Below are 250,424 nucleotides of genomic sequence, written 5' to 3' on the forward strand. Positions count from 1 at the left end.
TGCTCTTAAATCTCGAATTCTAAGGAGCCTGATAAAAGATGCTAGAATGGTGCAGTAGAATTTGACTGGCTTTCCATTTGTTTAGTATGTCTGAATGGATCAGAGTGAGCTAGTCAAACATTTATTTATATTCTTTTAGCATTTCAAAAAGAGTGTTATGGCATTTTAATAGTAAACATTATGCTTTGAGGTCACACAGACGGAAGAGTTTGATATTAGAACATAGGCAGCCAATATCTCATCTTACATGGCTTTCTTATATTTAACAATTTGTTTTTCTTCTGCGATTTTTGTGTTTGTTTGAGTTTTTGTGTTTATCTATGACAGCATATTCCGGACTTACTTCAAATTCAAATGCAAATTTGAAAATGCTATTGAAATTTTGTATTTACAATTGCATTTCCAGTGTGTGTGCAATATTCAAAACATAGATCAAATTCAAATGCAAAATGTGCATAATGGTTGGATCTATTTAATATGAAAAAGCAAAGTGGTTTTGACATTTAATTTTCATTGTCCTAATGGTTTGACTCCTCATGTTAAAACAGAATAACAATTACCCATTTGCAATTGCATTTCCTTACTGTCACACTCCAGCTTGGCCAAAATTAAAATGCAATCCTGTTTCGTTGATCAATTAAGGAGGTGCAGGACCACTGTGTTTCCCAACCCATAAGATGATATTGGAAAACCGGCTGCTCAGCTTGTTAACAGACCCTAAGTACTCGTAGTGGGTGTGTTAAAGCAGTGAAAGCACTAAAATGTGCAGGGTAGTGTTTCTCCAGCAGTTCTGCAAGCCTCTAGTCACAGTGTCAAAACACTGGTGTTTGTGACAGCCAGAAGTTCCTGGTTGGTCAAAAATCACTTAAACACAAAACAACAGCTCGTTAACAATCGCTGACTGTTTGTAATGGGTGTGTTCAAGCAGAAAAAATACTGAAAGGTGCAGGATCTGTGTTCCTCTGACAGTCCTGCGAGCCTCTGCCTGAAGCTGGTCACAGTGTCACTAAGACTGGTGCTTGTGAAGCCACAAGCTCTCCTAGTTAGTCAAGAATCACTTCCACACAAAAATCACTTTGAATTATGCATACTAACATGGGAAATGCTATTGCAAATACAAATTTGAGTTAATATTGTCAAATTTTGAATCTGAAAAAAGTCCGGAATATGCTGCCATATTTATCTGATATGGTAAAATTTATTGCCACTCTATCAATTTTCACAATATCATCTGAAATAAAAAGAAAGAGAAAAAAGTCCTCAAAACAAAATAATTTTGTGTGTGTGGGGGCAGACACAGAAGATATAGTACAAAAAAGGCTAAGTTGCTTGGAAGCTAACGAATTTTACTACAAATGTATTTTCAAATGTATTTTACTACATTTGAAACTTTATTTTGCATTTAAAATATGTTTTGTAAACAAATATGATTTGTGGCTATAGGCAGCAATGGTGAAAGAGAATGGAGCAATATTAACAGGAAATAAGGCTAACCATGCTCTTACAAGCTACTTGTGTGGAACACAGACACAGCAAACCTCCTTGGAGTTTTTAACGACTCAACAGCGAACAGTGCATAGCGATATTCAAATATCACAAGAATGAAGCTGTGTTGGTGCCTAAGAGTTTGCTGGGAAATAAAATACTAAAGTCAGCTAACTGGTGAACCGTCTTTTAAAGTCTTTTAAAGTCTTTTAAAGTATGCTGCCTTTTTTTCAACTTATCTTCTTTGTCTTCTTTGTTCAATAAAATATTTGGACCAACCCTGCTTGATTTCTGAGATCAAGATCAAGGTTTCTTAGCACACAAATGCAAAATTCTGTCTTTGCTGAACCATACACATTTTTGTTTACTTGAAATAGGCATTAACATAATATTTACAATTTTGGCTTTGCAGTAACTTTAATTTGTCATTGCCAATGTAATTTAATTAAAAATCAAATTTGTTTATAAAATTTGTTTATAAAATTTGTTTATATATTTGTTTTAAATCCTTCTGAAGCTTAGAAGATCATCAGGAACAGCTAGGCCTTTTCATTCCTCTGATTTTTACGCTTAGACTGGTAGCCTTGTCCTCTTGATCTGTTTATTGAAACAATTTCACATCATTTATGTGAACTAACATATACTAAAGGCCTTTCTGCCAGTTTTGACTTAAAAGCTTTTCTTAAGCAATTTTGTGGTAGCAGGTTTAACTCATTCGTGCTCATTTTTAATTTTTTAGTAGATTTTATTAATTTGAGGAACTGATGTAAGGTTAAAGGAACTGATTCTAAAGCAAATATTCAACATTATAGATAATGTTGACAATCAAAAATCAACAAATATTTCCATTGTTGATATTTTGTTTGCATTTTCAAAGCAAAGTCCAATTTAAAGTGAGCTAACAACTTAACCTGAAGAGAGCAGCAATTCCAATTCACTAATAGTGTCGTTCCTAAGTGAACAGAAAGCAACAGAAAAAGAATAACTATGACAAAGTTATCTAGGGGCCTTTTAAAGCAGTCATAAACAACATATACAAGTCGGACTTAGCTTTCCACGGAAGCACAGTGTTGACTACAGGAAAGGAAAACAGGCTGGTGTAAGTTCTAAAGCAGAAGGTCTGTAAACGGTAACTTTGTCCACATGCCATTGCATTGACAAAGCAAACTACTCCCTGAAGTTTACACTTTAAATGACTTTAACAGTTTTGTCAGAATGACCTACTGTTACCCTTAAAAAAAATCATTAAAGACTTCATGTTACATTACTAAGATTAGCCGCTGTAATATTCGAATCTGTATTAGTTTATGTTTAATATAAATATAGCAGCTTGTCACAGCATTACATACATTAGCTAGCTAACTATGTACAACTGGTTAATTGCCTTAAAGCACAACTCATTTTGTAAACATAGCTTTCACATGAATAAAAATGTTACGTTTTCTATATAGGGAAATGAATAAATATCCTAATGCTGATGCATTAGGATATGATATGTGACAGTAGTTTAACACATTTTTTAGGAAACTTGAGAACGAGTATTTTTTTTACAGGCTAGTAGTTTGGGATAGTGTACTTCTGCTGCACAAGTGGGTTTACTTTGTGAATGTCTGGATCGCAAACATGGATAAGAAACTCACACAGCACAGGAGAGTGGGATTCACTCTGGCGGTGCATGATGTAATTTGAGTAGTACTGTTAACCTAGTGCGTTGCAGTGTGCTTATTGCGGAGACTCTTATCCCAACGATGTTAAAAATAATTCATTGTGCATCACCAGTGCTCATGAAAATAATTTAAACCTTAAGTGCTAGAACACCATGGAGAATCACAAGCTCATTCCCTGGTGATTCCACAGCCATCCATGGCTGAGAGTTCAAGAGTGCATAATTAGACTTACTCTCTGGGTGGGCAGAATGGCCCTCTTTCTCTCCCAGTTGCTCCGTGCCATCTGTCAGCTGATGTAACAGTTTTGGCAGTTAGCCTTGCTGTCCAAACATGTTGAGCTGTCCAGTGATGTTGTGTTAGCAGCAGATTGAAAAGACGCGGTGGCTGGCTTTACACATCTTCGAGGAGGCACACCTGGACCCTCCTATCTTGGCAGCTTCGTGTAATTGGGGGGAGACTTAGTAAGTAGGTGGAAATTGGTAATGACTAAATTGAGGAGCAGGAGCTGCCTGTTAACGAAAATTCTTTGAGATACCGGCTAGGATGAATCAGTGGGCCTTGTTTACAGCTCTCTGACCAACATGGTGAAGAATGTTCTGGCATGAGCTAGAATGTATTTGCTTTTAAATTTACTTTGTCACTGAGCTGTATTGTGTTTGTAATAGAGATAAGCTCTTTTAACAATTAGTATGAACGATATTTCCATTAAATGCTAAAGCTTGTGACATAAGAATCTGTCCCATATACAAGTTTTCAAACCCAGAATCCTTAAGGTCTCTTGCCCTTTATATCCGCTTGTTATTTGAGTCATTACAATGTGGACTTTGAGGACAGCTGCCAGCTCAGGGTGCCTTTGGGCCAGGCCCTGTGGAATCAATCAGCATTCATGGCACCTTTCCCCAGTACCCTGTTTCAGCATGGAATGTGGTAACGCCACAAATAAGCCTGATTAAACCAGAGAAAATGAACAGGCTTTGGTGTTGCATCAAGCTAATGTTGTTCTTGGTATAGTTTGGTAGATCTCGCTTTAATGGCCTATAAATTGTTTCTTGATAAAATTACATGGCTAAAGCAGACAGTGTTATCGCCTCCAGACTATTGATATTGTTGATGATGATCACACTGAATTATTCAAACTGTTTAAGCAAAATGAAACAATTGCTCTCATCGGATTTAAAATTCCTAAAAAAAAAAACCATCTTTTTTTTAACAATCAAATATTAACCATCCATCCATCATCTAAACCGCTTATCCTTCTGGGTCGCGGTGGGGTGCTGGAGCCTATCCCAGCTGTCATTGGGCGGAAGGCAGGATACACCCTGGACAGGTCGCCAGTCTATCGCAGGGCAGACAGACAGACATATACATTCACACACACACTCACACCTAGGGGCAATTTAGCATGTCCAATCAGCCTGACTGCATGTTTTTGGATTGTGGGAGGAAACCGGAGTACCCGGAGGAAACCCACGCAGACACGGGGAGAACATGCAAACTCCACACAGAAATGACCCTGGTCACCCGGCCGGGAACCGAACCCAGGCCCTTCTTGCTGAGAGGCGACAGCGCTACCCACTGTGTCACCGTGCCGCCCTCAAATATTAACCATTCCAATCAATTTTTTTTTTTTACATTTTTGTTTTATAATTGAATTTAGAGTATTTGTTGATGGCCCTAGTACCTAATGTAATATATGCAGCATATTATACAACTCATTGTGCATGACATGGCGGCACTGGGGAGCCAGCGATTGTTGAGCATCTTAATCACAAAAAAAGATTTACCGTCACATGTTAAAAAACACTAGAAAACCTGCGTTTTTCTGAACTGTTAGTCAGTATGTTTTCTGTTTTTCTCTAATGAAGACTTTTAAGTGATTTTCCTACTGTTATGAAAATGAATTATCTAATCTATGCATTGATAAAGAAATCTACATACCAATCGATTACTAAATATTCATTACCAGCAGCCCTGTTCTCTCATTGAATATGCTAACTAATCATTGCCAGTTGATCAAGAAGGTATGATCTGTGTGTAATATATATTTTTTTTTAAATCAAGTAATTGTGACAACGCTAAAGTACAGTACAGTAAAATCCCTTATAATCGTAGAAAACATGGTTGTTATGGTACAAAGACATTTCAGAGGCATATTATCATAGTCTCTGATTTGAACTTTGAAAATCCCAAAATGCCCATTCTAAAATTTTTACTGTTGTACTGCATGAAAACCATGTTTATTCTCATGTCTTAATCACATATAAGTTTAAAATGGAACATTTGCATCAGTAGATCTCATTTTATTCTTTGGAGTGTAGACATCATAAAAACAAAAAATACAAAAAGTAAATTTGATATTTCAGGCTTACACTGGGAAAGATTCACAGGTTTGTTCATCCCCCATTGAATAGATCAAATCTAACAAACCCAACAGTACATCTCAATGTCAGTAGCACACACTGATTCTAACAGGTGATATTCACAGTCCCCTTTCTATTTTCCCTGCAGTTTTTGCCCAAACATACAGTATAAAACCTTTGTCAAAAACACATATTTGTCATTCTAAATCACTAAACCTAAAAGAGCTCTGGTGACCAGAGCGCATGAAGAAAATTAAGGCTTCATTTGTCTATTGACTGTTGTTTGCTCGGGCTTTGTTGCCTTTTTTGTATTGTGCATTTGCAAGGACACAATGAGGTTTGCATGGTCAAAAGAACTTACACTTTCACTTCTGATATTCAATTATATTATGATAAATGCCCAAAAGCCTAGCTCATATATTGATTTGTAACACTATGTTACAGGGTAACAACCGTAGCTGAATTATCAGTCTGTAGCTGGAAGTGGATATGCATCTTTAAGGTCAAATAAGCCATGTGATACATAAGCCATACATGGAAAAAAGGGTTTGTGGTGAATAAATGTAATTCTATGCAAAGACAACTTTACTACAGTGAGAGTTTCTGTGAAGCTCATAATGAAAGCTTTGTTATCTTGCAAAACAAAACGTTGGTCTACTAAGTTTTGTGGTCAGTGTGTAGCAAAACAAAATACAAACAATTATATTCAGGAGACTTTGGGCAGCAGGGACAAGAAAAAGGTTACGAATTCAGTAGTGAGACTTGTCCTTGGTCACTGCTTCAAATGGCTGTTTGAACTTGAAGTAGAAGCTGCTGCCTCCGGCTCCTTGTACATGCGGCTGAGATGTTCTACCAGTCCCTCCAGCTCTGGGTTGCCCCCTAACTCCGCAATCAGTCTGTAGGCCTCTGCCTCCAGGTCCCTGAGTGTCTGCCTGGTGTAGGCAAAGGAGCCCACTTTCTCCAGGTAGTCCACGCAGTAGCGTTTGATGTCCACGTTCTCAGTGCGCTGGCGCAGAATGTTCTGCACTTGTGTGCTCTCTGGCCGTGACCAGATGGCGTGGATGGTGGGGAAGGAGAATTTGCCTTCGGTCAGGTCCTCGCAGAAGCTCTTGTTGGCACTGTACTCACGCGAGCTCAGATTTGCATAGTCATCACGGATCTGGAAGAAGAGGCCCAGAGTGTCCAGCAGGGGCTTCAGGTCTCGCTTCCAGTTGGAGAAGAGCTGCATGAGACCAACTGCTAAGCCAAAAAGGCCACCTGTCTTCTGCAGCACCATGGCACGATACTCAGCCTCACTGGGGCACGTGTACGTGTCCCTCCAGTGGATGTCCATGCCCTGGCCACGGTGCAGCTCCAGAAGCTGGCGGGTGAAGACATGCACCGCCTCAGGGTGGTCCAGCATCAATACCTTCTCCAGGCCCAAGAAATAGACGTAGTTGGCCGAATTGATGACCGAAGGCACACCGTAGATGCTGTGGGCCACGGGGAAGCCACGTCGCAGCTTGGAGCTGTCCTCAATGTCGTCAATCAGAAGGCTGGCGTTGTGAAGCATCTCTGTGACCTCAATGATTACCTGTGCGGGTTAAGACAAAACCATGAATACCCATGCCCTACAGCTGCAATGAATATTCCATAAAATTTAACTGATTTAAAATGTTCCAAAAGACCAAAATTATTTGAATAATGATTTTATTACTGTTATGAAACCCGAAATGAATCGTGCTGTTAATTTCTAACCATCTGTTTTAGAGTTCGTAAGTAAGGTGACGTCAATCGTGAGTTTTTTGCTGCTCTGGACTCTTAACTAGCATGCACTCAGCTGCATTTCAGGAAATAAATGAGAATGTGGTAGCTAGCTGTTCAGAGCAGTAGGAAACTTATTTAGACTGCATTAAGACTGATGCAGCTGAGGTTAGCACATGCTCTGACAAAGTTTTTGATCAGCTTATATATGAATAATTTGAAAAATGATTATTCTATATATGATTATTTTATAGTTGCACAGGCCATGACTGAAGTGATAAATCTGATGCCTTTACTAACTTCAATTTACCACTAACTCAGCATAAATAGTGAATGCTCACACCTACATACCCTTATTGGGGAATTCCACTGACTTTTAAAATGTCTGTATAAATCAATGGTTAAGATGTAAACAAAGTCATTCAGAGTGGTATGATGTTAAATGTACCATTCTAGAGAAACTCAGACGCCTGATGCATTTAATACATCTAAAAGCTGCATCACAGAAAACTTACATGAAATTACTTGAGAACATTTACATGACATGGTACAAATGTGCCATCTGATTTTCTGTAATGACTGATTTCATATCAAACCACTCTAAATGACTTTAAAATCTCAGCAATTTAATTACGAAGAAATGCTGTTCCTCTTTAACAGTACTAACAGGCCCAACTCTGCTCAACATATTAATCAGGGCAATGGATTAATCAGCAACTGTTTAATTCATTATTAAGATGAAGAACATTCAAAAATGCTTCCCTTGGCTGTATGCCTGTTTGGTTCAGTGTTTTGCACTGCATTAATCTCCCTGCAGGTGGCAGCAACTGATCACACTGCTTTAGCTCTAGACAGTATGAGGGAGAGCCTTCAGACTCAGGGTGTGTCTCAAACAGATGGTATACATGATTACATCATAGTGTATCTGCACAAATTGTAACACAACAAATTTCTTGAGGTACATCAGGCGTACAATGTGGTATAATGCTGAGCAATAGTGTATGATATAATAATAGTGGAGGACATTTTATATATATATATATACATATATATATATATATATATATATATATATAGGGCAAAAGGGCCAATTACTTTTATGATTAATATACCATGCAACTATGCACAGCTTTTCAAAATAATTTTTGGGAAATTGTAAAAAATATTTTTAAAAATATCACACGGCAAAAAATCCTCACAAGTGTAACAGATTGTTTATCATCTTAAAAGTGACTAGTAAGAGAAATCTAAATATCATGCATATTTGATGACAGAAATCAGAAGGACCTGCAGTGATTAGCTCGCAATTTAATGATGATTATTTATATTTAGTTTATTAATAAAATCATACACAACTGAAAAATAATTAATAAGCAGTTATAACACAAATAAAAAGGGCAATAGTGATGGGTTATGTCTGATGATCTGATGAATATGAATATTTGAGAAAGTTCACTGGTATAGTGCTTACTGATGGAGAAGATGAAGTTCTTTGAAATTTATGAATTTCCATGATTGTGGGCTCTCTATTTGGCAAACAGTAGTTTCACTGCCCTTTTCATTTATGTGATATAACTGCTAATTAATTGTTTTTAAGTTGTTTACAATTTTATTAATAAACTAAATATAAGAAATCAGAAGGACCTGCAGTGATTAGCTGGCAATTTAATGATGATTATTATCATCAAATATGCATGATATTTGAATTCCTCTTACTAGTCACTTGTAAAAGTCTTGTTGTAAAGTTGTACTAAATTTTTTTTTTTTTTTTTATGATAAAGTAGAGACACTGGTAGAAGAATAAGTATTTAAGCTGTGTAAGGGTTTACAAAAAAGTTCTGAAAATGCCAGGATAAGGCATCGGCATTGTGACCATACTATTTTTCAATCTACCACACAGTTTGTGGTCAAATGTGCAAGGAATGCATTTGCACCGCTCTGACTGGAAGCACATGGTTGGAGGAGTCTGGGTAATATAGTCACTTGTTCAAGTAATTAGCGGTGACACTCAGGCTCGAGGCTGCTTCACCCCTCTGGCTCGGCTGACAGCTAAATGAGGGCAAGGGAGAGAACACTGCGGCGTCAGCAGGTCAAACACAGCCTCGCGTGACCTGTTACTAAACGCACATGTAATCCAAACATAAACACAGGCTGTGCATTGGAAAGACAAGCCCTCCTTTTTTGATATAAGCTACACTTGCGTTAGCCTAAGGTCAACAAGCTGCCCTGCTGCATCACCACTGACACCCAATTAAAAATAGGAATACACAACACAAGAAGCCAATAGGCACTAGGCATGTAGAATTCACTGTACAATATGTATTTTGGTTTTTGAACCACAATACAATACATACATTAAAAAAAAATCACTTTGCTTTTATTTTGGTCTAAGTCTAATTATCACAATACTGCAGCATCTGGTGAAGAAATAATTAACAATTTTTTTTTCTTTTGTGGTCACTCTTTTTACCTACTTTTCACAGTTTTCGCTTTTAGAAATATTGCTGGCTTTAACTGAATGGTGGAAACCATTCCATGCATGTCAGAATGCCTGATGTAAAATTTTTATAGCATAATATGCAGCTATTCAAATAATGATGCATCCTGTCATGCAGTCACAATACAAAAAACAATATTAACATGTGTATTGTAACAATTCTTATGCACTGACAGCTAAATCAATGCCTGCTATTATATATAGTGTAGTATATTGGTTAATATAACCAAAACAATTTTATTTTTGACAAAAACAGCAAAGAAAAAAAAATACTCCACAATTTGTGCATTTATGTTCAAACTTTTTTTTTTCTTTTACAAAGTGTATAGACACTCATCGCAGAGGTACAACTTCATCGCAGGTATGCGACGGTGCTCAATCACTCACACACTCACTCACACACTCACTCACACACTCACTCACACACTCACTCACACTGAGATAACATTGCTTTCATAGACTATGTTAGGTCGTGAAACAGTTAAAAGTATATTTCTCTAGCAAACTAATATGTTGGCACATTGTCCACTGAAGAGTAAAAAAATACCTGTAAAAGACAAGTCTTTCATCAGCATCCAGTGTTGTACCAGTGTTGTGGTCTGGCCCAGAATGGGACCTCTCTATATGTATGTACAACTGGGAGTATGCAGACCAGCCCACCTTAAACCCTAACTGCATTTGTCCTGCCAAACACACACAGCATTGCCTTTGGCAAAAGCTTTTTATCTTACATGTGACTTAACCATAGACAGTCAACATGCTACAAACTAATGCTAGCTCAGTAAGGTAGGCTCAGATATGTTCTCATCCTCTTTAAGGGGCTTCTTAAGGCATTCTCAGTGCTACAAAGTTGTTTTTTTTTTCAGTTCTTGCTGCTGCTATCTTTGCATGATTCTTCTGTAAAAAAATCAATGCAAAAGAAAAAAACAACAAAAAAAGAACACTAAAAGAACTCCATAGAGCTGTTGTGTCAGTTGCTGAATTTAACATGCTAATCTCTCGAGCCTGATGTTGCCTTGTTATTTGAATTTTTGAACTACCTTAAGTAGTGCATCAGTTACACGCTAGCACCCATACATGTGCCTGTATGTAACAGCTACATCCTTTAGAGTGGAAAGGGAAATGAGAACAAGAAGCTAACTTCAGCTTCATCTAATCTCTACCCACTGTACGAGACGCAGTTATAATTAGCAGCACGGGGCTGTAGCACTTGGTGTGAGGGCTCCTAACTTACGACAGATAAAGACTTGGATGTAAAGTTTATAGTTTGTCTGAGCATTCTTTTTTGCGCGAGTTTTACAGATCACATGAGCCCTATCAGCTATTTTTAAATAATAAAAAGTTTTTAATTGTATACCTCTGCGGATGTTACATTTTTGTGCAACATCAGTGCTTATCAGCTAAAAACTATTCATCAGAAATCCTTTTTTCCTCCCCCCCAATATTCTTTCCTTCTCTGCGGTTAACTGGATATCTGTTCATAAACTTGTGCAGACTCTCAAAATATCAAAATTAGTCAGAATGCACATTCCTAAACGATACACGAAATTCCAAATTTGATTTAATGATACAGTGGTATCTCAATATAAAACGTTTTTTTCCATAAAAAGGAGGAGTGCCTGAATATATGCCGTTTTCATAAGTTATTTGCACGAGGCTCAAAGCTTGTGTGCATGCACACTAGGAGTGTAGCAATGCACATATTTTCAGGCTGGATATGTTTTTCAATCCTGAGGTCAAATTATATAGTACACAGAAAAAAATCACAACTCAGTTTTTATAATTGATTTTTAAAAAGCCAAATCATCACCAAGACAGGGTGCATGTGTAACATAAACCCTCCCTCCCCTGCTATTCTGACTTTACTCTGATACAATGTTTCCAGATGCCTAGTATGATCTCTGACAATGACATTTTTACAGGAAAAATGATAAATGAGGGACTCTAAGAAGAGACCAAGGGGAGTATTGGCAATATAGTTTTAAAGTATAATACACTGTTTCAATGTAATGTTTTAATATGTACTGAAATACACCCTTAGGATCAGGATACTCTTGGACATATAATGTTATCTGGGATCTGGGAAAGTCTGTTCATATTTTTGTATCGTTCAGTTGAGTCAATTTTTATTGTTTGGCCTCTGATTACTTGGCTGATTATGAAAACAGGTGTTAGCTTACTTGATTGCTTATATAATGAAAAGTGACTGACTCCACTGAAATTTAGTCCATTCCAGGGCAGTGAGCTCACCTTTAACAAAAAGCAAATGTTGTACAAGTACTGGCTCAAGCACAGCTCGTAAAGAAGTATTACACTTGCCGTGAACTGCCGCAATGTCTGCGACGGGAGTAAGCGAGAGAGAGTGAAAGACACACACACACTTCCACACACAAAGATGGCCTCTGTGTGCTGGGCATACAGCCAAGGCCGGAGTGGCTCAGGCGTTTATCCTCCAAACACAACCTTGTCTCCAGCAGGGTCCCCCCTCAGAAACCCTGCCACTCCAGCACATACAGACACAACTCTGAGCTTATGCTTCTATACATACACTGACACTAGGGCTGCATGATATGGACTTAAAATGTGATGTTCTGAATATAATGCAAGTGCAGACATTTTTGGGATGTGTAAACAGAAGTCTACCTAACCTCTCTTTAAACCCCTCTTCACATAAAACACAAAACACAAAAGCACCATTTACTACTCTGCAAAATAAAAAGAAATTCAATTCTAACAACTATTTACATCAGATCTGCAAGTCTGCACTGAAGGACTGAGAAACAGTCAGCATCTTGTTTGTATCGTGCAGCTCTAACTGATACAAAACATAGTGAAAGACTAGAACAAAGACATATAGCCGCTTATGCTTCTATAAATACACAAAACAATGGTTAGACTAGAACAAAATGTCTCAAAAAGTACTTAAATTCTGTACCCAACAAGAAATATGCAAGCACCAACCACATTTTATATGCATACTTATATTTCTATTATCAAAAATAAAATACTATAAACATCAATTAAAACTGATCTAAGAACTATACAATTCAAGACTGCCTGAATAAGCAATTGTGGCAAAACAGCCAAAAGCATAAAAATTACAACCCACACATGAGGTATGAAATGTTGTATGCAGAAATAAAAGCAGGACTTTGTAAAGAGCTGGGTAAAGCACAAGTCACTGCAATTACGACCGATAACTGGATATCAAGTTTTACTTGCTTGTTGAAAAGAAAACTTAAAAATTGCGTGACTGTTAGATTTATTTAACTTGATGTTTACATTTCATTTGCTTGCTGTGTACAGTTTTAATACTCACTGCTTGGTACAACTCTACCTCTTTTTGTTTGAATTACTTTCATTGCAGTTGATGTTCTTTCTTCTTCTGATGTTTACATTTATTTGTTTTTGCACTTTGTTTTGCAACAATTTTGTAAAAGAGGAACTTTTTAAATAAAAAATTCTACCCTCACAGAGCAGGTACTATTTGGGTGGTGGATCATTCTCAGCACTGCAGTAACACTGACATGGTGGTGGTGTGTTAGTGTGTGTTGTGCTGGTACGAGTGGATCAGACACAGCAGTGCTGCTGCAGTTTTTAAACACTGTGTCAACTCACTGTCCACTCTATTAAACACTCCTACCTTGTCAGTCCACCTTGTAGATGGTCAGAGACGATAACTCATCTGCTGCAGTTTGTGTTGGTCATCCTCTAGTCCTTCATCAGTGGTCACAGGACACTGCCCACAGGATGCTGTTGGCTGGATATTTTTGGTTGGTGGACTATTCTCAGTCCAGCAGTGACACTGAGGTGTTTAAAAACTCCAGCAACACTGCTGTCTGATCCACTCAGACCAGTGCAACACACACTAACACACCACCACCATGTCAGTGTTACTGCAGTGCTGAGAATGATCCACCACCCAAATAGCACCTACTCTGTGAGGGTCCATGGGGGTCCTGACCACAGAAGAAAAGGGTGAAAGGGGGCTAACAAAGTATGCAGAGAAGCAGATGGACTACAGTCTGTAATTGTAGAACTACAAAGTGCACCTATACAGTAGATGGAGCTGACAAAATGGACAATGAGCGGAGAAACAAACAGGTGGTCATAATGTTATGCCTCATGTGTGAGTGGCTCTTACTGAAAGAGCAGACTGTCCACGAAATCCCTCTGTGCAGTGTTCATATTAACATAAACAAATATTAAATGTATATTAAAATAACATACTGTTAACTCTAATCTTGAAGTCTGAAGAAGAAGATGTGATCAAAATAGAAGCTTTCTCGCTTCTTCTGTTGGCATTTTAAGTAGGTTTGATGGGAACTCCAATTCACAACTCTCATTCCAAGATATACGCTTAAGGGGAACAACAAAATTAAGAGAAAACTTCTGTAAAAAGTCCACTTTCTTTTGACTTCTGGGCCCTCAAACATTTCGTAAGTGGTGTGTAGCCCATCAGTTTTGTCAGCCTCTCTCTACCCTATCCATTATGGGGAGGGACCACCAAAGAGCCATCGCTGATCAGATATTCTTTGGGTGGTGGTCCCTTTACATACCTACAGATGACCTACAGTCAGTAAGTATACATCTAGTACAGGGTGTCTTAGTCTGGTATTGGTGATCTCCTACTCTGGTGCTGTTACTTTAGGTGCTTTAATCAAAGGCTCATTAGAAATAGTCATGGTGCAAACCACAGATGAGTCAAAAGCAATAGAATAAATAGATGATTCTGTGACTATTGAAAAAAAGGCTGTCAATGTAAAATTCTTTAAAAAATACACATTCAAATGCAAAAAATGCTTAAAGCTACTTCTGCTGTGGATCCTAGCATGCTACAGGCCAATTAGTTACTAACGTCACAAATGACGACTAACGGACAGAGGGAAAACTTGGCTGATTATACACAAACAAAGCAATTCATTTTGGCTTTAATTACAACTATGTACAGTGCCTCCAAGTAGTATTCAACCCCCTGCAGATTTTGAAGGTTTACACATTTGGAGTTAACTTAGCATCGTGAAATTTGGACTGTAGATGGGCCTGGACATGTGAAATGCACTGCAGCAAAAAAGAATGTTATTTCTCTGTTTTTATTAATTTTTAAAAATTTTGCAAAGTTTAGACAGACAGACAGACAGACAGACAGACAGATACTTTACTGATTCCGAAGGAAATTTAGCAGCCAGTAGCAGTCACACAACACAGGACAGTAATGTAAACAACATAAACAATATAACAGGAAGAATAAATATAAAAAAGATCCTATCTACAGACATATACACAAATAGAAAAACACAACAATCTGTAATAATATCTTTAACCTGAGATGAAAAGACGCAGTGCAATAATTACTGTACAATTCGACCCCTCAAACCACCAGAATTCTGTTTGGTTCCTTTAAGTATTAAGAAGTAATTGAGGTATTAAGAACAATGAGCTTCACAAGCTTGGATTAATTATCTGTTTTTTCCCCACCTTTTCTGACTATAAAAGCCCCTCCCCAATCAAGTGAACAGCACTCATATAATGTCAACATGGGAAAGACTAAGGAGCATTCGAAGGCCATTAGAGACAAAATCGTGGACGGTCACAAGGCTGGCAAAGGGCTCAAAACCCTTTTCAAGGAGTTGAGCCTACCTGTCTCCACCGTTGGGAGCATCATCCGGAAGTGGAAGGCTTATGGAACCATGTTAACCTTCCACGGCTTGGACAGCCTTTCAAAGTTTCCTCCCATGCTGAGGCCAGGCTTGTCCGAACAGTCAAGGCTGACCCAAGGAGAACAAGAAGGGAGCTCCGGGAAGATCTCACGGTGGTGGGGACATTGGTTTCAATAAACACCATAAGTAACATACTCCACCGCAATGGTCTCCGTTCCAGGCGAGCCCGTAAGGTACCTTTGCTTTCAAAGGCCCGTCTAAAGTTCCTGCCTGGCGAGCGAAGCAGCTCATTGGCTGTTCACACTCACAGATGTCATGGACATACGTTTTAAACTCCTATAGCTTGAGTGTAAAAGCTCTTAAAAATATAACAGCAGTGTTAAAATGTTTTATGCTATTCAGTGTTCAGGAAATGATTGTATTATAAATGTTTAAGCATTTATAAACTATGATTTTGCTCCCTCTAGCGTTTGAGAAACCCAGAAGACATTGCAGAGTGGTAATTCTCCTCTCTACAAGCTCTCTACAAATACTTACAAGGGACTGAGGCTACGTGACTAGGCTTCTACACAGCTGCTGCAGCCACTGTGCCAGTTTCTGTGCTGTGCCAAAGTTTTACCTTCACCACAATCTGTGTGCTCGCATTTTCATGAAAAGCCACTACCTTCTGCACATAATGACAGTGCAATATCACAGGTGTGGGGATTTGATGGAAAAATCATTGTCAAATATATTTCACAATAGGTCTATGTACCTTAATCGACAATCACCTAGCAAATCATGACCCCAAGGCTGAGAATCACTGGTTTAAAACAACGTGTGTATGACAAATTAAAACAACACTGACATGACAAATTTACAGTTTACTGCAGTAATCTTCTTACGTATTTTCTTTGCAAGATAATGTATGATTTATGATATGATGACAAACAAGGGGAAAATTCAAATTTGATTTCAGATCAGACATTATCACTGTTACACATAAAACCAGAACTTGAGAAATCAGGACGTGAAGCTCCCTCATTGGCCTCTTTTCCACTGTTGAGCCAAATGGTTCTCAGGGTCATACCATACAATCATGTTAGCTTAGCCTAGCAGGCTACAGCTTAAAGCACTACAGAACAGATTTAATATCGCCTCCTGGCACTCCACTGCCAATCAGTCGACTTTCCTCTTTTTGTCATAAGTATTTATCATCTATACTCGTGATAGCAGAGCAGTTTGTCAAATCGAACCTGCATTGGGGTGTCTGGATCTCTTCAGTCAAGTTAGGTAAGAGAGAGGAACCAGCTAGCATTAACTTAGCTAGGAGGCTCCAGCTCCAGATACCAGAGATCAGGTTCAATTTCAGAATCAAACGTGTTCTGTGGTCAGAATTAAGTAACTAAGCTAACGCTAACCAGCTACTCTCTCCTAGCAGTGCCATTTAACGTTTAGAAATAGGTGTTATACCTAAGCTTTGACATTTAATTTTTTTTTTTAAGTTTCAAATAACGCAGCAGGATGCGACGGCGCAATACAAACAGAACCAGTAAGCGAACAGCTATGCCGTTGCATCATCCCACTGAACGGTTCTGTGGCCCCAAGCACAGTTAGCTAACCATGCTGAAAAAACTGGGCTGAGCTAATTTTTTAAGCATTCTGTGTCAAACCGTGTATGTGTGAAAAAGCCACTGGAACGGTTACCCTTCACGCTCAGAACCATTTGGCCCTGTAGTGGAAAAGAGGCCATTGCTGCTACTGTTGTTTGTGTTTGCTGTAATTTGTGTGATACTTTCATGGATCTATTTCGCAATAGGAGATGTATACAGGTGCGCAACCAGGACACGGATAGTTTGGATTATTAACTGTATCAAATGCAGCAAGTGTAGGTACAAGGTACCTAATAGTGATGTAAGATCATAGACAAACACTGAGATGTAGCCTTCTGTAATGGGGTAGACAAAAACAGAGAGCACGCAAAAACACAAACGAACAGATTTGAAAAGAAATCTGATTGTATTTATAGCAGGAGTCAACATTAATCATGAATAGTTCCTGTGTGACTGCCTAAAAATGAATTGAAGGTCATGTTCTCAGCAGGTACATGATTATACAAAACAGGACAGTCCTGCATTTAAAATATCATCTCAACTCTTTCAAAACAGAAGGCTCTTTGCTGCTATAAGTACTAGGCAGTCTGGCATCACAACTGCTTAGAAAAGAAGCAATTACCTTGTCTCTTAAGACATCTGTTCACAATGTCTGAGATAAGTGAATGGGATTGGGGTCAAATTCTATCTGAGGCTTCTTTCTGCCTTTCTTTTCTCTGCATATTCTCATCTGCATTTTCCTTCAGGCTCTAGTGTGTATGCAGACAGCCTATTCAGTCTCCACAGCCTTCGTCCACGGATGCCAAGCAAAACTCTGCTTTTGCTGATGTTTAAAATGTGAGCACCTACTTATACAACTGCACTGAAATGCTTTGACAAGAGCAGAGATGTTAACATTCAGTCCTGCACAGTTTATTATTCTCTGTATGTTAACACCACTCATTCAGAATGCTACAAGAGTTATGTGAACACCTGAATAATTAGCCAATTTATCAGGAGTTGAATCAGATAAGTTTGATTGTGTAAGAGCACGGAGAATGCATGCGTGTGTGTATTGTGTGGCCTTCCTGACTGGAACTGGGCATCATTCTGCAGGACATAAAAGTCACAAAGATCTTTCCATATCACCTTAATTACAACTCTCCAAGCTAGATTTCATTTAGTTCTTTTATATCTCTCAAGTAGACCATTTGCAGCCATGCCACTTACATATTTCAAACAGCATACAAACAAATAATTACTAGATTTGTGACTTGGGATGTGGACAGGTGTTTGACAACTCTCTAGATGCTAGTATGTGATATCATGTAGACTCAGGAATACTATGACAAACAGTTGTCAATAAACATGTTCGTCACTGCAGCCACAAATGCAAGTTAAGACTGTACTTTGCACAGTGGAAAATCTCTACAGTGTCCAGACTGGCTGCCAACTTCTCTGGCTCATCTGAATTGGACTGATGCACAGTGGCAACGTGTGTTGTGGTCTAATGAGTCTGGACGATGTATTCTTCAGGTCAAAGAAGAAATGGACCATTCAGATTGTTACCAGTGTAAAGTTCAAAGTCAGCGTCTGTCATGGTATCGGCAGGTACTAGTGGGAAACTTACAAATTTGTCAAGGCACCATTAACGGTGAACACATTTTGGAGCACCATGCACTGTGTTGTAGACAATGTCTTTTTTTTAGAGACACCTATAGTTATTTCAGTATTACAACAACAAGCCATATTCTACCTGTATTACCACAGCACGGCTGCATAATCAGAGAGTGAGGGTGCTAAACTGTCCAGACCTGTTTCCTGTTGAAAATGTGGGGCGCACTAATAAGCTCAGAATACGACAATATAGGTCCCATATTGTTGTGCAGCTAAAGACTTATATAACAGTAGAATGGCAAAAAGAATCTGCTTTTGCGGACATTAAGTTTGCAATGAGTGTATATTTGCCAAAAACAATGCAGTTCATAAGGTGAAACATAAAATATATGTTTTTGTTCAACTGAATACAGGTCAAACAGAATTTACTAATCACTGTGTTCTGTTTTTATTTGCATTTCACATACTGTTTTTTGGAACTGGGCGCGGAGGTTAGTATTTTGTGGCACATTCCTTTATCTGGAAGACAGATTAAAGTGTTCTAGTTGGATTTGCTCTTTTGGATCTCTAGAGCATGGTAGGTGTTGAACATTTCCTGTCACTTTCCACTACCTGATTTTGGAATTTCAATGTATGTGCAATCTTTCTCACAGACATTTTATTACCAAGAGACAATATTTTTTCAGAATGCGTGCTGGACATCGGCTTTTGAGGTGTCCCAAGACTTCATTTGAGCACTGTATATGTGAATTGGCAAGGAAGAAGGAGAAACAACATTAACAGAGGGAAATCGGAATGAAAACCAAAAGGCCACAGGTGGTTTGGTAGATGCTGTGGGCGCTATGGGGATACTGCATGCTCACTGCTGAGGCAGCAGCTGAACAGTGGCAGCGTGCAGGCACACTCAGTCTGACGGGGTCACGAGAAGTTTACAGCCAGACACATCAAATGGAAAGAGCTCGACAGAAAAGGAATGAGAGACCGACCGTAATGACGCTGCTCACTACAGAAGGCAACAAACAAACTAGTTTAGTGTGAAAAGCGAACCAATGGAGCTGGGCTTTTCCAGCGGCTTATCTAACTGTCTTAACTATCTCTCAATGTGGCTCACAAAATCCCCGGCAGGAAGCTGGCACATAATCGCATCAGTTTTTTCTTCAAAATATTCAAACACACACACAGTCTTTAACACTCTAGTTTCTCAGTAATCCATTTAACATTTCAGCAGATCAGTGGGCAGATTTAAGAGGCTGGGGACAGAAAAAATTGAAAGCTACAGACTGCGAACACCTGAAGTCAAGTCCTCCTTGTTTTTTTTTTTTTCCTGGTTAAATGTTAATATATATCAGAGCTGTTACTATCTATTAGAGTAACTGAGTTTTTTTTTTAATAGGCTAAATATTTTACATTATGTAGCAGGCAATCTTATCCAAATCCATTTACATCAGCATAACAATTCCTAAAAATAAATAACAGGACTACGTAATTAACAGATTACAACAACTAATACATGTTCAAGACAATCATTACCCAAAGATTAACCTGATATGAAGCTAAAGGCTGCACAGTAAAATACCCCTCCAGCTATGACATCGAATGTCACACTATATTTGAAAAGACTAAAAGAAAAACATCAAAACAATAAAACGTTTATCTGATGAGAAACAATGAAAACCTTTTTACAAATAAAGATAGTCCCTAGCAAGTTCATTTGTTTGGCTATAGTTTTCAGATTCAAAATGAAGCCAAGAGTGTGGTCAGTCACTTGTTTCAGAGAATGAAAAAGCATATAAGGTAAATTACATTTTAATTATCACTTTGACCACATTATTGTATAATAAGGTATGAATATATAGTTATGGAAATGCATTTTAATTTAAATAAAGCCACTCGTGGAGCATCTAAATCTTTGTGTAAATGAAATGTCAATACTGGTACACCAGATGGCAAATTAAAATGGTAAAACTGAATTTGAATTTCATTTTGAGACCAAAATTGCATATATGAGTGGGGAATTCAAATTCAGACATAAAAATAAAATTTTAATTTTGCTACTGATATGCTTCCATAGATTTATACAGGTGACATTTTATATCCTATATGAATCAGCTAAACCTATTTAGCCAATAATGCATCTGAAATGGCTTTATCAAAGAGAACACCACGCTGGAAAGAGGGCAAAATTAAAATGTACAAAGGAAAACAGCCCACCTCCTCTTCCCAATTACATATTGTTGCCTACTGCGCTCATTCAGTGGCAAAATGCATTTGAAAATGCATTTTGATCAGACTTCATTTTCATAGATATTCACCTATCAATGATCCCATCAAGGCAGGGCCAACAGCATGGTCAGTGGAAAAGACTTTAAAGACAGCGGAAAAGATATGAAACATGGCTGATCTTTTGTTAGAAATGTGGTGAAAGAGCAATGTGTCCACTTGCGATGACATGTCTTTATACATGACCCACAAAGAATCTTTAAGTGAACGCGTGGCAGATCTTTCGACCACTCCGTACACAATTGGTATGAGCTGATAAGCATCTCAGAATGCACAATATGTCGAACCTTTAAGTGAATGGGCTATAACAACAGAAGACCACGTAAGATTCCACTCCAGTCACCCAAGAACAGAAAGCTAAGGCCGCAGCGAGCACAGGATCACTAGATCACTAGACAGCTGGAGACTAGAAAAATGTAGCCTGGTCCGATGAATCTCAATTTCTGCTAAGGCACACAGATGGTAGGGTCAGAATTTGGCACCAATAGCATGAACGTTCGGAAAGCTCCTGGTCCTGACAACATACCCGGTCGTGTGCTGAGGGACTGTGCTGGGGAGCTCACAGATGTCTTTACAGATATCTTTAACATCTCGCTGAGTCAGGCTGTTGTCCCGACATGCCTGAAAGCCACCACCATCATCCCTGTCCCGAAGAAAGCGTCACCCTCCTGTTTCAGTGACTACCGTCCAGTTGCACTCACTCCCATCCTCATGAAGTGCTTCGAACGGCTGGTCATGCAACACATCAAGTCTGTCCTTCCCCCCTCCCTGGACCCCTTCCAGTTTGCATATCGGCCTAATCGTTCTGTTGATGATGCCATCTCCACTGCCCTCCATTCGGCCCTCACACATTTGGACAAAAAAGACTCTTATGTCAGAATGCTATTCATAGATCTCAGCTCCGCATTTAACACCATCATCCCCAGCAGCTCATTCTCAAACTGGACAGGCTGGGGCTGAACACTTCACTGTGCAACTGGCTGTTAGACTTCCTGACTGGGAGACCACAGGCAGTACGGGCCGGCAACAACACATCCCGCACCATCACACTGAACACGGGGGCCCCCCAAGGATGTGTACTGAGCCCCCTCCTATTCACTCTGATGTCCCACGACTGCACACCATCACACAGCTCCAACCTCTTCATCAAGTTCGCGGACGACACGACTGTGGTGGGTCTCATCAGCAACAACGATGAGACAAACTACAGGAGCGAGGTGAGCCGCCTGGACTTGTGGTGTAGACACAACAATCTCCATCTGAACATTGAGAAGACGAAGGAGATCGTTGTGGACTTCAGGAGAACGTGCACCCAGCATGCTCCTCTGACAATCAACGGTGCTGCTGTGGAGAGGGTGAACAGCACTAAGTTCTTGGGTGTGCACATCACAGAGGACCTCTCCTGGGCCAACAACACAGCATCACTGGCCAGAAGGGCTCATCAGCGACTCTACTTCCTCCGCAAACTGAGAAGAGCCAGAGCCCCAGCCCCCATCTTGTGCACCTTCTACAGAGGTACCATCGGGAGTATCCTGACCAGCTGCATCACCTTGTGGTATGGTGCCTGCACCGTGTCCTGCCGCAAGACACTCCAGCGCATCGTGACAGCAGCTGAGAAGATCGTTGGCACCTCCCTCCCCTCCCTCCAAGAGATATACAGCTCACGTCTCTACAGCTCACAGCTCTTAATCTGTTGTGCCTCATGTCACTTCGTGTTAATTTTCAAGATCTATATTTATATATATACATATATATTTATTATTCAAATTTTATTTTATATATATATATATATATATATATATATATATATATATATATATATATATATATATATATATTTTAATTTGTGCTTATTTTTACGATTTGTGTTTAGTGTTTATTTAGTGTCTATTTAAATTCACACTTTTCCTGTTTACTTTCTATTTAATGTTATTGCTACACCATGGGGTCTGAGAGTAATGCAATTTCAATACTCTGTATGTCCTGTACATATTGTAGTATTGACAATAAAGCTGACTTGACTTGACTTGACTTGAATCTATGGACCCAACCTGCCTTGTGTCAACGGTACAGGATAATGGAGGTGGTATAATGGTGCGTGCTCTGTACCTAGTTTATGTTACATAGCACCTCCAGCCTTTGTCTATCCCTTGCAAGGGCAAAGCAGGAAATAATCTAATACTCCAGCAGCCACGCTTTGCTGTCTAAAGTTAATCTGCTATACCTGTGTTTGTTTGAAAGTGTTTAAAATATCATACTGACCCAAGATTAATATTTAAGTATTTGTGGTTCAAGTTCACTTTAGCACTTTGTGTTATTTGTGTTGAAAAGTGCTATGTAGCCTTGTTTCTTTAGCTTCGTATTGTTAGCCTAGCCTCTACTCTTTGTTCCCACGTGTGTTAAATCATGTCAAGAGAGCTTAAAGCCATTTATATACAAGATTTGTGTCAATGCAGTTTGCATAGCTTTAAAATGCTTAATAGAGTAAATGTTAAGCTGATAGTTTGTAAGTTTAATAATCAGTGGAGCACTGTATTCAGTAGCCTTCTCTAGTCACCCTGTACTGTTGTATATTACTGAGCATGCTACAGCTCTAATAGCATTACTCACGCTGTATATGCTGTATAATTATTCTTATTTGTGTATATATGTACACAATTCTTGCTGCTGTTTTACACACAAGGAGAACAGTATAGTGTGAGAATGATTTCTTGACACACCGCAGCCCGTTTATACCAGTCATCTTCGCTTGAATGCCACAGCCTATTTGACTTGCTGAAAAGCATCTCTTTTTTTTGCCACAATTTACCCATGTTCTAAAACTACCTCTGACCTGATAATTCACAGTGCCAGATCTAATTATTTTAATTGGCAACTAATTCACTTAATTGGCAATAGGTCAGTAACATGATTGGGTACAAAAAGAGCATAGAAGGGGAGTCTTTCAGAAGTAAAGACAGGGAGGGTTTCACCACTGTGAAATAAAGCATGGACAAACAATTAAGGAGTACGTTTCTCAATGTAAAATAGCAAAGAACTTGGGGGTTTCACTGTCTATGGTACATAACAGCCTTAAAAGATTCAGAGAATCCGGAAAAATGTCTGTATGCAAGGACAAGCCACAAAAATAATACTAGATGGCCGTAATCTTGTGGCCCTCAAGCGTCACTGCATTAAAAACAGACAAAATTCTGTATCACTGATACAGAATATCTGTATCACATTCTGATTACTGCAAGGGCTCAGGAACACTTCTAAAAAACACACTTCTGTGAACACAGCAAGTTAAAACTCAACCATGCAAAGAAGAAGCCATATTTAAACAGGATCCAGAAACACTGTTGCTTTCTTTGGGACCGAGCTCATTTAGGATGGATTAAGGCAGAGGTGTCTTATCTTATCCACAAAGGAATGGAATCAGGTATTCTCCAGCTCGTTTGGAAAGAAAACTTGCAGCCACACCGGCCTTTTGTGGATAAGATTAGACACCTCTGCCTTAAAGATTGGACACCCCAAATTAAGGCAAAGTGGAAAAATGTCCTGTGGACCACTGAATCAAAATCTGAAAATCATTTTGGAAACACCACATCCTCCTAAAGAGGAGAGGGACCATGTGGCTTGTCATCAAGCACACATTTCAAAAACCAGCATCTGTGATGAAATGGGGCTGCACTAGTGCACATGGCATGGGTGGCATGCAGATTAATGAACGATATATACAGGTTTTGAAGCAACATATGCCACCATCCAGATGATGTCTTTTTCATGGAAGGCCTTGCTTATTTCAGTAAGACAATGCCAAACCACATTCTGCACGTATTATAACAGCATGGCTGCATAGCAAAGTAGTCTGGGTTTGGCGCATTATGAAATAAAAATATGACAAAGGAGACCCTGAACAGCTGAGCAGCACAAATCCTATATCAAGCAAGAAAGTGAAAACATTCCACTCTTAAAACTGCAGCAATCGGTCTCCTCAGTTCCCAAATGCTTATAGAGTATTGTTTAAAGAAGAGGTGATGCAACACCGTAGTAAACACTCTGGTAACAATTGCTGGCATCAAATTCAAAATGAACATTATTTATTTAAAAAACAATAAAATTTCTTGGTTTCAACATTTGAGATGTTGTCTTTGTAACAACTGTCAATTACATACAGAGATTAATTGATTTTTACATTTTGCACAGCATCCCAACTCTTTTGGAAATGGGGTTGTACAATGGGAGATTTACAGCATGGATGTGCACCTGAAAAATCTGCAGCAATTGCATGATGCAATCATGTCAACATGGACCAGAATCTCAAAGAAATGTTTGCAATATCTTGTGGAATCTATGCCACAAAGAATTAAGGCTGTTTTGAGAGCAAAGAGCGGCCCTACTATGTTTTCGTATGGTGTTCCTAATAAAGTGCTTGGTGAAAGTATGTAAATCACATAATCACTTAGCCATAAAGGCTGAGTAGGCAACCTGGTACTGTATCATATTTTAACTGAATTCAGTTAAGGGTCTCTAAATATCGTGGGTCTATCATAATCAGGGGTACTACTGACACACTACTTCATATTTTTGCAAAAATAAAACAAGGATGTTGTGTGTAGTGTAGGAGTGAGGTACTGCAAATTATTTAATCAAGCTGCCCACAACCCAGGATCAAGTCTGACTGCACCCAGGCATCTACTATAACCTGCCATCAAAAGAGAGAAAATCATCATCGTCATACTGAAGCATACTTCTGGCTGCCAACTTGCCTAAAAACAGAACCTCTCTGTTATTTGCAAGCTGATCCAGGCTGCGATTATCTGCTGGCTGAGGTTTGACTGCTTTTTGCAAATTACTTAATTTATGCTGATATTGGTGTTATATAAATAAGCTTTATTGTTGGGCTATTATTAGATATGTTGTGGGTTTTTAAATGACAAAGATCACAGTTTTAAGACAAATTAAATACTTGTTTATTGTTAAATGCAGAACATACAAGGGCAACAAGGTGCAATAAGAATGTAAGCCTTTTCTGCCTTGTGAAAAAAAGCATTAAGCCTAGCCTATAGCCTATGCTAGATACACACACACACACACACACACACACCACACACACACACACACACACACACTTTCTAAAACCGCTTATCCTTCTGGGTAGCGAGGGGTGCTGGAGCCTATCCTAGCAGTCACTGGGCAGAAGGCAGGATACTCCCTGGACAGGTTGCCTGTCCATCACAGGGCAGACATACACTATATCGCCAATAGTATTCCCTCGTCTGCCTTCACACGCATATGAACTTGAGTGACATCCCATTCTTAATTCTGTGGAATATTTAGTAGCGAGGAAATTTCTCGACTAGACTTGCTGCACAGTTGGCATCCTATCACAGTACCACACTGGAATTCACTGAGCAACCCATTCTTTCACAAATGTTTGTAGAAGCAGTCTGCATGCCTAGGTGCTTGGTTTTATACACCTGTGGCCATGGAAGTGATTGGAACACCTGAATTCAATGATTTGGATGGGTCAGTGAATACTTTTGGCAATATAGTGTATACATCCATTCACACATTCACACCTAGGGGCAATTTGGCGTGTCCTACTGGCTTGACTGCATGTCTTTGAACTGTGGGAGGAAACTGGAGCACCCAGAGGAAACCCACGCAGACACATGCAAACTCCACACAGAAAGGACCCTGGCTCTTTCTGTGGGAACCGAACCCTGGCCCTTCTTGCTGTGAGGTGACCCACTGTGCCACCGTGCCACCCCACTAGATATACACTGTGAAAGGCTAGGCTAAATCTTTTAAGTGCAAATCTAAACGAGATATGGTAAAAAAAAAATAAATAAATAAATGAAAACGAAATCTTTTCTTTACCATGAAGAATAAAGTATATAAGATTTAGTCCTGTGTTTTAATGTCCTTGTTGTGCGCTAGGAAAACCAGCATGTTCACTGTATGTGGTTTCAGAGAGGACGTGAGTGGGGTAACAATGTTCCCAACGGCACTAAAAACATATACACGCTATATACGGTACTTCTGTAGATAGCGTGTAAGCTCGGCATCTGCTCAAGCTCTCCTAGGTATGAATGCGGAGGTGGTTGTCTGTGCATCACTGCTTGTGCAGAGGACTGTTCCTCTTCAACCGCTGACACACTGGCACCACTCCCTCCGTCCTTCCCCCGTGTCATCGATATAATTTCCTCTATATCTAGGGTCCAGCAGGCAAGCCTTTGCCAAAAGTTCTTGTAAGGCAGCCGGTTCCTACTTTACCTCGAGAACAGTGCACACATCTTATGCTTGGTGTTCGATGTCGAGGTGGTGTCCTCCTCTGATAGTTTCAGAACATCTCCAGTAAGGAGTTTCAGGACAGGTTTGATTGATGACACGGTAACATAGCTCTCGCCAGACAGCAGATCTGTAAACTCAGCCGCAGGTTTTAAGGCCACATTCACAGACTCAAGGACAGCGACGTCCTGCCAGCTCGGAATTTGATGCTGGTGTCGCCAGTCACCAAACAGAAAATGGTAGACAGAGTGTTGGAGCAAATCGAGATGGATGACAGCCGGGATTTGCTCCAACACTCTGTCTACCATTTTCTCTTTGGTGCCCCATCTTGTAGCGCAATGCTGCACAGAATATTGGCCATTAAATTATCCATCTATTTAGTATATAGCCTATAAAAAAAACAACAACTAATATTGTAACTTTAGTTACTTGCCATTGTGTTTGTCACTGCCAAATGTAAAAGGTGACCAAAACAGTTCAGCCACGGCCAGTTCAGCTTGGTCACTGCTGCTACGATGTTTGTCCCGTTGTCCGTTGTGATACAAGCCACCTTCTTTGTGTCCAGGGACCACTCATCAAATGCATGGCGGAGAGCTCCCGAAATATTGTCAAATATGTGGTCCTGGGGTATAAACACTGTTTTGTGACAATGTGATTAAAGAGCCCAGTCCGTTGTCAGAAAATGCACCATAAGACTCAAGGAGTACGGAGTCATACTGACACTTGACCACATATCAGTTGTGGCAGAGAAGTAGTCGCCATTCTCAAGCTCTGACGCTTTGACCAGTGCCTTTACAGTGTTGTAAATTTTTGGGACAGCAGTCTCTGAGAAGTAGGTCTTGCCGTGTAACTCGTACTGCTTGTCAAATTTTTGAAGCATTGACTTGAATGCAGACTTCTCAGCCGTGCTAAATGGAACCATCTCCTCAACCAGATACTGTGTAACAGGGACTGTAAGGCATACTTTCACGGCTGTATTTGGCAACAGGATTCAGCCACTCCTAGCTATCGGCTGGAAACGGCCTGAGCTGTCCCTTTTGAGGCTGCTCCACAACTTGGTGCTGATGAAGGCAGTTGCACTTCGACAGCTGGATGATAGGTAGCAAGGTGAGACCTCAAATTCGATGCATTTCCCTATTTCACAGCGACTTTTCTGGCATAAACTTTGCATATAGCCTCGTCTAAATTGGCTGGCTCTCCCTTTTCATTTGGTTGAGAGCCAAAATGCTCCCAAATTGGAAAAGTTACATTTGATTTGGTGACCAGAGCAGCTGCCATTGTTTCCATCTTACAAAAAAAAAAAAAAAAAAACAAAGACTGACAGCTGCACTGGAAGCAAACAGACGGTTGGCGGGGAAAAAAAATACACTCTTAATTCTTGTTTTCATTATGATTTTTCAAACATGCATTACACATGCACTGCAGTGTAAAACAAACAGGGCATCGCCTCATGAAAAAAAAAAACGTGAACATTGCAGTTTTGCCGGTTGCCAATAGTGCAGTATTGCAATATTGCGGTTATCATGATTCCTGTTTATATCTAGTATTGCAAAATGGAAGCTGTTATGATGAACGCCTGGCTTTATTTCACATGCCAAATACAGATGTAAATGAACATGTCTGGAGTGGGTTTTTAGAGCTGATTTAAGTCAAACCCTAAGCACACTGACAATTTAACACGTTAAAGCAAACCTGAAATTAGACCCATGAGATTAGATCCAAGGTGTAGGGAGGACACTTCGGTATTTGCTACTTGGTAGGTGAACATAAGTTTACAGGCACAGTCTCTTTCTCTATCACACTCACACGCACACACACACACACACACACACACAATTCAGCATTCATACAATGAAAATAATGTTACTGAATTATTGAAAGTTTTAAATATGTTCTGATATAGAACCTTTACACTATCTGGAGATTTTTCAAACTTTAAAAAGGTTCTTCACTCTCACTCATCTCATTTACAAAAACTGTTCTTTAAAGGACTATGCACTGAAGGGTTTTTCTCTGGTTCTTCTATTTTTCTATGTCATCACTTCAAAGAACCTTTTATAGCACCTTTATTTTTAAGATGTGTATATTACTGAGATATCATAATAAATTTAACAAATAAATAATTGAACCATGGATGGAGGTCATGACTAGGGCTGCTCCAATACTGATACAGTATTTGTATCAACGACAAAACTGCCATTGAAATACAGAATACAGTATCGTTATCAGCAATGAAGAACACAGTAACCATGAAAGGCCTGGTGCCTCCATCAAGACAAGAAATCTGCAGCTCAGCAATTGCTACTTTTAACATAAATGACTGTAATACTTACTGAACTCTAGCAAAGTCTGACGCTCGTAGATGTAAGCATACACACACAGGATGCATGTATGAGACAAATTATTTGAGAAATTCAGGAGTGAAACATTTAGCATCATTTTTGCCAAACCAGAGAAGCTGCATGCTACATGCATGCCCCATGCATCCCCCACAGGCTTATCTGTATATTGTTCAGATCTGTTTTTTATTTTGCATAACAAAATATTTTACGTTTGCTTCAGTTGTTAAATATGGTTCTTATTAAGCAACTTACATATATACACACAGTACTGTGCAAAAGTCTCAGGCACCTGAGAAAAGTTAAAAAGCTGTTTATCTGGGCAGGAATCCATTCAGTGAAAAAACACTATAAATACAAATAACAGTAACACAATTAATTGTGGTTTTGCTTTTTTCAATGTGTTCAAGCATTTCCAAACCTCTCTTAATGGCTGCACAGTATTATTTATGGCGATCATCCTGTACCTGGCTTGGCTACTCAACAGTTCATTATAATTCATAATCAAGGCTGCTGGTGATCCAAGGATGCGCACTAGGAGCACTTTGTTCCAAATATGCAACCAAACTTTGTTCTTCTAACTAGCTCATATCAACAATTTTTTTTCCAGAATAAGAATGTATTGTTAGTTTTTACTATATAAACTACATATATATATTGGCTGAGCAGTTATAACATCCACGATATACCACGGCTATGACTGCCTCACGGCAACTGAACTCTGCATTACTGTGAAAAACCCTTCTACTGTTAATGGATTAATCTTTGACTCTAATGCTGATCGCACGGAGCACCGAGTGTAATGAAGAAGTAAGAACTCGTTTTTGTTGAAACAGAGGGGCTGAAAACGTATTTTCTTAAGCAGAACTCGGCAGGTCAGCTAGCCAACAAGCTAAAGGATAACAAACATGCTAAACAACTCCAACATTAATATCACAGACTTGAATCAAAGTACTCACAATATGATTCACTGAAAAATGGCAATATAAAAGTCTAAAGAATGTCACCTGAATGGCGTACACACCTCATTGTCCGTGTTTCAGTCAAGCAGCATCAAACCCAGGCTGAATCCCAAATGACTCCATACTCCCTTGCTAAATAGTGTGCTATGTAACATTATGTTTAGAAATCCTAGCTTATGCTGCAAATAGTGCACTGCTTGTCGAGTATGAATGTGGATACACCCCAAATGACCAATTTTGTGATATTTTGCATTGTTGGGGTGCAGGAATCAGTATTTAAATTCCTACGTAAAGCACTACGTAGGGAGCAGGGAGCCGTTTAAGATTCAGCCCCAGCGTGAGCAAAAGTGGCGTCGTCAGACTGGCAGAAGAAGATTCATAGTGGTAATTTTGTGACCAAAAAGTACTTAATAACTGAATGTTTTTGTATTAAACACTTATGTTACATAAGTTTACTGTTATACAGAAAAGAGTTTTTGAAAAAGTAATGAAATGTTTTCAATATACAGTGATTGGTGACCAATCGTTCTTCTCCTCATTCAGTGGTCGATGGTTGCCTAGCAAAGATACTGTACTCCGCTTCGCGTCATGCCAAAGAACACCTTTCCCCGTGATAAAATCGCAGTAACCCATGGCCTCTCGTGGCTTTTTGCTGTAATTTACATATATACAGACGCAAATATAGGGGTGAGGGGAAAAATTGATTCTCAGATGTATCGTGATGTGGACGTGGATGATTCTGAATCGATTCACAAAATGTCAAAAATAGATTTTCTAAATTTTATTGATAACGCAATGTTCACGGAACGAAAAGGTGGAACTTTGCAAAGTGCGGAAGTGCAGCGCCCGGACAGTCTGTGGCAGCACACATTAAAAGCTAGTGCAGGTGTTGGCAACCCAAACGTTAATAAGAGTTATTTTGTCTTTTCAGCAAAAATCACCTTGGGAGCCACAACATTTTGAGTCCATTTTACCATCTTGGCTGTACATGTGTCTTAGTAGGCTAAAAATGTAATACAAACAAAAACGCAGACTTACTTTGCTCTACTTTAAGCTTTAGCTCAGCTGTAGCCGCTTTTCTTGCATCACCAGCTGGAAACTTTTCCACAAAAGTAGAACAGTTTCTTGTAAAATGTCTCTCAAATGTTCTACTTTTTACAAGGCTGAAGTCGCTTCTCATTCACCAGCTTCTTGTTCAAATTTTCCCTTTCCACCTTAAATGGTGCCTGAGACGCCAGAATGTTACTGCTGCACCATTTGAGGTGGAACGGGACAATTCGAATGAGAAACTGACACGTTTCTCATTGCAGATTAAATGTATCAGGAAACCAGCTGGAGTGATTATAAATGCAAATAAGTCTATTCGTCTCCAAATTATGGATGTTCGTCTTAAATCTTTCTCTTTGCCTTTTCGTTAGCTACTAGCTAGGTGAACTAGCAGTTAAAGCCTACAATAATTCCAGCGTTTAAGATCATTTATTGTTGAAACTGTGTTTGAACGATCAGCAGAGCTTTATTTTACTGCAAATGAAGATTTTTATTTTTACCCAGAAATCTAACTCTGATGTGGAGCCATTTCCAGGCCAGTGAAAGAGCCACAGGTTCTGAGCTAGCCACACCCCTGAGCTAGCGTATGGAAGCACTTTAGCTTCTGTGGAGCATATTACATGTTTCCGCCCAGTTGTAGTTGCTGCCAACCAGGAGACCATCGATCAAGCGATGTCAAAGCTTCCACCCGACTCCGAAAGGATGAAGCAAACTACAAACTCTATCGTAACTTTTATTGCCAAAGATCTTCATCCGTACTCCCAAATGTAGCCAAATCAGCCAAAATAAAAATAAGAGATGCAACTTTTTCTCTTCTGTTAACAACAATGCAACCTTTAGTATCACCCAATACCTATGATATATTTTTCTTTAAAAACTACTAAGTCTTTAAGAGGCATTTTTAATTGAAGCACCTCCACTTAAGATGAGCATCTAAAAGCAGGCCAAAATGCGCAAACTACTGTGCTACTACTCCACAGAAAGATACAGGTAACATCGCCTCACACAGTTTGAGTACGTCATATTAGATTAGTAAGCAACAATCATTTATAAAGTGCATTTTACACAACTGTTGATCCAAAGTGCTGTACAACAATGAAAAAAAGGACACACAATAATAAGGTAATCAAAAGCACAAAAAGGCAGTCACAATACACCAAACATACAACTATACTTCATTTGACTGATCAGGTCATCAGTTTTCAAATGGTAATACATGAAAGTATGTTTTGGGTCTTGTTTTAAAATTTGCTACAGAAGAATGATCTCCTTAAGTAGACTGTTCAATAGCCTTGGAGCAGCAACTGCAAAAGCTTAGTCTTCCTTTAACTTTAGCCTAGCACGAGGAAAAGTCAGAAGCTGCTGAGAAGACCTAATGGATCTAGGAGCAGAGTATGTACAAGTCCAATATAAAATTTATCTTGGTGTAATGCAGCTAAGATTGGAGATATGCTCCCTCTTTTTCACAGCACTGAGTACTTGAGTAGCAGCAATTTGCACCAGCTGCAGCTGTTACGAGGATGATAGGCTTACACTAATACAACAAAGTACAATAATCCTACAGTGATGTAGGGGTGGGTAGTATCCACTTGTTTCATACCATCAAAACTTCTCCAAATATAATTGCTGAATATAGTATACAAGGGTGTAAAAGCGTCCTAATTGACAAAAGCTTTTATGTCGCTTTAATGCCATCTTGTCATGTTACTTCAAAATCAAAAATAATCAAAACTTTAGTTCACTGACATGGTCACCAAATAAGTGAACAGTTCTGTTCACCATAGAACATTTTAGATTCTGGCTAACCAAAGCAGCAACACACGATATTTAACATTACTGTCCTGACTCACAACTCAACATGTAAAAATTACAAACAAAAAGTTTTATGCAGTGAAGTTGACTATTTGCTGTGAAATTTCAAGCTAATGGCGAGGCTAATGATGCAGTACATTCACTTAAGACAAAACCATAAATGATCAGGGTAAACAAAATAACGTCAAAATTAAATGTTCTAAACATTACAGATGAGTTAAACTGGCATTAACCCACCTTCCCATAAAAAATTAATCCCATCCGAATAGTGCTTAAGGCTACTTAAGGTTACTAGGTTTAACCTCCGTAACGTTGTGTCCTGTGAAGGTTTTAATTATCATTTTTTGCTGGCATTTTGCTGAAATGATATAATAAAACAATTTACATTAACATTAACACTGAGAAAGTTCTAGCGTCACATAACTGAGACAAGACTAATGTTAAAGTTAGACAGTGTGGCAGCATCCCAAAAGACACACTTTGGAACTTTACATATTGCACTACTGAAAGCACTTCTAATGGTGGTGCCTTATTTTTTATATACTATTAAGTGTTGCAGTATGCAGTTTGGGACGCGGCCAGAGGCTAACATTACCTAATGTTTAATGTGTTTTTTTGATCACTTGAGCGTAGTTAACATTAGCAAATCCTCCTAGTACCCTAACAGGAATTTATACACAAAGTGTCTTCATATCTATAATAAGATGTCATTGCTATTCGCTGTGCTCTCATTACTGACCTCAATTCAAAGCTGGTGAAACAAGTATAGATTAGGGCTGGGCAATATGTATCTATTGCATGTAATGTATTGTAATGTGTACACATAGATACCGGATATTTCTCCATACCTTAATACCCTCCCGACATTTCACTGGGGTACATGGCATGATTACACAACATGCTGAGCTGCTGGTGATGGAAGTCACTTAAGTCACTTTTTGCCATCTTGTCTAGCGTTATTTCAAAATAAAAAAAAAAAAAGTAGCTCTCTTTACACAGTTACCAAATAAGTCTCACACAGTGCACGATTTTCAAGCCATCATTCAATAAATGTCAGAGAGAGCAACTAATAAATGTTAAACAGTGCTGCTAGAGAGGAGCTGGTTAACTTTGCTATGATAGTCATGATATCCAAAATTGTTATATTGCCCCCAAATTAACTGAGCTTTGGTTAGGCTCAATAAAGTTTGCTTTTTATGATGCTGAAGTTGGCTTCCCATTCACCACCTTCTTGTTCAAATTTTCCTGTTCCACCTTAAATGGTGCAGCAGTTCTACACTCTGAAGCCTGAGACACCAATTAAGCTGGAACAGTAAAATTCAAAGAAGCTGATTCCAGCTTTGTTTGTTTTCTTTTCTCTACTGCTGCAATTATGTCATGTTATCTTTGTGAGGATTCTTAAATAACCATACATAACAAACGGTAAATTTGTTAAATCTTTGCTTATGTTGTGTATTTCTGAAAAAAAAAATTGGCAGATGTATCAGTACATTGGATTTATGTATCCTCATATATCGAAATCAGAAACTGACTTAAAAATCCTATATCAGTCGGGCTCTTAGTTTTTCTGAGGGTATTCCTGGCTACCATTTTTTCCTCTCTTTCCATAAGTGAGACAACACTAATTAGTGAGCCCCTCTAAATACAAATGGGTGAAATATGTGCATGTCTGTTTAGGTATGTAACAGATATTTAATGTCACGGTTTTGAAATACTGGCATCAATTTTAAATACTGTGGTATACACTGTTACTGTCATACTGCCCAACCAGACCATAATTAGAGAAAAACATCAACTCCAAGTATCACTTTTTCTAAATCACAAAAATATATTTTTTTTAAGTGTACGAATATTCCTGAATATTCCCGACACTGCTGAAATCTGTTTATCAAATTTGAACTCTGAGTGAAAGATCATTCTTAGATTCTTTGCACAAGATTTCGCCAAAGGATAGATTTGTTACAGGACTTAATCAGATTCATTCATTTTTTTCCCCTCCAATACCTGATCCGGTATATTTTTTATGATATCAGCCCAAAATATGATACTGCTATCTTGGATTTTGAGAGGCCAACAAAATGAATGAAACCAAAATCCAAAGTCATTCGCACACAGTCTGACTGTCCAAAGTGAGACACTAAATGGTAAATCATTACATCATGCATGTATTAAAGCTCTTTGGCCCCTCCAGCTGTGTTCTGCCACCCTCTCTCTAGTAACACTAGCCTTCTCCATAAACCATCCAACTCCATTTTGGAGGGCAGATGTCTGCAAATGGCTCAAGAAGTGATGGCTGAGCGCCAAAGTGTATTTGCATTGATTTTTCTCTCTGAGATGTAAGAATAGACAGAAGGGATGGGGAAACAAAAAGATGATGAAAATGAGATAAACATAGACATATAAGGGCCAAAAGGGTTTGCGTTTACCTATAAATTTGCCTGCTTTATCTGTGGACCTCAAGCACTGCACTTTTGCTCTACTGTACTATTTTCCATTACACATAAGATGCTTTAAATGCTTGTCATAGTGCTTGATTCCACTGAGAGGAAATCCAAAAAGGTACTCTGTGTGGAAATACAACTTAAATGCAAGTGCACCAGGTACCAAAACTGTCTGTAAAATGAGTGTATGCTAATTTCACTGACAGTTTTATTGTTCATCAGTTCCATCTTTGGTGTATCTGGACAAACTTCCATCCAGTAGAACTGTAAGTAAATTTGAGTGTAATATTTAAATAACCTGAAAAATGCTTGTTAAATAATCTAAATTATAATTAATATCATCAATAATACCAGTTATAAAAATAAAAAAGACAATAACAATGATAATACTTAAAATTACACCCACAGCAATCCTTGTACTAAAGTTAACCTTTTCAACTCAATGGGGCCACCGGTGGTTCCAAAACGCACTTCCTCATATTCTTCATAACTTTCATATTTCATAAGCTACATTCAAAAGGTGGGTGTTATATGAAAGCTGTAACTGTCTTCTTTCCCGTCAAATAGATGGGTAATGTAATTTTAAACCCCTATAATGAAAGAAGCTGAACTTTTTTTTCTACTGAAAGTTGATCCATTTTTCCACAATTCTGGGCTATAAACTATAAACAGATGGTGTCTCTTCAGTGATATGCTCTGTGAAAATTATTTTTATAAAAAATACAAAGAACGTCTAAGATTTTTGGCTTTCAGCAGTAAATTGTAAGCATATAGCAATATGTGTATGATCATAAAACACATTTTCTGTTAATTTAAATAAATAAAATAAAAATTTACATTTATTTCATGCAGTCACTGAATAATTTACCTTACGATTTGGTCATGTAAATTCAGATGGAAAAATCAAAATATACCCTGGTGAATAAGAGGTTAACGTACTTCTTACAAGAACATTGGTATAACCCAATGCTGCAATTATAGGTTCCATGAAAAGAAAAAGATAAAGTAAAAGCCTTCTCATATATTGCAATAACAGTTCAAGCAGCCAGTGCTTTAGGACAACATTCACATGACACACTTACATCATTCTCCCCTTAAATAAAGTTTAATAATTTTCTTTCCCCCCCAACATCAATAAACAATTAATTTTTTTAATAGGGCTGCAACTATTGAACATTCACATTTTTAAATATTGTATACAATATTATCTTGAAAATTTTAATATTTAATTTGTTGCTCAAAACTGATTAATACTGGTAATGAATAATTTCCCAACAGCTCTGGACAGCTAGCTAGCCAGCACTCTATTGTTTATTTTTAGCAATCAATGCGACTGAGCGCCTACTTGTGAGCCTAGCAAGCAATCCAGAATACGAAACTCATTTGGACTGCACCTGGAATTAAAACTCCAATAATGTTGCCTGGAGTTTTGAGAGTCTTGCAAGCTGTGCCAAACTGCAGTCTGCATTGACTCCAGTTTGCAGAGCTGCAGCTGTGTGCCACTGATGAGAAGCTATGGCTTGATAAACGTTTGTTTCTCCACAAAATTACCTGGGTTCATAAAAGTACTAAACCAATATTTGTTTGTTGTTTCTTTAATGACTTTAATGATGAATAAGCGCCAATGCCTTCAGAAGTCAATAGACATATTTATTTCCTAGAAAATGTCTAATACGCATTGAGGTAACCCAAACACCGTAACAAGGCAATCAAGGAACTGATCAGGAGAAATAAATTACTTTGGCCAATTACACAAATTCATACACAATCAAGGCTGCATTTCACACACTGAAATGAACTTGAACTCATGCGGTAGCAATTTGAGTGCACTTTAAGGCAGTGGTTCTCAAACCAGTCCTCAGGGCCCCACAGACGGTCCACATTTTATCTCCAACCCAAGTCACGTGGCACAGAGACAGAGCAAAAATATGAACCATCTGAACTGTCTTCATGTATCTGAATTCACTATTTGAAAGGGTGAACACTTTTGGGCATCTAGTGAATCAGGAATAATGATCTATTGGCGCGCCATTCATGTAAGTTCGTATTTTTCTGCAGAACAATGCTTACCTGAAGTTTATCCTCAGGTACATTAAGCCAATGGTTGAAAGCCTGGGACAGTTTAGTTCGTATTTGCTTTCCTGGTCGTGAAGAGAGAAAGAGAGAAAGAGAGAGAGAGAGAGCACATCAGTACATTTTTCAAATAATATTCATCATGACATACATGCCATTTCAGTTTGCCACTGCAGTTGCCCTTGATATTTTTATTTCACTTAAATAGTGTAAGTTGCACAACAGCTGATCTTTGTCTGTGTGAATAGGTTTGGGGACAGTTTGGTCTGTAGCAGACTCCAAAAAAATTAACTTGAAGACTAGAGGTTCTTTTTGAATTTGAAACTGTTTCATCACCTCTTCTTTTAACAACATTCTGTAAGCATTTGGGAACTGAGGAGACCAATTGCTATAGTTTTGAAAGTGAAATGCTTTCTTGTAATTGTTTGATACAGGATTTCAGCTGCTCAACAGTTCGGGATCTCCTTAGTCATTTTTTTCATTTCATAATGCACAAAATGTTTTCAGTGGTGACAGGACAAAGAGCACTCGGGCTCTTTTAATATGGAGCCATGCTGCTGTAATACTTTTTGGCTTTTGAACTGTACGCTGATAACAAGCCGAGTGGTCTTTATCCCAGAAGACACAGCATCCATGATTTCCAGAAAGAATTTCAAATGTTGATTCATCGGACCACAGGACACTTTCCCTCCCCTGTCCATTTTAAATGAGCTCAGGCCAAGAGAATGCTGCAGCATTCCTGGATCCTGTTTATACATGGTTTCTTCTTTGCGTTTTAGAGTTTTAACTTGCATTTGTGGATGCAGACGCAAACTGTTTTTACAGACGTGTTTTCAGAAGTGTTCCTGAGCCCATGCAGTGATTTCCACTAGAGAATGATGTCTATTTTTAAAGCAGTCGTAGAGAGTCTTTCAGAAGTAAAGATGAGGAGGGGTTCACCACTCTGTGAAAGACCATGGCCAGCAAATACTGGCCTAAGGGCCCAAAGATCATGGCCAGCAAATACTGGCTTTCAGCCTTGTCTCTTGCATACAGAGATTCCTTCAGATTCTCTGAATCTTTTAATGATATTATGTACCGTATATGACGAAAAACAAAAATTCTTTGCTATTTTACATTGAGAAATGTTATTCTTGAACTGTTGCACTATTTGCTCACGCAGTCTTTCACAGAATGATGAACTACTCCTTATCTTTACTTCTGAAAGACTCAGACTCTCTGAGATGCTCTTTTCATACCCAAACATGTTACTGACCTGTTGCCAATTAACCACCAGGTGTTTTTTTAGCATTACACAACTTTACCAAAATTTTGTTGCCCCTGTCCCATTTTTTCTGGAATGTGTAGTTGGCATTAGATCCAAAATGGGCATAAATTTTTCAAAAACCAATACATCATTCTGCTAGCATACATGCTAAAAACCGTTAGTATTAACTACATAGCTATCAAACATAATTCGTGCTGCCCTCTTAATATGTTACAGCACCAACTTTTTTTGTCCTAATTGGCCTTAATGAACATTTTTAGTGCCTTCTCTTATTTACATTTAATTGCCACATCCCAACACACTCAATTTAAATTTTGCATGTAATGGCATAATATGATTGTGAAATCTAACTACTGTTAATTATCTCAGTCAGCTAAAATAACTGCGATCAAAAAACTGCGATTAGCGATTATGTAATGATTATGTATATGACCGGCCTAGAAATCCCACTAGTGTTGGGTGTACTGCCTTTTGTTGCAGCTCCTTGTAATGTATGAACTCATTTCAGTTTAACGAACAGTTTACTTTTTTACATTAATTTGCTTCAATCATTTTGTTCTTTAAAAAACTTTTTGCATCTTCAGTTGCATTACAAGTTGAACTGAACTGAATTGATTGAAATTTACCAAATGTTTTAATGATATTGAACAGGTGTGTACTCAATGTTGTTGTATGCTGTTAATAATCCGCATAAACTGAACAAAAAGTGCATTTAAGGCTTTGTTCAGCTGGCGGAGCGTATTTTGCCCAAAATAAAACAATATCCTACAGCAGGATGTGGATTCCGCTGGCTAATGTCGTTCCGCCATGAACTGTGGGTTTTTCTGCCATAGATCCCCGCGGATCCAGTTGAAAAAGGTTCAACTTCAGCGATAAAGCTCCACTCCTCATTAGGTAACCAATCAAAAAAAGATTTGGGGCTGTACAGTATGACAGTTTTGCTTACATTTGCAATTTAAAAAAATTTCAGCTCAAAGATAAATATTTATCATCCTGTACATTATCACCAAGGTTTGGTAAAAACATTGAATACAGACGAGGAGTACACTCACATTGTGTTAAACGTCCTTTAGACAAAAAGCAGTATCTGCCCCACTGCTATAGTACTTGCTGTACTCTACTGCATTATTTAGTGCAGCCTTTTATACCAGGGCCAGAGCCAAAACTCAGAATGAAATGGCCAGGTTAGACCCAGTGAATTTCATGGAGAATTGAAAAAGTGGTTCATAACATTCATCTAAGTATGTTTTAGGGCTAAGTTACAACAATAACATAACTGCTTAGAATGTATTCATATATTTGGCTCAATATTATATTATTATTATTAATAATAATAATAAAAAAAAATTATTGGTAATAAATGTTATTATTATTATTATTAAGAAACAGAACACTGCACTCTACCTTCATCTTCTCTACCCGGTTCTCAATAATCCGGAAGATATGTGAATTAATTATCATTAACCAAAGTGAGATTCAAAAAAAAAATATATATAAAAACTCCACTTCTTTGCCTGATCAGGGCTTTGTGTGCAGGCTGCATGGTGACTGTAACCAAAGCAACATAAGCAACGGACAGCAGGCTTTTCCATTTTTAAAATTTCGTTTTTAATGTTTTATTTTCTAGCACAGGTCAGACTTTGATTCAGTGTAAGATATCAGATCACGGAGGACATTTCTTTCAACCGGCTATGACTACGAGCACCACAGTGAAGCTGAAGTTCATCAGCTCATACAAATTTTTTGTTCCACCTTAAATTGTGTAGCAGTTAGCAGGCAACTGCATAGGCACCAGAATGTAACACCATGTGGAACAGAAAATTCAAATAAGCAAATCTGAAACCATGTATTTTGTAACTAATGCTGCATTTACACTGCTCCGCCGTGTTGACTGATGTAAACGCATCCTCCTCCTTCAGTTGACCACATATGGGTTTTATGAGGGGGTTTCCTGCAAAATCCAACTGAAATGTAGTCCTACTAAATCGATATTTATGTAAGCAATGCTTCTATTTTTTTTAATAATCGTTGATAATTACCACTTAGTCAACATCAGTCATTCCAATTTATTATCATCGAACCAATTGTTTTACCGCTCAGATTTAAAATGTTGGACGTAAACAGTTGGGTTTAAATATATTAGCTGTTGCCACTGGTATTCCTTGTTGCAATGGAATGTTTGAAAAACGGAACCAGTGTTTCATATTTTGAGCTGCAGACACGAAGCACACAAACACCAGCTGCCTCCTGATTGGGAAGATGCATCTCATTGGCTTGATTCATTTGCATAAATTTCAGCTCTGCTCAACTTTTCAACGCGCCATCCCCCTCATGCTCTGTGAAATTTAAGCTAAAGTAACCAAGGCCATGTCCAGAACTGCACACTTCTATGCTTTACATACTACACTAATGAACGCATTTGTAATGGCAGTCTTCTATTTTTCTTTTTACATACCATTTAGTGCTGTAGTATGTGGTTTGGGATTGTGATGATGACTACGACCGAGTCACCATCACCAGACAAGTTCTGCGAGGCTACACCTCCTCACAGGAAAAGAGAACTGACAACGGACTTTGAGATGACGATGTATAAGGACGCGATTATTCGTTTAAATGTCTCCATGAAGAGAGTGTACATATCGGAGCGGGCGGCATAAACTTTCACTTTTAAAACACGTGAAATGACAAAACTCAAACATCTAACTCGGTACACAAAGAAACCTAAAGAAAACATAAAAGAGGACGATAAAGAAACCGTATACTTACCTTCAGGCCCTGGGGGAAGAAATTCAAAAGGGCACACGCGCGCTGAACACCGTCCTATGTGGGGGGAGCAGAAACCACCTGTTTTCCGCCAGGGGGGAGCAGTTTGGTTTTCCGCAGCTCTCAATACGAACTGGTAAACGCAAGCAAGGAGATCGTCACCGCTGGGTGGTACAGTCCGATCAAGTTTGGCAGGAAGAGGAATGCATAAAAGCTTAACTCAGAAAGAGGGGGAGCTTGCTCGAAGTTGGAAAGAGGTGGACTGAGCGGACCAAGTCTTCCTTAAGTGTCCTGCAGACAAACAGCAGCAGTTGTGAGAGGACAGAATCTATAGACTAAAGCCAGAAGTTATGGCTGTTAAGCCCTAAGTTGTGGGGATAAATAACTCGTATAAAGGCTGCATTGAGCCTCGTTTATTTTGTAAATATATTTCAGTTTTTGTTTTGTTTTTTTTTGCGTTTTACTCTCATCACTTGTAACTAGTGCACTTATTTGGTTCAGAGAACTAATAAAAGGCGTGGCTGTTAAACTGGAACTCCTAGTGTCCTGGCTTCCCTAGCACCTCCCCTTGGGTGCTATGACACACACAAAAAGTACTGGTGGCAGCGGTACTTACATCCAGTCCAGTAGGGAGCCTTAAAGACAAAGGATTTACAACCAACCGGACACCACAATGCCTCCGAGAAAACAAGTTCCAACTACAACAGAAAGACAAAGAGAGGAACAGCAAGAAGAGAACCCAACTGACACTACAACACTACCAGTAACAGATGCGATGGAGAATACAGCTCACATCACCAACCTGCTACAGAACATCATGGCAACACAACAAGCTAGCCAGGAGCGGTTCAAGCGTGAATTTCAGCGGCAAGAGCACCGATGGCGCACACTCCAGCACCAGTTCGGGCAACTACAGCAAGAAGTTCAGCAGGAGTGGTGAGAGAGGCAGTTGCTGGGAGGTGCACCTGAAACAGCCCCAGCCACGGCGACGGGAGCACACATCCTCCATCGGATAAGGGCAGCAGAAGATACACAGCCACGTGTAAGCGAGGCTGAGTCAACCCCCACTACAGCCCAGTCATTACAGCCAATGTATACAGGTTGGAAAGGACCCAAGATGGCACCACTTCAAGAGGAAGATGACATTGAACATTATTTGACGACTTTTGAAAGACCTGCACATGCATGCAGATGGCCAACTGAGAACTGGGCCTTACATTTGATCCCTCTCCTGAGTAGCAAAGCCCGTGCAGCCTATGTGGCAATGGACTTCGAGCACACCAGTGACTACAAAAAAGTCAAGGAAGCAATTCTTCGTAAGTATGAAATCAATAAAGAGACTTATAGACTGAGATTTCGAGCCAGCACTGTTCTTAAAGGTGAAGCTCCAAAAGAATTGCAAGCAAGACTCAAAGACTTGTACGAGAAACGGATGCCAAAACAGAAGACCAAAGAGGAAATTGGTGACACCATTGTCCTGGAGCAGTTCCTCGATGTCCTCAACCCGGAGCTTCGCACCTGGATTCAAGAACACAACCCCGCCTCGTCAATCCAAGCTGCTGAGCTAGCGGACACTTTCATCATCAAGTCGGGGTGATGATCTGGGCCCGAGCCCCAGTATTATGAACATTAGCCCTGGTGAGCCTCAGCTACAGGATAACACAAAACAACGCATGAACAGTAGCATGAATCAGTCCAAAAGTAAACCAGTAATAAGACGTTTTGGGTGTGGTCAGGAAGGACATAAAGTGAGTGAATGTACAGTGCAGGGAGCTAAAAATACCCATCTGTGCTATATGCCTAGGCCACCCAACAAACCCATAGAACACAGCTTCAACACCGATACAGTAATCCCGGTCAAAATAGAAAACAAAGTGTATAAAGCACTAGTTGATTCAGGCTCCAGTCAAACACTAGTAGCAGCAGATTGTATTGATGAAGCAAGTTTGCCAAGAACAGGGAGTACACGGATAAGGTGTATACATGGAGATGAGCAAGAATACCCTACAGTAGACTTGCACATTGAGAATGAGGGTCAGAATTACCTTCTAGCTGTAGGCCTGAATCCCCATACCCTGCCTGAAGCCCCATACCCTGTTATTTTAGGCAGAGATGTACCTGTGCCAGTAGATTTGCTCCAAAGACAGGGAGAGGTCAGGAGTGTTATGGCTACAACTAGGTTGCAAGCTAAGAGACAGGAACAGTCTGATAACCCACTAGACACACTTCCTTTTGCTCAAGCCCCAAAAGAGAAGAAATCCAGAAGGTTAAGGAGACAGGAAAAAGTGAAGGGCACTGTGATTAAAGAACAGCTCCAAAAACCAGACAGCACTTTTCCAGACCCAATTCCCAGCAACATAACAGAATTACAAAGACAAGATAAGACACTTCAACCACTTTTTGAAAAAGCCCACAAAGAACCTAAAACAAGTAAAGCTATTGACAAAGAATATTTCTTTGTAAGAGATGGTAAACTGTATAGATGCTCTAATAACTGTGAACAGCTAGTAGTACCAAAAACTTTAAGACCTACAGTACAACAATTGGGACACACCACCCCATGGGCAGGGCATGCAGGTCAGCAGAAAACTCTTGCAAGGGTAGCCAGCATTTTTTATTGGCCGAGGCAGTATCTTGATATAATTGAATACTGTAAGTCGTGTCCAGAATGCCACATGACAGCACCTGTAAAGAAGGGAGACAGAGCACCTTTGGTTAGCCTTCCCATCATAGAAGTACCTTTTACGAGGATAGCTATGGACATAGTAGGTCCATTAGAAAGGAGCAGAACAGGCAACCGTTACATCCTAGTCATCAGTGATTATGCTACTAGGTATCCAGAGGCATTCCCTTTATGAAAAATCAAAACAAGGCAGATAGTGAATGCACTCGTACAGCTATTCTCGAGGATAGGAATAACCAGGGAGGTCTTGACATACCAAGCGACAAATTTCACATCTAGGCAGATCAAAGAAGTTTTTAGTCTTCTAGGGATAAGGGGCATACAGACCACTCCATACTACCAACAGACAGACGGTATGGTAGAGCGATTCAATCAGACGTTGAAAGCCATGCTCAGGAAATCTGTGTCAGATACAGGCTCCGACTGGGACCAATGGCTTCCCTACTTGCTTTTCGCCTACCGTGAGGTGCCACAAGCCTCTACAGGGTACTCACCCTTTGAACTTTTGTACGGTCGTCATGTTCGAGGACCACTTGATGTGCTGAATGAAGCCTGGGAGGGTGAGAGACCAGAGGAACACATGAACATCCTCTCATACGTCATAAAAATGAGAGAGAAAATGGACTCACTGACAAACCTGGTTAAGGTGAACATGGAGAAGGCCCATAGGAACCAGAAAACATGGTACGACAAATTTTCTCGGAAAAGAAACCTTAGCCCAGGACAAAACGTTCTCATCCTACTGCCAACACCTAAGAGTGGGCTATTGGCCAAGTGGCAAGGACCATATGAAGTAGTGAAGAAGGCAGGACCAGTCACTTATTAGCTTCACTTACCAGACAGAAGGAAGAAAACACAGGTCTTCCACATCAACCTATTGAGACCTTGACAAGAGACACAAGGGACAGCAAGTGACCAGCTCTGGGCGTGCACAGTTGAGGATGAGGAGGAGCTGGTGGAACAGTACTTTCCAGTACTTTTGTCACAGGACGAAGTTGTTATGCCTGACCTGCAACACATAAAGAGCACAGCAACAAGAACTTTTGGAACAAATGCCCAAAGGACTTGGCAGTGAGGCTTGAGGTTCTGCATGGATTTCTCTAAGCTCAACACAGTCTCTGCCTTTGACCCATATCCCATGCCAAGGGTAGATGAGCTGATAGAGAGACTGGGCAAAGCAGCATACCTCAGCACATTAGACCTTTGCAAAGGGTACTGGCAGGTACCACTAGCAGACTCTTGTAAACACCTGACAGCGTTCAGAGTCCCTTCAGGGCTATATCATTTTACTGTGATGCCGTTTGGACTCCAGGGGGGCACGGCGACCTTTCAATGGCTAATGGATCAAGTACTACGTGGTACAGAGGGCGACACAGCTGCCTATATTGATGATGTCGTCATATACAGCAATACATGGGAGGAGCATATGGAACACCTGAGAGCTGGACTGGTGGTGAATGCCAAAAAGTGTCACCTGGCGAAGACTGAAGTGTCCTACCTAGGATATGTTCTTGGAAGAGGGAACATTCGGCCGCAGGTTGACAAGGTGGAAACCATCAAGACCTGTCCAGCTCCAATAACGAAAAAGAGATTGAGGTCATTTCTGAGACTCGTCGGGTGGTACAGGAGGTTCATCCTGAACATCTCTGGCCGAGCCGCTGTTCTTACAGACCTCACAAGAAAGGATAGTCCACAGAGACTGAAATGGACCCAAGCCTGTGAAGTCGCCTTCCAAGACTTGAAGGCTTGTTTGTGTAATGAGCCAGTATTGCAGAGCCCCAATTTCGACTTACCTTTCACAGTGCAGACTGACGTGTCAGGGGTAGGACTGGGAGCAGTACTGCTGCAGGGAGTGGGAGACGACAGACACCTGGTACAGTACATCAGTCGCAAGCTGTTCCCCAGGGAGGTCAGGTATTCCACTGTGGAGAAAGAGGCACTGGCCATTAAGTGGGCTCTAGACACTCTCAAGTACTACCTAATTGGCAATACGTTCATTCTGGAAACGGACCACAGGGCTTTGCAATGGCTGCACCGCATGAGAGACAGCAATGCGAGAATTACATGGTGGTACCTGTCTCTACAACCCTTCAGATTTGAGGTGAGGTACAGAGCAGGAGCGCAAAATCCTGTGGCGGACTTCTTGTCTCGTCATGATGAGGAGTGACGAGCTGAAGGGGAGGGGTGTGTGATGATGACTACGACCGAGTCACCATCACCAGACAAGTTCTGCGAGGCTACACCTCCTCACAGGAAAAGAGAACTGACAACGGACTTTGAGATGACGATGTATAAGGACGCGATTATTCGTTTAAATGTCTCCATGAAGAGAGTGTACATATCGGAGCGGGCGGCATAAACTTTCACTTTTAAAACACGTGAAATGACAAAACTCAAACATCTAACTCGGTACACAAAGAAACCTGAAGAAAACATAAAAGAGGACGATAAAGAAACCGTATACTTACCTTCAGGCCCTGGGGGAAGAAATTCAAAAGGGCACACGCGCGCTGAACACCGTCCTATGTGGGGGGAGCAGAAACCACCTGTTTTCCGCCAGGGGGGAGCAGTTTGGTTTTCCGCAGCTCTCAATACGAACTGGTAAACGCAAGCAAGGAGATCGTCACCGCTGGGTGGTACAGTCCGATCAAGTTTGGCAGGAAGAGGAATGCATAAAAGCTTAACTCAGAAAGAGGGGGAGCTTGCTCGAAGTTGGAAAGAGGTGGACTGAGCGGACCAAGTCTTCCTTAAGTGTCCTGCAGACAAACAGCAGCAGTTGTGAGAGGACAGAATCTATAGACTAAAGCCAGAAGTTATGGCTGTTAAGCCCTAAGTTGTGGGGATAAATAACTCGTATAAAGGCTGCATTGAGCCTCGTTTATTTTGTAAATATATTTCAGTTTTTGTTTTGTTTTTTTTTGCGTTTTACTCTCATCACTTGTAACTAGTGCACTTATTTGGTTCAGAGAACTAATAAAAGGCGTGGCTGTTAAACTGGAACTCCTTGTGTCCTGGCTTCCCTAGCACCTCCCCTTGGGAGCTATGACCACACACAAAAAGTACCACAGGGATGCATCCTGAGTGTTCTGAAGTCGGCGCTGACGCTGCTGTATGACAACAGGTAAGAGTGTGACCAATGTTTTAAAGCCATTGTATAAAATTATGCATGCAACCAAACTATGCTGCCTGCCAGGTTTTTCACAGGTTTTGCACAGCAGCGTATTAAGTATTTAGAGCTCATCAAAAGAAGTGCAATTCATTTTGAGAGAAAAAGAGACAGGTCTTTTACAGGGGTGTCCAGAAGGGTGATGCTATGGTGTCACTGGCCACCTCTTGGCTCTGCCCCTGTTTTACACCCGCACACAGCAACAGTGCAACAGAAAGCAACATGAAACAGGTCTATTTTTGCCACTTGACACATGCAGCATGCCACTAGATGCGTGTAAGCATGCATACTTTGTGATAGCTTTTTTGTTCCACTCTTTTGGAAGAAAACAGATATAATGTTAATTGTTTACCAAGATGAGCAAGGACGCATTAGCTTGTAAAGCCATCCAACAGGTGAAGGGTAAACTTAGAATGGTAGATCTGTTTTTGTTAGCTATAACAAACCGAAATATTTTACAAGACATATAATAATAAATAAACACATTTTATAATGATTTCAAAAACTGAAACTACTGATAGTGTCATTGCGCTAGCAAAGACTTTCCTTTCTGCTTCTGCTGTTTTGCTGTATTTCCATGTACTGAGCTGCATATCACTGTAGAAAACCTTGTATCTCCAAAATGAATACTTTACAAGAGAAGGGAAAAAAAAACCAAAAAAAAAAACCATACTTTACCTTTAATGTGAGTCTATGGAAACAGACTTTTTTCCAAGTCATTTTGGGCCGTTTCTTTTGGTCCATTCTTCATGCAATGTACACACAATGTTCTTATGTCAAAAACTGAAAAATGGAGATACAAGGTTTTCTTCCGACAACAGCGATACTGTGTTCAAACTGTATCAAACTTGTAGTGGAGAAATTATTGGGTGTTGTACTCTCTCTTGATATTTGGCTTGATAGATAAGAAATCGCTTGTCGAATGTCTCACAGAAATAGTCAAACAGTTCCATATGACTGATATTTTCACTCTTTATCTACTGCAGCTGTATGAATGCATATGTGCTGACTAGCGCAGGAAAGTGAATGGAACACACAACATTTATAATTACTATTTCTTATTTTTACTACCATTCAAATGTGTGAAGTCATATTCTAACACTCTTGTAGGAATGTTTATTATTGATTTTTGGTCAAATTTTTTGTTTCGTTTTTCTGTTTTTGTCTTTCTGCTGAAAACAATTTGACAGTTTCTTTTCATTATCCTTCTTCTTATTATGTCATTTGTAAGCTAAATTGCAATGTGATATAACCTTTTCCAAATACTGAAAAATATCACACAATATCTATATATTGTGTTTTACAGAGTTGAGATCAAGAACTGTTCTCTCACCACTGTTACTGTTACCACAGAAGAGATCATTAAAATTTCAAGTGTCTTACAAGAAAAGTAGTAGAAACAAGTAGTGAATGGCTGTAGGTAAGTGTATTGTGAAATTCAGTACTGGTATCAAGACAATACTAGCAGAAATTCCTCTTTTTTTTGTAGGGAAGTGGCCTGCCACCATGCCTAATCAGTTAAAACCTTTGTCCTCAATTTCCAATTCTCAATAGGCTATAACAGGGTTTTTACATGTCATACACCAGCACAACCAAAACAAGTCTGTTTGCCCATGCGTCATGGATTTGCTGAGTGAAAGCACTGGAAGTGAGTAGGTGCTTGAATGTCTTTGAAATTAGGTCATAGCCTACTTTCACATGCTACAAGTGTTGGGTGAACCCAAACAAGTATGTATTTTTATATTACAAAATAAAAAGAGAAATTTCAAAATACTAAACGAGTGCAAGAAAACACTGAAAAAATTCACTTCTGCTATAATTTGTAACGCTACAATTTTAGACATTGTTAAAATGACGCATTCTGTAGGACAGAAAGAACAGAGGTCACTATGTTTATCTATTTATCTGAAAGGCATAAAAGTATAGTAATAAGAACAAAACCAGTGAATTGATGTTTTATGCTTTTCCCTTCAGAAAACACAAAACCAGAGGCAGCACAACACAGCTAATAATAGAGCCATGCCAGCAACACCCTGAGTGCATGCACAGTGCACACTTCCTGTTTCATTTGATGGCTTATGCTCTTTGGGGGAGGGTTTGGCACACATCAATTATGCACAGTGAAGTGCTCATCACACCATACACTTCCAAAACTATCTCACAGAAGGTTACATGAACTTTGCCTAACACAGCTTTAAGCAGTACAAGAAATGAGGGGAAAGGGATCCATAATTTTTACACTATATAAGAATTTTCCCCCTGCAGCACATGCCAATGTCACATATAATAACCAAGGTTGGGTGATAAGAAAATATCACATGATACTTTTTGACAACACATGATATGTATCACAATACTGTATTTTTATGAAAAAATTGAAATTAGGACTAGGTCAATAGTTGAAAAACAAATTTGAAAAATTGATAACTTGTGAAAAACAACAGATCAATAAATATCTTTACTATTATTATTATTTAAGAAGCATGGGTTTATCAAGCTTTGGTGCCACGATTTGCAGTTTGTGTTGAAATCTCGACAAAAACAAAACAACAAAAAGGTCAGTGTAGTTTGCAAGCCAGTCAACTCAATAAGCACTAAATTAAAGGGGACTTCCACCATTTTTTAAATTTCTGCACAATTAAATTTTAAGATCTTTAAGTAAACAAAGTCATTCAGAGTGGTTTACTGAGTCAGAATTGTTCACAGTGGTGGTGATAGAAGCTGTTAAGTGTCTCAAAAAGCTACAGAAGAATGATTTGGCCTAAAATGTATTTTTTAAAATCTATTCAGGGCAGAGTGGTACACACAGGGTATTATGAGGCAAAATAGTTCCCAGAGAAAACCTTTTTCAAGATTTTACCATCATCAGCATTACACAAAGATGGTTATTTTTAATAGTAAATTAAATGGCTATATTTGTGTTATAGACATCACAACCCTTGTTTCCTATCAGCATAACTGTAAAGAGCCAGTAAACTCCTCTATAATAAAATCTCTCAAATTAAACCACTCTGAATGACTGTTTACATCTTAACGATTGAATTATGCACAAATATAGAATTTAGATTTTTTAAAACTCCCCTTTAATCATATAGTGCTGCACACTGAGTTGTTAGACCTTAGTTGACTCATTAGGACTGGTTAGGTAGGGGAGGAACTGTTGAAGGAATTGTCAGCTAATGACAAACAGCATAACAAATTCTCTGACTCTTCAAACCGTGTGCTAACACTCAATCATACGGTCTTTTAAGCAGCTGGCTGACTAAAAATGAAGCAAAGTGATGCCTACAAAGCAGGGAAAGGCTATAAAAAGTCAAGGCAAGATCTGGAACATCAATAAAACTCTCAGATGGAACTGCTTGTATGCTTGCCAAAAAGGCAAAGCAAAACTCCCACATGACCACAAAGGACCTGCAGGAAGGTTTAGCGGACACATGAGTAGTTGTTTTCATAACATGATCAGCATGGAAGAGCCATCAGAAGGAAAACTTACCTGTGACCTAACCACAAAAGGCAGCATGTGAAGTATGCAAAACAACATCTAGGTAAACCAGAGGCATTTTGGAAGCAAGTGCTAAGTAAGAACTAAGTAACTCTATGGCCAAACACCAAAGATGTGTTTGGAGGAAAAAAAGGAGCAGCATTTGATGCAAAGAACACAACGCCAACTGTTAAGCATGGGGTGAATCTATTATGCATTTTATGCATGCTTCAAAATCCACCATGGATTACTTCAAGAAATGCAACGGAATGGCCCTCACAGTCCATTGACTTGAACGTCATTGAAAATCTGTGTAGATCAAACATGCTGTGTATGAAAGCAGACCCAAGAATATCACAGAACTAGAAGCACTCTTCTGAAAAGAGATGAAAGCATGTAGCCATGCAGTATTTTCTATGGGTATTTCTGTTTGTTAGTTTGTTTTTCTGTTGGTCTTAATGTCTTTATCACATTTTCCTAAACGTAAATTAGGATGGTTAAGCCTCATGATCAGGGCTATTATAAATGAGCTTTACGTTTTTTTCTTTTTGAAAACAAACCTTCTGTTTAACACAATGCAACATCCATTCAAACATGAACATTATGTTGCTTTGGGCAGCTCTATGAAGTAAAACTAATACATCTAGCTTATACTGAAATATTTGTATATCTAAACATGTTTTGTTTTTCAGAGGTATACTTTTAAATCATTCCATGCCTTGGCCTTAAACATGCTTGTACGAAAAAAAAAGTTCTCAAAATTTTTCATGTTAAGACTTTTCTTTTTTTTCACGTTTTGTGCAGTGCCTTGGTTCCCATTTTCTATAGAAGACAGTATGTTCAGAAATGGCATGACTGTAATTATTAAGTTAGGAAAGTGCTATGGCACTTAAAGAAATGTGGAAAGGGGCTCTTTGGCTCTATTCCGTCCCCTGTCGGTCACTCACCACTGCATTGGCAAAACTGAATAGACTGGGTAAATATACATGTGCTTTAACAGAAACAAACAATAACTTATATTAAGGTGGATTAATATATATGGCATATTTCATGTTATATGGTAAGTGTTGCAATAAATCACCTGTTATTTGTTTCCTCAAAGAGTTACGTGGTAGAACAGTTATGTACTGCACTTCTCTATTTCATTTGGTCACTTCATTTAGAAGACCTCAGGGAGATCTTTGTGGCTCAAAACTATTGAACTATTGAAAACCGTCTGACACAAAGCCCAATACCATTTGTGTTAAGACTTTTCAGTGCTACAATGTCATTTTAAATGTCATTAAACACATACCCAATACTGACACAGTCTAGCCATTACTTCTCAATGCCATAAATGTATGTATATGTTTAAAAATTACCTGGTAGCTGCAGTAGGTAATTGTAAGGTTCTAGCAGAATCCTCTCAGTTGCTACTCCCTCAAGACCATCCATCCCTTTATATTTCCACAAACTGGTAAAATCTGAAATTGTAAAAACAAAATGTATGAACAACAAAAAGACACAAAGCCTCTCTTAGTCTAGTTAGTTTATAGAGTTGGAATCATTTGCTGTATTTTTCATGTGACAAAAAACTTCATTTACACAGGACAACCATTTACTTATATGATTTGCAAACTCCAAAGGCCCTGGCAGAGTAACTGTGGCAACCACTGGCTTAAAAAATGCAAACACTTTCAGACACTTTGCACTTTTAAATGACAATGACTATGGAGAGTAAAGAGTGGACTGCCATCTTAAAAAGAACCATGACATATACAGAGTGCAATATTTATTCAAGCACTGTATTCACCAATTTCTAGCCACCACATTTAGATCATTGATAATATTCACTCATGAAAAACTGTACCACACAACACAGTTTTTGTTAAAATACCTACATTTACAGTGCATTACTAATTTGAAATGATCATTTTTGCATAGGTTTTTTGACAACTAACCAAGGTTTTTAGAAATAAAAATGATAATTTTGCAGAATGTTCTGCTAGCAAGCTAAGTGCTTTTTAATAATTTAGGTCTTTCTGCAAACATAATGTTCGCACTTTCCAAAACATTCAACTTTTGCGTCATCAGATGACAAAATAATGTGTTAATGGTGCTTTAGAACATTGAGTTGGCATTCAGCAATGTCTTTTTTTGGAGAGCAGTGGTTTCGTCTGTGATAACCTCCCAAGAGCTCGATCATTTTTTCAGGGATGCACTGATATGGAATGTTTGGGTCAATATGATTGCCAATGATAATTTATTGAGGCTTATAACAAATATTAGTTCTGAGTCACAAATACCATTCAAACTCATCACAAAAGTCTGATGGTGCTCAAAGTCCTATTGCTCAAACACTGAGGAGCTTTATGACCATAAACATTTGGCATCAGGCATACAGGCTCACAGACAAGCCTGTTACCAAGGCTCACATACAGCTGTTCCAGAGTGTTCCATTCTATCGGCCATGCTTTACTCTGGAGATTATACAAGTTGTGCTTGCACAAATAACTGGCTCCATCACCACTGGGTGCACCTTTAAATAATTAGGAGTGTCCAGAGTTTGACCTGCAGTGTATACAGAACAAAAACCTGAAAAATGTTAAATGATAGTAAATGCATTTGTCTTCACTCAGTCCCAACTTCATCTTTCCACTTTCCCAATAACTGTTTCCCAAGAATTTCAAATGGAAATGTGCATACTCTTGCAGTTATTTGCCATTGTTTGAGCACCCTTATCTAGTAAAAGGAAGTGATCATGATGAAGTCTACCATCTTTGGTCCATTACAAAAAGGAACTAGTGTGTGCAGCAGCACAGATAACTGACAGTTTACTTGTGACAGTGATTCATTCAGCTCCTAGGCTTCTACCAACAATAATTTAGCAATCGATTTATCGAATTAATTTTAACCATGCGCTGATTAACCTAAATAATTAATTTTCATTATATTAATAAAAAAAACTCATCCCACAATAAAATCTAAGATTGACTTAAAATATTTTGAAGCTGTAGTAAAGCTACAAGCTAAATACAAAAAAGTACACTGCCAAACATGACTAGGCTACAGTAACAGTTGCCTGTATGTAACATAGTAAGATTTAGCCATATTTTTTATTTAAGCAAGACGCTTAAATAATAGGCTGCTAAAGTGTGATTTATTGAACCTCTAGTAAGAAGTACCAAACCACAGCAAGAACAAAGTTAGGTTATAAGTTTAATTTTTTAATTTTTCCAGTTTCAGCAGTCTCCTCTGTCGTGTTACCACATTATGTGCCATGCTGGAGAAAGAGAGACTTGAGAGAGTTGTGAGACATGAGGAGTAGGAGTATGATTTTAAAATGCTTTGTCTACTTCTGCTAATTATGTAAATGTAAGGACAATGTGTTTTCGAATGTTGATTTGTCTACTTTACAATTGCAAAAAGAGATGAACAACTTTGTAACTTTGTGACGCACCAAATTTCAAGACACCTGGCCGAAAACCGAAACAGACTGTTTTTTTTTCTTGCTGTTTTATTCATATTTTTGAATAAAAGTACTAAACAAACTAATAGAAATACAAAGTGCATATTTATCATTGACAAAATCTGCTTTCAATATAAGATGACACTGACAGGTGATCACAGAGGTAAAAACATCAGTTAAACTATGTGAAGGAAGACAATAGTAAATCACTTTTGTACTTTCCCAATAAACCACATGGATAGACGAAACAGAACGACTGCCAGAAAATAGGACCCTCAGGTCTAAAAGCCCTCAACTTGTTAGCGATGGAGAGCTGAGTATTCCTCAGAGTACAGCTTTTGTGTATGATGTGGCTAAATCAAAGAGTTTCATTGAAGTTGACAAGCAAGAAAAGAGAATTCAAAGCTACAAAAACAAAATCACATGAAACATAAACATGAAATGTACTGTGGAGATGTTAAACCCCATGAAGAGGATTTTGGGTTTTACGTGTGGCTTACTGGTAAGGTCTGCAAGGGAGAGCCAACCAATAGGATGAGCAAGACTAAAAGTAGAGTGCACGAACAAGTAGTTTATTTACACGATGTGAAAACAGGAAATAAAAACTGTACAAAACGAAAAACAAACGGAAAGTAAAGTATTTACAATATATACTAAGCGTCAGGCTTAGTCGTGGCATGGGAAGCAGCTGCAAGGCTGGGTCCCAACTCCTTTTATAACTTCCCCCACACCATTACTTAAGACACTACAAGCTGCTAGTGTTTTCCAGTCAAACAGAGTAATGGGGAGAAGTAGCCTTCTCTCTTAGGAACCCTCGGGTTTTAAGTCCAAAGCCCTGCCTTCGGAGATCCCATTCCCCACCATGAGGTTACAACAGTGTGGTTTACACATGAAACAAATTACAGCGCTATATACAAAAATTAAACAATTCATTACCGGTATATACATTGTCTGGGCCCATTAACTTATAACAAATTAATTATTTTCTTTTTCCTCCCACAGGATATTAGATGAGGAATAGACCCCCCCTTTCTCCCCATTGGTGGATCCTCCCGATAAGGATAAGGTACGTAGGTCTCCCTGCTGTCCCCCTTTTGCTAATTCTCCTTTCACAGGCAGACACAGGTAAGTACATCTATACACACACATATTTTATAGCGCAAGGAATGGTATTCACTGGTGATGGGGTAGGCCTCGCCTTACCACATCACATGTACAAAGCATGAATCACAGCCAGCTGGAAGTACTGAAGATGGAAATGGATCGTCTACTTATCAACAAAGGCCAGACAGTGCGCAGTGGGCAGCTCTGTCGCCTCACAGCAAGAAGGGCCTGGGTTTGATTCCCCATCCAGGTGACCAGCGACCTTTCTGTGAGGCGTTTGCATGTTCTTGGTTTTCTGTGTAGGATCCCTCCCACAGTCCAAAGACATGCAGTCAGGTGAATTGGAGATGCTAGGTGTGAAAGTGCCCTGTGATTATCTGTCCAGGGTGTTTCCTGCGTTCCAATGACCTACCACTCAGTGACCGTTGAGATAGGCTTTAGCACCCCCTGGTGATTGGAGACCGGAATACTAAGGTCAAAAATGAAAATGAGAGAAGTACAGTTGGACAACACGGCCTTGGAAACAGGAACGAACCAGGACAATGACTACATCAACTTCTGTGAATACAATGACTTTTTCATTGCCAACGTGTTTTTCGAGCAACCAAAAGGACATCTATATACCTAGACATCATCAGATGGAGTTCACTGGAACCAAATAGACTGCATTTGTTGCACCAAGAGATGGAAGAGCTCCATTTTAATTGCAAAGACATAGCCTGGAGCTGATTGTGGAACAGATCGCAAACTTCTTAGCTTCAAATGAAGTTTGGGGAAAATCAGACTTCCAAGATATGACGTGGAGAATGTACCACCTGTCTTCAAATTAATATGGAATCAGTTTCAAATGCTGGACATAACTGATAGAGAACAAGAGAAGCTTTGGATGGAACTCAAAGAGGTCGTCAATAAAGAATCAGAGAAAAACTTGGGAAGAACGAGAAGGAGACAGAAATGAAAGAGGATGACTGATATTAAAATATCAATTTCAAAAGAGAGAGAGAAGCCAAAGTCAAGAAGGACAAAGATCTTTAGAGAACTAAATGGTGAATTCCACAGACCTGCCAGGGAGGATACTACATCATATACTACATCATCTGTAAAGACGTTGAAAGGGGGAACAAACATGGAAAAACAGGGATTGTTTTTCAGTAGATACAGGACATCAAAAAAATTCCAGTCACAATGAAACAATAATCAAAAAAAGATGGAAAAAATATACAAAAGACAAATACAGAACCTTTAGTGCTAGAACATGAAGTCAAACAGGTCCTTAGATCGTTGTCAAAGAAGGAAGCAACAGGGATCAATAACACTGCAACAGAACCACTTCAAGACTTTGAAGATACAGTTAAACTTGAAGTCAGTTTATATTCCAATACCAAAGAAAGGAGACAAGCAACAGTGTGCAAACTATTGCACATCTTCCCCAATATCACATGCCAGTAAAATTATACATAAGGTCATTCAACAAAAACTAAGGCCTTACGTCGAACTGCCAGATGTGCAAACAGATTTCAGCAAAGGAAGAGGAACAAGAGATAACTGCAGATGTATGCTGGATTATTGAAAAAGCCAAGGAGTTCAAGAAGAAAATCAACGTGTTTCACAGACTACAGCAAAGCCTCCCAATTGTTAAGCACCTTAAATTATGGAATGTCCACAGGAAAATGGGAATACCACAGCATCTCATCATTATAATGAGAAATCTCTACACTGATCAACAAATGATGGTCAGGACAGAATATGGACAAACAGAATGGTTCCACATTGGAAAAGGAGTTAGACAAGGCTGCATACTATAACCAGAAAAAGATACAGTGGAATATTTTTTTTTGTTTATCAAAGTACAAACAGTGTAGATGTACCCCCAAAGGTACAACAATTGTTTTAACCCCTTAAATGGCCAGGGCCCACCAGACAGCCCAATATTTTTTCTACATTTCTATAACCTAAGAATAGGCCACTTTGCATTGAAGTCCCTGTTGTTATTGAATAATAAGCTCTAATGTGTAATAAGCCTGGGATTTTAAGGCGTTAAGGTATGGTGTGGCTAGATCAAAGCCTTCGGGAAGTCTAGTTGCTGAAGCTAACAAGTGAGAAGAGAGTTTTCAAAGCTGCAAAAACAAAAATCACAAAAACAACTGTGGAAAGGTATGTATTTGTACCTTTTCATAACCTAATGTTTTAAAACAGAACAATAAAATGAAAAGCCTGAAGGCAAGTCTGGTTGCGTTGAGCCAATACAACTTAAAATAACATAACTGCAATGGAAAAATGGTACAGTCATGTTCCCTAACTAAAAGTACTGAACATGTACCCTTGAGGGTCCCACCTCGGTGACAGTTTAGTACCTTTTTTACTGAGAGTGTACCTGTTCAATCTTTATGTAGAACACGGCAAGAGAGAAGCGGGACTGGAGGAAGATGATCAAGGATTCAGGATTGCTGTATTTAAAACTCTTAAAAAACGGCAAAAAAAAACGGCAAAAAAAAAAAACGGCAAAAAAAAAACAAAAAACAAAAACACAACATCAATAACCATGGATATCAATAACCATCTTGAAACCAAGATGGCGCCGCAGACGGCAACACTGGTTGGGAGCTCCGTTGTGTATTGTTTGTTTTTGTTTGTTTGTACTGTTACATGTGAGCCAGTCTCACTCACATACAGTGCAGAAGATCTGCTGAACATCAGGCAGTCCATGTCACAAGGCATTTTTCCTGACCTTTCACTTTCTGACTGCTTTTTGGACATTTTGGTGAGCGGAGCGGCTGCTTTCTACAGCAGGCGCAGGTGGACACGCAGATGCAGGAAGCGCGCTGAAGCACTGGTTAAAATCCGTCAGTGCGGACTTTGCACACCGCTCCCCAGCATTCACATGGCGAATCTTCGCTCCTTAGGGAATAAATTGGACGAGCTTTCCCTTCTAAACAGAACCAACAAGGACTTTTCTCTCTCTGCTGTGCTGTGCTTCACTGAGTCTTGGCTCACTGAGTCAACCCTGGCTTTAACCTTTACAGAGCAGACCGCTCCGCGGAGCTCTCGGGCAAGAAAAAAGGCCAAGGCTGGTGTACAGATGTCACAGTGTTAACGAAAACATGCAGCCTTAACCTGGAAACACTTTTTATAAACTGTAAACCATTTTATTGTCCGAGGGAGTTCACGCCTATTATACTCGTAGGAATCTATATTCCACCCCAGGCGTGCGTGCATGAGGCGCTGCACGCTCTCGCAGACCAGATCACCAGCACGGAGCTCAAACACACAGACTCTGTTTTTATCATTTTAGGGGACTTCAACAGAGCGCAACTCACCAGTGAACTGCCTAAATACAGACAGTATGTTACCTGCCCCACCAGGGAGAGTAATATTTTAGATCACTGCTACACTGTGCCTATCGCTCTGTTCCCCGTGCTGCTCTGGGCCTCTCCGATCACTTGCAAATCCACCTCCTTCGAACCTATAGGCAGAAGCTCAAGTGTGCCAAACTGTAGTCAGCTCTGCAAAGAAGTGGACCACCGAGGCTAAAGAAAGGCTTCAGGACTGCATGGAATTAACAGACTGGACTGTGTTTGAGGATGCCTCAAGTAGCCTGGATAAATATACAGATACAGTGACATCCTATGTCAGCTTTTGTGAAGACACCTGTGTTTCCACCAGGACTCGCATTAAAGATAACAACGACAAGCCCTGGTTTAATGCCAGACTGAAACAGTTGCGCCGGTCTAAAGAAGCAGCGTATAGGAGTGGTGGCTGATGAGCCTAACACCTTTTACTGCAGGTTTGAAAAGCCCAGCTCCACACACCCATTCAGCACAGATTCATGCCCTCCTGTCATTCAGCCATCTATTCAGCCTGCCCTGAAGATCTGCGAGAAGGACGTGCATTGACTGCAGGAGACAAAAAGTGAGGAAAGCACCAGGACCAGATGGTGTTAACCCTCCTGTCTGAGGGTCTGTGCTGACCAGCTCGCGCCAGTGTTTACAGCGCTCGTTAACAAATCACTGGAGCTGTGTGTCGTACCTTCCTGCTTCAAACGCTCCACCATAATACCAGTTCCCAAGAAAGCAACCATCACAGGATTGAATGACTATAGACCCGTTGCACTGACCTCTGTAGTCATGAAATCCTTTGAGAGACTGGTGCTCTCCCATCTGAAGAACATCACAGATCCTCTGCTAGACCCCCTGCAGTTTGCATACTGAGCAAAGAGGTTGGTGGACGACGCAGTTAACATGGGACTCCATCTTATTCTCCATCAGCTTGAACACCCAGGAACGTATGCAAGAATTCTGCTCTTGGACTTCAGCTCAGTGTTTAATACGATCATCCCAGGACAGCTACACAACAAACTACTCCAACTTAGCGTGCCAACCCCCACCTGCCAGTGGATCACCAACTTCCTCACTGGCAGAGAGCAGCATGTGAGGTTGGGAAAGTTCACCTCAAACACCCAGATCATCAGTACGGGCGCTCCACAGGGTTGTGTACTCTCACCATTGCTCTTCTCACTGTACACGAACGACTTGTGACACCACCACATAAGGGGACCTGTGGAGTACCTTTTTTTAATGATTAACACTAACATAGATTTCAGGTAGTGTTATTTAGGTTTTTTAGGTTTTAGGTGTTTTTTTTGTTTTTTTTGCATTGCTGGGCCCTGTTTTGATTTTTGAGTATTTTGGGACATTGTTTGCTTGGATTATGGTGATGGTTTGACATTTTTGGACTTTTTTTTGGATTCAATAGAGACAATCTTTAATAACTTTGTCCCACCTAATGGATTTCTGCAGCAGATCTTATATTCAACTGCTTTTCTGCTTTGTTTTTTTTAAGCTTTGTTGCTGGTGCTGTTAGTGTGTTGTCTGTTCTGGGGAATATTAATAATTAATATTAAGTAAAATGTAACTTGTGCAAGCTCTGTGGTATTCTGGTGCTCACGTTTTCTTTTCCCCTCACCAAATTAGTGTTCGGATTTTATTAGTAACTGCTGAGTTTGGTCAGATTGATACAGACTGTACCTCCACGGACCCCTCAGTCAAAATCCTGAAGTATGCAGATGACACTACAGTCATTGGTCTCATCCGAGACGGTGACGAGTCTGCTTACAGATGGGTGGTTGGTCCGGTGGTCCTTTGGAGCAGCCACAATAACCTGGTGCTGAACACAGAGAAAACAGTGGAGATGACAGTGGACTTCAGGAGGAGCCCTCCAGCCCTGTCAGCACTCACCATCCTGGACAGAACTGTGATGGCAGTGGAGTCCTGCAAGTTCCTGGGCACAACAATCACCAGGGACCTGAAGTGGGACAGCAACATCAGCTCCATCATCAAGAGAGCCCAGCAGAGGATGTACTTCCTGCGTCAGCTAAGGAAGTTCAACCTGCCCCAAGAGCTGATGGTGCGGTTCTACACAGCCATCATAGAGTCTGTCTTCACCACGTCCATCACAGTAGGGCAGCTCAGCCACCAAGCATGACCTCCACAGACTGCAGCACATCATCAGGTCTGCAGAGAGGACTATTGGAGTTAAGCTGCCCACACTGCTGGAACTGCATGCCTCCAGAACCAGGAAGTGTGCAGAAAAGATCTCCACAGACCCCTCTCACCCTGGACATCACCTTCAAGCTGCACTTCATAAATACTGGTATACAGTAACTAATTCAACTCCATCTTCTGGAACTGCCACCTCACTGATCCCTTTCTCTGCCACTATACACCCTTTTAACTGCTGCTGCACTCAGCACTTTAACTTTAGACCCATACTTTGCACAATGTAAGGTTTACAGGCATGACTGTGTGTGTGTGTTTGAGTGAGTGATGGTAGGAATGCATGTTATTTTATTTCGTTATATTTTATGTTTATTTTATTCACTACATGTAAATGTCTGTCTGGTACTGTGCACTGTGAGCTCCTGTAACCAAAACCAAATTCCTTGTATGCATAAGCATACCTGGCCAGTAAAGCTTGATTCTGATTCTGATTCTGATATGCGGATGATACAACACTTATAATGGAAAACCTGGATTTGAAGGCCCTTTGAAGGAAGGTTAAAGAACGGAAAGAAAAGATGGGACTTCAGCTCAACTTGAAGAAAACTAAGGTTACGATAACAGGAAAAAACACTAACTTTAACCACGAATAAAGAAGATGAGGAAATTCTGGACAGCTTTTGCATACTTGTATCAATTATTAACAGCGGATCTGGTACTCAACAAATACGACACAGACCAGCACTCGGCAGAATAAAGATGAAATAGCTTGAAGAGACCATTAAATGCAAATGATTTCTCTCTACAAAGAAAGATCATTTTGAAAGATCAATTGTCCAGGCTATTGTTTTGTCTGTGATTCTTTAAGGATGTGAAAACTGGACAAGAAACAAGCGAGACAGGAAAATGGACGCCTTTGCCCCTCACTCAAAGCCCAGATAACCAAACTGATTTTGGACATATTCAGAAAAGAACTAATTCACTGGAAAACTGTAAAAGACAATTATGCTTGGAAGAACTGAAGTTAACAGAGGACAGACAACCAAATAAATACAATCAGAGGAATAATGAACCACCCATTCAGAATCCTGAAGACCTAAAAAAATACAACTGAATATTCTGGAGAAACACCATCCATACGGTCGCCAGAAGTCAGAAACAACTTGGCAGCACTTAAAAATAATAGCAATATTAACTGTAGGTGTAAGAGGCCATTCACAGGTCCAAGCACAATTAAGCTCAATGAGGCTTACGTAGAGATCAGGTAAACTTTACTGTTCATGATAAAGCAGTGAAATATGGTGAACATGAGATCTGAACCCATGATCTCTGTAATTGTACCCACGCACTCTACCACTAAGCCACAGGACAACTTTCCCCTTCCCAGCAGGATGAGGACAGGTGAAACATCAATGTTCATAATAATGTCAGAAAATGTATGCTATATGGTTTAAATCTGATTTAATATGTACACTATAGTATATTTAACATGCTTCTTATACCCCACTTTGGTGACGGTGCCTCAGACAGGGTTTGAAGTCACGTATTGCAAACCTAAGGTCAGGTGTTTTTAGTGTCGCGGTGAAAGAATTTCCCCTGCGGTGATTTAAGGTGGCCCAACACCGCGATATGTGCTATTAGTGCCATTTTAGGTTTTTGCAAATTACTACAAATTTATCCTGATTTTGGTGCTATAAAATAAGCTTTATTGGTAGGCTATTATTAGTTATTTTGTTGGCTTTCAAATGACAACGACAACACTGTTTAAAGACAAATTAAATACTCGTTTATCGTTAAATGCAGAACACATAAGGACAATAAGGTGCAATAAGAACACACGCCTTTTCTCCTTTAAGGAAAAAGTATTAAGCCTAGCCTATAGCCTACGCTAGATATACATTATGAAACTAAAATCAATAAAGCAGATTGTTTAGGCTAAATGAAATCTAGCCAGGTTGTCGCACCACCAGGCAAACAGATCTTCTTTGGAGTCTATGGGCTTCTCCTGTAGACAGCGCATGAGCTCGGCATCTGCTCAAGCTCTCCGAGGTATGAATGTGGAGGTGGTTGTCTGTGACTTCAGCAGGTCTTTAAGCGTCTTCTTTTTTGCTGCAGGTGGCACCGCCGCTTGTGCAGAGGACTCTTCCTCTCCAACTGCTGACGCACTGGCACCGCTCCCTCCGTCCTTCGCTCCCAGCATGTCTTCGATAAGTGCGTATTTTGTCTCCTCCGTGTCATCAATATAATTCCCTCTATTTCGGGGGTCCAGCAGGCAGGCCTTTGCCAAAAGTTCTTGTAAGGCAGCCGGTTCGTACTTCTCCTCGAGAACACTGCACATCTTACGCTTGATGTTCGATGTCAAGGTGGTGTCCTCCTCTGATGGTTTCAGAACATCTCCAGTCAGGAGTTTCAGGACGGGTTTGATTGATGACACGGTAACATAGCTCTCGCCAGACAGCAGATCCGTAAACTCAGCCGCAGGTTTCAAGGCCGCGTTCACAGACTCAAGAACAGCGATGTCCTGCTAGGTCGAATTAGATGCTGGTGTCACCAGTCATCCATTCATTTTCTGTTTGGTGCCCCATCTTGTAGCGCAGTCCTGCACAGAATATTGGCCATTAAATTAGGACCGAAATTAGTCCCCATCTATTTAGTAGACCTAATTAACAATCACAATATAGGCTACATTATAAGTTCTTATTTGTTTCAATATATTTTTATTATATAAACAAAAAAATACATTTAAATCATCCTCGCAAGCCAGCAACAGAATATTGTCAGGCTGCAATGCCATATTAACTGACGTTAAGTGTTTTAGTAAGCCTGGCGTATGTGGATTAATTTCAATGTGGCCTAAATGACAAGTATTTTATTGAGTGTGAACTCAACTTAATAAACTTGCCTATAAAAAAAAACTAATATTCTAACTTTCCTAGCTGGGGATTTGGAGCTCCAACTGGGCTTTCGCCAGATCTCTTCTCTTCAACCAGCTTTGAGAGAACGTGCTGACCAAGGTGCGGCACAGACCCATTACTCGGGCTGTGCAGTCCTTAGCGCTTGCCATTGCGTTTGTCACTGCCAAATGTAAATTGTGACCAAAATAGTTCAGCCACGGCCAGTTTAGCTTGTTCACTGCTGCTACGATGTTTGCCCTGTTGTAGGTCGTGATACAAGCCAGCTTCTTTTCATTCAGGGACCATTCATCAAATGCAAGGTGGAGAGCTTCTGAAATATTGTCAGATGTGTGGTTTTGGGGCATAAACACTGTTTTGAGGCAACGTGATTCGAGAGCCCAGTCCGTGGTCAGATAACGCACCGTTAGACTCATGTAAGGAGTCATACTGACACTTGACTACATATCAGTTGTGCCAGAGAAGTAGTCGACATTTTCGAGCTCACCTTTGAGCAATGCCTTTACAGCATTGTACATTTTTGAGACAGCAGTCTCTGAGAAGTAAGTCTTGTCGGGCAACTCGTACTGCTTGTCGAATTTTTGAAGCTTTGACTTGCTAAATGGAACCATCTCCTCAACCAGATACTGCGCAACAGCGGCTGTAAGGCATTTATGCCTCTTACTTTCATGGCTGTATTTGGCAACTCACGCAAAGGATTCAGCCACTTAAGTGTTTCAGTAAGCCCGGCGTATGCCATTTATTTTTATTATTATTATTATTATTATTAAGAACAATTGAAAAAAGGGAATTAGCATATCAGTGTGTTGCTCTGCACGCATGTTCCAAATTATCACAATTTTATAATCTCTAATAAATGTACAGTCACTTGAGAAAAATAACTAATTGTGACTAATTTATGTACCATCTCCATAATGTGCAAAGTCATTCTTGTGAAAATGATCCACTTTCAGTCTCCACACATTGTTTCTAGACTGATTTGGAGACAGTATCATGAAAACTTAGATTCTAGTTCTTGTTGTTCCAGTTATTTTTTTTTCTTTTGTAATGGTTTTCAGTTTGCATTTAATGTTTTTAGCACCATCTAGTGGTCAAAAAGTGGTGAAAAGGGAAATTATGCAATATTTACTAAATTGGCATGGAATTGAGCACTGTGGGGACCTACTGAGGCCTGTTCAAGCCAAATTTTGCAAACTTCCTTAGATTATCAGCGTATACATATTTTGGCCAAATACGCTAACAGTCAGACAATGACTGTTGGATATATACCCACTTGAGACAGAATAACCCCAGCTGCACTTATTGATTCATGTGCTGCAGCCATAATGTGCAAAAGTCAATATTTGTTTGATACTTATTTACTTTCGGATTCCACAGATTGATTCTAGGCTAATTTTGATACAATATCAAGGAGACTGATAAACTAATTGATTATTTGGATTTGTCAAACTTTCTGCAGTTGCAGAAAATCAAAAATGTTTTCTGAAGACTTGTATTTGGAAAATTGTCAGTCTCAGTGGACTGCACCACAAGAACTTCATTTAATTCCTGCAAGACAAGACCAAAAGGACATATGCTTTACTTATGAACAGCAACCCCCTAAGGTCCAGTTGATATCAACTTTCTCAGGGTGTTCTGCAGATTGCGGATATTACGCATAATTTCATAGATTCCCTCAAATATAGCATTTATGATGTAGGAAATTCACATTATTAATGGACAAGATGAGAAGGAGAAAGAGACAACAAACTACAGCAAATCATAAAGTTCCGAGAATCCCGCAAGTTGGAGGAGAGTGACAAGGTAAGATCTATAGGCCTAGTTAAGCTCACAATTAGTGTCCCCACAAAGTGTACAAATCCTCCCTATGTGAAACATTTAAGGGGGCAATTGCCCCATTTTAAAAAATTAATTTCAGGCCTGGAGTGTTAGAGAATGCCATTCAGGTTTTGTGATGACTGGCTAACGTTAACCCAGTCAAAACCCTGTGGAAAGCTTATTGGCTGAATGTGGCCATATATGAGATATGGACCCCTAATATAAGTTATATAAGTACATACGCTGCAGTACATGTGCCATGAAATGCAACATGCTCAATAAAGGAGAACGATTGGTTGTTCAAGGCAATGAATGTGCCCCTTTTGACCATTTGCGCCCAAAGCACTCCAGCGGGTGAAATTTCAGTGCATGCCTGTCGTAATTTTCTTTTTTTTTCAGGCATAATTTTGCAGCCAAAAGTAATAAATCACAACATCTCTCAATATGTCATATTGCAAAGCTTTAAAATCCTATTAGTGTGACACTGTTTTTTGGGGGCCTCAGGCTATTTCCATTTATCAACTAGTTATTCTAAGGTTATGATGGAGTAGAACATACCTCATACATATACAACCATTAAATTAGCAGGTTCATCAAAGAAGTGATGAAATGATAAGTAATTTAGTGTGTTATACAGCTTTTCGTGCATGTAAACGGTCTGCAAAAAATTCAAAGCTCAAAGTACATGCCAGAGGGAGAAACTCTCTCCCACAGAAACCACTTTTCTCAGCTGCCTCAAACGCCTTATTAGAATACCAACCCTTTTCCTTTATTACAAGACAACGCAATCTCGTAACACAATCCTTACTGCCCGCCTACTGGCAAGCTTGGCACAGCCTCACACAACACATAGCAACTACTGGAGGTCAGGAAGAGTTTGTTCAGTTTTGCAGCCACGTTAAGAAGATGCTGATCTGACTTTCAGGATGAGACTCTGGCTAAACTGATATGGCACATCCAACGCCACTGGAAAAACAGCAACACCGTTGTTTACAGCTACTCAGGAAAGAAGGTTCTGTCCAGAGAAAAGAAGGGGTAGATGTGTAGGGGTGGAACCACCAGTTTTGTCTGACACAAAGATCAAACGGCATGACATACAGACAGGGGAAAAAAAAGCCTGCTGCTAACTCCTAGCCAACTTTAGCAGACTAAACCTTCTTTGACCTGTTTATTAGGGAAAGCCTGAATCATTTAAATACTCAAGTATTAGTTCATGTTCTTTGTTTGTTCTCTTTTGACCTCATCAGAATTGTTGTGGATTCCTGAATTCCAAGTTAGAGGTATCAGAGATAAAGGATATAATAATGTATATGATATAATATAATGAAATATTTTATCATAAAACCAGGAAACATGGCAATTACTTAATAATGGAATTTTTTTAAATAACTTATTATGTCACACTCAGAAAATTAGCTAAAGGATGAACACAGCCACACTTCTTGTTTCAATGGCAGCCCTTTTCTTTGGGAACCTGAAGCAAGAAAAGTTAAAGAAACAACTTTAAACAAAGAGAAATAGCCACATACACATTAACTTCTTTGGCTACATTTTTGACTGCTGAACGGAATTTAAGTGAAGAATCTGAGCTCGTCCTCAGTCGATCATCTATCCACCACAGGGCTATAACAACATATACCTTTTTTTCAGCATTGTACTCATCTTAAAAGCATAGAAAACTACAATTCCAACAATTTGGCCCAGAGCACAACGCACTACCCAGATCAGTTGTTGGAACAGTGATAAAAGGTTACACTGGTGTCAGTGTATCTAAGTGTCAGTAAATGATTATCTGGAAATAACTGATCTACTTTGCTAGACTAATTCAAAAGGGCCTGATGGTTAAGATTACAATTCTGACAATGATTTCACACTGATACAAGCTTGTAGATTTTGATACATGACCATTTTTCTTCACATTCTCTTCACTCAAAGCCAACATAAATCCATACCTAATAATAAAGTAAAAAACAGACACGTTGTGATGCACTGGAAGCTAAGACAGCAAATGATGACTCCAACTGAGAATGTGGTTACATATCAAAAGCCTCTGATAATACACCTGAATTTCCCAAATATGCCTTGATTTCAATGACGAAGAATTTAACATAGCTTCATCAGTGCAGAAAATCGTGTGAGCGAATTATTCTTTGTGATCTTCAGTTTGCATTTACATTCACTCACCACCATAACAAGGCACCCAGTGGCTATATAAAACATGAAAACAGAAAGATGCAATAACAAATGAGAAATTAGTTTACTGAATGGGTTTTACTTTTCCCATGATCCTTTAGTATATCAAAAGGGAGAGGGGAAAAATCGAAACGAAAACAAAGTTTCTCAAAAAAAATCATTGTAATTTATAGCTCTCTTAGGCAATTCTAATGCCTAAAAGTAGTATCACTTAGTTAACAAGACATTTTTAAGGTCTGCATCCTTGTAAATGAAAAAAATGAGGTAGTAACACACAACTAGCCAAGAAACAACAGAGCAGCTAATTGTCGGCTACATATAAAAATGGCTCTTATTCCTACACTGTTCACCTGTTTTGATGTAAACACCCTTAAATTAAAGTTGAACATCTGCCCTTTTGGTTTATACTCATTCATTTCAACTTCAGTATGCTGTGGTAGACAGCTAAAATAACAATAGCTTTGTTGATGTCAAAATATTGAGGACCAGACTGTAAATCCATACCTAAACCAAAAGCAATATATTTCTCAAAAACATTGATTACAATCAACAGCACTCAGGTATTCTAATAAAGAAACTCCAACAGAAGTATCAATTTCTGTTTCTTTTGTTTAAGTTAATAAGATGTTTTTATAGTGCACAAGTAATTGCATTTTGATGGAATATTACAGAGAAACAAGAGTTATGTCCTTTAAATGATATATTATGATGAATCATCCACACTATGACGAGGGACATGAACTAACAAGTTGACTTTAACCAAAGGTGAGCAGCACAGTAGGCTGGACAGTGGGCAGCATTCTCATAAACTGGGTGAATATCTCTTGGTTAACCATCAATGTGAATGGATTCACTATTACACTGCAGTGTTGAGAATAACAGCTGGTCCTTAGTATTGTATAGTTAAGCCACCATAGACTTAAGATTCTAGGGAAATGTTGTTTCATGAATAAAACTTAATTATAATTAAAATAATTTGAGTGCCAGTAAAGATGACTTTACATAGGGATGTCCCGTTTGTGCTTGTACATTTTTCTGTGCTCTTGCATATTTTTTAAATCACTCCTTGCACAAAAAAGCTTACTGCAGTATGCTGCACAAAAAAATAAAAGGTTGTGTCTGTGTAATGCAGACATTCATTTCATAGTTTTTTTATATATCCAAGCGAACAGCTAAATAGTTACATAAAGTGAAGCGAAAAGAACAAGCTAATATCAAGCAGGTTCTGTTTCTAGTAGTTTTAACCACATTGAGTACATGCATTCTGATAAGCGTACACTAGTCAGTGTTTTTTTTTTTTAATAAAACATAGCAGCGTAACTTTTTTACATTTAGAGCACTGTGCAAAAAAGTTTTCAGCACCTGAAAAAACAGAAAACCAGAAAACTGAAAATAAAGGGCTATTTATCTGGTCAGTAAGCATTTATTTGCAGAAATATAGTAGCATAACAGCAAATACAAATAACATTTATACAGTAAGTGCTGACTTTATTTTAAATGTAATTCGTTACTGTACTTAAGTAGTTTTTTCGTGTATCTATACTTTACCGAAGTATTTCCATTTTGGGCACTATATTTCAAAGTCAAATATCTTACTTTTTACTCCACTACATTATTTGAAATCTGTCATTCCTTTTGTCTTATGTGTGCATAAAAACGTAATGCCGAAACGAAAGAAGCGTGAAGCAAGAACACCAATCAGGGTGCAGCACTTAGTTTTGAGCTTGTTTTGACCTGTTGGACATACCGACCCAGTGTAAGCATGTGGTTCAACAACAGTGCAACACTGTATAATTTTGGGAGTGTCTATGCCAACACAAATGATGGAATTAACCTAACTTTAGGTAAATAGACCACAATATAGAAATATGTACACATATGCAGTTGTAAATGGCATGTGTCTTTTTTCTGAATTTATAACACTATTTCATTTTATAGTAAATTTGTTTGGTTAGTTTATGTTTATGAACAGAGACCTACAGATGCAATATAGTAAAGGAAACACATTTGTGATACTGTGTTTAAAGTTTTTATTAAACTTGTAACTAAGTTGCACATAAATCTTAAACTGAAACTTTGCTTGTTCTTCTTTGAAAGTTATTTCATAGCCACTTGGTTCTACCTAACGGAAATTGTTTGCCTTCAGTGTTTTGTGCTTATGATAATTTTAATAGACATCAGCATCAATTAATGACATTCTATTAAAAGATTGGTTTACCAAGAGTGAGATTGGAGTATTTTCACCTAAAGTGAGTTAATGAATCAAGAGTCTTGTTACAAAAATAATAATAGGACGTTAGAGCCATAATTAATCTTTTAGTACTTTTACTTTCGATACTTAAGTACATTTGAAGGCAAATATTTTTGTACTTTTACTCAAGTGGAGGTCTAAAGGCAGGACTTCTACTTTTACTGGAGTAATATTTTACGTTGGGTATCTCTACTTTAACTCAAGTATATGATTTGTGTACTTCGTCCACCACTGCCAAAGGCCAGCGTCCCAAACTTTTTACAGCTCAATACCCCCTCAGACATGAAACCTCATGCTGTGTTCTCACTCTTCACACACACACACACACATGCACGGACACACATACACACACACACACACACACACTAATACTGCCATGACACATAAGTAAGGCGTTTAGCCCTGTAAAATCTATTCCTCCTAATATATCGCTGGTGTCGGAAGAAAACCTTGTATCTCCATTTTTCACGTTTTTTCAGTTTTTGACAAAATTTAAAAATACCTGTTACCCTTTACATTGTCTGTAAATTTCATTGTGAATGGACTAAAAGAAATGACTCAAAATGACGTGGAAAAAAGTCTGCTTCCATTGACTTTCATTAAAAATAAAAGTATACTTTTTCCTTCTCCTGTGAAGTTACAATTTTGGAGATACGAAGTTTTCTTCTGATAACAGCGATATTAAATATGTCTATGATGCACACAACATGCAACAGTGTACCACATGAACTGAACGATGAATTAATAAAGTTAGAGATGCTTTTTAGGCTGGCTTTACACAGTGAAACTTTCATGCAACTTTAGTTGCTTGAAACCTACATGAAACTAAATTACACTTTAGTAACGTAAAGCATCCTGAAACTCATTCGAGACTCTGTCGAGCCCAGTTTCAATTGTCCCAAGTTTTAATACATGGTTTATACATGCTACAAATTAAAAAAGAAAAAACTCTTCATATAGCAATGTATGTATAATATATAAAGGAAGAACCCTAGACAGATAGATAAAAGGCAGACATTTAGATACAGAAAAAAGAACAGCAATTAAAATTATATGAAGATGATAAAAATACTACAAATATGTAAATTACACTTTGTTTCGTGGGTGACTTACAGCAAGAATGATACAGTGTGTCAAAACTTATGCACTACTAACTACTGAAGTAACAATGTGTCGTGCAATTGTCAGTATTTTGAACTGCTTAGTGTAACTGTCAAGTCGCATGGAAATTATGCTGCATGCTAGTCAAAACATGCAACTAGTTGTCAGTGATCACTCAAGTATATAATTATTCGGACTAGCCCTGAACAGTATACACACAATAAAAAAGAAAGATTTTATATCAAGCTTATAAATGCATTTTATAACATTACATTACTATTCTGTTTTAAAATTATAAAATAAATAGAATAATAAATAAGAAGGAAAATAAGAGCTATGGTATAAAAATGTTTTTTCTCACATTGGATGAAGGGTATGGTTTAAGATAACCTTCTAGAAGGCCAAATAAAACGTCCTCACATGCAGCCCTGGCCTATATATTTTTTCACTTCTATTTGTCCAATTTCACGAATAGGTTTTGTCATCTAAAAAAAAATCCCAAATTAGGTTAAAACCAAAAAATAAATAAATAAACTTATTTGTTGTTTTTATTCTTCACGTCATGCTGTATGCAATATAGCCAGCAGTATTTGTTTTTGTTGCTGCTAACCTTTATATAAAAAAGACAGATAAACTTAAAGACAATGCAAATCTAAAATCATAATGAATCTAAGAATTGGTTGTCGTTTCCTTAAAATGATTGGCTATCGACAACTGGATGACCAGCTGTTGTTCTCAGCTCATATTGCAAACCTCACTCAGTCATGTGTTTTTTTTTTCTATAGGGATGCCACAAAGGTGCTTGTTTCGTTTCTTGCCATCAAGTCCTAACTACTGCAATTCTTCCTATGTAGGCCTTCAGTCCCTTACAATTCATCTCGAATGGAATAGCGCGGCTTTCTTCATCCCATCTAAGTTTGCTCATGTCACTCCACTGCCGCACTCCCTCACTGGCTTTCCGTACCTACCCGCATCAGATTCAAAGCACTGATGCTCATACACAAAGCCAAAAACAGATGAGACTCTCTACCAGATAGCAGTGGTCAAAGCACAAAGCAAATTTGTGCCCTCAGAGCTTCAACATGCATAGAAGATGAGCAACAATACTCTTCGCTGTTCTGGCATCCAGTTGGTGTAACGAACTTCCACTGGTTCTCCAAACAGCAGAGTCCTTCACCATATTTAAATGCTGACACTTTGTGAAGCACTTCAACGAACATGAATCTGCACCTATGCTATGTCTTTATTCTGTATTTTGTACCTTTCTTTTTAGGTAACAGGACTGGCTCTCAATTCTAGCAATGACTCAAGAGTAGCTTTGACTTCAATCTTTTTGCACCACCTAGGACACGTTCTCTAAGTGGGCAACAAAACACTTTTGTAAGCTGCTCTAAATGAGACCCCACTTTTAGCATGATCAGTAGAGTGTGGCAGGTTGGGTGTTTGAGCCCTACTAAAGACAAACTCCAATGAATTATGTTTGGCCCTGCTGAAAAAAATATTCCTGGAAAAAAACAGTTGCCCCAAATACCTTTATGTAGACAGGCAATTAAAAATACTGCGCATATTGCAGCTCCTTTGCTTTTTAACATACCCATCAATAAGGCAACGATTCACAATTCAATTCACTTCTCATAGCTCTGATAAACATGGTCAGTAGTTACAGCGCTTCAGACATAGAGCACTGCCCCCACCCCTCATATAAGCAAAGGCTCAAAGACCGGCGGAAACAACCCATGAGAAATAGCTGGACCTAAATCACAAAAATCACCAAAGGGATTTGACAGGTCACGTGCAAACGTTTAAAATTACAAAGTGCATCCTACCACGACGATCTCTTCCTACCATATTCCGAGGTAGTCGAGAACGCTTCGCGGCTGTAAGCTTTCACCACACAAACGAAGAATTAATCCAAATGAAATAAAAAATGAAACTGAGCTAGGCGATGTTGCACAGTTATTGTCGCTGGAAATGCAGCACAAAAGCAAGCTCTTTTTCTTTTTCAGGTGTAATGATGTAACCACATGCGCCACCCACCTTCTAAATCCGGGTACTTCCACTATCGATTTTTTCCCCTTGCTATAACGCTAGCAGGTTAGCCAAAGACGATAGTCTATTTTCGCTAGTAATCAAGAATCACTGATAAGTTGATCACAATGACTCCAAAGATCCTTCTCACTTTGATCAACCATATTATCATCAAAAACTGGGCTTCATAGTGAAACCGCAATGATACAGTCGACCGATGTTACTCAGCTGCGAATTCTCCTCTTCGCAGTGTATAAATGCGCCATGGCGCCTGGAAAGTAAGCGCGCTAGAATGGGTGGAGACAGACGCCAGTTTTTCCAGCTCACTCGGCCTTGTGGGTAATGTAGTTCATATAATCTACGTACGCAAACAACATGGATGCTACCGCGAACGTCAGTGTCTTCTTTAAAACTACACTTCCCTACTTCTGTTCATTTTGTTTCGGGACGAAACAAATGCCATTTTTTCCGAGAATGTGTTGTCCAATAAAATCCAGAGGGCGGGTACATTCATACATAAGAACCAATGAATGATAGTGTCAGCCACAGGGGTGGGTTTGTGTACCTGTCAGTCAATTACAGAAGGGTAGAGGATCGCCACAGAGAAAAAGAGCCCGACTGGTGAGACATTTCGTCGGATTCGCTTCCCGACACAGATCCCAGGTTTTCGGGCAGCCTTTGAGCGTTTCATCGTCGAGGACTGTCTTCTGTTTTCTAATGGATTAAAGCAGATTTGTGTCATATTAAAACAAGGGAGTCGTCTATTTGCATTCGTCAGGTAAGATCACTAAGAAAACTCTTTAAGTATATTATTTGACATTAAGAAACCACGGGTTGTGCTTTCTCGAGAATCCATATTAGATTAAACTGTCTCTTTTCTAAGCTGTTCAGAGCAATCTTTGAGCCATTGGCTGATAAAATTTAAAGGCAAGAGCTCTCAACTCTTACACGTAGACTGGTCGACCGGAGGGCTTGCTAACCTTGCGTGTCGTACTGTGAGGCAATGGGGTTTTGTCAGGTAAATAGCATCGAAATAGTGGGCTACTTTATGCCTTACTTTGCCAGTTCAGTATATGTGTAGGCATAACATGATTCTGAAACTTATATATTTCGGTGCAACTCGGTATCAGCAGCAGATGTTGTGTTGGAATTCATAAAATTACTTGAACCCTTAATGCTGCTACTCGGCATCAAATAACTGATCGGGGAAAGCACTGCCTCGCTGGATAGCCCTTACGTAAGGCTTTGTGCTGTACATCGACTTGAAACGTCTTTTTGGTCGAAAGAAAATACAGTGTTCAAATCTGGAGTTGGACTTGTCGATGAAATGGGAATTGCTTGTATGCAGACATCGATCTAGTAAAGGTTGCAATCTTGTGGGTGCCATAGTGAACTCTTTTTCTATCCTTACTCTGATTTCACAAATCATAATCTACATTGTTACTGTGTCGAGTTTGAACGGTTCTGTGTCGCCTTGCTTTCTGGAAATTTTCATGTTTACTTCGGGTCCTCCACCTTCGTGTTCCGAGCGACAGTCTCACATAGAGCAGAAATGGCTGGCGAGATGGGCTGTAGTGTTTTTGAATAGCTTGTCACATCTACCGTCGATAGTTGCCAAAGCACAGTAGTCCAGTAGTGGGCTACTGTCACTCTGTTGGTCAGTGGGGGTTTTTCTTAGTCTTGATCAGTGATATTTCAGTGTCTACACCAGACGAATGTAGACTAAAAAGGAGAGTTATTGTCTGAGGGTGACATTGTTGCCGTATCGGAAAGCGACGGAGCCCATATGAAAGTGTATTTACGAGCTAACTGTCATATTTACCCCATTTTGTAAGAATAACATGGCATGAAGCTGGGAATAGACGTCTTTAAATAAGTTTTATTGGCGTTGTTTGGCTTGACCTTGCTCCAAGAGGCTTTAACATGTTCATTGTGCGAGCTTATTATACACAGCCATCAGCATTTTGTAGCTCGCCTCCATTGAGACACCGAGGGCTCCTTTCTGTCAGTTCTTTGTGGATTAATCGTTAACTATTCAGTATGTTTATGCAGTCATGTTGGCTACTGTTTGTGGTTCCTGCGGCTTTAATGAAAATCTCTGGGTTCAGACGTTCTCTCTGTGCTCATAGATGTGGACTGGGCTTCGGAAAACTCGGTGTCGTGCTGAAAGTGAACAGATCGAACATGGCTCACAATAATACAGGACGGGAAACACCGTTTCGTACTCTGAAAGGCACGCCGCCACGTCTAAATCGTCGCAGTTGTAGATATGAGAGTGTCAGGGCGATTATTCGACTCCGTGCGTTTATTTCGCCGTTTCCCCTGTTGGACTGCTTAACTGTCTGCTGTGTGGCAAAGAAATGGCGTCATCGACTGCTGTAGCGCAGCAGACATTACGCTAACTTGCTCCCCGGTACAGGCTACTGTAGTTTTCTCTCGACGAGTGAAATGTTCTATCGGTCCGATGTATGCCCTATAAGAGTTTTTGATTTGGGGATCACATTTAAAGACTTCTTCAGCCACGAACACAACGTAAACACCGACATTTAACAGTCCGTTTTCGAGTAGGCTGTGCAAGGTGACCGCTTGCTGCTGGAAAAATCTTCGTGTGATTGAAGCAATACGAGATCATTATGGAAGGTTACCCTGATCGCCCGTAAACCGCCCGGAACGTTCAGGCCTGAATCGTTCGGTTCGGACCATCAATACGTCCAAGGGGTCTTCTGGTGGGTGGGCTTTGCTTACGAAACCGATTTCGATTTATAGGGTTGAAACAATACACGCCGACCTTAACCTCGGTTTAAACCCACGCGGTGCTGCATAGCCTAAGTACAGAATGGCCTACAGCCAACTTTCTCCCAACCAAAACAAAAATAAGTGTTGAAAATGGGCTACACAGCCTCCACTGTGTGCCTCAACCCAAAACACATGACTTGCAGTGCCACCGTGAGCAGCAGTAACTGCTTACAGAAGGCTTAGTTCATGCACTCGTTGCTTCGTTCACGTCCGTTTACTGTTGTTTCCTGTGAATGAAATGCACCGCATGCTGTTCTCTCTCTTTGACATTTGTATTCTCTCAATTAACACAAAGGATGCTTCTGTCAGGAAAAAAAACCCGATTGCTGTTGTTGTTGTTGTTGTTATTATTATTATTATTATTATTATTATTATTTTAGGAGATTGAAGAGCTAAGTCATTTTTATTGTATTTTTTTTTTCTTAAAGCCGCAGATTTGAAACAACGGTCCATCCAGGATTGTTGTGAACAGAGATGAAGGTAAGCTATCCTGAAACTTTGTCTCCTGCCAAGTGAGTGTTCAATGCTAAAACCTGTTTCAATAAGTGAAGACCACTGCCTTGTCTCATGGAGCATGTTCTCTTTTAGACAAGGTTCCTGACTAATTTTCAGCTTCATAAAGCCTAAAAAATATAACTGTGGTTAACTTGTTTTACAATGGTGGTTTACAGCTTCCTCTGTTAACCCAGGTTAGACACCCAGGTTACGGTCGATCCTCATGTGTGTGCATACAAAAGCATGACACTTATGATGAACAGTCAATCGTGTGAAACATGAGGAGGGGTGGATTTGCTTATTCTTAAAAGGAAGAAAAAGAAGTCATATTACGTCAATATGTATAATGCGAAGTATTTAATGCTTAATAATGCTCAATAATGGCCAAGAGCAACAGTCGCCACCGCCACCTCTTTAGTGCTTACTGCTTCATATTCTTGATTTATATGAAGTATAATTTGGTTCTTCAGCTGAAAAACGCTATGTATTTCACATGATTGATGTCGCAAACAAAACAAAAAAATAAAAGACCCGAAAAAGGACCAGAGGGGCCCACCTCTCTCTGAAGGCTATCAGGTCAGAAGCTCGGCCCTGCGTGATGAGGAGCCGTTGATGATCCACAATGCCAAACTCAGCCTGTCCTGATGCAGATTAGGCATGCACATATATTGCTGTGGTGAGGTAGTCTGTTAAAAAGTGATGCACTGTTGTGAGACCGATAATCCAGGGTTAGCTCATGAACTAAAGTTAGCTGGCTAAATGACAAATCCTGATTTGTAGGTTTCTACTTTTAAAGTATAAAGTTGGGATAGCTGATTCTGTATTAGCACTTTTAGTGTGATTTGGGCTGTATTCCCCAAGCTGTTCTGGGATGTGAACAGTGTCTGTCTACATTTTTTTTTTTTGCTGTACAGATTATTTATATTTGCTTTGCATGCAAAATATAATGGTTCTGTTGCTGGTGGTGGGTTAGGGTTAGGGTCTTGGTGGGCTAAAACATTGCAGAGTTGTTTTCCCTCACACAAGATAAGAAATACACCTGATTAAACCTGCTGATCAAATTATGTTAGGACATGGAAAAGTGATAAACTATGCACTACTGTGGCCTTTGAAGATTAGAGTTTGAGATGCTTGGGCTGTAGCAATGGATTTAATGAAAAGAAAAGCAGCAGCAAAAGCCTTTTTTGGCACCCTTATTTTTAAAATTTCACTGCTTCCAAACGCCTGTTGCAAAGCCTACAATGATACAGCCAAAGCATTTTAGATCTAATTGATACAGTTTTTTATATGAACCTAGAGCTGGGCGATATGGCCAAAAATGTTATCATGATAAACAAAATTCATATAGTTCGATATCGATTCATATCGCGATAAATGTCAAATTATTTCTTTCAGGTTTGAAGGCTGATTTTTTGCTCCTGGGTGGTTAATTGTTGTTTTAATATATACTTCATGGTCGGAACATGATAAACACTTGCCAAACAGTGGAACATTTCACAAATCTGTCATGGGACAGTGGGAAAAAGTTTCCAGTGAACTGTTTTTACCAGCTGGAAAAGCATGGCCGCAATTTTTGTAAAAGTCATCATTTAAGAAAGAAGATAGATTTGTTTTAGCTGTATGGTGACGAGTGCTAGGCTATTCCGTTACAAATGCTAAACAAGTGGCCAACAACAGTGCTAAATTGTTTAGTTTCTCAACAACGTCAACTTAGTACGAACAGCCAACATTAGCTGGCTCGGTAGGTCAGTGATGGATCACACCGCCTTACTGCCATCACTCCTACTGCATCCATATCAGAGCATATCACAGTATTCAGACACCAGCTAGTAGACGGCTGGATTTCTCTTTTCTATTGTAGTAGTTTAAGGGGTGAACTGCAATATATCTGACGCTCGCTGTGTAAAAGCATTAACTGCAGTGTGAATCTCTCACACCAGACAAACAGAGTCCTCCTTTTAGATATGTTTAAACTGAAAAAAGTGCTTTTGTGTTTTGTTTGATCTACAGTATCATCAATTCGCCGTGTTGTGCGAGTGACGGAGCGCTGAAAACAGCTAGCCTGGAAAGATAGCATTCTCCTGCTCTCCAATGCCTCATAGCTTCCTCTGTTTACTTTCGTTTAAATCAGGGTCGTAACTTGCATGACCCCACTTCTTTCTTTCACTTTCATTGCTTGGGAATGCACTAATACTAAAATATGACTTTTTGAGCGCTGTAACAGCACTTTAGTTGTGAGGAGCAGACGTGATTTAACGCTGCTAAAGCTTGTTAGGATGTACGGAAAGAGGTAAGTTCGCTGTAGGACAGTACAGTTACGCCACTTATCTCGTCACTCACACTTGGTCACAGGAGAACAGATCACCGGTCGCTCCACTCAAACAGGGAATGTATAACTCCACGTTTCAGACGTTGCTAAAGCTCGGAAGTGCGCCCTCTCCTGGCAACACCAGAGTAGTGTCACTTTCCTTGCAGTAGAAAACCAGGGCTGTTGCTAAAACGTGGAAGTGTGGGAATGGTGTATTATATAGAATATTTATCAAACATTTCTTATCGCTCTATCGAGGAGAAGTTATATCGCAGTAATTATCGTTTTATCGCCCAGCCCTATACGAACCTTTAGATTTTTACTCTTCAAAAGTGAACTACGCATACATTTGAACTGGGGATGTGAACAGGTACTTGTTCACTCTGTGAGCCGTTCAAAGTTCCAGTATTCAAATGCTGAAATCATTATTTGGGTGTTTGTTGTGCTTCATAATTGGTAGCTGGAGAAAATAAGCATGCTAACAGTTCAGTGAAAAGGCAATTTTATGTTTTAACAGAAGTGTTGGCTGAAGTCTGTTTTGTCCTTTTTTGATGTTTTCCTTCTTCTCTCTGGTTAACCGGATACTCGTTCATGATCTGGTCGGAATGCATGACCCTAATTTAAAGTATTTTAAATTTTATTTATTGAGTGCATACAAGGAGATTTCTTTGTAAAACCCTTTTAAAAAACTGAAACTGAAGTAAGAGACTTTTACTGCGGCTTCAAAATCAGTGGTGTTCGATACTTTGCTATAGGTGCCAAATATACTACCTCATCTGTGAAATATGGTGGCATGGATATTTATGACCGTCAGTGGAGCTTGATAACTTGTCAGTACTGATTGTGTGACTGGTAACAGCAGCAACGTGAGGAATTCTGCGGCATGTAGAATAAGTGGCAGTGTTTATCGTTATTGTGCAAAATCTCATCAAATTATATCATAATATCCACAGTATGTTCTAAGAAAAGGACATCATTAGTACTTAAACCCTAATCAACTGCATATTTCATTACAAATATAGCTTGACTAAGCAGGTTTAATTGGAGTTAGTGCAGTATGTGACATAAAAATGAATGTATTCATAGTTTAGAGAGTATTTTTTAAATGTGGCACTACTGAGTCTTTTTTTTTGCCTGTTCTAACCCCCCAGAAAAACAAAAGGGCTCTAAATAAGGGTTCTATTATATATAATTTGCAGTTTTGTTTATGCTTTTGAATTAATGTTATAATACTGATTATGTTTCAAATGCGATAATTGCCATGTCAAGGAAAGGGAACTAGAGTACTAATTTAATTTTTTAACTTGCTAAATAGTTAATTATTAATTGTTGTAAAATAATGAAAATGTAAGACTTCACGTCTGAAAGTCCAGACCAAGGTCCAAACCAAGGTTCATATTTTTGTTACACTATATACATGTGATCTGGTTAGTTTTGGTTTCACATTGCAATTTTGCTAGCACAGTAAAGGACCGGTCCTGTTGGCATCGGCTGTGTGGGCTGCATCTCCCCATACATGACATTGATTGGTTTGTAAAGAAGCATGCGTCTGACAATGATGTGCTGTCAATTCAGCGGGTAGCCTTTTCCGTTTGAACAGAGAAAATGAATATTTTCTCTTTCATCCACTCCAAAAATAAGGTAGAGGTTTCTGCCTTTTATACATTTTTTTCAAGTTGACTTTTACTTATTTGTCAGACCAAATTACAATTAAATATTTAATCCACCCCCCCCCCATGTGCAACTTCCTGTAATTGAGTTTCAGTTTGATCTGGACCGAAAACATCTCATTTGGTTGGACCAAATTTTGGTCCTTTGGTCTGGACCGTGGTCTGAGGCACCTTCTTTCACACCTTCTTTTTTTAGTTCGGACCAAACAGAAAAATCCAAAGATCCAGACCAAAGAAGTTAGGTGTGAAGGCACCCTAAAAGACTGCAGAAGACCATGTCTGTGTTCATGTTTCATGGTTGATCTGCTGCTGCTCAAACTGTTTGAATGTGTCTGCGCTGACGAGCAGAGAGCAAAGTAAACAAGCAGTGTTTTAAAACACATTAAAACACGTCATTTTCTTTGCCATTAAGATTGTTTGTGTTAGATTTTGAAATTTTACATTTTACCCTTTTTCTCTTTTGGCCAAAACAGTTTGTGGCTGAAATTTTGGTAATTCTGTAATTTCAGTAAACAAATAAAACTCTGCGGATGGCACGTCACATTGCAGCAGGACAGGATCTGAAATATGTCTTCTGAACCAAAATGTGAAATCATCTTGAATAAGCAAGTCAAAAACCAGATGTGTTTACTGTGCAAATATTTAACTGTTTGTTTAACTGTTGATTTTAACACTTTGTTGTGTCTGATACTGATGCCAGTAACCAATTTTTAATATAAAACTTTTAAAAACTTAGTCATTGTAACTGTTTCAGCAGCTGTTGTCTTTTACTGTAGTTTTAAAGTCACTACTATTGGTTCAAACAGTTAAACAATTGTAACCTTTCAATGGAAAACAGAGTTGATTGTTTCTCTCAGTTGCATCTTAGTCTGAAAACTAGTCTGTTCTGAACTCAGGGGAAGCAAATTATTGGCTGAGCCTTTAGAATTGTATCAAATGCATAACATACAGGCCTTCTGTTTAGTTAACACCTTTTGAGTGAAAGCTGTAGGCTAAAATGTAAAAATGTAATATTTGGTCATTTTAGAATACTATTAAATTACTTAAAATTATGAGGTGAAATGAAATTCTGTTTGCAGATATGTAAATAAATGTAAAACATTTTTATTTTTGTAAGGTTAACAAAGATCTTTGACTCTAGATTTGGCAAGCATTGCTAGTGAAATTATATTGTAATCTGTTGGCCAAGAAAAGACTGCTGAACTTTTGAAAGTTGGTAGGGTCTAAATATGTTCTCAGGAAAGTGATTTTTAGTCACTGAGTTTGAATACTACACCTTTTTTCACTTTTTCTATGATATCCCAACAGTACCCTTACTTATAGTGCTTAAAAAACCTATGATAAGAAATTTTCCATTCATGCCACTGCATAATGCTGCATGATGAGTAAATGAACTGAGGGGTAAATGCCTTAGCCAGGCTACTCTAGAGGATATTTACTTTGCTAAAGCACTTCACATCATTTGTATTTTTTAACTGTTATTTCTTTGCAGCCGCTACTGACATTTAATGAAAATCGTATAATTAATAAAATATTTTTTTTTGTGTGTGTTATAACATGTTGACCTTATGTTGTCAAGTTTTGATAAGATTTGATAGAATACCCTAAGAGCACCTCTAGCATTGTGTGACAGTCTTAGGGACACATGACACAAATATTAACTCGTGAAGGAATTAGAAAAGTATGGAAATAATAAAAGGAATGGCTCATGATCCAAAAGACACCACCTCATCTGTGAAATGTAGTGGTATGGGAGTGTATGACTGCCAGTGGAACTGGATCACTTGTCTTTACTTATTGTGTTGAAGCAGGGCAGGATCTGAAACATGCAACTAAAGCAACTTTTTAAATCATCCAATGTTCTAGACTAAGCAAGTCAATAATCTTGGCCAATAATGATAACTGATGATTAGCATCCTGATGTGTCCAATTCTGATACTTATAACTGTTAACATTTTACACTTAAATATTTTTTACATTTTAAAACATAAAAAAAGCTGGGGGGTAAGACAAGTTCAAATATAGATCATTTATTCATTTTACATAGTCATGACACTGAAATCAAACAATTATTGTACCTAATGTAAATTTTATGTAAATATTTATATTTACATTATTATTTATTATTATATTTATATTATTTACCAGATGCTCTAATCCATAACCATTTGCAATAGTAGCTGAGTGCATCATTTAAGGGTTTTGCAATGAAATTTCTGCCTGGATGAGGAATCAAATATCCTTTTTTCCATGTGTGGTGGTGCTATACACTATATTATTCATTGACTGAGCTTGAAAATAATGGAAATCCCTACAACTAGTGACTGCCTAAAAATAGGACACTGAATTGTTGGTTGTAAAGATCAACTACACTTTCAAAGTCTGATAGCAATAATCACATTTTTTCTGTTTACCAGTGAGTAATATAGCAGCCACTAATATATCATGCACCCCATCACCTCACCTGAACTTAACTGAGAATGTATTTCAGTTAAGCTGGGCATACACTACACACTTTTAAAATCCTAACTGATTTCACACTTAATTTGTAATGAGGGCATGGACACTAGGGGTGGGAATCTCTAGGCACCTCACCATTCGATTCGATTACGATTCAGAGGGCTGCTATGCAGTTATAAAACGATTATCGATGCATCTTCACTTTTAAAGCAAAGTATTTGTAATGGTCCATAATGAATTTACTTCCAATATATTGTATTAATAAACCAAACGGAAGTGATGTGGCAAGTAGGGGTGCAACGATTATTCGACTTAGTCGACTAAAATCGACGACCAAATTTGGCAACTAATTTAATAGTCGATTAGTGATTACACCTCTTTCTCGACAAAAGTGCGATGTCAACCTCAAGAACAAAATCCTCAAAAGTGTGAGCAATTTACGCTAAAATCTGGAAGAAGGCTGTCAGTTGTGCTATTTGTAAAGCCGACCTTAGCTGGCACGGGAGCACACCCTCCATGTTGGAGCATCTGAAGAGGAAACTCGTCGGCTCACTGAATGAATAAGGTTCATCTAGGTAAGCCTAGATACGCCCCGTCCTAAGCCGCATACTAGCACACTAAATAGTGTGTAAAAATGGCGCGCATACAATTAGAAGTGCACTCATTAGTGTAGTGTGTGAAGTACAGAAGTGTGTGTTTTGGGACACGACGGTAGTTGAGCCAGCGAACTAGTTAGCTAATGCTAATGTTAAAAGCCGTCCTACTTCGTTGAGTTGAGCTGTAACATTTTCAGTTTCGAAATGCATGCTCTCTTGAATCGTTAATGGAATTGGAACAGAGAAGCAACTATTACTCACGGTGACCCTGTTCACATTCCAGATGATAGGTTAACGTTTACGGTTTTAAACATTGCATCGTCTTAACGCCGAGGCCACCGGTGCGTTCAAATTCGGCAAACACAGGAGAACGTTTGCAAACAGTTTTCTGTTTTCCGCTAATATTGGCCACCACTCGCAAACAGTTTCAGGAGGTAGTTCTCCGTGAACATACAGGGCAGCTGGACAAAGAGTTACCGTTGAAATGAAGTGTTTACACAAAATCGTTCAAATTTAACTGTTCATAGAGAACAAGTTTGCCACAAACGTTCGCCGCTTTACGTTTCGGCTTCTCTGCAGTGGGGAATATCTGCTCTCAGAGGAGAGCCAGCTTCTCACAAGAGCACGCAGACATGCTGACTTTCCTCCGTTTCCATAAAGATCCGTGACTAGAATTTAGTTGCAGCATAGTGTAGACAGACAAAAGAATGCACAGAGCACAGACGGCACGGTTTAAAATTTAAATTTAGATAGATTTTTTTCTGTACTTCATTATAAGAAAACTGATTTCGTTTTGTTATTTTATTGCTGCTACTTTGCATAGTGAATTCATGAATGTTATTGATCTTTGTCTTCATTGTTAGTTAGCAAATGCATAAAACAACCTCAAGCTAAATTTAAAAGCTTACAGCTACATGAGAGTTGCTTGGTAATGTATTTATTCATAATCCCAATATTCAATTATTCATTTCGGTTATCAATAGATTAGCAAGTGAACTGGAAGGCTCTCATTCACTGCTCTTGTTTGGAGCACATGAGACATGAGATATTACGGTGACATAAGATCCTGTGGCAATGGGTGTCCACGCATCACGTTACAGCCATACCACCCGTTTTCTTTAGTGATTTCATAACTTTGGTTTTGGTGTTGTTGTAGAGTGTGGGGGTCGCTGCGTGAGTAAAATATTTTCGAGACAGGATGCTGTACTTCGGCTCCTAAGTGTGCAACATAGTGCGAAAGCTCTGGTCATCAACGGCTGAGTAAAGACGCAAATCCTTGGTAATAAAAGTTGCGATAGAGTTTGTAATTCGCTTCGTCCTTTCCGAGTTGGGTGAAAGCTTTGACATTGCTTGCTCAAAGGTCCTCTGGTTGGCAGCAACTACAACCGGGCGGAAAATGAGTGGAAATGTGTAATATGGTTTTCCCCTTCAACTCCATAGAGGCCAAAGTGCTTCCATACGCTAGTTCAAGGGTCGGCAACGTGCGGCTCTTTAGCTAGCCTGTAGTGGCTCCACATCAGAATTAGATTTCTAGGAAAAAATAAAATAATCCTTCTTTGCAGTAAAATAAAGCTCTGCTGATCATACTAACACAGTTTTAACAATAAGTGATCTTAAATGCTGGAATTAATGTAGCCTATAACCGCTAGTTCACCTAGCTAGCAGCTAACGAAAAGGCAAAGAGAAATATTTAAGACAGCGATAATTTGGAGACAAATAGACGTTTATAATCACTCCAGCTGGTTTCCTGAGATGTTTAATCTACAACGAGAAACTTTTAAACCCTAAAAAAAAAAAATATGAAGCCGAAGTCAGCTTCTCATTCACAAGCTTCTTGTTTGAATTTTCCCGTTCCACCTTAAATGGTGCAGCAGTTACATTCTGGCGCCTCAGGCACCATTTAAGGTGGAACGGGAAAATGTGAACGAGAAGCTGACTTTAGCCTCATAAAACGTAGAACATTGAGAGACATTTGACAAGAAATTGTTCTGCTTTTGTGGAAAAGTTTCCTCCTGGTGATGCAAGAAAAGCGGCTACAGCTGAGCTAAAGCTTAAAGCAGAGCAAAGTAAGTCTGCATTTTTGTTTGTATTGTTACCAGAGCTGGACAGCCTTGACTTACAGAGAAGAATATATAGAGAGAGCAAAGTGTACATAGAGGTAAAAAGGCAGAATTAAACAGATGGATTAATATGTGGACTCAAAATATTGTGGCTCTCAAGGTGGTTTGATTTTTGACTCTTATTAACATTTGGGTTGCCGACCCCTGCACTAGCTTTTAATGTAGTGTGCACGCCACAGACTGTCCGGGCACTGCACTTCCGCACTTTGCAAAGTTTCGCCTTTTGCGTTCCGTCAACATTACGTTATCAATTAAAATTTAGAAAATCTATTTTTGACATTTGTGAATCAATTCAGAATCGTCCACATCACAGTGCATCTAAGAATCGATTTTTCCCCCCACCCCTAATGCACACTAGACAAGAGCTCTTCACGAGTCCCTTGTACAAGTCAAGTCTTGAGTCTTCCATAGGGTATAGTATCTGTATCTGCATCGATACTCTCGCTGTGTAATAATTTGTAGTCTGAGTAAATGTTAGTCCAGGTTGTTATCGAGGGAGTGAACAATAAAGAGACCTATAGAAGGAAACACCAGTCTGTTATGTGATGGCCTTTAGCAGCCCGCTAGCCGGTACTGTGTGTCCACTAGCCCCACCCTTGACACAACTCCATTGGTTAGTGGCAACTTGCAGCCTTTTTTCAGACCAAGCTGAGAAATCCACGGGTTAAGTGCCAATATTGTTAGCGTGAATGATTTTAATGTTTGCTAAACACCAGCAGAATCTGACACTTTGAGATATACGCACGAGTGTGCAGGACACATGTAGGAGACAACTGACTAAAGAATTTTGGATGTGGAACAACATTTCAGCACCATTTTTGCTGAACCAGCAAAGCTGCCAGACAACACAGCTTTTACCAAAATAATATATTTAAAAAGTGGAATTCTATAAATATCAGGACTTGTAAGCTAGTTAGATTAGATTGAGCACATGGAGTATCACTAAATTTGCATTCTGGCAGTGACTACAGTTGCCAATGTAATAACGTGAATTCACTACAATACCCATAATGCAGTGCCCTCAAACTCCAACACTAAGGTTGTAAACAAAAGGCTTTATTTATTTACCTCATGAAGACCGGTAGTTCAGTCAATTTTGTTTTTTTTTTTCTCTTGTGAAAATTTTAAGAGTCTCAGGGCTGCAAAAATTCTAAACATGTAGTGCAGTGAGAAAAATACATACCCGATGTGCTTCTATTAGATCTGAGTGCTTTTCATCACAGCAAAGAAAAAACAAGGAAATGTATTTTCCGGACCTCCATGATTTCTTTTTCCATGTGGTGGGCGTATCTATGAAACAGCACCCATACAGAGTCAAGTCGTATTTACTAGATAACCATCTGGTATATACAACCTTCCGAGGAGCACCTGAAGCTGTAATCACATAGAAGTGCATGAAGTGTATATATATTTTTTTACATTCGCCATCAAGTTTATCAGTTTTCACTGGCGGAAGAGGTGAAGGGTCGCGTTACGTGTCACATCTTGTAAATACGACTTTGTTGACCGTTTACAAGTAGGAAAACTGGTATTTCTCAGCTTCTGACACCACTCAAATGCAGCATTAATGCAGCGTTCAGGTGCTAATGGGAAGGTTGTAGATAACAGATTTGTTAACTAGAAAATGTGACTTTACTCAGTTCAGGTGTATTTTCATAGACAGGCCCAGTACACAGAGAAAGAAAGCATGGAGGTCCAGAAAAAATCATATCCTGCGTCAGGTATATATTTCTTCACATTCACTGCCAGTTTCGTATTTTTCACTCGCATAAAAGGTTAAAGGTTGCTTTATATGTCACATATCATAAACGTGCGCATCATCTAGAATCGCGAGATTCCCAGTTGTAAATACAGCTTTGTCGGCCGCTCGAGTGAAATTTACAGGTAGGGAAAGTTATATTTCCCAGTTTCCGACACGACTCGAATGCAGCGTAGGTATCGTGTCTTAGCCGAGTTACAACTCGATTCAGTTAAACCACGGTAAAGTTAGTTTTATGTTCGATATTCATCTTTTCGGCGCTAATAACAATTGATCGGACTACGGTAGTCAGTAAAGACTTACATATTCATGATAGTACGACCACAGAGAGTGATGCACACTTGTGCTTTTGCAGTTTGGGTGGCATTTAACGTACCGCTCTTTTTGTGTTAATACCATAGAACTGAAGATTTTCAGTTCCACGCCTACATCCATGCACACGCATTTGTTTTCCTCCAAAGTGTTTCTGTGCGTTTAAATACATATTTTAATTGTTCATTCTAACAATAGACACCGTCAGACAATAAAACGTCAATAGCTCCATAAACACTGTGTCCATACACATCTGATTAATTGTGTTATTTGCTCTAAATTATGGTTAGAAATACACACCACTTTAATTTAGAAAAAGGACTTTGAATTAACCTGTAACTAAAATGTACTTGCCAATACTTGTCCTAACAGTACTGAGCATACCTTACCTGTAAAAACCGATATTACCTGTATACTGATATAGCTAGTTAGCTTGATAATGGAGGTTCAGTAATCGTCAGACATAAGCAGTCTTGAAGGTTCAATAGATCCTTAACCATCTAAAATATTAGTTTAAAAAATGAGAGTGTAGAAAAGAAAATGTCTTATTTCAGTGGATTAAATTGCAAAGCAACGGTTTTTAAATCCATCAAACACTAAGTGAGTCATATAAGTTTTAAATCTTTTAAATTTTTTTTCATTTTGAATTTCGGTAACATTTTAGATGTTGAACATTTAAATCAGCAGTGTATGGTGCAGATAAGTTTCAGTTATGACACACAAACTTTGAATTTTACTTGAGGATATAATGTCGCTAAAATACTGCTTAGATTCAAAATGCAGCATTCACTGCAATCAATGCAGCTGAAATGCTTTTGAAGGTTAAAATACAAATATTAATATAAAGTAATTATTGCAGTACATTCAAAATTCAAAAGTTGTGTATGATTGCTGAAACTTAACTACACCATACACAATTGTAGTGTTGGGTGTAATACAGCTGAAATGCTATTGAAATTCAAAATTGATAAAAGTTAATTAAACATAGTTACAGCAATATATTCCAAAATCCAAAAGCTCATTGCTGACACCTCACTGCACCATACACAGCTGTTTTTTAACATTGTAAGTAATGCAGCTAAAATATTATTGAAATTCAAAATACATAAAAATTAATAAAAAGTAGTTACAGCAATATATCAAAAATCCAAAGGGTGTGCATCATTGCTGATACTGCACTCTTGCTTTTTGGTGACAACTCGCACTGTACGTTTAAATCACCCATTGTGTACGGCCACAGCGTGCGATTTATATACTCACACTGTGCGAAAACACTCTGTCCGACTGACATGATGTGACATGGGTGCTCACGCTGCACGTGAAACGCAGCCACTACAGACAGCTCTGTCTACAGACAATTTTCAATGAAGCTGTTTCATTCAAAACAACATGCTGCCCCTCCAAGTCCCAAACAAAAACATTATCTGAATCTCAAATGGCTCCCTGCTGCCTACATAGTGCACCACATATTAAAATAATTTCTCCTGCACCCATAAAGTGCATCACATGTCTAATAAATAGCCTTCTGAGATTCAGCCATGTGTGCACAGTTCCATACTGGATAAACAGTACACTATTTAGGTGTAGAAGCCAGAACTTCATGCACTACATAGGAAGGATGGGGCTGTTTGAGATTCAGCCATTGATAAACCACTACAACAGCTTTGCTAACTTGTGCCACACTGAACTGAAGCTGAAGAACAATGGTCTACAGACAGTAGACCAAAAAAATCACCGTATTTATTTATACCTCGCAATTCAACTCAGTCAAATGGAGCAAAGTCATCATATACGGACGCTGGTGTGGACAAATGTGGACTTTGCGTAGGAGCGGTGGTTGTGTTTTTTTTTTTGTGGTTTTGGATGCGACTTTGAGAAATCAGTCCGTGAGGCTGCTCAGACTGAGACAAGCAACCCAAATTTCTGACATGTCAGAAATCCATCCAATCATCCAACTGCTTAATTAGAACTCTTTTGGGCAGTTAATCAGGCATTGTTTCTCCTCTCACACTGCATGGCAAACGACAGCCGATGAAGCTGAAATTCATGAAATTCAGTCAGCTCCGAACAAATCAGGCTTTAAAATGGGCTAAAATTGCACAGTGTATGCCTGGCTTTAGAGGCATTAAATTCTTGGGATGTCTGGATCCTGTCACTTCCAGTGAGAACTGTTTCTCTAGAATGGGGCATTTCACACCAAACTGTTCTGTGAACAACTTGTCTGAACCATTTAATTATAAAATTATATTTTGAAAAATTGGTGGAATTTCAGTGGAATTTGGAATATTTGAATTTTAAACATTATTTTTAAGATACAGAGAACATAAGTAGAATTCAAAACGCCAGATTTCTAGTCAATTCATTATAAAAGTAGGCACTCAATAAATATCAAGCAACCCTCAAAGCTGATGGTGCGTGGTTTAGAAGTGGTGGTTTTGCTCATGATGAGAAGAACTTTTACATAAGATATCCCACATCAGTGTTGTCCTGTTGTCTTTAAAAGTGGCTTTGTGGAAAAGGTGTTAGCAAATATCCCCATACATTTTTAAGCTCTAAAGCCAAAAAAGATTGTTGTGTTGCAATGGTATGTTCTTCTGTGTTCGAAGTTGTTGTGCATGATGACTGTTTTTATTTATTTATTTGTGTATATATTTATTTTTGGATACATTATTTAAATTAACCCAAAATGACAGTAAGTAAATGATCTAAACCCGCTTTTACACCTGGTCACTTCATGTGGCTAGTATCTGGATTGTATCCTGATAAGATTTTGGCCACATGCTTTTACATTTAGTAGTCAAATGCATCTCTGGTTAGTCAGACTGAAATCCAATTGCTGTCTGGGATGGAATGTGCAAATCTGCTCATTGGCGGCAAACAAAGCTGTATAGATATTTGTTTTGACTCATGTATGATTCCTATGAAGTCATCTGCAGTGTGTTTTACACAGTACTGTCTGTCCATATTGCTATTAAGCATTTTGTTTCATTCAGTGCCCAACCGTATGTGTCATCCATGATTATCTCCCTTGTGGACACGGATTGCTGATCACGTGCCCAGTGACGTACTGTGTGGTGAGGAGTTTCAGTTGTACTGTTGTACTGGGAGGGATTCTGTTTGTCGAATGTGTCTTGGAAAGGCCGATGCGTTTACACTGCTATAACTATTGGAGGGAAATCCGCCCAAAAAAGATATTTATATTAAAATGTAAATGTGACTTCGAGTCTTGGGAAAGCCATCGTCATGTCTCAGATCTGATGTACTTGAACATCAGACCAAACGGCCTCAGAAAAAAAGGTATCGGACCAAACGCAAGCTTGGTCGAGCATATACTGGTTAGTAGAAAAAAACTATTGTGTATTCTCAATATAAATGTAACATTTCCGAACTGTTTTGAGGGTAAATGAAATTACACTAATTACACCAGATCTGAGACATGATGATGGTTTTCCCGAGATTCCAGAGAAAAGAGGTCTTTTAGTCCAAGGAATGATGCCATTCTGTCGCTGAGGTCTGAGGATGTCCTAAAATGTACACCATAGCCCCGCCTAGTGTTAATTAACATATATTTGCATGTTGGTTAACTTGGAAACGAAAAAGCAAAGTGGGAAATGATAAGTAAATCACCAGCAGATGGTGCCCATCTTCGTTTCTGTTTTGCCTTTTTATTCTGACACTTAAAGCGTGTCTACACTGATAACTGAATCACAAACTCTCACTTTGCTTTTGATTTATCCATTTTTCATGGATAAATTTTCATTTTGTCAGATATGCAACCTATTGCTATGAAAAAGAAATAACAGCATGAATATTGCATTTTGATTTTAGTTTTGACACTTATCATGCATTTTACAAAGAAAAGGCAAAGCCAAAGTGAAGCTTGGATTTTCTTTTCTCTATTAGCTTTTCCATTTCAGATAAGGCCATTAAATACCAGAATAATGACTAAAATAAATTGACACACAGCTGGTTTAAATTTATTTTTTATTTTTGTCACAAATGACTCTTGCTTATATGAAAAGTTAAATTGTGAGTGGGTGGTATTTAATTTCATTATCAATTATGGTGGGATATGTTTGGAAAAATGAATGACAAAAAAGAGGTTTGCGTTTACATTTTATTGTTTTAATTATCTTTTTTTGGCCAAATTTCCCTCCCATACTATAACGTGGCTCATATGCATCTCGAACCACCTCCTGAAGAGGTTTGTACGATCGGATATGTATCAGTTTTAAATGCGTTCACACTTGCATTTTATGTGGTTTGGCCTTATCTAGACATAAACCTGATGCTCAAGATGCCTGAAGTGATGAGGCGTAAACAGGGTCTTAATGTGCTGCTGTCATGTAACGCTAAATGAGAGGCAAAACATGCATACTGATATACTTTGCTTATGGACAGATCATAAAAAGTGATGCTGTTGATTCACAAAAAACAAATATCTTTAAACGTCATTAATCATTTCAAACTGAAACTAAAGGAGATAACTCGTCAGATTTAGCAGTTCCACGAGATCAAACAGGTCACATTCAGTGGCTTAGTTATGAATTACCTTACTGGTTTAAGCTATAATGCTAAATAATATACACACACATACATACATACACATATATATACACACACACACACACAGATCAGGCATAACATTATGACCACCTCCTTGTTTCTATTCTCATTGTCCATTTTATCAGCTCCACTTACTATGTAAGTGCACTTTGTAGTTCTACAATTACAGACTGTAGTCCATCTGTTTCTCTGCATACTTTGTTAGCCCTCTTCCCCCATGGACCCTCACAGAGTAGGTACTATTTGGGTGGTGGATCATTTTCAGCACTGCAGTAACACTGACGTCATAGAAATAGAAGACAGATTTGATTGTGTGTGTGCGTGTGTGTTGTGCTGGTACTAGTGGATCAGACACAGCAGTGCTGCTGGAGTTTTTAAACACCTCAGTGTCACTGCTGTACTGAGAATAGTCCACCAAGCAAAAACATCCAGCCAACAGCGTCCTGTGGGCAGCATCCTGTGACCACTGATGAAGCACTAGAGGATGACCAACACAAACTGTGCAGCAGCAGCTGAGCTATTGTCTCTGACTTTACATCTACAAGGTGGACTGACAAGGTAGGAGTGTCTAATAGAGTGGACAGTGAGTGGACACAGTGTTTAAAAACTCCAGATTTCAGAGTAAAAGCCTGAATAATGTAATAATAATAATAATAATAATAATAATAATAATAATTATTATTATTATTATTATTATTATTATTATTATGTCTGTGTGTCTGCCCTGTGATGAACTGCTGACCTGTCCTTCTACCCAATGACCGCTGGGATGGGCTTCAGCACCCTTGTGACCCAGAAGGATAAGTGGCTTAGATTGTTGTTGTTGTTGTTGTAGATAGGCCTATGTTTACTTTTGTAAAGGGTGCATGCCATTATTCTAATTCAAAAAAGTATTTTTTATGAAGGGGTGTCTGCTGATTGGGATTTCTGTTTTAAGAATCATCTTTATTTGGAGATACTTTTGGGAAACTTGGTCATTATTCTGTCAACCCCTCAGATTACCCTCAAAAGTTTATAGCATCTGGAGCTAGTGACAACAGAATTGTGGTGAAAAACATGTAGTGTGGAAAAGGGCTTAATTGCAACAAAATTAATCTCAAAGGCTTTGGTTTTGGGGGTGTAAAAACATACTGGTTATGCTAAAGCTTAACCAATATCTAAAACATAAACAATTAAGCTTTATGTACTTTTAAAATAAGAAGAAGCATGTTAAGAGTCATAGAAATAGAAGACAGATTTGATTGTGTGTGTGCGTGTGTGGCAGTTAGCAGTACTTTATAATCAAAGGGCTGTTCATTTATATTGTAGATGATTTATGAGTGTAAAGGGAAAAGTAACAATATGTAAGAACAACGCTTTGTGAATGGATATTCACTGTTATCAGCACAACTGTTAATTTTAAATCTGAAAGCCTTGAGGCAACTGCTTGTTGTCTTCTATCATGTTTGTGCTTTGAATCAACAGGTTTCCCTTGTTTCCCAAGTACAAGAGAACACAATAAAATTATTGTCCCTGGTAAATCATCATACAATATAGATGCAGCAGACAGATATTAGACTGAAAAATGCTGGAGTATTCCGTTAAGCCTAGTTTGTGCTTTATATTTTAGTCTTCACATTACCTTCAGATTGGGAAGAGAAATGAAAAAGCTCATTAGAAAATGAACATTAGATTTTAGATCAGACTTAAGAAGACAGAAGCAAGAAAAACACCCTATACGTTGTATCAGATCACTGCACAGCTATATGGTATGTGTGCAGAAAAACGCAATCTAAGATTGTGGCTAATTATTTTATTATTTTCACCCATAGGAGACCTAGCACGTTGCATTGTCTTACTTGAACACACCAAAAACTGTTCAAAATATATGTATGTGTATGTGTTTATATATAAATATGTATAAGTAAGCATGTGGGTGTGTGTGGGTGTGTGTGTGTGTGTGTGTGTGTGTGTATGTAGACTGATTAAAAACATATATTTTTGCAAACGACATCATCACATGCATGGTTATTGCTGTTTCACACGTAATGAGCTGCTTTTGGTCTCCGTCTCCGACACGGCTGATGACTGGACTGTTAGTTTGATCTGTAATATCAAAATTCTTTACATGAGGTTATCGACCACACCGCTGTTTTTGCTTTATCATTTGAAGAGAAATACAGAAAAGCAGCCTGTCTTGGACTGCCATGTAAAATTAGTTTTTATTCCTTTATTGTTTCAAAAATAATTTCTGTTCCCTACCAACTGAGTAATGGAAGTCATAATAGACCAGCTTATCAATTAAGAAAATAGTCGTTAATTGCAGCCCTATATTAGTTACCTTAAATCGAAAAAGGAAGCAGTGGAGAAGAGTGGGTTTTGTTCCGTGTAAGAAAAGCATTTCTGTAGAGCTGTAAGTAATTTTGATCCTGTGTGTCTTTTTTTTGTTTTTCAACAACAGTCTCTGTAGCACAGTGACAGCAGGAGCCACATCCAAGGCTAATGCTTTAGAACAGCCCACTTTTATCATGTTTTATGTCTCAGAGACTTTTGATTGACTGCTTAAGTTGTAGTTAAGTGTCTTGTAGAACATGATAAGTGAGCTCTTCTGGTCTGATTTTAGGCTGTTTTTAAGCACACAACACAACCACAATCAGAACTACTTCTCTAATAGGGTGTGAAGACGTGTAGGCTAGCAAAACAGACGCAAAAACTCAGCATTTGCTCCCAAAGTCTGTATCAGCCGACTTTACTCTGTTTGGCTGCATAGAATTGCAAAGTATAAACTTTAATAGTGATTTTTTTTAATTGTCTTTGTAAAATGGCCTGCAGAGAGACTGTGCTGTACCCATGTACATTACAGTCTGATTTTAGTTTCAGTGCACAGTATGGCACAGTGTGTTTCTGCTTGGTACTTGTATGCGCAGAGTGTTGTTTTGAATGAAACAGATTTACTGATTACTGTTCATAGACAGATCTGTCTGTAGGGGCCACATTTCACATGGCATGTCAATCAGACAGAGCGTTTTCATACAGTGTGAACATATAAATTGTTGGTATCGGTTGAACATGATGGTTTATTCTACTTTATTGCGTGAGTTGTTACTAAGGAACAATATTTCTAAAATCACACAGTGTATGCCTAGTGAAAATATGCCAAAGCAGGATGTTTAAAGCCGACAGTCAATCACGGACTGCCAGCTTGAGTGATTTGTTCATTAGAACGACAGCATATTTGGCATCAGGTGGTATTGGATGTTGGTTTGGGTGTGTGTGTTTTAATGAGTACAAGTATGAGTGAATGAATAAGGACGGTATCTGGCTGAGCCCGATAACAACATTGGTCCTGGTCACATTAAATGTTTTGTTTTTTTATGTGAAAATAAGTACACATCCTCAGCACATTTTATATTGTTTGTTTTATTTTTCCCAGGGTTGGTGAACTAGAAATGGAAACTGTGCACTAAAAGCTGTAGAAAGAAATGCCATATTAAAGTTTGTTCAATGGAGAGGATGTGTTAGGAACGTATTTGCACTTAGAACATCAACAGAACATGTACTTGGACTGGGGTATTCAAACTTTATGTATAACTCTGCTTAGAAAAGAACAGAAAAAAATGTTGTCAAAACACACAATAGAAGCCAATAGGCACTTGCTGTATTTAGCTTCCCATTGGGTTCTGTTATAAGTGAGGTTTAAGTTATGTGGTTTATCTGTTGTTTTCAGAGTACAGAGGACTTTGTTGAATTTATTGTCCATGATAACTGACTGTACACTACAGATAAGTAGACATTAGGTTAAAAATGCTATTTTGTTAAAATCACTAGTCATGCGTGAAAGAGTCACTTCTTCATTAAGTGTCTAGAGTGCTGTACATGAAGAAGTAGTATGCAGTAGTGGAATTAGTTTTCATTTTGACATTTCACCTGATCATGTATCAGCTGGGATCCCAACAAAGTAAAGGATTGCTGTTCGTAGTAGAAAGCAAATGTGTTTTCAAGGTGGGAAGCATTTTCTGCCTTGACTGACCTAAGCTGTAAAACTATTAGGGGGGAAAAAAGGGAGATAACTGATAACTTCACAGTGGCATGTTATGATGTTTGTAGTATCAGCCTGGGTGTAAATCTTGAGAACATGTGGCACTTGTTGCCTCTCACTCTCTTGGCAATTTCCCTGATTGGTATTCGAGTGTGGCTGAAAGTTTCAGAGAAAAATTGGATAGACAGACCATGCTTTGATAGATTTTAGAGTGAGTTATTTGTGCAGCATTGTTCATATTGTACTGTAAAGAGAAACCATTCATTCTGTCAGATGGGAAGTGACCAGCTTAAATAGATTTGAAAAGAATTTCACAATACAAAACAAGTGTTTATTGTTTATTGCAATACACAAGCAAGGTCTTGATTTTAATAGCCAACTAGAGGGACACAATGTAGATATGCTACTTGTAAGGGTGATATAAGCAGAAGTATAACATACTTGAAGACATTTTCATTATACACAGTGTATCATGTGCATTTATGATGATTATTAGCATTTTTGTATTTGCAGAAGTAAACAATTTACGAAGCTATCTTAAGAAGAAACATAATACAATAAGACGATTAGATTATGGCATGACATCTAAGTAGCTCTTTGTACTGCCCTTTATACAGTAACTATTAATATTCCTCTGAAGCAAATAGTGGAGTGGCCTGTGTTTTAATAATCAGAGCATCACAGTGCACATTTCAACTAAACAGTTAATAGAACTAATCCAGTTTAGGTAAGATCTTTTTAGAGAAATAAAATTTGAATTTGGACCCTTTAAAATCTTTCATATTTAAATATGTCTTGGATATATATAGTGCCAGTGAAGGTGAAAAACGAAAAACCTATTAGTAGGAAAACCTGTGAAGCATCACGGTTTCATGAATTTTATCCATGTGTCTCAGGCATTTAGTCAAATTCTGTAAGGCACTTTTTGATGGTATTCATGAGCTTTCCTCATTAACCAGGCAACCTAATTAGTGACGTCAGGTGTCCTTTGCATGGCTGGAGCACATATTTGTAGACAGTAGCACAAGAAGTTTGCTTTGTTTAGCAAACTATGTTCAACAAATGCAACACGTGCTTTCCACCAGTAGTGGAACTTGCCCATGCCTGTTTTGTGGCATGCTGTTCACAACAGCATCAGCTGACTTATTCACCCATTAACGGTGTAGCGGTCCTAGGCCTGTTACAATTATTACTTAATCATGTAATCGCAATTATTACAGCTGATCACGGTTATTAGAGCTGATCGCAGTTATTTAATTATTTGTATATTTTATGACCACAATTGTATTCCATGGTTGTGAGCTTTCACAGTCATATGTTTATGTCATATGTTTTATACAGTCATGTTTACGTCAACAAACAGAATGTGAATTGGATGTTTTTGCATCAGTTGGGTTGAGGGAAATGCATAAAATGCACTTATTGACAAGGGACTGAAAATTTCCAACATCTGACTGGTGCTATGGTGCATTTAGATGGCAGTGTTAAGTATTCTTAGTTTATTTAAGGTCTATCTTCGTCATCAGTTGGGAGCTTATAAGCATCAACAGTTAGGGCACAAAATAGCTAATCAGCTAACATGGCCTCTTTAGACTTATACTTTTAGACAGGCTTTACACTGCGAAATGTCTAATGCAACTTTGATTGCTTGACACCTGCATAAAACCAAATTGCACTTAAGGTGTGTAATGTAGAGCGGCCTTCAGCTCTCTTGAAACTGAACTGCAACATTTGCAAGCATGTCAACGTTGTAGAAAGACATGAACTTGCCAAATGACATTTTACTAGTTCAGAAAAATATTAAGGTCCTGAAGTCCTTAAGGCTAATATTTCTCCTCTTTTGACAGCCCCTAATTTTACATAAAGATCTAATTTTACATAAAATGTGTCTTAGGCATCAAGTACAACCACAATGCGTATTTAAACCTTAAATTTTTTAAAGGCTTAACATATGCAGGACAGATTGCTAGAAAAAAAGATACATATGTAGATGGGTCAATGACGTGATGCCTACATTTTCTGTCCGACAGCATTTTTTTCAGTTTAAATGCATAAAATATATATATACATATATATATATATATATGATATATGTATTATGATATATATGATATGTAGTATATCTGCCACATATCTACTCACTTTAACTTTTCAAAAAATATTAGTTAATTGTAATTTTCCTGTTACTTAAAGTGTCAAAATATCGTGTGGTGTGACCGTCCGGCCATGACTGCTGTTTTGAAAACGTCTTTGAAATTACTCTAAATCTATTCATTTTTTTTATCCCATTTCGCATGATTTCCAAAGTGTTTTGTTGTCCTGTTCAAAACTGCAAAGAATTTCTAATTTTATTTCCATCATAATATACAAACAAACTTTGTCCGATGATGTCCATTTTATGAAATATCATGTGGTGTAACCATCAAGAAACAAGCACTTTGGGATGTTTATGTTAAAACCATCTCAAAAACAGGAGATTGCATCATATAGCAGTTTGCCAAGGACCCATAGAAGCAGCAAGCAGATTTGTAAGTCTCTCTGAAATTTGGGAAAAAATAACCTTTTTAATGGCTGGCATGTCGTTGCCACATTTGTACATCATGTGGTATGACCTCAAAAAAATAATGAATATTAAATTATTTCTAGAAATATAATATTTATAATGAAAATATATAGTTACCTTTTGTGGAAAGCTAGCTTATTTTCTTTCGGTGGCCAATTCTGTGCTGGTAAATTTTGACTGAACTTGACATGTGGTGCGACTAAATATCATGTGGTGCGACCGATGCAGAGTGTTTTCTATAATAGATATATGTCATAGATTGGAAGTTTTTGTGCTTTATATTCAAATGATGACATATACAAGAAGTATTTTATTTTAGTGTCTTTGGAATCGATTTTAATGCAATTTGAGTAAGTTCCTCTAATATTTTGGAAACAACAGTTTATGTTTAATCTTTGTACAATATAATCAGAAAAGTGCAGAAAATAAAGCACATGAAATTTCACTTCACTTTTATTTATATATTTATAATTGTTTTAATTTATTTTACCAGATACCATTGTAAATATTGTTCACCATAGGCAGCGTGTTAGTTCTGACTCTTTTTTAATTTTTAAAAATAAAAATTGCTCTTCTGTATTTTTTCATTACCAGGAGGAAATGCATTTTTTTGTTAACAATGCATCTGCTATCATTAGTGCAAAATGAAAATAAACTATACACTGCAGATTTATGGCCTGATGCTGTATTACGTTACTGTTTTAGCTACACTGTAAAAAGTTTCTTCAGTTCTACCTAAAATAATTACTTTGTGGTAACAATTGAATTAGATGCACTCAACTTTACAATTTACTTTGATTTAAAAAACAAAACATTCATTCAAAGTAATTGTTTAGTAAAAAAATTGTTAATTTACTTGTTACCACATTAAGTAATTTTTTAGGTTTAACTAAGAATCTTTTTACTGTGTACCAGAGAAAAAATGGCAAGCAAAGGTTCCATAGGTAAAAATAATATAATAGAGGTAGAATTTGTCCTGTTTTGCCCACTTTTACAAATGCGGGATTTGCATTTGAAGGAAGAGACAACACAGTTTGAGCTTTGTGGTGTGTCAGGTTCATGTATCAAACTTTTCTTATTCAACAATGCCAATGTAAGTACAGTTTTCAATTTTCTCACCTTTAAACTCAGCAGATCAACAGAAATTCATGCCCTAAAATTCGCAGGAACATGTCATATTTGAGTGTGTTCGCTGTAGGAGATGCGTTAACTTTTCACTTTTGCATATCACTGTGCAGCACTAAAATTCCTTTCTGACAACAAACTGTAATAAGTGGCTTGTTAGTTCAACCTAAAATTACTTCATGTAGTAAAAAGCAATTAAGGAGTCTTATTCAATTAAAAATAACGTTGAATAAAAGAATCGTTTATTCAAAGTATTTATTTAGTTGGAATAAAACTAGTTAATTTACGTGTTTATCAAATGAAGTGATTAGGTTGAACCAACAAACTTTTTTTACAGTGCACAATGATAAATTAATTTCTGCACATAGTCTGTCATTTTCATTGCTGTTGCTCAGCTGGTGTATGTAAATTTACAGATTTACATAAAATAGAAAACTTGTGCAGATATTTCAAAATAAACATACACAGGGTCAGTCACATGCCCCACTTTCACATAGACATTCCAAATACCCATTAGCAGCATTGTCAAGTTTGAAAAGAAACATGAATGTGCGCTTCAATTAAAACTGCTTGTTATATAGCATGATTACATGAGAATAAACAATAGATAATACTTGGTATGCGGATCAGCATCTCCAAGTCTGAGTCCATGGTCTTAGCCCGGAAAAGGATGGCATGCCCACTCCAGGTAGGGGGAAAGGACTTGCCCCAGGTGGAGGAGTTTAAGTATCTCGGGGTCTTGTTCACGAGTGATGGGAAGAGGGATCGTGAGATCGACCGCAGGCTGGGACAGGTGGCAGCATCCCGACCCTCACCTATGGTCATGAGCTATGGGTAATGACTGAAAGAATGAGATCGCGAATACAAGCGGCAGAAATGAGCTTTCTTCGCAGGGTGGCGGGCTGCACTCTATTTGATATTGTGAGGAGCTCGGCCATCCGGGAGGAGCTCGGAGTAGAGCCGCTACTCCTCCGCATTGAGAGGAGCCAGCTGAGGTGGTTCGGGCATCTGATCCGGATGCCCCCTGGACGCCTCCTGGTGGGGGTGTACCAGGCACGGCCTACCGGGACAAGACCCCGGGGTCGTCCTAGGATGCGCTGGAGGGATTATATCTCCAGGTTGGCCTGGGAGCGGCTTGGGGTCCCCGGGAATGAGCTGGAGGAAGTTGCGGGGGACAGGGTCGTCTGGGATTCTCTGCTCTCCCAACTGCTACCGCAACCCTAGCTGGACTAAGCGGTTAACGACGATGATGATGATGATGATGATGATGATGATGATAATACTTGGTTCTAATCAAAATGATTTGAAAATCAAAATGACTTTATTCCATTGTTAAGTTAAATTAAATGTTTGTTCTAAACAAAGCTGTGAATGTGCTGCACTTATGATGATTTGTGATCAGATTTTTAGTAAAAAAAAGTTAATGAAAATTATGATAAAACTGGTTCAAATCTATTTTTTATATGGAATTTACCCTTTATTGATCTTTTTAAAGATATTCGTGTCATTTGGAGCAACTCCTCATCATGTGGTGTGACACATAATAGCAATAACTGCATTAAATTTAAAATAAAATATCTAATTTTTGTGACTGAATTGTTAATCACTGATGCAGTATGTTTGGGTAAATGGCTTTTTAAAAAACGTTTTATAAGTTTTATGTGATTTGCAGGAAAAATAAGTCTGGTACTTCATTTAAGAAGGTGACTGAGACAATACAGAACAAAAATATGAGATCATTATTTATAAAACTCAAAAGTAATGTAAACCCTTTGTTTCTAAATACTTTATATTACTGAGAACTTGTAAGAAGTGTGTCAAGGAAATGATGTAATTTTGAAATAAATCGTGGTCACACCACATGACATTTTTAAGGCCACAGCCATTTCATCTAGAAGAAAAAATGCTAAAATAACTTAATCTAAAATTTAAATATGAATTTATGGGTTCACAGCATTCTCAGTGTTTGAACAATTGCAATAGATATACTTATTTTTTGTATTTTAAAATTGGCCTATTGAAAATCTTTATACGTCAGTGACCCATATATATAAACAATTGGCAATGATACCCGGAAAAAATAGCATTATTTAACCTGCACATATGTAAATATCACCATGAGGTAGGCCCGGGCGATAAGGCGATGAAATCTGATATTATGAATGATTAAGGAGTAACTTGATGGCAATGTGTAAAAGGCAATAATTGTTTTTTGTTGAGAGAATTAGAGAGAACTAATTTCACATGGGGTTCATGTTTAAGAAGTGTGCAGGCTTGCACACCAGTAGTCAGTTTCTGACACAGAGAGAAAGGTAGAGAGAGGCAGGGAGTGAGAGGTTTTTAAGAGACTGCCTGTGTTACTTCTCTCTGCTACACACTGTCATGCTGTCTTTAGCATTTGGATTCCCTTTACATGAATTGAATTGGAAATGAATGCCAACGTGCTTTTGAACTTCAGCTTGCCTCAAAGTGACTCGCTGCAGTAAAAACACTGAGCTTAAATGACTAGAAGTTAGCATAGAGCAGCTAACTCTAACCTGGAGAAGAAATTTCTCTGATCTTCTGCAACCAGTGTTCTCAGATAAAGTTTATAAATATTGTATGTTATCGGTTGAATTAGCAATAATAATTCATTTTTAGCCATAAAATATTATGCTGATTATTTTTATATGACGCCCCGACCCACCATGAGGATGACGTTATGTAGTGAGAGCAAAATGGTGTACCAAAACATTTGCTACAAAGGAACAGGTTTGGGGGCTGAGCATTGTTCAATTCACAGTAAAGGCTTCATGAACTAATGCGGTGTTTTTTGGCTTGGAGCACCCACAGCTCCCTTCATCCACTGACCTGGTGCGGCAGTATTGTGTAATCACAGTGAATAAAGCCATTCCTTGAAAGTGTCTGCCCTGAGTATTTTTCTGTGGATGCTGACAGGGTTTAAATGGGATGTCTGTGAGACAAATGCATTGGTGACCCTGTGTCATTACACTGATGCAACCCTGGCTTGTCCAGTAAATGGGTCTAGCAGCTTGAGGAGCTTAATCACAGTCCAGCTGATGTGACTGGAAAACACTAGAACTACTGCTGCGGTGGTCTACCTTATCCCTTCTCCACCCAGCTGATAATGGAAAATGACCTCATTTATGAATTTTTGAACTTGAAGCAATCTTGTGACTCAAATGAAGTGATGTATGAATTCCAAATGTAAAAATAAGTATGACCATGTCCTTTATGTAGTTCAATTCATGTGCACACTTGAGTTTAGATAGTTTTGTTTGTTTACCTGTGATAATTGTTGTGCTACAACGTATTGAAAAAAAGAATCGAAACAAACTGTGAAATTTGTAAGAATTCTTTTAGCAGAGAAATAACAGTGCTCAGGAAGCTTTATCAATGATGCACTAAATATGACTTGATACAGTGATTTTGATTGGAAACTATTCAGTTTTATCAATATTGCCCAGCTCTGCCTTCATATTTTCATATTTTTTGAATATGTATCTCTCTCTTTTGAGTTTTGGTATGGTAAAACTAATGAGGATAAAGAAATCTTGCTTGTGTGTTGTTTGAGTCTGAATTTACCTCCTACACATGATGTTCTTGTAATCTGAAAACTACTTTGTTGTAACAAGTGCTTCAAAACCACCTGTCTGAAACGATATATTATGGCGCAAGACCTCATAATAGACAGTCTCCACCAGTAAAGAACCACTGAACACTGAAGTTGTATACTAACTGTTTCGTTTGTTTTTTTTTTTTCCCTCTAGCATGTTTCATAACTACCACAAGCCACAGTTACATAAGTCACAGAAGTTGTATTGCCTAAAAATGAACACATTTTATGCATTCATAAAATATTTTGCCATACTGTAATAGTTAGCTAGTTAGTTTTACTAGCTGTACTAACAAAGCTAGAATAAAATTGAGTTTGCCAATATATGAGATCACCATATGAAAAATATGCAGATATTTACCTTTCACCATAAATGAAATAATGAGCCAAATTGGCTGTACATAAATTTAAAAAAAAAAAAATATATACATAAAACAGTAAAGAAATGAGTTACAAAAGTTTGGGCGCTGCTGGTCAGATTACATGTTTTGTTTGTGAACAGAAATACACCTTCCCTGCAGCAGGAGTTCTTAATTAGGGGGCTAGGAAGAGTCAAGAGAGTAGTGCTACAAGAGATAGACCTTAGCAAACAAGTAGAAAATTTTGATGAATGCTTGTAAGCTCTGCTGAATGGCTCCACCTACAGGACATGAAAGACAGGCTATTGGTGATTATAAATTTCTATTGGGGGAGTTCATTACTGAGGAAGGGTCTTGATTGCCTGCTAAACTTGAAGCAATTTATGGTTTGGGGTGAAGTGCAGGCAAAGTAAGTGAGTCAACTTGTTATTTAATTGTTCTTCTGTAATTTCTTTAGAGGCTCTTTTCACTTAAAAATATGTAATTTGGCCGGAGGTATACAAACTTTTGCATATGACTGTAGCTGATTCTGTTAAAGAAGATCAGTGATAATGATACATAATATTTTTTTTGCTTGTATTTAGCCTGAAAAAGTTGTCTTAACTTGTACTATTTACTCATTTAAATTGTGTATAAATTGTCAGGCAATATCAGCAGTTAGTTACTTGAAAAGGACTAGGATGAACCAAAACATAAAAGTGCAGTGTGCAAGAGTATTTGTGACAGTTAACGGTAGGTAGAAATATGATCAAGATATTTCTGAAGTTAGAATGGACAGAATTTACCAGCAAAAACAGTAGTGCCTCAATTTAAAAAATGGAAAATTGAGTACTTTAACATTTGCACAAATAAAGTTTTTAAGAAGGAATCACATTTATTTATGATGCATGCAGTTGTTCTGTGTTCTGGATATACTGATTTTCACAGTAATTATAACATGTCTTTATATTACCTGCCACTAGTGGCAGTAATGACTGTCATCTAAGAGCAAGTCGTCAGTGCTGTGTATGTGATCTTAGTGAACACCTGCTCCATGTCTGGTGAAGATCTGTTTGGCAGAGAGGCACAGGAAAGAGGAGTGAAGGAGAGCTGGCTGAGTGCTGTTCACTTTGGCAGTCCTTTTCTGTCCTTGGACACACTGAGAGGGCTTGTACTGTTCAATGGCTCACTGCATTGCTGCATTAAGCATAGATTAGTATACAACATAGTAGCACTTGATACTGTAAAACTAGACATGGCAGAGTTAGTAAAAACTACTAATCTTTAAAATATATGTATTTTTATGCTGACTCTTCACCTCAGAATGTTGTGTTGAACTGAGGTGGCTGATTTGGGATTAACCACTCCTAGTGTTAATTATTGTATGTGAGATCAAGTGTAGAATTTCATACAGCAAGTAAAGAAAGGACAAACAAAGCTTTTGGGTCAAGAGAAAAGTCAAGGTTGATACCAGTCATGTTTCAGTATGACCTTAGGTTTCTTTCTGCTATGGCCACAGCTGTGTCTAGGGTTAAGCATGGCTTTCCATATTGATTAAGGGGGACATGATGATTAAAGGGAGTGTTTGAGGTCTTCAGATGCATGCCACACAATAAACATGAGCATTATAAAAGCTTTAAAGCTTCTTTCAAGTTATTCTTGAGGAGTGCTCCAGCACTGTGAACCACTGAGCAAGCCACTTACTGTCCAAACTATCATTCAGCCGTTGCACTAACAATACAAAATAACAATACCTGTACACGTCGGACAACCTAAAGTCCAACAACAGCTGGTGCTATTTCATAAACAAAAATCAGCTTATCAGCTAATGCTCGATTCAGGTTTTCTCATAGCTTCACATCTGATTGCTGTTGAAGTGCAGTGCAGCAGTGATATGTTTTTAAATGTACTTTTGTGTGGTATTATTTGGTGCTGGGTTGCTGATTTTGTCTTTTCTGCTTCAGAACTTATATACACAAGGTTTGAATTCATGTTCACTAATCATGGTTGCATGTGTTTTTCAAAAACTCCAAAGACCACACTGGAGAGGATTGCTGGAGGGCCCACAGTATGATACTGGATCTGTCATACATCATACATCAGTGCTTGAGCTATGATAAGATTTTTATCTGCATAGCAGTGTCATGTCTTGTTGTTCTAGTGTTGTTTACATTGATTGCCTGCCACAATAAGCCTAGTGCTCTTCTAAACCAGTTGCAGTAACCCTACTGCTTCTGCGCTGCATCACTGCTCCACTGTTTCCTGTGTGCATTGTAGTGGTTTCAAGTCAGAAATACTACAAAAGTCAAGTGACATTGTGGACTCTTTGTCTAAACAGCTTGTGGACTGTATTTCCATGCTTACACAGCACCAGCAATAACTGGTAGGCTAGGCCATAACATTATGGCAAGTTAATACGTATAGCTTTTTTCAAACAGTTAATAATGAGGCTTAAATATTTACATAAGCTTTATGTGATCATTTACAAGTGTTAAAGGTTATGCTAAGCTGATGATTAATGTGCATTTAATCCAGTGCATGAAAACACAGAAATGTGATCTGATAAATGGTCTCTGCTTTTGCAGTATGATGCTTGTGAATCAAACAAAGCAGTTATGACATGTCCCCTCCTTCCCCAATCCATCAACAGTCAATGCTAACCACTATTAAAAAGTCACCTACAAATTAGGGATGAGACTTATCAATGTAAATTTGATCATTACAGACCAGATACGACCAGTATAATGTTAACCCACGATATAGAGTTCACTGTATTGTGAATGCTATGATAAGCCCAAAATTGATAAATTACGTACAACTCTGCCCCTCAGACAAATTAATTCTGTGCTTTAGCAGCTTAAATAACTCTTATCAACTCCACCAGAAGCGGTAATTGGACTGCTTTTTTGCCGCTTGCAGTATACTCCTGTGCTTATAATTGTAGCCATAAATAGGATCTGAATCTAGTGTAATGGTTATCCTTTACATAATAAAGACATTGTCGTAGTCATTTCATTATTTTTATATATTGTGATGTCATATTGTTATTGTGTGGAAAAATGGAAATTCCAAATTTGGGTTCATGTCAACGCCTGTACTACACATGCTACTACTTGTTTTCAGCAGAAAAGGGGAAAAGAAAGACTAAGAAGTCTAAGAAACCAAGTAATTTGAAGTCTTGTTAGTCTACCAATGGCTTAAATAATGTACTTTTAAAATATTTACAACTAAGTATTGAAGTATTTATACTTATGTGCATGAGTGAATGAATTGTTCAAAGTAGTCTAAATAGATCCAAGGTATTGCAGTGCTACGCTGTATTGTTTTGTTTTTTCCCTCCTATCCTACTGGAAAGTGCTAGTAGTGAAAGTTTCTGAAATAGAAGACCTCTCACACTTTTTCCAACTCCCCTCCCCTCCTCCCTCCTCTGGGTTGAGAAAGTGGCAAGGGGCCCTCTTCTGATGTGTCCGTTTCATTCACTAAGGGTGCACTTCTTGACCTCATTGTGAGTGTTTGGTTCCCTGAGGGCACCCACAGGTCTGCTGAACTGGTCTCTGTAAGTCTGTCAGAATGCCTGGATGAAGTGAGCTAGCTGAGCTGGGTAGGGATGCACTTGCAGATTTCTGACAGGTAAGATCTGGACAGTACCAATGAATGTATGGTGTGTGTGTTTTGGAGTTTCTTTCATTTAAAAATAAGATGAATGATTAATTTTACACAGCCATGAGACGGCTAAATCGGACATGACAAAGGATGTTAGCATGTTAGGTGATCTAAAGGAAGTACCTAGATAAAGTTAGCCTTATCTAGGATGTACCTAGATAAAGTTAGCTTATTAATAGTTTTGACATTGAGCTGTGAGTGTGATTCATCCAAACTCAAATTCATTGATTCATCCAAAACTTTTTTTGGCATATGGAATACCGTAAAAAGAGCAACACGTTTCTGAATCGCACGCTCATCAGTACCACCTTTGTTTTTTTTCTTTTTTTCTTTTTTTACATTTTAATGTTGTATAGGGACCCTCTATTATAGAATTTTGTGTCCATGCTGATATTTAGCATTACATTTGCATTTAGCATTACAGATAAATGTAACATGTATTTATGGACTGTTAAAAAAGCACCACAATGAATGAAATGCAGCCCTTTTTAAGCACATAAGCTCAGCATTGCAGTTGCAAACATTCTGCTCTTTTAGAAGAAACCAAATGCTTTATCTAATATTAAAGTTTGAATTACCAGTCAAATCTAAACATTGGTCCAATGCTGATAACTCATACGATTCCAATATCTTGCATCTCTAATGTCATGAGACCTTAGCATTAGCTCTTTGCTGCTAGCAGTGAGATACAAAGAGATTATCAGGGGTTAACCTGCTTGTGCATTTGTTTCCTAAATAAAAGGAGGAGTATTACTGAAAATGTCTGGGCTGAAATTTAGATTGATGCCTCTTGGCAAAGCATGAATTAATTTGTAGTTGCCTTTTAAACGCTTTGCTGTTGGGCTCTACTGCTTTTGTCAGAGATTAGATGAAACCCTTCAGCATGCATCCACTCCGCTGTCGAAAGCAGACACTGGTAGTGTATTGATTACTACTATCTGTCTTTTCAGCCATCTAGTTTTTCTAGTAGCTGTTGAATCTGAAGACATCTTTCAAAGTGCTTTATGACACCTCTGTGATGTATCTTCATAGTTGGTATCCATAGCAACCTGCTCCATTTTGGGGAGCAAGTGGAGTCATGCAGTGCTCCTTTGCTGGTTTGACTGGCTGAGCACACTGTTTAACTAGTCATCCATACTTGCTGACACACTAAGAATTGGTTCTCCAGCTGTTCAGTTAGTTTCGCTATGGCCTATTGGAGCAGTGGTAGGGATGCTTATAAGAAATATTCTTGGACACCTCTCCCATAGGAAATCTTTACCAACAGATTTTTCTGTCTGGAGGGTTGTTCCTTCTATATAAAATAGGCCTGGGTTTGAGACATCACAAAATGTATCATTCTTAATTGTTGTTGTTCTTAGTCATTAGCCTATGCAGTTCTGATATTGCGGAAGTGTGTAGTATGCAAATTAACTTCTAACCAATCACTGAATGTTTTATTATTGCTGTGGACATCCCGACCAATCGCAGATGTTCTTGTGTAGTTTGGACACATCAAGGCATTCACATTATCCGTCAAACATAAATAACTTTGGTCAAAAACATAACAGAGGCCTGTACTTAAAGGGGCATTCCAGCCAAAATGGAAAAATGCTACTGCTATCTGTTGTAAACATGCTTAATTGACTCCTCCAGTGGTGCCACAAAAGTTCCTAAAGTGATATCTTCTCGTTTAAACACTTTGATGATGTAACTTAAAGACAGAAACTTTTGAAAAAACCTCAAATGCTGGAAGTGGGCTGTTTTGAATTTCTTTCCTGCTAGCAGGCTAATACAGAAGAAATCCAGATAGCAAACATTACGGCTGGGAAGCCAAAATGTGTCTGTATTTGTTACCCTCTACATCACTGTGTTTCATTTACAATGGTTGTAGGACATATTTGTGCAATGCATTCTGGGTATTGTAGTAAGAGTACATTGCTAAATGATAATGTGAAACAATCATCAAATTTCTGTCAAACCAATGAGGCGTCACACAATGCATAATAATACAATAAACACTAGTTTTAGGCTGGAATGTCCTCTAAAGCACATCACATCAGTAGTTCAGTATTGTGTGTTCTACTACTGCTTTAACTCTTCCATTGTTAGTGATGATTAGCTTAATTTGGGGAAAGCTGGGGCAAAAGCCCTTTTATTTCCAAGTTTCACAATATTCAATGCAGAAACATAAAATATTGCAATGTCTCCCCCCCCAAAGCATACCATTCAGCTGCTGTGCGTGTGCCTGTGCGTGTGCCTGTGCGTGTGCCTGTTCTTATTATTCACCCTCTGCTTTTTACTGTCTCTCCCTTCAGACTCTAGAGGAGCCTCCATACCTGTCTGTTGGCACTGATGTGAGTGCCAAGTATCGTGGGGCTTTCTGTGAAGCCAAGATCAAGACTGCTAAGAGACTCGTTAAAGCCAAGGTGAGCTATTACCTCAAAGACATGGTTAACAAAAACGGGGTCAGACAGATTTGTTTTGAAACTTGACCTTGGTAATTTATTCTGCGGCACAAGTGCTGTTAAACAGACAAGTTTTTTTTTCAGGTGTGATTCTTCTAACCAGTTGTGGCTGCAATACACAAATGTTTCTTTTTTGCTGTGGATAACTGTTTGACTTTAGCAGTGTCAGTAATAGCAACTACAGAGAGATTGCCTGAAAGAACTTCTCACATAAAAGTGAAGGCGGTTTGGCGCTGACCCTTTGTGCGAGAGTGTGCTAGGGCCCAATAGATTGGTTGGCTGATTATGTCAGCCAATATTGAGATCCCCCAGATTTGTATCTACCTGTGGAAATCCTCCAATACAGCACTGAATTTTAATGGCTTGTTTTATATCATAGTATACAGATCCCTCTACAGATCACTTAATAGACTGCTAAGCTGACAGGGACCACCTGCTCTCTTATATAGAGCTGAACAGTCTGGTTCTGGAAATAAAAATCCCATTCATAATCACCATAGGGAATTTTCTGAAGATAATAACACACATATATATTAATATAGCACAAATGTATACACACCAACTTCCCTTTCGGTAATTATATTTGTCACTTATGTGTACTTCAATGTGTAAAATAATTCATTTGAGGATTAAAATAATCTTTAAAACCATTCTTTCATAGTATGGTGAGTTTCAATGCACTAAAACTGATAAGCAACTTACTAAAAAACGAACCATGAAACCAGAAAGACAAAAAGCAAACCCTGTGTACATAAAACATAACATGAATAATAATAGCACAAACATATACGGAAAATCACTAGAAAAAATTGTTGATAGCAAAAGTTGACTGAAAAGTGGTTGGAGGGATAATAATTGACATTATGGGCAGTGCTTTTTGGGATCATTCATTCATTTTGAGTTTAAAAACTATAAGTACATAGATGAGTGATGTGAAGTTTTGTCTGTTTTTCAATTTTTATTGATCAGAATAAATGTTTGGCATAATTGGTCTTTTAGCTATTTGGTTTGTTTGGCTGCTTAAAACTTTATATCAGGATTTATAAGCAGGATATTTTTTCTGTGGAGAATGAAGAATGGGATTTTTACTTCTGGAACCAAAGCTACTGAAAAACTGCTGTTACTGTTCAGCTCTATTACAGCACTGTAGGCTGAACTTGTAAATCAGCCTGTATTGCTGAATTAAACCATCATGGTAATAATGGAAAAAAAAAAATAGATAAATAAAAAACATCTTCACTTTTTAGTAATAGGTATGTTCCAACTCTGCCTGCACTAGAGCTCTAATGCCAGTTTAAATCGCCTGGTGCAGTCCAAATGCTTTTTCTGCTGCTCTGGATTTCTAGCTAGCATTCTCTCCATTACAGTTGTTTCTGAGATTAAATGATATTGTGTTGGTTAGTGATCCAACTTGTTAAAATGCCCAGTTTTTTCTTTGAGAGTACAAAAATAAGAGCAAAGTTAACTTGTTTAATAGCACTGGCATTAAAGCTTTGGAGCTTACATTACATTGACAAACTCTCTTTTCAAATTGATAATTCATACTTGGGTCTACTGATACTCATCATATAAAGACCAAAATAAAATATACATTTTACTCTATACATAGAGTGTAAAAATAAGAGCAAAACAATTCTCTAGCTGCCCACATGTATGTGAATAGACATTACATTGGCGACTCGGTGTAACGTTACAAGATGAAAATTCTAGAAATAGTGTTTGACAGGTCAAAATATTCCAACTTTACATTCATGTGCAATTACTGGTCATGTACAACATAACTGTAATAGCTAAATAAGGCTGCTTATACAGCAAGAAAAGAAAAAAAATCCGAGTGAAATCAAACAGCACAAACTAATATATGTAGAAGTAATTGTTGCTATGTTAATAGGCCAATGGTGTTTGCGGAACTAGGGATGCATTAATACTGATGCTGTACAGATATTGGCCAGATAGTGTTTATTTACTTGTACGTGTGCTCATAAAAATTCACTGATACCCGCTGATACCGTGTATCAGAGTGTACACTGCTACGCTAATGAACAAACACAGTACATGAGGCTTCCTATGCCAAGAATGCACTGTGTGTTTGTGTGTGTTTAAAAACGGGCTAAAATCACAACCGCTTCCCCAGTATGGGTGGAGACATGTAGGCCAGCTAAACGGAGGTGAAAAAGTTTCCTACCAAAGTGTGTATATGCCAACTGTACTCTGTTTCATTGAGTAGAATAGCAAGGCATAAACATTAATGTGTTAATTTTTTTTCTTTTTGTCGAGACCGTATTATACGTTGTACATCATTGTTTGCGTTTAGATTTAGTGCACAGTGTCAGTGGCACTGCTCAGTTTCTCAGTGTGTTTGCTCAGTACTCGGTGTGCAGCATGTTATTTTGAAAACAGCTTTATTTGAAATAGTTTCATAGACAGAGCTACATGATGGTCTGTTCAAATGTACAGTGTGTGACACTAAAGAACAAGATTTGGCTTTAGAGGACATTCAGCTACAGCTCAACTAGCCAAACAAAATACTTCAGACGTAAAACTCCACAAATGAGCTCCTCGGATGCATTAGCCCCAGCAGTGATTCTTGCTGTCACTGTGCAAGTGTCACTGTTTTCTCGCGCTATTCTGACAATCCCACTCTTCTCCACTGTAGTGCTACTCAATCTAAGGTAAATAATGTTAAAATAATGTAATAATGTTAAAAACGTAAAGCCCAGCTAATGCATTTCACTTAAAATCACTTAGAAGTAAATATTTTAACTTTTATGGTATACTGCACTCACCCAGCCTAGCATCAAGAAGTAAAGGCTCTAAACTGAATTTGGCTTAATGTAGCCAATACCTGATCAGTCTTTTTCACAATTATCTGATGATACCAATATGATTCCAATATCATCATGCATCCCTGTCTATAATTACTGCTGATTAATACCATCTGTTTTATACAGATACAAATAACCAAAAACTAATGAGAGATGACTGTTAAACATGTAAACATTTACATTTTATGTAAATATTGTACATAATATAGCAGACACTCTTATCTAGAGCCATTTAAAGTGGTTAGACAGCATTAGACAGCAGTGACGTTTCTGTTTGTGGGCCAGTGACATAATAACTTTCGGATGAAAGTTGCCCGGCACTGGTGACTACATGTGTAAGTAAGTAGCCTAGAAAAGGCCTCCAAGTTATCAAATTTGCTTATTTAAATATTTACTTGATTAAAAAATCTGGCAGTATTAGTATTCTAATAGTGTTTTAATGCAGTTTTAATAGTAATTTGTAGTAATTCAGTTTTCTCACTAATCAGCAAACATGTCTGCTGCCAATGTATTTCATCCCATCCCTTCCCCTTTCATGGGATGTATGAAACAGTAGGCCAACAAGCAAGAAGTATGTGAAATTGCACATAACCCATGTTCAAGTGAGTCCTCTTTTCAGTTCACTTGCTTAATTTCCTGCTTGTGACTTCTCATCCTAGGCTTGCTTCTGTTGTTTTCTTTCTCTCAGATGCTTTATAATTCTCGTCAGAGACACTGCTCAACAATGTAATCAAATTCTTATGTCTGTACCACAGATGCATCATCTGCCATAGCCTGTGTCTGATCTGCGTTGCTTTCTCTCTTCCCTTCTCTTCTTTGCTCACCCATCTGAGACATATTAAGCACTGGATGAGGTTCTACATAGAACAGGACTATCCACAGTATAACCACTCTGCTCTGCTGTCTCAGTTTTTATCTTGTGCCTAGCTTTAGACTGGCCTTGGACTCTTATATTTTTTGTTTTGTTTTGTTTTAGGCCAAAATTGGTTGAACTGAGCAGTAACAAATAATGCCTAGCCTGTAGCAGAAAAATAATTATAAATAGATATATCTGTTAGGCTGTTGTTATTGTAAGAGAATTTTAAAAAAATGTAAAAAATAAAAACAAAACATTTAAACAAACTGCCAACTTGTCAGAAATCGTGCAGGCATATTACCAGGGATAGAGACAAATAACCTTCACTCAGTCATTAGTAAAAAAGTTGCTTCATGCCTTATTATTGTGCAGGGGGAAAAATCCTGATGTTGATCCTGAAGATTATGCTGGTGTCCATGGCAGCATATGTGACAGTCCAGTAGACAGTGTCGAGTGTGGTGCTGCTTTGAGTGCAAACAACTGTTGTTCTTGCAGTTGAAAGAAATGGACGGGAAAACTCAAAACTAGGACTATGAATATCAATTAAAGGGAATTACAGTTTATTGTCAAAACTAACATGTTATCAGTGATGCATACAGTGCGAAAGTCAGACCTTCCTTCCTTTATTTAATAAGTACATGTTTTAGTGACAAGGCAAAATCAGAAAACATATATTTAACAGAAAACCACATGGAAGACCCAGTAATAAAATATTACATTATTAACATTTTCAGTAATTTGCGTGTCCATTATTTGCCTTTATTAATTCTGTTTGTTTTGAGAGGGTTGCTTTTAGTTTTCGAAAGAAATCTGCAGGGAGGTTTTTCCAGAGCTCGAAAGTTCAGTCTTAGACGTTGGTTGCATTTTCTGCTCTTCATGATCCTAGTAATCCCAAACACATTTAATGATAATGGATTCTGGGATGGTCAGTCCACTGTTGTGAGAACACCAGCAGCTTTTTGTTTTTGTTTTTGTTTCCTTTTTTCGTAACAGCTTCATGACAGCCGTACATCCTTTCCGAATTCATAGTGTTGCTTTGTCTTCTCACAGTGGAAGGATGGACAGAAACACTTGTAGATATTTTCAGATCTGAAGTATGGGGCTTGATTTTCAAAAGATTTCAATACTGTTTATCTGATGGTGACAGTTTTCAGTAGCACTTTAATTTATGTTACGGTACATAATTAGTATTTAATAGGTAAATATGTGGTACCAGTAATTTTCTGGTACATACTTTGCATGTACATAGTGATTAACATTAAAAACGTCTAGGTTCATACAGCTGAACTTACTCCGAAGCATGCGTTGCAAACTTTGTGGAAGATGTTCTGATATTCAAACACTGAAGATGATGAATTAACAAGCCAGATATAAAGGGAGAAACTATCTGCTGCTGCTTCTCACACCGAGACCTGCATTACTAGTCTCTTCACTACGAGTCACAGCGCTCGGTCCGCACAGCGGCTGGCCAAACAAGCATGCGGTTCCTGCAGCTCACTGCGTCCCTCTCTTAAATACTGTAAAAAGTATGTCTAAAGTTGCCAATAAATAAATTACCTTTCCTCACCATGTAAAACTAAGAAATATGTCTTTATTTTATTGTTAGCTCACTAGGTTTTGTATCATATGGGGCTAAATCTAATGAAATGGGGGATGTTGTCTGCCTAATCATGGCATGCAAGCATGCACAATGTGGCTGTGTTTTGACAAAACGCTAGACCACTCTTTACAAATGAAACTGATGAAAATGATTGCACATGAGAATATGGAACAACAGAGGTAAAACGAGATATATTGGCTCAGATATTATGGAACATTAATGTAGTAAGTAAAATGACAGATGCGTTGTCTGAGGTCAGAGTGCTAAACCTGGTGCAGAGACCCATACTTGGGTCAAATTTCAGTTTCACTTGCGGTCATTTCATTAACAGCACATTGACTTAATAGTTAATAATATTTGCATATTTATATAATATAAATTAATATTTGAATAACAAAAGTCTTTTTCCGGTTCATATGTTAAATTAGTGCTGGGCGGGAATGTTAATGATTATGGTTAAAGTTAATGAACTCATGCTTCTTGGATTTTCCTTATTTTCACGGATTTCAAGCAAATAACTTTTAACTGTCAAGGCTTGCATACCATTAGTAAAGTGCACAAAATAAAATGCTCCTCATCTAAAACAGGAAAGCAATATTATATAGTATGTTATCACAGTGTTATAGTATACCAGTATAGAAAATATATTGAGAGTAACAACAAAAAACATCTCATATGAAAAGTATATGCATGTATTTGCTTGCTAAAAATGGTAGTTTGTGGCACAAAAAAGCATTGAGAAATTACCTTATTAAAAGAGAAAAGAAATGGAAATAGCTGCTTTAAATGGTTGTGTGCATGGTTCAGAATTATTCAAACACAAGGAAAATGACAGAAAATGAATATAATTATGAGATGTGCCATCACTGAAAGCAGTAGCGTGAAGTAATTTAAATTTGCTTTTTCCGTACTTTTTACATTGTTTGTATGGATTAGTCCTAACTAGTTCTAATGTTTGCTTATAATTGCATTTATTATTTATAGTTGCAGCTTATTATTCAAGTCTGTAATGGTATATATTTAAAACCCATTAGTTAAGTGTATAGTCTATCTAGTACTCAGTATATGTGTGGGGAATGGTGCTCTGTTTTTGATACATGAAAAAGATTGAGGCGCTCTACAGCAGCTCACATTACACCCTTTTAAAAAAAGGTGCCACAGGGGCTAATGCCATACTTTTGTTGCACTTGTACTACTATAGAAACAAATGTTACATTTCTCCTTTATGCTTATCCAGGTGAATCTGGACACAGTTTCTATATTTTATAAATGTTTGTGTCGACACTGGTGGCTGTGTACATTAGTATTGCAAATCTAGTATTGCAATTCCCATGTTGGTTCATCCCCTGTATCAATTCTTTAAACTGTAAAAAGATTACAAATTTTACACAATCACACATTTCTTTTACAAAATTGAATTTGGTCAATGGACCATATGATTCTCGTCCGGACAGGGACACCAAATATTTTTTACGATAACTGTTATGTCTAAATTAGTTACGGTTGTATGCAAAAGTTCTAGCACTCCTTGTCAAATTATATGTTTTGTTGAATTTTGAATTTTTTCGACAGAGAACAGACTTAAATGTGACGTTTCTTCAAATTTTAGTGCACAATTTCTATTTATTTGCTGAGTTGGAGGAAAAAATAAAAATATAGTATGCAGAGGCCACATTTTACTTTCCATTTTCTTTCTCCAATATGTTAAATTCAGTAAAACAAAAAAGTCATTGTACATTAAAATGTGCAGAAGTGCTTTCTCTGTAGAGGATGTGTACTTCTTTGCTTGTTTACTTTGAAGTTCAACAAAACATGTCATTTGGCTGGGGTGCCCAAACTTTTGCATATGTCTATGTCATGGCTTTGGTGTAATTTTTTTAACCTGCTCACTGTACTTCATATGTGGATTATAATGTGAACTATTATCTGTTTAAGCCACAACAACATAGTAATTATTGTAGTCTGTAGAAGTTATTGTTATTGTCCAAAATTTCTGTATCAACCCTGTCACCTAAGCTTGCACAATAAGGACTTAGATTTGGATTTCTGTAAAAATTTGTGTTGTTGATCTCACTCAGTGTCTTGGAGGCAAATCAGTGATGTTGGAGATCAATAGTTGCCTAGCATTTCAGATGTTCTGTATTTACTTTTTACTCACTGACTCATTCCTTTCTCCTCCTGACCTCTTTTTCAGGTGACCTTCAAACCAGACTCCTCCACGGCTGAGGTGCACGACGAGCACATAAGAGGAACTCTGAAGGTAAGAGAGTCTGCTCAGTCCAGCACTGCCTTGCTTTGAGTGCAAGCTTAAGGTAATAAAAAATCTATAGGATTCCCTGTTGGTGAATGACCTATTCAGTTTGAGTACAGGAACTGAACTGTTTTATAGCTTCTTAACTGGGTTACTGGGTTATTGACACAACGCTAAGTGTCTCTTTCTCTTTCTTTTATTCTCGCTCTCTTTCTTTCTTTATTTCTTTCTTTATTTCTCTCTCTCTCTCTCTCTCTCTCTCTCTCTCTCTCTCTCTCTCTCTCTCTCTCTCTCTCTAAAGCTTATGTACGAATCTACATCAGGCAGTAGTATGAATAATGTGATTTGGGCTGGTACTGTTGATAATTTCATGAAGATGAAAATAAAAAGGAAGGAAGCCTTTAAAAGAAGGACAAAAATTAAGTTTGCTTACTGTTTTTCAAAGAAATCTGCAGGAATATTTTTTCATGTTTCTTATAAACACCTCCAAAGTTCGGTCAAACATTTTCCAGAGGTTATTACATCATGTATTTAAATTTGTTTGTACTTATCATTCATAATGCCTTCATTTAAACACAAATCGCCAACTTTTCTTTTTGTAGCATACTGCTATCAGTAGACTTCATAGTTAAACACATCAGTCAAATTCATTTTCCAAGTGTCAAACAAATAACTCAAACAAAATAAAAGCACTGCAGACATGTCTGGAGTAAACTCTTTGTTTTCTTGGGCTTTTTTAGGTGGGTGCTGTGGTTGAAGTGAAAAACCAAGATGGACTCTATCAGGAAGCCACCATCAACAAGCTTACTGATGCTAGTCTATATACTGTTGGTAAGTGGGAAAGAAATCAACTTTTAGTTTGAACAGCCTTCAGGCAGTGATCTGACAAGTACATGTCTGTACTAGAGACTGAGCTGTGCAAGGTATTGTTATTTAGTTTGTTTAATATTATTTTAATAATTATTTTAGCAATGATAACAATGATAAGAACAATAATTTAAACGAAATACAGTAATTCAGTATTTAACTGGTGTGCAACCTTATTTCTAGCAATTTTACTTTATTTGTACTTTATTTGTACAACTTAACCGAAATACATATGCATTTCAGATCCACTGACCAAGCTGAGCCTAAAAAGTTTTTGGGGGACGTAATACAAGCAATGCAGTGATCCGGATGAAACTTTAGAATTAATTGGACTACACCCACTCAGTAAATGAATTGAGGTTGTGTGTAGTCATATCATTTGATCATTGTACTTTTTAGATAGCCAGCTTAAGTTTCTCATTTTGAAACAGCTGATTTTAAATGCAGTGGTTTTTAACAAAACAAATATCAGATTGCTATCTGTGTCAGGTATCGAGATTTTATTTTGTTGTTGTTTGTTGTTGTTGTTGTTGTTGTTGTTGCATTATTGATATCAGAAACAACACAACATAACGTCTCTATTTACACTTCTTCTCTCATAGGTTTCTGCTTTTTTGTAATAGGCATTGAATTATGTACAGAATTTTGATAATGTCAGATGGTATAGGTTTATTGAGGTTTGGAAATAGCCTGATTAGAAATTCTCACTAATTGTTAATATTAGTGCGCACTATAACTCCAGAAATGTTGCATTGTGTGGCATGAATTGTTTTCAGTTGTTCTTTTAAGCTCAAGGCAGATATAAAATATAGCTAAATCTTTCCCACTAGCTAAAATGTTTCACATCAACAATAGACTGGACTGGTCAGATAACACTAGAGCACTTTATAGGAAAGGCCAGAGCAGACTCTACCTGCTTAGGAGACTGAGGTCGTTTGGAGTGCAGGGGGCACTCCTGAGGTCCTTGTTCGACACCCTGGTGGCATCAGCCATCTTTTATGGAGTGGTCTGCTGGCGTAGCAGCATCTCAACTGCAGACAGGAAGAGACTTGACAGACTCCTTAAGAGGGTCAGCTCTGTCCTTCGAGGCCCCCTAGACCCAGTGCAGGTGGTGGGAGACAGGAGGATGTTAGCTAGACTAGCATTGATGCTGGAGAACAGCTCCCAACCCCATGCACGAGACTCTAACAGCACTGGGCAGCTCCTTCAGTGACAAGCTGCTTCATCCCAAGTGTGTGAAGGAACGCTATCGCAGGTCCTTCCTTACTGCTGCTGTTAGACTGTACAACCAGCACTGCTCCCAGTAGAACCCTCCTCCACCCCCCCATTAGACCTCACACACATACAGCACATAAACTGTGAATTCATCACCATTTCCTGTGTATATTTTAACCAGTACTCCATGTGGAATACTTGTAAAATATCTCTATGGTGTAAAGATGTTTTGCTTTTCTATTTATAACGTTTCTATTGTTAATTCCTCATCATTCCCATGTATAATATAAATCAGTACTTCATGTGCAATACTCCATGTGCAATTCGGGTAAAATATCTTTTACAGTGTAATTATTTTTTTCGTTTTTTATTTAGAATTGTTTACATTGTTATTTTTTGTGAAGGACGGAGTTTATATTTTTATCTTATTTTTTTACCTTACGTATTATATATATATATATTGTGTATATAGTAACAATTAACAAACTGTAAACCTTGTTAAGTAATTTACAATTGTTAATTCTCTTCTTGTTACTTCTTTTCTTGAGTGCCTTGCTACCCCTTTGCTGCTGTAGCACTGTAAATTTCTCCATTGTGGGACTAATAAAGGATTCTTATCTTGAGTTACCTTGTAGTTATCAAGATGCAGGCTTAAACTTGGACTTCTCACCCATAAATACTATCTGCTTAGGTTTGCATTCATACACAGTGCTTAGTTTACATAGCTTTAATAGCATTAAAGTCTTAAAAAGCATTAAATTGAATTTGCTGATACCTGGCAGATATCCTGCTAAAACTACCACATGTGAAGGTCCACTCATTATTAGCAGCTTGCTTATCAAGAGTGTTAAGACTTAAATGCTTTAAAATAATGTACATGTTCAATACTGTATGCAAGTATGATGTATGAACCAAATGGAAGCTCCTTTAGTCACTGTGGTGATGTCATGTGGTTACTCTGGATTCCTGCAGAAACAAAAAGTTTTTCTCTTGGGTAATGTGGCACTCCAGCTAAAATTGGAATGGCTAAATCTGTGAGGATATATTAGATTTATCTTACTGTTCTTCACTTAATTGACAACCATTTTATGTTAGGCCCTACAAAAATTCATTTTTTGTGTATTTTTAATAATAAGTAAAGTATTTTGCTTGCTTTAAACAACACTATTTTATAGTATTGGACATGTACACTTTATTGAGGCTTTCATTTCTAAATTTAAGAAATGAAAACAGACTATGCTTGTTTCTCTTTCTCTTTCGTTTATTGCATGTATTCTGCATTTCTGAGGTGTGAAATTTGTATGGTTAAAAAAAATCTATATAATGATGAAATCATGCAAGTAGCTTAAGAGCATGCTACATGTAATGATGTAAGAAGAATGTTCTTAATCCTGAAAGTATGTGCAAGTTTATTAGTGGTTGAGTACAAGAGCAATTGTGTGTGGGTTGAAAGGTAACTTCTCTCTGTCCCTAATTTTTGCAGTGTTTGATGATGGTGATGAGAAAACCCTGAGGCGTTCTTCACTCTGCCTTAAAGGGGCACGTCACTTTGCAGAAAGCGAGGTAATATTTTTTTTTTTTTGTTTTTTTAGAGACGGCATCAATCCGATACTCAGCATTGGTACTGAGCTGATACTAGAGAAAAATGTCTGAGCCGATATTGTAGGGAGAAAAGCACCAGGTCTGGTCAGATTCTGCAAAAAATCAAGCTAGTGTCGCAGATCTTGTAACGCAACATAACCTGAAACGAAGTAAAGTAAGTCACATAGTTAACAGCAGCCACATGCAGCCTAATGTTAACATAGGAACAGCAAGCAGCTAATAGTATAGTAGTACAGTTAATAGTAATGCCATACAGTTACGATCCCTTTAGGAAGAATAGTCTAATTTTGCACATATCTGCACTGTAAAAGGGCAGATTCACTAAAAGCGGCGCTAATTATCGACAGTCTTGTCACTTTGTGTAGGTGGGGTTGACGAATTTAATTATTTTAATTTTTTTATTTAAATTTTTATTTATTTATTTATTTTGAGGACTTCCACTTTTTTTAACTAAAAATCTGTTTCAGCTAGGAGGAAAGTGTTTGTTTTGTATTCTTTTAGTTCAGATTCAAACTATGACTCATTAGGTTGAAATAATGACTCATTTTCTCAAGATTTTGTCGTAGCAATTATTGATGAAGTAAGAAAATGAGTTATTATTCATCAAGAAAGTATGTGATATTTTAATTAATGTTAGTAAATCTGCCGTTAACTTTTTTTTTCAATTGTATTTATTTATTTAGTTATTTATTTATTTGTGAAAGAGCTTAACTAGATAATTAAAAATAAAGCTGTGGTCAACATTCATTTTTTCATGAAGCTGAAGTCAGCTTCTCATTCGCTGGCAGAATGCAACTGCTGCACCATTTAAGGTGAAACGGGAAAATTCGAACAAGAAACTGACTTCAGCTTCGTAACTTTTTAGTGTTTGACAGTTTCTCGTGGCAGATTAGACATGTTAGGAAACCAGCTGCAATGCTTATAAACGCAAATAAGTCCATTTGTCTCCAAATTATCGATATTTGATTTAAATCTTTCTTTTTGCCTTTTCAATAACTACTAGCTAGACGAAATTGTTGTCTGTGTTGCTATGGTTACCAGCAGTCTGTGCACCAATCTTCAGGGTTAAAGGGTAAATTACCAGTTACATATTAACTATTGTTAAAACAGTGTTGGAACAATCAGCAGAGCTTTATTTTACTGTAAATTCTACTATGGAGCTGCAATAGGGCAGTAAAGGAGCCACATGTTGCCAATCCCTGGTTTAGGTTTTGCAGATGTTTTAACATAGCCTAATGAAAGGTTCACACCAATTGTTAAGACTATGACTAACTCCAAGAATGCAGTATTAAGCGTCCGGTATGGATTGTAGCTGAACTTCCAGCTGATATCTATCTGATAAGTCATTTTTTATTTGTTATGGTCACAGACACTTGACAGACTTCCCCTGACCAATCCTGAGCACTTTGGCACACCAGTCATCGGTAAAAAAGGCAACCGTGGGGGCCGACGCTCCAATCCCATGTAAGTATTTGGAATTAGTCTGTTCTTCTGTCATGCTTTCATTCAGTGATGAATAGTTGATTTTGAAGTTTCAGAGCAGACCGAGTCCCAAACACAAAGCTGGGGGGCTTTGTATGAAAAGGCTCTACCCCCTGATGTAACTTCATTAATTCTAGGTACTAATAGTAAACCAGCATCTTGTGATCCAGACAACATATCAGGGCTGTTTCAGGACATGGACTAACATGGTAAAAGAAAAACTTCAAATGTGAAATGTAAGTGACTTTACTGTAAGGGTATGATATTTTGTACATTGGTACATTTTGTACATCCACAGGGCACAGGCCAACATTTTTCAGAACCATCCAAAAGTGAAAACTGACTGTCTAAAATATGCTTTGCTTACTTTACATATGTCTGTTGAATTTTTGTGCATCTTACTTAATTGTCTGTTTTAGGTTTTAATTGTTCATATTTAAGGCAGAGCATGTCAAAAAACATGAATGGGCATTATTATTAGCTTGATGCTAATATTACATAGGAATTCCCATTACATGGAAATGATGGGAAAATGCTACTTTCTAAAGTGAATTAACAGCAGGTTCTGGATTAAACATATCTATATTTAGGGTAGGCATGGGCAGCTGGCACCATCACAATTTTAACTGTTTTACCGACATTTCAGTGTTAAATTTATGCACACAAAATCATCATCCCTGAAGCATGGTTTAACATCATCCTGTGTGGGACAAAATGACTGTGTTAGTCTGATATCCTGCATTCAAGTAATAGGTTGCCAATTGCTTTTTTAAATGTTGCAGTGTATCAGAAACCCAAAACATCGCAATGCGACTTCCCCTAATATTGTTCAGCCCCAGTGAGCATTGATTGTGACCTTATATTCACCATAGGATCTATTACTCAGGTCTTTCCTGGCTGGGATGTGTTTATATATTCTACAGTTAGTTGGCCCCTTAGAGTGTGAATTAGCGAGCTTGCCTGTGTATTGAGCCAGAGGGCTGTCTTTTAATTGAAAGGCCCATCAAGCAGCGGCAAGTGAGTGGTCTCCTCATCATGCACAGCCTAATTAGCTATTATCCTCCTTAACAAGGGAGTGAGGAGGAGAGAGAAAATTCTGTTTTCTGCCGTTACTGTAGAATGGAGTTTAAAGAGATGTCAGCTCAACAACTTATAATGAACTAAACATTCAGTGAAATGCAGAGTCATATTTCTGCTAATGTCAGTGATTGAAAGCAAGCTATTGATCTTATACAAGCATTGCTTTGTAAATGTCTGTCTAAAGTGAGGCTTTTGTTCATTTTTGTAGGGCTGCCACAATAACTATAAATCAGCAATGATTAGTTAGCAGTTTAAATGAGATCAATAGTAATTGATAACAACCTTTTACAACTGTGATTTTGTTAACCACATACTGACACCAATAATTCCTCTGTCCCACAGTCAAGAGGAAGAGTCATCTTCTTCATCCAGTGAAGAAGAAGAAGGTGACCAGCAACAGAATGAGGAACTTTACGGCAAGGTGGTGTGTGTGGAAGCTATTGTTACTGGGGATAAGAAAAAGACCTGGTACCCTGCACTGGTAAGTCAGATCCATCGAACTAAACCATTGTTGGTGCTCCTTCAGTAATAGTAGTCTGAGTCTGAATTTCAGAGAAAGTGGTTACATTTTCCTAGTAACGAGTACTTAAGTAAAATTTTTGTGGACTTTTTTTAAATACTAAAGTAATTTACTTTTTTCAGTTACACTTCAGCAATTCATATTGGGTTACCAGTTGTTTTTGGGCTTCATTTCATTTTCTTCTGTTGGTTCAGCACATTAATTACTTTGTTGTTGCTAATACTTCTCACTGTGGGCTTGAACATTTGATTTCAAACCAAAAGGAGAATAGCACCTAATGAAGTTCTGTTCTAAGCTGATAAATAAGGAGTGTACTAAGAAAGGTCACTGTTGAAAACCTGACATGAAAATTGCTTTTTTTTTACTCATTTTTTTTTTTGCTAGGCTACTTTTACTTCTACTTGGGTCATTATTTCGTTAAAGTAGTAATACTTTTAAGTGATGATAAGTATGTATTTGGGTAATGTAATAATGACTAATAACAGCATTTTACAGGCTTCAAATACTTGTTGATGTTTTAGAACAAGCATGTGAATACTCATTCTCAATACTAACCTTAAAAACAATACTATTCAAATTTCATAATTTTAAGAATGTTGGTTTGTTAAAAAACAAATTACGTATACATAGTTTTACACATTTTATGGTCCCTTTTTATGAAGGACATTGCAAAAAAACAGAGAGACAGATGTGCTCTAATGTTATTTCCAATAAGGAGACTGACTAGGTTTCTGCTTACTGAAATAGCAGAGATGATGTCAAATTAAGTTCAGGACAAAATTATTTTTTTAGATCTTTGTTTAGGGATATGTTTTCATAATCCATGTACCTGGTTTACTGAATGGATAGCCAAGTTTAAAATTGATTGCTAAATTAGTGGTCCAAGGTCAAGTCTATTGTAAGTAAAATAACTTCTGTAGGAGTACTTTAATTTCATTCAGAATTGATGACTCGGTGAGTTATTTCATTGTTCTATGCTGTATTTGTAAAGATTAACATTAATTTCTTACAGGAATCATCAAAAACCGATTAGCCTGCTATCTCTGATTATCTCTGTCTCTCAGCTCCATGAGGTATATATGCATGACTAAGGACGTGCTCAGCATCTTCATTCGGCACTCCAAAACTACCACCAAAAATGTAACACGTACTTGGCTATTTCACTTTGTTTAAACATTGTTTGCCATTTTAGTATCTTTCACTAATCTTCTTTCAGTCTTTCTAAGAAAAGAGGTTTCGTGCTGTGAAATCATAGGGGGAAATGTATAATTTATAATTATACATTATACATAATGTATAATTTATAATAATAAACATTATTTATATAACACCATTTATACATGCAGCTCAAAGTGCTTGTCAATACAAAAGCAAACACCATTAATGAGAAACAAATGTGAAAAAAAAATAAAAATAATAATAATTGGCAAGGTTGAATAAAACAAACAAAATGAGTTAAACTGAAGGTTTTGCTGTTTAAAACTGTTGACTGAAGATGCTCGCCATATATCTTGTTTGGAAGACATATAATAATGTGCTAGTCCCTTAATAGCCTTAACAACTAAAGGAACTTTAAAATGTATTCTGTATTGAACAGCAAGCTCTGCCAACATGCCAGTATGTTCATTCTTTTATGTTCACGTTAGAACTCTAGCCGCTGCATTCTGTAGAAGCTGTAGTTTATCTATACTCTTTTTAGGTAAGCCAGTGCATTGCAATAATCCAACAGGAGAGAACAAATGTGTAAGTCACCTACTTAGCATCATGCAGTGTGTGATGAGGCCTGACCTTGGCAATGCTTCTAAGATGAAAAAATGCTGTTTTAGTCGCGTTGTCTATGTGAGGCTTAAAACTGAGGCCAAATTTACTAGTTTGCTCACAGTTTTCCACATTATGTGCAGTAGAGCCAGGAAGAATTTCAGTTTTGTCTTCATTAATTTTCAAGAATTGTCTCATTCGATTTATTATGCTTGATAAATGGTTAATTAGCTGATCAACTGCACTTATTTCATCAGGTTCAGCAGAATGAGTTTAATATCATGTCCTTTGTTAAGTAATTTCCATTTTTATAATAGAATATTTGATTAATTATGAGAAGAAAACCTCCTAATTGACACAGCTATGCACTGCTGTGTTATTGACTGTAATAATAATAGTGCTGATGTGTACATCTGGGCCATGACCTTTAAATCCACACTGTTTGTAGTAATTTGGGGAATTAACACAGATACTTTGTACTGTACAAATCAGCCAATCAAATCCCTTACAAACGACCTTACACAACCAAACCTAAACTAATCCAGCTCATATCCGCTGCTTATATTTGCAGTATCAGACTTAAGCACGGTATCTTTCCTTCTCAGACGTTCTGTTATTGTAATGTTCTGTTATTAGCGTACAGATGGTCTTCACTCAAGTAGATCACAGCAGCTCCAGATCAGGAGTCAGCAGGGCTCACTAGTGAGCAAAACTAGGACCCTGTCCCTTTAATCAGTTGTGTAGTGAGCTCTGTGAATCTCCTCCTCCAGGTTGTTAGTGTGTTGTGGAATTGTGCTCTCCAGCACCATCCAAAGGCTCTGCGTCAAATGACAGCACGGAAAAGAAAAACAAAGCATATCATTGGCTCCCATGGTTCCTTGCAGTATGAGTGCATGGTGGAGAGAATGATGTAAAGGCTGCAGCATGTTTGTTTGTATGAGGGTGTGCTGGCTCACTGGCAACCAGCCTCCACCCAAAGTTTTGTACTGAAGATAGTAGTAAAAAATAAATAAATAAATAATAAAATAAAAAAGTAGACCTCATGAAAAATGCACTTAATTTTGTAAATACAATGGGTTTTAAAACTATACTAAAGGTAACACCTTGCCGTTCTTTGTTTTGTTTTTTAGTATGGTCCTTAATTGTATTATGAAAAACCTGCATTTAATTTGACCAGGAAAGCACTCAATAATGAACAATAAATGAGCAAAATGATTGACATTTGCTTTATTGTTACAATTATTTTTGTGTTTATGTTTATTTTTTAGTAGATGTTTGGCGTAAAATGTACCGTTTGGTCCCCAGGCCATGCAGTGCATATATTGAAACTAAGCTACAAAAACAGCCTGTGTTGTATGTGTAGAAATATACATCTTTAAATGTTCTCTATTCTCTGTACTGGGGGAAAAGTTTCTTAATATGTGTGTTATTGTGAATTGGTTAGTTATGTGAAACCATTGCCCAGAAAAAGACCCATCACATCGCCATGGTTGGATTTGGTAGAATATCCTGTTCATTTTTTAAATTATCATCATGTTCTCCATGCAGACCATCTGCCAAAACATCCCAAAATCTCTTTGGTCTTGGTTTATGGAGACTCCTCATTGACTCATCCACACAACTTTTTGGTTGAGGCCTGGGCTGGTCATTGCAAAAGTTTAATTCTGTGGTCTGTAAGCCATTTTTGCCTAGATGAATGCTTTGGATCATTGTTACCACAACACAGTTTTAGCTACCGTTTGTTCTAAAATGTCCTTGCACTTGAGTCAGAGAGTGCAAGAATGCCATATATTTAAAAAAAAAAAATATGGATTAAGTTGTTTTCTGCATGATCATTCTTTTAACTAAAATGTTGTTTCTTGTTTGTGGCCCTGTTTGAATCTCCGGTCTGTTTTAGTCACAAAAAGTAAGAACAAAAAGTTGGCTGTATTCAATGCTCCAGAGATGTCCAGTTGGTTTTGTTTGGCATATGATGAGATTTTCTGTTCAAAATGTTCACGTGCTTTGGTGTTTTATTGTAGTTTTGGAGACTAGCCCTCCATTTCAGTACTATGTTTAAGATGCCCTCTTTAGCTTAAATAAGAGTCCTCACACTCCAAACCATCTGCCTGTTGTCAGACGTTGTCAGGCTGTCAGTGAGCATCTAATACCGACTGTTGCTCCTAGTTTTTGCAGTATGTACCACAGTGTCAGTTCTTGGCAGCCCAAATCAGTGCAGTAGAAGAGAAACAAAAGTGAGCAAAGCAAGCAAACTGCACTCAATAGGGCACCCATGGAGAAGCCTGACTTTTTAATGCCATTTTTAACATTTTTGTACTAACAAAGAATGGGTTAACCAGTCATTTTATGGACTATTTAACTTCTGTGCCAGCTGTGCATAAACCTTTACTTTATAACTAACCTTTTTATCCAAACACACCTCTTATAATAATGCTAATTTCAGGTAGTGTCCTTATCAGGTTTTCAATGTTATGTTAGCACCAAGCTATGGGTGGTTTACTTTTACTTTTCCAGGCTATATTTTTCTTAAACACAGACATCTCAATCTTGTAAGACATTCAAGTAACACATTCTTTACTTTGTATGTTGCAGTATTACAGCAAATCCTCCAGTTAATGTTCAGTTATCAAAGTGTAGCTGTATGCTGATCTCATCAGTCTAGAAATATTTCAATCTCTATAATAACACTTTTCAGGATTTCAGAGAATTGTCACGTATGTCTCCTTTCTTTCTCTTTCCCTTTTTGACATGCTTTCCTTTTCTTGTTGTTAAAGGTAATCTCTCCAGATTGTCATGAGGATGTGACGATGAAGAAAGACAGCGTTTTTGTCCGCTCCTTCAAGGATGGAAAGTTGTGAGTAGCTTTTAAGTGTTTCAGTGGTTACTATTTGACTCTTTTACAAAGAATGAAGAGGAATGGTCAAGCGCAAAGGAAGTTATAGTTTTGCGTTATTTCTTTGGGACACTGTCTGCACAAGAGTTCTGATTTTCGCTCTGATGCGTTATGAAGATCAACCTCTAAAGATGCAGGAAGTCACTCAGACTGTGGTTGTTGGAACAGATGAAAATAGGTTACAGTTAGTATTAAGTGTGGAGAATGCTGCAGGTAAGTGCTGGTCTCAGTTCAGCCACTAGCTGATGCCTTTGTGCACTGAAAAGGTCAGCATACAGCCCTTTTCGCCTAATAGAAAACCAGGGGACGGTTTCAAGAAGCATATTCATATAACTTAGACTTGGTTGCACTTTTAGTTTCAGCCTCACAAAACTTAACCAGTACAACAACATTTAACTATTTGCTGCTGCTGTTAACAACCTTCTCTGTTAACCCAAGTTTAGGTACTCAAGATACTCCAAACAAGACATTTAGTATGGCCAGCCAATCGCATGAAAAGTCGAGCCCCCTTTTTTTTTTTAAAGAAGGAAGAAATCGATGTAAATATGTAGAAGGTAAAGAAGAACACTAGATAGTATGACAGTAAAAAAGCAATGCTGTCGTCTCTGCCACTGTATTAGTTCTTATTTAAGCAATAGAACACGAGAGGGAGTGTGTTATTGTAAAATAACATCACAGCTGTGATTTGGCCATGGATCATCATAGCTGTGATGTTATAGCAATGTTCTATTGCTTTTATGCAACAGTTAAATAAATAAAGTAAGAAACTAATAAATTGGGCTGTAAACGTGTCATTTAATATGTTTTAATGTTAGCAATACCTTCCGCCAAATCATAGTTCCTTAAAAAGCAGCTTGTTGCAACGTCAGAGTAACAAGCTCCGCTCACTTGCTGCACAGCCGGCAGTTCATTCCCCAGCTCCTTACACTAAATTCTAAAACTGTCATTACCACTGAGCAAGCTTTTTTGTTTTTTATTACGGCAGTTTTATGGCTCAGTCTGATTTGGTCAGACTCTGAAGATGAGACTACACGTTTGGCGAATGGTATTCGGTTCATGTCTGGCTAATTCCAGGTTGTTTAGGTTTTCTTCTGTCACAGCTGCCGACTGAAAAGCTTGCTCAGTGGGAATGACAGTTTTGGGAATTTAGTGTAGTCTGACCAAATCAACTGTAGGTCAAATGTGGTCTTAAAAGTATCCATTTTGTGTTTGTGCGCAAAGTAAGAAGTAAAAACTTTCAAATGACTTGAGCATTTCCTACAGCTGTCAAACTTGTTGCTTAGCAACGGTGTCTTAGGGAAGTGATACAATGTTTGTGAAAAACCTGTGATGTTTATGGCAAAATATCAGCACAGTTAGAACGCCTCTTAACCAATCAGCTTGCGTGGCCGGAAGTAACTGTTGTATAATGGAGAAATAAGTGCTTTAGATTTACAATATCTGTGTAGAATGATTTGTTTTCATCCCCTGATTGGTCCGAGAGCTGTTTACAGGCTATAGCAGCATGAGTTGCCATGATGTAGCCCTGCAAAAAGTGATGTACTTTTGTAAGTCACACAAGAGTTGGACTGAACTAAGCTTAAAGCTTAAAGTTAGCTGGCCAAGCAAGAAATCCTGCTTCATGAGGCAGGCTCCTAATACAGCAGATGCACACTCTTTGCAAACTTTGCAAATTTAAAACGTAAACCTATTTGTTTTTGCTGTACTGTTAAAATTAGACCTGACTCAATTTATGACATTTTAGCTGATGATCAATTGCTGTGTAAATAATTTTAAATAACAATTTAATTGACCCAAATAAACAAACATTAATCACCAATACCCTGTATGTGTGTTACTGCAACAAATCAGAAACTAGAACTTTCATTGTCTTAACAAATGTGTTTTCATGCAGGAAAGACATGTAGGTTCTTTTATAAGTGTCTCTGGAATGGAGCATTTCACATTCAAACCACTCTAAAGGACTTTGTTTACATTTTGAAAAACATTAAAGCCAGATTTGAGCAATAAATGAGAATTCAGTGCTTTGTTCACATGCAAATCTAATTCCTGCATTTTGTCAAATTATTTTGATGTGTGGTCTGCAAATTCCTTAGTGTTTACCCGGGTATCATTTAAGATAACACCTGGCAGCTGTTTACAGGAAATTCTACCAATTCCACTCTGATAAATCTGCATTATTAAATAGTTGAAATGAGAACAAAGTCAGCGTGATTTGCTGTGCAATGGTGCATCAAGATTGTAATGTCTACAACACAAATATAGCCAAAATAAACTGTGAATCTCCTACTGTGATGTTATTGGTAAAATCAGAAAAAGCTTACTCATCATAAAAGCATCGTCTCAGGCGTCAGGCAACATAAAATTTTGAATACCGCTGGTCAGATTACATGTTTTTTTTTTTTATTTAAGTGCAAATCCACTTAACACTTCCTCTACAGGGAATGAACTTAAATATGGCTTTTATTTCAGATTTTGGTGCCTAGTTTTTATTTATTTGATAAGTTTAAAAAATTAGAAAAAATAACTTTTGCAGAGGCCATATTTTATGTTTTTTTTCCAGTTTCTTAAAATGAGCAAATAAACAGTAAATGTGCATTAAAATGTACAGAAGTGCACAAAATAAATGTAATTTTCCCAGGTGTGTGGAAATTTTTTGTATATGACTGCATTTGTGAGGTGGCTTTTACAGGCATTGAATGCTTTAGATGTCTGTTTCTTATCACTATATAACTAGCCCCATCTCTGAAATTATACAGATTTATAGCCTTTTTTGCCCTTTAAGCATAAACTTGACAGCTGTAGCACATCATAGGTTGTTGAATCAGAGAAAATGGATGTTAACAACTAGCTGTACTTTTGTCTTTCAGTAACACAGTCCTACGAAAAGATATTCGAGAACTTGATGGTGAGATGGCTCCAAAAGCAGATGCCAGCCTTAAACCAGGTAAGGGGGTCTAACATTGGACCAGGCTACATGCCCTATTCACTCTGAGAACATCTGCTAATGCTGTTTTTAAAGGTTTAATATAAATAGCATTTGGAATATTAATCACAATAGTTAATACAGCTTTACAGGCGGAATTAGATTAAATATATACCTACTGTTTTAGTTGGAAAAAAGACTGGACTTCAATTTGAATATTTGCATGTTTACATATGTAAGAACGCATTCATACAGACTTGTTGCATTTATTTCATATCTACTGTTGATGGATTCATCATCTCTTCAGGAAACAGCCATAGCTTTAACTTTTGTGTACACATTAAGTCATGCGTGCCCAGTATAGCTTTTTTTAAAGTAGCTGAAATTTTGTTGGGTCCAAAGTTGTTCACTTATTTTAAGCACAAAATAGATGTCTGTCGGTTGTGACAGTCAATATGACTGTAAGTTCTGAATTGTCACATTTCTCAAGCTAAAAAAAACAACAGAAACTCTTAAATAGAGTCTTATATAGGGGTAGAACATTTTACAATACCCAGTGTGTCATGATATTTAGATTTTCAGACAAAAATAATTTTACTAGTGCAAAATAATAAAAAAAACGTACGAATTCCAAAATTAAAAGTTGTCCATATTGCCCTGCACTAAATTTGGTTAAACAGAACAAATTCTAATCTCTTTGTAATGAAACACATTTTAATTAATCGAATAAACTATTGATTAACCAAACTAGATATTGGATGGAAACTATAAATACTGGGCTTTTTCAAGAACAGGACACTAATAGGACTGTCAAAGTTTCTGCATTAGTATCTCCAAAATGATAACTTTACAGGAGAAGGAAAAACCCTACCTTAATTTTAATGTAAGTTAATGGACGCAGACTTTTTTCACTTTTGGTCCAGTCATTGTGAAATTTACACACAGTGTAAGTATATCAGAAATCTAACCTTGAATGTAAGTTTTCAAAAAATCAAGAATAAGATCATTGACGTCATTGAAGAACAGTTACAAACGAATCTGAAATTTTACAACAGACCCAACTGAAATTAATAGAAATGCCAGTAACTAGCCTTACCTAACACTGCTGAACTGCACAGGTGAATTGAGGTATCTGCCATTTTTGCTCCTCAGTAATTGTGTGAATGTGCGGGTTTGTGTGTGCATGGGTTTAACCAGCACTGGACGCAGCTTGGGATTTCCAGAGAAATGGTACTGTGCCCAGCATATGGAGGACAGAGGTCAAAGATGAAAGTTCCAGCAGTGAGGATGATGAGGAGGAAGATGAAGAGGTGCAGGAGGATGATGGCAGTAGTGAGGAGGAAGAGGTGAGAATTCACGCAATTTCATTAGCCAGACATACCGTACACAGTGTTTTAAAACCTCAGCAATACTGCTGTGCCATGTGAACCAGCGCGGTACACGTTGGGGCCCATTCACACCAAGTATGTTTTCAGGTAGAGATGATTTTTAAGTTGGTGGGACCTTCACACCTAGTCCATTGTGTTTTTTCTAAGTACTCTGAAAACTGTTTTAAGCACTGCAACTAAACTATGTAGGCACTGGGTACATCGTGTTCTTAAAAAAAAAAAAGACAACACGGGGAGTTCCACAGCCTCTTACAAGAGCTAGCTGCATGACAAGTGATTCTACAGGTATTTCCCTCTGTCAGTGGGTGAATTTGAGGCACTGCTTGTGCTTGTTGTTCCTTTCATTAAAAAGGGGCGAATGAACTATGGTTAAATGGCCAGGGCCTGCCAGTGGGCCCAAAGTTTTATTACACAGTTTTATAACCTAAGATTACGTCAACCAGTTTGCATTGAAGTCTCTGTAGTTACTGAATAATAAGCCTTGGGTTGTAACAAGCCTGGGTTTTTAAGGGGTTAAATATAGTTGCTGTAACATACTCACCATCAATCATTGCCTTTCATCTGTGGTCGTCCACATTTTCTTTAACCTCTGCAATTTTTTATTCAGCATTTGTTTTTTCTATAAGCTTTGTGCTCTGCTACAAGCAAGATTAGCTGTTCTGCCACCGTCCTCAAGCACATTTGTTTAGGCTGCAACCATGACAAAGGAGCTCTGATTGGTCAGCCAGATTTTTAACACATCCGTACAACGTGTCAGTTTCGGACTCAATGTGAAACACAGCATTAATACACGTGTTGGTTTTCAAAACTTGACCTGCATTCTTTTCAGTGAGATATCGGTCAGCCATCGATGATGGACGATGCCATTGTCTGTCAGCTCAACCCTATTTTTAATTATTTTGAGGTGTCTTCTAGAAAGGCTATGTTGTTGTTTTCATTTAGAATGTCAGCGGGAGTGGATATTTAGTTGCTAGACTGTTGTCATGCTTAGTTATTTCTCATGTGGACACAATGTTTTTACAACTTCATTTCCAAAAAAGTTGGGATGCTGTGCAAATTGTAAATAAAGACAGAATGCAATGATGTGCAAATCATTTAAACCCTATATTTAATTGAAAATAGTACAAAGACAACATATCAAATGTTAAAACTGAGAGATGTTGCTGTTTTTGAAAAATGTACATTTGGAATTTGATGCCAGCAACATGTTTCACAAAAGTTGGGGCAGGGCATGTTTACCACTGTGTTGCATTACCTCTTCTTTAAACAACATTCTGTAAGTGTTTAGGAACTGAGGAGACCACCTGCTATAGTTTTGAAAGTGAAATGTTTTCACATTCCTGCTTGATATAGGATTTTTGCTGCTCAACTGTTCAGGGTCTCCTTTGTTGCATTTTCCCTTTCATAATACTCCAAATGTTTTCAGTGGGTGACAGGTCTGGACTGCAGGCAGGCCAGTTTAGGACTCTTTTACTTCAGAGGCATGCTGTTGTAATACGTGCAGAATGTATTTGGCATTGTTTTTCTGAAATAAGCAAGGCCTTCCCTTAAGCCGTCGTCTGGATGGCAGCATATGTTGCTCCAAAACCTGTGTATATATCATTCAGCATTAATGGTGCCTTCACAGATGTGGACTATTGCACCCCCATACCATCAAGTATGCTGGCTTTTGAACTGTGCCGGAGGACGCAGTGTTTGTGATTTCCAAAAAGAATTTTAAATTTTGATTTGTCAGACCACAGAACACTTTCAACTTTAGTCCATCTTAAATGAGCTCGGGCATGGCAGCAGTGTTCTGGATCACTTTTCTACTTCACTTTTCTGCTTCAGTCCATCTTAAATGAGCTCGGGCTTGGCAGCAGTGTTCTGGATCCTGTTTATAAATGTTTTTTTTTCTTTGCATGGTATTAAATTGCATTTGTGGTTGCAGCGACGAACTGTGTTCGCAGACAGTGGTTTTCCGAAGTGTGTATATGTTGTGTGTGTGCGTGTATATGTGTACACAAATGTGTGTATATTGAGTATATTGAGTAACAGATTTGAATGTGGCATGGCCAGTTAGATTTTAGAACCAAAACTGTTTTGCAATGGTGAATTCTGGGACAGCAGTACCACATCATTTTATGTATCAGTACAGTCACTTTACTGTTGTGCTAATCTTTTTTTGATGGGCCTTATTCACAAAGTGATCTTAAGAATAAATTTCGGTAACACCTTACTGTAGGGTACAGTTCATAAGGCTACATGACATCTACATAAGCTTGTCATGACAAATGACGTAACTCTACATAAATGTTTATTAATGCTTATTCCAATAGGCGTTCTCTGTCATAAAGGTTACTTTGATCAAAATTGGCTAAAGTGTAACAAAAATCTAAAGTGTAACATCTATAGCGAATAATGTCTATTGGAATAAGCATTAATAAACGTTTATGAAGGGTTATGTCAGTTATCATGACAAGCTTATGTAGGTGTCATGTAGCCTTATGAACTGTACCCTACAGTAAGGTATTACCGAAATTTCTTCCTAAAACCGACTTGCACAGTTTTGTAATGGCAATGACGTTAACCAACCAAAGACACTGCCACTGAACCTATCCTTTTGAACGCACTGATCAAAATAAAATGGATCAGCTTGTGGAATTCGAGCTTTCTCTGAGTCACCGTGTTTTTTCTTGTTTGATGCAATGTGATTTCTGAGCAAGGGTGCACAGACTTTCAAAGTGGAATTCAGATTGCAATGGAAAGTTCAGATTGCAATATTTTTTGCTCGGAGTAACAGTAAAATACGACTAAAGTAAATGAATGGTACTTTGTGATGCAAACAAAATAAAACCAGTGAATTTCTAATTAAATGTAACAGCACTATTGAGAAATCATGTTAGTAATGGAAAACGTTAAATGACACCCTTTTCTGGGTAGACATAAAATGTTAAGCTGATTAAAAAAAGATTTAATATGAGATGGCAGCAGGCAGTTAAGGACACATTCTTTGTGTAATGTTAGTTTCACTTCTCTAGAAGGCCTTACTCAAGAATTTTGGTATAAATAGTACTTGCATTAAATAAAGGGAAGAATTTAATATCTTGTCCATAGTAACAAAATTCTCTGACTTTGCTCTCGATATAGATCTTGGCTATTAAAAGCAGTTAGCAACTTCGGTGTACTCTTTGATCAAAAACTTTCTTTTAAAACTTTTTTTCCACATCTGTAATATTATACATTTTCACCTTATGTAATGTCTTCATCAAATGCTGACAATGAAAGATGCAGACACTCTGCTCGGTGCCTTTTATATGGCCCTCTGGACAATTTGCAACACTCTTTATTTTGGTATTCCTGCTAAAACTCTCTTTAATATATTCAAAATTCAGTTCACTAACTACCCACTCCTTTTGTGTATTCATTTTAGACCTTTCCTTCTAAAATCCAAGTCTGGTACACCTCAGCTTATGGAGCTTCCTCTCTTTTACTCTCGCGTCATCCAAAAGGAGCCCTCTGCATAGACTAACTGGCACTGACTCTAATTTCATTTTCCACTGTGCAGGAGGAGGTGGAGCCATTCCCAGAGGAGAGAGAGAACTTCCTCCAACAGCTTTACAAATTCATGGAGGACAGAGGTGGGTATTGATGTCTTAGCCTCGGTATACCATAGACATACACTTTTGGGACGGAAACCACAGTGAGAGGTTTGCTCACATTTTACAGGAAAGCCTTTCTTATACTTTGTGATATATGCTGCATTGGCAAATCATTACTCAAGGTGGATGAGTTATTCCATTAGCATGAGGTGAATTACTGAGTGCTGTTATTACTAAGGGAGCTCTGGTTTCAGCCAGTAACAGAAGAGACTTGTCAGACTTGTAAAAAAAAACTATAGACTAATCACAGATCACGGATCTCGTTGATAATTGCTTAAATTACAGTACCTTCCAGGTTCGTACTAATCCTGCTCCAGTAAGGGTTTAGCCTCAGTATATTGTAAGCGTAAAGTTTCAGTGGAAAAACCATGATTTTTAGTCTGAGTTAAAATTTCTGAATTATATCTTAACCAAGAATGGTGGCATTTTCATATGTATTTGTGTGTGACTAAAGAATCAAGCATGGTCTTTCACCCATTCTCTCTTTTCAGGCACCCCTATCAACAAAAGGCCAGTGCTAGGCTACAGGAATCTCAACCTCTTTAAGCTCTATAGGCTGGTGCACAAGCTTGGAGGGTTTGACAGTGTGAGTAATGGTTTATACTAAAGATGCATCAGTACCTTTTTTCTCAGATTGAGTACAAATATGAGTATGTTTTTAAGTACTTGCCGATATTGATACTAATAGCGTAATGGGTAACCTACTTTTTTAGCTCAGCTACATTAGCTTGTGCCACACTGTGCACTGAAACTAAAACCAGGCAGTGATATACATGGATATGATAATACAGTCTCTCTACAGCCTATTTAACAAACACAAATTAAAAAAAAAAACCTAATCAAACTATATCATATTAATGATTGAGTTATTTAGCACACTACTCCAGTGTACTTTTTTGAGTGTATTAGTTGTGTACTATACTCCAGTTTACTATTTTTTTTATTCAGCAGCTTGAAAAGATCTATTTTTACTGAATATTTAAAAAGCACAAAAAAGCAAATGAGCTAGTTAATTGCCTCTTGATTACTTTGCTCAGGTGTCATGAGTTGGAATGTGTTGCAAACCTGTACTCTGTAGGAGCCCTTTTGTATTACACCTGCCTCAGCAAGAACTCTTGATTTTACGCACTTATAAAATTTTCACAAAGCCAAGGACTAAACACCTACGTAATAACAGACTGTGCAGAGCCTTTCAAAGATTCTAAAATGCATTATTGTAAAACAATAAAAATGATTAATACAATAAACAGGATCCTTTTCTTCCTGTAAGAAACACTTACAAGAATAAGAGGAAAATATGCATTATCATAATGCTAATTGCCAAATAACCATTGTAGATTCATCAAGAAGATTTTAATTGATGATTATTATTTTTAATCAACTAATCATGAGAGTTCTAGTTTTAATTTCTTGTCCCTTTGGGACACTGTTTCAAAACTTACAAAATGTCACTTTAAATTAGCGTTGTTTTCTGGTCTTTGATTTCACGCTGTTATTTTCTGCTCCTAATTCTCTTTTTTATGCTGTTCTTTGTGGCAGATTGAGAGTGGCTCTGTCTGGAAGCAAGTTTATCAAGATCTGGGAATCCCTGTGCTGAACTCAGCAGCAGGCTACAATGTCAAATGCGCCTACAGAAAGTATGCACTTATGTACAATAAAAATTACCATTAGTTTCTCTTAGAAGTGTGTTTTGAGTTAGTTTTCTGTTCTTTTCTAAAAGTGTAAAACTTGTCTGTGGGAATCAACAGCTAAATCTAAAGAGCCAGTCCAGCTTGGACTGAACACATGTTCGAGTGCTTTCTGAGCTCACAGACAGCATTGTAACCTATTATGCGTCTTTACATTTTGTGTGCAGGTATCTGTATGGCTTTGAAGACTACTGCACATCAACAGGGATCACATTCAGAATGGACCTCCCATATAAAGCAGTTGAGCAGCAGAGTTCTCAGGCTGAGGGCAGCGTTGATGGGGTAGTGGAGGCCAGCAGCAGCGCTGCTGTTTCAGCCTTGGACGAAGCCGGGGATGAGCCAAAACCTGAGCAAGAATCAGACGTTTCCACCAGCCAGTCTGTTGTAAAGGTATCAACAGCTAATTTCTCTGAATCTCAACAGAGATGAGTAGAGTGGCCTTAACCCTCAGTGAAGTAAGCATATTATTACTTCATAGAAATAATGACTCATGTAAAAAAAAAAACTCAGTTCCCTATAGAACTGCAGTAAAACTTCTTTGTACGTTCAGCATCAGCATAGAAACTGATGTTCGAAGGGTGCTGTTCTTCTTTCTTCTCTTCTTTTGGGATCCTTTAGATTAAAAACAAATACTAGCGCTCCAAATTTAATAACAGCAAAGCAGTCCTGGTGCTGAACCACCAGGACAGAATGAAATGAATCCCATTAAAGGAACTGGGAGCACTGGGAATGTGTGAATGACTAAAATTTAACTGAGTTTTCTCACAAATACCAGTGATGGTGTATCATACAAATTAATGTCCATCTAGTTCCATTCCAAAGCAAGAAAGTTTTTTTTTTTTTTTTCTTCTCCTGTAAAGTTACCATTTTCGAGACAATTTTTGTGACAATATGTAAATGAGTAAATGTAACTTGTTACTACTCACCTCTACGTTCCAGTAGCTCTCTGACACTGTTAATTCGGACTAAACTTGTTATTTGAAACAGTAGTTCTAAGAGTTATAATTCTGTGGCTATATTACAGGAATGTATAACTGGTTAGCTAATTGATCTTTCCCATTTTCTGTAGCGTTAATTTATCCTCATACATTGTATTAAAAATCTTTTAGCAAATACAGTAACCTAAATATCATTTAGCTTATCTCAGAGCCAGCATAACTCAACTCAATTTTGACATTGAGCTGTGAGTGTGGTCTTCCACAAAGAGTAATACAAAGCTTACATCTTAAGAAATGAAATAAAAACTCCTATCACATGATCAGGATAGCATGTCAGGCATTGTCTTACATGATGCTATAAGATAAGATGCTGTAAAATAAGATATAATTCCAAAATTAAGTGTAATATGTAATTTTTGTAATTTTATTGTATTTTTTCAAATAAACAGCCACGTTTAAATCAAATTTTCTGATTATTTGCTGCCATTGCTGCAGTTTTTTATTCAGAATGTTTTATTAACATTGACACACATTTTGCAATGTGAATAAATGTGACAGCATTACACTGGTTAATGCCAGTGAATGTGTAATGCTACCTGTTATGGTTGCCTATGAATACCACAATTAGCAGTTAGTGTTTAGGAAAAACTAGGATTCTTCTGTAATACTCTTTACATATCTAGAGTTAGGATAAGATAAATTAATTTAGGAAATCTTGTTCTGTAATAGCTGCTGTTTTAAATTCAGTCCTAACTGAAGTTATCATGGTAAATAAACAGATAAGATGTCGTGTTAGAATGTTTCTGTAGTAAGGCATCTGATACTTATTAGATCAGACAAATTTGTTAAACGTGTATAATTACTGTATCTCTCAATAGGAGGAGACATCTGAAGTAGCAGGGCCTTGCAGGACCAAAGTGGACACAAGCAGCTTAAAGGAGGACGACAAGGGTTCCAGTGATGAAGAAGAAAATGGTACTGATGAAGAGTCACACAAACACAAGACTAAAGAAACTGAACCAACAACAGAATGTCCTTGCTCAGAGAATGTAAAGGAGGAGCCGTGTGAGGAGCAGAACAAGGAGCTGTCAGGGTAGGTGTAAACTGCAAAATCAGGCTACATTGCCCATCATACCACTGTGACAAGTTCAGAGGGGAGAGATAAATTTGTTGGGCTCTATCTATCTATCTGTCTATCTATCTGTCTGTCTATCTGTCTATCTATCTGTCTATCTATCTGTCTATCTATCTGACCGATTGAGTTTTTTGAATCGTTTGTGTTGTAAGAGAAAACAGTAGGATTTAAAATGCGCATAATTATGCAGATTGACAGCTGCTGATTCACTGAGAAGTTTTTCTTTTTTGGTTAGCTTATTCAGTTTAATCAACCATTCAGAAAACCCTAACAAAGATGTCTGTTATGGGTAGAGAAAGAAACAGTACCTGTAGTGTGCAACAACTTTAAAGCAGATCTTCAAGACCAGGGATCTCAAACTCTAATTACCTTGGGGCCAATAGCTAGGTGGTGTTTGAAAAAACGCATGAAAAGTGTGCCTTTTTTCCCCAAGTGTGAATTTTATCTACATAATATATACACTGATTTAAGCGCATCCTGGTCAGTGTTTAATAGCAATTCGTCTGCTACCACAGACCACTACTGTTACTAAAATAAATAATAATATTACTATTATTATTATTATTATTATTATTAGAAGTAGTTAGTAGTAGTAGGTAGAAGAATCAATACATTGTGTTTTAGCATTAGCATTCCTGCTAAATGCCAGTGAAGTTATTCTGAGTAGAGATGCACTGATGCCCCTTTTTTCCCTTTCGATACAGATACCCAGTCCTTAAATATATGCCGATGCCAACTCTATCTAACCTAACTAACCTAGAAGTCCTGATATTATACAAATATATTTTTAAAATATTTAATTTTGATAAAATCATGTTATAATCACATAAAAATGTTCTGTGTCACAAATTATACATTCTCAGCTTGACTGAATGGCATTAACATGTTGAATTATATATATTACATGCTACAGAAAATAGATTTACTATGTATATTTAGTATTGTACTTAAGTAAATGTAATATATCTTTATTGTGCAAAACTGTTAAAAAAAAAAAGAACAGAACAATATATATAAAAGCCTGTGGTGTGTAAACATAAGCACACGGCAGTTTCTATAGCTTGGCAACAGTGCTGAATATTGTTTCACATCTGAATTTCTCAAGTCATTTGTCTCGCACATCCGTCTCATTCACTTGCGCTACATCTCTGAGGGTCAGACTTTGTCAGAGTTTAGGAAATATCATCATTGTTCATGGTGCTATTAGCAGCAACTTTGTGTTTTTCTGGCTTGGTTGAAGCATAAGGCTGTGAGACCCTGCTGCTGAGTGACACAGCTGACCGATGGAGGTGCACCACAGGCAGGGCCTGGCTAACGGGCTGCATTGCTAAAGGCCAACTTGAAGCTAAATGCTATTATTACGCCAAGAGCCCATTCGCCAGTTCCTGATGCTCCCTTAATAACAAACTGGACTAATATTAACTCAGACTGTAAGTGACTACACAGTGGCAGATAAGCGATTTACCGAAAGAAGACTGGCTCAGCCATTTAGGTAAGGGGCTCCCATTTGAGTATTTTTCCCACGAAATACTGCCGTTACAGATTTTGCTATGGGCATTTTTTCTGCAGCTCGTCATCCCACACCACTGCTGTGTTGTTGTGTCAGCTTTGTAAAAAATAAATCTGTAAATCTGAAAGAGTGAATTATCACTCGTTTCTCAAACCGAAGACACAAGACAGGATATGTAAGTTCTCAGTTAATGTGCGGAAGAATGCATTACCAAACTAGAAAAGAGCCTTTCCAGAAGAAGAATTTTGTTGCCACTGCAGCTGGCATCAGCGCTGTTGTGGGTAGTTAGTAACCAGCCAACTTGGGACCCTCCAAATACCAGGGGGTATTTCACACACCAAATCTGTTTAAACAGTGATTAAAAAGTTAGTAGCATACAGTCTTAACTTAAATGCTTAATGGCCCGTACTAAATTTAGTTCACTGTTAGCAATGCTAACATTTTAAAGGTGTTCTTTAAACTAGTTCTTTAAACTAATCCAGGGAAGCAGCTCACAGATCTCTCCTTTGTGATCTCTGTTTGTCTCTCCTTCTCTCTATTGTTCTTTTTTTTCTTTTGTTGCAAGAGAGTGAGTTTTGGATCTCATCAGATGGACTGAACATTTGTAACACACGATAATTATCTCCACTACCCTTCGCCTCCCACAGCTTTGTTTCCCAAATCCTTGCATTTAGCTACCTTTTTTGTATCCAGCCATGTAGAGTTCGGCTGAGTGAATGAGCTTGAAGCTAGCATTTATGACTTGATTCCTTGACTTCATAATGTTTTTTTAAAAAGATGCCTTTTAATATGTGCTAGTCCCCATGTTTGGACTTTAATGCTTTGTTCTTTTTCTAAGGTAGGGTTAATGTAGCTGACTGCCTGAGGTTTAATGTATTTTGTGGTGTGCTTCAGTACTTGTCTGGCCTAACTGTAGTCTTTTGCCTGTAGACATGCTACTCTGATTAGCACTTGTCCTGTGTTGGGATTTGTGCTGTTGGTTCGAATGCTCTGAATTAGATTTTATTAGTGCTGATATTGCACCACACTTGGTGTGTGTGACTTGACACTGTTTTTTCTCTTTAATTCACTTTTGTTTGAATAACTATTGACACAGTTTTGCTGTTTGTTGGGAGACACTGAAGGTTCCACCAAGTCGAAATCTCACAGTATAATCCTCAAATCCGTTGCTTTTGCTTGAATTTTGGTGCTCTAAAACCAGGGTCCTGCCTAGCACCTTCTAACCTGTTGCTGCAGCTTCTGGGGTTGGGACTGCTTTGTTTATGCTGAAAGAAGACATAACCTATATGTGAAGCAGCAGTTAGTACAGCTACAGTAGTGGACTGTCCACTATGTCTAACTTTGCTTGAACCTCTGATGTCTAATGTGATTTGTGAAATGCTCTCTGCGAGTGTTTTTTAGTCCTGGAGGCCCTCTTGTACAAAACAGTTTTGTTTTCCCAGCATGTCATAACGTTATCTAATTATTAAGTATCGTTTGTGCACTATGCACCTGTTTAATTAAATGGTGGGAAAATGAATGATGCATTGTTCTCTGTTAGCATAGTTTTCACATGCTCAAGATTGCAATGCTGGGGAACAAATAGAGCTATCTTGTGTTGCTTACGTTTTAAAAATGTAATATGGCCCACAAAGTTATGAGCGACCTGTAAGCTGATCGGGGTGTAAAAATATGAAAAGTATTTTCAGGTTTTATACAATTTTTGGTCAAAATTAAATGTGATTTTCAGCGTTTTGTATGTTAGAACTGTTAAATTTTAAAAAAGCCTGGAATCTTTTTAATCTTTTGCCTGCCATGGTGCCCTTAAACAAGTAAACCCCAAAAATCCCAACCCCTGAAATTTGTAAGTGATTTATTAAAAGCCCAGTAATTTAAATGTGGGTGCATGCATAACATAAGCCCTGCCCTTATCATTTTATCAGGTCCACTTACCATATAAATGCATTTTATAGTTATGCAATTAGAGAGTCTATCTGTTTCTCTGCATAATTTGTAAGACTTCCTTTTCCTTGTTCATCAATGACTTATACATTCTATAGACATACCTAACTTTTTGGTTCATCTGTTGCAACACAGTGCTGTGAGGTGTTAGTGATCCTCTTGTCTTTCTTCAGTGGCCAGTTTCTGGCCACAGGATATTGTTGGCTGTATATTTTTGCCTGGCAGATTATTTTTTAGCCCAGCAGTAAAATACTGATTTGTTGGTGCTGAGAATAATCCCCCATCCAAATAATACCTGCTCAGTGGTGGGTCAAAGAACACGTCAAAGTGGTGCAACAGATGGACTACAATCTGTAATTTCAGAACTACAAGGGCCTCTTACATGTTCAGTGGACCTGATAAAATGGACAACAAATGTAGATACACTACTGTGCCAAATCTTTAACAGGCAACTGAGGAAAATGTATTTAAAAAGCTATTTATCTGGTCAGTAAGCATTTATTTGCTTAAAAAAAACACACTAACATTACAATATATGCAAATAATATTAATACAAAAAAGAGTAATTATTAGTAATATTCTATATTATTTGTAATAATTTTATGTACATCAGTGTGTTCATTACAGTTACCATAAAGATTTCCAAACCTCTCCTCACAGCAGGCCAGTATTAATTGTAGTTGTCAATACCTGAATTGCTCAGTGTTTCCTTATGTTAAGTCAAGTGTGCTTGTGATGCAGTTGAACAAACCCATATGATGGTGTTGAGGAAGCATCTGGAACCAAACTTTCTCAAACTAGCTCACAAGATATAAACTGATATGAATGACAAGCCCAAACACACCTATTTCCAAGATAAATGGCTTTAAATAATGTGCTTGGCAGGTAAACCTTTTTCACAGTACTGTATATGTATATTTTGGAAACCCCTTTTAAACTTACTGCAGCCCACCCATGTGGGGAAAACATGAATCCTCTGTGCAGATGGGCCTCTAGGACTGAAGTCAGAAACATGTTGCCCAATGCTGTGCTTTGCTGTGCCTACCTCTGCAGTCTGCACCCCCCCCTCCCTCATAGGGGTAAACACACACACGCAGGACTAGTCTTACACTGTATCAGTAACGTTACACTATTTCTCTGAACAGATCCTTTAAGCAAATACAGATATACTTTTAGATCAACAGGCTTCTTCATAGGATTTTATTAGTCGGCTGATGACCCCATAGCGGCTAGTCCAAAGAATAGGATTTTTATAAAGATTTAACTCAATGATAGGGAAAGAGAATGGCAGTTATTTATTATTGTATAAGATCAAGGCTCAGTCAGAAAGGTAATTGGGTGGGGGTGGGTTTGCTCTGCTATATTTTGGGGCAGGCCTAGGGCAAGGAAGTGCTGAACTGTCTTTCTTGCAGGGATGACAGCAGTCAGGAGTGGGAGGAGGGGGAAGAGTTTGAGTGTTACCCCCCTGGCATGAAGGTGCAGGTGAGGTATGGGCGAGGCCGCAATCAGAAGACGTACGAAGCCACTGTGAAAGAGTCAGACCTGGAGGGGGGAGAGGTGCTCTACCTGGTGCACTACTGTGGCTGGAACGTCAGGTAAGGCAGGACCCTGGCAACTCCCATATTTCCATATTGCAAAAGGTTAGAACGCGGTAGATAGGCTCCTCCTGTGGGAAAAAAAATCTTCTAGTTGTAGTTGTTTTAGTTCTGCTGCAAAGCACGCCTTTCTTTCACAAGGGTGTGTACAGAGTTTCAATGTGGCCATCTAGTGGTTGATGACGAGAAGCCAGGCGCATGTTTCTGACATTTTATTGAAGCAGTGCTGACATTTTGAGTAGCCATAGGCTGCACTTCAAGACCCTCCGCTGTCACAGTAATGCTGATGACCCCATCATGACCTTGCTGTTGGTTTTTGTTGGGTCATGCATCCCTTAGTAAGAAGTCCTAGTATTGGAGATGGGAAACACTTGCTTTATACTGCAGAAGAGAATAGGCCGGCGGACTGTGCATTTGCACTGAATATCAGGGAGACGAGTGGCAGGGCTGAGAAGGGCGAGGGGGGGCAAGGAGGGTTGCAGTGGTGCTTACCATCCACAAAGGAGGCCTTAGAACAAAAAAAACACCAAAAGTGGTTCTTGTGCAGCATTGCACTAAAGAATCCTATCGGCACATATTATTAAAAAAGTATACTTGCTGACCGAATGTGGATAGTGCATAGACACATGCTGTTTGGTCCTTTTGGGCCAAACTCTTCTGAGTCCTACATAGTTGTCAGTCGTGTTGAAAGGTTCATTCAGTAATTTACATCAAGCTCAAAAAGCTCAAAAATTTGTAGGCTGAGTCTAACATTTACATGCACAGATTTTAACAGCATCTGTTAACATCATCATGTGAACTATCAAAACAAACCAAATGAATACGTTGAGATCTGTGTAATGTATCAATGTTGAAATGTCATTTTAGAGGTAACTGTTGGTCCACGTGTGATTGTTCTATTATGTTAGTGTGAGCTGAATCTCTATTTACATTACTGCCTCTTTCTTGTTAGGTATGATGAATGGATCAAAGCTGACAAGATTGTGCGACCAGCTAATAAGAATGTTCCCAAAATAAAGCATCGGAAAAAAATAAAGGTACACGCCTGGCTGCTGGCTGGAGAAATGTTTTATTTCTGCTTTTTTAAAATGGTTCTAATATTAGCACAATTTCTCATATTTTTGGTTGTTCTTACTTTGCTCTGTTAAAATTTATACATTTTTGTTTTTCAGAACAAAGCTGAAAGAGAAAGAGATCGAATAGAGAGGTTAAATGAAAGAGATAACCTTTCTCCCTCCAGAAATCGCATCAACAGATCATCTAAACCCAACTCAGGCAATGATATTTGTCCCAAGATGGAAGAATGTGATGATAAAGGGGGGCAGCAGACTCTGGTCAAATCTGTTGAGATTGCCTCCAATCTCAATGGCCTCCAAGGTAATTTTAGAGAAGCAGGCCCATTTTATTACTGCAATTCATGCTTTACTTTAGTCTGGCCCTCACTGTCACAATGTCATACATACTTGGATGGATTTCAATCTGCATTTACCCCGCTTTAGTGTTTTTTTCCCTTCTTTGTTCTTCCTCCTAACTTTTATTACCTTAAACAGTTTTTTAATCACTCTCACTGTAGTCAATTGTGCACTTGGCTTGCAAAAGCCAGCATGAAAAGACTGCATAATGTAAAGTGTTTCCAGAGTAAAAGCATTTAGGATGCTTTTATAATAATAATAATAATAATAATAATAAATTTTATTTGGTTGGTGGGTGGGTCAGGGATGGCTCTGAACAGAATTTTATCGGGCTACAGTCAGATTCAACCTAAATTTCAGTCCTGATTAAAGCTTTAGTCTAAGGCTGTTTTCACACCACAGTTTGGGTTTTCATAACATTTCTGTCTTATTTATTTGGTTCAGTTGGTTTAAAATTTGCAAATGTTGACCTGTCCCAGATTATACCCGTGGGTGTTTGCTTGTATCCACACCAAATTCTTGACCAATTAACACTCAGTTAGGACCTTTTAACTAGCATATCACTGTATAGAATCCATGTCTATCCTTATACACATTAAATGTGGCATTTTTGCACATATTTTAGTTTGTAACATAACATATTGGATAATAATACAACATAAAATAACAAAAAATGTGCCATAACTTTTGCAATGGCCACATTTTATATATTTTTTTCCAATATGTTAAATTTAGAAAATAAAAAAATCATTGAAAATATTTACTTAAACAATCAATAAAATGTCATTTGACTGGGGCGTCCCAACCCTTTGCATACAACTGTATATTCTTTATTTTTCTTACCAATTACACTGAATAAAATTAGAAATACTGTCTGTTGGTATTAGCAGCAGCTCATGCTGCTAGAATGACTTGAGCGTCTGTAAAGAGTCAAATGTTAAAACAGGCAGATTATGCAGTCAGTAGCTAGCTGTGTGAACTGAGCCAGGGTTTGCCTGGAATCCGACAGAGACCCACAGTTTTTGGTTTAGTAGGTGTGAAAGGGCCCTAAGAGAGGTTATCCATCATTAATCATACCTATTTGTGTATTTCCTGCAGCATCTGAGAGCTCCACAGATGACAGCGAACACGAGGAGGATGATGGTGATCATGACGATGAGGGTCCAGGAGGTCGGCTAAGCCTTCGAAGAGGAGGTCCACCAGAACGTCCTCACACACCCACTCAGTGGGAGAGTGGGCTGTCCACTGAAGATATGAAGGCTTCAGCAAATGTGAGCAGCACTGAGGAACCGGCCAGCCAAGATAGCACAGATACAGGCAAGCTGAAGGGACAGCTAGAGAATGAGGGTGAGGTGCCCAGCACCAGGAGGAGAAAACCTGAAGGACCAACTGAGCGCACCCCTAGAAGCCAATGTAAAGGCAAAACAAGGGGCAGTAGGGGGGCAGACTGGTTGCCCAGCAGTTCACCGAAAAAGCTGGATGAGAGAAGTTCTGGTGCTGTGGATGACCGGGGAGGCCAATCCAGCAGCAGCTCTGAAGATGAGAGTGGTCCTCAAACAAACAGTCAGGCCAAAGAGGAGCCTCGAGTACACCCCAAAAACAAAGGCTCGCCCTCGAAGAAGTACAATGGGTTGAAGGAGAAGACCAAGGGCGGGCGGTCCTCTGGATTCTGGGAGATCCCTGAGAAACGTGCCAAAATGGCAGCCGGAATGGACGAACGAGCTCCCAGCTGTCGTGCCAAAGGCCAGAAGGACGTGTGGTCCAGCATCCAGGCCCAGTGGCCTAAGAAGACCTTGAAAGAGTTGTTTTCAGATTCGGACACAGAGGCGGCCAACTCTCCTCCCCCAGCAGTGCATGCCCTGGATGAGCCTCGCTCAGAGCCCAGTCAGAAAGAGGAACCTGTCGAGGAACCACAAGAGACCCCGCAGGAAAAGAGCCAGGAGTACCCCAGCAGCGGGAGCAACTCCGTCCTCAACACGCCACCCACCACGCCTGAGTCCACAGAAGCACTGGCTGAGACGCACTCGTCCTCCCCACCCCCTCAGAGTTCTGTCCTGGCCTCTTGCTCCCCGGCTGAGTCACCGGCTAGGCCCCTGATAGAGGAATGCGTTGGTGGCCGCAGCGAGTCAGACAGCAGCATGGTGGAGGTGGAAAGTGTGGGCTGTGAGCTTCAAGAGTTGCCTCAGGAAGAAGCAGCCGCATCCCCCTCCAAAGCCTTTGACGGCAACCTGTCCAGTAACAGCAACTGCAGCTTGACTCTCAGTAGCAGCAGCCAGCAGGAAGGTGAACAGAAAGCCAAAGGTAGGCACTTTGTTTTTTAAAATTAGATTGTACTGTGCACTGACCTGACAGATTATTAGGTTCCTACCTGTGACATACACAGATACATATACCATACACTTTCACCAGCACAGCGCCCTCGTCCTGCGATGAGAACGATCAACCACCCATAATAATAGCTGGTTAGTGGTGGTGCTATAGTGGTCTTTCAATTAATTTTGATTAATAAATTACACAGCAACAGTCAATATTTGAATACCTACACTGTGCACCTACAGTCATATGCAAAAGTCCATGCGCCCCTAGTCAAATTACGTTTTTGTTATTTTAAAAGCAAATACAGAGAACACACTTCTGCGTATTTCAACACACAGTTACTGTTTCTTACTGTTTCTGAATTTAACATATGGAAAAAAAATTAAAAAGCAAAAATGTGCAAAATCTATGGCATACATGTTAAATTCAAATTAATACATACTATGCACTACATTTGCAGAAAAAATGCAATATTTAAGTTTGTTCGCTGCAGAGGCTGTGTTTTAGAAAAACGAAACATGTAATTTGACCAGGGTGTTCCAACTTCATCAGGCAGATGTCCCCGATTAAATGGCCAGTAAGAAAATTCATTGTGAAAATTGTGATGTGATTTCCTTGGCATCTTTGCTAAGTTCTTGTCCATTTCATAGCCTCATCCTCCAGTCAGAAACGGCACAAGGAGTCCCAGGGAGGTGGAACATCAAAGAAACATAAGCGAAGTCATAAGACCCTAAACTTGCATCCCAAAAAGAACCACAAAACAGGTAAAAATTGCTGTTTTTTGTTTGTTTAACCCACCTTTATTCACTGGGGTAAATTAGTCAGTGTCAGTTCCCACCTGTTTTATCCACTAGTTAGATCTCCAGCATTTTGCTGTAATTACTGATCTGTGAAGAAAAATGTTTTTGTAGTTGCAATTTTTTTATACACATGTAATAAGTTGTTAGCATACAAGAAAAGACGATAGGCCTTTCCAGAGGTTTAGTTAATTGGATTAGGTCTCTCTCTCTCTCTCTCTCTCTCTCTCTCTCTCTCTCTCTCTCTCTCTCTCTCTCTCTCTCTCTCTCTCTCTCTCTCTCTCTCTAGCCAACAGCAGTGACAGTGAGGACCAGTCCATCAACGACAGCACTGCCAAATCACCCACGTCCAAGAGCAGCACAGCTGACATAAAGGCAATCACCCCACCTAAGTGCTCTGGTCGGACACTCCCGTCCCAAAAATACCACAAACATGGTGACTCAGATCACTCACAGCCCAAAGAGCAGCACAGCAACAGCCGAGGAGCCCGCATCTACAAGTGGAGTTTTCAAATGTGTAAGTGATGTGTGGTTTAGAATAATAAAGGTTTAAGCATCTTGGGGAATCCTGATTGATATAGATATTAAATATAGAAATATATTGTGATATAGAAATTAAAATATCTGGCCTTGTTTCTGTTTTCAAACCTGTTTTTCCAGCGGATCTGGAAAAGATGAGTAGTCTAGAGAGAATAGCATTCCTTCAGGAGAAACTGCAGGACATCAGGAATCACTATCTCTCCCTCAAATCTGAAGTGGCCTCCATTGACAGACGACGAAAGCGAATGAAAAAAAAGGAGCGAGAAAGTAAGTGATCTGAAATATAAGTTGTATATAATATTGTATTATTGTAGATAATGTATAGTTTGACAGGGACACAGCTCTGTTCTGCTCACTGGATTTGGAATGAAACAGTTTCTCTTGAAGTGCACAGTGTTAGACATAACATGGACTTCGTATCTCCTTTTTACACTTACAGGAATGTCAGGAATAAGTAATAAGTATTAGTAAAAATAAAATCTAAAAATAAATAAAATCTATATACATCACTGTGTGGACTTGGGATCATTTTCTATGAGCAAGGTAACACCCAGATACATACACTGTAACTATATATCACATTATGACTACAGACCTCAATTCCAAAAAAGTTGGACAATTCATCCAGATTTGAAAGTTTTTTTGCTGTTCTTCTGTTATACAAGTCTTTAGCTGTGCAATCGTACAAAGCCTTGTTTTGTTTTGTGATTCATAATACACCACATGTTTTTCATGGCAGGCAAGCCAGTCTAGGCACCCTGATTACACAGGCATGCTTTTATAGCATGTAGAGAATGTGGCTTGTCGTTGTCCTGTTGAAATAAGCATGTATTTCCCTGAAAAAGTAGTCATCTAAAAGGCAGCACATGTTGTTCCAAAATAAGTACTCATCTTTCAGCATTAAGTTAACCATGCCATGAGCACCAGTACCAGGTCTCCATACCATGAGAGACCCTGGCTTTTGAACTTTATGCTGGTAACAATCTGGATGGTTCTTTTCTTCTTTGACTCAGAGAACATGACATCTATTATTTTCATAAAAATCATCAGACCATAATATACATTTGTAATATGCATCTGCCCTTTCAGATTTCTGGACATTGTTGACATACGGCTCCCGCTGTTCATAGTACAGTCAGTGTTTATTGGCAACAGTTTGTCAAAGTATTCCTGAGCCTATGTGGTGATATCCATCACAAAATGCAGTGCCCTCTGAGGGCTTGAAGGTCACAAGCATTCAGTTGTGTTTTTCGACCTAAAAAAAAACGTTGTTCTTTCACTCATGTTATGAATCACTCATGCCAGAATCACTCTAGTTCAAATGGCTATTCTTCTTCTGCTTGATTACGGTGATGCTATTTACAGACTGGCATGTAAAGGTGTACCTCGGAAGCTTGATGTTCTTTATCATTTAACAAAATGGACAGCTCTCTTTATTCTTTTGCTATTTGCCCCTCCGTACACACTTGTTGCAATATGCACTGGTTTACATTAATTTATAGGACTCTTCCAGGCCAGACAGCACCTTACAATGTACAACCAGTGTCTGCTAAATATAACACCAGGTCTTTCTTTTACAATTCCACTGAAAGTCCCTAAAACACTTCTTATGGCTTCTTTCAGTCTGCTGTTGCATGTGATTAGAACACATTACAAAAAAACTGAATTATTTATTTATTTCTAATTTTAAGATTTATGTAAAGAACATTTTAATGATACTTGTACCTGTTTCTCGATCTCGCCATGTGGTTGTTGTTGTTGTTGTTGTTGTTGTTGTTGTTGTGTTTTTTTTTTTTGTTTTTTTTTAGGTAATTAATTCTTTTCTCATTGGGTTTGTCTGTAGCTCTTCAGTAGTTACTCTCTTGTATTTCCCTTTTCAAATGGCGTCTGCTGCTTGCCTGGTGGCCATAAGGTGTTCTTAACAACTTGCCTGGTTAAACAAAAGTTAATTTAAAAAAATAAATAAATACATAAATAAATAAATAAATAAATAAAGCAGTGAGCCTCAATCCATCCTTGCTCATAAAGGGCTACACCTTTCTTGGATGCTCTTTTTATACCCAAGCATGATTGCATCACTGTTTATGTTTGTTAACATTGTACAATGTTCCTAGTCCTAATTTACCCTGTTCCTACTTTTTTGAAGTATGTTACTGGCATTAAAACATATTTGTTTTATTTTAAATACACACCAGAGTGGATTTTTAAATGACTTCTTTCTCTTTTTTTTGCGTTTCACATACTGTTCCAACTTTTTTGCAGTTGAGGTTTGCATTAAAGGACAAATTTTGTTAAAGCAGTGATAAGTACATAATGTGCTGTTACAGTTTTATAATTACTGTGACTATGAAACATTATTTAATGTGTTTAAGGCTAAGATCTGACCAATATCCATTCTGTATAATAAGATTATTAAGATACTGATACAGTATATCAAATTGGTTTGTGAATTCTCCCAATATGTGGGGACAATGAGTAAAATGTTCAATCAGTTCTGTATGGTTCATCCAGTACAGATGAAAACACATTCAAATTAAAGCTTAAATTCTGCACAATATATTGTTTGCTATTTCCAAAACACAATATTAGGAAAGGTCTCTGAGCTTGCTGAGTGTGGAGGTGGGAGAAGAATTTTTTTTAAATTGTGTGCTGAGAATGTCCTGACCAGTCACAAATGTTCTTTGGGTGTTTGGGTGAATCAAGGCATTTACATTACATATCGAACATAAATGATTTGAGTCTAAAGAAAAAATGCAGACCAGTCTTGAATCAGGGGTTCACTCATGTTTAGTATACTGGAATATATAGCATAAATACCTACGATATTGTATTTTTATTTTACCAGTGTCATTTACCTCTGTTTCACTGATTAATTTCAAATCCACTGTGTGAGAGTACAGAGTCAAAGGAAAAAAAAGAAAATGTCTGTCCAAAAACCTACGGACTATACTGTATCTTTTATTTTAGTATATCTGTATGTTTATATCTGTGCATTGCATTTTTAATCACTGCAATAAATCATTGTTTTAAAACTGCAATTTTACAATTTTGCTCTGACCAAAGCAGGTGCAGCAGCAGCTTCATCCTCCTCCTCATCTTCGCCATCGTCCAGCTCTCTGACGGCAGCGGTCATGCTGACTCTCGCTGACCCTGCAGTGTCGGGCTCGTCACAGAACTCTGGGGTTTCAGTGGAGTGCAGGTGACATGAAGAGAAATGACCCTCCTGCAGCACAGAGCACTTAACCAGCACCCAGCCAAGCCTCTGGCCTACTACCCCTCATACTGTAGGACCCAAACTCTGATGGACGCAAATCGGGGCACAAAAATGAAAAGAAAAAGAGAAAAAGATGAATTAAAAACAACAGAGCCAGACAACAAGAAGCACTATTTTCTATTGACAGCTGTTTTCATCTGCAAGCTAATTGCACTCAAGTGTACTTTTTTCTGAAAAGATTGGGAAGAAGAGGTGGAACAATGCATAAAACAATCTTTTTATGGAATACTCTTTTGTTTTTGCTTTTGTTTGTTTTTTTTCAGTTCTGAGCAATAACTATGTCCATGAAGATTCTTTCTGTGGCAAGGATACTGCAGTGATAGACCAGAGTAACACACTGTTACTCCTGGTGTAAGTACCTGTATCTTAACAAGAAATCCAAACACCTAACAGTTTTGTTTAGTGGCCATGGTCTACATCTAAACGTGTTAACATCCACATCCACAATCTTAATCCTGTTTAGGTATGATGACAGAGTTTATAGCTAAGGAAATTCACTGATGGCCATGTTGTGGATGAGTACGTCTGTTCATGTGGTAGTGCCTTGAAGTTCCTCTTTTAAGGCATTTGCTGGGAATAATGCAGCGAGAGAGAAAGGTTGAGGGGTAACCTACAACTAAAGAGGTGCATGTATGTTTCATATCGCCTCTGTAAGTGTTAAATGATGAGTCATTTAGAAGTTCACATTATTGGAACCTTATGGCTGCGTTTCTTTATAACCTTATGGCTGCGTTTCTTTATTCAGAACAACATAGTACAACGGCCAGGGCTGGTCTAATTTGCATGGGCCAAGAGGAATAATACTACTCGAATGTTAATCTATGAAACTATTTAACGCTTATAAAAAGCCTTATGAAAGATATATATACTTATTGGCCCGTCACCTCAAGTGTTACCCACTCGAGCCTATACTGCTGCAAAATCCCCTGAAATGTATTTGTCTTGTTATTTAAGACACAGGAGGGGTGTGTGAATGAAAGTCATCATGCCAAGGGCTGTTTACTACTAATAATGTTTATATAACAAATATAAATGAAAAAATAGAATTCAGTATTTCTAAACTGAAACTTATTATTATGATTGTAGATGGTTACATAGAGAGAATGAAGTGCTTTTTCCAGCAGCCAGGACTCTAAATTTATTTTACTACTGATAGATATAAAACAAAATCCCTGTGAGTTGGGATTTGAACAGTTAATACAGTTAATATGGCAGTATTTGGAAGTGCAATGACAAAAAAAAAGGTTTGTTGGAAATCACTTGCAGTGACGGAACCTGCTTTATTCCATATGTAGCCTCCTGTATGATGTCTTCCTTTATTCCTTTATGCTTGTCCATTGGTTTAAAGAAGCACTTCTGTGATTTGTTAAGAGGAAAAGTCAGTTGAGCGCTGTGGCCAGTGACATACATTTGCAGTAATATATACAGTTTACGTATTGAGAATACGAAAGGACAAGGTTTGCCGACGATTGTATAAAGATAGAGGAAGGTACGTGATCATCTTCTGTGTTACTATCATGCGTGTGTGCCGTTGCTCCTTCTTTCTTGCTGGCGGGAATATTGTAATTAACACTTGTTTGTTCAAGTGCACATGGAGTTGTGTCTGCTCTGGCACAAAAAGTGCAGTATGACCCAGTCCCAGCTATTCAAATCATCTGTGGTGCTGTCATAGCTCTTACTGATCAGGCTTTACCTTGGGAGTTGGAGGGGAATGGGGCGGGTGGGGGCTGGTGTTCTCTCCTCCATAAACATTGGTTTGGATTGGCATACCCTGGCCAGGGAACAGGTTACAATTACACAAATGTGCATTTATAACTACAAAAAAAAATTAATGTGTGTACAATACTGACAACACCTCCAGTGTTTCCTTTGTATAGCCTCCCCATTGTACCATAACCTGAAGGTCTGTACTGGTTGGCACTTGTATGTAATTGTATGCCTTTGTTATACATTTGTATATTAAGAGGTGTGTTTTGAGTCAAGCTATTTAATATCTTGCACTGTTAATAATATGTACTTTCTGTACAGACAGTTTTACCGTTTTAACTGTAGTGTCTGTGTACATTTTGAAGGTAAAAGCATGTCCTTTTCTCCTCTCCATTTTCATTTTGTGTTTTGCTTTTATGTGGCACAACTTTAGTTTTCAGTTTAGTTTTCAAATTCTGTTACATGCTTTTTCATTCCTGTTTAGTCTTCATTTCTTTCTGTTTAAACTGTGCTTGTATTAGACTTTTTTAAGTGTGATTTAAAAGTATTTTACAATCTGTACACGGACTGTAAAGTTTTATGGATCTTTACCAAAAAAAAAGTTCTGAGACCATGTGTAAGAGAGTGAGAATGTGGCAAAGATCTATCATATTTATTAGGTTCATCAGAGGATGGAGATTATGTAATTTATTGTACAAATGTAAGATCCTCAGTTTTAAATAAATGACATAGTTTGTGACTTCTAATCTTGACTTTTATATGTAGTAGAGCTGTTAAAACATTACACATGCACACGTTAAAGGGAAATCCCACCTTTTTTCAAAATTTTCAGCATAATTAAATCATTAATTAGTTGTTTGTGAAGTGCACCACATATAAACTTGTGTGGATGTGTTTATTCAGTCATTGCAAAAAAGGATACCTGCATGTTGTAAGGAAAAATAACAACTAAATAGCAAAGAAAAACTTTTTTGTCTTACCTATATTTTAACTATCATCCATTACTTAGACACTTGTGGGTCATTTTGAATAGAAAATAGCGTTGTAGACAGTGCAACTCCTGGTTCCTATCACCACCATTGTAAAAACGTTTTTTTTTCCTTTAAATGACCTTTTCACATAAAACCACTTTGAATTACTTGAGTGTTTACATCTCAATGACTGAATTCTGCTGATTTTTTTTTTTAATGGTGGAATTTCCCTTAATAGTAGAGCCCACAGAAGCGAAGAAAACCAAAAAGTATATTTGTTTCATGTACAAGTTCACACAATCAATTCCCAAGTTTCACTGCCTATCTGTGCATGGTGGCTTTTAGCACGAGTAGCCTGGAAGCGCTACATTTCTCTCATTGTACTTAAATTTCATCCATGAAACTGAAGCCCAGTATGTCTACCGGTTATGAGGCTTATTGCAGGGTAAAGCTATATGAAAAAATGAAGGTAGCAGCAATGCCCTGCCAAGCAAGTGCAAGAAAAAGACACTAAACACGAATACCTTGAAATATGTGAAAATTATGGAAGATAACAAAAATAATCAGAATAATACGATTAGGATCTGATTATTAAGTGCATTTAAACGTGCACTCAATAATCAGATCATAATTGGATTTCTGCAGTTATCTGATTATTAAAATGGTCATGTAAAGAAAATTCCCCCTATTTATTAGAGCTGGTAGTCTTACTCGGATTTCTTTCGGATTTTTCAGTCTGCATATGCACGAGAACAGATAAACAAGTGGCGTTCAACACAGCACCCACGAGACACAGCAACAAAACACTTTTGGAGCGACGCTGAAACCAAATACTATGTCTGACGAAATAAATTATTGAAATATTCTTCATCTTCTAGAGGATGTATGTTCATAGTTTCAGGTAAAGTCAGATGTTCCCTCAGGTTGCTAGTGCTGGAATGGAAACTGTAGCTTACATAGCTTACATAAAACGTTATCTCCATAATTTTGCTATCTACTGACCTCCAAGTTCTGCTCCGAAGTGTTTCCAAACGGGCTGTTTAGATTGCTCAGAGAGCAGATCGCTCTCTCTGCGGTCGAGCTGGGTTGTCAACTCTCTGCCATCGTTACCACACGGCTGTTGTTGAAATATTCGATCGTTTCAGCTGGACCTACACTTCATTTTAATTCATGAAAGTGACGTTGTGCGACTCCTGTCCGTCATGCACTGCGTTCGGTGCAGCGGCCCAGGCACGCGTGACAGACGGGTAATGCTGCTTTTTTAACAACCGAATATTAACTTTCACAATCGATGTTTTTTACAATTCGATTATATAATCGAATTTAGAACATTCGTTGACGGCACTAGAACCTAATGTATATCAGATAGAAGCATATTATGCAACATATACATGGTCACTAGAGATGAAACGGTTACCGGTTTCACGGTAAACCGCGGTAAAATTAATGACGGTTAGTAGTACCGTTTGAACTTTAAAGTATCGTTAAAACCGCGGTGTGAAAAACTCGCTGTACAGAGTCAAACAAAGGCAGAATCATCTCTCAGACGCAGCTCTGTGTGTGTGTGTGTGTGTGTGTGTGTGTGTGTGTGTGTGTGTGTGTGTGTATAGAGGGGAGGGGGGGAGGGGAGGGGGGAGGGGGGGGGAGAAAGGGGAGGACATGGCAGAATGTAGTGACAGAGATTCGGAGATATTTCAGCCTTCTAAGAAGACCAAGTCTGACGTTTGGTCATGTTTTGGGTTTTATAAGGATGCAGAAGGGAAGTTAATTGAAGATGACCACCCTGTCTGCAGATGACCACCCTGTCTGCAGAACAGGCCGAAAGAAGATAGCGGCGAAAGGGGGCAACACATCAAACCTTACGAGTCATCTTCGCGACCACCACCCGCTACTTTATAGAGAAAGGTTAACTTTAACGGAGAAGTCTGTGGACTCCGAAATAGAAGAGATGTCCTGGTCTGTGTGGTTTAACTTATGCTTATGGTTCGTTAATAATACAAAAGGAAGCTTTTAGCGTCAGAAAAAAGAAAAAGAAGAACTGTCGGTGAATCAGCTGTGAATCGAAACTAAAGCTTTTAACACATATTTCTGTGGAGCAGCGTCTCCAAAATGAGCTCTGAGTTAACGAGACGTTGCAGAAGTTCAATCTGCACAGCTCCCCTTTCTCGTCTCGCTTGCAGTGTTTACTGTCGGAGAGGAGAATAACACCGTCTCAAATCGCTCAGTGTCCCCTACATAGGGCACTACTGTTCAAACACGATCATCATCAACAAGCAGCTGAGCTTTAAATAGGGAGTTTGTAACCTGTTGTTAATGTTGATTATAGATGACTTAGTCGACCGTTTCTTGCACTCTTTGGGTGAAGGATTTGCTATTTCATGATCCACGAAGTGCACTACATAGGGGGGATAGTGTGCTTTGGGACGGGACCTCGCGAGTAAACGCTGTGCTGCAGAGTTTCAGAGATTAAACTTTAGGAGTGTTTCTGCTGCAGCTCAGATGCGCGTTAATTAAGTTATGTTTTAGTTTTAAGTGCTTTTAGAGACGCAGCTCCACAGGTGAAGACACGCTGTGTGAGGTCTGCGCTATCTGCATCTCACAGCGCGGTCACGCAGTTCCTCCGTGATTTTGGCTGCACTGTGTTGATTAGGGGTTCAGCGCCACAACGGCACAGTAATGCTGCAGCTGCAGTTCGGACAGAAATCCCCCGAGTGCAGCACGTCTTAGAAGTAGTCATTTTCCATTAAGACCCACCTCAGAGTTGGTCGAGATTTAATTCTCTATGCAGGGAAATCCCTAGTTATTGTAATGAATAATAATAATAATAATAATAAGAAGAAGAAGAAGAATAAAATAATAACAGTAATAATAATGATAATAATAATAATAATAATAATAATAATAATAATAATAACAGTAATAATAAATTTGCTATTCTTTTGTTTACAGAGTATTACAAGTATTGTAAGTAATAAAAAAGTAATACTACAAATGTATTGACTATTTTTTAATGTTTATGCAAACAAAAAGTGCATATTGCTGCCAATTCTATTTGTGTTAATATAAAAGTTGGTGAAAAGTGTTTCAGTTAGTGTATCAGTATTTATTTTTTTTATTTATTTTACTTTTCAAATAAATTTGAACAATATCGTGATAATACCGATAATCGTGATAATTTTGGTCATGATAATCGTGATATGAAATTTTAATATCGTTTCATCTCTAATGGCCACTCGCCGGGCGCGTGGGTAGAAGGGGGATCACTGAGGCGGCAGCGATTGTATCAGGGTGGCCGTGCCCGCCGTTGCCCATAATACATGAACACACGTGATCTCCAGAAAGTAGTATTTGGAGATTGGTGAATGTCATTATCATACTGTTTAGTGTGGCAGTATGTGGTTTTTTACACGGCCTACATATGTGTAGCCTGTGTGACACTAGGTACCAGCTGTTATGGAAACAGAAGGACCCAGCAGGAAGGCAAGTTTTCAGTGTCGAGAGCAAACGCGAATATCTTGAGCTCTCACGAGATCCCTAGTATGCCGGCATTGTTCAAACAACGTGCTTAGAACGCCACTGTAGTCTGGAGGTTCCGACTTTTATTCGTGTGTACGCACTGGAAACGGTATGTGATTATTTTAGCAGGTTTATTGATATGTGCACTGTGGTAGTTTCTCTGTGTAGAAGCTTAAAGGGTTGTTTTCATTGATTCTGTAGCTGAAAGAAGTCTTGGTGGTTTGCCCTGCTTAAACAGTCAGAAAGATGAGATACAGGTAAATAACCTACTTTCAATTGTTAAAGCTTGGTTAAGCAATGCCGTTGGGGGTTTTAATGTGTTTTATATACAATGGAAGGGCTTAGCATTTGTTCTAGTCCCAAATGCTACAGGCTAGCGCTTCTTACTGTGGGATATTTATTATGTTTAGTTAATTGTGGAGGCTGGTGACTGAAGGAGAGCTTCCAGAGGGTGTCAGCAGTCACAGTTACTGATGTAAATGTAACCTACAAAGAGGTAATGTGTGCCTATTTCACACAGTGCTTGTAAGAATCACTGGGGCTAAGGCTGCAGGGGTTCAGTCCCGAAGTGGCACCTGGCAGCAGGAAGTGGCAACTCCGCCGTCCGGAAATGGCACGTACTGACATGTGCCACTTAGCGAATGGCACCTGCCACCGATAACTGGTAACGAGTGGCACATGCCGCCCCTGTGACAGTTCAGTATCAATCCCTGTGTGTTTAAAACAAAGTTATCCCCACTTTAACTGATGTAACGTTGAGAGCTCTTGACAGTATGGATGAATATAGGTCAAGGGGGCAATCAATCAATTTTTTGTCACGTTTTGTGATAGTTTCCACTACTGACTCCCTTATGAACAGCATGAGGCGCTATTTTCAAAACTTAGCACTTGGTAACATGTAAATATAATTATCTCCCCCACCACCCAGCAAAATGCTGGCCAGCAGTAAATGGCTAGTGCCACTCCTGAGTGGCATGTGCCACTCGTTACCAGTTATCGGTGGCACATGCCAGTACGTGCCATTTCCGGACGGCGGAGTTGCCACTTCCTGCTGCCAGATGCCACTTCGGGACTGAACCCCCTCTCGGCTAAGGCTACAAGGCTATGGGTGCTAATAGGGTTTCCAGCTTAACTTTACTGGAGGTTTAAGCTGTTGCAGCACTTGTGTGTATACATATTGAAACTACCTTTTGTCTCCTTTTGTAGAGTGGCTGAAGACGAGGGTGCAGATATTGGTGTAGCCACTGTTTTTCCCACCCTTTTATTTGTTTCTTTTCTATGGCTTCTTTTTTTGGTGTTTTTCTTAATACCATAATGACATAAGGTTCTATTTACTTAATTTGGTACCAGTTTGGAGACTTTTGTGGGTTTTGTTTTCCTTTCTGGATTTTGTTTTATGTCGAGTGAAGGGTTGGTTTCCAATATTTCTTATTGTTATTAGTTATTTGTATTGTTAATGGAGGAATGTGCAATATCCTGGGGTCGTTAGAGTTTACATTTTAGCCAAGTGGGCACAGTGCAGTACCTTCTTTAAATGTCAAGTTCTGATTGACAGTGGGAATCTTTTTTTCCGTAGGACACCACCGGTATTTTTTAGCTCTTGACATACTTTATTAGCATAATAGGAGGCAGAAATCTTTGTGTGTGTGTGTGTGTGTGTGTATGTGTGTATATATATATATATATATATATATATATATATATATATATATATATATATATATATATATATATATATATATATAAAAATAATGGCTAGGCCTGATATAAAATGATTTTATAGAAAATGTTGTTGCTGACTAGACTAGATTAAAATTATTTACTAAACTACCTTATAAAGTATAACTAAAGGAAGGAAGGAAGGAGAAATCAGTAAATTCGACTGTGAGGGAAAAATGAGCGATGAAAAGTGGAATTATTATTATTCTAGTCTATTATTCTGCTTAACCGCTGGTGGGCCGCCCAGAAAATGCTGAGTAAAACGCCAGTGGACCGCCAGCTTTGCCATTAGCGGGCCGACAGTGGTCCACTATCCTCTTGCTATCAGGGTGTTTGTCATAGTTAGCCAGCTGGCTGATGACACCACACTTTTTGAAGAATGGCTCCCAAATTCCCATGCTCTAGAGCTGATTGATTACTTTTCAAACGCTTCTGGTCTCTGCCTTAATTTAAATTTGAAAATTTGAGAGATCAGGTTACATATTTAGGAATAACAGTTGTTACAGTTCAGAATATGAAGTGCCAGTTAAATATTTTCCCCCTTTTTGAAAATAACTCGGACACTGAACTCATGGTTACAAAGATAAGATTTATGTATTAAAGGAGGTAAACAGAGGGATTACCCCAAGTTACTTATGCTGCTTTGTCTCTGGAGGTTGATAACGTGTTGTTGAAATCGATAACACGCTGTCTAACTTTGTATGGAAAAATAAAACATATATATATGTATGTATGTATATGTATATACAGTAATAATGAACCCAAATCCCAATTATGTTTTCTCTAAAATTAGCCTGAGGTTTCTGTTATTTTGTTATTTAATCCAAAAAATGCCAAACAAGTTATCAAATTTCCACCACTAGGTGCTATTGGCTTAGTCTCTCATCTATAAGCATAACTTCTCTACACACTGATATTACATCTAGAATAATAAAAACAAATCATAAACTGTCTTGGAAATCTGGTTCAGAAAAAACCAGTTCATTCAGCCAACTTCTTGACTCAAATGGTAAGCTGTATAGAAAGTTTCTTGCAAAAATATAAAATTCCTCTCTCTGTTAAAGAGTATGCCATTGAATTTGATCCTATTCCAGCTGGAGTGACTATGTTGCTTAGGGGTGTTAATTTTCCATTGCCATTTGATCAGTCCTGATTTATTAAATGCTTCTGTTGACAGTGTGTGCTTTTCTACAGAGTACCAATGTAATAACTGTAAAATTAGAGCCTTATTCCAGAAAGATATTATGATTCCTTGTATAATGCCATACTGGTACATTATTGTAGAATATACACCTTGACAGAGGGTGTGGTCCTTGCCACTTAGATACTAACTTTCCCCAAAAATGAGAGAAGTTATCCTTAAATTAATCCATTCTGCAAAAGCTTTTCTTAAGAGATACAAGCCTGACGTTGATTGCTCTTTCTGTAAAAATGCAACTAAAGATGTAATTCATCTGTTTTGGCAGTGTGTACAAGCAAGTATGAATGTATTGAAGGGAGCATAAAACATCGCAACCATTCAGTACATTTTCAGCACATGATGACTTTTGGTTACTGCTTCTTCCGCCATTATTTGTTTGGGTAAAATATATGAAATATAAGAACAGCAAGAGAAAGACGACACAGAGAAGTCAGCCTCAACTATACGTGTATTTTAATACTATAATACTACAATAATGATATACAAATAAATGAATGTGAATAATTGACAATGTAAATTATTGTAATAATGATGATGAATATTCGCCGAACCCGCTACGTGCTTTGTATTACTAAGGAGTTATAAACGTTTATTTTGAAGCTATAAAGTGATGTTCAGGCCTGTGGATCAAATGACAGTCTCTCTTAAAGGAGGGCAGGGCCACAACGTGGTCTAAAACGGCTCAGGTGTGCCTTTATCTTTGAACTGAAATCAGCCTAAAATGAAAGGAAGTGAAAGCAGAGTTTCTCTTTCGTGCATTAGCAGCTCACTTCCGGTATGGCCTTGTGAATGTGGCCCCCGCCTCGTGCGCGTGCTCAGTGCAACGGTTTCCCGTTGGCGGTGAGGTCGGCAGTACGGATTTCCTCCTGTCACTGATGGTTACACCGTGCAGTAGGTAGCAACATTGCTAACAGTTCAGGTTCATTTACTGCTCAACAGAAATGATGGGCAGTAAATTTAGTACGATTGCACTCGGCGTCAGCGGGGCCTTGTTTGTCGGGTACTGTATATATTTCGACAGGAAACGAAGAAGTGATCCTAACTTCAAAAAAAGACTGCGTGAACGTGAGTCCCAAAGAGCACGCGGCTGTGTGGTGGGATAGTTTGTCAGGTAGCAAGCTGGCTAGCAAAGCAGCGAACTACTTGGCCATGGCCAACGTAGGGTAAATGTGGGAATTCACTTGGCGAAGTTAGTTAAGTAGTTTAAACAGAGGTTTGCTTGGTATGTAGTTAGCTAGTATTTCTCAGTCCGTGAATGGTTCTTTAAAAGTACCAAACAGTGAACGCAAAGACGGTTAATAAGGCGGGGGTAGTAGACTGTGTGTAAATCATCAGGTAGGCTAGTTAGCTAGCTTAGATTAGTGCGTTTCTCTCACTTACTTGCTAGTTAGCACTGTTTAACCTGATTCTGAAAACTGACTTGGGGGCGTAATTACTACAGTCATTTATTTGGCAGTTTGTTTGCAAAGTAGTCACTGTAGAAAGTGGAGGGTAAAGAAATGCGTCCTGTTTGACCGCAGTTGTAGACAATTGTGTGTCAGTGTGCTCGTATTAGCTAATATTACGTTACGTAGATTATACTTTGACGTATTACGGTGCTGATTCGAAGACCCAAATGATTTTTTTTTTTGACCAGGGTGGGAACGAAACAGAAAATTATTACTACGCTGAGATTAGGAAATAGCTCAGTGTGGTTTCACATCAACAATTACTCATAGAGGGAGAGAGAGGCACTCTGGTCTCAACAGCAGAGAAACATTGTTTATATGTCGTGTGGATGTTTCTAATACAAATAAAACCTACAAACAGCAGTGTTGCAATTCCATAGTTTTTTCAAGGTTTCTGCATAATTACATTGTTAATATGTATGTATAATATGCATATAATCTGTGTATGTATATGTATACAGAGGGGTATGATATGAAATATTTCATTACAGAGAAACTTGCCAAGTCAGAATTGTTCACAGTGGTGGTGATAGGAACCTGCCACCGTGTTTATTGCCTTAAAAAAAGCCTCACAGAAAATTAATACATTACATTGTGAATATACTGATACCTCAGACATTATTTTATGATTCTGAGACAAAATATTTTGTCATCCACCATTTTGTCATGGTAGAAAAATACATGCACAGCGTTGCGGGGCAAAATGGTACCTGAAGAAAACTTTCACATTAGAGAAGACACCTGTAGCCTTGCTGGTAGTTTTGGATAGTAAATATTAAATAGGCTGTGTTTGCATTGTAGACAGTGTGATCCCTGGTTTCTGTCACCACCACTGTAAAGAACATCCGAGCCAACAAATTTCACTACAATACACCATTTCATATCAAACCACTCTGAATGGCTTTGTTTACATATCAATGACCAAATTATGCAGAAATTCTAAAAAAAAAAAAAATCAGTGGAATTCCATTTTTAGTTGTTGATAGGACAACATTCGTGCTTCATTAAAAAAAAAATCGGCTCTGTTGTTTCACTTGTTTTGTTTGGTTTGGTTGGAGGTGGGATTATTTATTAGCTCTATATTGTAGAACCGACATTAACATGTCCTGCATTAGCATATTTATAATTAGAGACCACTTTTCAAAAAGGTGTGATTACTTTGCCAATTATGATCCTCTATTTTTTTGTTTTTTTATTTTTGTTTTTTGTTTTTTTGGTCACTCTGATAACACAGGAAGAAAAGGAAATTGATTCATCAAGCAATAACAGTGACAAGGTTACTGAAGATAATGATGGTGAAACTTGAATCCCACACATTGAAAAAGGAGTAAATAAACTACAGAGTAATCATGACAAAGCAGTTCTGATCGGTCTGCTTACTTTTTAATACCTACTTTTTACTGCCCATTTAATGCTCTGCACAACCCAAAAATGACTGACTCAGTTAAAAATTGAAAGCGTCATCTGTCAGCTTCATACTCAGTGTGGAAAAATGGTATTAATATGCACCTGTACATTTTCAAAACTTAATATCTTCTAAGAGATTAATAAATCAGTGTTGTTATTTAACCTCCGAGTTGATCAGACCTAGGGTAACCAGTGCGTAATGAAATTTGTACCTTTTCTATTGCCCCTAAGTGTACTTCAGAGTAAAACAAAACCTCTTAGACAGTGGTCATCATGGTCAAAGCAAGGGCAGTCTACAACATGGGCTGCATACTCTCGCAGTCCAAAGAAAAACATGCATCTCCGTTATTTTGATTTTTACTTTTTTTTTGTCATTTGCGTACAGCAGATGTCCTTTAGTTTGCCAATTTCACAACGATTGGACCTATAGAAATGCTCCAAAATTGCTTTGAATATAACATCTTTACATTGACTTACATTAAAAGTAGTAAATGTTTTTGCTCTCTCCTGTAAAGTTACTTTTTGGCAGATACTTGGTTTTGTTTGGACAGTGACAATATGTAAAGCAGTATTGGACAGGGGATTGTCAGGAAGTAGTAAATTGCTCAGTTTGGATCTGTTTGTGGTCAAGTAATCTTAATGTTTATATTAGTGTTTAGATTAGTTGTTTCCAAGCTTATGCTTATTGTGATAATACACATTTCATGCATTCTTCAAAACCCCCCGACTGCTTGTTTTAGCTTTTGGGACAAGCAAGAATGCAAGATCAACATCTAGAACTATCCAAAGTTAAGGGTCTTTTTTGTGACCTTTGGCTATTTCACCTCTAGTACACTACTGTCTTTCTTAGGCTTAGGGTTATACTGTAGGTAAACGTGGCCTTAAAACATTTTTTTTTTCTTAAATTGCAATTTTTTTAACAGCAAAAATCATGCTGACTGACATTTCCATTCCATTTTCAGTTTCAATTGTGGCCACTTTTATGTGTGGCACTAAAATCTGATAGACATATAATGTGGGTCAGTATGACTTCTGTCTGAGCAGTCAGATTGGAATTCACGTAACTTTTGCGTCAATCCAACTCAACATTGTATTAATTCCACAATAGCAGAAATAAACCTCTTGTTTTTAATGAGGCAAAATCACAGTTAATCTGACATTTTCAATGTAATGAAATAAACATATCCAATATGAAAAGTAAATTAGCAATTAAGAACATTAAATATCTGGTACAGGTGTGTTGCAAGCTAAGTTGGAGCACAACATATTTTGAGGCAGCTGTTTTTGAACTGTTATGTTTTCATATACCAACAGCTGTTTACAATTTTCACTGGCTGTTTTCTTCAGAGGCACTGACAGATGATGGCACTTACTGTGACTTTCCGGTCAGTACAGTTTTGTTTGGACTTTTGAAAGTAATTTAGAATAATAAATAATAAATAAATTTAGAATTTTATGCTCATGGAATAAACCACTTGCAGCTGCCTCATCAAAATGACTGTTATTTTAGTTACATTGTGTGTATTTCCTTTTGAGGAACAAGTAAGACAAGCACTGGCAGTGTAAACAAATAAGCATGGAAGTAGAAAAAGATTCAAAGCAGTTTCGCACAGATAAGGTTTAGCTTTCATTTTTGTGTTTTCTTAGGTAGGAGAAAGCAGAAAATTGCTCAGGAAAAGTCTGGGCTGGCCAGGGTAAGGAAGAAGTCTCTTTCAATATGATGTTAATGGTCTGAAAAGGAATATTGTGTCCATATCTGTCAGCATTATTGAAATACTGTTATCTTAATCTTTGCTGTAATGTCAGGAATTTGTCCCATGTAAAGGCTATGATAGAGCCTCCAACATAATCTGAAGATGTTTTTTTTTCTTTTCCTTTCTTTCTTTCTATAAAGCTGCCAGATCTCAAGGATCCAGGGGCTGTGCAGCAGTTCTTCCTTGATGAGATTCAGCTTGGGGAGGAGTTGCTAGCTCAGGGTAAGGCTTCTTTTTCCATATTTGTAATTATTTCCTCACTTTTAGTGTGTTCGGCTGGTCCTCTAAAAGTTGCCCAGTTTTGCTGCTTGTGTTTATGACTTTGTCAGTCATTCAAGTGCAGCTTCAGTGTGGTAAACTCAGAAATTCTTGAGATCTATCCAAACCCATTGTTAGTCCACTTCAGTTTTGGCTGAAAACCCAAGAGACCAAGTTTGTCAGATGCTCCAGACTGTGATGATGACCAGTGCTGTAACATTACCAAATGTAACGTTTTCTTATTTGTTGAGTGCTAACATAAAAAGCTGAAATGTTTGTTCCTCTTAGGAGACTATGAGAATGGTGTGGACCACTTGACCAATGCCATTGCTGTGTGTGGCCAGCCACAGCAGCTCCTGCAGGTGCTCCAGCAGACTTTACCTCCACCTGTCTTCCAGATGCTTATCACCAAAGTACCCACCATCAGCCAGGTGTGTGCACTACATAATGTTCTTACACAACAAATCTGCCACATTTACTGTTTTCTGGGAGCATTTTATCCCATTGTAGCCCCTATTGGACCACAAAATACAGTCTCTGTTTGAGGCTTAGATTACATGTTTCCAAGCTTAGACTTTTTATGATGATGCACTTTTAATGCATTCTTCAAAACCTCTTAACTGCTTGTTTTTAGCCTTCGGGGCAATCAAGATTGCAAGCTCAATGCTCAAATTATTTAAGTCTTTTTTCAGTTGTATGTAGAACTTTGCGCAACTCTCACTCCTGGCTTAATTACATATTTTTTTATTTTTACATTGGTTAGAAGAAAACACCACCTCTGCTGGAAACTAAAATATTTTTTTTTTTCTGCAAATGCTAATGCACAGTTACTTTACATTTGAGTAACTTAAATAAAATAATTATGGCATGTGGGAAAACCTTTGGACACCCTACTAAGTCAGTACTTAGTAACACCTTTCTGGCAGATATCATAACATGCAAACACTTTCCGCAGCCTGTTATGAGCTAATGGCTTGAAGTAGTTCATGGTGTCTTTTTTAGGTATGTTTTCTGATAGCTTTCTTTGTCAGATCTTGCCTTAACTTTCACAGTTCAGAAATTTCCAGTCCTTATTGGCATTTTGGACAGTGGAGCTTGTGAGCTGGACCTTGATATGTATCTTTTTTATATAGTCTTGCCTTGCTTTGTAGGCATCAGTTAGCTTAATTTTCAGATTCTCAGCCAGCTGCTTAAAGGAGGCCATGGTTAAGTGTTAAGACGATTTGAAGAGTCAAAGAATTTATTATGCTCTAGAACTGTCATGGGCTGACAGTTCCTAATGACCATTGTTGAGCTCCCTACCCTGTAGGAACAAGTCATTGAAGGCCTAATGCTTTAATTAAGCTTAGCGACTTTAATGAAAGATGTCTAAACTTTTGCACATGCCACAATATTTTATTTTTGTCTTTTTTATTTTTTGATTGTGCTTACTATTTTCCACTTCAGAAATCAACAATACATGTAAAGTTTCTGTGTATATTTCCATTATAACTGTATATTCCATTTTTGGTACTAAATTTGCTTCTTTGCTTCCATTTGCTAGCATTCCTCTTACAGTCAGATAAACAAAAGAAACCTGATCTGTTTGTTCAGATTTTACAACTAAAACCGGCATTAAAAAACAGTTTTCAGGGTTTTCTGTTAAACTTTGTTATATGTGGTTGTTTTGGTGTCTGCTCTTTGTCCTCTAAATTTAATGTAGTGATTTGCTCAGCTGATTCTGACAACATGTGAAAGGGGTCTGTTAATCTTAAAGCCAACCTAAATCCATGTTTTCTTTCGAAGTAGGTTCATCTTGCCGTTTTGGGCTTACAGTGTACATGTACAAAGTACATCCTGTGAATAATTTTCCAATGACCGATACTTGGCCAGTGTTTTTGCCAACATTCTCCTCTCTCAAAGTAAACTCCTAATCTCAGGTAGTACATATGTAAGGGTTGTCAATCATGCACCACCCCAGAATATTAGGATCTTGCCCAGACATTTCTTAGATGGATGTGATTGTTTAAAGCATAGTTTGTTTCTGTCTAGTTTTTGCCTTTCAAATGTTTCTGGATGTTTAATACAACACTTTTAATATCATACAAATATGTTTAATATTTTACAGTGTGTTCCCTGGATTTGATGGATAAGCAATCGATGAAATGGGCTACATTTAAAATAAATAATAATAACATGAACAACAAACAAAAATGGATTTGGGTTACTAATACCTGCAGTGTGAACATAGCCTTAGAGTCGATTCATAGTTAACACTCAATGTTCAGCAGACTCAAAGTCTCTTTTTTCTCTCTCTCATACCACCCCTCCCTTCCTCCTTTCTTTTCTCCCTTCTTTTATAGCGGGTAGTAAGTGCACAGAGCTTGGCTGAAGATGATGTTGAATGAGAATGTGATGAACATGAGGTTTTAGTTTGCTGGTTATCGTGGCCTAGCAGCGGAGTTTCGCCATAGACAACTGCAAATCCTCTGAAGTGCTGCTGTGAAGTCTGTCTCTTTATGTTTATTTGTTTGTTTTTTTTATTTTCTATACTGCACATTCTCAATTATTGGTTGATAAACTTTCTGTCCCCTGCATTTTTATTCTGATGGCCTAAAATGTCTTGACTAGACAAGCCTTTATTTAAAATGAATTATGTATTTATTGATAGGCAGAGGCTGACACACACACACACACACACTCAAGAGACCTTATGTGATGTCACTTTTTCTTATGGTTTAAAAACAGTAACTATTGTTCATTACTTATGTATTGTTCGAAGAACAAAGGTTATTCTACTTTATCTGAATCATAGTATCTTTTTCAAAGCTCTTTTCTATGTAGTCCTAAAATAAAGGTTAATGTGAAAAGTAGTGTTCTTTTTCAGTGTATACTGTGTATTTGAGTCAAGTCACAATAGTTACACATTTACAGTTTCTCATTTTCAGTGAGGTGTTTCACATACGAATGTTTGCCATGTGTCTTTATGAACACTACATTCAGGATATGTTTTAAAATATTCTCTTGTGATGCAGTGTTCTGCCAGTGGGAGGCAGTAATATAAAAGAAAATCTCCACCAAGTAGACTTTCTGGGGCAATGTGGGAAGTTGTTTTTATTCCTTGATGGACAGCTGAACTGCAACTCCTTCAGACAGTAACAGTGTGCAGTCAACATAAGTCAATATTTGAACCTAAATCCTGTGAAAACACCAGTCTCCAAAGATATGGGATTTAAAGTACGCATTAATGCTTGAGAAACTTTTAAATCGAACCATTCTGTATTTACAGGGCCATGTGATTTGTTTCTTTGACTTTTTGTTAGTTTAAATATAAGGCACTTTCTTTCCATGCGTTAAACGGAAATGGTCAAGTGTACGTGAAATGTTTCTTTTAATAAACATGTTGGTCTAGGGCTGGACAATATATTTATCGTTGTGATAACGTCAGTATTTTAAGAACACTGACAGACTGCATGTTTCATCAAAAAGAACATAGTCATTTTCAGTTGTATGTAGTGCAGTTTATTAAAATTAAACACTTGTTATTTAGATCTAGCACAGCTGGTATATATATTTTCCAAAGTATCAAACCTCATAAAAATGACATTTGTTATACATAATGTATATTGTAAAAATGTATATATGTTTGCCACATATCCCACCCCTTAAACATTCTGGCCTCACACACTGCAATTCTCTAGACAGTACAGAGCCAGTACGTTTGTCATAGTTGCTATTTATAGTGTTTATTGCATTAAAACCTGAAAGATGGAAAAGAACAAAGTTTGGCCATCTTTTCTCTTCTCCAGAGAGCTGGAAATCGTTTTAGCTTCCTCTTCCTCCTGTGTTGCCAGTAGGTTGATGCTTTTGGGTTTCAGTTGCCAACATGGAATTTGGCACAGGTAGTGAACCGAACTGTATGCCACACAAAACTACCAGAAGGGAAACAACTGAAACCCCGTTTCTGGCCTTCTGTGTCCACTTCTGCTGTGAATTTCCAGGAATAAAACTATAAACCGATTTAAAATCTGGAAATGGGGATTATTTTTGTGTTCTATTTCAATATAGTGTTTTTTCCCTGCAGGTGCTTGGCTGCTTGCTGTCAATATTAAAATAGTTGAAATATTCAGTGGAGCATTTAAAGTTATTTGTTCCATTGGGTTCATTTTATATGCTTCCCTAGTATGGAAGAATAAGGTGCATATAGGACTTAAGTTTTATGCATTGTTTGTGAAGATTATAAGCAAAAAAAAAGATTTTGTCCTAGTGGACAAGTGAGCGACACATGGCACGCTTTGGTCATAGTCCTCAATTCTCACTGATGAATGCCTGCATACCCTGCTGTGCTGTTTGGTGAAGGCAGCATATTAAGAATGGGCACACAAATAATGATCATTTATATCAACAAATAATGAATTTGTCAACAAATAGCTTTAAAAAACCTCCTGTGTACATGTGAAAATAAAGTAAAAATAAAGAGAATCAAAAAGGTAAAGGGAAATTCTTCCTATAACTTCACTGCATCAGAAAACATAAAAAAAACTGAGCTTCAACATTAATAAACCATAAGCTGTAGTAATTAACTTAAATAATTAATTATTTGTATAACCATTGTAGATGTGTATTCTTGTCTTTACACAAATGAGCCAAAACATTATGACTGCTCACAAATGAAATGAATAACATTTATCTCTTAACAACTGCATGTGTCAAGGTCTGGGATATATTAGATGGTAAAAGAACAGTCAGATTGTTAGGGCTAGGCGACAGGGTCAGAGCATCTCTGAAATGGCAAGACTTGTAGGGTGCTCTGGTCAGCAGTGTTGAATACCTGCTGATAGTGGACAGAGGAGGACAAACCACAAACCGGCAACAGGGTGTTAGGTGTCCAAGGCTTAGTGATGTGTTAGGGCTAACCTGTCTGGCCTGAACCAACTTGTACTGTGGTACAAGTCACAGAAATTTTTAATTATTCTTGCAGGAGGAAGTTGTCACGACACACAGTGCATTGTGCCCGGCTCTGTATAGAGCTGTGTAGCCGCAGACTGGTCAGAGTGCCCATGCTATCCCCGTCCACCATCAAAAGCACATATAATGGGCACACAAGGAAACTGGACCTTGAAGCAATGGAAGAACATTTTCTTTTATGCCACATAGACTCCTGGGTATGTATGCTTCTTTACTGAGGGAAGTGATGGCACCAGGACGCATTGTGGGAAGGATGGTTGAACCATTTTTGTAAATGAGATATACACGTGAAGAATCTTTATAAACTTAAACACATTATGTAAAGGTTCTGTACAAAATGTTTTTTCTTGGAACTATATATTCAAGTCAAGAATTATTTAGGAAACAGTCATTTTAAGAGTATGGAGCAGTCAAGAAGGGCTCGTTCAATGTCTGAAAAAATCTCCATGTTGTACACTCGAGTACCCGCAAAAGATATCTTTCCAAAAGAACAATACCTTTGGACATGACCAGAAACACAGGATTCCCAACCCTGGTCCTGTAGTACCTCCTATCCTGCACATTTTAGTGTTTTACCTGCTCCAATACACCTGATTCAACTAATCAGCTCATTAACAAGCCATTCCTGAGTTGAGGTTGGTGTGGTAGTGCAGGTAAAACACCAAAATGTCCAGGACAGGGGTACTCCTGGACCAGGGTTGGGAACCTGTGGTTTAAACTATTACAAACCCAAGGCCTAATTTGCTACAAATCCTAAATTTAACAAAATACAAAATTAACCCCAGGTCTAATTTATTTTACACTCTAGGTCTAACCTATAACAAAGCATACTTTTATTATTTTGCTATACTTTTGTTATATTTTATGTAAAAAAAAATACATTACAAAGGTATAGCAATGCTTTTGTTTAAAAGAACACACTTTAAGATTCCCCCATGTAGTACATATGGAATGTTTTGTAATTCAGCTCTACTTTAAGTTCTATCTCTTAGGTCCCTTTGAGTTTTTAGATCTCTGTAATGGCCAGAATATTCTGTCTGACACTGGCACATTTTTCTTTTGAGTGATGCCATAGAAGAATCACCTCTGGCTATCTTAAGAACCTTTCAATGGATGCCAACTAGCCATTAGCCTCTATTATAAGTGTATTTTGAGTCAACTGTTTTCTTTGTTTTTTACTTGATGGAAAAGCTTTATAAATATTTTATGTAAAATTTATCAGTATCCCACAGATACAACAGATATAGACAAGGATGTAACAATCCTGGAATATTCCTTTAAAGTCAATGCCATTCATACTTTGATGTATTTCCAAGCCCAGGGTCTCTGAGCCAGCCGAGCGTCTCACTTGATGATAGGTTGGGGTGATGGGAAGGGGATAAGATGTTTTTGGGGCAGGCAAAAGTCACAAAACGTCAATTAAAGATTATGGGAAAACAAGAATTTTGTCTTTTACATTGTATGTTATAATTAATCATGTTTAATATGACAAGGGACATGAACTAACAAAGTATAAAAGGTCTATTAAGAACCATCAGTTGCAATGTTCTTTAGGGAAACAAAAGTTTCTCTGGCATCTCTCAAAAAACCCTTTTGATGCCTTTATTTTTAAGAGTGCAGTATGTCAGTTATATCTGAGCATAGCTAAAGATGTCATGGCAGCAGAAAGTGGATCCAGTGGGGAGCGGGGAGGTAAATTTGTTCCCCAGCCTGAAATGAACTCATAATATCCCTGCAGCTATTGCAGTCTCTTTTTTGGGGACTCACTAAATTATATTCTAAGTTGTATAAATTCATGTGTATAAATTCATGTGTATAAAATGTTTATGTATATACATTCTGTCCATAAATATTTGGATTGATATTGTTATTTTAGCTGTCTACCACAGCATATTGGAGTTAAAATTAAATAATGAATATTAGCTTAACGTGCAAACCCTCAGCTTTAATTTGAATTTATTTACATCCAAATCAGGTGAACAGAGTAGGAATTACAATTACTATTTTCATACCTAATCCCCCCTGCCATTTTCTTTAATTGGACATTATAATAAACTTATAATCATAAATTTTATTATAATTTTTAATACTTGGTTCCAAATCTTTCACAATCAATGACTGTCTGAAGTCTGGAACGAATAGACCTCATCATAAGCTTGGTTTCTACCCTGGTGATGCTCTGCCAGGCCTGTACTGCACCTGTCTTCCTGTTTGTACTCTGAGTGTTTTACCTTCAGATTTGCCTTCAGGAAATGAAACGCATGCTCAATTGGTTTGAGCTTAGGTGATTGACTTGGCCACTACAGAACATTCCATTTCTTTGCCTTAAAAGCAACGAGTTGCTTTCATAGTCATTGTCCATCAGCACTATGAAGCACTGTCTAATGAGTTTTGGAGCATTTAGCTGAATCTGAGTAGATAATATAGCCCTATATGCTTTAGCATTCATGCTGCTTTTGTCAGCAGTCACATCAATAAATACAAGAGAACTAGTTCCACTGGCAGCCAAACTACCTCCACCATGCTTGACAGATGAGGTAATATACTTTGGATCATGAACAATTTCTTCCCTTCTCCATACTCTTCTCTTCCCATCATTCTAGTCCAGGTTGATCTTTAACTTATCGGTCCATAAAATGCAGAATTGCACAGGCTTTTTAAAAGGTTTTTGGCAAACTAATCTGGTCTTCCTGTTTTGAGTCTTACCAGTGGTTTAAACCCTCAGTATTTACTTTGGTAGTCTTCTCTTTATTGCTGACTTTGACACAGATATGCCTACTCCCTGGAGGGTGTTCTTGATCTAGCCAGCTGTTTTTAAAGGGTTTTTCTTCACCAGGGAATGAATTCTTCTGTCATCCACCACAGTTGTTTCCCATGGCCTTCTGTCTTTTTTAATGTTTCTGAGCTCACAAGTGGATTCTTTATTTTTAAGAATGTACCAACTAGTTGATTTGACCACATTTAATGTTTTTGCTAACTCTCTAATGGGTTTGTATTGACTTTATAGCCTAATAATGGCTTGATTAACAGTGACAGCTCTTTGAACATATTGAGAGTAAGGAGCAAAAGATTCCAAATGCAAATACAACACTTGAAATAAGCTCTAGACCTTTCATCTGCTTACTTGTAAGTGAAATAATGAGGAGATAACACACCTGGCCTGAACAGCCAATTGTCCAGTTTCTTTTTTTAGCCTCTGAAATCTGAATCTGAAAATGGTTGGAATTCCTGCACTGTTCACTTGATTTGGATGCAAATACCAAAAATTAAAGCTGTGAGGTTGGTGCTGTTGAGATGATGAGCACATACTAATTATTAAATTTTTAAAATTAACTGTAGCTAGGGCAGCACAGTGGCGCAGTGGGAAGTGCTTTCCCCTCACAGCAAGAAGGGCTTGGGTTTGATTCCCGGCTGGGTGACCGGGGTCCTTTCTGTGTGGAGTTCTCCCTGTGTCCGCGTGGGTTTCCTCTGGGTACTCTGGTTTCCTCCCCCTGTCCAAAGACATGCAGTCAGGCCAACTGGACATGTTAAATTGCCCCCGGTGGGAATGTGATTGTGTGTGTATGTCTGTCTGCCCTGTGATGGACTGGCGACCTATCCAGGGTGTATCCTGCCCAATGACAGCTCCAGCACCCCACCGTGACCCAGAAGGATGGGTGGTTTAGATGATGTGTGTGTGTGTGTGATATCCTGTAGATAGCTAAAATAATAATAAAGTTCTCAATGTCCAAATGTGTATGGACCTGACTGTAAGCTCATGAGCACTACAGCATGTTTTGGAAAAACATGATCTGAAACATAACATGTAAGACAGAAAGAAGTCTATTTATTTTTAGCCCAACCTGCAATATTTTTTTTTCTTTTTTTAACAGATAAGAGAAATTTGTGGTGGGGGACAGGAGACAGGAAATGGAAACGATTTTTGCATCAGGAATAAAATGTGAAAACTGAGCTGCAAGCCAGAAATGTGTGGAGAAAACGAAACTGCTGACAGTGTTATTTTCCATGCACCCATGCTCTCATACAAGAACTACCCCTCTGCTTTCCTTTATTTTTGACCCAGATGGGAAAAACATGTGGAGTGGCTTGGCTGCTCTGAATTAATTTTGGCCTAAACCGTTGCTAGGCAGTATTGAAATAATGCAATATTTTCTAAATATATCACAATATAATGGTGTCAGATGATATTTAAGCTTGCAATAATAAAGTTTATTAGTTACCCAGGGCAAGGCAAACCAATGCCCACATAATCATAATATATCATAGGCATGTATGAAAAATAATAAATTGCATCTATACACAAGACAGTTAGTTTTGTAATAACTACACTGTTTAAACGTACCTAAATAAATACAAATTAAATTTGTTCTAATATATTTTAAATAAACTAGAATTGTAATCCATCATACAACCAGTCATTAGGCTGCTGACAGAAGGTTAAGGAAGAAAAGGGATTAACAGCCAGCTCAGCAGATATCCAAAAGGATAACAGACTCCTCCAATAATACTCAGAGTTAAATTTAAGTTGAATTGTTTACTGAAAAGCTGCAACATATAAGTTTCAAATGCTACTTTCTAAAGCTACACTATGTAAATACTGGGGAGTTGGAGACCTCTCTGGTGGAAATAATAATAGCACAGAACATGTGGAAGAATATTTTGTAACATTGGTTGTTATCTACTATGGTCATCATATCTTTATTAGTATAATGTTGATTTTGCATTTGAGTTGGGCCTTTTTTTCTGCGGGTCTGGCTGGAAAAACCCCAAATGAATATTCATGACTGCATAGCAAAAAATACTAAGTTCATGGACTTACTAAAATATCCAGTGCTTTATTTTATATTGGTACGTTACAAAAAACCCTACGTACTTATAGGGCACACTGGTGGCTCAGGGGCACTGAGCAACTGCCTATACAGCTTACTGCAAGTAACAGCCTTGAAGTTAGCATTAATACGGTTAATGAACCTTCCTGAATGCTTACCGAGTAATACTGTGTCTTACAACCCTGACATAGTGTCTATTGATAGGATGGTTTTGTTTCCCTTAAAATTACATCAAAATTATGGTGTATTGTCAGATAGAAACTCCATTTCCAAAAAGGAAACTTAAGTTACATACATTTTAATTTAATTATTTAAATGTAATTATAAGCTGTTCTGTCAAAACAATCAGAAACACCCAGCATATATTTCAGTTAATTGTTTTTTTGTTATTTTTCAATAGCATTGAAACATGAAATTAATGTTGTTGTGTGACTCTAATAACAATTTACTGGTATAGACTGTATGTCACAGCACTAGCCTAGAATATTTTTCTGTGCTCTGTGAGCTGATAAAACATATGAGAAGAAGAATAATGCTGCCTGTGAGTGATTCTGATATGTCTGCAGCTCTGTTGTCTGAATGAGTTCAGGAGGGTCCGTGCCAGCTCCCGGCAGAGCGGGGCTGCTTGTTTCGCTGGTAAACATCCTGCCCCGCTGCACAGCTGCCACACACAAAATCTCATCTATGCGCAGAGAAGAGGTCAGTGAAGGCAACTGGCCCAAAGCCCTGCAGCTCCCCTCCCTGCTTCAGAATGAATCATGCACTCGTGATGAATTCAAGCTTTGATCGAGCTGCTAAATTAGTCGGCGAATGGGTGCTGCCTGAGAACAGTGGTGACAAGGGTTCACAGCACAGTCAGCACTGCAGGCCATCTTTTCACAAATATGGGCATCCATAGCCCTACTCACTGAGCATAGTGGTCTGCAATGGTCATAAACAGCCAGGATGCAGTTTTAAGCTGCTGAAAGGAGGGACCACTGACCTCTATGACTAATTTATGAAAACATTTCAAGATTGAGTTGGTGCTATAAGATTCACTTTCTCAAATTAAAACATCACACCAAGGTAGAAAAAACAGAACATTCTCTCTAGGGGTGCAGCGGTACAGTGGGCCCATGGTCCGGTAAATATCATGCTTTTTGAGCCACAGTAATGGTACGGTTTCTGTATCTTTATATTTAAGAAAAAAATTCACCTTTAAACAATGAACTCTTTATTTTACCTACGGACAAAAAATGTATTCAGAAAAACGAGGTCTGGTTTATGCCTGTACTGAATGAAATCAAGTAAGTCAATAGTGTGAATTTTTATTTTCTGGACCTGGCCCACCCATCTCTTTTCCAAATATACAAATCCACGATGAAGTACAGTCCCAGTCGCACCATTACTATTTTCCACAATTTAGAATATCAGTCAAGACAATAAAGCTACAAAATAACACATATGTAATCATGCGGAGACTGAAAAAGCATTCATCAAATCAAGATATCTCCTATTTTAGCGAGGGGCATTTTGTCCATTTTGGGTGCTGGTGTGTTACCACAACCAAAAGAAGGAGGAAATAACCATCCTGAAATATTATACAACAATTATACGTATATTGATATATGTCTATGATAACATAAAATATAATTACATAAAAAACATAAAAAATAACTAGTGTTTCAATAGGGGGCACTGTTGTTCCAGCATGCCACGCAGAAGAATAATAAATCTGTTCTCATGGGAGACAGAGGAGATTGTAAGCCTGCCATTGGAACTTAAACATGACTGTATTGTTTCTATAAGGAATAAACAGCCAGCATTTTTGCACCTCAGTGCATAGACTTTGTAAAGTCCAGTTTTGTGTGTAGCGTGCAGTGATATGCTAGACAATGCAGTAATCAGCTGGAGCAAACATTTTGCACTGACGGAGTGCATTAATGAAGGACTAACACTAAAATTAGGGGTTCATTTTAGTTGACGTGAATGAAGGTTTGGAATAGCCCTGAGATTGTCTCCAGATTTGAGGCTCAAAATAGCTTCAGCCGACTCATCTTTAGAAACTAGAACAAGCACAGATTCAGGAACTTGAACAAAGATTTTACCCAATGGAAGCAATTTTTCCCCTTTTCTCTCTTTCCCTCCTGCTTGCAACTTTTCTCATCACATACTTACCCTGGTGTGCTTGCAGCGTTTTGGCGTCGGGGTTATAGCAGCATGAGACAGTCCATAACACTTCAAAGAGAGTGAGGCACTGTCAAACCAGAAAGAAAGGCTGGGGAAATATGAGCCAAGTCAAAGCTGGGCTAATAATAATGCTGGTGCTTTGCAGCCAGCAGCAGCAGCAGCAGGGGGGTTTAATTACTTAGGCAGTCTTAAGCCCCGTGTCATGCGTTGTGAAAATACAGCAGAAAGGGAGGAGGGAAACATTCCCTGGCATGTCCTAAAAATAAAGTGAAGCGTACGTGCTTGGAGTACTAATAGCAAACGAACACATGCCCTAGTTTTGTGTTAAGTGGATGATTTAAAAAAGCTAGTGAAGGCTAACACATGAATTTAGATCAGCCTAAAATTCTTCGTGTGCCTCCACACGGCGCACCATCACCCGTTTGTCGTTATACTTCGAAACCTTACACGACAGCCACGTTCACTCTTTCGTCCTTTGTGTAAACCCCAACCTGAAATGCTCTCAGTAGCCACTCCTTTAACACAACTCTCCACGGGGACTAATGCTTGCTCTATTTCCTGCTTCAGGTCACTTAACCGAGCTACTGTATGTCTTCTATCCATGTTGAGAAGCGTGTCCGTGCCGTTCAAAATGTCTCGTCACTTATTATTTTCGGTTTCATACCTACTACTGGAGATGCTTCTCCACTCATACTGAATTATAACACGACGGTATCTAAGTATGAGTAGCAGCCAATTAACTTTTTGCCTATTTTAAATAAATGTAGTATGTAAACACTGTTAAAGTTTCAAAACTTATCATTCACTCTGCAGTCTTCTCAGTCCATAGGGAAGCTGCTGCAAAAAACAGGCAGTTTTGTATACAATGTTTTTGTGATGTCACAAAACCCAATATATTTACATACACAAATACACATTTAGCTTCAGCCATTCACAAGGACGTTATAAGGAGTGTTTCAGGCCGGACTGCTTTTTGAATGAGGCGGCAGCCAATCAAAACAGAGGTAATTTACATCAGTCTTCAGAATCAGATTTATTGGCCAAGACGCACACAAGGAATTTACCGGCTGTTGGTGTCTCTCTAGCATTAAGTACCGTATACAGACATTGTACAAATAATTTACAGACAATATACAATTAACACAGCATACACAGTATACACGCAAATGAAAAGGCACAGTAACTTTAACAAAAGACTGTCTATTTAATTCAAATGGATTAAGAGAGAAAAATAGAAATCGAAATATGGTCATGTAAAAATGAATGACTATTTTTGCTACATAAAACCACACATACTTCACAAACACAAAAAAGAATATATGGGATATGGGCCCTTTAAAACAAAGCTTCTCTTTTTCTCTCCCCACATTTCAAAGATTAAACAGAACTCAGACGCTTTTGCTTGTCGACTATCTTCACCATTATCCGACATATCTTGGCTGACAAAAAACTCCCAGTGTACCCTTCTCCCCTCTCGTCTGTTTTTCTGTTGCTCAAGTGCAGCAGCATTTGCGGATGGGGGAGGGGAAAGGGGGTGAGCAGCGGGTTAAATAAGCAGTCTCTGTTTTCCTTTTCTCCTTCACCCCCCACCCCCTCCTTGTTTTTGAAAACTGTTCTTCCTGTCTCAGGGCGGCGCGGTGAGTGCTCCTGTTTGAAATCCTCAGACAGACGCTTGCTTTACACACTGTAGGTCTCCTGCATTGACTTGTAACAAATCATAGCCCCTGGGGGACATGTCAGGAGATGCGGTGGGGATTCATGGAGGAGGCTGGGTCTCACTAACTTATCATTATCATAGGTGTAGCCATACAGCTGCTGTTTTATAGAATTCAAGAGCCAGGGCTATTTCTGATCATTTGGGGGCCCTAAGCAAAATCCTACTTGGGGTCCCTCCACAAACCTCAATCATATTGTCTTGGGTATGTAAGGAAAATAATGAATACTTAACAAATTTTGATCTAGGAAAAAAAGCTTCATTCATATTTTCTACAGTAATTTGAGCAAATATAAGCAGTAGTACACAATTACCAGATTAATTACATAGTTAGTTAAGTAAGAATTACATATACTTAAATTTGCATTCTGTGTTGACAGGTTAAAGTATACAATCTAGTTTCTGTTTGTTTCTGTTTGTTTAGAGAAGTGAATATTGGTAAACTCGCTTTACCGATAACAGATCATTGCTAGCCGTTATAACTGTTAACCAACAAACTAAAATCACAGACAAGGCCCAAGAAAGCATCAAACATAGCACTGCATTTTATATAATTGAGACTTTAGGCTTTCTTGAATGAAAAAAGGAAGCTTAATGTAACAGATATGATAGTAATGTAATGTTGTCTACTTACTTACATTTACCACATATTATTAGTCTAAGTTAACCATGACCTGACCAGGGTTATCTTGAAGTTTTTATGTATAATGTAAGCAACAATCAACATAGTCAGATGCTCGCAGCTTTTTAAGCTTTTAACTTTTTTGTCATGGCACTAACTACCCAGGCTAATCGTTAGCTAACAAGCACATCTGTGAGCTGTAGCTTAAGGCTCTACAGAAGGATCATGGCATTTAAACAAAAAGTCAGTTGTAGCCTACCTTATCATTGTGTCATATGGCTAAATAGCCACTTTCTTAGACAAATACCAACATATCTACTTGAGCAGGGGTCAGTCGACTACACAGTCTGTTCACAGTCAGACCAGTGGCTGAGAATACCTGGTCTGCGGGTACTGAAGTGGCCGATTGTGTCTGGCCAAACTTTCTAGCCTTAGGAATCATGTGCTGTTGACTTTCTACCAATGAAGAGGGTTTATATCCAGTGCTGTTGTTTTGTTGTGGAGCTAGTTTTGGGAAGTAGATTCCAAAAGAGTCGATTCTTTGACTCCAGCATGTCTGGATGTCAGGGTTGATTTTTGACCAATGACTCTTAAGAGTTGAAAAGCATGGATTTTCATCATATGACTGTGATCTATAGCTACTCAAAAATCAATAATAAATTACATTCAGAATGGTTTCATCTCTGCTGTTTCCCTTTATTAACGGGTCTGGCGCTATGGGTTCAACTGCATTGAATCCAATGGCAGGAGTTGAGAGTTGTCAACTCCAAGAAACCTGGAGGTGTGTATCACCAAGTAGGGCTAGCGGAAACAAGTTGCACTCTTGTGCACTCAGATGAACAACTGTAATATTGTCCTCAAGTTGCATGAAAAACCCACCAATTCAAATATCATTGGTCTATTGGAAATTGAATTAACATTTTAATCAAAAGCAATGGTCGAATATTTATGTATTTGCCTGGTATTGATTAATCAGTGATACAAAAGAAATTTGTAAAAGAAGATAGGCACAACAATAATTATTTGTCAAATCCAAAACATAAAATATCTGTGAGAAACAATTAATGTCAAATTACAGCAGATCACCAGTAATAATGGTGACTTCTAAAGGGTTAATCCCAGGCAGGAAGGGGTGGGCTGGGGCCAAGAAAGAGAGAATGAGAAGAGGCAAACACTTAAAGCCCAAAACCAGAATGCCAGCCATGCTGCTATTTCCTTTTGCCCTGATTCTCTGTGCTGAGCATGAAGGCAGACAAATAAATAATGTATTAGGGGAACCAAAGCCTGTGGCACTGTGTCAGCTACACCACGAAGAGGAAAAAACAGGGTACCACATTAAAAGGTGAAGAGAAACAGATTTGAATAAAAATAAACTGAAATATTGATCAGACCACGTTTCTGTATGAATCACTTTTTATTTAGATTTTTTTAGCTATTCGTTGCATTTGCAAAAAGTAGAAGATCTACACTGTTGTCCATCATATGGTACAGATGTGCCAGACAAAGATTAGGCTGGAAAAAACTGGAGTATTCCTTTAAAGAAGCATCCACTGACAGATTCTTTAGGGAATCAAAGATGGTTATTCTGTGGCGTTGCACTAAAGAAACAAGTTGAGCCCTTTTGCCACTTTTGTCTTTATGAGTGAAATATTTTAGCAGCTACTGGCATGCATTTACTCTTAGCTAGTTTGGAACTTTGGTTGATCATAGACAAAAATCCAAGCTTGATTATTTCCTGGGAGCATTGTTGTTGTCTGGTCATTTCAAAGCACCGCTAAGGCTTGTGGTGCTGATCATCAGCGAAGCACATGAGGGTGTTCTTCTTTTTCTCCTCTGTCTGTCTCTCAATGAGCTTGGAGCATTTGATGGCTGCAGTACAGTTTCAGATTGCAGGTTTCCATTGCTGCTGTGGAAGCAGAGTGATCAAAGAGAGGTGGGAGTTTTTTGAATGGATGAATAGATGATTTTGTTGTTGAATCATCACAGTTTGTCAAAAGGAGTAGAACTGCTGATTTGCCTGCAAGTATGACTTATGAAAAAAGAACTATGGTAATGCTACAGCAACTTCTACAGAATTCCTGTAAGAGTCTTACAGTAAATTTGGACAATTATTCTAATTTTCTACAGGGTACTACACAGTAAATATAGATTGCTATAAGAGAGTATGTCTGAAATATTATAGGATGTAAAATTGTTAAAGATTAGGGATGCTCAAATCTTTTGTCCGAAGTGCAATATTTGTGTGGGCTGAGTGCCAAAAACAGTATACAAATAAAGTTAGGTAGGTTTCAAGTCCATTTATTTTACAACATTACATTTTATAAATCTACATTAAATTTTGTTACTAAAATACTAAAGAAATGCAATTTGAAAATTAAAATAAAAATGTTTGTTAAGTTATATACAGTATAAAAATAGATTTGTTCGACCACCAGGTGAGGGGGTTGGAGTTAGGGTAACTTTCTGGTCGGTCAAATCAAGTGTCAGGTTTGGCCCAAGTTTGGCCCACTATGGGCAGTGTATTATAGATTATAATATAATTATTATACAGCATTTAAGAGATCACATAGGTTCTTACAGTATACTATAGATCTTTTTGTAAGGGATGGTCAAACACACAAATGTCTAAATGGATGTGAAATCCATTGGCACATATAGTACAGGTTTTTGACAAAATCTCAAAACTGAAGGACTGTCAGAATTGCAGAACTGAGGGAGTGTCTTGGTTTTCTTTCAATCTCTCTCTCTCTCTCTCTCTCTCTCTCTCTCTCTCTCTCTCTCTCCCACACTTTCAAAGCTTCTTAGAAAGCACATACTTTGTTGATTCAAAGTAATGAAACGATACATGGCACTGCTGCCAACTACTTGACCTCTGTGACACTTTGGCAGGTCTGCTAAATAATCATACTTACCAATAAGTATAAATAAGTATAAATAACTTCCTGGTATTACAGCACTGATTTGACTTATTTTTGCTAAGAGGCTTTTCAGTGGTTTGTGCACATATGATTAGACAACAATACTGAAAGCTAATTGGATATATCATTCTTGCTACTTTTAATATTCATACTTCTGTTAATCAAACTTACAATCACCTCTGTCTCTCTATTGCTGCCAACAACCCAGCCAACATGGCATTATGTGGCAACCTAAATTCTAAAATTCTTTAGATGTCCTGAAACAGATGAGAAATGTTAGAGAAGAATATTACTCTTCAAAGCATCTATTTAGATCAAAATCATTTGATTTATCTCCATAAATTACATAAAGATGAAGCATTAAGGTTTCTCTGTGCTGTACAGAAAGGGAATACGCAAGCCCATAAAATGAGGGATGTATGAGAATATGTCTAGGCTACAAAAGCCAGGACTTTCTCTTTTTCTATATATAGTACAATTATTTAACATGCACTTATGTTAAACATTAGATTAAGTTAGGAGTAAAACAGTATCACATGTCTTGTTGTCATCATTGGGACAAAACTTTGTGTCTATTTTTTTTTTATTTGTTGTTGTTAACACTGGTTGCCCTTTACATTGTGTTAAAATTAAGGAAGAACAGAGCAATGCAAATGGTCCAAAATCACTTGAAAAACGTGTTACATTAATATACATAAGTTTTTTCCATCTCTTATAAACAATTTGAAGCGTGAAATTTTGCTCTGACAATTCTGAAATTAACTGAAAATGGCAATGAGAATTTAGTGGACACAAACAGGTATATTATCTATTCAAAAGCTTCAATTGCTATATATATATGTATATCCATATATTTACATTTATGTAATTGTGATTTCAGTTAACAAGGCTAATTCTATTTCTTATCAGCTTCTTGACTTGTACCTTATAGGTTTCTTGTGAAGGGACACTCAGACAAGGTAAGATACAAAAGCTTTTTTTTTTTGAAATCTGCAGCTTTGTTGGTGTTTATTGAAATCATCCTCCTTAGTTGATAGGCCAATAAGAGAGAATAGTTGATATAATTCCCTTTGAAAGGGGGCTCCCCTCTCAAAGGCTAATATTACTCATTAAACAGTACCTTGGAGCTTCCAGTGGCTGAACTGTGTTCTTCTGTTGGATCGTGTCTAATGAGCACACTTTCTATGACCATGAAAAGATTATTTTCTTGACAGTTTGTCATTTAGCTGACACTTTTGCCCAAAGTGACTAATGCTAGCTGATTATAGGACCATTCCCCCAGTGATAGCTGAGTACAAGCATCCATCAAGTGGTATTAAACCCATGACTTCTTAAACATTAGCCATTTTCTCTCACTGCCTCAGAGCTACAGGCACCTACTCACATCCCACAGAGCCAGGTCTGGTTCTACAGAGTTTCAAAAGCATATATTGACCCTCAGTTCAGCTTAGGGAAAATACATTTACACAGCCTAACTCTTACCTAAGACCAGTGCCATTGTGTGAAGGTTACTTTTAGGTATGTAGAAGGGCTCTGGTAGTGTAGTATGAAGACTAGTTAAACAATGTGGTGCTTATACAAAGCCTGAAACCTGTGTATCATGTGGCAGTTTGCATCCTGTCATTAGCATACTGGATGTTTACTCATGTCAGGGAAATTAAGCGAACATAGTTGCTTATAATTTAAATGAAACTAAATTGCATTTAAGTGGCATGATGTAAGGTGCCCTGCAACTAACTTGAAAGTCAGTCACAGGAGTGTTTTTTTTTTAAAATAGCCAGTCAAAACGCCAATAATACACCATGTGAACATGCCGTAATAACATCATTTCAAATGACTGTGGACAGGAAAGTAAAACAGAAAATGGTTTATTGGGTGGTTGAAACAGAGATCCTCCTGATTATATAAGGTTGGTGTTTTTTTATTTTGTCAGTTAACTACCTGAGCCATGACAACAACCAAACAAGTTTCTTGAAGCTAATGTTTCTGTAAACGGCTGTAAGCAAACTTCTGTAACTAGCCATCTTACCCTAACAGCTGTTTAAATGGCTGCTTGAACCAATGTTTTATTCTTCTCTCTCCCACTGTTATCATGATGTACATGGGTTTTTCATTTTATCCTCTCTGACCCCCCTAATTTTACACCAAGTGGAGATTTATTTGGGATCTGAAGAATGAAAATTGTTAATGCTACAGAAGGGGAGACCAAAATGTGGTACTTGTAGTGCTTCTAAGACAGAATAAGTGCAACCATAATGGCTACTTAAACAGTCATTTTTAAATGCTTAACATAAACAGAACTAATTCAGTAGTCAATAGTATATACAGTAAAGAACCATAAATAGATAGATAGAATAAAGATGGAAAAAATATTCAAAGATGATGAAAATGCAGCAAATATAAATAACACATCCCAGTTTATTTTATATAGCAGACAGATACAAGAAAAAAATACAAATATAAATACAACAAAAATACAAGTACTAATACAAAGAAAAAACTAGCTTCTATTTTAGCCACTAGTGCATGCAACTTTGGCTTTGAATTGTTTGGTGCATGTTAAGTTGCATGAAAATTAAGTTGAATGCTTAACTCATAACATGCAACTAATTTGCATGAAGGTTGCACTTTGTAAAGCCAGCCTTATATTATTTATGTAAAGCGTCACTTAAAAGAACCCCTTAAATGCTCTTTTTGCTTGTAGTAATCTCCACAAATTAAAGCATAGCGGTTAAAGCATTGGATATTCCACTAAGTTCATAAATTATTTAATTTTTAGTCAACTAATTATACTAGCCACATATTGTATTATATTTATGAATGACCATGCACTTTCCTAGTGTGTGCCCCCATTTATTTCTGATGCACCCTCGAATTCGTTCTGGAACTGGTCCTATTCTAAATCTACCAGCAATTTCTTAGTAGGTAATTCTTGATTGATCCATGAAATTTATAACCCCATTTCCAAAAAAGTTGGGATGCTGTGCAAAATGTAAATAAAAACAAAATGCAATGATGTGCAAATAATTAAAAACATATACATAAAAGGCTGGTAAAAGTGTGTAATGCTAAAAACCTGGTGGTTAATTGGCAAAAGGTGAGTAACATGATTGGGTATAAAAAGTGCATCCCAGAGAGACTGAGATGAGGAGGAGTTCACCAATTAGTTAAAGACTAATGCTGCCACGTTCTCTGGGCCTGAGCTCATTTAAAATGGACTGAGCGGAAGTGGAAAAGTGTCCTGTGGTCCGATGAATCATCATTTGAAATTCTTTTTGTAAATCATGGACACTGTGTCCTCTGGGATAAAGACCACTCAGTTTGTTATCAGTGCACAGTTCAAAACCCAGTATTCATGATGGTATAGGGGTGCATTAGTGCACATGGCATGGGTGACATGCACATGTTTTGGCAACATATGCTGCCATACAGACGACGTCTTTTTCAGGGAAGACCTTGCTTATTTCAGCAAGACAATGTCAGACCACATTCTGCATGTATTACAACAGCATTGCTCTGTATTAAAAGAGTCCGGGTGCTAAACTGGCCTGTCTGCAGTCCAGACCTGCCACCACTGAAAACATTTGCCACATTACGAAATGAAAAATACAACAAGGAGCCCCCAAACTGTTGAGCAGCTGAAATCCTGTATCAAACAATTACAAGAAAGCATTTCACTTTCAAAATTATAGCAATTGGTCTCCTCAGTTCCCAAATGCTTAAAGAATGTTGTTAAAAGAAGAGGTGATGAAACACAGTGGTAAACATGCCCCCATCCCAACTTTTTTGGATTCAAATTCAAATTCAAAATGGGCATGTATTTTTCAAAAAACAGTAACATTTTTCAGTGTCAACATTTTATTTGTTGTCTTTGTAGTATTTTCCTTAAAAAATACGATTTACGTGATTTGCACATAATTGCATCCTATTTTTATTTAGATTCTACACAGTGTCCCAGTGTTTTTTGGAAATGGGGTTGTTAGTTTTTCATTTTTTTTATAGCAGAGGCAAACATTGCATTCCTCCATTTCTTTCTGGTCTGAGAAATTGTAGTGATTCTGTTTGATTGTGTCTGACAGACGGCCCCGAGTGGTGGCAGACTTTGGGATGTGAATAATTGATGTAGTGATGCAGAGGCAGAAAGTCGTGGGCTGAAAGCAGACCAGCCTGCTCTCCATTCAGTATGAAATCGATTGATCCCTCAGAGAACCAGGACTCAGGTAGCCATGACAACTATTAGAGTGCCTACGCCATTCAGGGAGGGCTACGGGGTGGGGTAAAGTGAACAGCCTCTTGTATTTTAGCATGAACTAAAAATCAAGCTATATTTCTTGGATGTTCCAGTGATGTCTTGTCATTATAGGAAAAGGCCCAGGATCAAATCAGTAGAGCCTGAATAAAGCTATTTCATGTCATTGAAAGCATCACCCAAAAAGCCATGTAGGATTTAAATCTCATAAAGCAACCCATGTACTTGTTGCCCATATACAAAAGCCATTTTATCCTAATAGTGTTAGCACATTTAGATGGAACTTGATTTGCTTTGCTCAAATTGTTTTAAGATGGCAAATTTAATTTCCTAGAGGCATCGGTGCACTTAAACCCTGTTGCTGGTTTACAAAGACTACATCCACCATTCTCTGCATGTATCACATCACCAGGGCAACCACACTCTCTCTTCAGATGGCAGCTACCATGTTGCTAAGCAACGGCTCTGTTACGAACCAGGGAGGAGGCATGTGAGAAAGGGAGAGGGAGGGGTGGGGTGGAGGGGATTTGCAGTAGTTTTATAGAAAAGAGAACCTAATACATGATGCATGTGAGGTGAAGAAAAAGGGAACTGTACCATAAGAATCCATTTATATGATATGAAATTGAAAGCAAAAGCCTTTTAACATCTCTTATTTCATTTTATGCTTGTAAATGTTAATCAACAATAGGTAGAGCACAAATACTCTGTGTTTTCTTACTCTTGCTGAAGAAAGCACACAAACAAGTAAAGCATGATAAAAGCACCAGTGATGTGTTCATTTAAAATATCATAGTGGACCACTGACAATGCAATGGTGATCTGTGAGGAAATTAATTTACATTTTTATAAACAGCATTAAAAATACTGCTCTGAAACAAGTATTATACTTTTCAGGCCCTTGATATGCACACCACTTTGTAAATGCAATATTGCTAAGTAGAATAAGTTAATGATACACAGGTAAAATGTTAAAGGGCCATACCCTACATTTTTCTTGCATTTATTCCCCACTGATGACATACATGGGTTTATGTTCCAAAATCAGTCATAATTAATTTTTCCATGACCATTTCTAACCTCTCTTTATCCTTTAGAATTAAACAGATAGGTTTAGTTACTATGACTTCATAACTAATATATTTAAATCAGGTCTCTGGTCTGACTGGCCTCTGTTCTGATTGGCCCTGGATTGTGACCCATTCAACAGCATTTCAGGCTGAAACACTCGTTATTATTTCATAACTGAAGGTTAAACTGCTTCAGGCTGGACAGGTGAATGTATGTAAATAAAAAATGTAAAAATAAAAATATGGATGTATCTGCAGTTTAATTTCCACATATGAACTGTGGACTGGAATGGTATGTGAATGGTATGTTATAAAAAATGAACTATGTTTATATATTGATATGGGTCATTTAAAGAAAGATTGGGGTACACAAATCTGGTACTTGAAGGCTAGTGTCCATCACAATTTGGTGTTTTACCTGCTGAAACACACCTGATACCTGATCACACTTATCTGTTAATTGCTGGGTTTAGTGGGTGTTTCTGAATAAGAAACCTTCAAACTATGCTGGACACCGGCCCTCCAGGCCCGGAGTTTGCACCCCTAATTTAGATAATCTAGAGTCAAGACAGACATCTTTGTGCTTAATGAGATGACCAATATGTTTCCAGGGGAATTTCAATAAACTGTAGCATCAACTGTAACATTTGATTTATCTGTGCTTGGGAAACCACCGAAGGAAGACGGATGATGAAACGCACCTGAGACATCACAAAGTTTCACACTCAGTGTGTATGTGTCTGTGTGTGTCTGTGAAACAGAGAGAGACATCGTAAGCATCGCATGAGCTCTCCAGTGACTCATTTCATGAGTTATCTTTCTGTAGGAGTTCAGAACCAAAGAGAGGGAATGTCCATTTTGCTTTGATGTGCATAGCAGGTATGATTGAAGATGTTGAACTTGGCAACAGATAAAACTCACCAAGAGAGATACATTCTGAAATTCTTTTTTTAATTTTATTTTTACATTGGTTTCACTTGTGAATTGTTGCCGTCATTACAAAAACTCCAAAACAGCAGAAGAGAGAGAGGAGAGTCTATTTTATGTTCATTAGTTTTGTCTAATTATAACTTCAAATATTATTTAACTACTGACATCAGGGGGGTGGACAAGTCCCACTTTTTAAAATTAGGCAGGATAAGAAGATTCCTGCCTATATATTACAAATGCAGTCATTTTAAACAAATATTCACTGTTCACAGATATTCATAATTCTTATGTATATCATTTGTATACTTGATTATCATCACATTTGTCATTATTGAGCTGTTTTCTTAAATACTTACAGCAACATGCAAATCAGACTAAGAATTTTAATGACACAATGGAAAAAACCTGCCATTGTAATATACAATGAAATGTAATCTCTATACCCAATATGTATCACAAAACACATAACATTGTTATTCAATTATTTCTGTAATTTCTTGTTTGTTTTTTTAATATTGACAAATAATGTATCAGACATCATAACAATATGGTAACTCTAACTGTAGGCAAACTTTGTTTACCTACTTTTACATTTACATTGCTGTATGTTGTGTGTTACTATGGGAGATGATGAGGACTTATATATTAATATATATTACTGGCATTAGAGGATGATGGGGTAAAATCATATTATTTTCTAGTTCCTAGAATAATATAGGGCTTTGGGATTTAGTGTTTAAGTGACAGTGTTGGTGTTGCACAAACATTTAGCAGCAAGCAGAGGAGTACATTTGAATACGTGTTCCAATATTCAAAAATAGCTCATTTGGAAATTGGTAGATTGTCATGTTGGATGAATAATAGCAGAGCTAACAACTATACAATACTGGATGCTGATGAAAACCCGTAATCTTCTTATAGGTGGACAAAGTGCCAGCATGTCAGTTTTTCAGAGAAATAGAATTTAATTGTTTCTGGACCTAGCAATCATCTGCTAGAGTAGTTAGCCTTAGAAATAAAGCCACGCCAGAGCCAGGTTTCGAAGTAGCAAAGTGTACTTTAGGCAAATATGAGTGAACTCTCCACATTTTAGTGTACTATTAAAACTTAAAATGAACGTTTCACTGAATTGCTTGTCTGCATTCTCCATGATAAAGTGGAATGAATACCTGAGTAGCATTTTTAGTATTCGAAAACTGGCAAGTCGAATGGTTAACTGAGTAGTTAAGTAGGCCCTCTCCAAGCTATTCTTAACTACTGTACACTGTAGTTACATAGCTTTGAGAGTAACACTCAGAATCACTGCATTTCTCATAGCTGATTCCCTCCCCTTTCATAATATCCTTACTCACCCTGCATAACTTGCCAGCCCTGATAAAATGTGAGAAACAATATCTGCATTCATAAGTGTCACCAAGCAAACCAACAAGCTGATCCAATGTCATTTTTTCAGCCAGACAAAAACATAGCCACTTGTGCTGAACGACCAATGACAGTTAATGATCTGGTAAATCGCTATTTCAGAATATATAGCGAAGCCTGGATTGCAAAAAGCAGCTTTTTTGATTTATGTGGAGCATGTGAGAAAAAGGAAAAGGGAATATACGTCGCCCTAGAAAGAGAAAACAAGGGAGAGACAGCCAACCAGCCAACAAAAATGACAGTAGAAAAAAAACAAATGCAGCTGGGGCTTTATATAAGCGTGGCTGCCGTCGGCAGTTGTGCAATGCGGCACATGGGTCTGAGCCTTGGCTGGGAGAGACTCTAAGCCATGCAGTCTTTGATGCAGCACTTGTGGACAGATGCCCTAGTTTCATAAATCAGAACGACGAAGGGGGAAGGGAGGGAAGCAGAACAAGGCTCAAATTGATGTTCCAAGCACAGCTGCAGGCATCAGCTGACTCTGTTGGCCTGGAAGCGGCCTCTGTCTACCCCTCCCCTACCCACTCAAATCTATCTGCTTAAACTGTGACCTTTCTGTTTCTGCTAGCATTCAGAACCCTTCCCCCTCTGCGCGACTGTGTGTACTGTGTCCTTCCTGTGACTCGCCCCCTCACCCCCTACCCCTTCAGTTCTCCAATCCTCTGTGCAAGCATGGGCCCTGCCCCTCGTGATTCCAGTGCTGTCTGTGTGAGCTCTCTGTGCTTCACATATACTGTAGTTCTTTGCCTCTTTATGACGTTTCTCTCTTCCCTTCATTTGTTCTTATTTGTAACATGGATGTTACAAGTGAGATACATTATCATACACTTGCTAATGTATGTGCTGTTGAACATGTTGAACTCTTACAAGCATTTTCATACATAGCCTCTTTTTCATGGCTAGGTGTTTGTTATTCCCTCATTATTGCACTAATGAGTAAGCAGATAACAGGACTAAAGTTGATTTCAAATATGGCATTTGCATTTTGAATTCTGTTGCTGTTAACTCTCAATATGAAGTCCAAAGAGCTGTCACTGGTAGTGACAGAAGTCATCATTATCAAAACCAATCCATCAGAGAGACAGCCAAAATATTTATTTTCTCAGAAAAACACTATTATCAGAATAAATACAAATAATATAATACAATAATTAGTGATTTTACGTGTCAGTGTGTTTGTTTAACCACTTCCCAATTTCTACTTGTAGTAGCCAAGTATTGTATGTAAATATTATCCAATACCTGTTTTATGTAATGAGTACTTTATCATGTTAAATCAGGTGTACACCTGATGCAATGTAACAATCCATACAATGAATGGGGGCATCCAGGAGAAAACTGGAAACAAACTTCAAACTAGTTCAAATGATTTGAATTAAATTACTTTTAATTAAGTCTAAAATACTGCTTCATTGATATGATATGAAGTTATAGACACAGTTATCATATTATAAATGGACTAAAAACAATTATAAATGGACTAAAAGAATTGGTCCAAATTACTTTGTTTACTTTGTGCTGTCACATTATTTTACATTAAAATAAATGTAAATGTATAGTAGATATGAGGTTTATATGTATATACAGATAGAGAGTAAAAGAGAAAGCGAGAGAGAGAGAGAGAGAGAGAGAGAGAAAGAGAGAGAGAGAAAGAGTACATGTAAAAAGCAGAGACTGAAATGTGGTTCTTGGCTGACGCTGAATCATGGGTTAATTATAACGCTGAATTTCTCAGTGAGCTGTGTGGCAGTGAAGCATGCTCATTGGTATGCACAGACCACAGAAGCCCTGCAAAGCAAATTACAGCTCTCTGCACATGAAACTGAAAGCTTATCCAAATCCACTACAGACATCACTCAACTGCTCTTAGCCACCAGTTATCACATTTGTGTTGAAATCCACATAGAGATTTTAGTTCATTTTTATTTGTAATATTCCTCAATGTTGGGAGGCCTTTGGATGTATTGCCTCATCTTTTGGCTAGTACATTAAAAAAATTACATATTTACATATGATTGAGGCATGATTATTGAGTACATTTCACTAACTCGCATTGACTTTCTTTCTCAGAATTTTGAACATATGCTTAACTAAGTCTGATGAAGTGATTCAACCAAAGACAGAGTATAAGTTGCTTGACTTTTCTGGGGGCTCAGGCTGCTCTCTCTTACATGGCTGTTTTTTTTAATGGTTCTTCTGTGTCTCTGAAAGAGGCAATGACTACTGTACTGTACAAAGCTCCCTCACCATGATAAAGCAAGTGTGGCAGTTTCACTTGCAAACATAAATGGCCTTCAGTATTCTAGTACTTATGTAATTGACTTGACCAAAACAATGTCACCAATAGTGGTGTCAGGAGAGATGACAGAGCAGTTTAATTCACAGTCTGCAGAACAAACCTAAGTAGCAAAAATCATTTGTAATTTTGGGATAGTTCCAAAATTTCAATGGTTCAGATGTGCTAATTAGATGTCTGGCCCATACTTGAGATATTACTGATTGATTCATTTCTATTGCTGCCAATGAACGCATTGTCTTTAAAACAAAACATTAATGTTTTGGAGCTCAATTTACAGGCAGCTCTCAGTTTCTTCAGAAGTTTAATTTCCATATTGGAACATGCAGCCGTTACCTTGCAAATACAAGACATCTTATCAGGCAATGATGTGACAGAGTAGGTGTGACGAGTGAGAAGGCAAAGCCAGATTGTTCACTTGATTTCATGGTAGAGTTTGAATTACAACAGAAGCCTAATACAGTACATCTGAGAAAATGTCATTTATTTTCTATTCTATGTGAATTTAGAGTGTGATAAACTCTTATAAACATCACACAGTAGATAAAATGCACACATACACCGATCAGGCATAACATTATGACCACTAATACTTTACGTTTCTATGCTCATTGTCCATTTTATTAGCTCCACTTACTATATAGGTGCATTTTGTAGTTCTGCAATTACAGACTGTAGTCCATCTGTTTCTCTGCATACCTTGTTAGCCCCCTTTTACCCTGTTCTTCAGTGGTCCGGACCCCCATTTACCTTCACAGAGCAGGTACTATTTGGGTGGTGGATCATTCTCAGCACTGCAGTAACACTGATGTGGTGGTGGTTAGTGTGTGTTGCGCTGGTCTGAGTGGATCAGACACAGCAGTGCTGCTGGAGTTTTTAAACACCTCAGTGTCACTGCTGGACTGAGAATAGTCCACCAACCAAAAATATCCAGCCAACAGCATCCTGTGAGCAGCATCCTGTGACCCCTGATGAAGGACTAGAGGATGACCGACACAAACTGTGCAGAAGCAGATGAGCTATCGTCTCTGACTTTACATCTACAACGTGGACTGACAAGGTAGGAGTGTCTAATAGAGTGGACAGTGAGTTGACACAGTGTTTAAAAACTGCAGCAGCACTGCTGTGTCTGATCCACTCGTACCAGCACAACACACACTAACACACCACCACCATGTCAGTGTTACTGCAGTGCTGAGAATGATCCACCACCCAAACAGTACCTGCTCTGTGAGGGCCCATGGGCTGATCACTGAAGAACAGGGTAAAAGGGGGCTAACAAAGTATGCAGAGAAACAGATGGACTACAGTCTGTAATTGTAGAACTACAAAGTGCACCTATATAGTAAGTGGAGCTGATAAAATGGACAATGAGCGTAGAAACAAAGAGGTAGTCATAATGTTATGCCTGATCGGTGTATACTCCTATACTACATATCTCATATGCACCACACAAGCCTCCTTAGGCTGTAGAAAACCAGAATTGCCTGTTCTTCATTTAAAATAGTAGCATTTCTCATAGGCATTAACCCATACGATTTACCCATTTAATACATGGATTTGGGGCAATTCTGGTGGCATAAGGGTGAAATACGGGAAATCTAGTCAAATACAGGTTCCCCATAAACTCTGATCAACAATTCTGTTACACTCTGTTTGTTTGTGTGGTTTTTAAATACTTAAATAGCCTGAAAAGTAATCTGATCAGACTGCAGGTGGTATGAGCATAGGTACACTGATTTACAAATAATTATGTTGTTGTGCGCTGACTGTACATGGACAAAATAGATATCGCGTCATTTGAGAAACAAGCCAAAACATCAGCGCGCCACTTGCCACAATTGAAAAACTGTTATGCAGTAATAATCAGATTACAGAAAAAAACATTAAAAGTTGCTAAATCTGGAGTAAACATGCAAAAATACGTTTACCTTTCAATCTCACCTCTCACCAAAGATATATATCACAGCAAAAAAATCAAAAGTGCTGTTGTTGCAAAAGATTTAATGGAAGAAATGTTTTATATGGGCATTAGTGTATTTATACAGTTTAGAGGCTGTAAATATAAAGTTACTGTCTGGAGAGGTTGACACCTATGATTTCTACAGGTTAGAGCCAGTGTCCCTAGTACATCTGCTTCTAACACCCAGCCTCTTGTTTGAGTGCAGTCCACAGCAGTAGCATGTGGTCACTAATTTTAGGAAGGAAGAAGCTGGCATAGCTTACATCAGCATATGTGACTAACGTTCACACACATCTGTGTTTTTGGTTTGGACCCACAATGGAATGTTGAAATGAGACACTTCCTTTTAAAAAAAAAAATAGCAGCAGGGTTCTGAGGTCAGGATAGGAGGTGTTGCACTATGTCATTAGTCATCCTGTTTTGTGACTCACTCTCATGTCTGTACATGTGGGCATGTGTGTTTGACTAATGTGGCTTGGTAAAGTAAACAAGTGTGTACCCTGAAAATCTGGGTTTGCAAAGGCCTGTTTGTGTGAGGGGTGTATATGTAAATCATTCTTTTGGAACTGCTCCCATGTGCCTGTCTGTGCAAATTAGTGTTTCTCTCTCTCTCTCTCTCTCTGTGTGTGTGTGTAGGGGGGCATGTGTATGTTTGTGCTCTTCTAAGCTCTTTGCCTTGCTGTAAATTGATCTGGCTGCTCAGTAGACTGAATGGAAAACTCCCCAGAGGGAAAAGGGTGTGTGTGTGTGTGTGTGTGTGTGTGTGTGTGTGTGACTGTGTGGGTGTGCATGTTTAGCTCTTTGCATCAGCAGATAAGAGAGAACGGTCATGTTGCCATTTGCCACATGGCAAATCCTCTCCAGTACTAGGCGCGTTAAATACAAGTCAGTTCATCCCACTTAGTTTCCTCTTAGGCAAAGAAAGAATACGGGAAGTAATGATGTAATGACAAATAAATTATGTAATTACCTTCTGTGATTAACTAACTTCTGGACTTACCTGACTAAACTACTAAACTGTTAAAAAATGCTATAGCAGAAACCAGACATAAACTTATCTGGACTACTGAGAGTAAGAGGTTCCACATGGCTCTGTTCTAGGATCACTACTATACTCGTTACACATTATTTTGCTAGGCACAAGTGCTGTAATGTTGATATAGTATTCTGTTGTATTTGAAAATCTGCTAGCTAAGCTAGCACTTAGTTGTGGTGTTAGCACTATTTTGGACAACAGGCTATCAGTCTTACCCCTAGTAATATCATGTATACTGTGGTAATATTTGGGGATGGTTAACTGATTTTGAAAAAAGTGGACATTGCCCCACCCTAGCTGGGAGTTCAAAAGAGCCAACCTGGCCCTGTGCTCTGAGTGAGATTGAAGGCTTAGTTTCTGGCTTAGTCTCTCTCTCCTACAGCAGTGCATGCCAATCTTGTCTGTTTTTAACTCACATAGAGTTGGGCAGTCTGCACACTTTTACAATTGAGGCAGTCCAAAGGGGGAAAGGGACTTGTGTGTGATATTTAGAAGACATTGTTAATGTTTTGTAGACTCACTGTAAAAGGTAAAAATAATTAAAAGATGTGTCTTTTCATCTGTAAACAGTTTTCTGCTGCTCATGGTATGAACACTCTCAATGGTTTACTATTTACAGTAACTGTTTTTAAACATGCTAAAGTCTTCATTCAACTATTAACAATAACTTTGTTCTGGTTTTCATCAAAGTCACATTATACAAACGAGGACCTTTTAATACAGGTATTCAAGAAAAAAACTTGAATAGAAAATAGAGTAATGTCAACTAAATATCAGTGTAAGTGCCATAGAAGTTCTCAATCAAAGTAATAAAATAGGAACATATCTGTATGACTTATTTGAGTTTATTTCAAAAAGGTGACATGATGACTGTTGCATGCACAACTATGCGTGGATCCCCTCATTTATTTGATATATTCTAAGCATATTTATTAGAGTTATGTGTCCTTTGAACCATTCTTATCATATCCTTTGTTGTACTAAGCTATGTGAAAATAGTTTATTATATGAAATGGGTCTAATTATACACATTAGTTTTGCTTTTGTTTTTCTTTTTCTTGAAATCAAATACATGTATCTTAGCGGGGAAAAGTCACAACTGGGGTTCCTCTTATTAAATTCCCATCAGGTGAATTATGTTATGTTTTAATAAATAACACCAGTAGTTAAAATGTTGGCATGCAGTTGGCACGCTTGGCATGCAATTTTGTCTTGCAAGTACTGCATAAAAAGGGACAGTTATACAGTATTCTAGAGTGAAAATTTGTAAATATACAGACTTGCATTTACATTTCTCAACATAAATTTAGACCTTCATTCATTATGAGCTTTATGATCACTTTAAAGTGTAACTGTTTAAAATACTCATCCCTCCCCACCACATTCTCCAGTGTTTTTCTGTTCTTTTGTACAAATGCTGCACATCCCCCATTTCCTGTCAGACACTAATCTAGCCAATCAGCTGTGCAGCCTGTGACTCTCCTCGTGGCTTCCTACAGCACTGTGCTGTTTTAGAGCCGAGGCAGGGCAAGTCGCTGAGAAACACTGACTCGGCACAAATCTTAGCCCTTCAACCCTTCAACTATGTGATTCACACACTGAGAGAGAAAGAGAGAGGCTACCATACTTTTATTGCTAACACGAAACTCTATTGTTTACATTTTCTAAAGCCTGTTAAATGCCTTTTACAGCCTATGTGTTTGCATGTTTGTGTGTGTGTGTGTGTGACAGAGAGAGAGAAAGAGAGAGTGAGGGGGAGGGGGAATGTGCCGGTTTGCATGTTTGAGAGATAACAAAGTGATGTTTCCATGAGGTCATCCGTTCTGTTGCTGCAGGCGGTTTAACTGGGTGGGGATTTTTATTCTGGATTTCCCTCAACGTGGTCATGTGTCTCTACCGCTGCCCTAGTTTCTCTCTCTCTCATACTATCTGGGTTTGACAGTTTGACAATGACTATATGGACAGTAGACACTATACTTTCACCTCACTTCACCTCTCTTGAATGATAATTAAACAGAGATAACTACCTACACCATCTGTATCTTTTATTCAGTGGTGTCTAATCTGAAGTAGCTGAAATAGTGGATGTATTGTGACTAGTTGGAAAAACTAGCCTATCTAGCACACATAAATGCAACAAAAGCAACCAGCGAGTTAAATATATAGTAAATATATCACCCACTAACATTACAATTTCATACGAATTTCATATGGTATGTTGTTCATTTAGTGTGTTGCATTTAAGTAGTTTTAACAATGTTTGCTATCCGGTGTCGACCAGAGGAGGATGGGTTCCCCTTCTGAGTCTTGGTTCCTCTCAAGGTTTCTTCCTCCTGCTTTTAGGGAGTTTTTCCTTGCTACTGTTGCCACTGGCTTGCTCATGGGGGCTTGGACCCGGATTTTTCTGTAAAGCTGCTTTGTGACAACACCTGTTGTAAAAAGCGCTATATAAATAAACTTTGCTTGCTTGCTAGTTTTACATACTTTTCTATTGAAATCCATTATGGGACAAATTTAGTTCCAACTGACATGGGTGGTATCATATTATATGCACATTCTAATGTGTATGCCTGTACTTGTGTATTCTGTAGACTAGACCTGTAGATACTGGTGAACTTTTTAGGTAATGTCCCTGTTCATGTCCTATTAAGCACAATTCATCACGTCATATCATTTAAAAGACACAATTCTTGCTTCATTAAAATGTAATGACTTTTTGCCCATCTCAAAAATGTATTCTGATTTTTGACTGGGGAAAAAAAATTAACAAATAATAATATAAGGCTTTCCCTCCTCCTCTCACTGATTGTCAGACTAGCGCAGACACTCTCTGTGATATCGTGTTTCATAAGAAAACACAAACATTCACATTGACTTGCAACTAAGGTTGCAATGGTATAACAATTTGACTCCACTTTGCTTTTCCCCCGACTTCTCTTCACCCATGCACACACTCACACACACAAAATCTCATTTATTGACTTTAATCTCCAGATAAGATCTTGATATGACACTGAAAAGTTTAATTATGCCATTTAAATGGTTATGTGAATGAACTCCAGTTGAACTCTATGTCACTTAACCACATCAAATGACTGATCTAAAGCTGATCATTCCATGTATTCTGTAGCCATCTCCTCTATTCTCCAGTCCTGGTCGATCACAGGATGTTCAAACAAAGCCCCTTTGTCTAAACAGTTGCCTTCATGGTCAAATGAGTAATGTTATAGTCTAATAGGGTTAGAAAATCTGGCCAGAGGGTAGCATGTGGGGTGACTTTGTTAAGCTTCTCCTGACCTTTAGTTAAATCTCACTACACTCTGCTGAGTTGTGTGTACTATAGAAATGGTGAAACTGTAATACAGTAGAGATGGCAAGTAAGTTATTGGATCGTGTGGTATGAAACCCAGTTGTGTTTTTTTGTCAACTTTGGACTGCTATTGCACCAGATCACACTGAACTGATCTGATAGTTTCACTTCTGACCAGTCTCTTTCAAATTCTAGAATTATCCAATAACAATGTATCGCTGGTGGCAAATGGCTTCACTTGACATGGCATGCATCAACCCAGAGACTGCAGCACACACAGACCTTTGTTTACATTGGCTGTACTTTACTCCTCCTTAGAAATTGTTAACCAAATAGGAATCATGTGAAGACTGCCAAGCATTTGGTTTGTGCTTTGAACTTTGCTCACCCCCATTTGACACACCTTTGCTTCTACCATTACTTATGTTACTTTATTGAGAGGGAAACATTAAAGAAAAAAAGAAGATGATTTCACTAAAACCAACAAAATATGAGAACAATTATTTTCTTAATCTGATTTCTATGGATGAATGCTGATAAAATCATGTGATATTATTGTAACATATTAAGCCCCAGTCGCATTGCAGTGTATTATGTATTTGACTCAAAAATTGTTGACAACTAAAATCCTCCATTTTGATGCAGTAAACAATTTAGCAGAATTTCAGCTGTACCTAGCAATATTGAAAATGAGGAAACTGTGCAAGATGGTGGCTACAAAGCTAGCTGATTCACCAACAATAAATGGTAAAAATACAAAATAAACAGTTCTGAAATTTAATACTCCCAAATAACTCTCTTTTATATCCATTTATAGCCAGGATGAAAGGAACTAAATAAATTGTAAAGCCTAGACACTGCTAAAATTAGAGTGTCCTCCATTTTGGCTCTTCAGTGCTACTGCACATAGACCTGCCCCTTCAGATGTCATCACAGCCAAAACAGTTCTGCTATTGGTTATTCATGCAGTGGCACAACAGGTATAACTAGGATTAAAGGATGACTGACAAGTGTAGCCTAACTAAGGCCCACCCGACATATGCAGTAAGAATTGTTTCAGATTTTAGTTCTCATAAAGTACAAGCTACTTGATTAACCATAACAGCACCAGTATATGTCTGTTGATGAAAGAGAGCTTGAGAGGAGATAATCATATTGAGTACCCAAGCATGCACCATACACACTATGCAATTCCCTTTCAAGTTTCTCTCTCAGATGAATTCTGTCACTCGCTTGTGAGGGAACTCTATTTCCAAAAATGCAAGCTTTGAAGTCAGCAGGCAAGTGGGGTCCAGACGGCTGTGGCTAAGAGCCATATCCGTTGCTCTGGGGGTGTTTCTGACATTGCCTCCCTTCTTCTGTCTCTCAAGACATTGCACCATGAGTTTCAGTTATTGGTCTTTGGCTGCTATGAGTAAGGAGAACCTAACTGTAAATGCCAAACCACTAGTATTTCAGCAACTTTCACTTTTATGTGGCTGTTTAGAAAAAGGCCACAGTGATACTGGTCATCAGGGAGAAAGCTGTGATTAATCCATGAAGACTGTGAAGTTTAACTTCAGTGTCAGCCAAATTATCACAGTCTGGCTATTAGCCCAACATGAGTCAGAGCCATAGCAAAGACAGAATTGGGCCTCGTCTTGAATACTGTGTTTCTCCTCACTATATTACTATGTCATGAATACAACACAACGTAGCCACAGGCTAATAGGCAGAAATGTACTCTATGTCATCTTTTTGAGAGATTTGGTTTTCAAATGATTAAGCCACTGAAGTGGGCCTGTTCTGTGGATATGTGCGAAACTGAAAGTGCAAAACAAAGAATATCACTCATGCCTCATTTTCATAGTGTTGTAGGTAAGTCGCCAGTCACACCAGCAAACTCCACATGAACCTGAACAACTCTGTCTCTGTTCCATAGAAAATAATAGCAATTCTAGCTTTTTTCAAGAGAAAGCCACAGTGAGATTTGACTTAATTCACTTTACCATAGTTTCTAACATGGTCTTAAATCTTGATTCACAATTTAGAATAATAAATCATTGATGTTACTGCTTCTCGCTGCAAACTAGAACCTCAACCAGTGCTACCAGCATACACAAATCAAGTCATTCCTAACAAAAAATGTTTTGATTACTGTATTATGGCAAATTCTGAAGTAGAAGGTTGAAACAGACAACTAAATATTGTCTTCTAAAAGATAAGGCCTTCAAGGCGATGACAGTGCATCAGTAAGTTGAAACAGTCAGAACTGCAAAAACGTGGGGAGCATTTATGCTTACAAAGAACCAGAACTAGACTCAATATGTACATAGAAAGCTAGCTTGCAAACAGATTTTCAAATGCTAAAAATATAGAAAAATTATTAACTTCAGAAAGTAAATTTTAATGTAGTGATTACTCAATTGTGCCTTTTACCACACAATTGAGGCATTCCAGCAGTACACATGATTAAGTTACTTTAAAACAATAAATATTCACTTATCTTGTAATGTGTAACTTGGGACAATTTAATCAGCAGCCAATCATTAAAAAGCTTAGTGGCCTTTGTCTCAGATGAACCATACAAGAGTTTTGTATTTAATTATATTTTCTTTTCAAAATGAGCAACAAACAGAATTGTTTTTTCTGTTTATCCCCTCTATTTGTCTTATGATTAATCTCTCAGAACACAGATTTCTGCTTGTTTTGGTTCCGCAAGTTCAGACATGTATATCCTGTTTGAATCAGCCAACGTCCGTTGCAGTATTCAAATTTGATCTTTAAAAGAGCGACTCACTATGTACGCGCAAATGCCTGGGGATTTTGACAGGAAACCACATCACTTCTCATGCATCAGCGACTACATAGTCTTTAGTGACTCCAAAAAGGGACAGGCCAAGAGTGTCACATTTTGCTCTAGGGTTGCCTTAGTTTCACTGTAAGAAGAACATCATATTCATTCATTGGAATTTCAAAGCTTCAGCATCTGTGCCATCTCTATACACTATGTATACACTTTTATATCTTCTGAAAAATGTTGCACTATTTTGAAGGAAATTAATCTTTTATTTTAGCTTTTTTGTATCTTCCCTCTCTTGCTGGCATAATTAATGGGCTACAGTTCAGTTTCAGTTGCACATGTGGCACATCTGGCCCCACACCTTAATCATTACTTACTTTTTATGCTCTACTTTGGTAGCCATGGAAACTGCTGCATGTTTGGCAGACTGCCTTTGAAGCCAGCAGTAGATGGAGGAAGGGAGGGAGGGAGGGAAAGAGTGAAAAAAAGAGAGAAACAGCAGAGGGAGGGGTGGCAGGCGGGTGTGTGTGAGCTCTCAGGAATTGGCCTACATCCAGTGTAATCATGGTGCAGAGCTGAAATGAGGCCTTTGGCAGCACACCAGGTTTCTGAGAACAAAGATGTGAGGCTCTAATGTTGGCAGTAGAGCCTGCTTGGCATCCCTTACTGTTTCCCAGCAGCCCCTGCCATGGCTGCCTGCCAGCCACCCCCCTCCTCCCACGCCTGCTGGGACTGCAAAAAGGATCTGAATAAAGAGAGAGACTTGTTTTTATCCAGGCTCTTCTGCTCTGCTCCAATGACATCACCTCTGCAGCCTCAAACCCTCGGATTCCAGACGCCCAGTGCAGAGTGCTTTTTTCCCCTTCTTTTTCAGGCCCTCCATTTTAACAGAATTCCTCCATTTTATAATTATTGTATGGTGCTGTTGCAAGAACATTTCATATTTGCTGTTTTGAATGAGTAAGAAGAAACCAGTCTATGTTTTGCCCAATATTTACAAATGGTAAAGGGCTAAGAAAGAATATTGGTGTTAAAAAGAAAGCATTCACTGCTAAATCTGATTTGAAAAGAAAAAATGGCAACACTGTAAACAGGATGTGGCTTGTCAGTAGGGGGATCCTGGTAAGCACTGAGTTACCATGGTAACCTGTTCCTGAGAAAATTGTAGCCAATCAAGAGGAGTAAAAGATCCTTTGCACACTGCTTTCAAGCATGTTAGCCTTTCCTGAAAATCAGAACAAAAAGACATTTTGTGTGATTTTCAGTGCTGAATGAAAAGGTGCATTATGCATATGGGTATGCAGTGGACATCAAAGGCATGTGAACCAGGTAAAATCACAAAATGTTTTTAATGTTACCATTTTAACAGATTTCCATGAAATAAACTAGCTAGAAGGACTTTATTTTCAGTCTCATACTGCAGCTGCAGCGACAAGATTATATAACTCTGAAGATTCTCTTGGGAGGGTAAAGAGAAAAACACAAAGGTTCTGAGTAATGTACTGCATATGCAGAGGAAAAAAAAACTTCTGAAGAAATGCATACTAAGCAGCACTGTTGAATAAAAGATGGGCAACCAAAATAACAAGCAGGCTCACATTGTATTGCACCAAAGTCATCAGCAGCTTACACACTGATGGATTCATGCTAGAGGAAGGGTATTCCCCTACACCTACCAATCACAAGACTGTCCTCATAGTGTCAAACAGCAAACAAACCACGTGTCAATTTATTTCAGACTCCTTCCGCCTTTAAATGTAAACTGGAGTGAAAAGTTGCTCTTTAAGATTACTCCACACCCTCAAGTAGTTCTTCGAAGCTTCCTGAGTAATTTTTCTTTCTGCATGATTAAATGATTCCTCGCTGTGGTGGAAAACCTTTTGTATAGGGGTCTTCAAGACCCTTTTAAATGGTTCTATATAGCACCAAAAAGATTCCACTACAGTTATAAATCTTAGAACCCTTTTTGGTAGTACACACAACCCCTTTTTGCTAGGAATGTAGCTGCAGTTTAGCCTCTAACCAACCGTTCCCACTACGAGAAAAACAGTAAAATGGACACATTCCTAACATGCGATTCATAGTACTGCAATGTGAAACCACAATGAGCTTTTGCCTAGTTTTCATGAGTCACTGTCTGACAGCTGTGAACTGGTGGAACTAAACAGTCCTATCTGAAACTCGATCGGTCTCTCATAAGGCAGAGATTAGGGCAGAAAGGAATGAGTCGTCCAGCTGGAGATTTGCAATTTTCGTGGGCGTCAAATGGCACCATGCAGTGTTTCTCTACTTACATCAGGCCACTTGTGTGAACTGCGCATGCTCGCTTTCCTTGGCTGCGGGCCAAGAGGTTTGCTGTTTGTCGAGCAGGGCGAGGCGAGCTGTTGGTACGTGACTAAACATCTTACTTCCTCTTTCCAACGTCACGAGGGCTTGCGCTAACACATCCTGCCTTGTGTCTGCAGATTTCATATGCGTTGCCTCACCAGTGGAGACCTGAGCTGCAGTTACTTGGAACGGATCCAAGTCATAAAAGGAAGCACTATGAAAACAAACGGTTACTTATTTGCCAGCCGCCCAGGTCAATGCGCAATGTGTAGCACTTTGTGTCAGCTCATTGTCATCATCGGCCATTTTAACGGGGCCGATTTTTATTGTGCTGCTCCTGCCACAGGCCCTGTAGACCTATTATTTTCTAGCCTTGAAGTTAGAAAAACGCCTGGTTACTTGTGATAAGCTAGGGAAATCCCTAGCATCCTTAAATTTCAATACACAGGCGTCGTAACCGAATTCAGAGTTTCTGTGGCGTAACATCACTGATGACGTATTGATGCAATAACTGAGGCAGCCTGTATATTTTACTGAAGGGACGAATATAACAGAGATTCTGTAATTTATCGGTCTCATAAATCGACTGAACTATTACTCGGGAGTATAGCACTTAAGTAAGCACTAAGTTATGTTCTTACTGAAATGTATTGCGCTATGTTTAATTCTGTTTATTTTTTCTCTAGGTATCAAATATAGGTATCAGGATTTTGTTTCTTGCAATATTTATAATTAGCAAGATACGTTCTCTGCGTAGACAACTAAGCACTTTTGTAAGTCGCTCTGAATAAGAGCTCTCCTAAATGCTGTAAATGTAAATGTAACCTATTACTCAACCTGGTTTTAACTTATTCGCTGCAAGAACTGCAAACTGCAGCTCGAGCACCCCATAGAGCATGCGTGGAGGAGGAAAAAACAACTGACGACAGATCGCGTGGTTTGTTTTGGGCTCAGTGCCACTGACATCTTTTTTCTGTTTTAGTCCAAAAATGCAGACAGTCTGTTTTTATTGACGCTTAATTCGACTTTATTCAAATGTAATCAACATATAAAACAAATCACCACAGTAAGCTGCATGTCAAGTCAGTTGTGTTAAGAGGCTACAAAACCTAGAACCATCTAAAGTGGTGACTGCTCACCATGTCCATTTCCCGGAGGGACAGTGTGCCCGCAGGCTGTTCCTGCTCTTCGAGCGAACGATGACGTTCTACACGGAAAATGCTGTTCAGAATTGTTTTCTGAAATCGTCCTTTCAGAGCTGCCTGTATGTTTTTCTTTTTTGCATTTGATGATACTGGTTGCTGTTGTATTTCTGGCTACGATTCAAATCGTTCACTGAAATCAGCCCAGTCTCCCTCACAGCGCATGCGCCAGAGGGGGGCTGTCGAAGAATCAAGTAAATAGAACAGAAGCTGGAACCACAAGTTAGCGTTCGGCAATGACGTCACTGCTCCACATTGCGCTCGCAGAGTAATAGTGAGTGAGTGAGCGAGATAGATAGACGTGCGCCGTAGTAAAGTACACGCTACTATGAAGTTCTGAGTGTAACGTAATTGTTATAGCCGTTGTCTACTCAGGGCGACCTGGAGAGGGGAGATTTACTGTATATAGATTTTTACTGCTCCGAGCGACACACGAGGGCATTTTCTGAGAGGATTTTCGGCGTTTTTCCTTTTAACGAAAGAAATGTCGTCTGCGGCGGTAGCTGCTTCCAGAAGGCAGTCATGTTATTTATGTGACTTGCCCCGCATGCCGTGGGCTATGATTTGGGATTTTACCGAGGCTGTCTGCAGAGGATGTGTTAACTACGAGGGAGCGGATCGGATCGAGTTTGTTATTGAAACTGCAAGACAGCTAAAAAGAGCCCATGGATTTCAGGAGGGTAGATCGCCAGGTCCAGGGAAACAGCTCTCGGGGAAGGACATTCAGGCAGGAGATCCGGGTTCACGGCCACCTCAACCACTGGACCGCTACCCCATCTCGTCTGACCGTCCGCCCAGGCTGGGACCAGAATACCAGTCTGGAAGGCAGACGAATGGCATTCCCGTTCCTAACGGATTCTCTAAACCAGACGATCCACCGGAGCTGAACCGCCAGAGCCCTAACCCTCGAAGGACTAGCACTGTCCCCCCGAATTCAGTACCTTTAGGAAACGGCAGCATGCCTCCCGTTCATGCTATTAACGGCAGGCCAGGACCGATTGGACTACCGGCTGGTCTCACGGCGGCTAGCCCCATGGAGCTTGGTGGTAAGCGGCCAGCCTCCGTATCAAGCACGGAGCACGAAAGAGAGGTGAAAGACAAGCACAGGCCGGACAGCTTGACTCCAGATATCAACGAGAACCATAAAACCAGGGCTGATGACTGGATAAACAAGGGCAAAACGGTTAGAGACCTAATGGCTCTCAACCCATACGACAGCAGATTTAAAAAGGACGCCATGCAACAAAGGATGATGTACGAAAGCGCCCCTGCCTCCAAATCAGGTACCGGAAACCGATCTTATTTTACATTCATGATTCACTGTATAATACATAATGCTTAATAACTGCCTTTGTTGTGACCCGGTTAGCATTTTACTGCAGCGTCTGAGCTCATTTGAGGGAGTTGAGTGTGACATGAGTCAGCTGCTGTGTATCAGGGGTGTCAACGAAAATTTCCGCTGATCAAAGCAAAGCTAATCGCTTTGCATGTGACGCATTTCAGTTTGCCTCATTGTTACGGTATTTTCGCGGTGCCATGTGTCTGCAAGTGCAACACCGCAACAGATTTAAGCGACTTTAAAATTCAGCTTTTGTGCTCACGTAGGCGAGACACTGCTGTTTCAGCTTTACATTGCTAGGCTAATGCTAAGATTTAACCGCCACCCCCTTGTTTTTGTTTCAATCTCACAGACAGGGGGAAGCATCCCAGGAGCATGAAGCGAAAAGCCTCTCCCGAGCCAGACGGCGAGGCCACCGCGGGGAAGCTCAACGGAGACCAGTGGCTCCCGCCGCCCGGAGATGGCATGAAGCTGCCCGCAGCGGCGGCTCCGGCGAGCTTTGGCACGTCCACAGCATCGCCGCTGTCTCGCGGCACTCCGCCCGAGGCCGCGCACAACGGCCAGTCACCCATGGCAGCGCTCATTCTGGCGGCGGATAACGCGGGAGGCGGCAGCTCACCTAAGGACGCGAACCAGGTGCATTCGACGACGCGGCGGAACAGCGGCAGCCCGCTCTCGCCGTCGTCCACGAGCCAGCGGAGGGGGGCAGCGACGCGGGAAGGGTCCGGCGCGGCCACCCCGCACGCGGCGCCAGCCGACCATACGCACCCGCAGAGCGTGCCGGACTCATCGGTGCCCGGCGGCATGCCGCTGTGCTGCACGCTGTGCCACGAGCGCCTCGAGGACACGCACTTCGTCCAGTGTCCCTCGGTGCCCTCGCACAAGTTCTGCTTCCCGTGCTCACGAGAGAGCATCAAGCAGCAGGGCGCCACGGGAGAGGTGTACTGTCCGAGCGGAGAGAAGTGTCCGCTCGTGGGCTCCAACGTGCCGTGGGCGTTTATGCAAGGCGAAATCGCGACTATCCTGGCAGGGGACGTTAAAGTTAAAAAGGAGAGGGACCCGTGATTAGGACACGCCAACTTTCCTCTTTTCGAAAATGTCGAAAAAATACGAACCTATATAAATAGCCTATATAAATGCGAATATCACAAACATCCGAACAGAAATTAACGGACTTGTACATACTGGACACATGAGATGTGCATATTTCGTAAACATTGCTGTATACTTTTTTTTTTTTGATTTTTTGAATACTTTGTGTTTCTATATTTTTGAAGATAAAGATATGTACTCATTATAACTGCTTACGTTCCTCTGTCAATGTTTAACGATTTCTCGATGTACCTTTAGGTATGGTGGCAATTCCTGTTAAACGTAGAATGTGACTAATGCAACTCTACGAGCACTTGGCAAAAGTGAAAAAATGCTTTTAGCTGTACTTGTATGCACTTGTTTAAAAAACTGCCAAATACATTTTTTTCTGATCTTGTATTAATTTAGTGTCTCTGTTTACTGCTTGTTGGATTTAACAGTAGGAGATAAGAGGGGGTTGTTGATGGTGGGGACGTGGATGGCATGTGCTGAACATGGTGGTAGTTTGTGTGTTTCTAGCCACTGTAATTGGTCTGGGGCGGCGCAGGAGATGCATGACTAGTTGGAGATGGAAATACATGTTGTCATATTTTATTAGGCACCTTTGACATTGTTTGGTTGGACTCCTAAAGAATTCAAAATCACCTTGTAGCCAGAGGCTGGTCAGTCTGTTTTATATTAATTTAGGCCAACGTCCAACAGGAATCAAGTAGCTGCCTGTGAAAAATCGCACACATACTGGAAAATTATGTTTTGAGGGCAGGCACACACCCCAAAACTTTCACTAAGAGAGTAACATTTATGTTCTGTAACTGCATTTGCATAAAATGTGATATGTGCAGCTCTCCCAGCAACCATAAAATTAACATCCCCATTCAAAGCACCAAGAGGATATGATTATTCTGTGGGCTGGAAAAACAAGCCACGGTCACGTGACTGACCATGGAATTCCTGAGTCATTGTCCCTCGTCTGCCCTTGTTCAGTAACACAGCCGTGCCAAGGTGGACTGCTTTAGGCCTGCTTGTTCTCGTTTGCTGTGGTTCAGGGCAATGTGAAATCTTCTATGCAAATCTAAAATGTGTTTGAGTTATTCCCTCCACCCGCAGCAATTGAAGGACTGCAGTGTGTTTTTAAACACTGATGACATGGTTGTACTTGTTTATAAAACACACATTTTGCATATTTTCCCTGAGCAATAGATTTACAATAGGAACGCCAACCTACCCTACGAGAAAAGGACATGGAGTCCTGTGTCAATTAGTAAATAAATACATTGTTGCATTGCACAAAATTATCTTGAATTGCTATGCCTTGTTTTGGTGATGTTTGGTGACCCAAATTTGTTCTGATTAAATTAGCAGTCCAGAAGACTCACACTAAGGGGAACATTTCCAAATGGCTGGAGTGTCAAATAGTATGTGTTTTGCAGTGTCATCTACAAATGCTTTCAACAGCTTGCATGTTGCGATATGATGAATGTAAACAACTTATGCCATTGCACATTCCTCTTCTCAGTGCTGTCCACCTTTTTACTGCCACGCCTCTTTTTCAACATCAGAGTTGTAACACACTGCCCTTTTCAAGATGGATGAGAATGTAAGGGGTATTTCCTAATTTTCTAATGTTCTTTCTGTAATGTTGTGACAAATATTTTTTACGTTCAACCTAAGACTAAGTGTTCCCCCCAATCCAAATATTTCTTTATCTTTAAAATTCACATGATGAGTGAGAGATGCTATTTTGATTAGTGCCAGAATCCATCATAAAGGTAGATAACTAATAATAAGGATATACTAGTTCCACAGTTAATCAGTGGACAGCCCAAATGAAGGCTTGTAGCTTCCTTTGACTTGGAGCTATATTGAGCCATGCATGTGGCCTTTAAACCCTGCCTTTTCTGTAACAGGAGACTGTGCTGTTGCCTAGTTACATGTTGCTGTAGTAAACAGAAGGTGCTATGTTGATTCAAATGCCAGGAACATTAATCCTCCAGGCTTCACTGCCTTGCTTAAAAGGGGAGAGACAGAAAAAAGGCACCGTACGGCATTAATGGTCAGTGTGTCTTCATTTATAAACTTGGTCATGGCTGTATTTACAATTCTATCCACACATATAGGGATATTTCTGAAAACACGTTGTTTTGCCTCTGTTCACATGAATACAATGTTTTAGGTCACAGAAACTGAGCGTTTAGGAAAGTCTTTTCATTTTTTTAATGTAGAAAGGTAAAAGGTGTTTTTGTAAACATTATACTATTAGCTTGTGCATTGTCATGGCTGTATTGCTGTGTTGAGCAGGCTTTAGGACTCAGCGTATCTGCCGATGACCAGATTGTTTATGTGGTTGTAATATCGAATTTCATCAGGTGTTTATATTATTTAGCTTTACTTTTTTAAGTCCACACATATGAATCCCTTGTTTGGTCATTCCTTGTTTCCTTAATACTTTTATACACAGCCATTGCATTGTTGCATTTGTAACATGCTGGCATGCCCTCTCTACAACTGTGCTCCATATGTCATGCAATACACATGCTCTTAATGTTCTTCTCAAGGCTTTTGACATCAAATGTCATGAGGTAGGCCATGACTGCCATCTCCCTGAGCTGACATGTTGAGTGTTTTCAAGTTGTTTTTGTGTTCTCAGGTGGATAGAGACTTTTAAAAACACTGTAGGCATGGACAGAGAAAATTTTTGAAAGTAGACAGGAAAAAGCATTATCAGAAATATCCGGATATGTGTAAAGGGGGCCCAAGTTTCTCTTAACGTTGCCGTTAGAAACACCACTGTGCTGCCTGGTTAATCAGTGACATGAAACTTCATTTGGCATGGTCTGATTGGGAAAGAATGGGTATGCCTGTTGTTAAACTAAACTTGGCCTTTGGACCCTGATGTTGTGTTCTTATCTGCTACAAAAAGATCTATAAATCAGTGGAATGCAGTCTGTTAACCTCAAATGCAGAGATTAGACTTTGCGATTCAGTCAGCATTTAAAAGGATGAAGGGTTGTGTGTTTGAGGCTGACTCTTTTCATTGGCAGTTCAACAAAGTTCCAGTAACCACTCTAAAAATTAAATGAACACTAGTGATTTTAGTATGTAATAAAGTTAAATATTACTAAAGACTTCCATATTTTATTACAATGTTTTTTTTTTTTTTCCACAATTTATTACAAGGAATTGGTTTGCATATTGTATACTGTTAGAGCAGCTTTAGGCAAATTCTCTCCCTGTAAACATACAAAATGTAACCATCAAAAGTCTAAGAAGCTAAGAATGTGTATCATTATTGCCTTTGTGCCATTGCCTTGGTTAATTTCAAGGCCATGGGGTCATATATTAGTTTCCTTAACCTAACACTTTATAGATAACTTTTACTACTTACTAAGGAATGTCCATAGTATGCAGAAAAGTGCAAGGAACCTTCCACATGTCACTGAGTACAGTCATTTTTACAGGCCAGTTAATATTTCACAACATCACTTGGTCAAAAGGCCCCACCTTTTGGGGTGCTTGCCAGCAAACTATTCTGTAAACCGCCAAATCATTCTTTTCCCCACCTATCTGTCTTGTTTGCTTGTGAAACATCTTCCATGACTGATTCAGTATTTGTATTAACTTTGACCACAGTAACTGCAGGTTTGTTAGTCACTCATAGAAGAGATGTGGCAATAAAAGGCTGTGTGAATTCACAGAGGTCTGATGAAATTCAAAGAGCTTTAAGGGCACTCAACCTTTACAAATATGTGAGCAAATGTCTCTGCCATGTTTAATGAGTAAAGCTGGCCTGCTGTCCTGTTTGTAGATTTGTAAAATATTGCAGTGTAAATGACTGATAAAAAAAACTAGGACTCACAGCTAGGATCATCAATTAGTAGCTGTCGGGCAAGATCCTGTGCTACCTACCGAAACAGATAAAAATAGGAAATATTTCATCACTGCCTAATAAAAAAAAGATACGCTATTATTACTTCCATTACATGTTATTGCCATTATAAATAAATGAGTAGACACCTTTATGCAACATTTAGTCTATTGTTTATTGAAATGATGAATGTGTACATCAGTTTTTGACATCTTTCCTAGCTAGCTCATTTTGTTTTGAGTGTTAGTCCACCCATAGTCAAAGTTCTGTGACTGGCAACAAGCACTATGGATTTTCATGAGGAAAAAAATGTGAATTTAAATGATATGTCTTATCAGTCTTACCTGCCAAATATTCAGTGGCCAGTATTATGAAGAAATAAAAAAATGACATACACATGGGGCCCCCTGGTGGCTTCGGGGGCCTTAGTGAATGCTTATACTGCTTATTGCTAGAAACAGCCCTAGGTGAATTCTTAAATTGATTTAGTTTTGATTTAGTAATCTAACACTGAATAATCCCAACACCTATACTGATACTTTTTCATATTTTCATATTTCTACAGTGGATATTGGATGTATTTGAAAGTCTTTGCACTCTGCCAGATAGAAGCCTGGCTGTATGTGTCTATTCACTGAACTGTTTTTGATTCTCAAAAGGAAACACAGAGATCAAATGAATCAACACTTCAGTAACAATCTGCTAATCACTGCACAGCATGTATGTGTAAGAGAGGGAGAAAGAGAGTGAATATGGAACTATCTGTCATATCTTGCTGGCTGTGCTATGCCACTGTGTCTGTCATTTCTCACCACACTCCACATCATTTGAGCTTTGATTACCCCCAGCTGCCAATTTCTGTTTTGAAGCCCCAGTTGTTGCGCTAAGACTGCGTCAAGTGAAAGGACTGAGAGGACTTTGTGACATTGTGAATGCGTTTTGTTTTTTGTCTGTTTTTTTCTCCCTCCAGTAGACCCTGTATTTGTTTTTTTTGCTGCTTTTTTCTCTCTGTGGAAGCTTTGTTGTTCCATAAAAGGACTGTTTTTCTTTCTCTTTGTATCTCTCTCACTCTCTCTCTCCTTGTTTATATTATTATTATTTTGCAAATGTTGTATGATCATCAGCTTCTTTTCGTTGATCATGTTTTCTCCAGGTACTGCATATTTCTCATAATTCTCCTGGTTGAGTGTTTTGTTAGGAAGATGCATTCGAACAGCTGGCAAAGTCACAAATACAAATGATATACTCAAACCAGTACCAGGTTACCCAATTTAACCATTTGTGACCTATCACCTACTACTACATTATCTGATACTGCATGAATTCAGCAGACCAGATGACAAGTTGGCAAACAATGTAGGCTTTGAAGTAATAATATTAATGATACTTTAATTTATTTATCACAATGCACATAAATGATTGTAACATTGAGCCTGCCTGTAGTAAATAGGGAGAAGATATGTTTTTTTTTATAGTGAATGATGTCATTGGTCTATCATTTGCCCCAGTTACTGATTATCACTGAAATTCCAACAAGTAGTAGGGGTTAAATGATGTTACAATTTGGTGATGTGACAATTTTCTGACTTTGTGAGCTGACAAGGACATCTAAATGCACCATTTAACTGAAGATTCTATTCTGGTCCTAGATGGCCAGTGTCCAGCACAGTTTGAGGATTTCTCTGCTCAAACACACCTAATAAACATGGCAATAAACAAAGGAGTTGAAACATGTTTGAGCAGTGCACCAGACTATACTGGATGCCGGCCTTTCTGAAGTAGGGCTTTCACTATCCATTATAGTACTAATTGGTTTTTAAAAAATGTATGTTCAGTAAATTTTCCAACTTGAGGCTAAGTCTGAGAGTTATTGGAGGAGACTGTTAGCTAAGTCTTATCTGTTGAACTGGTTAGCCTAAACCTAGTTTTTAAATGAATTTTAAATGAATTCTTGCATAGTGTACGATTAGTAAGATTCGGGCCTTATTGTTGATTTAATTGCCAACTAGCCTTTGCCAGTTTATTGAGAAAGTAATTTTAATCCATGTGTTTTTATAAATCTTGAAATTGGGTAATATTGACAGCCTTTGAAATATAGGATAAGAAATTTATAATAATAATATAATAGAGTAGAAGATATTTCACTAAATCTGGGTCTAGATGGCTGATACATTTACTACAGGCTGGTACATATAAGACCTAATTGTTGCTGATAATATCCCTAGGTTACTAACTGAATGTAGGCCAGTTCATTCACCACATTTTGGTGTAAAAAGCCCTAGTTTTTGCTGTGCTGCATATAACACATGACATTAGTTCAGTACCACCGTGGGACTCAGAAGAAACCAAGTAGAAATAAAAGCCCTGGATATAGCTGCCTCTTTAATGAAGCTATGATATAGCATGATAAATCCAACACACACTTTAATCCCTTGAAAGAATCTATGCTAAAAGGGGAATGTGGTCTGCATTCACCGAATCCCAGTATGGCTGATGCACCAGTTAATTTTAAAGCCAGTGAGGAAAAATTAAGGTCACCCACAAATTCCACATTGAGGACACGGAATACATCTCTTTTTCATCAATCAAAATGTCCCTTTGGAGTTTAGCACCATGAGCTTGAATGCTGGCATCTCTTCCCATTGCTCAGAAAAGCTATAGCCCTAACTCGCAATTAGGTTGTGTGGGCTAAGATCCAGGATATCTGTAAAAAATAAAAAAAGAATCTGCTGGATTGCTGGGTAGGTCCTCTGAGCATAGCTGGCCTGGTTTTTCCACTTGAGGCAAGTAACTAAAATCTGAAACCTTGATATTAACACAAAACATACAGACAAATCAGAGAGAAAAAAAAATTGTAACACTGATGACTGATGAAACAAAATGTAGAAAAATACGTTGATATGTTGAAGTAGTATGACAGCTATAAAAATTTAGAAATATAGTGTGAGTTCAGCAAAACTGGGACATCAGTTAACATGCGATGAATAAGCTTCATGCTTTATTGCTGTTTGAATTAAAAGAGCCAATCAAATGTAACTATGAATAATTACCACAAGAATTTCATTCAGAATTTATTTTCACTGGCCTGGTATCATGATTGTGGCTATAGTCCTAATTTGAAATTGGTCACTGACAAAATAGAATGCTTTTCTTATAGAAAGATTTACGTATACATAGATGTTAGACGGGAGAAATCAAACAGAAAGATCTTTTATTTTTGAAAATGATTGCTTAGCCAATAAAAAACAATGTATAATTTTACAAAATTATATTTAATTATTTGGCCAAGTTAAAAAAAATTTCCCACTTTTGCTGAACATGGTAAAGTGAGGCAGAGTTTTCAGGTGCATAGTTAAGTAGACATCCACCACGCAAAACACACATCTGCAAAATAATAAAATGGCCTGTGCGCATTTTATATTTATCATTTTTTACAATATGTTAAACTCAGCAAATAAATAGAACATGTGCACAATATTGACAGAAAAAACAACACATTATATTTAAGCTTGTTCCCTGCAGAGTATGTGTTTACTTATTTTTACTTCAAAAATCAACAAAATGTGATTTCACTGGGGGTGTTCAGACTTTTGCAATGACTGTAGGCACCAACATTAGGCTACTAGTGGTAGCCAGACTTCTTGACAAGGTCAGAGAGTGAAAAGAACGCATAATGCAAAGTGAGAGTTGAAATATAATGGAGGAACTAAATGGAATGTGGTGAAGTCTACCCTTCAGAGGAAGTTGTTTTTACACTCATTAAGTCAGTTTATGATTGTGTAGTTAAATATGATGTTGCTGATCTTATGATATTACTGTATTGCCAGTACACTACAGTAAATATGTATTTATAAACTTTACAGACAACCTATCCCTGGTCCCTAACTGTGTTTCAGAGTCTATTTCGTCCAAATAAAAACAATATCAAATACACATTTAACATATTACATTTAAGTGGCTTGTAGTAACTGAAGAAAACACAAAAGATATAAATATATAGCTTTGAGTTGACACTACATATTTTTTTTAATCATTTGTAATATTTATGTAACAATTGTCTTTGCTCCATGCATTAAACAAAACAGAAAATTCACTTGGTTCTTTGTTCTCTTTGTCGGTGCATTTTCTGTTTATTTGCAGCTAAATATGTCTCTCTTTTCCTTTTCTCACCACTCTCATTCTCTTTTTCTACCTTTCTATTATGTGCATCTCCTTGTGATGTGCTCCCACTCTTCATACGTTGCTGTGATGCTGTGACTCAGGCCTGTAAAATGGAAATAAATAAATGTGTGCCACTTTTAAATCTTGGGCTGCTGCCAAATCGGAGACAAAATGAAAGAGGGAAGGAGATGAAATGAGACAGAGGCGGATTCAAAAGCTCTCTGCTTTCACTAATGCCCCTTTCTTTCCAAGCTAAGGCATCATTCACATACAGAGCCTTGGATCAGAGCTGATAAGGCTTCCAAGGGAGCACACCAAAACCCTGACAGAGAATCAGAATGAAAAATTGAGGCCATACTGCATGCCACAGGACTGAGTAAAGAAAAAGAAGATGAAGGAAGTGAAAACTGGAATTAGGATAGGCTTGCAGAAGAAAGAGTGGTACTCTACACAATGAATGCATTTTGTTAAAAGCACTTAATTTCACTCTTATTTAGCAAAGGGCTGCAGCATCAATCAAACTGAAAGTGAGAGCGCTGTGTGAGAGTGCTGCGTGTTGTCTTGTTCTTTCAGCCCACACTAATTCTCGGTAGATAATGAACAATTTGGCAGCCACTTGTTTATTGTAATAGTAATTTGGTAATGTTTTCTTTAATAGTGCCCTACAATCTAGGTATTACCAGGTAAGTGTAAGTTCAAACTCTGAAGACTAGGTAATAATTTGGGGTAACATGATGAGAAGCAGGCACATGCACAGATAGACCCACAGAGGGTCCTTGAGCCCCTGTCTCTTTACCCTCCTACAAGTCACCACTTGGTTTGTGTGTATAATAACATTTTTTATATTGCTTCCACTATTCTTCAAGATCCGTTTCAGCATGACTCAGCTCAGCCTCGCTCCAGGTTATGTGTAGGATTGAATCATTGGGCTCTACAAAATTCATCACTCTTAATGTGCTGCCTCTGGTGTAGTCTTGACCTCCTGTGGTCTCTTAGTATCTCTGACCTGCCATTCATAACCACAGCGCTGGAAATCCCACTAAAAATGCTGATTATCTCTTTGAGAAAGCATCACATTCCATAAAGTGGTTATTTTGAACAAAAACCAAACATTATGTCGGCAACAAAGGGTGTTAATAACTTGCTTCACCGAGTTTTTATTATTGTAAAAAATCAGGAATTTATACTCTTAACTCTACATTTTCCTGAAACATAATTACACTGTCTCTCTTGATAAGAATGATTGCAATATTAGGTCTAATTCATGTTTATGTTGTCCTTTTTTCCCTTTCCCAGCTCCCCCAAAATGTCTGTGCACAGGCCTAATGATAAGTTCCAAAACTGTTTACATAAATTACACTGAAATGCACGACAGGTTTTAGCTATTAACTGGGTGAGTGTGTCCTACAATTTTAAAAGTATTGTGTAATTATTCTGGGGAAAATAATACTAAGAAACCAGATAGTCAAACTAAACTATACTGAAATGCGTAACAGATTCTAACTATTAAGCCGAGCTGATAATGCACATAGTAAAACATCAAAAAAGTGAAGAATTGTTCAGAATAACAAGGTATTAAGTACAAACAACAAACTTACACGAAATTTCACTGTAATGTGACAATGTGACAGGGAAATGATCATACAAATGACTGGGTAGTTGTATGGGTAAAAAGGTGGTACAAAGACTTGGCATAATAGTCTTATATAGTATGTCTTTGTCTATTACCTAAAAACAAAGTGAATCTGGGCTATTCTTTACAAAGCATTATTCTTTATCATGGTTTTACCAGATCTTTACCATTTACTTAGAGATGTTTTCGATTTGCTTTTCTGCTTAAATGTGTAAAACTACAGTGAAATTTAGTGTGTTGGTACTACCTTACTCTAAATAAATACCCAATTGGTAAATGTCCTTTGTTAGCTTAATAGTACTTCAGATCAGTTTTGTTAAACTATCTTGTAACATACACTATATTGCCAAAAGTATTCACTCACACATCCAAATAATTGAATTCACTTCCATGGCCACAGGTGTGTAAAACCAAGCACCTAGGCATGCAGACTGCTTCTACAAACATTTGTGAAAGAATGGGTTGCTCTCAGGAGCGCAGTGAATTCCAGCGTGGTGCTGTGATAGGATGCCACCTGTGCAAGTCCAGCCGTTAAATTTCCTCGGTACTAAATATTCCACAGTCAACTGTCAGTGGTATTATAACAAAGTGGAAGCGATTGGGAACGACAGCAACTCAGCCACAAAGTGGTAGGCCACATAAAATGATGCTGAGGCGCATAGTGCGCAGAGGTCACCAACTTTCTGCAGTCAATCGCTACAGACCTCCAAACTTCATGTGGCCTTCAGATTAGCTCAAGAACAGCGTGTAGACAGCTTCATGGAATGGGTTTCCATGGCCGAGCAGCTGCATCCAAGCCTTACATCACCAAGCACAATGCAAAGCGTTGAATGCAGTGGTGTAAAGCGCTGCCACTGAACTCTAGAGCAGTGGAGACGTGTTTGCTGGAGTGACGAATCACGCTTCTCCGTCTGGCAATCCAATGGATGAGTCTGGGTTTGGTGCTTTCCAGGAGAACGGTACTTGTCTGACTGCATTGTGCCAAGTGTAAAGTTTGGTGGAGGGGGGATTATGGTGTGGGGTTGTTTTTCAGGAGTTGAGCTTGGCCCCTTAGTTCCAGTGAAAGGAACTCTTAATGTTTCAACATACCAAGAGATTTTGGACAATTTCATGCTCCCAACTTTGTGGGAACAGTTTGGGGATGGCCCCTTTCTGTTCCAACATGACTGCGCACCAGTGCACAAAGCAAGGTCCATCAAGACATGGATGAGTGAGTTTGGTGTGGAAGAACTTGACTGGCCTACACAGAGTCCTGACCTCAACCCGACAGAACACCTTTGGAATGAATTAGAGAGGAGACTGCGAGCCAGGCCAACATCAGTGTCTGACCTCACAAATGCGCTTCTGGAAGGATGGTCAAAAATTCCCATAAACACACTCCTAAACCTTGTGGAAAGCCTTCCCAAAAGAGTTGAAGCTGTTATAGCTGCAAAAGGTGGGCCAACATCATATCAAACCCTATGGATTGAGAATGGGATGTCACTCAAGTTCGTATGCGTGTGAAGGCAGACGAGCGAATACTTTTGGTAATATAGTGTACCATCATTTTGCCTAAAATAATTTCCTATTACTTTGGATTTCAACTATACACTTTGCTGGTTAATACATAGAACTTAAGGGACTGTAAAAGAAACAATTAGCAATACATTTGTATAGTGACCTACAAGACTACATTAGCTGTGAAAGGAAATCAGTATGTATCATGTACTGAAATGGTCTAAAATGCCATAATGTGGTGGTTGCTATGGTAACAGACAGAGTGGCCAGATTGTTAGCAGTATGCTTTAATAATCTGCTAACAGCTTTGTAAATTGTCTGATATAGTGGCCACATTTCTTGGAGAGTCTTACAGTAATTTTGGATGGGCGGGTGAGTGGAGGGCATGATTTCAAAATGTAACTGATGATATTACATCTCTGTGACTGTAAATGGCATTTTTAGACATGCAGAGGCAGAAATAGCATTAACACATTGCATCATTTACCGCTATTAAAAGAGACACAATATTAATCAGCGGTCGTTGGTACAGCTACGCCATACGTAAGCAGAGTTTCTCTAACACTTAGCTGTCAGCTGTTGACTGACTTTCAGTTCTTCCTGCTCTGCATACATAGCCCCCTCAGGAAAACTAGCCAAGCCCTGTGAAGAACTAATAACTTAAACTAACTACCAAAAACATTTGTTAAATATGCTAAAAAATTTTAATAGCATAACACGTTTAAAACATAGCATAGTATAACACATATCGATGCTGTCCAAAGAAAAACATTTTTTTTATTTTTTACTTTTCTACATCATTTCGGTACACCAGCTGTCCGTTTCATTGCATCAAAATTTCATGTTGAACAGAACAGTAGAAATGCTCCAGAATTGCTTAGAATACAATCTTTTTACATTAACTTGCACTGAAAGGAAAGAATGTTTTTGCCTTCTTCTGTAAGGTTACTATTTTTACGATTTTTCTTTGGACAGTGACTATATGTATTCAAAAGTTTGTAGACACCTGCTGATGCAACGTTTCCATTTGTGCTGCAAAGGATACATCTAAAAGTAACTGAACTCACTAATTAGACGAGGTATCTTTGTAGTTTTGGACATAAATTATCCACTTGCTGTTGGGCCTGCCGTTGGAGAAGTAAGAAGCTATATTACAGAAACGTTCTGCACTATATGTATCCAAAGGTGACTATAGGCTCATGTGCTGCTGCACAGAAAGAGTATCCTGTTCTATTGGAAATGCTTTTTTATGGAGATTATACAAACTGTGTATGTTACCATTGTGTGTAACCTGCTCCAAAGGTGGGGTGGGGGGTATGGGTGGGCAATTCCCTCCCAATTATAGCGCAAAGTTCAAGAAAAGCCATGGCACAGCAACTGCACAGAACAGTCTGGAAACACCTGCTATACTGAAACTGCATTTACCAGTTAGAAAACATTAGGCATTTTAACCATGCAGATGCGCTATAGTAGCCCCAAAAACTGTCCTGTTTTCCACATGCACATTTAACTTGCTGGTTCTTTCCCCTGTGGAAGTTTGCCAGAGTTTTTCCACCAAATGGAGCTACTTTGAAAGTGCAGTCGCGGCTGTGTACCGTGGCCACCGAAAATGTTTCATACTTTGATTGCAGTAAAAAAAAATAAAATGTATTGTCTTATGAATGTATGATCCTAGTGTTAAACAACTGGCAACTTAAGGACATATAGACATATACAGAATAAGAATAAGCAGCACATTTGGTAGCACATAGCTGAGATTATTTAAAAAGACAAATTGTGGAGTTTTAGACCCTGTTACAAATGTTTATGTTTGGACACATTTTGTGCTAAGTTTAGATTCTGGTGGGTGGCTTGGCCTGTTTGAGGCATGCTGGCCAACAATGGCAGGCAAAAACATTGATACAGCATAAGGTTCAGTTGAATTAATTTAGCGTTTTATTGTGTTTTAAATTAACATGTTATTTTCACATGATTTTAATTTTTTATTTTTAATTTATTTTTAGCATAAGCATTCCAAACAGGCTGAAGCAGACTGAAACTTTGTGAATGAAACCAAGCTTGTTAGCTTTAGAATAGGTGTATGAGGTTATCTGAATTGTCTAGGATCAATGAACATTCCAGTTTAGTCTTCCTAGCTGAGCAGAGGCACTATTTGTGTCTGTGCTTTTGATTGGGGCAGTTGTTGTTTTGGTGTCCACTATTACTGGTGGACTGGTGGATAAAACGCTGAAGTGCATTGTATTTAGATCTATAATGCCCTTTGGCCAGAAATGGTGAAAGAGGGTTGGATAGAGCTAAGATTGATCAATGTCCCAAGAGGGGCCTTAATGCCAACATTAGATTTACAGTCCTGTGAATCTGTGTGTCTACTCTGTAAAGTCTCTTCCCAGCATGGCTGGGAATTCTTGCCATTCTAACCTGTGACTTGAGCAGCATCACTGGACTTATTGCCAAGCACACAAAGTTAAAGTGTATGTTGTATATAACTTATGTTGAGTGACCAGGCACAGTATCTGTTGGTTAAAACCAATCTACCTGTGAGAACATTTTGTTTGTGGGTTAGACCTAAGAATAAATTGTAAATATGTGACTGGAGCTGTCTCAATGTACCCCTGATCTAAACAGATGATAAACACTGAAAAACGTGTGGCGTGAGTAATTAATGTAAACACAAAACACGTAGGGAAAGCAGAGCAACACCAAAAAATAGTCATTCACTTCACTAATGTGCTATACATAAAATTATGACAAGCTATGTAATTTTCTATTATGTTAGCTGAGAAAAAAAGTTTCCATAGCTCCCATTATCAATCTTATTATCAACTTTTAACACCCTTAACACCCAGCTGAATGTTTCACTGTGTGGTGTATCTCAGCTGATCATGTGATAGTCATCCAGCACCAGATAGATAAATCCCCAGTTGTACACAGTAATGCCTCTTATGTTCTCAAGCCAATAAAAATAAAAGGCTGTTCACAGAGAAACTGCTAAATGCTATTTAGATTTTTTTTTCAATTTCACACAGTTCCCTGTTCTCCTGGAAAGTCTTTTGCACATAATACAAAAATAACATATAAATTCAGTTTTGTAGAGTGTGTTAAAGTGCTCCTATAAGTGCTCTTAAAGGTATGGTGTAATAAAAAAAAAATACATGATTATAAAAGTGACAATTTAGCAGACAGGTTAGAGATCTATAAATGTTTTTGGATAAAAAGAAAACAATAATGCAATTCTGTTTTAATGGGCTTTCATGCTCATCAAAGTACAAAACCGCAAATAGACCTGTCAAACGACATGATGTCACTTATACTTATCCATTGATTCAACCGACTTATAGTATTCTTGTTATTTACTGTGCCCCAGATTTCCAAATTTCGTTATGTTAAAACAGAGCAAACTTTTATACCCCATTATTAGAACATTTATTAGTCATAGGGCATTGATTGGTTTAATAACATTTTATATTATTAAAGGCCTCAGGGTTCACCCATGAGCATCACGTTTTTGGCTGTGCTGAAGTCTCACAGCTGTCCCACAGTTTCACACTCTCCAAAAAATGTTTGTTGCACAAATGCTGCACAATGTTATCAAAGCAACAACCGACACTGAATTCAGCTACAAACATGAAGTATCAATTACATTGGCCAGCATTTAAACAGGCTATATCAACCAGCTTATGAACAACCCTTACATGAAACAGAAAGTTACTGTCCTAACTTCAGAATGCAATGATTAATTTGATTGCACTTAGAAGTCAAAATTAGGGAACAATATGTGTTTTGTAAGGTGTGTAGAAAAGCCATTGCACAACATAGAGCAGCACTATGGCATTACCTATAAAGCTGCCTGAGTATGACAGTGACCTATTTTTAATAATGTGCATACACACACAGCTCAGTCACCACAATTAAGTTTATAACATGCAAACAAGATGACTCATTAATAAATCGTAAATTATTGAACTGTTAAATTACTTATTCTTGCAATAAGAACATATTGGTTTTGTTTAGTTTACTGAGTATTGTGGCAGGCAAACACTGCCTGAACATTCCTGTTGATAGGTCAAGTTTGATGTTAAGCTGTTTAGTTGTTATTGTTAACCTCTGTGCTAATGAACTGGGGGAGAATGGGGAATAGAAGAAGAAATGGGTGAGTATAACCAACATCATCAACTTGGCAGTATGATACAGCCCCTGAACTGAAATATATTCATTTTAAAATAAAAATATTTTCAATGTGGACATTCAGACAAACAATAATATTCTCCAAAATACAATAGTTCATGTATTTTTGAATATGCCTTAATGTTTTGTATGTTTTCTGCCGCTTTAAAGCTGGATTACAAACAAAGCCAGGCTTTTATTTGTTCATTCATTTTTTATTTTTTTGGTAGAATCTACAAATTTACCAGTAGCGGCTGTGGAATACACTGGAAATGGTGTTTTGGAAAACAAAAAAAGTTAAAATTAATTGTAGCTCAGTGGCTTTCATGTATGATAATGATTTGTTGACAATGATTTGGTGTGTTTGCTTAATGCTTTATGAACTCAAAAATTCTATTCTCTGAAGTCTGTTATATTGTTAAGTTAAAGCCACTAGTTGCCACTAACAGCTGTGTAAATGGTATTCTTGTGTGACAAACCTGCACATGGTAATCTAAGAAATTCTTCAAATGAACCTTTTTTATTTTTTTCCCAAAATTCCAAACAAGTTATCCCACATTTGTTGACGTAGCACTTTGCTCTGCCAGTATTTCCAGTCTTCCGTCCCACGGCTCCATTCAGGGATCTCCATGTGCAGCTTCAGTTTTTCTTTGCTGTCAAGACAGTTTAGAGCTTTTCAAAGGCCTGCTGACATGAAAAATACACATCCGTTGGAGCTTTGTTATCATCGTTGCACAAACTACATAACTCATACATAACTGACAGTGACAATATGAGTAACTCTGATAGTATACCATGGGGACAAATAAGACCGAAAAAAAAACAAAAACTAGGCTAATAGTTTGAAGGTCATACACATGAAGTGAACAGAACTAACTAAGTACCCTCTTGCTTACATGTTGACTGGTTGTGAAGCTTATTTTTAAAATGCACCACTGTTTAAACCAAAACAAAGGTGGGAAAGCATCCTGGTACTTGCATGAATGGCCTCCTGACTGAGAGGAAACAGCTTTTATAGACAGTGGGTGCTTAAGAGCTTGTGAACAGAGGAAGATGCTATGAGAACTGGCATGCTGATGGTTTCACACAATACTCACAGGGTGCCTGCAGCTTGTTTTTGACACTGTCTCATGCATTTTGTCCTTCACACCTAACATATGCTTGTCATGGTGCTTGTCATATATGAGAACAAGAGACAGGAAGTATTTGTGAGACTTAATTAAAACAAGAAACCAGGTAAGCCTAGTGAAGTTCATTTTATAGTTGTCATCATGCCCATATTAAGAAATCAAAGTGTAAATTTTTCTTTACAGGAAAAATGAATCGCAATTGCTGCTGTCATGCCCTGGTGTAAACTAAAACATTCCAAACCGGATATATTTTTTCCCGTGTACATTTTCCCCATGGCACTGGAGTTATGATGTCATTAAGGAGTTAAAATATGAATGTTGCTACATGCTGCACATTCAACTGACTTTATTAGACTGGAAACCTCACCAAAGTACCCCCCATGCAAGTCAGCAAGCTTTGTCAAATGTAGTAGTTAAGTTGGTTTGTCAGTACTATGGTTTGAGCAGCTGGTCTTGCTATATAATGATGTTGAAGTACAGTGTTAGACTTATTTTCATATGTTGGTAATTCAATGCACAGGAGTACTAGCTTGCTTGCAGATGTAGCAATATCTATATTTCAACTTCCTAATGACCTTGAAATTGAGAAGACCTAGAGACATTTGGGGTAAAAATGTATGTAGGGCAAAATGTATCAATTTTTTTTTTGTTTGGGCACAGAGCATGTGCAGAGATTTTTTAAAATGCCAGGGTAAAAAACTACTTACCCAGAGTTCTTCGTTTGAGCATAATGCCGACTACAGAACAATGCACATCTTCAGAGGTCTACTGGCTGCATTGCATTTGTTATGCAAAGTTCAGTAAAAGATATGTGAAAAAAGTGCATTGAATGCAACATTTTTATTATATACAATGACAATAACTACAACTTAATTAACCTTACTTTTTTACTCACAAGTACAAACTAAATTGTCTGACTAGCCCTCTTTCTGCTAGCTGTACAAATATGAAATCATATGCTGAATTTTTCACCTACAAATATCCAGAGTGATAATTTGAAAAACAGCAAATGACACAAAATATTTATATTATTATCTAGTTTGCATAGAGGTGCATCATGTACTAGTGCTTGGTGAAATTATTCAGCCTATAGATAAGTTGCTAGCTTAACTAGATAACACTGAGCTACTGAGTGCGGACATGCATTCGTATACAAACTAGTGATGTCCAATTCATGAACAAATTATTTTTTTCAATCATTATTTTCAATCGTCCAGCTGAATCTAATTTTTGGATGCATGTACGCAATGTTTACATCCATTTTATAGGTTGAAATTTAGATTGAAGTAATCTTTCACAACCCAACTTCAAACTTTCCTGACATAAAATACCACACAATGTGCTACAAGCTAGCTAACCACCTATTTTCAAAATGATAATTTGAAAAATAATAATCAACCCATAATTACGTAACATGGTCATTTAGTGGTGTCTAGTGTACTAGTGCTGGTGCATTTCATTGTCATGTACACATACTAGGAGAACATAGCACAGACAACCCAAGCTCAAATAACAAAACATTACTAAGTGCTGCCCCATAAAAGCTGTTATTCGGTAGTGCTGTTGTATGAGGGTGACAACACTGTTTTCTTGGAAAGGACAGAGATTTCCTTGAAATAAGGAGAGACAGCAGTATTGCTGCATGCACTGAGAAAGTCCCCACTTGTCTTTTGACCATCCAAGTTAGTAGTACTAGCTTCTACCTTTATCCTTTTAGGGCTTTTTGCCTGTTGAGAGTTCACAATATTATGCAAGATACAAGATAACTTTGGCATGTATCAGACAATATTATAGACACTGCAGAGTTATATATACCTTCCTAGCACAAGAAGAATGCCCTACTAGTGACTCTAATACCTGCTGTAAGAGTTTTATTAAGCCTAGCGAAAACATCTTGTAAGTGTGTGCCAGGGGAACTCCAAATCAGAATGAAACTTTCACACTTTTCCAAAACTGCAAGCTTAATCTTGCCCCAAAGTTTTTGGTAATGTGGCTGTGAGAAAGAAGACAAAACATATTACAACTCTGTCTGACAGCAGCAATTATAGAAAAGTGAATCATGATTTTAATGTGGTATGAAAGTGAGCCACCATGTTGAAAAAATTTAGTGTTATGCGTAGGGGTGACAACTGGTACAGGTTGATGATACCACATTATGACCATACAATTCTATTGTGATTTTAAAGATTGTTATGCACTAAATTTTGATGGAACAGGTGTGGGGTGGCAAAAAAAACAAATATTCTGATATTTGATTATTTATTTGAAGTAATCGACTAATAAGCCATTAATCAGCTTAAATATGGCTCGTAAATGAGAAGAATGTTGATGTGAATGTTGTTTTCTGACTACTTTATCCTTCATTGTAAGAAACGTATGGAGTGAAAAGCTATAGCAGGCTGTATTTTGAGTTGAGTTTAGTTTTGGTTTTGTTTTCATGTTCAAACACAAGCACCGCTTTGCACCTACGTTTGGCCTGTGTGTGTGTTCCTTGGGCTTTCCCTTAGCTTCGAGGCCAGCGTGGCTCAGTCTCTCCCCAAGCTGGAGCCACTCCTGCTTTAAGTCATTCATGTACAAAATCATGTACAAAACACTGTGAGATCCCCATGAAAAAGGGGTACCAGAAAACAATCTGGAAAACATGTAATGCTCTTTACTGGTTTACAACAGAGAAATACTAATGTACTTTAATGTACTAATGCACTGTAAAATACTCTGTTACTTCAGGCAACATTACAGCCCTGTCTTTTTTACCTCATGTCTTTCAACTCGAAAACATTCAGTTTGTAAAGTTACCCAGATAGCAATCAATGATAGAATCAATGTTAAATCAAGGATCAAAAATCAATTAACACCGAAACAAAATTTAGTTTACATAACACCAGTTAAGTTTACATAACACCAAACCCATTACTACAGTAAAACACTGTCACAGCCATCCTGCTGTATCTACAGCAAGGAGCAAATTTAATCTATTTGGCCTAAAACAAACAACAAAATGTTTCATTAATTTCAGACAAAATATTTATTCAGAATATATGATGACAAGGTAACACTTTAAAAAGAACTTGTCAGTGCAAAAACAGCCAAACTCACTGTGAGTACAAATGATGTTTTATGTGATATAGCTGTACTTTGTACTGTATCTGCTATGTGACACTGCACAGCAGTTAGGTGTGGGGTGGCCTTAAGAAGCTGGCCTTACTCTTATGGGAGGTACACCCCAGCCCCGTCAGTTTGAATCCTGCTTATAGCTCATTGAAACAAGCAGAGAAAATCCACTGAACATAAAAATCCTAAATCTTTACATAAAACCACCTAAAGTAAAAGAGGTTATGATTTGAATTTGCTGAAAAGTTGTCATTTTCAGTGCAGTCTTCAACATTCTAGATATTTCTGCCTTGTGTTTGTCATGTTGACATCAAAACAAATATAAAAAAAGAAGGAAGCGCAGACTCAGACTTGTCCATAAAGAATGTAAAGTGTGAATGTGAATGTAATTTATTGTGTAACCAAATATGTAATTTTTTGTGTGAGTTTGTAATTACGTTTAGATGGTACAGCAAAATGACAATAAAACTGGGCTTCTAAGGGTTAAGGTACAGTAGTTTGAAACATCAGTTGCAAATACCTTCTTTATCTGAGACTCAAAAAAGGCTTGGTCTCAGTGTACTCTGGGTGTTGGTCCCTCTGGTCATGAGGATCACGTGTTTGGCTCGACCTGTCCACACTTGTGATATTGCATCAGCCATGCTGTGGCCCTCAGGGGTCCTGTGGGGAGGTTTAGTCTCTGGAGCTCTATCATCTACTTTCTTCCTCCACCCTCCAGCCACCATAAATGTGCTGCATCTACAAGACTGCAAAGAAAAGACAGAAAAGCTTTGGCAAGCCAGTGAAGAACCCACCTTAAGAGGTCTGGGATATTTTTATGAATCCTTTCTATACTCATGCTTTTCTGTAATGGATTAATTCCAGATGTGGCTTTTCCACCGGGGCCTTGTTGGGACAAACTGCAGCACAGGAGAAAGAGGAAACAAGACCAAAACAAGGGAGGAGCTGTGAATCAGTTTGAGGCACAACCGGAGCCTGTGGGCTATTTCTGTTGTGTTTTATAAAGCTTAACAAGTGGGATTACAATGAAGAAGAAGAAAGGGAGTGTTGCAGAATCCAAGAGTCATGACTCGGTTGAGAAGGTTCAGGCACTTTTTATTTTTCTTCTCATTGTTATGGTAGTACTCCTCTGTGTTTATTTCCATGTGTTATTTTCTTCCCTTTGGTAGATTTCTGGTTCATTGTTCCTGCTTAGTTGGTTTACTGTCTAAAAAGGACCCTTTATTTTCTGCCTGTTTAGTGAAATAACCTTGATATAACAAACTGTCCATCTATATATGTAGTAAACATGTAAAAAAAGAGGTATTGCTGCTTTGAGAAAAAATTACATGCTAGAGAAAAAATACATTTTGGTACATTTTGCTTGATGTGATAATGTTTCTTCAACATGATTCAACCTAAAGTTAACAGAAGAGTTGTAAAACATTTATTACAAGTTTAAATTAAAGCTTTTAATTCACCCTTCGTGTTTTTTTTTTCAACCTCTATGTTTCTGGCACAGTCATTCTGAATAATCCAATAGATCAACATTGCTAAAATATGTGTCAGTGATGGGTCACATGGGTCAGTTTCTCATATCCTACTTTAAACTTAAGTAACCACAGAGATTTGTTTGGCCACTAGGCCCACAAGAACCTGTTCATGGGGGTGGAGTAATAGGTTTTGAGTGTAGCATAGCAACATGTTTCTTCACAGAGTAACAAGAGCGAATCTTAAACAAGCAAAATCACATTTATCCAGATGGTTGAGTCCACGCAACTGATAGACATTACAAACAGTGGTGACATTAGATGATTTACAATGAAGATAAAATGATAGAAAAAAGAAATGTCTACACAGTTATACACCAGCTGCACCTGTGAAAATGTATCACTTTCTTGTTTTATGCTTTCTTGCAGTACAATTTCCATGATGCTGTCAATAATGCTTGTCTTTTTTTGAATAAAATAGAACTATATGAAGGAAATAATGGCTTGGTAATGATTTTAATATACTTGTTCAAATGTGTTAACATTTAACCAATAGGTGAGTGTTTCTACAGAAATAAAGTGAGCTCTGCTGGGTGAAGTGTTCTATGATAACCTATAATATAAACTAATTTCATATTTGAAAGATAACTGTGAAGCGTATTAAAAATTACATCCCAATTCAGCTGAATACCCAGAAGCAGGACTGCATCCTGATACTGATCTAGCTTCAGGTAAATGTAATAGTTCCTATCATCTCTTCTGGGCCTTAGCTGTAGACTGCAATGCTCTGTAACACAGCCATATCTAACATCAGGGGCAAACGCAGCAGACACAATCATCTGTCTTCTAACTGAATGACACAAAAGCAAAATGCTGTCATTCACATTAAAAATGTCACATCCTACTGAGGAATGCAATGAGCCCTTTTCACACTCTGATGCTGCTAAGTGAAAATAGCAATAAAGCGGATAAAAACACAGCTGGTCATTTCAAACACGAAAGTAAGGCACTTCTTGAGGACCTTCCTCATAACTCAGTGATGTAGACCGATTTATAAAATTTTCAAGGAAAGTTACTTTAACATAGCCAGCTAACTTAGCTAACCTTACAAGTTAAGTTAGCAAACCTGACCCGAAATAATTGGCTTGTTTTAATATACTTAATATATATTTGTTTTTATATGTAAATGTAGTTTCAAATGTTTTGAATGAGGAGATGATAGTGAGGGCCAGATCATACAGATCAATGAGCAAGAACGACAACACTCACAAAGGCTTAACACACTTACGACAAAGAATGAAAAGAGCTGCGGCTGAAGCGTTATTGTACTGATAACATATGGGCTACCAGTTGACTGAAACCGACTTTAGCCTTAATGTTCATGTTTTGTGATATGGCGGTTAATATTTCCTTTGATGGTTATCTTTAAAGCCAGAAAACTTAAAAGGAAACGGCAGGGTACAGCACCACCTTTGAGCATCTAAGCGAAGGAGTGTCATGAACATTGCTCTCAGCAAAGTGATGGCTGCAGACATGGAGTTGTGGCACAGAAGAACACAGTAAAATGCCTTAAAACTGGACTTAACCAGGACAGTTTCCTGGCTGAACTTCTTGCTCAAATTCAGAGCAACAATATTGGAGGGTGGCTCCAACTCCAATATCATCTTTCTGATTCCTCAATCTAAATTCTGTCACAAGGGAATCCCACCAATTGTTCAAAATTTGTGCATAATTAAATTGTTAAAATGTGAACAAAGACAATCAGAGTGGTTTGATGTGAGATGATCTGTTCTAGATAAACGTGCCAACTGTTGTTCACAGTGGAGGTGATAGGAACCAGGAATCATAAGCTTGAATGTCTCTAAATGTTACCTCACAGAAAGTTTCCACATAAAATGGTTATGAATATGCTGAATATGTTACATAGCAGGCTTTCTGACATGCAGTGGCAATGACAGAGACGCCATTCTCCCTATTATAATCAATGTACCATCAAAGTGATGTTAAAGGTAAAGGTTTAAGGTAAAATTGTTACATAATGTTGTTTTAAAATGTGTGTCCTCCTCACCAAGAGGACATTTCCGCCTGAAGAAGTACAATTTTAATTCACCTTGTGGATCCATAAATAGCATTTTCTTTGGTATAATTTTGACTCTTGATGACGTTACAAACTAGCTAACATAGCCACCGCCCCAGACAGAATCCTTGAAGAATAATATGTGGACAGAAACTCTGAGCACATACAGAAATATGACCAAATGTGTTTGAGACAGAATATAGTGCTACAAAACATCAAGAAAGACAGTTCGTGCTGGTGGAGAGCAGCAGTAGCCAGTTGAGGAAGAGTAATGTACAGACAGTGACTGGTGCTACCTACGTGGTTGTTTTTCATCAACAACAAAGTACAGTTGGCACAGAGTTTGATATTTGCCATACAAGGATATTTTGTTTTTTTAAAAATGACAGAAAATGCACACATTTAAAATCTTCACATAAAGCCTACTTGAGCTATTCTCATACACTGAGTTAATCACTGTTGTACTATTACAGGATAAAGGAAACATATTTACTTTATTGACGGACAGGTAAGTTGATAAGTGCTCATGAATTTCAGAATGAATGTCATGTACACCTACACCAGTGACTGTATATTAGGGGTGTTGATTGTGTGTGCTGCTGCTTTGTTGGAATGAAAATATGCAGCCACATCGGGAAGTTATTTGTCCCTCACTGGATTTATTTTATTTTTGCTAATTTGTCATATTTAAATGTTTTAGGTTGTACTCCTAATTTTAATATAAGATTAGAACAACACAAGTAAACACAAAATGCAGCTACTAAATGATCACTCCATTTATTGAAGTTAAAGATTTATTGAAAACCTAAATCACTCACGTGAAAAAGTAATTGCCCCTTAACCAAACAACTGGTTGTGCCACCCTTGACAGCAACAACTACAATTAAATGTTTGCAAAAACTGGTGATGAGTCTTTAAGGTCTTTAACTGCTTTAAGGTCTTGCCACAGCATCTCATTAGGATTTAAAGTCAAGACTTTGACACGGCCATTCCAAAACCTTAACTCAGTTTCTTTTGAGCCATTCAGAGGTGGAGTTGTTTCTGTGGTCTGGATCATTGTCATGCCATATAACCCATCTGTGCTTAAGCTTTAGGTCACAAACTGATGGGCGAACATTCTCCTTCAGGATTTCCTGATAGAGAGTAGAATTCATGGTTCCATCAATTATGACAAGTCATCCAGGTGCTGCAAAGGCAAAGCAGCCCCAGACCTTCACATTACCACCACCATGTTTGACTATTGGTATGATGTTCTTATGGTGGAATGTCGTGTTAGCTTTACGACAGATGTAACAGGACCCATGTCTTCCAAAAAGTTTCACCTTTGACTCATCAGTCCACAGAATATTACCCCAAAAGCCTTGGGGTCATCTAGTTTTTTTTTTTTTTTGGCAAAATGCAAGACGAGCCTTTGTGGTTTTTTTGGTCAGCGTGGTTTGTGCCTTGCAGCTCTCCTATTGATGTAATTTTTGCCCAGTAGCAAAGCAAGCAAGCAAAGTTTATTTTATATAGCGCTTTTTACAACAGGTGTTGTCACAAAGCAGTTTTACAGAAAAATCAGCATTACAGAAAGAAATCCGGGTCCAAACCCCCATGAGCAAGCCAGTGGTGACAGTGGCAAGGAAAAACTCCCTAAGAGCAGAAGGAAGAAACCTTGAGAGGACCTAAGACTCAGAAGGGGAACCCATCCTCATCTGGTTGACACCAGATAAGGTATTAGTATAAGGTATTGTAGTACACAACGGGGAAAACAGGTGGAGCAATGGTTAAATTGATTAGTTTAGTTTAAGCAGCAGCAGCAGCAGAAGCAGCATCATTGGGAGGGTCAGTTCGTGAGGGTGAGGTTTGCACAGCGTTGTTCAGCATGAAGCTCAGTGGTGGTCAAGCCGGTCCAGAGGGCTGAGAAGGAGTGGGCACCCGATCAAGGCAGGCGAGGCAACAGCATCAGACGCACAGGATGGGCAGCTGTTCAACTTGGCAAAGAAGTGTCTTTCTTATTGTGGAATCATGTACATTGACCTTGACTGAGGCAGGTGAGGTGTTCATTTGGATTCTTTTGTGACCTTCTGGATGAGTCATTGATGCATTCTTGGTGAAATTTTGGTAGGTCGGCCATTCCTGGGAAAGTTCACCACTGTTTTGAGTTTTCTCCATTTTTGGATAATGGCTCCAACTGTGGTTTGCTGGAGTCCCAGAACCATAACAATGGCTTTGTAACCCTTTCCAGACTTAAAGATTTCAATGACTTTGTTTTGTATTTGTATTTGAATCCCTTTAGAATGTGGCATCATATGCTACTTTTTGAGACCTACTAGCCTGCCTCAAGCCTGGGTGTGGCTAGTGAAATTAATCCAGTCGATTCAATTTGGTTAACTGGCTGATTTAGTAGCTGCATGCAATTGTGCATAGGGCCAGGTAGGGCTGAACAGAATTTTTCCTTCAATAATTTAAAACAGCATTTTGTGTTTACTTGGGTTATATTTGTCGAATATTAAAAGATATTTGATTATCTGAAACATTCAAGTGTAAAAAAAAAACAGAAGAAAATAGGAAGGGGTAAATACTTTTTCACAGCTCGGTATATTAAAAAGCAATATATTTCATGTGTAGATGAACATGTGAAAACTATAACACATTTGTGAATACAAATTCTATGTCTTATTTCCTATGTTCTGTAAAGGGAAGATAGGACTGATTAAAGAGACACCTGAGAAGATCAAAGCAAAATATTAAACAGAAATTGTACAGCATAGGCTGGAAATCACTAAGGATTTCTTGACCAGCTTAGGTAATGCACCCACCTGATTGCATTAAATGCATAGCTACACAACAATGACTAAGGAAATTTAACAAGATGTCAATGTGTCCATTGTTTCCTATATTGAACACCTAACACTTGGAACCTATAATACATTTTTGAAAATGGATTATGTCTGACTTTTTATATTTAGCATTGACACATAAGGTGTACATAGATTTGAGCTCTGTGGAAAAGATCAACAAAGGCAGACAGCAGAAAGGAAAGACAGAGAATGTGAAGAGAAAGAGAGAGAGAAGGGAAAATGTTGCTTTTAGAATCTCATAATTTCTGGCACCCATAAGAGGAGCAGATGGCTCTGCTCACAGACTACAATATATGAACATAATGAGCCAGGACTGGCATGATATCATACAGGTCTACATCCACCCATTGTTTTGTACTGTATCTAAATGTGTACCTGATCTTTTGGCTTGTGTTATATGAACCTTTTTTCCAGCATATGTGTATCATGCAATGCTTTACTGAAGGCCAGCCGTGTCTCTATATATTTGACTGTTCTAGGCAAAATACAGTATCCCACACACAGAAAGAACGTGAGAACAATGGCACATGTACACACGTTTGGCGCTGAAGGACATAAAATAAGACAGAACACAAAAGCAACAGTAAAAATAGTTCACATGCTTAGGCTACAAATCATGTGACGCTACGCAAAGTTGCAAAATACATGCTATGTCCCTTGTTACAGTCACATAAACTATGGCCCCAAAGTAGGCTAGTTTGTAGAACAGGAGGGATTTTTACACTGTGGAAATCACCAACAATATTGAAAATGCTAACAAGCTAGGTGATATATGTGTTGATTCAAATCTGCTGTCCAACACTCACCAGAAAAGAAATGAACACAATATAAATGGCTATTCAATTATAATTTTTAAAAATATCCATTAAGATTGGTTAAAATCAGCTGCTAGGAGGGTTGGCTACTCTTTATAGTTGGTTAGGTGGACAGTAGTAATCAAGAACCTTGGTGAAAACAGGCATCATGTTTGCAGGCCCAGCAAAGTGCTGTACTAAACAGCTGTCTAGTTCGCCTATATAGTAAAGGCTGCCCTCAGCACAGGAGCAACACAGCATTTTACATCCCTCTTTAGTTCAAAGCTATTTCTGTATCTACTCTCCCTTCAAAAACAGACTATGCCACCATGGGAATAATGCTCAGAATACAGTCTGACCAAGGTTCACATGGTTTCTTAAATTAAGCGCTGCACTGCCTTCACAGGAGGGAAGTAAGTTTCACCCCCCTTCTTCTGTTCTCCAGTGTCATTGTTCACACTGGAAAAACCAGGGGGAAGAAAGAGCTGATATACTCTTTAAGTAGGTCAAGGGTACACCACTGGCAAATGTATCCTTTTCTCTTGAACACTGATAAATTCACCACATTGCATCTTATGAAAAATAGGCTTTAAAAAGGTATGTTACTTGAAAGCCACTACTTAAGAGCTTAAAGGTGGGGTTATCCATTTTTAAGAACACTTTTTTGTATTTGGTGAAAATCTAGTTTCTGTGGCTGCACCAGGCCCTGTAAACTGGAGAAAAAAACAAGCTTTTCAGGATTATTATTTTTAATCTGCTTTTCCCATCATTAAATTAATGTTTTAATGATGGATAGTTCATGTGTTTTAAACAACTTACTCAGCAATATCATTGACTGAGACAGGACTTCATCATCATGTATCAGATACAGTACAAAGCCCTGTTATATACATAGAATGAAAGAGTGAGTAAATTTTTACACTCTGCTTATATAAATGTAATTAAATATAATGTTATTTATAAATGTGTCCGTTTTCATCGTTGTTTGTATCAGTTTTCTGTCTCCTCACAAATTGAAAAAAGTGAAAAAAGACTAGCCCAACAATGTTAGCTGAGATGATATAACAATAGCATTTGACTGTTTATCTGACAGACTGATTACCTTTTTCTTTGTACATTTCAAGCCATATTTAATCTGCTATTGCTTCCTTTGATGTTGATATTGGTTTAATTTAACACAGTAGTGGCAGAATGCTGAATGGCACTCTTAAGACAAGCAGAGATAACTGAGCTCTTTTGGTGAGAGCGGGCGAGGTATCAGGAACATAGCCCCAGAGAAAGCCAAGAAGGGATGTGATGGCTTACATGGCCAGGAGAGTGAAGGGCTGCACAGGGTTGTTACATAGCTTCAGGGTATTCATTTTAGTGCAGAAAATGTCTGCAGATGACACCCATGCCTAGTTATTGAGATGCAGCTGTTCTACAGCACAAAGTGAGAAGGAGGTCTGGAGATTACAGACAGTCTTGTCATCGCCCCATGTGGCAGGAAACAGGCTGGGAAAATGACTAATGACCAGTGTAGTAGTATGGAGAAATGTTTGTGAATTAGTGTGTTTTAAGCTTGCTTTGTCCTTTTGGGGGTGGACCGACAGGGTATGTTCCATTGTCAAAATTCGTCCAGTTCCCTGAAAGTTCCCACAGTGTGCTGCAAAAACCAGTAAGCATCAACTGTTCACTATGCTCCCTGACTTGTTTGAATGTGAACTGATGTCGAATGCAAGAAAGTGTGTTCTAAAAGCTACAATAACACTAACAATAGAGAAACTGCACATAGATTTTTTTTTTATTTATGAACCTTCTGAAAGAACATATTAGGCAACAAAAGTAGGTCATAAACCAAATGTTTAAGGATCATTCTACCAAATAGGTTTAGAGTCAGAATTGAGATCTGACGTGGACTTTAGCCTTTTCCTGTGAGTGACCCTATACCTTAATTGTGTTTTTTTTTTAAATAAATGATTAAACACTCCATTTCTCACTAACAAAACCATCATAACACTACCGAAAAGTTTACCATGTGTTTCGTTAGTGACAATTTTGGCTAATTTTGAGCATAACTCAAAAACGCTAGCTAGTACATGACTAGCAAAAACAGCTTTGAGTTGTACACACATAAAATTACATTTTTCATTGAAATGCAAAAAAGTTTACTTGCAAAAAATATATCAATTCTTGATGGTTCATATGATTTTCAGACTTTGGGACACATTTACTTTAAAACAGTGGGATCTAATTGTTCACCATGTGGCCATGAGGGACAGGGATGTAGTCTCATTTCCTGCTCTAAAACGCAGGGGTGTGGCTAAAATAAGGCTCCACCTCTGGACTAAAACTCTTTATGCTTATGAATGTAGTGACATGAAAATCTGTGTATCTTTCATTCAACGCATTTCTGTTTTCAGACTAATAATTGTTTAACAGAAAGATATTTCTTTTCTGTTTTTCATTTTAGTCCCTCAAAACAAACACAGATTGTCAAATAATGAATTCTCAGCTTTATTTTCATTCTTAACAACAAAAAATGGGAAATAGGTTGGACAAAATATAAAAAGGTCACATTTTTCACTTATTTCATCATTCTTCATTCCCTATAAATCATTTCATACACATTGCCATAAGGCTATTAAAATCAGAGTGATCATTATATATATTATTATATATATATATTATATTATATAGTCACTTAAGACAAAAACTAACAGAAGGGCCCACTTTTACTCAACATACTGTGCTTTCAACCAGCAAGTGCAGTGGCATGCGGTGAAACATGCACAGGCCTACACTACAACATACTAGTGAGATGGAGAAATGGAGAATATAAAAATAATAATGACAACATTTATAAGAGTGACAACATTTATTTGTGCTGTATGCAATCCATATAGCTCTTCAGTATGAACATATTATTACATTTCATTAGTAATTAGTTTGATATTATGTGTATTACTTCAATTTTGTTGGTATTTATGTTGTCAGTTAGATTAGTAAGTTATGTATGTACTCTGATCACTGCTGTTTTCAGTGCTGCATAACCACCACAGGAGCTTCACCAAGAAAAAAGACGCAAATGACAAATGGGACTTTCTTGTAAATGTTTCTGACTCGCGATAAAGTAAATAGTGGATGCCACCAGTTAAAAAACAAAAACAGAAAATTATCACACAATTGTCACCTCTCCCCTTTCTGTCCCTTTTGGATTAATGTCACCTACTATTCATATTTTAATTACATGGATATTTGAGATTTTCACACCAAGTTGCCTTTGATGCAGTGTGTATTTATATATGTTGGACCAACTTATAGCCACAAATTTATAAAAGGTTACCTGTCCTCAAAAGCACCATATGCTGGGGAAGCTTGTGGAGTGTGGTTATTCAACCTTAAAGCCTTTCATGGTAGCTATACTAGCAACAGTCTTTTGTGCATGTGTTTTGTCGCTGTGATTACAGCTAGGATGTGATCCTGTAAAATATCACTCACTCATCATCATTATTGAATGGGTCAAAACCTATGTTTGGTCAGAGCGAAAATAAACATACAGAAATATCAGTGTAATGTCCATAATAGCTGCTACAACAATATAATTGTGAGTATGAGAGATACAGCACTGTATATTGGGGAGGTGGGGGAGGTATATTCTTTGACAAAATTACATTACTTGGAAAGGATTTTGCTTAAACAATCACAAGGTCACAGTCAAACTATAGTCTAATGATGTGCACGACAGGTGGGCTTAACATGGCTAATGTCATGGACATGTACCTGTGGCTAAATTAGTATCTACCTGGGGAAGCGTGTATGAGGTTGACATGCAACAGCAAAGCTGTATCTCTTACATAAGGGGCAGTGATTTGGCAGCCAGGCAGAGGAGCTTGCGTCCCAATGCTCCTTGCAAAAGTTTGCCTATAAATGCACTCTCTTGAAAAACCCTTCTATCACGCTTTCATTCATAAGCGCTAGTATCCATCTGTGAATGTATATTTAGCATTACACGCTAACTGCGGCACTAGAGCTGAAACAATTATTCATCATTATCAGTAATATCAACGATAAACATTCATCGACAAATATTTCCATAGTTGATTTTTCTTTTACATCTTCATGTGCTGTCCAACCTAGAGTTAGCAAATGACCTGTGTGAGCATAGAAAGGAAAACAATCTAGAATGGAAAACACTCTGTGTTAAATCATCAAAACAGCCAGTAAATGGATGAAGCTGAAGATTACAATTGGCAGAATGCACAACAGTTCAAATACGAAGCTGGTGAAAAGGAAGCCAAATTCAGTCTCATAGTAAATGGCAGTTTTCTCTCCATACCATTGTTCTGACAAGCTGTAAATGTTGTAAGCACTGTAAATATTTTGCTAATATGAGCTACCGATACCCTTAAAATCAATAGATTTTTATCATCATCTTACATTATTAATGTTAGTGACTGGAATATTCTAAGCCATATCAGTTTCTGTTAATTAGACACACAGTTTTTGTGACTGCAGCAAAGGATAAGATGCGGGAAACAAGGTGCTTTAAGCAAATGCTCTTTTACTGAACACATCAGCAGAGGAGAACTGCCACTCAGCACCGCTGAACATTTGGACAGACAGACAATCAGAATACAACTAACAAACAAAAAAAAGCCAGCATGCAATAGACATCAGATATTCTGCACTTGTGTTATGTAAATTGGGTATCTGAGGCTAAGATCTAATGCAGTTGGTTTAATTCAGTCAACTCCAAAGCTCTTGGGCTATATCTGTCCACTGCATCAACTTTGGAAATCTACATGAAATCTTCCAGAGCATGCCAAATAGCCACATTCAACTTGTAGCTTTCAGCTGCACTTAAAATACAACCACTGGCAAGGCTTCAGCATCTCTGTGCCAAGCCTGCCAGATAACTGTGTTTTTTAACATGTTTTACACAGGGAAACAAGTTGATGCAATAAACCATCACAAAGACTTGTGGACACCCTAAAGTATGATCTTCTTGTCATTTTACCACATTGACTTGATACAATGCAAGTAGTTTTTCCCTCTTTTGTTGTAGAATTTGTTTATATTCCTCCAACAGCTTATGTGTGACCATAGCTGTTAGCACTTTGCAGTTTGCAATTGTTTACCAGTAGTCATGGAAAATTTCATTTTTATGGCACCACCTGCAGTACTGGAGCACTCATACATGACAGCATGACAAAATAAACTATAGTGACTATGTGCTATCAGCATCACGCAACACTTACAACCCTCACAACTTTGTTTCAATGGAGGTATACTGAGGCCTTAAGGGTTCACCATTGAAAGTTTGAACACTGCCAATGCCACAGCCATTTGTTCTACGCTTCAAAATGGTATGTGTAATGTTAGCCTATATGACTGACCCAGAGGAAAAATTTCTTGCACAAATGTTTCCCTTTTATGGATTAGGAGATTAATGGTATTTCTCCTAAAAAATCCTTAGGAGAAATAGTACTAGACAAAAAAGAGACATGTTATTATGAACAGTAAAACGCCACAGCATTGTTGTACATTCTAATAGGTAATTTACCACAGCTTGATTGAAATAAAAACACCCATTCATTATGTCTATGATGCAATACATCCCAAAAGCTAAAAAGAGAAGACCACACATTGAATTTCAAAAGTAAAGTGTATTACAAAATTTACTAAGAAAAATATATTTCAGGATTACAGGAAACAATTATAAGAATGGGTAAAAATGGATAAAAATAATATCAACAGGTAATCACATTCACACAAACACGCATATAATCTCACATGCAAAGCCTTAACTAAGACAAAAACTTAAAGAAAATCAACAGGCTAAATCTCCAACAATTGTTACCTTTATGCAAATAATATGTAAAATAGACAATCTACACACACAATTGCAGCTTCATTGTTACTAATCAAAACTGATATACTGCAGATGGGCTCAGAAACAAAACTGAACACAGTGTCACTGGTGAGATTCAGTCAACAAAGATAGTGTTCCTCTTAATGACGTCAGCAAGATTCACTCTGGTCAGGCTAAAGGCCTTGAAGGTTCTCTATTGGTCACCTTTCACCCAGTTATATGATGTTGAAAAAACCCAGTTCCAACTCCGATCCACACAGTGTAAAACATAATAATTGTACTAACTTTTATTTTACTACTTTGTTAAAATTACAAACACAAATCTGGTAACATATAATGTTTCTTGTATAAATCCTTAGTTTACTGAGGTAAATCTAGTTAAAATCAGTTAATTCTAATAGAGTCTTGTGCCCAAAAAGCTTCCCAACATTCTTAGCGGTTTTGTTGATTTCTATTAATTAATACTTATTTTTCTATTTTATAAATATAATTCTTTTGGCAAAATGTTCTTTAGGTGACATAGCATACTCATACATGTTCAAAGTGAAGTTTAAATGCATTTTACATGTAAATCAAACTTTACAAACCAAATACGTGACTTCTGATTACCTTTGTGACCCTGAATGTTCCCAGCACGTCTGATAACATCACTGATAGATGTGCATAACAGGTTCTTATCTCATGTCAGAGCGTCCTTCTTGAGGAACATGTCACAAGCCGCTCAGAGAGGCCAAAAGGCAAAGAACTTTCTACATGTAAGAAATGTATTTTTTTAATTATTTGATATGAAAAAGATTCAAATTTGAATACAGGAGATAATCTACATAATCCCTTCAGTTCCAAAAGAAGAGTATTGAGATACATTGTAGAAAACAGAAAGCTATCTTGGCTAGTGAAAGCTTAAATACATTACATTTTCTCACTGTGATGTTGTTACAAAAAATTACTTAAAAACATTATTTAACTTTTGTATAATCACATCATATAATTCAAACACAGTTAAAATGCATTAGTATTTTTTATTTGTAGTGCAGTTCCTTAAAATTCGTGATTGCAGTATATTATCTTAATTTGGCCACAGAATTGTGGTTAATCTAGTAATCAAGAACAGAATTTTGAATGCCACCCTGAGGCCACTTAGCTTAGGCTGATGCTTTCTTCTCTTCTGAGGCCATTTGAAATGTCCTATTTCATCTGATATATGAGACCTCATCTGTTTCTCCCTGAAGTTGCTAAATTTGTCTGACACTGTGGTTTAAGGATATCCTCAAATGTACAACCATACCATATAGGTGGCTTTTTGTGCAGGCATCTACCTGCCACATGGGTATGTTCAACCACTGCAGCTCAACAGCCAGGTTTGTAGAACAATCTCATAAAAAAGGTACAAGAAATGTAGTATTCATGTAAGATATCACATCACCCAACACGTTTTAAAGTTTAATTATGTTCACCTGTGATTGGTAATGAATAGAAAAATAAATAAATAAATGAACGAAAGTTTCTTGAAGCAGCAGTAAATAAGTTTTTACCCTCAGTGGGGGCTGTTAGCACGGTAATTTGACTAACTGCCATAGGACATTGGCCCTATCATCAGGGGATCACGAGTTTGATCACCAGAGATTCTACTACCATCCATGGCTGGGAGTCCAAAAGAGCACAATTGGCCCTCCTTCTCCCCTCATCACTTCTCCAATGCGGTGGCTGTATGTTAAAATTTTATATAAGGTATACTGGAAGGTGTATAAAAAGCAAATGTGTTTATTCACATGTGAAAATCCTGTTTTTTTCTGAAAGAGATTTTATACTCACTAGAACATAGTGCTGCGCACTGAGTTGTGGAGAAAATGTATAGATGTGATTGGCAGCTCTGACATGATTGGTGTGTGAAGCTGCTTTTAGCCCAAGGAGGTAATCCAGCAGTTAGCAAGCTGGCTACTAACTCAACTACTATAAACAGTAGAAACACAAAATGGAACAGAATTGTATCAGGTAATTATATACTCAAGACAGCATAATGCTGTACTCTGCATTTTAGCAAATAATGGTAGATTGGTAAGATTGGTGGTGGGATGACATACAACTGTGCTTAGCCTGCCACCTAGCAGTTAGCAAGCTGGCTAACTTGCCTGCTGTAAATAGTAAAATCACACAAGTAAGGGTCATGCTTAGACACTGCTAAATTTTGTGCTTTCTCTTTTTTGGGTGTTCAGTGCTTCACAGCCAAAGCAGTATAGGTTTATTAAACATACCAACCAAGAGAGTGAAAAGGGTGAGACCTCAAGCCTCTCAAGCCTTTGTGCATGTCCCTGGAGTAGGTGCATAAATCGTTGTGACCAAACACTACAGAAAAAATCATTCAACCCACATTAGATACTGACCTCAAAAATTTAGGGTGTTTCAGGTATTATTTTTAGGGGAGCAGATGCTACAATGAATCACCAATGCCACATGTAAATGAGGGAAAAGAGTGGTAATGCCATATATCACGCAAATGGTAAAACAGTTTCCATTTATAAATGAGAAAATAGGTTACCTTGACATTATTTGCTCTTAACATCATGTTAAATGATGGTGCGGTTCATGAATCTGGCGTGTTGTGTCTTGTTGATTCCTGTCATGTTTGAGATTCTTCATGTCACAACACACCCACATAATGATGCATGTTATAATTTCAATGCCAGATTTCAACATCACTGATCCTGCTGGGCCTGAGATTCTAATAAACAAAAAAAAAGTTATCATCTCTGTCCTTCTTAAATATTTATGTAAAAGGTCTGTCTATATCTTAAGTTCATTCTCAGATGCACTCTTATGGTGACCCTTGATACATGAAGGTAAAACCTTTTTCGTTTATTTTTGGCTCAACATGATCTTACAGGAAATGCCTATGCAGGCAGACCAGTTTTCACACACAACTACAGCTCCTCTCTGTTTTCAAGTGGGTGACTCACTCTTCACAAGAGCTGTGCATCAGCCTACAGGCTGCCATCTCTTGCTATCTTGAAAATAGCAATTGCTTCACAAAAAAAAAGAACACAATTATCAAGCTGTGTGGTGGAAATGCCCATACCACTGCCATCATTTTCAGCTTTCAGCTGTGTGCATTGCAGCCAGGTATGTTTGTTTTTTTGGACAAGGACATCATTTTATCATCTGTATTAAATTTATCATATAGAAATCAGAGCTCATTTTATAGGGTGGGCTCAGTAAAATGGGACAGTGGTGATATGGGTCATAGGCCCCAGTGAAAAGTCATTTTCGTTACTGTATTTAAATACCAATATTTTCATTTGTACATTCATAAACAATTTACTAAAATTTGAATAATTAGGGGTTCACAAAATTACATGGTACACAGTTCCCCCAGTTCAGGGAAATATATGTAATTGGACAAATTAACTTTGCTCTAGTTTAATACCTTAAAATCAATTACTCCATTATTATATACGAACAAAGACTGTACTGCTCAACAGATAATTATAAAAAATATAATCCATTGTTTTAATCCACTGTAAAGACATCATCCTTGTGTGAGAGGATTTGTGGCCAAGCATGAATTGGTGAATCATCACAAAAGTCAACAGGCACTTGTGAAATTTTTTTGTAAAAGCATGGGCTGTGGAGAAACCTAGTGCAATTTCCTTGCATTTTGCTATGGGTTTCTTGCAAAATTTGCATTTACAAATGCATCTTGGTCTAAATTTGCTTAGAAGACTTACTTATCACTACTGTGAAGCAGGTTATTATTGAGCTTCTTATTCATTCTTCCCCGTGGACATTAGTGATCAAATATTTTTTGGGCAAAATTTCACATTCAGGTGTCTCATAATACATCTCCCATAAGGGTGGGCAATATGACAGTATTTTATTATTATTTATTATTATTGTGATAAATTACATGACAGTATGCTTTTCCAAGCATATCATGCACATCGTCAGTACTTAAAGAACACTGACCAACTGCATGTTTCGTTGTACAGAGAGCATAATTAGTTCTGGATAATCAGATTTAGTGTAGCATAGTATATGAAACACTGAATAAAAAACATTGCATTTATTGTTTTGAAAATATTTTATAAATGCAGCACTACGGTTTTTTTTTTGTCTGTTCCAATTTAACAAACCTCAGAAAAACTGCAGAGCCTTGCCAAATTTCCCCCTAAAACTGGGATAGCTGACACTCTTGTCTACTGTTATGTCTCCATTAAATTGCCAGATTTTGAACATGAACTGGATTAGTGACTATGTCTTCTGGTGTGCAGAATCAGCTGATGATGCTGGAATCAACCATGATGCTGGAGAATTACAGAATTCTCCCTCAGATATATCTGCTTTAACAGCAAGGCAACAGTGAACCACTTCTTCAGCTTTCAAAAGGCTTCCTCTGCAGCTGCTAACCACTGAAGCTGGCAAGGAGTGTTCTTGAGCATAGCTGTGAAGAGACAATTGTGCAGTAATTTCCAATGAGTTAAAGGTAGAAGGGGACTTTTCCTCCCTGCATCTTTACCCCACTATACTTAGGACATGGTCACCAAGCTCCAGCAAAACCACATTTTTCAGCAGACCTGGCATGTCCATATTCCATTTCTTGTAGCGCAAACTGAAAACCATCAGTCTACAGATGCTGACAAGGTGCAGCAGCTTCCAACTCAATTGCACAGACTCAGGGCTAGTGCGGTAGGAATTTCATTGACATTGTCTTGCAAAAACTTCTCCATATAGCTAGATCTTCATGCGCTTACACGGCAGAGCCTCATCTGGCACATGAGAGCCTGACCTCCACTTTTTACAGGCAGGGTTCAGAACGTTGCAGCTAATATGTCTGATTCAAAGTAACTGTTCTCTTCACTCTCTTCTGTGTATTGAATACAGCTAGGAACAGTGAGGCAAAATGGTCTAGTTTTAGATGTCAGACATTAGACACTAGACAACAGGTTTTGCAAAATGAGCTAGAATTGTCTGAATAATTTATAATATATAAATGTTGCAGTTCTTTATAGTGTAGTGTACAAATGTTACATTGACTCTCTTCACTGAGAAATGGTAATCATATATTAATTAAAAAGAATTAAAAACAGTAGTTCTGAAGGGACATACTATCTTATTGTGTCAATTCCATAGGATGTGTTTCTGAAGATTTTCTCTGTTCTCAGAGATATTAATGTCCACTCTTTTTAGAGAAAGTGAGCAACAGAGATGTGGGGGCAAGTCAGTGTAGGCTCATCACTCTTACCTGCTATGTCTTACTTGCTATGTCTCTTCATATGATTAAGAAACAAAACATTTGTTGGACTAGAACATGCATGGAACATGAGAGTCATCAGACATAGCTTTGCATTTTTTTTAAATAGCATGCTTAGACCTATTCACTTCATTTCCACCATACTGCCATGCTAGCTACAGAGATGGTTGGCCCTATATGCTCTCTATGCACATTGTGTATGACTCCGCAAATTCGTAAGGGCCCCGCTTTGCCCTCGTGTCAAGGATGAGAGGATGAAGTGGAGCTATCCAAGACTGAGCAAACAAAGCTAGCTAATGAAGATAGCTCATCTGTATATCTGTATGTTTCATCTGCTTGTATGTCTGTTCACTTATCTGTTTGTTCATTACAAAAGTTTGTAATTGCTTTCAGGTGGGCTAGACCAGGTGCTCAAAGACCTTTATAACCACAGGAGTCAGGGCTACTGGCCTGTAGTCATTTAGTCCAGCAATGTTTGTTTTTTGGGGCCTGGAATGGTGGTAGGCGTTTTGAAACATGTAACAGAGCAAAATAATGTTTTGTTGAAGATGGTGGTGAAAATCAGTGCAAGTTGGGCACAGCTGTCCATTAGGGTGGATGGAGAGACTAAGTCAGGTCCTGGGGCTTTTCCTACCTTCTGTCTTCTGAAAATCGTCCTCTCGTTAATGGTGAGATGAACAGGGGACAGAGGTGAAAGAGCCAAGATGGGGGAAGAGGGTGGGAGACTGGAGATCGAGGGTGGGAGAGAGCCTGAAGATTGTCCTTTATTGTGTGTTCAAATCTGCTGTATAACACATTGAGCTGGCAGTCATTCAGGAAAAGGGGGGTCTTTCTCACCTTTTAGCTGGTGATTTCTTCAAGGCCTTTCCAGATGTAAGTTGGGTCGGCAGCAGCAATGTGCCTTTTCAGCTTTTCTAAGTATTTCTTCTTTGCAGTTTTAATCCCTTTCTCCAACTTGTGTTTGGCCTCTTTATAGAGCATTCTATATAGTTGTCTGAGTTAAGCTGAAAACAATGGTTTATCATTGCTGTATTGTTGCCTTTAAAAGGCGTGTCACCTTCCCTGTCTTTGAACAAGAAGGTGGCAGGCTGTTATGCATGAAAATAAACAGGGTTGGTGCTGTTTGAAAACCTAAAAATTGGCCAGGGCTGCCAAGTGGCGCTGACCATATCATCTGGAAGCCCTGCCATCAGGAGATCAAGAATTTGATCACTGGCAATGCCACAGCCATTTATTGCTGTGAGTCCAAGAGAGCATAATTGTCCTTGCTCTCTCTGAGTGGGTAGGATAGCCTTCCCTCTCCCCCATCACAATGCTTGCTAACTAGGTCGTCTGTAAGCTGTCTGTAAAAGACCAGGCATGTAGTCTTCTCCTCTAAGCGCTGAGCTGTCCAAACAGCAATGTGAAAAGATGCAGTGGCTTCACGTGTCTTGGAGGAAGGACAGGTTAGCCTTCACTAGAGGTGCGGGAAAAAATCGGTTCTTAGATGCATCGCGATGCGGATGTGAACGATTCTGAATCAATTCACAAATGTCAAAAATCGATTTTCTAAATATTTAATTTATAACGCAATGTTGGCGGAACAAAAAAGGCGGAACTTGGAAGTGCGGAAGTGCAGCACCCGGACACTCTGTGGCGGCACATAACAAAAACACAAGTGGAAGAGCGAGAAATCCGACCGGCTCCCTCTGCATTAAAGCCAGGTTAGATCAGGAGTCACAACACAAATGTTAACATTTTGTCCTTTCAGCAAAAATCAAACCACCTTGGGAGCCACAACATTTAATGTCCAGTATAGTGTCAGTATGTGATAATGTCCTAGTATAGGCTAAACAATATAAACGAAAGCGCCGATTTACTTCGCTCTGCTTTAAGCTTCACCTACAGCCGCTTTCCTCCCATCTCCGCCAGAAAACTTTTCTTCAGAAATAGATCAGTTT

The 250,424-nt window shown here is 38.2% G+C and overlaps 4 protein-coding genes, 1 long non-coding RNA gene and 1 other non-coding gene across 11 annotated transcripts; 5 read left to right on the top strand and 1 right to left on the bottom strand.

The window, feature by feature from the left end:
• Positions 1–5,436: 5,436 nt before the first annotated feature.
• On the bottom strand, positions 5,437–73,821 carry ggps1 (geranylgeranyl diphosphate synthase 1). Of its 4 annotated transcripts, none has more exons than XM_036574743.1 (4): positions 73,550–73,821; positions 52,552–52,653; positions 37,828–37,898; positions 5,437–7,085 (listed from the first exon to the last, which is right to left on the bottom strand). In XM_036574743.1, the coding sequence occupies exons 2-4, from the start codon at positions 52,622–52,624 to the stop codon at positions 6,285–6,287; spliced, it is 945 nt and encodes a 314-aa protein (XP_036430636.1). In that variant the 5' UTR covers positions 52,625–52,653; positions 73,550–73,821; the 3' UTR covers positions 5,437–6,284. The 4 variants fall into 4 exon arrangements, with proteins under 4 accessions (XP_036430636.1, XP_036430638.1, XP_036430635.1 ...); XM_036574745.1 differs by lacking the exon at positions 73,550–73,821 and adding an exon at positions 73,358–73,508; XM_036574742.1 differs by lacking the exon at positions 73,550–73,821 and adding an exon at positions 73,339–73,508.
• Positions 73,822–74,108: 287 nt separating this feature from the next.
• On the top strand, positions 74,109–154,887 carry arid4b (AT-rich interaction domain 4B). 3 transcript variants are annotated; one of them, XM_036574747.1, is made up of 24 exons: positions 74,111–74,318; positions 76,765–76,816; positions 110,243–110,353; positions 117,868–117,933; positions 118,665–118,755; positions 121,490–121,569; positions 122,978–123,072; positions 124,513–124,651; positions 129,223–129,302; positions 132,212–132,288; positions 133,465–133,613; positions 137,203–137,275; positions 137,788–137,882; positions 138,836–138,933; positions 139,152–139,374; positions 140,801–141,015; positions 145,921–146,103; positions 147,056–147,140; positions 147,276–147,480; positions 148,614–149,816; positions 150,482–150,595; positions 150,918–151,145; positions 151,289–151,435; positions 154,232–154,887. In XM_036574747.1, exons 2-24 carry the CDS (start codon positions 76,811–76,813, stop codon positions 154,369–154,371), a joined length of 3,903 nt encoding a protein of 1,300 aa, XP_036430640.1. In that variant the 5' UTR covers positions 74,111–74,318; positions 76,765–76,810; the 3' UTR covers positions 154,372–154,887. The 3 variants fall into 3 exon arrangements, with proteins under 3 accessions (XP_036430642.1, XP_036430640.1, XP_036430641.1); XM_036574748.1 differs by having other exon boundaries at positions 154,235–154,887; XM_036574749.1 differs by lacking the exon at positions 145,921–146,103 and having other exon boundaries at positions 74,109–74,318.
• Positions 154,888–160,383: 5,496 nt separating this feature from the next.
• LOC118810733 lies at positions 160,384–162,285 on the top strand. The gene is made up of 4 exons (XR_005007442.1): positions 160,384–160,745; positions 160,838–160,893; positions 161,047–161,132; positions 161,843–162,285. It is a non-coding gene; the product is annotated as an uncharacterized LOC118810733 (long non-coding RNA).
• A 2,009-nt stretch (positions 162,286–164,294) lies between these two features.
• tomm20a (translocase of outer mitochondrial membrane 20) lies at positions 164,295–172,428 on the top strand. The gene is made up of 5 exons (XM_036574750.1): positions 164,295–164,621; positions 168,059–168,105; positions 168,306–168,387; positions 168,712–168,854; positions 170,766–172,428. The coding sequence occupies exons 1-5, from the start codon at positions 164,498–164,500 to the stop codon at positions 170,808–170,810; spliced, it is 441 nt and encodes a 146-aa protein (XP_036430643.1). The 5' UTR covers positions 164,295–164,497; the 3' UTR covers positions 170,811–172,428.
• LOC118811122 lies at positions 167,116–167,248 on the top strand. Its single transcript, XR_005007465.1, has one exon. It is a non-coding gene; the product is annotated as a small nucleolar RNA SNORA14 (small nucleolar RNA).
• Positions 172,429–207,908: 35,480 nt separating the features above from the next.
• On the top strand, positions 207,909–211,933 carry irf2bp2a (interferon regulatory factor 2 binding protein 2a). The gene is made up of 2 exons (XM_036574751.1): positions 207,909–209,493; positions 209,902–211,933. Exons 1-2 carry the CDS (start codon positions 208,695–208,697, stop codon positions 210,612–210,614), a joined length of 1,512 nt encoding a protein of 503 aa, XP_036430644.1. The 5' UTR covers positions 207,909–208,694; the 3' UTR covers positions 210,615–211,933.
• Positions 211,934–250,424: the final 38,491 nt, after the last annotated feature.

This window comes from Colossoma macropomum, unplaced genomic scaffold (genome assembly GCF_904425465.1).
Source record: "Colossoma macropomum unplaced genomic scaffold, Colossoma_macropomum, whole genome shotgun sequence".
Lineage (NCBI taxonomy): Eukaryota > Metazoa > Chordata > Actinopteri > Characiformes > Serrasalmidae > Colossoma > Colossoma macropomum.

Excerpts from the sequence above, each read along its gene's own strand:
- ggps1 (XM_036574742.1), bottom strand. The coding sequence starts at position 73,360 with ATGGTAGGAAGAGATCGTCGTG. Across the intron at positions 37,899-52,551 it reads TTACCTACTGCAGCTACCAG|GAAAGCAAATACGAACTAAA; the intron begins GTAATTTTTAAA and ends CTTCACGACCAG. Across the intron at positions 7,086-37,827 it reads TACCTGAGGATAAACTTCAG|GTAATCATTGAGGTCACAGA; the intron begins GTAAGCATTGTT and ends TAACCCGCACAG.
- irf2bp2a (XM_036574751.1), top strand. The coding sequence starts at position 208,695 with ATGTCGTCTGCGGCGGTAGCTGCTTCCAGAAGGCAGTCATGTTATTTA. Across the intron at positions 209,494-209,901 it reads CGCCCCTGCCTCCAAATCAG|ACAGGGGGAAGCATCCCAGG; the intron begins GTACCGGAAACC and ends TCAATCTCACAG.
- arid4b (XM_036574747.1), top strand. Across the intron at positions 129,303-132,211 it reads TCCTTCAAGGATGGAAAGTT|TAACACAGTCCTACGAAAAG; the intron begins GTGAGTAGCTTT and ends TTTGTCTTTCAG. Across the intron at positions 146,104-147,055 it reads TACTGTGGCTGGAACGTCAG|GTATGATGAATGGATCAAAG; the intron begins GTAAGGCAGGAC and ends CTTTCTTGTTAG.
- tomm20a (XM_036574750.1), top strand. The coding sequence starts at position 164,498 with ATGATGGGCAGTAAATTTAGTACGATTGCACTCGGCGTCAGCGGGGCC. Across the intron at positions 164,622-168,058 it reads CAAAAAAAGACTGCGTGAAC|GTAGGAGAAAGCAGAAAATT; the intron begins GTGAGTCCCAAA and ends GTGTTTTCTTAG. Across the intron at positions 168,855-170,765 it reads AAGTACCCACCATCAGCCAG|CGGGTAGTAAGTGCACAGAG; the intron begins GTGTGTGCACTA and ends CTTCTTTTATAG.